Source organism: Dermacentor variabilis, chromosome 9 (assembly GCF_050947875.1).
Source record: "Dermacentor variabilis isolate Ectoservices chromosome 9, ASM5094787v1, whole genome shotgun sequence".
Taxonomy (NCBI): domain Eukaryota; kingdom Metazoa; phylum Arthropoda; class Arachnida; order Ixodida; family Ixodidae; genus Dermacentor; species Dermacentor variabilis.
Window position 1 is genome coordinate 20,066,070 of NC_134576.1, and position 218,385 is coordinate 20,284,454.

Sequence of the window (218,385 nt, forward strand, 5' to 3'; positions counted from 1 at the left end):
GATCTGGGAGGTATCAAAGATTTTTACTTGCCTTTAAATTGTTTCAACAGGTTTCTTCACTTCGCCTATTTCGTTATCCTAGCGACGCATGTGGATCAGAATTTCGTCATGCTGACTTGACATCAGCTGAACTGATTTCTCGATACTTGCAACAGTACCTTTAAGCGTTGCTAGTCCGTCCACCTTTTCATTCAGAGCAACCAGGAGTGTTGCTAATTCAGCTTCAATCCTGGGCTTGCTTTCCTGAACACCCCCGTCCGGCCCGTTCTACAAGTAGGGCACCGCCATGCCTTTCTCCATGACTATCCTTTTGACTTAAACGTGTTCTCAGACACTTTAGAACAATTTACAAAATGGTATCGGTAGCCACACTCCGCGCAAAGCAGTCCTTCACTATCCAAACACTCGTCGGTACAACACAAACAGATCTCATTTTCAGTGGAAGCCTTGGTAGAAAAAAAATATAGATTAATACCTTTACAGCATTTGCTATCACTACAGCAACGCTAAAAAGCCAAGGCAGCATTGGCAGCGGTTTTAGACGATTCGTAAAGTGAAAATGCACAAATCGATGACTAACCTGCAAAAGCGCAGAACGTGTGAATTACAGTGTGCTGACACGCTGCCACTGCTGCCAAATGGTGGTCCGATGTTCTTGCGTCCCTTCTCATACTGTGACGGTCCCAAGCGCGCTGATGTCGCTCTCCAGTCCGCATGCACCGGTGTACTTTCCACGAGATCGTCTCATCAGCATCATAACACACTTTGAGGTTCATTATTTGGAAAGAAACGGAAGGCGATATAAGCGTGTGTGGCCATGATACGCACACGACAAACTGCCTTAAAATATTTAGACATGAGGCAAAGCTTCATTAACAAACGATAGCACAGCAATCAGCACTCGAATATAACTATAACCCTAATAATAACTGTAAATATTCATCTCATCTATGGGAGCGCATGCGCGCGCTGTTGCTTTGTCTCTGCGTGTAGTAGTTAAGAGAGCCAGTTTAAAGGCGGTGAAGGAAGGAAAGGAAAGCAAAATTGCAGCTCTGTGGTTTTAAAGCGCACCCGTGGTAGAGAAACGGAAGGCGATATAAGCGTGCGTGGCCATGATACGCACACAACAAACTGCCTTAACATATTTAGACTTGAGGGAAAGCTTCGTTAACAACGATAGCAGAGCAATCAGTACTCGAATATAATTATAACCCTAATAATAAGTGTAAATATTCATCTCATCTATTGGATCTAATGCGCGCGCTGTTGCTTTGTTTCTGCGTGTAGTAGTTAAGAGGGCCAGTTTAAAGGCGGAGAAGAGGGAAGGAAAGGAAAGCAAGATTGCAGCGCCGTGGTTTTAAAGCGCACCCGTGGTAGAGAAACGAAAGGCGATATAAGCGTGCGTGGCCATGATACGCACATGACAAACTGCCTTAAAATATTTAGACTTGAGGAAAAGCTTCGTTAACAAACTATAACACGGCAATCAGCACTCGAATACGACGAGAGAAATTATTACGACGATAGAAAATTATCAGACATAGCCCTCGTAGTATAGCCCTCTGGGCCGTTTCCTTCTTTTTTTCGAAAATAGTCCTATTAGGGTTATTATAATTACACGAAGGTATTTCGCTCTCGTCAGCAGCAGTCCCTGAGATAGTTATTCTGACGGCTAGCTTCCCACGCTATGCGTGCCGCCCTCGCACCTTTTTAAGCTTTTCCTAGACGCTAGAGTTACACTATGTACGCGCAACCTTGAGCGATCGGAAAAACACGTTTTCTGCTCTTCGCCGACGGGAATGGGGGGCTGTGTTTCCGGCCGCAAAGCCCTCCACGTCTCAGTAAGGTGCATGGTGGTGGTCTCGTGCGGACGGTGACATCTCGGTGAGCGCATATTTCCCCTCATCTTTTAAGAGGTTCAATACTTACACGCATTTGTCTGACAAACCATATTTATTTCAAGAGAGTTTTCCACGTCTCAATAATTTCTCCCGTCGTATTCGAGTGCTGATTGCCGTGTTATAGTTTGTTAAAGAAGCTTTCCCTCAAGTCTAAATATTTTAAGGCAGTTTTCCTAATCTCTAAAGCCGCTCAAGTTCGCTCTTCTCCTCGGGCAGCTACTTCTCCAAGAAAGTATACCTTCCAACCACTTCCTTCCAATCCACCATCGCGGACAACATCAGTCCCTTTCCAAGTAAGTATGAGGCACGGAGCAGGAGTTATGGCGCTTGAAAATAACCTGGGGCCTGACGAACCAACCGACTGAGCTATCTTTCCGGGCAACATCCAAGGGTCACGAGTTCAAATCACCCCTTATGTTCCTTTTTTCCCCAAAATTTTTTCTTTTTAATGTCTTTTCCTTTGTTTTATCACTGCACAGGAACACTCCTTCAAAAAAAAGATATATATGGTCAATTATATATGGCCACACTTGTGCAGGTCTTAAATACCAGGTTCTCCAGCCGAGTGCCATCCGTGCGGTATAACCGAGCTCAGATTGGTCCACCTTGACTGATCAAATAGGGCACCACTGTAGGTGAAATGAGGCGCACAACTCCTGCGGGACCCGCCGTGGTTGCTCAGTGGTTATGGTGTTAGACTGCTGAGCACGAGGTCGCGGGATCGAATCCCGGCCACGGCGGCCGCATTCCGATGGGGGCGAAATGCGAAAACACCCGTGTACTTAGAATTAGGTGCACGTTAAAGAACCCCAGGTGGTCAAAATTGCCGGAGTCCTCCACTACGGCGTGCCTCATAATCAGAAAGTGGTTTTGTCACGTAAAACCCCATAATTTAATTTTAACTCCTGCGGGGGCGGTAGAGTATCCGCCTCCCGTGCAAGAGGACCGTGGATCCAATCCCGGTGCCGCGCAATTCTCCACCGGAAAATACAAAAAAAAACCGTGTGTTGAGAAAATTGCACAAACATGCCTGGAGTGCGGCCTGATCCAGGTGACCAGAACTGGTAACGCACTCTCTCACCAGAGCAGGATTGGCCACCCTGGTGCAGTACTTGGCCGCAACCTCCTTTATGAATACAACAATCAAACCTCGGCCCTTAGTCCCCAGCAGCCGCGAAGCAACTGACCACGGCGGCGGTCAGATCTGTGACGCTGCAGAGGGTGCTAAGAATACCTGGCTCCGGACAAGCCGCCATTGGAATCTGAACCTGGCAACGTTTAACGTTAGAACGTTATCTAGTGAGGCGAGTCTAGATGTGTTATTGGAGGAATTAGAGGGTAGTAAATGGGATATAATAGGGCTCAGTGAGGTTAGGAGGACAAAAGAAGCATATACAGTGCTAAAAAGCGGGCACGTACTGTGCTACCGGGGCTTAGCGGAGAGACGAGAGCTAGGAGTCGGATTCCTGATTAATAAGGAAATAGCTGGTAACATACAGGAATTCTATAGCATTAACGAGAGGGTGGCAGGTCTTGTTGTGAAACCTAATAAGAGGTACAAATTGAAGGTGGTACAAGTCTATGCCCCTACAAGCAGTCATGATGACCAGGAAGTCGAAAGCTTTTATGAAGACGTGGAATCGGCCATGGGTAAAGTCAAAACAAAATACACTATACTGATGGGCGACTTCAATGCCAGGGTAGGCAAGAAGCAGGCTGGAGACAAGTCAGTGGGGGAATATGGCACAGGCTCTAGGAATAGCAGAGGAGAGTTATTAGTAGAGTTTGCAGAACAGAACAATATGCGGTTAATGAATACCTTATTCCGCAAGCGGGTTAGCCGAAAGTGGACGTGGAGGAGCCCGAATGGTGAGACTAGAAATGAAATCGACTTCATACTCTGCGCGAACCCTGGCATCATACAAGATGTAGGCGTGCTCGGCAAGGTACGCTGCAGTGACCATAGGATGGTAAGAACTCGAATTAGCCTAGACTTGAGGAGGGAACGGAAGAAACTGGTACACAAGAAGCCAATCAATGAGTTAGCGGTAAGAGGAAAACTAGAGGAATTCCGGACCAAGCTACAGAACAGGTATTCGGTTTTAACTCAGGAAGAGGACCTTAGTATTGAAGCAATGAACGATAATCTCATGGGCATCATTAAGGAATGCGCAATAGAAGTCGGTGGTAACGCCATTAGACAGGAAACCAGTAAGCTATCGCAGGACACGAAAGATCTGATCAAGAAACGCCAATGTATGAAAGCCTCTAACCCTACAGCTAGAATAGAACTGGCAGAACTTTCTAAGTTAATCAACAAGCGTAAGACAGCGGACATCAGGAACTATAATATGGATAGAATTGAACAGGCTCTCGGGAACGGAGGAAGCCTAAAAACAGTGAAGAAGAAACTAGGAATAGGCAAGAATCAGATGTGTGCGTTAAGAGAGAAAGCCGGCAATATCGTTACTAATATGGATGAGATAGTTCAAGTGGCTGAGGAGTTCTATAGAGATTAATACAGTACCAGTGGCACCCACGACTATAGTGGAAGAGAGAATAGCCTAGAGGAATTCGAAATCCCACAGGTAACGCCAGAAGAAGTAAAGAAAGCCTTAGGAGCTATGCAAAGGGGGAAGGCAGCTGGGGAGGATCAGGTAACAGCAGATTTGTTGAAGGATGGTGGTCAGATTGTTCTAGAGAAACTGGCCACCCTGTATACGCAATGCCTCATAACCTCGAGCGTACCGGCATCTTGGAAGAACGCTAACATAATCCTCATCCTTAAGAAAGGGGACGCCAAAGACTTGAACAATTATAGACCGATCAGCTTACTGTCCGTTGCCTAGAAAGTATTTACTAAGGTAATCGCAAATAGAATCAGGAACACCTTAGACTTCTGTCAACCAAAGGACCAGGCAGGATTCCGTAAAGGCTACTCAACAATAGACCATATTCACACTATCAATCAAGTGATTGAGAAATGTGCAGAATATAACAAACCCTTATATATAGCTTTCATTGATTACGAGAAAGCGTTTGATTCAGTCGAAACCTCAGCAGTCATGGAGGCATTACGGAATCAGGGTGTAGATGAGCCATATGTAAAGATACTGGAAGCGGCTCCACAGCCACCGTAGTCCTCCATAAAGAAAGCAACAAAATCCCAATAAAGAAAGGCGTCAGACAGGGAGATACGATCTCTCCAATGCTATTCACAGCATGTTTACAGGAGGTATTCAGAGACCTGGAGTGGGAAGAATTGGGGATAAAAGTTGATGGAGAATACCTTAGCTACTTGCGATTCGCTGATGATATTGCCTTGCTTAGTAACTCAGGAGACCAATTGCAATGCACGCTCACTGACCTGGAGAGGCAAAGCAGAAGGGTGGGTCTGAAAATTAATCTGCAGAAAACTAAAGTAATGTTTAACAGTCTCGGAAGAGAACAGCAGTTTACGATAGGTAGCGAGGCACTGGAATTGGTAAGGGAATACGTCTACCTAGGGCAGGTAGTGACCACGGATCCGGATCATGAGAGTGAAATAACCAGAAGAATAAGAATGGGCTGGGGTGCGTTTGGCAGGCATTCTGAAATCATGAACAGCAGGTTGCCACTATCCCTCAAAAGGAAAGTGTATAACGGCTGTGTGTTACCAGTACTCACATATGGGGCAGAAACCTGGAGGCTTATGAAAATGGTTCTGCTGAAATTGAGGACGACGCAAAGAGCTATGGAAAGAAGAATGATGGGTGTAACGTTAAGGGACAAGAAAAGAGCACATTGGGTGAGACAACGAACGCGGTAAATGACATCTTAGTTGAAATCAAGAAAAAGAAATGGGCATGGGCCGGACATGTAATGAGGAGGGAAGATAACCGATGGTCATTAAGGGTTACGGACTGGATTCCAAGGGAAGGGAAGCGTAGCAGGGGGCGGCAGAAAGTTAGGTGGGCGGATGACATTAAGACGTTTGCAGGGACAACATGGCCACAATTAGTACATGACCGGGGTAGTTGGAGAAGTATGGGAGAGGCCTTTGCCCTGCAGTGGGCGTAACTTGGCTGATGATGATGATGATTTGGAAAGTGGTGTTATTTTTACGATTTTTGCTAAGCAAGCAAGACCTCACTGTTTATCGGCTTCAATTTCGCATTTGCAACATGTGCCCTAAGAAAATAGTCAAAATTTCTATTAAAGAATGTTATTATTGGTACTTACATGCAAGGCGGAGTGGCACTTACAAGTCCTAGCTACTAAAAAAATAGTGAGTACCGCCACTAATGCGTGGAATGTCGAAATAGCGCAAAATACACTCAGCACGCTTTGCTAACATGTCGCAGCATTTTTCTTGAGGATGCTCTGCTTGTATTTTAAACAACGTCTAGAGATTGCGCCAAATTGATGGAAGATTCCTCGTAGCTGGTTGATCCATGACCTGAGGCACGAAACCAAAGCAGCATAATGAATGGTGTCAAAGTCAGAAGTGTAGACTTGGGAATTATTCAGGCTGAGGCTACCTGACGTTGGTTGCTGACGTTAACGCAATTAACGTGCGAACAATGTAGCGACATAACTGCATTTCTAAAGTCACGCTTATCTAAAGTTTGTAGTGATCATTACAAAACTTCTGTTGCTTCGGCTATATAAGCGACCATACTCCGGTATCGTCATAGATCGCAATGACACTCGCTTGCCAAGTTCGCCAATGGGCATCACGGCATGGCGGCTGTATGGCGCTAAAGTACTTACAACAATGGAGTGACGTCCATAGAACGGCACAGGCGGTATGACGACGGCGGCATAATCACAATGAGATGACGACCATTGTACAACTAGGACAGCGTCACAACAAGAGCACGCCGGGACGGTGACGAGTGCGTGGTGACGGTGGCGTGGCTACGATGGCATGACAACGGCATGGCGAAGCTAGAATAACGATGATGGTACAACCGCGATGGCAAGACGACATTGGTAGCACAGCGAATTCACAATAATGACTGTCTGACAAACGCACCATGACTGCGATAGCATGACTGTGGTATAAAGAAAAACTTATGACGACGAGTGTATGATTACTATAGTGTGACAATTACTAAATTACTAATACGACGGTAGCAACAAAGTGGCGTGAAGAAACTACAAGGACAACGATCAAACGACAAATGCAGGAAGACTGTATGACGACGATGGACGGGATCACGACGGCATCAAGACGGCGATGTGACATGAAAGCCATGACATTATGATGATGACGGTGTGACCCCGACGGATCATCACAGAGGTATGACAACAAATGGGTGACGACTGAATGACTACGATGGACGCGATCACAATAGCATCGCGACGGTGGTGTGACAAGTGCATGACTGTATGATGAAGATGGTGTGTCCACGACGGCATCAACCTGCCGGTACGACAAAAAATGCATTACACATGTATGACGACGACGAACGTCATTACGTCGGCATCACGATGGCGGTGCAACAACAAATGCATGACGACTGCATAAAGACGATGGTGTGACAACCACGGCATCACGATGGTGGTGTAACACCAATTGAATGACGACGGTATGACTACGATGGTGTAACGACGATGGTATGACCACGTCGGCATCACGATGGAGGTGTGAAAACAAATGCATGACTGCATGATGACGATGGTGTGACCAAGACGGCATCATCCCAGCGGTGTGAGAGCAAATGCATGACGGTCTTATGATAACGATGGACGCTATCACGATGATATCACGACAGTGGTGTGGCAACAAATGCATGACGCCTGTATAAGGACGAAGTTGTGAACACGACGGCATCACAACGGTGGTTTACCAACAAATACATGCCGACGGTATGACTACGATGGTGCAACGACGACGAGGAGACCATGTTGGCAACACGATGCCGGTGTGACAACAAATGCATGAGTGTATCATGATGACGGTATGACCACGACGGCATCATCACGGCAGTATGACAACAAAGACACCACGACTGCATGACGATGATGGACGTGATCACGCTGGCATCACGATGGTGGTGTGGGAAAAAAATGCATGACAACTGTATAAAGATGATGGTGTGACAACGAAGGCATCACGATGGCGATGTAACAAGAAACGCATGACGACGGTATGAATACGATGGTGTAACGACCACGGTGTGATCACGACGGCATCACGACGGCGGTGTGAAAGCAAATGTGTGAGTGTAGGAAGAGGATGGTGGGAACAAGACGTCATCATCATGGCGGTATGACAACAAATGCATAACAATTGAATGACGACGATAAACGTGAGCATGACGGCATCACGACGGCGGTGTGACAACAAATGCATGACTGTATGATGATGACAGCGTGATCACGATGGCATCATCACGGCATTATGACAAAAATGCATAACGGCTGTATGACGAAGATGGACGTGATCACGCCGGTATCACGACAGCGGTGTGGCAAAAAATACATGACCACTGCATAAAGACAATGCTGTGACAACGACGGCACCATGATTGCGATCTAGAAACAGATGCATGACTACGGTATGACTACGGTATGACTACGATGGTGTAAAGACGATGATGTTACCCCGATGTCCTCACGACGGTGATGTGATAACAAATGCATGACTGTATGATGACGATGGTGTGACCACGGCCACTTCTTCTATTCGAAGGGAAGTAAAGCTGATTGATCATCACGGCCGTATGACAACAAATGCATGACGACTGTATGATGACGATGAACGCGATCACGATGGTATCGCGACGGCAGTGTGACAACAAGTGCATGAGTATATGATGACGATGGTGGGACCACGAGGGCGTCATCACGGCCATATGACAACAAATGCATGACGACTGTATGACGACGATGGACGTGATCACGCCGGCATCACGACGTCGGTGTGACAACAAGTGCATGACGACTACATAAAGAGGATGGTGTGACAACGACGGCATCAGGATGGCGATGTATTAACAATTGCATGACGACGGTATGACTACCATGGTGTAACGACGATGGTATGACCACGACGGCATCACGACGGCGGTGTGAAAACAAATGCATGACTGTGTAATGACGATGGTGTGACCACGACAGTATCATCACGGCGGTATGACAACAAATGCATGACGACTGTATGACGGCGATGGACATGATCACGACAGCATCACGACGGCGGTGTGACAACAAATGCATGACGACTGAATAAAGGCGATGGCGTGACTACGTTGCCATCGCGATGGCGGTGTGACAACAGATGCCTGACTGTATGATGGCGATGGTGCGACCACCACGGCATCATCACGGCGGCATGACAACCATTGCATGACGAATCTATGACGAGGATGGAAGTGATCACGACGGCATCACTACGGCGGTGTGGCTACATATGCATGACGACTGAATAAAGACGATGGCGTGACTACGACGGCATCACGATGTCGGTGTGACAAGAAATGCATGACTGTATGATGACGATAGTGTGACCACTACGGCATCTTCACGCAGTATGAGAACAAATGTATAACGACTGTATGACGACGATGGACGAAGGACTGACCTGACGAAAATTTTGTAAGCCAGAAGTTTTGTATCGGGTGGTGCTAGTCGGAGTTGTCTTCCAAGAAAGAAAAGGCGTTTCATTGCCGATGTAACGTTATTTATATCGGAGTTCCATCTGAAGTCATGTGTTAACGTTATTCCGAGGTACTCGTGTTCATGAACTCGCATTAGTGGCACGTCGTTAACGGTATACATAAAGCTCGAGTAACTTTTTTTCTGGTGATTGAAAGAATAGCAGACTTCTTAGTATTGATGGTCATCTGCCAGTGGGCACACCAGTTAGACACAGCATTCAAGTCGTTGTTTAATGTTATGTAGTCATCATATGAGTTAATATTTCGATAAAGAATGCAGTCGTCTGCAAATAGCCTAATGTTTCCTGTGATTTTTGTGGGTAGGTCACTAATGAAGATTAGAAATAAAAGGGGAGCCAGAACGCTTCCTTGGGGGACTCCCGATGTTACCCGGGCTGTCTGGCAAACCTGTCCGTTCACTTCCACAAACTGGGTACGGTTAGTAAGATAGTCGCAAATCCAGTCAATTATGGGGCTTGTACCTAATGTAATCTCAAGTTTCCTTATGAACTTTTTGTGCGATACCAGATCGAATGCCTTCGAGAAATCGAGTAGGAGGACGTCTGTTTGTTTTTGTTGCTCGATATTAAATGATATTTCGTGGGTTAGTTCCAGTAGTTGAGTGATTGTAGAAAGGTCTCTGCGAAAGCCATGTTGATATGGTGATATGATACTCTCCTTTTCTAAGAAAACGGTTATATGTTTTAGTATGATGTGTTCTAGAAGTTTGCACACGGTACTCGTAAGCGAAATCGGCCGAAAGTTGGACGCGTCGTCTTTGCAGCCTGACTTATGTATTGGGACAACTTTTGCAGATTTCCAATCCTGTGGAAGAACAGATGGTGATAATGGTTTGTAAAATAATATACAAAGGTACTTCGTCATCAATTCTGTTCATCGTTTCAAGAAAGCGTTGGGTATTTTATGCGAGCCTGGCCCATTTTTTGTGTCCAGGTTTAGGAGAAGGCTCAGTACTCCGGCCTCCATGAGGGTGAGGGGGCTTAGTGTGCTGTTAACGGTGATGTCAATTTGGGGCAGTTTCCCATCGTCAGATGTGAAGATAGAAGAAAAATAGTTATTTAGTTAATTAGCGCTTTGTTTGCTAGTTTCGGGCGACACTTGGGGATCACTTCATGCCTTAGGTTTAAGGTAGTTCCAGAATTTGCTCGGTGAATTTCTTAGGAATCCTTGACGTGTGTTTGAGTAAAAGTTTGACTTCGCTGTCTTTATTTCAGATTTCATGTCTTGGATAGCTAGAGTAAGATTACTTCGATATGAAGGTTTAGGTGCTATTTTCATTGATTTTTTTCAGACGCTTGACTTTACGTTTCGCATGAATGATGTCACATGAGATCCAGGGATTCTGCTTCCTCGTTTTTTTAACTTTAGAAGGTGCATACTTAGAAATACAATGAAACGTAATTTTTTTGAAATCATGCCCCAATGTTTCGGTGTTTGTAGTGGAACGTATTGAAAGTCCTTCAAAGGCGGTAAATTCGTTAGATAAGTAGTCAATAATACTCGTGTCGTCTGTTCTACTGAAGTCCGGGTAAGTGATGCGTGGTTGGGAAGAAAATGTATTCTGAGCAGGTACAAGACATAAAGTAATCTTAAGATCAGACATACCATCAATGAATTCAAGATGCGTTTGCTCTAACGGGAATCGATGGCTCAAAAAAACTAAATCAAGTGTGTTAGAAGTAGTTCCTTGAACACGTCTGGGCTCTGTTACGATTTGGCTGAGATTCAATGAAAGCACAAGTTCTAAAACCATATCATCACTTGGTGAGTGGTGTTCAAATGTTTGCCAGTTCACCTCAGGCAAGTTAAAATCCCCTAGAAGTATTAGTCTGGCCCGAAAACGTTATTTTGCGCATACAAACACAGTTTTTCCATCACTCCAACCTCACATGTGGGACTACGATAAATCAGAAGGGTTTGGGTGCGAGCTAGTTGGTACGGATCATTCATATTTAAAACAGCGCAAGAACACGGAAAAGGGAGGACACAGGACGAGCGCTGGCCAGCGCTCGTCCTGTGTCCTCCCTTGTCCGTGTTTTTTGCGCTGTTTTAAATATGAATGACTGCGATAAATACAGCTGACGACAATATTGCATGTAGAAAATATTAGTTTACAAAATATTCCTTCCACTCCTGTGACATCAGGTAATACGATATAAGGGATTTCCTTTTTATTCATAAGGCGACGCCACCACCACGTGTTAATCGGTCCTTTCGTACGATTACGTAGTTTGGTGGTGCGATTTCAGCATCCCTGAGATCGGTTGTTAGCCAAGTCTCAGTTAAAGCAACAAAATCTATTTTGATACCAAGAAATGCCTCAAGAAAATGAGTTTTCTTTAGCATAGTGCGCGCATTAATATTGCAGAAAGTTATTTCGGACGTAGCGCGTTGCGCCGAGTGCGTGTTGTTTGCCTTTCTGCTTCCTGTATTTTTTTTTTTTTTGCTCGAGGTAGCTGAATGAGGTTGCATTCGGGCCACATCATTTGTTTCGTCATCCCATCGGTAGAGGTCATCATTTATACACAGTTTGTCGTAGGACCGCGATACCTTGTCCCCAGATTCTTTTCTAGCTTTCGCGTAGGTCCAGAGTTCTTTCCTGGTGTTTCTTACACATGATGAAAAATCTTCGCCGACTGAAAAACTGCTCCCCTTCAGCTTATACCAGTTGCTTAGGATTTGTGCTTTGTCGCGGTAGTCCAGGAGCTTCAAAATAACCCGTCTGGCTTTTTTTAGCTGCTGGCCTGCCCAATCTGCGAGTCCTTTCCATCGTTACATCTTCGACTTTGACAACACTTTTAAGAATGTTTTCGTGCACTTTGTGTTCAAGTGAGTCTTCGTTTTCCTTAGCTTCCTCGGGAAGACCGTAAACAATTAGATTTGATCTTTTTGAGCGATTTTTAAGGTCGTCCACTTTTAGTTCAAGCGATATTAGTGCTTTCTGGAGGCTATTAATTTGTTCCACGCATGTAGAAATCTTGGTATCGAGATTGCTTAGGCTGTCAAGCTTTATGTCGATAGATGTTAGACGTTCTTACTTAATAACATGAAGGTAGTCTGCAATTTGTTTTACTGCTTGGAAAACTGATCATAATCAGGCCCAGGGTTACTTTCCACATCCCCTGCTGTAAGCAGCAATTTAGAAACATGCACGCAAAAGTCACAGAACAAATTTGAAAGTAGCCTTGGGCATGGCAGCACAATTAGGCACAATTCATTGGATTGTAGGCATTTCCCAAAACGTTCGCTCACCTGTATGGCAAAAACAAACGGCTTTGAGCTCATCGTGCCAGCAGATCTACCATGCCCAATGGTCAGTCGCAATCTGTCTCTTACTTTTATGGTCGGTGGTGCCCATAGCCTCGCTTTGATGGCGCTGAAGTCCGTGAAGTCATCCAGCGTTGTTGCACTCTAATGGTGCTGTAGATCATGCTTATCCAGATAGAATGGCGTGGTAGGCACTTGGGATCCAAAATACCTTGGAAGATAGGTCGAATTTGTTTTCACATCCTGGCCTCTTCCTTCGTACCCAGCTGGTGTGAGCAGTAGAGCGGCGACCTGTATGGCAAAAACAAACGGGTTTGAGCTCGTCCTGCCAGCAGAGCTACCATGCCCAGTGGTTCGTCGCAATCTGTCTCCTCCTTTTATGGTCTGTGGTGTCCATAGCCTCGCTGTGGTGGCGCTGAAGTCCGTGACGTCATCCAGCGTTGTTGTTGCATTGTAATAGTGCTTCAGCTCGTGCTTATCCAGATAGAATGGCGCGGTAGGCACTTGGTATCCAAGTTACCTTGGAAGTTAGGTCGAGTTTGTTTTCACATCCTGGCATTTTCCTTCGTACCCGGCGGGTGTGAGCAGTAGGGCGGCGATCTCTATGGCAAAAACAAACGGGTTTGAGCTCATTGTGCCAGCAGAGCTATCATGCCCAGTGGTGAGAATGAGAGTGCGGTGTGCCGGATCCCAAACTGCACACGCGTATTCGAGTTTCGGACAAACGAAAGTTTTATAAAGCATTAATTTTAGGCGCTGTGGAGGTTGGAAAAAATGCGTTGGAAATAACCGAGAGTGCGATTTGCATTACCTATGATGTAGTCAATGTGAGTGTGCCATGACAAGTCATCAGATATGTAGACACTGAGTACTTGTATGCAGACACGCGCTCCAGTCCGATACCATAAATTCTGTATTCTGAAGACATTGAGGCATTAGTGATTCGTGAAAATGTTATGTGCTCGCATTTAATGATGCTAAGGGTCATTAACCATTTATTGCACCATTCAGATACTTTATTTAGGTCAGTGAAGGACAAGTGTATCATTAGGGTTATTAATTCTAGTATAAAGCTATCTGCAGACGAGTGCGATATCTATCGCGAAATAGTGTTATCTGGAAGATCATTTATGTAGATCAGCAATAGTAGTAGGCCTAAAACGGAACCTTGAGGGACGCCAGATTCAACAGGACAAGGAGAAGAAGCGTGATCTTTAGCGATAAGATATTGGGTTCAGTGAGATAAAAAGCATTCGATCCATTGGAGGATGTTTCGGTCAATTTTCAAAGTGCTCATTTTTAGTAGAAGAAGTTGCTGATGTGCTCTGTCGAATGCCTTAGAAAAGTCAAGAAAAACTCTATGAAGAAAGTTGCCTCGGTTTAGAGCTGCTGCGATGTGATTAGTAATAACAGAAGCTGTGTTTCACAGGGATAGTTTTTCCGGAATCCATGCTGGAAGGAAGTAAAGAAGTCATTTGATTGAAAATATGAAATTAGATTAGAGTAAATTACATGTTCTAAAAGTTTGCACGGGATACTGGTTAAACAAATTGGTCGATAATCGAGAGGAGAATGAGTGTTCCCGGATTTAAAATGTGGCACCACTTTCCCGACCTTCCAATTTGATGACAGCGTGCTAGATTTAGTGGACTGTGTGAAGAGGTATGACAGGAAAACCGAACAGCAAACTTTCGTGTTCTTCAGAAACTTCGCTATAATTTCATCATCACCACATGAAGAAGAAAGCTTTAATTTCTCAATTGATTTAGCTATTCCCTCAAAATTGACTACAATCGCATCCATGGGAAAGAAATCGCGATTATGCAGCTGCGGCGTGACAAAAGCAGTTGTCTCTGTAAACATATCCGCGAAGATATCATTCAGGACAGTAAAACATTCCTCATTGCGCAGCACGTGCCCAGCAGAGTAAACAAGGGAAATGCCACGGCTTTGTGCAAGTTTAACAAAGTTCCAGAACATGGAAGGGTTGATGGACAGATATACGATATACACGCCAGCGAGCAAGACTAGACTTCGCTAAACGAAAAAGACGCTTTTTTGTGCAGTGGCCTCTTTAACATTGTGTTAAACCAAGGTGCCCGTTGTTTACCTGACATCTTTTGTAACAGTATGCGTTTGTTAATGAGACTTGTAATTTTATTTTTAAAGGAAATCCAGTTTTCTTCCACTGTGCGATCAAAAAATGATGGAATGCAGCCATCCAAGTATAGTTCAAGCTCCTTATGAATTCAGACATATTCTCCCTTTCTCTAATTTCTGAACATGTTTATTGTCGAAGGCTGACGCGTGTTGCAAGTTGTTATAACGAAATGAATAAGGCTGTGGTCGCTTATACCAGGCATGTATGAAATCGAGTGTACAAGTCCAGGTGCTGTTGTCAAGATAAGATCAAGAATGCTAGCCGTTGTAGGACCAATTCTAGTAGGCTCGGAAATAATCTGTGTGAAGTTAAAGTCTAAGCAAAAGGCAGCAAAAAATGAAACACCAAGTAATGCTTCAGATAAGACTGGAACAAGTCTAGACCAGTAAATTTTAGGCATATTGAAGTCACCCAAGAGAAATAATAAAGAACGCGGGAACTGTGGAACCAGGTACTTAGGCACATCAAGTAATTTTTCACAGAAATCTGAACTAGCATTTGGCGGGCGGTTGCATGCGCAAAAAAGAAATTTCTTGTGGTTTAAGGAAATGCAAACCCAGATAAACTCCACGTCTGCGTTAGTTAAAACCATATGCGATACAAGATTACCGGCCACAGCAATAAGCACGCCACCACCGTGTTTGTCAGAGCGATCACAGCGATAAATCGCGTACTTTTTTCACACTCAAAGAGCCCAGAACTGTCAATTTTTGAAGATAACCAGGTTTCAGTAAGTAGAAATACATCGGCAAAGCATGCATCCGCCGCAGCCGCTTCTGCTGCCGCCGCCGCCGCCACTGCCGCTGCTGCCGCTGCTGCTGCCGCTGCTCCCGCCGCTGTTGCCGCTGCTGCTGCTGCCGCCGCTGCCGCTGTTACTGCTGCTGCTGCCGCCGCTAGTGCCGCTGTTGCCGCTGCTGCTGCCGCTGCTGCCGGCACTGCTGCCACTGCTGCCGACACTGCTGCTGCTGCTGCCGCTGCTGCCGCCGCCACTGCTGGCGCTGCTCCTGCCGCTGTTGCCGCTGCTGCTGCTGCCGCCGCTACCGCTGCTACTGCGGCTGCTGCCGCCGCTGCTGCCGCCGTTAGTGCCGCTGTTGCCGCTGCTGCTGCCTCTGCTGCCGGCGCTGCTGCCGCTGCCGCTGCTGCCGCCACTGCCGCTGCTACTGCTGCCGCTACTGCCGCTGCTGCCGCCGCCGCCGCCGCTGCTGCTACTGCCGCTGCTCCAGCAGCTGTTGCCGCTGCTGCTGCTGCCGCCGCTGCTGCGTCTGCTGCCCCCGCTATTGCCGCTGCTGTCACTGCTGCTGCCGCTACTGTCACTGCTGCTGCCGCTGCTGCTGCCACTGCTGCCGCTGTTGCCGCTGCTGCTGCCACTGCTGCTTTCGCTGCTGCCGCCACTGCTGCGCTGCTGCCACTGCCGCTGCTGTCCCTGCTGGCGCTACCGCTGCTGCTTCTGCCGCTTCTGCTGCTGCTGCCGCCGCCGCCACTGCTTCTGCCTCTGCTGCCGGCGCTGTAGCCGCAATAAAAGCCGCTGCTGCCGCTGCCGCCACCTCTGCCGCTGCTGTTGCTGCTGCTGCCGCTACCACTGCTGCTTCTGCTGCGGCCGCCGCCGCTACTGCAGCTGCTGCTGCGTCTGCTGCCAGCGCTACAGCCGCAGAAACGGCCGCTGCCGCTGCTGCCACTGCCGCTGTTGCCGCCTCTGCCGCTGCTGCTGCCGCTGCTGCCACCGCTGCTGCTGCTGCCTCTGCTGCTGTTAGTCCTTCCGCTGCTGCTGCTGCTGCTGCCGCCGCCGCCGCCACTGCTTCTGCTGCTGCGTCTGTTGCCGGCGCTGTGACCGCAATAACGGCCGCTGCGGCTGCTGCCGCAGCCGCCGCCTCTGCCGCCTATGCCGCTGCTGTTGCTGCTGCTGCCGCTACCACTGATGCTTCTGCTGCTACCGCTGCCGCTCCTGCCACTGCTGCCGCTGCTATTGCAGCTGCTGCTGCCGCCGCTGCTGCCGTTGCCACCGCTGTTGCTATTGGTGCTGCCACTTCGTCTGATGCCGCTGCTACTGCTACCGCTGCTCCTGCTGCTTCGGCCGCTGCTGCTTAATGCTGCTGCTATTGCTGCTGCTGCCGCTGCCGTCACCACCGCCGCTGCTGCTACAACTGCTGCTGGTGGTGCTGCTGCTGACAGCGCCGCCACCGCTGCGAATGCTCCTGCCCCGGCTCCTGCCGCTGCTGCTGCCGTTTCTGCCGCTGCTGCTACCGCTGCCACCGTCGCTGCTGGTGCTGCTGCTTCTGCTGCTGCTGCTGCCGACGCCGCCGCCGCTGCTGGTGCTGCCGCTGCAGGTACTGCCGCTGCCGCTGCTGCTCCTGCTGCTGCTACTACCGCGGCCGCTGCTGCTGGTTTATGGTGCTTCCAACGCTGCCGCTGCTGCGGCTTTATGCTGCTGCTGCTTCTGCTGCTGCTGCCGCTGCTGCTGCTGCCGCCGCCGCCAATGCTGCTGCTGCCGACGCTACTGCTGCCGCTGCTGTTGGTGCTGCCGTTGCTGCTGCTGGTAGTGCTGCTGCTGACGCCGCCCCTGCCGCTGATGCCGTTGCGGCCGCGTCTGCTGCGGCTGCCGCTGCTGCTGCTGTAACCGCTGCGGCCGCCGCCGCTGCTGCTACCGCCGCTGCTGCCGCTGCTGTTGCTGCTGGTGCTGCCGCCGCTGCTACCACTGCCACCGCTGTTGCTGCTGGTGCTGATACTTCTGCTGATGCCGCGGCTGCTCCCGTTGCTGCTGCTGCTTCTGCCGCTGCTGCTGCTTAATGTTGCTGCTTCTGCTGCTGCGTCTGCTGCTCCTTCTGTTTCTGCTTTGGCTACCGCTGCCGCTGCGGCTGCCGCTTCTGCCGCCGCTCTTGCTGCTGGTGCGGCCACTGCTGCTGCCGCGGCTGCTGCTTTTACGGCGGCCGCTGCTGCCGCCGCTCGCGCTGCTCCTGCTGCCGCTGACGCCGCTGCGGCCGCCGCTCTGCCGCTGCTACTGCCGCTGCCGCCGCCGCCGCTGCTGCTGCTGCTGCCGCTGCCGCTGGTGCTGGCGACGCTGAAGCTGCTGCCGCTGATGCCGCCGCAGCCACCGCTGCCTCTTCTGATGCTGCTGCCGCCGCTGCTGCCGCCGCTGTTGCTGCTGCCGCTGCCGCTGCCGCCGCTGCTGCTGCTGGGGCTGCCACTGCCGCTGATGCCGCTGCTGCCGCGCCTACTTCTGCTGCCGCTTCCGCTGCTGCTGCTGCTGCCGCCGCTCCTGCCGCCGCTGCTGCCGCCGCTGCCGCTGCTATGCTGTTGCTGCTGGTGCAGCTGCTGCTTTTCCGCTGCCGCTGCTGCCGCCGCCGCCGCCGTCGCTGGTGCTGTTGCAGCTTGCTGCTGCTCCTGCTGCTGCTTGCTGCTGCTGCTAGTCCTTCCGCTGCTCCTGGTTCTGGGGCTCGCGCTGCTGCTGCCGCTGCAGCCGCTGTTGCTGCTGGTGCTGCCACTGCCGCTACTGCCGCCGCTCCGCTGCTGCTGCCGCCGCTGCTGCCGCTGTTGCTGCTGCTGCTGCTCGTGCCGCTACTACAGTTGCTGCTTCCGCTGCTGCCGCTGCCGCCGCTCTTGTCTGCTGGTGCTGCCACAGCTGCTGCTGCTGCCCCTGCTGCCGCTGCTGCTGCCGTCGCCGCCACTGCTGCCGCTGCTGCCACCGCTGTTGCTGCTGCCACTGCCGCTGCCGCCGCTGCTGCTGCTGGTGCTGCCACAGCCGCACATGCCGCTGCTTCCGCGGCTACTTCAGCTGCCGCTGCCGCCGCTGTTGCCGCTGCTGCCGCTGCTCTGCTGTTGCTGCTGGTGCTGCTGCTGCTGTTCCGCTGCCACTGCTGCCGCCGCCGCCGTCGCTGGTGCTGGTGCAGCTTGCTGCTGCTCCTTCTGCTGTAGGTTACTGCTGCTGCCGCCGCCACTGCTGCCGTCGCTGCTGCTGCTTCTGCTGCGGCCGTTCTTGCGCTGCTGCCGCTACTGCTGTTGCTGCTGGCGCCGCTGCCACTGCCGATGCTGCTGCCGCCGCCGCCGCCGCTGTTGCTGCCGCTGCTGTTGCTGCTGGTTCTACCGCCGCTGTTGCCACTGGCACCGCTGTTGCTGCTGGTGCCGCTGTAACCGCCGCCGCCGCTGCTGCTGCTGCTGCGGCTGCTGCCTCCGCTACCGCCGCAGCCGCCGCTGCTTCCGCCGCTAGCGCTGCTGCTGCTGCTGCCGATCCTGCTGCCGCTGCTGGCTCCGCTACCCCCGCTGATGCTGCCGCTGCCGCTGCTGTTCCTGCTGGAACTGCCGCTGCTGCTTCTGCCGCTGAGGCTGCTGCTGCGTCTGCTGCCGGCGCTGTAGCCGCAATAACGGCCGCAGCCGCTGCCGCCGCGTCTGCCACTGCTGTTGCTGCTGCTGCCGCTACCACTGCTGCTTCTGCTGCCACTGGCGCTGTTGCCGCCTCTGCCGCTGCCGCTGTCGCTGCTGCTGCCGTTGCTGCCACCGCTGCTGCCGCCGCTGCTGCTGCTAGTCCTTCCGCTGCTCCTGCTGCTGCTAGTCCTTCGGCTGCTGCTGCTGCTGCTGCTGCTGCTGCTGCTACTGCTGCCGCTGCGTCTACTGCTCGTTCTGCTGCTGCCGCTACTGCTGCTGCTGCGGCTGCCGCTGCTGCCGCCGCGGTTGCTGCTTGTGCGGCCACTGCTGCTGCTGCTGCTGCCACCACTTGCGCTGCTGCGGCCGCTGCCGCCGCCGCCACTGCTGCTGCTGCCGCTGCTGTTGCTGCTGCCACTGCCGCTGATGCCGCGGCTGCCACGTCTGCAGCTCCTGCCGCTGCTTCTGCCGCTGCTGCTCCTGCTGCTGCTGCTACCGCTGCCGCTGCTGCTGCTTTCTGGTGCTGCCAACGCTGCCGCTGCTGCGGCTTTATGCTGCTGCTGCTGCGGCTTTATGCTGCTGCTGCTGCTGCTGCTGCCGCCACCGCCGCCGCCACTGCTGCTGCTGCGGCTGCCGACGCTACTGCTGCCGCTGCTGTTGCTGCTGCCGTTGCTGCTGCTGGTTGTGCTGCTGCTGACGCCGCCCCTGCCGCTGATGCCACTGCTGCCGCGTCTGCTGCGGCTGCCGCTGCTGCTGCTGTAACCGCTGCCCCCGCCGCCGCTGCTGCTACCGCCGCTGCTACCGCCGCTGCTGCCGCCGCTGCTGCCGCTGGTGCTGCCGCCGCTGCTACCACTGCGACCGATCTTGCTGCTGGTGCTGATACTTCTGCTGATGCCGCGGCTGCTCCCGTTGCTGCTGCTGCTTCTGCCGCTGCTGCTGCTTAATGTTGCTGCTTCTGCTGCTGCGTCTGCTGCTCCTTCTGTTTCTGCTTTGGCTACCGCTGCCGCTGCGGCTGCCGCTTCTGCCGCCGCTCTTGCTGCTGGTGCGGCCGCTGCTGCTGCCGCAGCTGCTGCTTTTACGGCGGCCGCTGCCGCCGCCGCTTGCGCTGCGGCCGCCGCTCTGCCGCTGCTACTGCCGCTGCCGCCGCCGCTGCTGCTGCCGCTGCTGCCGCTGCCGCTGGTGCTGGCGACGCCGTCGCTGCTGCCGCTGATGCCGCCGCAGCCGCCGCTACCTCTTCTGATGCTGCTGCCGACGCTGCTGCCGCCGCTGTTGCTGCTGCCACTGCCGCCGCTGCTGCTGCTGGGGTTGCCGCTGCCGCTGATGCCGCTGCTGCCGCGCCTACTTCTGCTGCCGCTTCTGCTGCCGCTTCCGCTGCCGCTTCCGCTGCTGCTGCTGCTGCCGCCGCTCCTGCCGCCGCTGCTGCCGCCGCTGCCGCTGCTCTGCTGTTGCTGCTGGTGCAGCTGCTGCTTTTCCGCTGCCGCTGCTGCCGCCGCCGTCGCTGGTGCTGTTGCAGCTTGCTGCTGCTCCTGCTGCTGCTTGCTGCTGCTGCTAGTCCTTCCGCTGCTCCTGGTTCTGGGGCTCGCGCTGCTGCTGCTGCTGCCGCCGCCGCCGCCGCTGCCGCTGCCGCCGCTGTTCCTGCTGGTGCTGCCACTGCCGCTACTGCCGCCGCTCCGCTGCTGCTGCCGCCGCTGCTGCCACTGTTGCTGCTGCTGCTGCTCCTGCCGCTACTACAGTTGCTGCTTCCGCTGCTGCCGCTGCCACCGCTCTTGTCTGCTGGTGCTGCCACTGCTGCTGCTGCTGCCGCTGCTGCTGCCGAGGCCGCTGCTGCTGCCGAGGCCGCCGCTGCTGCCACCGCTGTTGCTGCTGCCACTGCCGTTGCCGCCACTGCTGCTGCCATTGCCGCACATGCCGCTGCTTCCGCGTCTACTTCAGCTGCCGCTGCCGCCGCTGTTGCCGCTGCTGCCGCTGCTCTGCTGTTGCAGCTGCTGCTGCTTTTCCGCTGCGACTGCTGCCGCCGCCGCAGTCGCTGGTGCTGCTGTAGCTTGCTGCTGCTCCTTCTGCTGTAGGTTACTGCTGCTGCCGCCGCCACCGCTGCCGCCGCTGCTGCTGCTTCTGCTGCTGCCGTTCTTGCGCTGCTGCCGCTGGTGCTGCCGCTACTGCTGTTGCTGCTGGCGCCGCTGCCATTGACGATGCTGCTGCCGCCGCCGCCGCCGCCACTGTTGCTGCCGCTGCTGTTGCTGCTGGTTCTACCGCCGCTGCTGCCACTGGCACCGCTGTTGCTGCTGGTGCCGCTGTAACCGCCGCCGCCGCTGCTGCTGCTGCTGCTGCGGCTGCTGCCTCCGCTACCGCCGCAGCCGCCGCTGCTGCCGCCGCTTGCGCTGCTGCTGCTGCTGCCGATCCTGCTCCCGCTGCTGGCTCCGCTACCCCTGCTGATGCTGTCGCTGCCACCACCGCTGCCGCTGCTGTTCCTGCTGGCACTGCCGCTGCTGCTTCTGCCGCTGAGGCTGCTGCTGCGGCCGCCGCCGCCACTGCTTCTGCTGCTGCGTCGGCTGCCGGCGCTGTAGCCGCAATAACGGCCGCAGCCGCTGCCGCCGCCTCTGCCACTGCTGTTGCTGCTGCTGCCGCTACCACTGCTGCTTCTGCTGCCACTGGCGCTGTTGCCGCCTCTGCCGCTGCCGCTGTCGCTGCTGCTGCCGTTGCTGCCACCGCTGCTGCCGCTGCTGCTGCTGCTAGTCCTTCCGCTGCTCCTGCTGCTGCTGCTGCCGCTGCTGCTGCGAGTCCTTCCGCTGCTGCTGCTGCTGCTGCTGCCGCTGCTACTGCTGCCGCTGCGTCTACTGCTCGTTCTGCTGCTGCCGCTACTGCTACTGCAGCGGCTACCGCTGCCCGCTGCGGCTGCCGCTGCGGCTGCCGCTGCTGCCGCCGCGGTTGCTGCTTGTGCGGCCACTGCTGCTGCCGCTGCTGCCACCACTTGCGCTGCTGCGGCCGCTGCCGCCGCCGCCACTGCTGCTGCTGCCGCTGCTCTTGCTGCTGCACCGCCGCTGCTGCCACTGCCGCCGCTGGTGCTGCCACTGCCGCTGATGCCGCGGCTGCCACGTCTGCAGCTCCTGCCGCTGCTTCCGCTGCTGCTGCTACCACTGCCGCTGCTGCCGCTCCTTCCACCGCTGCCGCTGCTGTTGCAGCGGGTGCTGCCGCCGCTGCTGCCGCTGCCACCGCCGTTGCTATTGGTGCTGCCACTTCGTCTCATGCCGCTGCTGCTGCTTCCGTTGCTCCTGCTGCTTCGGCCGCTGCTGCTTAATGCTGCTGCTATTGCTGCTGCGGCCGCTGCCGTCACCCCGCCGCTGCTACTGCGGCTGCTGGTGTTGCTGACACCGCCGCCACCGCTGCGAATGCTCCTGCCCCTGCTGCTGCCGCTGCTGCTTCCGTTTCTGCCGCTGCTACTTCTCCTTTTCCGCTGCCGCTGCTGCTGCTGCTGCTACCGCTGCCGCCGTCGCTGCTCCTGGTTCTGCTGCTGCTGCTGCAGACGCCGCCGCCGCTGCAGGTACTGCCGCTGCCGCTGCTGCTCCTGCTGCTGCTGCTACCGCTGCTGCTGCTTCATGCTGCTGCCACCGCTGCCGCTGCTTCTGCTGGTGCTGCTGCCGCCGCCGCCGCCGCCGCCGCCGCCACTGCTGCTGCTGCTGCCGACGCTGCCACCGCAGCTGCCGCCACTCCTGCAGCTGCTGCTGCTGTTTCCGCTTCTCCTGGCGCTGCTGCTGCCGCTGCAGCCGCCGCTGCTTTTGGTGCTGCCGTTGCTGCCACTGCTGCCGCGTCTGCTGCTGCTGCCGCTGCTGCTGGTGCTGCCACTGCTGCTGGTGCTGCCGCCGCTGCTACCAGTGCCACCGCTGTTGCTGCTGGTGCGGATACTTCTGCTGATGCCGCTGCTGCTCCCCTTGCTGCTGCTGCTACTGCCGCTGCTGCTGCTTAAAGGCCAGAATACATGGAGCGAATATGCGACGAATAGTCGGCGTTTGACGCCCGGCGGCGTACGCGCGACGCGCGGCGGCAGAGAAAACGTCGTTCGCCGCCGATCCAGCCGGCGCAGAAAAGTTCGTCGGGCGGCGACGATACCGGAAGCGGCAAACGAGCGGCGCCCCAAAGCGAGCCAATCAGGTCTCACTATCTGCCCCGACTTCCGGCTAGGCTTCCCCGCTTGTCCGTGTATCCCGATCCCGCTCTATTGTTCACGCCGGTCTCCCGCTTTTCGTATTCATGGCATCCAAAGTGGCGCGGCTGGAATTTAACAAGTTAATAACAGCCATGGTTAGACACGCTCACGTGCGCTACTTTCGGGTCTGCTTGCTTCGGCCGCGCGCGCGTTGAGTCACAGAACAGAGCCGCGGAGTTGGAGGAGCCGAAAGTTGTTTACCCACCCAGTGTTGCCACAACGCATAGCATCGCCGCTTTCTTTGAACTACATCGGCACATGAATGTCTCAAACACATAAAAAAGACTAGAAATCATTTCTAAACAAAATTTTACGCGTTTTTAGAGTGTTCCGTAATTCAAAAGCGATAATAATTGTCGTTAAAGTTTTTTTTTTGTCAAGTGTTTCACGACAGCGCACTTGCCTCGTCTAGCCACGCTGATAACAACGCAGCGACTCGCCGGCGGCGGCCGGCCTGTCTCGCTCCATGTAGCGCAGCCCGACGAACATACGGCGTCGCGCCGCGGCAGGGTTTCTGCCGCCCGAACTTGGTCGTGAAAGTTCGCTTCATGTATTCTGCCCTTAATGCTGCTGCTTCTGCTGCTGCGTCTGCTGCTCCTTCTGTTGCTGTTTTTGCTACCGCTGCCGCTGCGGCTACCGCTTCTGCCGCCGCTCTTGATGCTGGTGCGGCCACTGCTGCTTTTGCGGCGGCCGCTGCTGCCGCCACTGGCGCTGCTGCTGCCGCTGACGCCGCTGCGGCCGCCGCCGCCGCAGCCGCCGCTCTGCCGCTACTACTGCCGCTGCTGTCGCCGCTGCTGCTGCTGCTGCTGACCCTGCTGCCGCTGCCGCTGGTGCTGGCGATGCCGCCGCTGCTGCCGCTTATGCCGCCGCCGCAGCCGCCGCTCTGCCGCTACTACTGCCGCTGCCGCTGGTGCTGGCGATGCCGCCGCTGCTGCCGCTGCTGCTGCCGCTGATGGCGCCGCTGCCGCCGCTGCCTCTTCTGATGCTGTTGCCGCTGCTGCCGCCGCTGCTGCCGCCGCTGCTGCCGCCGCTGTTGCTGTTGCCACTGCCGCTGATGCCGCTGCTGCCGCGCCTACTTCTGCTGCCGCTTCCGCTGCTGCTGCTGCTGCCGCCGCTTCTGCCGCGCTGCTGCCGCCGCTGCCGCTGCTCTGCTGTTGCTGCTGGTGCAGCTGCTGCTTTTCGGCTGCCGCTGCTGCCGTCGCCACCTCCGCCGTCGCTGGTGCTGTTGCAGCTTGCTGCTGCTCCTGCTGCTGCTTACTGCTGCTGCCACCCTCACCGCTGCCGCCGCTGCTGCTGCTTCTGCTGCCGACGCCTCTGCCGCCGCTGCCGCTGCTGCCGTTCTTGCGCTGCTGCCGTTCTTCAGCTGCTGCCGCTGATGCTACCGCTACTGCTGTTGCTGCTGGCGCCGCTTCCGATGCTGCTGCTGCTGCCGCCGCTGCTGTTGCAGCCGCCGCTCCTGCCGCCGCTGCTGCCGCTGCTGTAGCTGCTGGTTCTACCGCCGCTGCTGCCGCTGGCACTGCTGTTGCTGCTGGTGCTGCCACTTCCGCAGATGCCGCTGCTGCTGTGGCCTTTGCTGCTGCTACCACTTTAACAGCCGCCGCCGCTGCTGCTGCTGATGCCGCTGCTGCCGCTGCGGCGGCCGCTGGTGCCGCCACTTGCGCTGCTGCTGCCGCACCTGCAGCCGCTGCTGCCGCCGCTGTTGCTGCTGCCACTGCCGCTGCCGCCGCTGCTGCTGCTGGTGCTGCCACTGCCGCTGCTGCCGCTTCTACTTCTGCTGCCGCGGCCGCTGCTGATGCCGCCGCTCCTGCCGCCGCTGCTGCCGCCGCTGCCGCCGTTGCCGTCGCTGCTGCTGCTAAAGCTTGCTGCTGCTGCTGCTGCTGCTGCTGCTGCTGCTGCTGCTGCTGCTGCTGCTGCTGCTGCTGCTGCTGCTGCTGCTGCTGCTGCTGCTGCTGCTGCTGCTGCTGCTGCTGCTTACTGCTGCTGCCGCCGCCACCGCTGCCGCCGCTGATGCTGCTTCTGCTACTGCTGCCGACGCCTCAGCCGCCGCTGCCGCTGCTGCCGTTCTTGGGCTGCTGCCGTTCTTCCGCTGCTGCCGCTGATGCTGCCGCTACTGCTGTTGCTGCTGGCACCGCTGACGCTGCCGATGCTGCTGCCGCTGCTGCCGCTGCCGCCGCCCCCGCTGTTGCTGCCGCCGCTCCTGCCGCCGCTGCTGCCGCTAGCACCGCTGTTGCTGCTCGTGCTGCCACTTCCGTTGATGCCGCTGCGGCGGCCGCTGGTGCCGCCACTTGCGCTGCTGCAACCGCTCCTGCTGCCGCTGCTGCCTCCGCTACCGCCGCTGCCGCCGCTGCTGCCGGTCCTGCTGCCGCCGCTTGCGCTGCTGCTCCTGCCGATGCTGCTGCCGCTGCTGGCTCCGCTACCGCCGCTGCTGCTTCTGCCGCTGCGGCTGCCGCCGCCGCCACTGCTTCTGCTGCTGCGTCTGCTGCCGGCGCTGTAGACGCAATAACGGCCGCTGCCGCCGCCTCTGCCGCTGCTGTTGCTGCTGCTGCCGCGACCACTGCTGCTTCTGCTGCTGCTGCCACCGCCACTGCAGCTGCTGCTGCGTCTGCTGCCAGCGCTGCAGCCGCAGCAACGGCCGCTGTCGCTGCTGCCACTACCGCTGTTTCCGCCTCTGCCGCTGCTGCTGCCGCTGCTGCTGCCGCTGCTGCTGCCGCTGCTGCTGCCGCTGCTGCCACCGGTGCTGCCGCTGCTGCTGCTAGTCCTTCCGCTGCTCCTGGTGCTGGGGCTGGCGCTGCTGCTGCTGCTGCTGCTGCTGCTGCCGCCGCCGCTGCCGCTGCCGCCGCTGCTTCCGTTGCTGCCGCCGCTGTTGCTGCTGGTGCTGCCACTGCCGCTACTGTCGCCGCTCCGCAGCTGCTGGCGCCGCCTCTGCCGCCGCTGTTGCTGCTGCTCCCCCTGCCGCTACTACCGTTGGTGCTTCCGCTGCCGCCGCTCTTATCTGCTGGTGCTGCCACTGCTGCTGCTGCTGCCGCTGCTGCTGCCGACGCCGCCGCTGCTGCCACTGCCGGTGATGCCGCTGCTGCCTCCGCTGGTGCCGCTACTGCCGCTGCTGCCACCGCTGTTGCCACTGCTGCTGCTGGTGCTGCCACTGCCGCTGATGCCGCTGCTTCCACGTCTACTTCAGCTGCCGCTGCCGCTGATGCTGCCGCCGCTCTTGCCGCCGCTGCTGCCGCTGCTGCCGCCGCTGCCGCTGCTCTGCTGTTGCTGCTGGTGCTGCTGCTGCTGCTTTTCCGCTGCCGCTGCTGCCGCCGCAGTCGCTGGTGCTGCTGCAGCGTGCTGCTGCTCCTTCTGCTGCTGCTTACTGCTGCTGCCGCCGCCACCGCTGCCGCCGCTACTGCTGCTTCTGCTGCTGCCGTTCTTGCGCTGCTGCCGTTCTTCCGCTGCCGCCGCTGGTGCTGCCGCTACTGCTGTTGCTGCTGGCGCCGCTGCCACTGCCGATGCTGCTGCTGGTGCTGCCGCTGCCGCTGCCACCGCCGCTGCCGCTGGTGCTGCCACTTCCGCTGATGCCGCTGCTGCTGCTGCCGTTGCTGCTGCTGCTTCTGCTCCTGCCGCTGTAACCGCCGCCGCCGCTGCTGCCTCCGCTACCGCCGCTGCCGCCGCTGCTGCCGGTGCTGCTGCCGCTGCTGTCGCCGCTTGAGCTGCTGCGGCTTCTGCCGGTCCTGCTGCCGCTGCTGGCTCCACTACCCCCGCTGCTGCTGCCGCCGCCGCCACCACTGCCGCTGCTGTTCCTGCTGGCGCTGCCGCTGCTGGTTCTGACGCTGCTGCTGCTACTGCTGCCGCCGCCGCCACTGCTTCTGCTGCTGCGTCTGCTGCCGGCGCTGTAGCCGCAATAACGGCCGCTGCCGCCGCCTCTGCCGCTGCTGTTGCTGCTGCTGCCGCTACCACTGCTGCTTCTACTGCTGCTGCCGCCGCCACTGCAGCTGCTGCTGCGTCTGCTGCCACCGCTGCGGCCGCTGCTGCTGCCGCCGCTGCTGCTAGTCCTTCCGATGCTCCTGCCGCCGCCGCCGCCGCCGCTGCCGCTGCTGCTGCTGCTCCTGCTGCTGCCGCTGCTGCCGCTGCCGCTGCCGCTGCTGCTGCTGCTGCTGCTGCTGCTGCCGCCGCCGCCGCCGCCGCCGCCGCTGCTGCTGCTGCTCGTATTGGTGAATGGCTCATACTCGTCTGCGGGTTACCGCATCCATATGGACCGTCACATCTGTGCATCTTAGGAGTAGTTGGCTACCCCAAGTAGTGCAGAAAGCCTGCTTGCCTCTTTAAATAGTGCAGACTGCCAGTCTCCTTTTTACTCTTTAAACCCCTATTAAGCTGGTTACATTCACAGGTGCATTGCATTCTTTGCCAGCATGCCACCTAATTTCACTTTGCACTAACATTGACTACTTAAAATGAAGATTGTACAGGTCTACGCCCCTACATCCAGATATGATGACCAGCAAGTAGAAAGCTTCTATGAAGGCGTGGAATCGGCGATGGGTAGAGTGAAAACTAAATACACTATACTAATGGGCGACTTTAATGCCAAGGTAGGCAAGAAGCAGGCGGGAGACAACACAGTGGGGGAATATGGCATAGGCACTAGGAACAGCAGGGGAGAGTTATTAGTAGAGTTTGCGGAACAGGATAATATGCGGATTATGAAAACCTTATTACGCAAGCGGGACAGCCAAAAGTGGACGTGGAGGAGCCCGAACCGCGAGACCAGAAATGAAATAGACTTCATACTCTGCACTAACCCTGGCAACATACAAGATGTCGACGTGCTCGGCAAGGTGCGCTGCAGTGACCACAGGATGGTAAGAACTCGAATTAGCCTAGACCTGAGGAGGGAACGGAAGAAACATGTACATAAGAAGCCGATCAATGAGTTAGCGGTAAGAGGGAAAATAGAGGGATTCCAGATCAAGCTAGAGAACAGGTATTCGGCTTTAACTCAGGAAGGGGACCTTAGTATTGAAGCAATGAACGACAATCTTGTGGGCATCATTAAGGAGCGTGCAATGGAAGTCGATGGTAACTCCGTTCGGCAGGATACCAGTAAACTTTCGCAGTAGACGAAAGATCTGATCAAGAAACGCTAATGTATGAAAGCCTCTAACCCTACAGCTAGAATAGAACTGGCAGAACTTGCAAAGTTAATCAACAAGCGTAAGACAGCTGACATAACGAAGTATAATATGGATAGAATCGAACATGCTCTCAGGAACGGAGGAAGCCTAAAAACAGTGAAGAAGAAACTAGGAATTGGCAAGAATCAGATGTATGCGTTAAGAGACAAAGCCGGCAATATCATTACTAATATGGATGAGATAGTTAAAATGGCTGAGGAGTTCTATAGAGATTTATACAGTACCAGTGGCACTGACGACGATAATGGAAGAGAAAATATTCTCGAGGAATTCGAAATCCCAAACGTAACGCCGGAAGAAGTACAGAAAGCCTTGGGAGATATGCAAAGGGGGAAGGCTGCTGGGGAGGATCAGGTAACAGCAGATTTGTTGAAGGATGGTGGGCAAAATGTTCTAGAGAAGCTGGCCACCCTGTATACGCAATGCCTCACGACCTCGAGCGTACCGGAATCTTGGAAGAACGCTAACATAATCCTAATCCATAAGAAAGGGGACGCCAAAGACTTGAAAAATTATAGACCGATCAGCTTACTGTCCGATGCCTACAAAGTATTTACTAAGGTAATTGCAAATGGAACCAGGAACACCTTAGACTTCCGTCAACCAAAGGACCAGGCAGGATTCCGTAAAAGCTACTGAACAATAGACCATATTCACACTATCAATCAGGTGATAGAGAAATGTGCGGAATATAACCAACCCTTATATATAGCTTTCATTGATTACGAGAAAGCGTTTGATTCAGTCGAAACCTCAGCAGTCATGGAGGCATTACGGAATCAGGGTGTAGACGAGCCGTATGTAAAAATACTGAAAGATATCTGTAGCGGCTCCACAGTCACCGTAGTCCTCCATAAAGCAAGCAACAAAATCCCAATAAAGAAAGGCGTCAGGCAGGGAGATACGATCTCTCCAATGCTATTCACAGCGTGTTTACAGGAGGTATTCAGAGACCTGGATTGGGAAGAATTGGGGATAAAAGTTAATGTAGAATACCTTAGTAACTTGTGATTCACTGATGATATTGCCTTTCTTAGTAACTCAGGGGACCAATTGCAATGCATGCTCACTGACCTGGAGAGGCAAAGCAGAAGAGTGGGTCTAAAAATTAATCTGCAGAAAACTAAAGTAATATTTAACAGTCTCGGAGGAGAACAGCAATTTACAATAGGCAGCGAAGCACTGGAAGTCGTAAGGGAATACATCTACTTAGGGCAGGTAGTGACGGCGGATCGGGATCATGTGACGGAAATAATCAGAAGAATAAGAATGGGCTGGGGTGCGTTTGGGAGGCATTCTGAGATCATGAACAGCAGGTTGCCATTATCGCTCAAGAGAAAAGTGTATAATTGCTGTGTCTTACCAGTACTCACCTACGGGGCAGAAACCTGGAGGATTACGAAAAGGGCTCCACTCAAATCGAGGAGGACGCAACGAGCTATGGAAAGAAGAATGATAGGTGCAACGTTAAGGGATAAGAAAAGAGCAGATTGGCTGAGGGAACAAACGCGAGGTAATGACATCTTAGTTGAAATCAAGAAAAATAAATGGGCATGGGCAGGACATGTAATGAGGGGGAAGATAACCCATGGGCATTAAGGGTTACGGACTGGATCCCAAGGGAAGGGAAGCGTAGCAGGGGGCGGCAGAAAGTTAGGTGGGCGGATGATATTAAGAAGTTTGCAGGGACGGCATGGCCACAATTAGTACATGACCGGGGTTGTTGGAGAAGCATGGGAGAGGCCTTTGCCCTGCAGTGGACGTAACCAGGCTGACGATGATGATGATGATGACTAAAATAGCACAAACACGTCAACACTTCATCCTTATGCATATTTACGGAACATTTCGCCGTATACATATATTTTCCAACTAGAGTGCGCTAGAATAGCGTGTAGTTCAACTGCATTCTAAACCGAAGCTTTCTTTGCCTCTTCCTTCGACTTTCGCACTGCTGCTGCTGCTGCTGCTCGTGAGCATCCATGAAAATGCACAATATAGCACAGGAAATGCAATATAGGTGGTAGCTATATTTTAGCATTTTATTTTCTAACACACAGTTACGGTATTTTTCTCATATTTCAATTACAGAATTCATTTATGTTTACCGAGACTAGGGAAACTATATCTACCCTTTCATAGCCAATCTTTATTTTTTTCTATAATGTATGTATTTCTTCTGTATTTGGCGCTACTAATATGTTTCCGTTTTTTTGAATGAAAGGTTTACCTCTGTACTGCACAAGTAACAAAGATTTGACATAATGTCACCAATGTATTTCATATTATGTACAACAGTGCTGAATGCCAATAGGAGCCGGAGCCATTTGCAGGCCTTTGTAGCCTTTCGTTTCTTTAATAGAAAGAAATAAACCTTCGCCTTCATTATATTTCGCTACTTTATGGGATACTTCTGAGGTACACGCCCCGCGTCTGGCGTTGTGCCTCAGTTACTGAAAAGTAACTCGGCTGTGTGACGCAGTTTCGTGTCTACTGGATCTTACTGGGACAAGTTCGTGACGCATTCTGTCACCCCCAAAATGATTGTGATCAATTTGGTAACTTTTTGGGATACTTTCCAGGCATGCTCGCTGCGCCTGGGGTTGTGAATCATTTAGCAAAAAAGAAAGCATGCCTGCCGTGGTGACAGTCAGTTTGGCGTGTGCTGAATTTTAGCGGGACAAGTTCGTGACGTTTTTATGGCCCTGCAACTTCATATACCTTATTTCGGTACTCACGCTTATCGAGAACGCGACAAGCGATTGCCAAAAGTGATAACATGGAAGTGTGTTGCTTGCGCCGGCAGGACGAGCAAAAGATAACGCCGAGGAGCTCAAAAACCAAGAACTGGAAAATTCTGTCTTCGGAGGGACTGAAAACAGGCTTTGCCCCGACGAATTTGTCTTGAGTGCGACTAGAAGGCATTCTGCGAGCGTGTAGGGTGGTCTGGCTGAGAACCTGTGTTGTGGCCACTTCTGTGTACCTGGCGTACTATCGCGTCGGCTGAGGCCAAGTGTTTTTGGAAACACACAGTCACCCGTGTATTCGTGCTCTTAAAGTTCAGGAAATAATGCCCAGGAAAGGAGGGATGCGTGAAAATCAGACGTTTTCTTCATATTTTATGGCATTATTTTGGGAGGAGTCTATTTGCTACCAAATGTGTGTAAAAGTGAATTTTTTCTAATGCCGCCTATTCACCACTTACGCACGTTTCTCCTCGACATGCAGTATTTGTTTTAGGTCTATATACTAAAATGATACATGCTCGCAATTTACTTTTTTTCAGTTGATGGAGTCCGGTGGAGCTTCGTACGGCAACTACTGCTGCTCACCTGATGCCAGAACTTTGAATGAATGCACAAAAACCCGGGAACGAGCATTATTATAGAACAAAATTAACATTTCATTATTTCACAAGAGGCCTTGCGTTTACCTTATGAAATTGCGCGTGGAACAGATTCGGTAGCGGCTGGTAAAAATCGTTAGAAATCATTTTTATTGAATAATAAAACAATTTGTAGAGCAGGTGTAAGGCGGGTGCCCAGCCCCCGGCCTTGTGCACAGCATTCCTTTATTCTCAATACGACACGCTAACACACTTTCCCTCGTTGCCGCACCCTCACACCCTATCTACTTTAGAAGAACCCCACCTATATATACTGTGGCGAGGAAAGCATATGGTCGCCTTGAAGAAGACAAGTCCACTTTTCGAAACGTTGGCTCCTGCTTTCACCTTGTTCTCGTTTTGCTCATCGTCTTGAATTTCTATCTCCCGCCTTCCCCGTGTTTTCCAGAAACACCGCTTGTTATACATCCTAAGCATATGCCCAGTGTGGCCCCCGCACCATCTCGGGTTGCGCCACTGCTCAACTCAGAATTTCAGGATCATATCTGCAAACGGTGATGCTTAGCATGGATGAACTTATGGCGCTCCAGTTGAATGGATATTACTGGATATGCGTATAATAATAGGCAACAAGGCTTGTTATTGCAAGTTTACCCATATTTCAAGACTAACAAGAAACAGTTCACTGCGGCCTGCATCTAAGCTTACTAAAAGGCATGAACTTATTTTCATTTATGAGGTACGCACTTTTGACAGACTTGACTATTGCTGCAGTTTGAAATCTAGCATTTTACATTCTTGAAGGCATGTAAAGGGTGCAGTTAGGCCGCAGTTTTTAGTTTATCAGACCAACTCCTTGTTTCGTGTATGACAGACGACTGGTAACACAGAATTAAGGTAAAGCTTTATCTGACACTTTATTTCTCCACTAAAAATATTAAAGCGATAAACATATATAAACATGCAGTAGCAAAATGCACAGATTACGAATGTAACGCCCAGATGAAGGGTGATTTAACTGTTCATATGACAACTCTGAAGCGCCGACTCATATTAGCAAATGCACAGGCATGTCCGAAACTGTAAGCTATGCAAAACGCCCCTGCAACTGTAATTCCACACAGTAGCAGTTATATTCGATTACGATGCATAACTCGCTGCTTGGCAATTAACCGAGTTCATGCGCATAAGCACGCTTTCACACTCGCACAGTGCTCAAAAACTGCAACACCAGACATAAAATCAGACATGTAATTACACCATTTTAATACTTGAGCAAAAACAGCTCAGTCTTATTCAGCCTAAAATATTAATTCCTCATGCATTTTAAGTAAGTTTAAGACAACGCGCCCATTGACCTCTTGCAGCATGCAGCTGAGTACCTGCGGCAAAGTCTCTAACTAGCACTGGCACTGCACGTAACTTATTTGGTCGGAGATTACCTATGGGCGAAAGACACCGTCAAGTGCGTTGCTTATTATAACGAAAGCATGCCGGCAGCAAAATGACGCCTTCTGTTATGTGGCTCCTTATTTCAACAGCGTTCCGTACACAGTAGACTGCGAAACTGAATACATTCAAACACACAAAACGCACGCTAAGCACGCTTCGCATAGGCTCGGAATAATGGACTGCTAAGCAAACAATTTCCTACATCCCCTCGCCTCAGGTCTTCTTGAACGTGGAATACGTCTGGCAGCGTTTGCTGTTTTCAAAGCTCTTACGCATAGCGGCAAGTGATGAAATCACATGCACTTATAGCGACTACTGCCTTTTTTTCTATTGACATCGCGAGACACGCCGCGCTTGCCTGACCCATTGTCAATTGCATTGGGTAACCGTCGCGACGACTTCCTGGCATGTCATATACGCAGAATATGCACGTAAGTTAGAATTTACTTACCGTGGAGGATTTTTGGTATATCTAATGAATGACGAACGACTGACTTTTTTTCGCGGCGACGCGAGATGGCTGACACATGGTCTCCCTTGGATGGCCTTCGCTCCTGCTCGCTGGGTGGATCACCTTTCTCTGGTGCTGTGCTGCACCGCGATGTTTTGCGCGCGCGCGTTGGGGCAACTCCGAGTGAAAAATTATGCAGATCCCACGCCCTGTGGGAATCTATGCAAGCGAAGCTTTCCGCGCTGGATGCTTTGATTGACGATAATTAGCGGTGATGCTGACGGCTAAAGCTTAATTTTTTTAACGTTTAGGCTAACGCGACAGTCGTGAGTTGATGTTAAACGATACCTTGCGTGCGCCCCTGCTTATTGTCTTTGTAGTATCCAGAAGACACAGGGAGATGTGCTTGCTTGAGGCGTTGCAGTGCGCCACATATTATAACCTCCGAGAGGGTTGAGCGTTGTCATTTCCTCACGTGGCACATCGCATTATGGCAGAAGTATTAAACTTGAATTGGATTATGAGGCTGTACGTGTCTAAACCACACTCGGATTATGAGGCAAGCCGTAGTGGCGGACTACGGGTTAATTTTGACACCGTGATGTTCTTTAACATGTCCCAAGATCAAAGTGCACGTGCCTTTTCTATTTCGCCCCCGTCGAAAGGCGGCTGCCGCGATTGGGATCAAATTCACGACCTCTAGCTATGCCACAACCGTAAAGCTAACGCCATGGGCACAGAAATGTTGATTTGGCGGTCGGTCGCTTCCGAAGTGCCTCCTGGACCTTGCGATTCGCTTTATCAAGTTATTTATTTCATTACATTCTATGGCCGAAGGCGTTATAGAACCTAGAGGGAAGAAATACATAATTGTTGTAATTGTTGGCGGCTAATATACACAATAATTATGGTCGACAGCGGATTTAAATGACGAAGCACTTGGAATGGCGACGACGGCGGTGCGCAGGTGATTCCATTCTCTCGATGTCTTTGGTAAGAATGAATCGGAAAATAAGATAGTATACCAAAAAAAGGATTTCAACTTTATGACGGTAATTAGTACGACAAGACAAATAAGATAGCTCATTAGGAAGTTCATTTTCAGTTGTAGATGATGAAGAATCTGATGAAATAAGGATAAACGCAATACTTTTCTGCGCATAAAAAGGTTAGGAAGCTTTAAATTGTGTTTTATAGACGATAAACGTCAAAAGCGGGAATAATTTAACTGAATAAAACGCGCACTATGGTTTCGTACTGGCTCTAATTGATTAGAAAGAAATTCTTTACTGAGATCCCACAAAGCGCATGCATATTCAAGCTTAGACCTTAGAAGTGTTTTGTATAATGTTAATTTATGAAAGGTGGTACCCTTGAAATGTTGCGGCGTAAGAACCCTAACAAACTATTAGCATTGTTAACGACGTAGTTAACATGGATTTGCCATGAAAGGTTAGCAGTTAGGTGAACACCAAAATACGTGGTGGCATCGTCTAGTACAGAGCTATCAATGTGATAAACAGGAGGGTTATGAGTAGAATCTTTCCGGGAGATTCTTATTACGTTACACTTTTTAACGTTCAAATGCATTTGCCATGCGTTGCACAAGTTATAGCGTCGAGGTCCGACTGAAGTGCTGCGAGATCAGTGTCAGATGATGTTATGCGATAAATTACGCAGCCATCAGCGTGTACCCTGATGCATATTTGTACTACATTAGCAAGGTCGTTAATGTAGATGTTAATGCGGCTCTGCTGCTGCACGCCTGCGTGAGTTGCCTCCTTGACATATTTGCATGGTTTTATTTGTCAGAAATAGCAGCAACGTAGTGTACCGTACCTTGAACTTAAAACTTATCCTGTTTCCCCGCAACCATTGTCGCATAGTAGTGGGGTTTCCTTGCCTTCTGACGTCGCCTCCCCCTCTCTCTAATACGGTAACTACCTCTTCTTCTCCCTCTCCTTCTCCTTTTCTTCTCTCCACAGGTCTATCTGCGTCCCTTCTGGTCTCACACATAAGTAGAAAGGGAAGCGCTGCAGTTTCTACAACGATTCTGACGGGAGACGCGGATAATTACAGTGTCAAGCGGCTAAAGTGGCGACGGCCAGGGAGCTCCAGTGGGCATTGTGTACATACGGCGCGGTGGGGTGAAAATGAGTTTCTCCTGTCACCTTGCCTCCCTTACTCGCGCCTATTATCTATATACACGCTCTGAACCAACCCCCGACCTGGTCCGCCCGACAGCAGCATCCACAGTAGCCCAGAGTAAAACCCCTCCAGCCACGCCTCAACGCCACTTTTGCTAAGTAGCGCCAACCTATGTTGTGCGCCGCTGTTCCCTGATTCGTCGCTCATACCAGTTCCGCTTCCACATTTTTGGCTTCCAGGGTTTCCGTTTCCTGTCTTTCCACTTCCGGAATTTCCGGTTCCTGAATTTTCGCTTGTTGTACGCTCGGATTTCTGTGTAAAGTAAAGTGTAAAGTATAATAATAATAATAGTAATAATATATTTCCGCCCTTGTGTAGCTTAAGACTTATGTCGATACCCTTTGGAAATTTCCAAGGACGAAACCTTACGTGGTACCATCTTCAAGAGCACGTCATGGACTTACAAACATGGCAAATCACTTGCCACGTGGCGTTCACGAAGCGTTTCCGTTTGTCATAAATTTATGTGCTCCAGCCTCTACGTTGACGCCGCGCTGCGTCTAGCAGCTCCCGAGGTCAGCGCCCGTGGGACGCAGAATGCGACCACATGCTCGCGGCTCGGTCTTTCGCATGGGTAAAAAAAGGCACTGTTTCTCCCGAAAGGCAAAGAATGGATTGCTATAGCAAATTAGAAAGCAGCCATACGAAGTAAGGGTATTACCTTAATCGGCCCTATCAACTTGTAAACACTCGCCTGCTCACTAACACGCATGCTGTCAGCGCGCGCAGCACACATGAAGACATCACACTCGATGACCGCCGACACTCGTTGTCAAAACTATGGCGTGAACAAGCGCGCCGGCAGCAGCGAGCGAAGTTACTTTCGTGCTATCTGTTGCTTCAGCGCAAACCGGGTGCCGAGAACATACAGCACGCGCAAAGCTACGAGCCGTCGAAGCACCTAGCCTCGAACACCAGAGCAGATCGCTCCTAAGATGCGGCCGCGCAACCGCTACGTACGCAGTAGCAGCCGGAATAGAAGCCGGCCCCGCTATCTCGCAATGTTGCATGCCTCGCGCGCGACAGAAGACGGTGCGCTTCCTTCTACCTTTTTTTTTTTTTCGCTTTCGCGTGGGCGAGAACGCTTTCACTTGTAGGGCACGCGGCGACGGGGTTGTCGCCATTGGATTATGTACAGAACGTCACCGCGATGACGACAGCATAAATGCGCCTGGAGTGTCCACATAATCGCAATAAAGAAAATCATTCGCGAAAAATTCTTGTCCTTCTGCCCGGATGCGAAAAAAAGCGTCTGCTTCTATCATGTACGGTTGCAGTAAGCCCCTTCATGCACGCGCATTATGAAATGCACTAACCTTATAGATATGCAGGTCCACTTCAAGGCAAGGGCACTGCGGCAGACAGTACAGGATGTTGTTGACTCGTGCAGCCCAACCAAATTCCATGTCCCCACTGAAAAAATCATGTGGCGAAAAACTGCAGCGCTACGCCCACTTGCAGGATCACAGGCACTGCTACACTACGTCGCGTACGGAGTTGACGCTCCTGTCGCAGAAGGTCGGCGATGAAAGTGGTGCCATTACGATTGAAGTGAAACGACCTTAGAAGTTCTTCCTTGTCGAACACGTTGACCGGATTCGTAGGGTTTCTAATGACGCGCTTACATTGCAGGCTCAATTAGAGCAGGCGAAACGAAGCGCTCGAGAAGAAGCGGGAGCCATTTTGACAGAATTCTAGTGGGCGCGCTCGCACAAAGGCTGAAGGGCGAAAATGCCTCGGGAATGGTTTCGTTTTTTTTTTTCTCATGCGAAAAGCAAGCCGCCAGCGCAGTGTCACTTTCTGCTGGCCTCGGGAGCGGCTTGACCGTCCATGGAGTCAATTTAAGGGGCTGTAACACATTTGGGGATTAGAATACAACTTAAAGGGAAGCTGAAGAGTCTGTCGAATTCAATAAGACGCTCATATACGGATGCGGGAACCTTATAAACCATGTAGGTAAAATTTGGGGTTTTTTTTTTTCAATTAGGAGCGACGTAATCGTCGGTTGAAATTGCGCTGTAGCTCCGCCCCCCTTTGAGTGAGCGAGCGGAGCGGAGACCGGAAACCGCGGTGTTGTGACGTCAACTCTGCTTCCTTCCTTCGCAGCGTCCGCGACCGTGCCTGACCGCGCTTGTTTCTGCGTGCGTGCCATCGTAATCTGCTTCGATCGACCCTGCATTCCTTTGTTGGTGCGTCTGCGTGTGTGTAGAGTGGTAGTCAACGTGCGTGGTAGTCAACGTGAGTGGTAGTCAACGTGAGTGGTAGTCAACAGATGAAGGTCACTACACGTACTGCATGAACCGGGAAGCTTTTCACGCGTTTAAACCGTCTTTGTAGATTGCCGACAGCTTTGGACAGCGCACAAATGCCGACGATCGCATCCCCGCTTACGTTCCACGAGGAGGCATGCAGGAACACAACACTACAGTTGTTTGACCGGAAACGAGCTCACTAGATCGGCGAAAGATCGGCGAGATCACTAGATCGCTTTGCAAAAAACATACTCACCAAAGAGCATTTCCAACACGAGGAGATCCCAAGACTTTGCTTTCGTTCGCGTCGAAAGCACTGCTCGCACCAGCATCGTTTGCTTCTTCGAGAGGCCGGCTCTTCGCAATCGGCTCGTACATGTAGGGAGTAACGGCGAACTCCTCAGAAAAACGCAGTCTCTCTAAATTTTCCATTACCGTCTCAGAAAAACAGCACAAAACTACCTGGCACCACGCTTCATGTGTAGCGGCAGCGGTCGGCAGCGGCAGAGTTGACGTCACGAGGCGCACCGACCAATCACAGGCGGAAACGAGACGCGCGAGCAGGGCGTGTCCGCTGCTGCACTTTTCGTCGAAATAAAATATATTTGCGCTTTCTTTCGCTCAATTTCGATACGATATTCGAATTCGGAAGGTTGAAAACCATTATGTGCAGATGTTCACTCATTTTTTCTGGAAAACCTTTCAGCTTCCCTTTAAGGACTAGACACTGGAGTACTGGGTCAGTTTATCACAAACTAAAATGCTACGTGTAAACCATCCCTGGACTCGAAAGTGAGTCGATGATGTAAACACTTTTAAAAGCGAATCTTTCGCCTCGCCACGTTTCGTGACCACTGGAGCTGTGGCCTGCCTGCTCCCTGGCCAAAAAGTTCAACCATCCACATTAAAGCACGCGCTTCGCGTGCGCCGCTGGATTGGTTTCCTCGCACTACCATCAGATGGCGCTCGCCTCTACGCATCGCCATGGTGGCGCGATTTGGTGGCGAATGGACATGCTTTTCGGGGATCTGTGGCGGCGACGAAATCATAAGTTTTTGTGCATGCTTCGAGCTTGCTTCTGTTTTTTATTTGCTGATTTTTTGCCTTTAAATAATAATTGGGTGGTTTTCTTTTCCTTTCACTTTTTTGTCTCTCCTCTTTCGGGTGCGCGGGTATGCTTCGTGTACATTTAGTTTTGCAGGATGGTTAGAGCGTCCTTTCGTGCCACGTGCTCCAACGCGTGCAGCCGGGTGGGACGATGAATGTTTGTAGTCTTTAAATGGTAGCTTGGAAGTGGCAAGACAAATAGCTATTAGTGGTTTTACTTTGCGTGTTTTGGTAGAAAAGTGAGAGCGTGGCCGCATGGCTGAGCGCGTACGAGAGCGTGTCGTACCTACGGTCTCCGCGGCATTGATTGCTTTTGAAACTGTGGTGAGAGTTTTTTGCGACATCTTGAGGATTTCGATCCTGTGCGTATCGGTTTTTACTCAAAGACCCGCGCTCTGCATTGATATAGTATCATGGTATTTGCATCAGTAGTAGCATTATTATAGTATCGTAGTATTTGCAAAACGTCGTGAAATACATGGCGAGAGAGATGGGAAAGCAAGCAATGCGCGGGGGGTCCCGCAATGCAGATGAAGAGACGGATGAGAGTGGACAGGGCATCGAATCAACCGGCACACAATGTGATGTCGATAAGAGGCTGCAGAAAATGGAGGCTTTCCAAGAGCTTCTCAAACAGGTGCAAGAGCTCAAAAATGAGCCAAAGAGGGAGCGTGATACACGGGAGGTAGGTGAAAAGAGACTTGAAGCAGCCGACGAAAAGCTGAACAGGGCTGCCATTGTGAACGAGAATGTGCGTGACAATAGAACGCAGACCCCCGACGTGACCGGCGAGGGAGTGTCAGCGAAGTACGTGGAATGCATGCAGCGTGATGAAGGGTTAGCTGGAAAGAGCGGCACCTACCTTGAGGCCACCACGCTGAAAAAGCAGGAGCCCTGGGGACGATGCCCCTTGTCGACTCGGAATCACGCGGAAAAGGACAAAGGGAACCAGGGCGAGGAAGGAGAGAGTGAAAAGTGATTATCGCCGGCAACTAAAACCTGGCTGGGTACTCAAAAGCAATTGTGGAGAGGATGAAAGGCGACAGAAGAGTGGCGGTAGGGAGATTTCGAGGGCGGACACTGATTTCTGTCATGGAGCGAGCGAAAGGAAAGCTCGCAGAAAATGCTCAACTGCGCAACCTTGTTTTAGTAGCAGGTGGGCTAAATGACGTCCTAAACAGGAAAGGCACTGGACTAGCCCAGCGCTTGGTGAAGGGGGTGGACGACTTGCGCGAGCTATCCCCTCAGGTGCAGATCGTGGTGTGCACGGTGCCGGAGGTGCCTGTACATGACAGTGACGTACAAAGAGCCTTAGTGGCTGCTAATGAGGCAATATGGAAAATGAGCCGAGAGAAAGGCTTCTAGGTTGTCGAAGTAAACAGGGAAGTGAGAAGTTGTGGTGGTTTTAAACAAGATGGAATCCACTTCAATTACAGGCTGGCACGAGAAGTGGGCTGGCGGCTTGTTGGTCGCGCTGTCGCTTATTTAGGGGGCCCGCGGGCGCTCAGGAGGTCAGAGTAGATAGTAATGAAGGACTCCTAGTGGAACCCCAGAAGAGCATCGCCGTCCGCCGTCGATAGCAGAAAAAGGAGGAAAGGAAGAAAATGAGCTCGCCATGAAATAGGCTACATAAACATGCAGGGCAGCAGAAGAAAGGAAAAGTGGGCAGAGATTGAAGAGCAGTTACGTAGAGAACACGTAGGGGTGTATGCAGTTACAGAAACGCACCTTAGATATTCAGAAGAGCCGCCAGTTATCAAGAATTATGTTTGGGAAGGGTGCAACAGAACTAAGTCGGAAAGAAAGGGAGGGGGAGTGGGAATGCTCATCCATCAGGGAGCGAAATGCAAAAGAGTAAACTCAAAATATCAAGAGCATCTTTCGTTATCTGTTACAATGAGTGAGAAAAAAACTTGGCTAGACGTTACGTATTTGTGGACCAGAAATAATTGCGCGGAGAATAAAAAAGAGTTAATGGAAAGCATAAGCGCTGTTATTAAAGGTTTCGGGAATGGTGCTGAAATTGTCCTATTAGGTGACATGAATGCACACATGTAGGATTTAGATGGCTATACCGACAACAACGAGAAGTCAATGCTAGACCTTTGTGAGCAACATAACCTCGTTATCGTGAACACAGGGCCTAATTGTGAAGGGAAGTTCATGTGGGAAGTGGGAAACCGGCAATCGACCACTGATTACTGTCTGATGACAGAAGAAATTCATGATAAGTTGAGAGAAATGGTCATTGATGAAGAAGGGCATAGCAACATGGGAAGTAACCATAAACGCATCATTTTGAAAATGGGATATGTAGTTGGGAAAGAGAGCAAGGAGCGCGAAATGGCCAGTCCACATTTGAACGCTGAACAAATAGCAAATATAGTCACTAGAGCCGCGGAAGAACTTGGCAAATGGCCAAGAGTGGGAATATGGTGAACTTCTCAGTGTAATAACGACAAAAATACGGAAAGAGAAACAACATGTTCGTTGGAAAGGAAGAAACCGAAAATCTGATGGAACAGGGAGATACGAGAAGCGATCGCCGAACGACAGAAAGCATCTCAAGAGCACAAGCAGGCAAAGAAGGCGCAGTTGCCGCAGGATGAAGTAACCAGTAAATGGGAAATATACCGGGAGAGAAAGTCTGTGGTACAAGTACTGTTGCATGCAAAATTACTAGGTGAAAGTGAACGTTCGTTGTCAGAAATACGTGAGAAAAAGAATGCCGCACGTAGAATATTTCGGAACCTCATAAAACTATTAGACAAAAAGTAAACAACAATTCAGCAACATAACCTAGAAGAAGATGAAAACAGACTGGAAGGAGAAGCGGCAATAAATTACATCCGAAAAATAACAGCCGAATTTTCCAAGCCAATGACGACCTTTTATTTGAAGAAAAAAAGAGCATCGAAGAGACCCAAGTGGAAAAGGAGCTGGTGCTGGCAAATGTTTACTGGAAGAAAGCGGAAGAAAAAATTCCTAAGCGCACCGCCAGCGGGCTAGACGAGGTTCCCGGTAGGCTGATTAATGAACTGGGACCAAAAAGTAAGGAAGCTCTGGTGAAAGCAGTGAAAACAACTTTAAAAGATAGACGAATACCAGACAGTTGGCGAAACAGTAGAATGAAGTTAATTTATAAAGGTAAGGGGGAGAAAGGTAGAATTCACTCGTATAGACCGTTGGCCAATAAATTGGTAATATACAGGGTAGCAATGCAGGCAATCAAATTAAAGCTTGAAGCATGGGAAGAGAATAATGGCATTTTGGGAGAACCTCAGAGTGGCTTCAGAATATGTAGGCGTTCAGATGATAACCTATTTCTTCTTATTCAGTGTATTGAAATATCAAAAGTAGAAAGCAGACGGTTATATGTGGCCTTTTTAGACCTTACAGGAGCCTATGACAACGTAGACCGCAACATTTTGTGGGATACTCTGGAAGGGGAAGGCTTAGGTGTCGATTGTCTACAGCTTTTGAGAGAGATTTACCTCGAAAACACCGTTTGCGTTGAATGAGAATGGATGAGGAGCGAGGAGAAAGTTCATATCAACAAGGCACTGAGGCAGGGGTGCCCTTTATACCCGCAGCTGTTTATGATGTACATGGTGAGAATGGAGAGGTCGCTAGAAGGAAGTAATGTCGGGTTCAATCTCTCATACAAACAGGCGAGTACAGTAATAGAGCAGCAGCAGCCAGATTTATTTTATGCGGACGACATTGTGTTGCTAGCTAAAAAACAAACTGATTTGCAACGTCTGGCTAATATCTGTGGGCAGGAAGGCAACAATTTAGGTTTGAAATTTAGTGTTAGAAAATCAGGTGTTATGGTATTCAATGAAAACAGTGAACAGACAGTGGAGATACAGGGCCAGGAAATACGCCGGGTAACAGAATATAAATATCTTGGTATATGGATAAACAAATGCAATAGATATATGAAAACACAGAAAAAAAAACAATAGCAGTGAAGGGGAAGAGAAATGCAGCCATAATGAAGCACACAGCGCTATGGGGATACAATAGGTACGAGATCCTCCGAGGTATGTGGAGAGGTGTAATGGTTCCAGGGCTTACTTTTCGAAATGCGGTTGTTTGCTTTAAATCAGGGGTACAATCAGGACTCGATGGGAACCAAAGGTAAGTGGGTCGCCTTGCATTGGGCGCTCACGGTTAGACTACAAATGAAGCTGTGCAGGGTGATATGGGCTGGACTAGTTTTAAGGTGAGAGAAGCTTGCAGTAAAATTGAGTATGAAGAACGGCTGAGGAATACGGAAGAAAGTAAATGGGCTGGGAGAGTGTTCAGGTATCTGTGAAGGAAAAACATTGATTCACAGTGGAGGAAAAGAACTAGGAAGCTTACCAGCAAGTATGGGGCCTGTACGGTGGGCAACACAGCAACAAAGAAGGTCAAGCGGAAAGTCAGAAATAAAGCCGAAATAATCTCATGGGTGGCGGCAGTGGAAAAGAAACCTGCCATGAGTAAGTGCTTAAGAGGACAAAACGAAATCAGGAAACAAACAATTTATGGTAACTCAAAGGGAAGCTTATTACTTTTCGAAGCGAGATCAGGATGCCTTAGAACACAAACCTATGAAGCGAGATATAAGATGAAGAAGCATGTGCTTGCTGCGGTAAAGCTAGGGAGACAATGGAGCATGTTTTATTAGAACGTGAAGACGTCTACCCAGCGGTTGATTTGGGCGCTAGTAGCCTTCTTGAAGCACTTGGGTTCAGTGAGAGCCGCGAAAAGAGTCAACATGTCCGTAATAGGCATTAGTAAGAGGCGATGAGAAGACTGGTGGAAGAAAAGTAGGGAAACGACAAAAATGAAGACGTACAAAAGCACAGTTCGAAATAGCGTATCATAAAATTTGGGTGGGGTAGTTCGTAGTGTTTTCTTTCTCTTTTTTATTGTTTAACCTAGGTAGGACATTAGCCACTATAATAGGAAGAGCTTGGTGGCGCAACCCACCGCACCGTTCCAAAGGGGACACTCATAACATCCATCCTTCCATCCATCCCCGAGGCATCTTCAAGCAGACGTCGGTGGGACGCCTCGCTATAAGCTCTCACAAGAGGACTACAAATGAAGCTGTGCAGGGTGGTATGGGCTGGACATGTTTGAAGTGAGGCAAGCTATGATTAACATTGTATATGAAGAACAACTGAGGAATATAGAGGGAAGTAAATTAGCTTGGAGAGTTTTCAGGTATTTCTACAGGAAAAACATTGAATCACAGTGGAGCAAAAGAAGCGGCAACGGAAAAGAAACCTCCAAGAGTAACTATTTAAGAGGAAAAACCGAAATCAGCTAAGAAAAAATTTATGATAACTGAAAGGGAAGCTCATTAGCTTTACAAGCGATGTCAGTATGCCTTAGAACACGCATTTATTAAGCGAGACATAAAATGAAGGAGAAGCATGTGTTTTCTGCGGGAAGAAGGCTAGGGAAATGATGGAGCATGTTTTATTGGAATGTGAACATATCTGCGCAGTGGTCGATTTAGTAATAACTGGCTTCTTTGAAGCCCTTGGGTTCAGCGAGAGAATGGGGAAAGTAAACATGTCCGCAATAAAGATTAGTAAGAGGCGATTAGAAGATTGGTGGAGTGGAAGAAAAGTTAACAAACAAAAAATAACGGAGGCGCACAAAAATGTTCACAATAGGGGTTCAGAAACTTTTGTTGTGGGAATTCAAAATAATGGAAAGTTAGGGGTGCTGGTACACTCACATGATCTTGAGTTCTAGCACCAAGGGACACAAACAGAGATTAGAAGCAGACAGAACGAGAGCTAACTCTCAGCTAACTTTTTAATGAAACTATTGACATATATATCATCATCATCATCATCAGCCTGGCTACGCCCACTGCAGGGCAAAGGCTTCTACGATACTTCTCAAACTACTACGGTCATGTGCTAATTAGGGCCATGTTGTCCGTGCACACTTTTCAATCTCATAAGCCCACCTAACTTTCTGCCGCCCCCTGCTACGCTTCCTTATGTTGGAATACAGTCCGTAACCCTTAATGACTATCGGTTATCTTCCCTTCTCATAACACGTCCGGATTATTCCCATTTCTTTTTCTTGATTTCAACTAAGATGTCAATAACTCGCGTTTGTTCCCTCACCCAGTGCGCTCTTCTCGGATCCCTTAACGTTACACCCATCATTCTTCTTTCCATAGCTCGTTGCGTCGTCCTCGATTTAAGCAGAACCCTTTCGTAAGCCTCCAGGTTTCTACCACCTAGGTGAGTACTGGTAAGACACAGCTGGTCGAACACTTTTCTTTCGAGGGATAATGGCGACCTACTATTCATGGTCTGATAACGCCTGTCAAACGCACCCCAGCCTATTCTTATTCATCTCATTAATTCAGTCTTATGATCCGGATCCGCGGTCACTACCTGCCCTAAGTAGATATATTACCTTACCAATTCCAGTGCCTCGCTACCTATCGTAAACTGCTGTTCTCTTCCGAGACTATTAAACATTACTTTAGTTTTCTGCAGTTTAATTTTTAGACCCACCCTTCTGCTTTGCCCCTCTTGGTCAGTGAGCATGCATTGCAATTCGTCCCCTGAGTTACTATGCAAGGAAACGTCATCAGTGAATCGCAAGTTACTAAGGTATTGTCCATTAACTGATATCCCCTATTCTTCCCAATCCAGGTCTCCGAATGCCTCCTGCAAACACGCCGTGAATAGCATCGGACAGATCGTATCTCCCTTGCCATGACACCCTCCTTGATTGGGATTTTGCTGGTTTCTTTATGGAGGACTACGGGGGCTGTGAAGCCGCTATAGATATCTTTCAGTATTTTTACGTACGGCTCGTCTACACCCTGATTCCGTAATGCGTAAATGACGGCTGAGGATTCCACTGAATCAAATGCTTTCTCGTAATCAATGAAAGCTACATGTAAGGGTTGGTTATATTCCGCACATTTCTGTATCACCTGATTGATAGTCTGAATATGGTCTTTTGTTTAGTAGCCTTTACGAAATACTGGCTGGTACATTGGTCTACAGAAGTCTAAGGTATTCCTGGTTCTATTTGCAATTATCTTAGTAAATACTTTGTAGGTAATGGACAGTAAGCTAAACGGTCTCTAATTTTCCAAGTCTTTCGCGTCCCCTTTCTTATGGATTAAGATTATGTTGGCGTTCTTCCAAGATTCCTGTACGCTCGAGGTCATGAGGCATTGCGTATACAGGGTGGTCAGTTTTTCTAGAACAATCTGCCCACCATCCTTCAACAAGTCTGCTGCTACCTGATCCTCCCCAGCTGCCTTCCCCATTGCAAATACCGCAGCATATGAGCATGACAATGTCTAAAGGCATCAGTTAAATATATCAAGAGGTGGAGAAGTCAAAAAGAAAACAACTAAAAGCGACTACTTGAGATTAACACACATGCTGTGAAATTATTAAAATTCGCATTCTAACAGAGATAATGATGCGTGGCTAACGCAACCCTCTCCTAATCCTTTAATGTGAAATGCCTCGATTATTTCCAGCGTGGTTTGGCATTTGTGTCTTGAAAGAATTTTTGTGTCTTCAAACAAAGGTTTACAGCTGCAATTGAAATAATGCGACGTCAGATGTGAAGCATTGGGGGTGTTAAATGATTGTTTGTGTTCTTTATTCTAATATTTATACACATGTGCCGCAAACGGAACTTATGTGCAGTGTTAAAGATGCCGTGATGCCCTACAATGATGAGTTCCGGTTTACTCAAGACTGTGGGATGCCTTTGGAATTTTTTTAGAGCTTTTGTTCTTTTACCTAGACAATAGCTTTGTAAAATGGGGTAGTTCGATGTATGTATAAAAATCAGGAGTTTTCATTGGTTCTAAAGTTGCGCCAGTTTTGAGTGATGTTTATCTGGTGTTTTGTTCTCTCGGTAACTGCACCAAGAAAGCTACGGATATTTTAAAAGTTTTTAGCGAATGTGGCGCGGGTCTTGGTTTCACGCTTGTGCTTATCCAGAACAACAAATTACAGTTTTTATATCTGTGCTTAACGTTTCAGGAGGAGCACGTCTATTGGCACCATTCGCCTAGGAGAAAGAAACCACTGCTTGAATTTTCTTCTTGTCATTCCAAACTTGTTAAATTGGGGTTAGCATACTCCGCTCTTATGTCTGCCATTGCTAAGTCATGTCCACACAGTGTACAACAAAGTTTTTCACAACAGATAGATATCGAGAAGGCTGGTTATCCTGTGCATTTGTTATCAATATATAACCTGCGAAAAGCTTTTTAAATGGGTAAAAAGGCCCGCTAAGAAACATGAAAAACAGAAAAAGGAAAGATGGTTTGCTGTGGTGCCCTATGTACATAGATTGTCCCATGGCTTACGGAAAGTAGGCATTAGATATGACGTCAATAATGTTTTCTCGGCCCCCCTCAAGTTGTCTATCATCTGCCCTATTATAAATAAGAAACTTGAACAAGGTTGCAAAAAAGAAAAAAAATTATTCCAGCGTTAGACTTGTGCCCGTTTCGTGCCTTTTAACACTGGTACGGTTTATCAGACTCCACTTAAGTGCGGGAAAACTTATATTGGACTGAGCGGCGAGTGTAATTATATTAGACTAAAAGAACACAAACAATCACTTAACAACCCTAATGCTTCACATTTAGCGCCGCATTGTTTCAATTGCAGTTGTAAAACTTTGTTTGAAGACAAAAATTCTTTCAAGACACAAGTGCTAAAGCGCACAGGAAATAATCGAGGCATTTCACATTAAAAGATTAGGAAAGATTTTCGTTAGCGCCACACATCATTATATCTGTTAGAATGTGAATTTAAATATCTTCACAGCACGTGTGTTAATCTCAAGCAGTGTCTGTTTGTTGTTTTCTTTTCTGGTTTTCCTACCTCTTGATATGTTTAACTGATGTCTTTAAACCTTCTGATGTTCAGATTCTGCGGTATTTTCAATCACACACACACACACACACACACACACACACACACACACACACACACATATATATATATATATATATATATATATATATATATATATATATATATATATATATATATATATATATATATATATATATATATATAGTTATGGTATGTGAATTCATCGCCCTTTTTTTTCTTTTTCTTTTTGAACGCAGGTACGACATTAGACAAAAAATAACAAGAGCTCGGTGGCGCAACCCACTGCCCCTTTCCAAAGGAAACGTTCATAACATCCGTCCATCCATCGATCCGCAGGCGGAAACAAATGATTTACTGGGAAAGTAAAGAATGGGCTCAGGCAAGGCAGACTCCTAGAAGACATTTTTGTTCTAACTCCGTGCATGTTAATTTCAGTGGCTCATAATGGCCGTGTATAGTTAACCTCTCTAGATATTGTCTCCGTACACAGGCCCATACCGAGGGCTGCGTGCCGTGATTCCAGTTACGTGTCAAACTGCCCCACTCAATGCCAGTGCTCCACTTACCACTGACGTGGTGCATGTCGCACGCCTGAAACCGTATTACTCTCCGAGGTACACCAATATTTGGACGCACCAGCATGGTGCTTCTGCCACTGGGGATAATGTTACATGCATATTGGGTGAACGAAAAGAAAGGCGGTTAACCGAGGGGCCCAATTTTTGGTAATCGTATGATAAGAAGCCAACAAAGGCATAAGGATAACACAGGCGAAATAATTTGTACTTACAATTGAAATAAGGAAATCACAAATTATTGGAATTGAAAGTGGATTAAAAACAACTTGCCGCGTGCAGGTCCTATACCATTAATTTATAATTTCTTTATTTCAATTAGTAAGTACAAGTAATTTCTCCTGTGCTGTACTTGGTGTAATTGTTTCTTGGCTTCGTATGATATGATTATTAAAAATCAGGCACCTCAGTTAACCCCCTTTCTTCTCGCCTTCAGGCAGCACGTACGGGTGTATTGACCATTTGCCTTAACCCAAAAAAGATCACGTACTCGTGACGCCTGCGGCAGAAAGAATGTTCCACATCCGCCACCAAGGTTTGTGAGTGGTGGCGCTGGCTAACACTCCCAGGGCTAGTTCTTGTAGCAACACATAAATACCCCCGAAAGTGGATGAGGAAACGGTGCCGCGGTAGCTCAATTGGTTAGAGCATCTCACGCATAATGCGAAGAAGCGGAATCGTTCCCCACCAGCGGCAAGTTGTTTTTTTGACTCACTTTCAATTCAATTGACTTGTAATTTCATTATTTCAATCAGTGATTACAAGTAATTTCTCCTGTGTTGTCCTTCGTGTCTATGTTTGCTGACTTCTTATTATATGACCCGCCGTGGTTACTCAGTGGCTATGGTGTTGGGCTGCTGAGCACGAGGTCGCGGGATCGAATCCCGGCCACGGCGGCCGCATTTCGATGGGAGCGAAAACACCCGTGTGCTCAGATTTAGGTGCATGTTAAAGAACCCCAGGTGGTCAAAATTTCCGGAGTCCTCCACTACGGCGTGCCTCATAAAAAAAAAGTGGTTTTGGCACGTAAAACCCCAAATATTATTCTTATTATTATTATTATATGCATATAGCGTGTTTCTTTTAGAGGATGCACTTGGCCGCCCCTCCCCGAAAAAGGCGAAATGCTCCTGGGTGTCGAGATGTCAGCTCAACTGGTCAGCGCTGCAGTTGTTTTTGTAAATATGGTTACGACACATCGTGTAAGAGCGTGCCGTTAAAATACCTCCTCGCTCCGCGAAGAAGACTGGACATGCCGCGTGATGTGCTGTCAGTCCTTTCTGGTAGCAGCAGTCGAGAAATATTGTCACTTACCGTTTCGTCTCTTTGCCGTGTACTAGTGAATCCCCATGACTAAATGTCTTTAGTATTCAACCTATCGTTTGCGTAGCATTATTAAGACAGCCTACAACAACGTATACAGGGAGTTGTATGTTGCTGCTTTCAAGACGTCCGTCGCACAAAATAGTATTAAGAAACTCCGCTCTACAAAAGGCTCGCTATAAATTGTGTGCGCCCGCGCTTGTGTTTGCGTGTGTGTATGCGTGCGTGCATTAGTGTAATCGCGTTTCGAATATTCATGGAGGTCACGGGATTGAATCCAGGCAATGACGGCCGCATTTCAATAGGGGCGAAATGCAAAAACACCCGTCTACATCGATTTAGGTGTACGTTAATGAAAGCAAGGTGGTCCAAATTTCCGGAGTTCCCCACTACGGTCTGGCCATAGATCGTGGTTTCGGCACCTAATTAAACCCCATAATGTTTTTTTCGGCTGTTCATGCACTCACACAAAGCTTCGCTGTGCATAGATTCCAACTCGTTAGATCTGCTCCATTTTTTCACAGTTTCAATTATGACAACGCTGGCGGCCCACTCACGCCGTCAGCGCCGTTGTGCACTTCCGATGATGGCTGATGCGCAGCTGGCGTGCCCACTGGTCATCATCATCATCATCAGCCTGGTTACGCCCACTGCAGGGCAAAGGCCTCTCCCATATTTCTCCAACGACCCCGCTTATGTACTAATTGTGGCCATGTCGTCCCTGCAAACTTCTTAATCTCATCCGCCCACCTAACTTTCTGCCGCCCTCAGCTACGCTTCCCTTCCCTTGGAATCCACTCCGTAACTCTTAATGACCATCGGTTATCTTCCCTCCTCATTACATGTCCTGCCCATGCCCCATTTCTTTTTCTTGATTTCAAATAAGATGCCATTAACCCGGGTTTGTTCCCTCACCCAATCTTCTCTTTTCGTATCACTTAACGTTACACCCATCATTCTTCTTTCCATAGCTCGTTGAGTCGTCCTCAATTTGAGTAGAACCCTTTTCGTAAGCATCCAGGTTTCTGCACCATAGGTGAGTACTGGTAATACAAAGCTATTATACACTTTTCTCTTGAGGGAAAATGGCAACCTGCTGTTCATAATCTGAGAATGCCTGCCAAACGCACCCCAGCCCATTCTTATTCTTCTGATTATTTCCGTCTCATGATCCGGATCCGCCGTCACTACCTGCCCTAAGTAGATGTGTTCCCTCACCACTTCCAGTTCCTCCCTACCTATTGTAAATTGCTGTTCTGTTCCGAGACTGTTAAACATTACTTTAGTTTTCTGCAGATTAATTTTAGACCCACTCTTCTGCTTTGCCTCTCCAGGTCAGTGAGCATGCATTGCAATTGGTCCCCTGAGTTACTAAGCAAGGCAATATCATCAGCGAATCGCAAGTTACTAAGGTATTCCCCGTTAACGTTTATCCCCAATTCTTCCCAATCCAGGTCTCTGAATACCTCCTGTAAACACGCTGTGAATAGAATTGGAGACATCGTATCTCCCTGCCTGACCTCTTTCTTTATTGGGATTTCGTTGCTTTGTTTATGGAGGACTATGGTGGCTGTGGAGCCGCTATAGATATCTTTCAGTATATTTCCATACGGCTCTTCTACACCCTGATTCCGTAATGCCTCCATGACTGCTGAGGGTTCGACAGAATCAAACGCTTTCTCGTAATCAATGAAAGATATATATATAAGGGTTGGTTATATTCCGCAGACTTCTCTACCACCTGATTACTAGTGTGAATATGATCTATTGTTGAGTAGCCTTCACGGAATCCTGCCTGGTCCTTTGCTTGACAGAAGTCTAAGGTATTCCTGATTCTATTTCCAATTACCTTAGTAAATACTTTGTAGGCAACGGACAGTTAGCTGATCGGTCTATAATTTTTCAAGTCTTTGGTGTCTCCTTTCTTATGGATTAGGATTATGTAAGCGTTCTTCCAAGATTCCGGAAGGCTCGAAGTCATGAGGCATTGCGTACACAGTGTGGCCAGTTTCTCTAGAACAATCTGCCCACCATTCTTCAACAATTCTGCTGTTACCTGATCCTCCCCAGCTGCCTTCCCCTTTGCATATCACCCAAGGCTTTCTTTACTTTTTCCGGCGTTGCCCGTGGGATTTCGAATTCCTCTAGACTATTTTCTCTTCCATTATCGGCGTGGGTACCACTGGTACTGTATAAATCTCTATAGAACTCCTCAGCCACTTGAACTATGTCATCCATAATAGTAATGGTATTGCCGGCTTTGTCTTTTAATGCCTACATCTGATTCTTGCCAATTCCTAGTTTCTTCTTCACTGCTTTTAGGCTTCCTCCGTTCCTGTGAGCATCTTAAGTTCTATCCATATTATACTTCCTTATGTCAGCTCTCTTACGCGTGTTGATTAACTTCGAAAGTTCTGCCAGTTCTATTCTAGCTGTAGGGTTAGAGGCTTTCATACATTGGCGTTTCTTGATCAGATCATTCGTCTCCTGCGATAATTTACTGGTATCCTGCCTAACGGAGTTACCACCGACTTCCATTGCACATTCCTTTATGATGCCCACAAGATTGTCGTTCACTGCTTCAACACTAAGGTCCCCTTCCTGAGCTAAAGCCGAATACCTGTTCTGTAGCTTGATCTACAACTCCTCTATTTTCCCTCTTACCGCTAATTATTGATCGGCTTCATATGCGCCATGTTCTTCCGTTCCCTCCTCAGGTCTAGGCTAATTCGAGTTCGTACCATCCTATGGCCGCTGCAGCGCACCTTGCTGAGCACGTCCACATATTGTATGATACCAGGGTTAGCGCAGAGTATGAAGTCTATTTCATTTCTAGTCTCGTCGTTCGGGCTCCTGCACATCCACTTTTGGCTATCCCGCTTGCGGAAGAAAGTATTCATTAGCCGCACATTATTCAGTTCCGCAAACACTACCAACAACTCTCCCCTGCTATTCCTAGTGCCTATGCCATATTCCCCCCCCCCCCTGTCTTGTCTCCAGCCTGCTTCTTGCCTGCCTTGGCATTAAAGTCACCCATTAGTATAGTGTATTTTGTTTTCACTCTACCCATCGCCGATTCCACGTCTTCATAGAAGCTTTCGACTTCCTGATCATCATGACTGGATGTAGGGGCGTAGACCTGTACAACCTTTATTTTTTACCTCTTATTAAGTTTCACAACAAGACCTGCCACCCTCTCGTTAATGCTATAGAATTTCTGTATGTTACCAGCTATATTCTTATTAATCAGGAATCCGACTCCTAGTTCTCGTCTCTCCGCTAAGCCCCGGTAGCATAGGACGTGCCCGCTTTTTTTAGCACTGTATATGCTTCTTTCGGCCTCCTAACTTCACTGAGCCCTATTATATCCCATGTACTGCACTCTAATTCCTCCAATAGCACTGCTAGACTCGCCTCACTAGATAACGTTCTAGCCTTAAACGTTGCCAGGTTCACATTCCAATGGCGGCCTGTTCGGAGCCAGGGATTCTTAGCACCCTCTGCTGCGTCGCAGGTCTGACCGCCGCCGTGGTCAGTTGCTTTGTAGCTGCTGGGGACTGAGGGGCCGGGGTTTGATTGTTGTGTTCATATAGGAGGTTGTGGCCAAGTACTGCACCAGGGTGGCCTATCCTGCTCTGGTGACGGAGTGCGTTACCGGTTCTGGTCACCGGGATCAGGCCAATCTCCGGGCCTGTTTATGCAATTTTAACAACACGCGGATTTTTTTTAATCCAGTGGAAAGTTGCCGGCACCGGGATTCGAACCATGGACCGCTTGCACGCGAGGCGGGTGTTCTACCTCTACGCCACCGCTGCACTCTCGCCACTGGTCCCACACAGTGCCCACTGGTCACTAGTCTCCAAACCACGTTAAGCCTTTGGGCAAGCTTTGGCTGCGGAAACGATGAAGAGGAGTGGATGCTACGTCAAAGCTACTACGCCTCTGTATTGCAGAACAGGCCTGCTTTCTGATGCGGACATGAGCGTTCTGCGTACGCGCACCATGTAGTGTTCCTGATGAGCGTCTGTGTGTACGCTCTGGCATGAGCAGTAAACGCCGGGCTATTTAAAAGTATACTACTGGCTGCTGACTAAAAGCTGATTCACAGCGGCAACTCGCAGAGGCAGCTCGACCAACTTGGTCCCAAATATCCTAGTATGCTCACGTCTAGAAGCGACCGGTAACAAAATATTCAAAAATAGCCGCTCTTGGTCAAAAAGCCACCGTTTCAGGTATGCGAGTCACTGCACCATTCTTGGTCGCGCTACGGCAGTCGTAGACCTACGAGAAACTCGGCGCAGAAGCAGGACGTGTGTGCACGAGAACGCTTGCTTTGCTCAGTTACGTGGGGCGAGCAGACGTGGCGACAGATTTAGGCTGAGCGACGAGCAAACATTGGTCGCCAGTCATCGGGATACTGCAGCGCCACTCGTGGCAATCATCACGCCGGCGTTGTGAGACACCTGGTAGCCCCCAGGTCACAAAGTAGATGTGCTGCTGCGTGCCAGCATATCGCACCCGCGTGTAGTTGGGACACCGTTCGAAAAGGTTGAGCGCCGAGCCAAACCTTGCAATCTGTGTCAGTGCTTCGCCCTTCAGGCAAAAATTACAATATTGTTCTTTTTTCACAGCGACATTTAGGAAATATTATAGAACTTGTTCTTCTGCATAGAGGTGGTGTTTGCTAAACATTTTGTTGTACATTTATCCTGGTTGAATAACGCGCTACTGCCACAAATTGTAAGCCTCGTGATGTTTCAGTCTTTCAATTACGGAGACACTCCAGGCTCATTTTTGTGATCACCGTCGCCGTCGTCATGATGCTCTGCATAAAGTCGAAGGGCTATAACACTGTCGCCGCGCGTCGCATGCTGTGTGTGCGAGTGAAAAATATCCGCTGAATCAGACGAACGCGGCTCAATCTGGCGCGCGTGAACTGGAAAGCGGATAGCAAACGCGCCGTCTTCGGCCGCGCGAAAAGCCATGGGGTCATAAGAGGGAGGGAGGGGGGCCCGGCTTAGTGCTCCGGCACCAACTGCGTATTTCGCGACCGGGCGCATGGGGAACCACCGATCGCGGCTCAGTTTCGCGCTCGATGGTGAGGATAGAGGGGATGTTACGAGAGAACACACTGGACACCGCCATCGAGTGCCTGCTTTTCACGGCCGCGCATGGTCGCTGCCGCCGTATCTTGAAAGGGATCTGCAGACGGCTCATACCTTTGTGCGCGCTGCGCTCTCGCCGCTCTTGCGTTGAAGCTACAGAGAACACGAAAATAACTTCGCTCCCCGCTGCTGCCGCGCTTGCTCACACCAGCGTTTTGAGAGGGCATGTCCGCGCTCATCGACTGTGACATGTGACATGAAACATGTGACATGAAACCTTGCATGGTAATTCAGTTAGTAAGCGAGCGTTTCCAAATTTACACGGCCGATAAAATATCGTTACTCGGTATAGGCGTATACTAACTGCATATCACAATATAAACTTTGCCTTCCGAACGAAATTGGGATTTGTTTTTAATACAATATTATTTTTTATGCGATTTGTATTTAATACTTTATTCTGCGATTTTGCCAATTCACTCATTGAAAGCATTGGTTGCTTTTATGCGTAGTTACGTGCGTTCTAGTATTAGGCAATTTTCCCTCTCTGCACTGGTGTTTATGCTTTTGTGCCTGTATTTTTTGTTGTGTTTTTATTTTAAATATTGGACCTTTGTGCTCGCACTTCCTTCATTCTTTAGTTCTTTTCTGTATGAAGCCACTTGTAGTACGCTATTTCACTTGAGCGTATGTTTTGTTTCGCTATTTTATTGTATTTCTTGTCATCCATGTCAATGGCTTCGGGCTTCAGACACAGTCATCTTTCCGACTGTAGGTTCCTGTCTGCGGTCACTGAGTTACTTATTGAAACTTATGAGGAACGATATTAAGTGTACGACAATGGTCTTATGTTTGTTCATCCGGTGCCAGATCTTAGGAATTCATGTTGCCGAAAGCACGCGTGTGAACGTCGCAGCTAGTACGCTGGAAAAGGCGTTTGCAATTTTTTTTTCTTTTCTGCCCTTGCTTACTTCTGCGTGCCTGCCTTCATGCCTTCAGTGCCGTGGGATTTAGGAGCGTAGGTAGGGCAACTTTACAACTGCATGGTTTCTGATTGGTCGAGAATGACTTGAAGTTTCCCGCAGACGCTGTTCGCTGTGAAGCCATTCTCCTTGTGGGCGTCACCAGCCTTCGAAAGGGCATCGCAGAAGCGGTCATGTGCCTCCGAACACAGCGCCGCGTCGATATCCGGCAGCGCCGTTCCTCGCAGCAGTGCCGCGAGCAGTTGCCGCAGGTGCTGAGGCAGCACGTATCGCTTGCCGGGCACCAGGTGCAGGCGATGAGGCAGTGTCGTGTAGGGCAGCCGGGCCACCGCAATGTGGCAGTAGTCACCCAGCGCTTGTGTACGGTTGGACAGTAGCGCCGCATACGTTGTATGGTACAGCTCGTCCATAGCGCTCTCGCTCACTTCACCCAAGTCCTAAACATGAAACAGAAACACAGTTTCTATCACAACTCTCACACAATTCCAGTTCTCATAAGATATATATTCATTAATACTTTTTGCTGAAACCATGAAATACTCACAGTTTATAAATACAAATCTGACAAGGTCAGAAGAACAAGCTAACCTTTTACTCACAAAAGATAAAACCTCCTTGGTTAAAATCAGAGCCCTATTTGTGAAATTATTTTGGAATCGATCGCTCCTCCATACGTATAGGTGTGCATTCCATTTCTGTGCTTTCGTCCTAACCTGAAGCAATCATTGTTCTCATGTGAAATCATACGACTGAGTTTTTATTACTAGTATTCGCTTGTAATAACAAATTTCTTTGTTTATAACCACTTCTACTTTGTCTATATACACTTCTATAACCACTTCTAGTACCCGTAAACTAATGTGTGTACCGCTATTCCGATGCACTTTGCAGCTTTATAACATGAATTCCGTTCTGCATGGCAGATTGCTCCCATTCAGTGTCATCCAAAATTAGTCGGTCTCGCGTTGGGGACGACCTGAGCAATGCTTCACTCTGTGCGGCAAGAAGCTCAAGTTGACGAGCTGCACGAAGACCGAAGAGACTTCTGTCTTCTGGACGTACACTAATGCAGTGTTTCTAGCGAAGCGTACTGAGCAGTGAAAGGAAAAACTGCTGCGAAACTGTAGTTTTGAATATTAAGACAGGTTCTTAAGCTAATTTGTTGACTAACTCTATCTATCGAAGATCTGAAGGAGACCAACTTTGAGCCAAGTAGCGCAGTTATTTGGTCGTATAGAAGCGGCACTATCAAACCCATTGACGTGGCAACTCTGCAAATTGCGATTGCGACGATGAGTAACCCGATAATGGATCATCGAATTAATTGCAAGCAAAGCCTTTAGCAGCATTGCCAGTTCAATATGTTGGTTGTTCGTCGTACAGGAGAGCGGCTCAGAAACCCCACAAGAACGATGTAATCGATACAGAAGGAAAACGCACACACATCGCTGTACATTCAACGCAACGAATATTTTCCCAGTGGAAACGATCCGTATAGAGGCTCTATTTTCGACACCAATGTTGGCTGAACGACCGCTGTTATCTGCCAAGTGAATGCTCTGATTTGCTCTCGAAAGGTGACGTCTTTTAACATACTTGTCGGGAAGCAGTTTGCGAAGCGTGCGTTTTCGTCAAGATTGCGAAGCGTGACATGGAGCTATAGACTTTTTCGAATATGACTTCATTCTGGTCCACGCAGGCTAGGTATATATGTTAGTGGTTAAAAAGTAGAATTAATGATTGCATGCAAACCCCGTGCACTGCATCTGCAATTTCGCGACTATGTCATAGCCTTCAAAGACAGGCCCATGTCTGCAATTGTTGATTGGCTAGAGGAATATGACAGGGGTATAGCACCACAGAAAGAGCAGTTTTTAAACAATAATTTGGCCCGTGCGTGACGTTGCGGTGGGCCACGAATGTAGAGATTTTCCGCCATAATTTGTCATGCAACTAGCCGCGCGAGATGTGGCAAAGAGCAAACATAACCAATGAGGGCCCAGAGACGTGTATATCGCCGCATTTTCCCCGTTGGCTGGGTCATGAAAATCTGTTATTGAAAGTTCGTGCTCATAACGTATGTGTCTCTCTCGAGTGGTGTTGGCATTTGTGCTTCGGAGCATCATTGTTTTTAAACGACACCTTTATTTGAAGTATTGTTGGTTTAACATCGCAAATTTTGTGGGACTTATTGCACTTTTCATTGCTGCATTTGTATTGCAGTCAAATTAAATAATCTTTAAAATAATGAGAGGTCGCTCAGGTACTCACGTACCCCAGTACTGATGTACGGGGCAGAAACCTGGATGCTTCGAGAAAAGGGTTCTACTTAAATTGAGGACGATGCAACGAGCTATGGAAAGAAGAATGATAGGTGTAACGTTAATGGATAAGAAAAGACCAGATTGGATGAGGGAACAAACGTGAGTTAGTGACATCTTAGTTTAAATCAAGAAAAACAAATGGGCATGGGCTGGACATGTAATGAGGACGGAAGATAACCTATGGTCATTAAGGGTTACGGACTGGATTCCAAGGGAAGGGAAACGCAGCAGGGGGCGGCCGAAAGTTAGGAGGGCGGATGAGATTAAGAAGTTTGCAGGGACGAATTGGCCACTATTAGTACATGACCGTGGTTGTTGGAGAAGTATGGGAGAGGCCTTTGCCCTGCAGTGGGCGTAACCAGGCTGATGATTAGGATGATAAGAGGTTATTACCTCAGTCGTTCTTTTATGTTTAATTAAATCTACGCAAGGAGGTACCATGAAGTTTCATTGAGCGGATCGAGTAAGCGGAGAAGTCAATGGAGAGATGGCAGCACCGGTTCTCGCGCAATGCAAGCGGATATCGGTGTTGCGACTATCACTGATATTCAACCGCTTCTGAGCCAGCCGGCTGAGAACAAATCACTTGCGTTTTACAATAGCGAATACGTTGCATACCGTGAGAGCTGATCACCGTAGCTTGGTCGCTTGTGCTGCGTTATGCTGTCTCAAGATAGAAAACAAATACGCTGGCGCCAATGCACGGTTACTCACTCCGTTTCTCGGAGACACGGATCCTGGCAAACAAAGCACACGATGTACGTAGTGGCCGATGTCAACGAGAGACGGAATAATTGTACGCTTTGAGACAGGTACTTTCTTTTTACTGAGAAGGAATACTGTTTTGACTTGTCAAGAGCGCTAGGTTTCTCGCCTCAATTTCAGCTTGCTAGGCAAATTGACAAGCTTGCGTCCCGTTACGAAATAAAATTAGCATTATCAGCACCATCTCATGCCGGTAGGACCTAAGTCATACCTTCTAGAAAATAGTGGAATCCCCAGAATAAAACCTGTGATCACCACAACAAAACAAAATAAATGTGATTGGTATCTTCCTATCGCGTAATGGCGGTTATTTCTAAGACCGCCAACACTTTTTTTGGACAAGCCTTCAACTACCATGTTCTATGTGCGCAAGTGAATGTTCTTTTTACCAATATCTACAAAACGCGGTATGTATCCAATTGTACACAAAATTTACAGCATTCCTCGAGAAAGATCAGTCGAAAAGTAAGCACAGATCGCGCTTGACTCAATGCAACAGAGTAAAGCTTTGCTTTGGACTAGTTCTTAACTCATACTACGTGCTATGTAAACGCAGAATTTAGAACAACCACAAAGGGATATGAACGGGACATACGCTAACTTCAATTAACGTCTAATGCAAGATGGCGTAAATATATTGACGCGTCTATTCTTCTATGCAGACGACAACGAGGATAGGGACATTAACGGATTTCGTCTAGTGGGTCAGTGGGATTCGGCGAGGACGAAGACGTGTCTCTGGCCTGTTTTGTATTTGAACAAGGTGTGCTGCGGCTCTTGAACGTCTCCCTGTCTACTGTCCGCGTTGTATTGCGACACTGGTGGAGGTGCGGGGTACTGACCGCGCCTGATGCTAGGGAGTCCTTCTGGGAGTCGTTCGTCTAGCCCGGACGCGTTATCACCAGTTTCAACACCCGTGTATCGCTTTAGTCGTCGACTGCTAGGCCTTGCACCGGAGTTCTCCCCTCTTCAACCACCTCTCTCTAGGAGCTCCACAGATCTCGCAATGGCCGAAACCAGCCCAACGCAAGCACCCCAAAGCAGCCGGTTTTGCGGTCTACAGCAAGTAACCGTTCTCCATCCTCTGGTTCCCGATCGCTATCGCGGAGCAGTCTTCGAAGACATTGAAGACTGGCTTGACAAATATGAACATGTCGCACAGATTAATCAATGGACTGAGCAGCAAAAGCTCTCCCACGTCTATTTCGCCCTTGACGACAGCGGCCGTACTTGGTACGAAAACCGTGAAGCTAGCATAACGACATGGAATGACTTTCGTCAGAAAATCACAGATACTTTTGCGAGTGCCGATCGACGCGACCATGCCCAGCAGATGATGGAGCTACGCGCACAACAACCTAATGATTCGGTAACAATGTTCGCCGAGGACATGGCCCGCCTCATTCGTAGAGCCGACCCGAAAATGACTGACGAAAGAAACTTGCGCTTTCCTCATGCGAGGTGTAAAAAAGCAGTTGTTCGCGGGACTTGTGCGGAATCTACAAGTCACCGTCACTGACTTTATCAAAGAGGCTACGGCTATTGAGCGGGCCCTTCATCAGAGATGGATGCAAACAGTACGATCGACTGTCCACCAGCACCACAATCAATGCCGCCGCACTGACTGGCGAGTATCAGCACCCCTTGCGAGAATTGATCAGAGAAGTCGTCAGAGAAGAAATTCAAAAGATTCTGACACCGACAGTGGATAGACCCGTAGCGTCAATCGCCGGAGTGGTGCGTGACTAAATCAGGCAGGTGTTACCGGCAGCCGATCTGCAAGATCACCAGCGTCCCATGACCTACGCAGCCGCTGTCCGATGTCCACCACTCGTTACAACCACACTGCCGTACCACCAGCCTCCGACAGTCGCTCCTTGGTCGCCGCCGCAAGAGGAGGCTTCGAGGCGCACACCCGTCACGCAGCTACAGTCATACCACCAGCCGCCGTTCACAGCGCCTTGTCCAACGCTGCAAAACGACGCTACGAGATGGCCGCAATTTCGGAGAACCGACGCATGGAGCACCGTCGATAGGCGCCCATTCTGTTTTCACTGCGGAGGCGTCGGCCACATTTCGCGTCATTGCTGGCATCGCGACACATCTTTTCGACCTTTTCGTCCGTGGTCCTATGGTCGACGTGCAACTGACGACTCCATGCTACGCCGCGACGAAACTGCTTTTCAGGGACCCCCAATAGCGCACCCGAATCACGAATCTGTGCCGCATGTTCAGTCCGATTTCGACCGTCGGTCGCGCTCTCCAACCCCTCCACGTCAGATGCCTTCCCCTACTGAACGTACTTTTGCTGACCTCCGAGGACGAAGGTCGCCCAGCCTACGCCGGGGAAACTGCAGCCGGCGACCTCTGGGGGTAAGGTTACAGGCCCACCGCAAGAAAATAAAAAAGCCCCCGACACTTTCGCCGCAGAACGACGTCAAGCCGATAAACCCCGACACCGAAGAAATTGTGAGCGCCGACATTGATATTTTGGTGGATGGAAAGCCGGTGATAGCGTTAGTCTACACTGGTGCCGACTTCTATATAATGAGTCAGGAACTCGTCCTCCGTCTGAAGAAAGTAAAGACGCCATGGACGGGACCCAACATAAGGACGGCAGGCGGGCAATTACTGATGCCTATTGGAAGATTTACTGCTAGAATTAGCATCCGGGATTCTTCTTTCGTGGCCACTTTCATTGTTCTTCCTGTGTGCTGTAAGGATTTGATTATTGGAATGGATTTCCTTCAAGAATACGGCGCTGTAATTAACATTCCGGATCGCATGGTGACGTTTTATAAGAGCCCTGGTTTAGTCCATTGCTTATCGCCACAACGCAACTCCTTTCGTCTAGCAGAAGACGACGTCGTCATCCCACCTCGATCATGCGCCCTTGTTACGGTAGGATGTGACACACCGCTTCATTTCGAGGGAGTTGCCGACCAAATAACCACGTTGTTGCTTACTCACGGTATCTCGGTCACGCGAGGAATCGTAATGTCACAGACGGGTGCACTAACTTGTTACTAAGTAATTTTAGCACAGAGCAACGGTACCTTCCAAAGGGCACGGCTGGGGCTTATTTTGATGGTGTTGCGGATGTTCGAGGCTGCTGTTCGCTACTCGAAGAAGCACCTACGCAAGGCCCAGCTTCTGCTCTCGACGTCAGCACTGCTTTGTCGCAGCACGAACGAGAGCGGCTTCTCACGCTATTGTCGGAGTTCAATGACTGCTTTGCGTCGACGTCCAGCGTCGGACGGACACCTCTAACGAAGCATCGGATAATTACAGAGGATACGGCAAGACCAATTCACCAAAATCCTTATCGTGTGGCTCCCAGAGAACGTGAAGCCATACAACAACAAGTGACAAAATGCTGGAAGACGACGTGATTCAACCATCAACGAGTCCCTGGGCATCTCTTGTAGTTCTAGTTAAGAAAAAAGACGGCAGCTTGCGTTTCTGCGTGGACTACCGGAAACTAAATCAAGTGACAAACAAAGACGTGTACCCGCTTCCCCGTATAGATGATTCACTCGACAGGCTTCGTCACGCGCGTTACTTCTCTTCAATGGACTTGAAAAGCGGATATTGGCAGATTGAGGTAGATCCGAGAGACCGTGAAAAAACTGCTTTTGTGACGCCAGACGGCCTATACGAATTTAAAGTCTTGCCTTTCGGCTTGTGCTCTGCCCCTGCTACATTCCAACGCCTCATGGATACTGGGCTTTCGGGTCTGAAGTGGAAAACCTGCTTAGTGTACCTGGACGACGTCATCGTGTTTTCCGCAACTTTTGAAGAACACCTCCAACGGCTTGAAGCGGTTCTGCAGTCCATCCGGTCCGCCGGCCTCACCTTGAAGCCGGAGAAGTGCCACTTTGGCTTCGGGGAACTACAGTTTCTCGGTCACGTCGTCAGTGACGCAGGTGTTCGCCCATATCCTGAGAAAATTGCGGCTGTACCACAGTTTCCAGTACCAACCGATGAAAAGGCTGTCAGGCGCTTTCTGGGCCTCTGTGCCTATTACTGCCGGTTTATTGCGGACTTTGCTCGCATTGTGTCTGACGAGAGACGACGTTGCTTTTGTATGGGGCTACGAAGAGCAAGGTGCATTCACTGACTTGCGGGAACGTCTCCAGGCACCTCCAGTGCTTGCTCACTTTGATGAGACCACTCCTACATTGCTCCACACTGATGCTAGCAATGTTGGCTTGGGAGCTGTTCTTGTGCAGTGGCAGGAGGGCACAGAAAGAGTACTTGCCTATGCAAGCAGAACACTCTCACGCACAGAGGCCAATTACTCCACAACTGTGGAGGAATGCCTCGCCGTAGTATGGGCTGTTATGAAATTTCGCCCATATTTGTATGGCCCCCACTTCACAGTTATCAGCGACCACCGTTCACTGTGTAGGTTGACAAATCTTAAAGATCCTTCAGGACGACTGGCGCGTTGGAGCCTACGGCTGCAAGAGTTTCACATGACTGTCAAATACAAGTCGGGGAAACGACACACGGATGCTGACTGCCTGTCTCGATCGCCGATAGAGTCGTCTGCTCCACCCGAAGAAGACTCGGCATTTCTTTATGTCCTGGACGCATCCACCGTCGCCCAACAACAACGGGACGACCCTGAGTTGCTTGAGCTCATCAATTACTTAGAGGGCAGATCTGCGAAACCGCCTAGAGTTTTCGCAAGAGGCCTGTTGTCGTTTTGTTTGCGGGCCAAAGTCCTCTACAAAAGAAACTTTTCTTCGACCGGGTCCCCCTATCTGCTCGTCATTCCTGCAGCTCTTTGTACGGAAGTACTTCAAGCCTGTCACAACGAGGTGACTTCTGGTCACTTAGGCTACACGAGAACGTTGGCCAGAGTGAAGCAGAGGTACTACTGGCCGAGACTTAACACCACCGTGAAACATCACGTCCGCACTTGCCTCGACTGCAAGAGGCGCAAGTCCCCTCCGTCGAAACCAGCTGGCCTCCTGCAACCCGTCCAAGTTCCTCGAAGACCATTTGACCAAATCAGAATGGATATATTGGGTCCACTTCCTACTTCTACTGCCGGGAATCGCTTTGTTATCGTAGAAACCGACTACCTCACACGTTACGCTGAAACAAAGGCAATCCAGAGAAGCACAGCGGAAGAGGTGGCGCGCTTTTTCATTGAGCACATTGTGTTGCGACACGGCGCACCAACCGTCGTAATAACAGACCGAGGAACCGCATTCACTGCTGCGCTCTTAGATCACGTCTTGCTGCTAAGTGAAACGGCGCATCGGAAATCAACCGCCTACCATCCACAGACCAACGGATTAACAGAACGCCTAAACAAAACAATTGAACACATGCTATCCATGTACGTAGATGTTGAACATAAAAATTGGGACGACATCCTACCGTATATCACCTTTGCATATAACACGGCGAAACAAGAAACCACGTGCATGACTCCGTTCACCCTTGTTCATGGGCGGGATGTACAAACGATGTTGGATGCTATGCTTCCACATGACTTTCACGACACTGATACGGACGCCGCTGTCTTTACGCAACGCGCAGAAGAGGCTCGGCAACTCACGCGCTTACGCATCGGCCAGCAGCAAGTCTACGACGCAGGGCGCTATGACCTTCACGGTGGAATAGTAATGTATGACGTTGGCGACAGAGTGTGGGTTTGGACACTCATACGGAAACTAGGCCTCTCCGAGAAGCTGTTAAGGCGATACTTCGGACCATATCGAGTATTGCGCCGACTCAGTGACGTCGCATACGAGGTCGCGTCCCCGATAGTCCCAATTGTACTCGGCGCCGCACGCACCGTTCTGAACTTGTGCACGTTGTCCGCATGAAGCCGTATGTGAGCGAATAACTATGCGAGAGACCCTTAATTCTGCAAGCGACGCTTCTGGTCTAGCATCGGGACGATGCCCTCTTAGGGAGGGACAAATGACGCGTCTATTCTTCTATGCAGACGACAACGAAGATAGGGACATTAACGGATTTCGTCTCGTGGGTCAGTGGGATTCGGCGAGGACGAAGACGTGTCTCTGGCCTGTTTTGTATTTGAACAAGTTGTGCTGCGGCTCTTGAACGTCTGCCTGTCTACTTTTCGCGTTGTGCTGCGACAATATACATAAAAACACACAAGAATGCCTAATGTATACAGAAAAATAAGAAACAGAAAAGACAAGAATAAACATAACTAATCATTTGATCATATCGTCGAACATGTCTGCGTTGCTAAGCAATTGTCGCCATCTTGCCTCAAGAAAACTTATTTAATTGCCAGATAACGAAAGAGAAGTTGAACTGACGCACTCATAATCATCACTACTCATTATTTCAGCATCCACGACCTCGCGCGCCCACCAATCTTTGTCTCTAAACCATACTTCATTGCTGTAAAAATATGGCTTGCACTTGCAGTCTCAGCAGTGTAACGCTAGGTATCCCTGTCGTCCCTTTTTCACGTTGCTGTAGAGCTGCCTTAGCCGGCCGTTTAGGCATCGTTGCGTTTGTCCTACGTATGTTTTGCGACACGATAGTGGTATCCTATTGACAACAGCTTCGACACATGTGACGAATTATTCCGTGTGCTTTACTTTGCACCTCTCTTTTGGCTTTTCACCTGCGTTTTCATGCTGCACAACTTGGTTAGTTTGTCCGGGGATGATATGACTTTCACATCTGCATTTCCCCCAATGTTCTTGAGACGATGTGACGCTGTGTGCAGACATGGAATGGCGGCCACCTTCTTTTGATCTGACTTTTCATTTCCGTGCACCTGATCAGTCATGCGTACTTGCTCCGTCTTGCGCGAAAGAGCCTCAGCCACCGCAAAAGTCGAGTGTTTAGGATAACCTGCTGAAGCTATGCGCCTGTATTTGCATTTCGAAGCTTTCATTTACACGATGCACACACGATTTCTAAAGTGCATTATGTAGACACATCTGAGCGATCCCCTTTCTATCAGCTTTGTTTGAGACGAGACACTCGGCTCGTATGTCCAGTAGACATGGATCCGGGAGAAAAACTAGCTTTAGGTCAACAAACCTCACGTTGTCGGTTCCAGGCACCTCGTGCGTGATATGCACAGGCGGGAGGTACCTTTAAAATGTGTGGACAACATTCACCATGTCATTTGTGAATTGCTCGCTGTCACTTCTAATCAACACAAGGAAAAAATCCATAATCCCGAAGTTTCTTACGATCTCGCAACAGGACAGCTCATCGTTTAATGTTCTGTCAAGAGAGGCCGAATAAGTGTCGCTGAGCACTGGCGCTATGCTTGAACCTATGCACACTCCTGTTTTCTGCAGGAACACCTGGCCATACCGTTGCGCATAGGTGGACGCCATGTGCAAGTACAGTATATCAAGAAACCGCTGTGGGGCCACCCTACATTTGTCTAGAAAAGCAGTTGGCCCGTGCTCAAACATTTTGTCGTCGATAAATTTCAAAAGCTGGTCTTGAGGCAGGTAGGAATAGAAATCCTTCACGTTCACCGAAGAGGCTTAAAAGCTTTCACTGGCATGGTCACTGATGAAGCCAATCACTTGCTCCGAGTATTTTGCGGCAAACGGGTCATCAGCCTCAAGCAGGTTAAGACCGTTCTCTAGGAATTGCGCTACACTTTTTTGTCAGGTGTGGCTTTCAGAAACGATTACTCGAAACGGTGTGTCGACCTTGTTGGTTTTTGCGCTTCAAACATTTCAAGACGAAGCTTTCTGTTACTCCCAATCTCCTTGACCAGATCAGAGATTCAGCTGCTCACACAGCACTTTTGCTCTAGCCTTGACATGATTCAGGTAAACTTTTGCACACTTGGAACACCGATCCAGTATCGTCTCACGCTTCCTTGCGGAAGAGTTCATGGGAAAAAACACCAAGTCCTTCTTCTTTATGACCAGGCACGTCGCATAGCTTCTTTTCCTTTAGGTAAGAGGCTAAGCGCTAGTTGCTTTATGCCCAAACAGAGCATCCACACCTTCTGAAGCACATCTAGCGCTGTACCTTCGGGTCCTTTTGTGGTTGCTATAAATTCTGCACTTAAACAGCACGTGATATGAGGCAATGTGTATGGTGCGCGTCTACGAGACATTGTCAACTCAAGTTCCTCGCAGCACAAAGCGCCCTCCGCCGACTACACCATCACGGAACGAAGACGGCAGCTGCCGAACCACCTTGGCAACGGTGCCATGCCACACGTTCGAGGCGTGAGCGAGACGTTAATCCCTGCAAGGGGATGCCATCGCCCAGAGGCCTGTCTCTATGGTCCCTCGTCCAAAACATCCCGTTCCCGTCAAAAAGGTGCCGGGCGTTGTGCGCAAGATTACCTGTACCGAAGGCCCCGTGTTGTATGTTCGAAACTTCTTGGAAAGAATTAGTCGACCTCCTTCCGGCCAAAAAAATGGACCTTCGCCACTTAAACAGAGAAGGCAGTGTAGTGGCAGAACACTGCGAGCTTTTTAATCACCAGATTAGCCCCGAAGGCACTGTCGTACTGGAAAGAGAAAGAAACCACCGACGGCGGCTCCTTTTCGAATCCTAGCTCATCCAGAAGACGCCGGCTAGCATCAATCGCCCTTCAGGAACAGCTTCCGCCGTTTACTCTCAACATCTACGAAAAGTATCTGCGCATCTGTCGAACAAGGAAAAACGCATACAAGCACTCCCACGCCTCGGGGCATCTCACTCCTGAAGAAGGAGCCCGTCGTGCTCCGAGACATCGGGTTTTTAAAAGAAATTTTGGTTGTAGTTTCCCTTGGCTTCAATTCACTTGTCGCCAACCAAGCAGATAGCTGCAGACTGCTTACGTTTACCTCTGATGTTGCAGCGCAGACAGCGGTGCCGTCTATGGCTAGGATCCAGGGATTTTTTCGCGTCCGTAGCATCGACAGAAATCCGAAGTGGGCCGATCCCGGCGGCAATGCAGGGCCAGGAGCTATGGCTAATAAGCCCGTAAAGCAGAGGCCTGAAGCGACTGTACAACACAGCTTTCGTTTCAATACGAAATCCACAAATAAAAAAGCCGTCGAACCACATGACTGATCAAGAGGCGCAGGCGCTCTTCCACATGCGCTGCCGCCAATACCCCGCCGGTGGTCGTTGTAGGAAAGTTTGACGTAGACATCTCGAAACCGGAAACGATGCACTGGTTCGCCCAGTTTGCGGAAGCATTTGGCCTCGGTTACTGCCACGATGTGAATCAACCAACTATTGTATGCGGCTTATGCATCGCTTTAGCTTTGGCCATAAACATTTCTCCAATAAGAACGGAAAACATGTGTTTGTATCATAGCAAGCACAAAGCAATTATAGCACTCAGTTCAAAGTAATAAATAAAATAAGGGTGTTAACTGCACTGAAACGTGTGTTTGTGTCGTACATCACTCTTAAAAGCAGTGTGTGCAATTGGCGCATATCATGCGATCGGTGTTTAACAAGTCGCTCTCCATTAGGCTCAACATATATTACGAACGAGAAAGACTTAGCCCCTATTTTTTGTAAGCTAAAGTAAGGTACATACATACATACCTTACACTATTTTCTACTTAGTCTACACACCGGTACAGACATTTGTCCCATTGCAGAACTAAATAATAGATGCCTCAGAGGTAGAATTCATCCGGCTCCATGTGGAAGCACCGTTGGAATGCTGTGATGTCTTCATCGTTGCACGTGAATCGCTGTACTACCAGCAGCTTATTCAGCGGACCGGACACGTGGAAATCACCGCGGGCGAGGTCCGCACTGCATGTGGAGGAAGCACGCAGATACACTTTCACCATTGTAAACAAGCCTGAAATGTCCGTCAGCGACGCACGCGCCCTCCCCGAACAATCATTGTCATGCAAGTCGTATTGGCCTTTTGCGAATTCGCACCGCCCCCTCACCCTTCTCAAAACGAGACACACTTCCCCATACGTGGGTTGCATTTCCCTGTGGATTTCGATGGGCGTTCGTCCTATAGAAAAGGAATCACACTTCGTTGATCGTAGGCCATCTGAAGCACATCCACTATCTTCAACAACTGACAGCAGCGCCGTGCCGTGGAGCTACCGGAAGATAAGGCCGGTCTGCTCCAAGAAAGGCCCACCACTGGGAATTGATATGTTGACTTCGCATTTAGAGCAGTAATTTGGCTAAAAAACAGGGGCAAGGACTTCCTGATTCGCCCTCGTATCTGTGGCTTCGTTGACCAACCGATTTCGTAGGAGTGGATTGGCGGTGTTTTTGCTTCTATTTCTTCATTTATTTTTGGTTACAGTAGATATACCCATCGCCCCTTGGCTGAGCCCCCTTTGTAGGTACCTGTCATAGTATGGAAAGCATAATCATGATCAACAGGTGGCGATGAACTCAATGATATAGCTGGATATAGGAAGATAATGTTACTGCGCAACCAAGAGTAGCGCCAGTCCGAAGACGACTTCACGTGTAGAGGTGGAATCAGTTTTGACAGCCATCTTGCTTTTGCATCATTGTGTTTCTTTTAAATATTGCAAATAGATCGTTATATATGACTTTTACAACATAACAAATTGGTGAGAGGTGCGGGATACTCACGAAAAACAACAGTGGAGCTCCGCAGTGCTCGTCACCTTGGATTGCACAATATGACGGACGAAATAGGACCCGACATGGCGCAGCCCACATCAAAGCCTACAATCCCGACGGTTGTGCTGGATCAGCCGCAGGATCTAGGAATGTTCTGCCGCAGCGACCACCTCGACGTGGAAGACTGGATCGCCGGTTATTTTGGAGCGTGTAGGTGCCCACAACATATGGTATTCGACGATAATGTTGGCCAACTTGGTCTTCTATTTACGCGGCACGGCGAAGGTGTGGAAACACAACCACGAGCAAGAGCTTAACGAATGGTACACGTGCAAATAGAAGCTGAGGGACTTATGCTGCCGCCCCATAGGGCTGAAGAGCACCTCTAAGAAAGAACTAGCGACGTGCGCCCAGACGTCCACAGAATCATACGTCTCTTACATCCAGGATGTACTGGCTATGTGCCGTAAGACTGAGAGCGATATAGCTGAGTGAGACAAGGTTGGACATGTACGGAAGCCGATCGTTGACGATACTTTCAACCTGCTCATGTGCTAAAATTGTGGAACAGTGCACATCATCGTCATCAGCAACCTATTTTATGCCTACTACAGAACGAAGGCCTCTCCCTGCGATCTCCAATTACCCCTCTCCTGCGCCAACCGATTCCAACTAACAACCTCAAATTTCCCAATTTCGTCGCACCACCTAGTCGTCGGCAGTCCTCTACTGCGTTTCCCTTCTTTTGGTACCCATTCTGTCACCCTAATGTTCCAACGATTATCTAATCTGCGCATAACATGACCTGCCCAGCACCATAATTTTCTCTTAATATCAATTAGAATATCGTCTATACCTGTTTCCCTCTGATACAAACCGCTCTCTCTTTGTGTCTCTTAAAGTTATGCCTAGCATTCTTCGTTCCATCACTCTTTGCACGGTGCTTAACTTGTTCTAAAGCTTCTTTGTCAGTCTCCAAGTCTCTGCCCCATATGTCAGCACCGGTAAAATGCACTGGTTGTATACCTTCCGTTTCAATGATAAAGGTAAGCTTCCAGTCAGGATCTCACGATGCCCGCCGTATGTGATCCAACCCATCTTTATTCTTCTGTTAATTTTCTTCTCATAGCCCGGGTTCGCCGTGATTAGTTGGCCTAGGTAAACCTACTCCTTCACAGACTCTACAGGCTCAGTTGCGATCCTGAACTCTTGTTCCTTTGCCGGGTTGTTCATCATTATCTTTGTCTTCTGCATATCAGTCTTCAAGCTCACTGTTACACTCTCTCTGTTAAGGTCCTCAATCATTTCTCGTAATTCGTCTGCGTTGTTGCTGAATAGAACAATGTCGTGGTCATACCGAAGTTTCCTGAGGTATTCGCCGTCAATCCTTACTCCTAAACCTTCCCAGATTAATAGCTTCAACACTTCTTCCAAGCACGCAGTGAATAGGATTAGAGAGATTGTGTCCGCTTGTCTGACTTCTTTCTTTATAGGTATCTTCCTACTTTTTGTGTAGAATTAAAGTGGCTGTGGAGTCTGTCTAAATATTTTCCAGGTTATTTACGTAAGCAGTCTGTACAGTTGATTATGCACTGCCTCTATTACTGATGGTATCTCTATTGAATCATTTGTTTTTTTCGTAATCTACGCAAGCCATATAGAGAGGCTTATTGTACTCTGCAGATTTCTCGATAACCTTATTAATGGGATGGATGTGATTAATTGAACAGTATCCCCTCCTGAAGCCAGCCTGTTGCCTTGGTTGACTGAGTTCGAGTGTTGCTCTTATTCTAATGAAGATTACTTTGGTAAATATTTTGTATAATACTGGGAGTAAGCTAATTGGCCTATAATTTTCTGTTCTTTAACGTCTCCTTTTTTGCGGATTAGTACAATGTTTGTAATCTTCCAGTTTTCTGGGACCTTGGTAGTCTATAGACACTTCGTGTAGACCGCCACCAGTTTTTCTAGCATTAGACCTCCTCCATCTTTCATTAAATCGACTGCTATTCTATGCTCACCTACCGCTTTTTCCTATTTCATGCCTTTGCAAGGCCCTTCTGACCTCATGTCTAGTTATAGAAGGCGTTTCTCTATACTGTTCCTTATTGTTTCAAATAGAGTACTCCTGAGTCCTCAGAGTACTGGTCAGTATAGAATTCTTTCGCTGCTTTTATTATTCCTTCGAGATTGCTGATGATATTGTGACAGTTGGTAATGTGTGTAGAAGAGGACTATGATGGTGGCCTGATAGACGACGAGGAAGAGGGTAGTTTTTTTATCGCTGCTCTACGCTTGTTGGCCCAGCCATTAAAAGCCATCTGTAAATAGAAGCACGCTCCTTCCTTTCCGTAACATCATTGGCAGACGTGCGGGGTAATCACTTGCGCAAGACGGAGCTCTTCAGCGGGCCTAACCTGGCCACCATGTCATCCGATGGAGAGAGTTCAACCACGGCGCCGTCGTCACCACCGACGGTCATCCTGGCCCAGCTTCGCGACCCTGGCATGTTTTCCGGGATCGCCAACGTTGACGTCGATGACTGGTTGCAGAATTACGCACGGGTAAGCGCACACAACAGGTAGGACAACACGCTTATGCTGGCCAATATAATATTCTACCTCAAGAAAACGACACGGGTCTCGTTCGCAACACACGAAGAATAGATTACGAGTTGGGACCAGTGCAAGCAGAAGCTTAGAGATTTGTTCGGCAAGCCCTTCGGCCGCCAACCTGCTGCGAAGGAGGACCTTGGGACCCGTGTACAGATGTCCACTGAGTCTTACGTGGCGCATATCCAGGACGTCCTCGCTCTTTGCCGCCAAGTAGATAACAATGTGGCAGAGGCAGACAAGGTCAGCCACATCTTAAAAGGCATCGCGGACGACGCGTTTAACCTGCTTGTTTATAAGAACGTAACAACGGTCAATGAGATCATTAACGAATGTCGCCGCTTTGAATACGCGAATAGTCGCCGCATAGTTCAACAGTTTACGCGGCTACCCAGTACAGCAGCTTCATCGACGTGCGAAGACATTTGTCCACCACGTGAGCCCACCTCCTCCGAGAACGTCGTACGTATCGTTCGGCGAGAAATCAAAGCAGCGTCTCCTGCCACGCCGGTGACGCAGTGCTTTGACGATTCCAGGCCGCTTGTGTCACTCATTCGGTCGGTCATTCGCCAAGAACTTGCCAATGTAGGTCTTCAGTCCATCGGCTCCGCCAGCCGTCCTGACTTTGCTTCGTCTGCTGCCTCTGCTCCTGTTCGCCAGAGCCAATACGGTCCATATCCGGGCTATCGCAACCCGTCCGAATCGCGCACCCATGATGATAGACCCATCTGCTTTTACGGTGGACGTGTGGGCCACATCTCTCGCCACTGTCGAAGCTCCTGGCCAGCTCACACTCGACCAAGCTTTCCCGCCTACTGCCGCTCCCCACTGAATCCCTGCCCGCCATCCCTCTCCACCGAGGTTGAAGACGCACCTGACAACGCTCGAGCCACCGCGACCAGCCGATCACCATCACCCGATAGCCGCCGCTCCCGTTCACCCCAGCTGCGTCGCTCTCCATCCCCATCTTACCGTCACTGCTCTCCGACGGGAAACTAACTGGGGCAGCTCCTGGAGGTGACGCTGCTCTAGAACACCGGCCTGAAACTCCTCTGCTGACCCTGCCTACTAATCGGAACCTTCTGGACGTGGACGTGGATGGTTTGCCCGTTACAGCACTCATCGACACTGGAGCCCAAATTTCCAATATGAGTGCGGAGCTTCGAACGCGCTTGAAGAAAGTACTTACTCCTGCTCCGACTCGACTGCTCCAGGTCGGTGACGGTGGAACTCCAGTTGTGCTTGGAATGTGTACTGCTCGTGTCAGCGTCGCCGGTCGCCACACGTCCGTTTTGTTTGGTGTGCTCGAACGTTGCCCTCACAATGTGATCCTCGGACTCGACTTTCTGGCCGCCCATTCTGCTCTGATTGACTGTTCCGCCAGCGTTGTACAACTTGACATACCCCTACCTATTCCCGTTGACGTTCCTGCTCAAGCTCCAACTCAGCTTTGTTCCGCGGATTTTATACGCCTGCCATCTCTTGCAGCAACCTACATACCAGTCTTAGCCTGCCTACCTGTACCTGATGGAGGCTACGTCCTTACTCCCGCGACTTCAGTCCTTCTTTCTCACAATGTCTGCTTCCCACACACCATCGTTCCTGTTGCGGACAATCAGACATGTCTTCCCATCTTAAATTTCGGACAGTGCCCACAAGCAGTTCCTCGAGGCATGTCTCTTGCCACGTTGTGACCGACGCACGAGTGCCACATTTACGCTCTATCTATTGCGCCATCTGCGACCAATGCTCATTCTCCGCCGTCTACATCAGCCCCTACCGACGACTTTACAAAGATCATTGCACCGGACCTCTCGATCCAACAAGTCGCAGAGCTCCGTTGCCTCCTCGAGTCCTACTCCGACATTTTCGATCTGAACGATCGCCCTTTGTGTCAAACTACGGTCGTGAAGCATCGTATAAATACTGGCGATGCAGCACCTGTTCGCCGACACCCATACCGGGTGTCGCCTTCTGAGCGACACGTTATCCAGAGCGAGGGTGACAAGATGCTTGCCAAAGGGATTATTGAACACTCTTCCAGCCCGTGGGCGTCCCCTGTTGCTCTCGTCAAAAAGAAGGATAACAGCTGGCGATTCTGCGTTGACTATCGTCATCTAAACAAGACCACCAAGAACGATGTATATCCACTTCCCCGCATTGACGATGCTCTGGATTGTCTCCACGGTGCCACTTAATTTTCATCTATAGACCTTCGCACTGGATATTGGCAAATTGCCGTGGATGAAATGGACTGTGAAAAGACCGCATTCGTCGCACCAGACGGCCTATATCAGTTCCGGGTAATGCCTTTTGGCTTGTGCAATGCCCCGGCGACCTTTGAACGGATGATGGACATGCTCTAGCGTGGTTTGAAATGGTCCGTCTGTTTGTGCTACTTGGATGACGCCATCGTATTCTCTTCAACTTTTCCGACTCATCTTGAACGATTTTCATCTGTTCTTTCAGTTTTTCGCGCCGCTGGCTTGCAGCTCAACTCGACCAAGTACCACTTCGGTCACCGCCAAATAACCATGCTCGGACACCTCGTCGATTCTTCAGGCATTCGCCCCGACCCCGCTAAAGTTCATGCTGTGCAGAATTTACCCGTACCAACTTGTTCCAAAGATGTTCGCAGCTTTATTGGCCTTTAATCGTACTTCCGCAGGTTTGTGGAAAATTTCGCCCATGTTGCCCGTCCCCTGACTGACCTCCTGAAGAAAGACGTTCCTTTCTGTTGGGGCTCTGAACAGGCGTCTGCTTTCTCGCAGCTCATCACGCTGCTCACCACACCTCCTGTTCTCACCCATTTTGACGCCCCCGCTCCGACAGAAATCCGCACTGACGCTAGTAGCTACGGCGTCGGCGCAGTTTTAGCTCAACGCCAATGTGGGCGCGACCGCGTCATCGCCTACGCCAGCCGCCTCCTCTCTCCCGCAGAGCGCAATTACTCGATTACTGAGCGCGAGTGTCTCGCCCTCATTTGGGCGGTGGGCAAGTTCAGACCCTATATATATGGTCGGCCATTTGCAGTTACAACGGACCACCATGCCCTTTGTTGGCTTTCCTCCCTTAAGGATCCCACCGGACGCCTCGGTCGCTGGGCCCTACGGTTGCAAGAATACACATACACTGTGGTCTACAAGTCGGGTCGTCTACATCAGGACGCCGACTGCCTGTCTCGTCATCCCGTCGATGTACCGGACGGCTTAGTGGATGTCGTACCGATCTGCGTTCTTTCGCTCTCTGCCTTGCAAGACATTGGCGCTGAACAACGACGCGATGAGTCGTTACCCCCCATTATCGAACGTCTCCTCTCTGATCCGTCTGACCCATCCCTTCACATGTTCGTACTACAAGATGGCATCCTGTATCGCCGCAACATGAACCCCGACGGGCCCGAGCTCCTAACCGTCATTCCGTCTTATCTGCGACAGACTGTACTGCAGCAACTGCACGACGTTCCCACCGCTTGACACCTTGGCGTTATGCGGACCTAAGGCCGAATTCGGCGACGGTTTTTCTGGCCCCGTCTCAACCCCTCCGTTCGGCGCTATTTTGCCGCGTGTGAGTCGTGTCAACGCCGGGAAAGACCAGCTGTGCCTCCTGCCGGACTGCTACAGCCTTTGGATATACCGGCCGACTCTTTTTTTCGCGTTGGCGTTGACCTTCTCGGACCATTCCCTATATCGAATGACGGAAATAGGTGTATTGCTGTCGCTACGGACTATACAACTCGCTATGCCATTACTAGAGCCCTACCGACCAGCTGCGCTGCAGACGTCGCTGATTTCTTGCTTCACGACGTTATCTTGCACTACGGTGCACCTCGTCAACCTCTCACCGATCGCGGCAGATACTTTCTTTCCAAAGTCATAGACGACCTACTTCGATCATGTGCTACTAAAGACAAACTTACTACGGCTTACCATCCTGAAGCTAACGGTCTTACCGAACGCCTGAACCGCACATTAACTGATATGCTAGCAATTTATGTTTCCTCCGATCATCGCGATTGGGACATTGCTCTACCATTTGTCACGTTCGCCTACAATTCCTCGCGCCACGACAGAGCAGGCTATTCCCCCTTCTATCTCCTCTTCGGCCGTGAGCCTACTTTGCCTTTCGAGACACTCCTCTCGACCACGCTCGACTCGCCGACAGAGTACAATCGGGATGTCATAACCACAGCGACCCAAGCACGCCAGATTGCCCGTATTCGCCTTTCTGCTTCACAGACACGCCAGAAGTGCCGTTACGACCAGCGCCATCACGACGTGCATCACCAGGTGCTCTTGTGCTAGTCTGGTATCCAACTCGGCGTGTTGGTCTTTCGGAGAAATTCCCCTCGCGATACTATGGCCCTTACCGCATCCTTCGCCAGATGACCCCTGTCACATATGAAGTGCCTCCGTTGGACGCCACGGTGCCTTCACCTCTCTCTGACATCATCCACGTCAGCCGTCTCAAACCTTACCTTTCTCGGACAGATGAACCGCACCAATAAGGTGCTTTTTCCGACGGGGGTGATGTCACAGTCGTCGGTAATGTGTGAAGAAGAGGACTATGATTGTGGCCTGAAAGACGACGAGGAAGTGGGTAGTTCTTTATCGCTGCTCTACACTTGTTGGCCCAGCCATTAAAAGCCATCTGTAAATAGACGCACGCTTCTTCCTTTCCGTAACAATATTACCCTGCTTATTCTTCAGTGCATACATCTTGGTTCGTCCTATGCCAAGTTTACTTCTCCCTGATTTCAGGCCGCATCCATTCTTTACGGTTTCTTCGGTCATTCTCACGTTATAATTTCGAATATCACTTATTTTCGCCTTGTTGATCAGTTCTCACAATTCCGCGAATTCTATCTTATATCTTGAGTCGGACACTCATTCTTTGTCGTATCTTTATTAGGTCCTTTGTTACTTGGGAGATCTTGCCTGCTGGTTGGCTTGGTACCTTGCCTCTCACTTCAATTGCTTTCTCCGAAGCCAGCCTCGTTACGGTTTCATTTAATACCTGTATGTCGTCATCATCACCTCTCTGTTCTAAGGCTGCATATTTGTTTGCAAGTACCAGCCTAAACTTCCTCTTTTACCCTTACTATCTATACGTTGACCTGTTTCTTTTAGACCAATTTTACTCTTCTTCTGTTCAAATTGAGGTGAATCCTAGCCCTCACTAACCTATGATCCTTGCACTTTACCCTATCTACCACTTCTGCCTCCTGCACTATGCTTGGATGGGCAGAAATTATGAAACCAATTTTAATTCTTGATTCCCTGTTAGGACTTACCCAGGCACATTTTCTGTTGCTGTTTCCTGAAAAAGGTGTTCATTATTCACAGCTTATTCCTTTCTCGGAATTCTACCAGCATCTCTCCTCTAGCGTTTCTAGAATCGACGCCGTAGCTGCCAATTGCCTGTTCACCCGCCTGCGTTCTCCCCTCTTTTGCATTGAAGTCACCCATTACTACCGTGTACCGAGTTTGCACTTTTCTCATTGCTAAGACAACATCTTCATAAAACTGATCTACTTCCTTATCGTCGTAGCTACACGTCTTAGGTCCTTAGCGCTAGCGTAGGTTTGTACTACCTTTAATATATACCACTTATTAAGTGTGAATACGACTACTGCTACCCTCTCATTAATGCTGAAGAATTCGTCAGTGTTGTCCGCTATACCGTTGCGGATTAGGAATCCTACCTCGCATTGCTTCTTATCAGGGAAATATCTGTAGCAGAGGACTTGGCCGGTATCTAGCAATGTATAAGCCGCACGAGTTCTAATCTCACTGAGGCCGATTAAATCCCAAGCAATATCTGATAATTCCTCAAAGAGTCCTGCGAAGCTATTCTCACTCGACAGAGTTCCGCTGTTAAAGGTTGACAGGGTCAGATTCCATTGGCGGCCTGTCCGGACCCAGACGTTCTAGCACCCTCTGCGGCGTTACAGGTTTGAGCGCCACCTTGGTCAGGTGCTCCGCAGCTGCTGGGGACTGACGGTCATGGGTTAATTGTAGATATCATCAGGAAACTTGCGGCTGAATACTGCACCAGGAAGACCAAATCCTGTTCTGGTGAGGGAGTGCCTTTCTTGAGACTAACATTTCTTTTTATAATGTGACAGAAACATTGCAACTGTTAATAGTTTGTGGCTGCACTTCGAATGTGCGGAGCGTCATTGTGTGAATAAATACATGCCGAAAAAACATAAGAGCAAACGTCGAAGCCACTGGATAACGCGCGAAATTATTTATCTAAAGCGGCGCGTAAAACGACTATCGTCTAAAAAGCAGAGAGATAGCGGCACCTTCGCTATTCTGCGATCGGATTTGCGTTCAGAAATGAAATCGTCCTGATTCACTTTTTTTGATGTCAAAATGCACAACATCCTTTCCAGCGACCCGAGAAAGTTTTGGCTTCACTTGACGCAAAAAAAGGAACCAGTTAATAAATTGAAAATACACGATAAGGGCGTCACTGACCCAACCTGTATAGCAACGGCATACAACAACTATTTTTCGTTCGTTTTTCTGCGCAGCGCCGATAACAATATAGATGTAAGCTACGCAACTATGTATGAACTTCCAGAACTACTAATCACAGAACAAGGTATTTTTTCAGCATTGCTTAGGTTAGACATTAGGAAATCTTCGGGACCCGACGAAATCCCAAATGCATTTTTGTTTAGATCTTTGGAGTGGTGTGCCAAGTATTTTTATAATTTTTTTAACAAAAAGTTTGCAGAAAGGCGAAGTTCCTTCTTATTGGAAAATAGGTAAAATTATACCGATGCAGAAGACTGGCGATAAGCTCACAGTAACTAATTATCGCCCGCTGTCGTTGTTGTGCACAGCTAGCAAGGTGTTACAACATTATATTTTCAAAGATTTAAGCAGCTTCCTAGAAGGCAACAATTTTTGCCTGAACAGTCAGCACGGACTCAGGCGTGGCCTTTCAACAGTGACACAGTTACTCCACATTACTAATGATTTGTTTGCAGTTCTTGATAATAGTGGCCAAGTGAACACAATCTTGCAAGACTTTGAAAAAGCCTTTGACCAAGTGTCACATTCCAAAAGGATATTAAAACCAAAGCATCTCTTTAGAAATGAGCGTACTTTGAGGTGGCTTGACTCTTACCTAACGCAACGCCAACAATATGTTCAAATAGGTGACTCTAAGTCATCAATGGTTCCAGTCCTTTCAGGCGTTCCTCAAGGGTCCGTCCTTGGACCCTTACTTTTCTTGTTTATCTGAATGATCTCTCGTTTGACACTGCTATACAGTGTCGATTTTTCGCGGATGACTGCATTGTTTATCATGGCATTCAAACTAAAGATGACCAATTACTCTTTAGCACTTTTCTAACATCAATTTCCAACTGGTTTCAGACCTAGAAAATGAGCCTAAATATCCCCAAGTGCTCCCAAACGACCGTAACAAAGAAGTAGAGTCCACTATCGAATGCATACAAAATTAACGACATTGGCATTACTCTTGTCGATACGTTTAAATATCTGGGGATTGAAATCTCCCGCGATTCAAGATGGCGCGCACATTAAAAACATAGTTTCGTCAGCCTCAAAAAGACTATGGTTACTTCGGCAATGTGTGACGCACTTTACGAGCAACACAAAACTAATTGGTTATATTTCACTGGTGCATCCTCCTCTTGAATATGGCGATGTCGTTTGGGACCCGCACACTAAGACTGATACAGATAAGCTGGAAAAAGTACAAAAAAAGCACACAGCTTAATTTTTAATGCCTACGGAAGACAAGTGTCGCTATCTGATCTCCGTTCAAGGTCTGGTCTTCCAACACTGGAGGAACGCCGTAAGCTACACTGTCTGAAGATATTTTACACGATAGTCAACGGCCAAACTAAAATGTATTTTGACAAATACTTAGGTTAACACGTGCAGAACTACCCGCGGGAGCACGAACTTACCCTTATTGTACTCCAGGCTAGAACTATCGCTTATCAATTTTAATTTTAATTTTTTTCCTAGAACGATAAGAGAATGGAACAGGCTTCCACAAGAGGTAACGAACAAGCGTACTGTCGACTCTTTTTTATCAACTGTTTCTAAGTTGTGAGCGAAACACGCAATTCCTTTCGTACCGAATTTTTGTTCAACTCGTGTCTTTAGTTTTAGAGATATTGTTCTGTGCTGTATCGTACAAGTATGATCTGCGTTGCACTGTGTGTGAGCTTGCTGTGTTCGAATTTTATTTCGACATTTTATTTGCTTGTACAGTATTCCTCTTTATTTTCTATGTACCACTCCTGCTTTGGCTGCCAAAAAGCAGCTGGCAGTATTGTCAAATAAATAAATAAATAAGTAAATAAATGAGAATGGGGTAACTGATCCCGCAGTTTTTCTGGGAACGCTGCGGGCCTAAACACTAAGGTGTTGGAATTGTATGCCTCGTTTAAACTACAGTGGTGCCTTCTTCGATCAGTCGGACATGGTTGGAAGATTTCGCGCTTGTAAGCAATTGATGCCTCGGCTACCGCCGCGGTCGCAGTACAATTCTCGAGAATACAAACGAAAATAAGTAAGAAAGGATAACTGCCCATGTAGACGAAAAGGGATGGACGCATATATGGTCCTTCAGACGTGCTGAAAATCTTTGTGTTAACTTTACCGCTATGGGTTGTTGCTACTTGCTTTTCCTTATTCTTTGCGTGACTACTGTAAAAAAAACCTTCCCGTCCTTTTTCTCTGTTCCTCTAGTGCGGAAGTTTCGCATCCTCAAAGAAAGCCCGTTATGGCATCGCGCCTCTTAAGTTCCTACAGATAAGTTCTTTAACATTTGTAGTGTTATGGAGTGTGATGTGCCAACGTCTATTCGCGTATTAGGTACCCCGAATACGTTTTCAAGATCTGTATAAGCAAGCTTCTATGCATTGTGCGCCTATAAAGGGCGAATCGCGGCAGGTGCAGATGTTCGGAATTTGTGTGCTTTATACTTCCTAACGTTATCACCAAAAGGTATGCGCAAGGTATGTCGGTAGTCAAGGACGTCATATGTCGGACACAGGACGTCATAAAAGAGTGCCAACACTTTGAGCAGGATAAGAGTCGCCGCATTGCAACGCTGTTCGCACGTCTGGCGAACACAGCTGCGACATCCATCCTCTTGAGACGACAGGCTAGGAGCGCAGCGACCATCACCATCAGATGATCTGACACGGATAGTCAGCGAGAACTTGAAGCCATGCCTCCTGCAGCCCTTTTTTCTCACCCAGTGAGCCGAACAACTTGCCCACAGCTACACTTATGCAGGCAATTGTCCGAAAAGAACTCGCTAATGTTGGAGTTCATTCTGTATATATCGTTGCTGCTTCACAGCTGTCTCATGCACCAGTTCCATCGATATCCCCTGCATGCTACCGCAATCCAGCCTAGTGGCAAACTGCAGACAATCGACCAATCTGTTTTGCTTGCCAACGTATTCGTCACGTTGCACGCCATTGTAACAACCGCTCTGCGACCGCCATTCACCAGTTTTGTCACCCCGAGCAGAGCAAGAGTCGTTATCAGCCTGCACTCGCACCGTAACAGCCGAACAATGACGCTCGTGCTCCTTAGAACAGTCGCTCGCCGTCATTGAGACTAAGGGGTGAATGTCCGCATGGCTGCCATTGGCTGTTTTGAAGGAGACGCTCTTTCGACGCTAGGTCCAAGGTCCCCCTCAGTTGCGGCCCTTACAGGAGGGCGATGCTTTAGCAAACTGAAGACGCACACGATCGTTTACGTTGTCATCGCAACAGGAACAGCAACAGCGCGGCGCCTACTCTCTCTAGTGTTTTTTTTTTTCTTTATTTTATTACGCCGACCCGCTCCGCTCCCTCTCTACCCTTCTCCATACCCCGCGCACCTTTGCTTTTGCTTCCTTTTAGCCTGTCCGCGGCGCGAATATTTTTTTTTATTGCGATTTAGCGCTACTCCAGGCATTGTTTGAGAACTGGCGAATGGTGCGCCGTGGGCCCTTTATGCGTTAGCACGCATGCAGTCCTGTCCATCCTTTGAGTGTGCCAGCATATGCCACAACGTATGTGAATTCCACTTTCGACACCACAGATCATTCGCCCCGCTTTATTGACTTCCACTTCAGAAAACAAATATTTTTGCATAGCTTGGTATGATACACGCGCAGAAAATAAACAAGAGTGTAAAAGGCTTGACATGTACGTGACCACTAAACAACACAAAAGTTCATAGACAGTGAAATAACAAAAGTAAATAAGTAAAACTCGAGAAAACGCGAAGGCCTTTTCATGTACATCCATATAAAAGTTTTATTTTTTTATAATGCCCTAAAGACCAAAGACCAGAGACCTGGATTGGGAAGAATTGGGGATAAAAGTTAATGGAGAATACCTTAGCAACTTGCGATTCGCTGATGATATTGCCTTGCTTAGTAACTCAGGGGACCAATTGCAATGCATGCTCACTGACTTGGAGAGGCAAAGCAGAAGAGTGGGTCTAAAAATTAATATGCAGAAAAGTAAAGTAATGCTTAACAGTCTCGGGAGAGAACAGCAATTTACAATAGGCAGCGAGACGCTGGAAGTTGTAAGGGAATACATCTACTTAGGGCAGGTAGTGACGGCGGATCCGGATCATGAGACGGAAATAATCAGAAGAATAAGAATGGGCTGGAGTGCGTTTGGCAGGCATTCCCAAATCATGAACAGCAGGTTGCCGTTATCCCTCAAGAGAAAAGTATATAATAGCTGTGTCTTACCAGTACTCACCTACGGGGCAGAAACCTGGAGGCTTACGAAAAGGGTTCTGCTCAAACTGAGGACGACACAACGAGCTATGGAAAGAAGAATGATAGGTGTAACGTTATGGCATAAGAAAAGAGCAGATTGGGTGAGGGAACAAACGCGAGTTAATGACATCTTAGTTGAAATCAAGAAAAAGAAATGGGCATGGGCAGGACATGTAATGAGGAGGGAAGATAACCGATGGTCATTAAGGGTTACGGACTGGATCCCAAGGGAAGGGAAGCGTAGCAGGGGGCGGCAGAAAGTTAGGTGGGCGGATGAGATTAAGAAGTTTGCAGGGACGGCATGGCCACAATTAGTACATGACCGGGGTTGTTGGAGAAGTATGGGAGAGGCCTTTGCCCTGCAGTGGGCGTAACCAGGCTGATGATGATGATGATGAAAGACCAAAGTGTAGAAGCGCTTCTTATATGCGCCCTGAGAGCTTTTGATATACTTACTGAGTTCTTGCACAAAATTGGACGACGTGTATGACATAGGTATGACAATTAAAGAAAGGGAAATTCACTGGTAATGGCAAAATAAGTAATCCGCAATATGCCTAAAAAATAGGACAAAATGCTAGGATCGTTTGATGGAAAGCCATACAAAAAAAAACAAGAGCTTACTGATAAACCTTAACAATAGTATATGAAATGCGTGTCATGTTAATTACTACTGAAATGAAAAGGACATGGCTGAACAAAAATAACATTGTACTAAAAACGGAAATACACATTATTACATTATTTTGCGCTTGGCCACAACTTGAGTAACAGTAACAAGGGGAAAAGAATGTAGTCAGCTTATGCAGCAGCACATAGAAAACATTCGCAGAAAGGCCTATTCCTCAATCAAAGAGGAACACGACTTTTCTTTCCCCCGAATGTAACGCCTAGCACGAAAATTACCTCACATAAGGCACTAAGTCCGACCTACCGGGCAGTCCTTTACGTAACAAACAAGAACTAAAAAAAACTTCATTTAGGACACTCGCAATGCTGATGCTTTCCAGAAGAAAAGCGTACTATTCCTACACATGAACATTCGCGCGGTTTGCCCATCGGCGATTACTGAGATCAGGAAAAGTGATTTTTGAGCCGTTAGTACGTTTGTAGAACATGACACACAGAAAGCACTCAGGGCGGCATGAAAAGCTGGGCAAGTTACTGAAGTTGCAAAATGAGACTTTGCACAGATAAACACAATCACAGACCAGGTGACTATGAGGAGGAAGATCTATTTGTCAGATTTGTGTACCGGTATGCGGGAAGTTTAGCACAACCAAGGCGCAACGACGTCCGGAGACTCATGGAGCACACACACGGACAGGGCCGGGTTCGTGTACATGCGCCTTCTGATGTCCTTGGCTCTGCGCTCTCACCTGTTGTCTTTAGGCGGCCTGAACAACCTTGCAGGGCTTGTATTTAAGGTATTCGTGCACCAGTGCAGGATGCACAAGCGGTGAGAGTCGTGAAATGGGTGAAACATCCCGGAGCACAAGCACACTGCCATCGGGGACCACGAAACTCACGAAACTGAACGCGCCCGTCAACGCACACCACCGCACGCTTCCCGATAACAGCAGATAACGAAACAGAAAAGGTCGTGTAGCGGGCTAAGCTAGCGCCGGGCCGGCGGGCACGCGCCGCGACAGTCGAAGGTCAGGAAGCTGCGACAGAGGGCAAGGGTGGAGGATTTCAGAAAAGGCGCGAGAGGGCATGTCCTCCTGGATCGACGCGAGCGTGCGCGCGCCGATCTAAGAGGCTCTGCAAGAAAAGCGGTGTTGCTTTCACGCCCTTCTGATGGATGGCGCCAATTGCCTCTACCACCAGAGCGGCCGAGTTGCCGAGGTCGGATTTCGAGGCCACCAGTCCAGTTCGCTACCAGCTAGGCGACAATCCTCCCTATCGCCGCACCGTCCCCGATGAAGCCCCTACGCCCGTCTCCGGGAAACTAAGCGATGCAGGTCCCGGAGGTGACGGTGCATTGACCGCAAAACCCTCTGATCACTTTGCTGACCAAACAGGACTTGCGAACTTTACACGATGGCGTCAGCATGCATTGACACTGGCGCGCACGTATCCGTAATGAGTGCCCAATTGCGCCGACGCCTGAAGAATGTTCTCACAACCACTGTATCACGCACACTCCGTGTCGCCGGTGGAGGAACGCCTAATGTGCTTGGTATTGTTAAGAACGGCCCAGCTGAGGTGCAAGTTTTGCCAGCCTGTTGCGACAGTGGCGTCAACTTTCTTGGAACGCCACCGTTACCCTCTAGCCTCGTCACCGCTGAGACTGAATGCGTTCGGCGAACCAACTATTGTTACTGGGCTCCACACCACTGCCCTGGTCTGCCGCGAGCGGGGGAGTGCTCGCGGGAACGTAGTTCGAGGCTCCTTCCCACGCGCCGTCCAAGACGCAAGACAATGGGCACCCGGCCACGCTGCGGGGGTTAGATCGGGGAATAAAAGGCACCTTTCCTGACACAAGCCCCGAGTTCTACGAAGTCCGTCTGACGTCAACTCCGGACCGTGAACCTGTGTGGAAGTGTTTGTGTGTAAGCCGTCCCGCAGACAGGCGGCTTGTTTACGATGCCGGCACGAACGTTTCCGTCACCTTGGGATCGAGGGGGGACCGAATGTTTATAAACCACTGTTGTGCGGCTGCTCCGCGTACTTTCTCAAGCAGTCATGTTAGACTGAGGTACTGTCTCAAGCAGTCATGTTAGACTGATGTAGATGCTGTAAATAAACACATATTCCTCGTTCTCGATGAGAAGCTGTCCTTCCCTTCATCAACGTCTTCAGCGTGAATAAGTTGGACGAGGGCATGGGCCAGCTACCTTCTAATTCATGCCGGACTCCAGTCTTGACAACGGGTTACGAGCGATGGGATTGAGCCCCCAATCCTAACAACTGGCTCACAGCGGTGAGATGGACTTTGCGACGTCGTGCTGTGTCTGCGGTGAGTGCTTGGTTCAGGCTTTGACTCTATAGGCTTCATTTTGTGGGTGTTCTGTTTAGAACAGTATGGAAGCTAGATTGTTGAGTGTTAGCTAGGTTGTGTTTTCCTCGGTACATGCAGCGAGCAGGACCGAGGCAGTAAAGCAGCATTCATGGAGTTAATGAAACTGCTGAGAGACGAATTGTTTATTCTTGGTGACGAGCTGGGCCTAGATGTACGCAAAGAAATGCTAAAAGCGGAATTATTGGAGATAATTTCCGAACAGGCCAGTGAGGAAGAAATTGAAATCGGGTTGGAACTTCTGAAAAAAGAGAGATACGGGAGAGAGAGAGAGAGAGAGAAGAATGGGACAGAAAAGAACGGGACAGAGAGAGAGAGGAACGCGATAAAGATCGTGAGTTAAGAAAAATGCAACTGGAATTCGAAAGCAAACGTTTCGAGTTGTCTCAAGGAAGTGAAGGGGCTCTGGGACAATCAAGTGAGGCAGAATCATACCGCATGGACAGGCTATTAAAGCCATTTGAGGTAGGGACCGACATAGGCTTTTTCCCAAGCAATTTTGAAAGGACTTGCGAGAAGATGAACTTCGGTCCGAGTACATGGCCACAGCGGTCGCTGTCTATGTTGCCGTGTGAGGCTGCAGCGGTAATCGCCAGACTCAGTGCGGAAGATGCATATGATTATGCGAAGGTCAAGGCCAGTCTTCTGAAGAAATACCGCCTTTCAGCCGAAGCTTTTCGGCAAAGGTTTAGAAGCACAGGCAAGAAAGATAGCGAAGGGTATCCGGAGTTTGCATACGCCTTAAAGGCCAACCTAGTCGAGTGGCTGAAAATCGCGGAAGCGTACGACAGCAGAGAGAGTATCATTGAATGCATTTGTCTAGAGCAGTTTTACAAAAGCATCCCACCATCTGTGAAGCTGTGGGTGAAAGACAGAACAAATGTAAACACTGTGGAAAGCGCAGCTGAATTAGCCGAAGAGTACGCAACGCGTAGAAAGTTGAACGCCGAGGATGGAAATTGGGATGGTCAAAATGGACCGCGGAAACCATTTCTGTTCAAAAAAGGTTCGCAGACTAGACAATCAGAGCCTGTAGACGTGGAGGAAAAGCCCGCAGAAAAGAGCGAGGAGAAACTTAACGGGGAAACCGCACAAAAAGAACAGAAAAGAAAATTCGTATCTTTTAGGGGGATCCGCTGTTATAAATGCCAAAAACTGGTACATATAGCTGTAAACTGCGGGAAGCCTAGCGTAGTTTTCTCCTACGTGGAGCAAAAAGACGAGAATATGGTACCTTTAGGCCCATATCTTCACGACCTGCAAGTTAATGGTAAACCATGCAGGGTGCTAAATGACAGTGCCGCCACGATGGACATTGTCCATCGGTCTTACGGGACGGTAGATGACTTCACTGGAGAAGTAGCGTGGATCAAACAGGTTGTAGAAGAACACATCATGTGTCTGCCCATGGCCAAAGTCAAAATCAGTGGACCATTCCGGGAGCTAGTGACCGAGCTGCAGTTTCTAAATTTTTGTCACTGCCGTGCCCTTACATCTTTTCGAATCGTTTGAATCAGTTACTGCGTGACAAAGGGCTTAAACTGGGAAAGGGCATAGTACAGGCATTGACCCGCGGCCAAACTCGTAAGATCGCGTCGCTTTCGGCTAAAAATGCACAAGCTGCTCCAGCGGAAGCAGAAAAGGGGACAACTTCAATACCCGCATCCGAGCTAGGCCCGAGGGACAAAGAAAAAACCGTTGAGGAGAGCCTGCCCGCTGACCAGCTGACTAGATTGTCACAGTTCAAGCCTGCAGGAAGAGCAGGCTGACGCAATCGCAAGCGAGACAGTGTCGTTATTATCACCGGCCTCAAAAACTTTGATAAGCTCTTACGTGTGGACAGAGAGTCAATGGCAGCCGAGCAAAAGAATGATGACAGCTTCGCTAAATTACACCACACAGCTAAAGAAGGCACTGCTAGGCGCAACGTAGCGATACATGCGAGAGGAGGATTGTGGTATCGGCACTACAGAGATCGAAAGGGTAGGATTTTAGACCAGTTAGCCCTACCTACTAAGTACAGGGAGGACCTTTTGCGTCTCTGTCATGGAAATGGGTGATCCGGCCTGCTAGGCATAAACAAATGAAAAGAAAGCTTACTTATGGAATACTACTGGCCTGGCTGCTTCAAAGACGTAGAAAACTTTGTAAGATCATGCGACGCCAGCCAGCGCTCGGGTAAACCAGGAGAGACATGGAAACCTCCACTAAAGGTACTGTCTTTCATAACAGAACCTCTCAGAGGACTTGCGATAGACACGGTAGGGCCTCTAGCAAAAACAAAATCGGGTTGCAGGTACTTGTTTACCAGGCTGTGTCCGACTACAAAGATTCCAGAAGCACTCCCTCTGAAACAGCTCAGCTCCACCGAAGTAGTAGACACGCTTTTGACAGTGTTTGCGCGAGTGGGGTTTCCAGCCAAAATTCAGGCGCATCAAAGTTCAGTATTCACCAGCGTACTGACTTCCACATTCTTGCAAAAGTGCGGGGTAAAGTTGATACATAGTTCCGTCTATCACCCTCAGTCAAACAGTCTAGAGAGCTGGCATTTAGTGCTTAAGCAAGTTTTGCGTGCGCTGAGTTACGGGCACAAGGAGGACTGGGAGAATCGTCTGCCGGCAACTTTATTTCCTTTGCGAACGGCTCCACATGAAGCGACAGGGTTCTCGCCAGAAGAACTGGTGTATGGGAGGGCAATCCGTTCTCCACTAAGAATGTTAAGAGAGATGTGGGAGGAAAGAGGAGAGAGTCCTACAGTGGTTGAAAACGTGCTAAATCTGCTGGAACGGCTAAGCGCAACCCAAGAAGCAGTCGGATAGAACATGGGAGTAGCTCAAAAGAACGCCAAATTCCATTACGACAAGAATGCGAGGCTTCGACCGTTTAACGCCGGAGACGAGGTAATGATCCTCAAAGCTTCAAGAATGAACAAGCTTGAAGTTCACTGGGACGGACCCGTTAAAGTGTTGCACAAACTTTCAGATACTAACTATGCTCTGAAAATGCCCGGTCGCAGGAAGGAGGTGAGAATCATCATCATCAGCCTGGTTACGCCCACTGCAGGGCAAAGGCCTCTCCCATACTTCTCCAACAACCCCGGTCATGTACTAATTGTGGCCATGCCATGCCCCCTGCTACGCTTCCCTTCCCTTGGGATCCAGTCCGTAACCCTTAATGACCATCGGTTATCTTCCCTCCTCATTACATGTCCTGCCCATGCCCATTTCTTTTTCTTGATTTCAACTAAGATGTCATTAACTCGCGTTTCTTCCCTCACCCAATCTGCTCTTATCAATTAACGTTACACCTATCATTCTTCTTTCCATGGCTGGTTCCGTCGTCCTCAATTTGAGTAGAACCCTTTTCGTAAGCCTCCAGGTTTGTGCCCCGTAGGTGAGTACTGGTAAGACACAGCTATTATATACTTTTCTCTTGAGGGATAATGGCAACCCGCTGTTCATGATCTGAGAATGCCTGCCAAACGCACCCCAGCCCATTCTTATTCTTCTGATTATTTCCGTCTCATGATCCGGATCCGCCGTCACTACCTGCCCTAAGTAGATGTATTCCCTTACGACTTCCAGTGCCTCGCTGCCTATTGTAAATTGCTGTTCTCTTCCGAGACTGATAAGCATTACTTTAGTTTTCTGCAGATTAATTTTTAGACCCACTCTTCTGCTTTGCCTCTCCAGGTCAGTGAGCATGCATTGCAATTGGTCCCCTGAGTTACTAAGCAAGGCAATATCATCAGCGAATCGCAAGTTACTAAGGTATTCTCCATTAACCTCTATCCCCAATTCTTCCCAATCCAGGTCTCTGAATACCTCCTGTAAACACGCTGTGAATAGCATTGGAGATATCGTATCTCCCTGCCTGACGCCTTTCTTTATTGCGATTTTTTTGCTTGCTTTATGGAGGAATACGGTGGCTGTGGAGCCGCTATAGATATCTTTCAGTATTTTTACATACGGCTCGTCTACACCCTGATTACGTAATGCCTCTATGACTGCTGAGGTTTCGACAGAATGAAACGCTTTCTCGTAATCAATGAAAGCTATATATAACGGTTGGTTACATTCCGCACATTTCTCTATCACCTGAGTGATAGTGTGAATATGATCTATTGTTGAGTAACCTTTACGGAATCCTGCCTGGTCCTTTGCTTGACAGAAGTCTAAGGTGTTCCAGATTCTATTTGCGATTACCTTAGTAAATAGTTTGTAGGCATCGGACAGTAAGCTGATCGGTCTATAATTTTTCAAGTCTTTGGCGTCCCCTTTCTAATGGATTAGGATTATGTTAGCGTTCTTCCAAGATTCCGGTACGCTCGAGGTCATGAGACATTGCGTATACCGGGTGGCCAGTTTCTCTAGAACAATCTGTCCACCATCATTCAACAAATCTGTTGTTACCTGATCCTCCCCAGCTGCCTTCCCCCTTTGCACATCTACCAAGGCTTTCTTTACTTCTTCCGGCGTTACCTTTGGGGTTTCGAATTCCTCTGGACTAATTTCTCTTCCATTATCGTCGAGGGTGCCACTGGTACTGTATAAATCTCTATAGAAATCCTCAGCCACTTGAACTATCTCATCCATATTAGTAATGATATTGCCGGCTTTGTCTCTTAACGCATACATCTGATTCTTGCCAATTCCTAGTTTCTTCTTCACTGTTTTTAGGCTTCCTCCGTTCCTGGGAGCATGTTCAATTCTATCCATATTAAACTTCCTTATGTCAGCTGTCTTACGCTTGTTGATTAACTTCGAAAGTTCTACCAGTTCTATTCTAGCTGTAGGGTTAGAGGCTTTCATACATTGGTGTTTCTTGATCAGATCTTTCGTCTCCTGCGATAGTTTACTGGTATCCTGCCAAACGGAGATACCGCCGACTTCCATTGCACATTCCTTTATGATGCCCACAATATTGTAGTTCATTGCTTCAACACTAAGGTCCTCTTCCTAAGTTAAAGCCGAATACCTGTTCTGTACCTTGATCTGGAATTCCTCTATTTTTCCTCTTACCGCTAACTCATTGATCGGCTTCTTATGCACCAGTTTCTTTCGTTCCCTCCTCAGGTCTAGGCTAATTCGAGTTCTTGCCACCCTGTGGTCACCGCAGCGCACCTTGCCGAGCACTTCCACATCTTGTATGATGCCAGGGTTAGCGCGGAGTATGAAGTCTATTTCATTTCTAGTCTCGCCGTTCGGGCTCCTCCATGTCCACTTTCGGCTAGCCCGCTTGCGGAAGAAGGTATTCATTATCCTCATATTATTCTATTCTGCAAACTCTACTAATACCTCTCCCCTGCTATTCCTAGTGCCTATGCCATATTCCCCCACTGCCTTGTCTCCAGCCTGCTTCTTGCCTACCTTGGCATTAAAGTCGCCCATTAGTATAGTTTATTTAGTTTTCACTCTACCCATCGCCGATTCCACGTCTTCATAGAAGCTTTCGACTTCATGGTCATGATGAGTGGATGTAGGGGCGTAGACCTGTACAATCTTCATTTTGTACCTCTTATTAAGTTTCACAACAAGACATGCCACCCTCTCGTTAATGCTATAGAATTCCTGTATGTTACCAGCTATATTCTTCTTAATCAGGAATCCGACTCCTAGTTCTCTTCTCTCCGCTAAGCCCCGGTAGCACAGGAAGTGCCCGCTTTTTAGCTCTGTATATGCTTCTTTTGGCCTCCTAACTTCACTGAGCCCTATTATAGCCCATTTACTGCCCTCTAATTCTTCCAATAGCACTGCTAGACTCGCCTCACTAGATAATGTTCTAGCGTTAAACGTTGCCAGGTTCATATTCCAATGGCGGCTTGTCCGAAGCCAGTGATTCTTAGCACCGCACAATGCGTTGGCGGGCTAGTTGGTGCGAATCCATGAATACTTTGTTTAGCGCAAAAAGACAGACACAAGAAAGATGACAGGACAAGGCGCTACTCTCAACTGACATCATTTTATTGCGTCACTCCTTTATAGACCGCTCAAACCAGATTAACCAGATGAGCTATCTAGGGACGGTAAACTCCAGTTTTTAGATTTGCAGCTATCCTTACAAACAGGCCACGCCTGTTGGATGTACTCGCCACGTGCATGTAAAGAACTTTTTCCTTACTCGTCTGCGCCCTCAAAGACTGTGAAACGCGCCATTGCTTTGATGTGTTTAGAATCTTCCTTAAAGAAGTCTTGTCATCACTCTGCGAACATGAGTTTCCTTGCACAGTTAAATAGGCTGCAGGCTGCTGGTTACCCAAGTGTGGTGGTGACGTCAGTCTCGGAGGTATTGCTTCAAAAACTGAAAGGCAAGCGGCATAAAAGTAACTGCAGCACACAAAAGAAAAGGCCTGAAGTTGTGCCGTATTGCCACAGAGAGGCTCACAATCTGAAGAATGTCGCCACCAGATCCAAATTCCGGTATTGTTTACCGCTCCTCAGAAACTGTCGATGTTGTGCAGCCGTATTTCTAAAACAAGTAAAAAAACCTGATTGTGAAAAGAACCACGTGAAGTTTGTAGATTGCAGCGTCGGTGTGGTTTATAAAATTCCCTTGTCATGTGGCAAAGTGTATGTAGGGCAGTCAGGCCGCTGTGTTAACGAGCGCCTTAGAGAACATGCGCGATCCATACCAACAGGCACAGGTTCGCATTTGGCTCAGCATTGTAAAACATGCAAGTGCAAACCCATGTTTCGTGATACCACAATTTTGAAGAAGAGTCGTGACACCACCGCCCGAGAGTTATCAGAAGCATTTTTCATTCAGTCATTGGGGTCACAGTGCATTAGTGTGCCTTCCTTAACCTTGTACAGCGCTGAATTTGGTTTTTTGGATTCTGTCGCATGAGTTCGCTCTTGGGATCGGATGTTGGTGGCTCCAACGCATGGTGCTCACTGCGCATGTTCCTCTGGTTTGAGCGGTCTATAAAGGAGTGACGCAATAAAATGATGTCAGTTGAGAGTAGCGCCTTGTCCTGTCGTCTTTCTTGTGTCTGTCTTTTTGCGCTAAACAAAGTATTCATGGATTCGCACCAACTAGCCCGCCAACGCATTGTGCTGAACTATCTTTCTTCTACTGTGGTCCCTGATATTTGGGTGTCTGTGTCATCTCCTGATCCTGCTGTTCTGGTCAGTCACATAGCTTTTACTATGTGCCGTGCAAGGATGCTTACGTTCTGCATGAAGAATGGACAGGTTCCTCAAGACGTGGCGAGTCTCTTCGGGAACGTCAAGCCTTCCGTCGGTCACGTGCGGCGAATGTGTCGGATTCTTCGTTCTGAAATTGGGCGGCAGATACGCCTTCTGTACGACTGGTTGAGAGCTGTCTGCTACTCGCGCGATGCGCCTTTTGTGGCCGAGAAGAAGTTTCGTTTCTACAGACGTCTATCAACTCAGACTACAGAATTCTGGTGGACACAGCTGCTGCTACTCCTCCGGTCCAGACTCCCGCGCAGAAAGGAAAAAACGCAACTTGTCACCGCTGGTTTCCAGGTACTCGGTGACGTCAGGCTTCCTGACGAAGTTGCTCCACTGTTAAAGAATGGGCCGAAGTATAGCACGGAACCAAGAATTCCTGCACATGAGCTACTGGCTTTGAACAGGCGCATTGCAAGGAAAGCAGAACCTGAGGACCAGGAGCGGTGCCTCCTCGATGGGGTGGACTGCCTTCGTAGGACCGTCACCCGGAGCGCGCCACCTTCGACAGCTGTGATCAAAAGGACAGTATCTTTCTTTAGTGACAATGAACTTCGGCTGTTACTGAGTGACAAAGATGGCGCTTTTGTAATAGCCCCGTCTGTGGTCTTCAACAGAAAAGCCATTGAGGCTGTCAACAAGAACTTCATTCTGGCAAATGAGAAAGCTCAAAAGGTAAAACGCAAAGCCATTTCTTTGTTGGAAAATATAGGCCTCACCCAGATTGTGAACAATGTAAAACAATGTAAGGTACTTGCTCTAGAGGTTTTTTTCACTGCAAAAACGCACAAACCGGATGTGCCTTTCCGTACAATAGTCAGTGAAAACAACTGTTGGCAGGTTTTGGTTAGCTGCTTTTTGCAAAAAGAGTTGAAGCATTTAACTATTGACGATCCTTATGGCATAAAGAATTCTTTCGATGTTTCTTTTCTGGAAGACAACCATTCAGTAGCCGACATTTTTTCTACTGACGTCGAAGATCTTTACTATTCGATACCGCATGATGAGCTATTTCGCAGTGTGATGACGTGCATCGAAGAAAGTGGCGAGGTAGATTTGCGCAATGCGACCGGGTTGTCTTCGGAAAGTTTCATGTCCCTTCTTGAATTTAAGTGCAACTTTTATCCAGTTCGAAAATAACCTTTTTATTAAGAAAAATGGTGTGTGTATTGGTTCATGTGTGGCGCCTGCTCTTTGTAATATTTTTTTATCGTTTGTCGATCGCGCCCTTAAGAGTGCTTTAAACAATGGCTCAGTTCAAATTTTTAGATATGTTGACCATTTTCTTGTTGTGATTAAACAGACTAACAACGAATGCTGCGTGACGTAAGCTGATATTTTAACTCTGTTCAATGACAATGGCAAAGGTCTAACTTTTACACATGAGCTATCTAGGGACGGTAAACTCCAGTTTTTAGATTTGCAGCTATCCTTACAAACAGGCCACGCCTGTTGTATGTACTCGCCACGTGCACGTAAAGACCTTTTACCTTACGCGTCTGCGCCCTCAAAGACTGTGAAACGCGCCATTGCTTTGATGTGTTTAGAATCTTCCTTAAAGAAGTCTTGTCATCACTCTGCGAACATGAGTTTCCTTGCACAGTTAAATAGGCTGCAGGCTGCTGGTTACCCAAGTGTGGTGGTGACGTCAGTCTCGGAGGTATTGCTTCAAAAACTGAAAGGCAAGCGGCATAAAAGTAACTGCAGCACACAAAAGAAAAGGCCTGAAGTTGTGCCGTATTGCCACAGAGAGGCTCCCAATCTGAAGAATGTCGCCACCAGATACAAAATTCCGGTAGTGTTTTCCACTCCTCAGAAACTGTCGATGTTGTGCAGCCGTATTTCTAAAACAAGTAAAAAAACCTGATTGTGAAAAGAACCACGTGAAGTTTGTAGATTGCAGCGTCGGTGTGGTTTATAAAATTCCCTTGTCATGTGGCAAAGTGTATGTAAAGCAGTCAGGCCGCTGTGTTAACGAGCGCCTTAGAGAACATGCGCGATCCATACCAACAGGCACAGGTTCGCATTTGGCTCAGCATTGTAAAACATGCAAGTTCAAACCCATGTTTCGTGATACCACAATTTTGAAGAAGAGTCGTGACACCACCGCCCGAGAGTTATCAGAAGCATTTTTCATTCGGTCATTGGGGTCACAGTGCATTAGTGTGCCTTCCTTAACCTTGTACAGCGCTGAATTTGGTTTTTTGGATTCTGTCGCATGAGTGCGCTCTTGGGATCGGATGTTGGTGGCTCCACCGCATGGTGCTCACTGCGCATGTTCCTCTGGTTTCAGCGGTCTATAAAGGAGTGACGCAACAAAATGATGTCAGTTGAGAGTAGCGCCTTGTCCTGTCGTCTTTCTGCGCTAAACAAAGTATTCATGAATTCTTAGCACCCTCTGCTGCGTCGCAGGTCTGACCGCCGCCGTGGTCAGTTGCTTCGCAGCTGCTGGGGACTGAGGGCCGGGGTTTGATTGTTGTGTTCATATAGGAGGTTGTGGCCAAGTACTGCGCCAGGGTGGCCAATCCTGCTCTGGGGAGGGAGTGCGTTACCGGTTCTGGTCATCGGGATCAGGCCACACTCCAGGCCTGTTTGTGCAATTTTATCAACACGCGGATTTTTTTTTAATCCGGTGGAAAATTGCCGGCACCGGGATTCGAACCACGGACCTCTTGCACGCGAGGCGGGTGTTCTACCTCTACGCCACCGCTATACCTGCTCACGAAAATAAGCCGAGACTAATTACCGGGTAGGTTAGACAAATACTTTCTCAGCACCTAGGTTCTTTCAGGTAAGCGAGCTGGTGCAATTCCAGCAGGCATGCACCGTATCTATTGATGCTTTCAGGTCTGCCACAAGCCCTACTGTGCAGCAGAGACGTTGATTTTTTTTCATCAGCTGGTCCTTCCAAGGCCCACATTCTGCAACAGAATGTCAAAAATGTTGTGTACACAAGGTGTTCGCGCGCTAAATAAATTCCGTGTACTTCAGCCACCAAAATGAAATGGCGTAGCACAACTAAAAAATGTTGCCGATACGTGAACTTCAAAGCAGTTTATGGAATGCGCATCAGATGGTACGACAAAGCACACTGAAAAAGGTAGGGCGAAAAAGTACTAATGCTCGTGATGAACTAATGATAAGTGAATTTTCGGAATATTAAAATTTTGCATACCGTATATGTGAAGTGAGGAAGCACTGGAAATGCAGGAACCTGCGCTAATTAATTGACCATATCTGATACAATTTGAACAGACTAAGCACAGCGGCTTCTAAAACAAAGTACATGACTTAAAAACGCTTGTTTTCTTCAACCTACCGCAGCTACTCACTGAACCCTGTGCATTCTGTCCCAGGTTCTCTCTCTCTCTCTCTTCATCGCCATACCCCTCTCCCCAAGTGCAGGGTAGCAAACCGGGCTTACGTCTGGTTAAACTCCCCGCCTTTCCTGTCTTCTCTTTCTATCTCTCTCTCTCTCTCTCTCTACTGAAAGATCTTACACGCGATAATGGAATAATTGGACACAGGCGCCGATTCGTACCTGGCTTCATTTTTGTTTAAAAAAGCGGAAACATAAATTATTGTCGAGCAGGATCTCCCACAAACTCTAAATAGTATATTTTTTCCGCAAGCTATATGTTTCAGGTGTTAATTCCAGCAGCATGAGCAACTGAACCGAGTCCCTCCCCCCCCCCCCCCCCATGCTTGGAACATCACAAACTTGTTATCGACAGCGCCGCGGCAACTTCGCAAAAACTGCATCAACATAATCTGCTTTCATGCAAAAATGACTCACTCACCCATATTATCTGTTCAGTTCTTGCCTTCAGCAGACTTTGACCAGAACTCGGTCTCGAAGGTAAACAAAGCTGTCAAATAGTCGTTCCATCTGTGGCTTTCGTCGAAGTCAATCCAGCTGAGTCACAACACGCCACATGGACCAAATTACCAATAATAACCACTATTAGGAACCGCAACGTGAACCCCCAATGGAAACAAAGAGGAGCAGGCAAACGCCAGCGAAAATTTTCTTGTTTCTCAGCCATGTGTCATGCTCTGAGTCGTTGAGCTGCGATTGTTGCTAGGCCTCAAGCACAGCTTCCGCTTGATCTAACAGTCGAACGCCCGCAGTGGCAGCTTTGCCAAGCTAAAGTTGTGAATTGTGCCATGTAGTCGTTTGATTAGGAATACGAACCAACGGAAGCACATATCTGTCCCAAATAATTGGGCTCTTGCTAAGCACATTTAAAATAGCCTCGATACCAGACGCTTTTCACGGTCGGCGCGCTCCCCTCGAGTCGAAGGCGCATTGAACCTTGAGGGAACAAAGGCCCGTCTCCATGACTCAGCCAAGTCGAGGAGACGGGCCTTACTTTATTCGCCATTATAAATAAAACCTTTCTGAGCTCATTGAGCTCTGTTGAGTGAAGGCGTATTTAGGAATACGGGGTTTAGATATTTTATGGTCCCATTCAGCCCTCTTTCATTGAGGCTCTAGTGTCATCCAGCTTGAACTGCCCAAGTCACACAACCAGGGTTATGCTCTCCTGAAGACATCGGCCTTTCGCCTCAAGCCACTATATACGACACTCGACTGTCCTTCCGATCTGTTCCTGACGGCGCCTATTTACTACGTCCCACCGTTGATATACTGCTTGAAATAAGCTTGGCCATACTGTGCTCACTGTTACAGGCAGTCAGACGTCGCTCTCTCTCTCTGTCTTTAATTTTAACTGCTCGAATCAAATTCTTCCCATAGGCATGTCTTAGGGCGACATCTCCCCTGAGTACGGTCGCGAGATATTGGCTATTGATGCCGAAATTCCGTCGCCCTCTACAGGAACCTCCGATTCAGCAACTCTCACAGATGAACTTAGCAAGATGATTGCCCCTGAGCTTCTTCCGGCACAAGCTGCTGGCGTTCGCCATCTCTAGGAAATTTACCGCGACGTCTTGACCTGCACTGCCACCCTTTAGCCCAGACATCGGTGGTCATCCACGTCATTTGTCCTGGAGACGCCAATCCGATACGCTGCCGGCCGTACCATGTATCACATGCTGAACGACAAATGAAACAACGAGAAGTCGATAAGATATTGACTAAAAGCGCTATCGAACCATCTTGCTCGAGTCCATGGACGTCCCCTGCTGTCTGTCAATAAGGACGCCAGTTGGCTCTTTTGTGTTTATTACAGACACCTCAACAAAGTCACACGCAAGTATGTCTACCGTTTGCCGCGTATTAATGACACCGTGCACTGCTTGCACGGCCCCAAGTATTTTATATCGATAGACATCCGATCAGGCGATTTGCAAATCTCGGTAGATTACATGTACCGTGAGAAAATTGCATTCGTAAGATTTGACGGCCTCTACCAATTCAAGGTTACGCCGTTCGGCCTTTGTAATGCCTCGGCAACTGAAAAAAAATGATGGACGGTTTACTTCGCGGCTATAGATAGTGCACATGCCTGTGTTATCTAGCCGATGTCATAGTGTTTTCGCCAACTTTCAAGAGTCATCTAACGCGTCTATCGGCTATTCTCGCTGCTTTTCAACGCGCCGCCCTGTAATTGAACTCATCCAAGTGTCACTTTAGACGTCGTCAAATTAGTGCTCTTGGTCATCTCCTCAGTGCTGCGGGCGTTCAACCTAACCCTAACAAGATTCGCGCCGTTCAGAAGTTTCCGGTTCCGTATTCCGCCTCAGACGTAAGCAGCTTTGCTGGGCTACGCTCGTATTTCCGCGTTTTCTCAAGAATTTCACCGAAATCTCTCGCCCACTCACCGACTTACTTTTTTTCAGTTTCAGTTTCAGCTTATTATTCGTTGATAAAAATTCGTTACAAAAAATGGTATACAGACAAGGGTCCCAAAGCCAGAGACTGCACCGGGGCCCTTGGATTAGAAATTATATAAAAAACTAAAGCGGAATACATAGCAGAGAAACAGATTATGAAAGAAGCAAAATATAACGAGGAAACTCAGTGACGACACACATAAAAGACAAAAGGAAGATGAAAGGTAAACAATCAATGGTAATTACACAGCTTCTAAATAGCAAAATAGCATTGTAGGAAGTTAATCAGACAGCAAATAATTCTTGAGTTCATATTCAAAGCGTACAAGGTACTTGACAACTTAATCGAATATGGAAGACTGTTCCAAAGTTTAGGCGCGCAAAAAGAGGAAGCCATCTTTCCGTAATTAGTATGACATAAAGGCAACAGGAAATTTCCTTGTGCTGATAACCTTGTGTTATTAGGATTAAAAAGGCGATGAGAACTAACGAAGTTGTAACAAACTTGTTGAGTTAATAATTTGAAAAATAATATCGCTAATTGACAGTTAAAGAAATCAGTTAACTTGAAGAATGCGGTTTGTACGTAGTTGTGAAGAGACGTTAGAGAAAAAAATGGCTTCGTATTATAATGCGGATAGCGTGATTTTTAATGTGCTAAATTGAGCAAGGATGACGATCATAAGTATTACCCCAAGAAGCGATACTATAAATGATATGACTATGAATGAAGGTGACGTATAACGATAATAATGCTTCCTTGGAAAAAAATGTGCGTTTAAGAAGTACGTTTCTTTCACATGGGGCCTTGCTCAAACGAAACCCTTCAATTATTATGATCCATCTGCCGCCACGGAACTTGATCCGGATGCCAGTGGCCACGGAATCGGGGCTGTACTTGTTCCATGGCATCGTATGGAAGAGCGCGTAATTGCATACGCCAGCCGCCGCCTGTCACCCGCCACGAGGAATTTTGCCATTACCCAACGGGAGTGCGTGGCATTACTTTGGGCAGTTGCCAAATTCCGCGCCTACTTGTACGGCTGCACATTTTTCGTGGTTACCGATCACTGCGCCTTGTTCTGGCTTTCCCCGCTTAATCACCCCACTGGACGACTGGGCAGATGGTGGCTACGGCTCCAAAAATATTCATTTGCTCTTTTATACAAGTCAGGCCCTTTGCAGAAGGACACAGACTGCCGCTCCCGTCGTCCTATCGACCACCCTGAATATGATGCGCATGACATTGACTCTTGCGTGCTGGCCATTTGTGACCTGCACGACATCCGCACTGAACAACGGTGTGATTACTGCTTACGTGTTCTCATCGACAGTTTCACTTCTTGACATTCGGAGCCCACGTTGCGCATGTTCGTGCTCAGCGACGACATTCTCTACCGCGGCAGCTTGCGCGCCGACGGACAATAATCTTTACTCCTTGTACCGCACCATCTCCAAACATCAATTCTTGAGCAGCTGCAGAATACTGCAGGCCACCACCACGTTTCACGTACTTACGACGGCGTACGGCACCGCTACTACTGACTACAGATGTACCGCTCGGTGCACTTTGACAAAGCTGTGCGCTTTGTCATCGCCGCGAAAACCTTGTTCTGCTGCCCGCTGGACGCCTTCGCAACATCGATGTGCCCTCAGGACCATCCTTTAGCGTCGGTATCGATCTTCTCGGCCCTTTTCCCTAGTTGAAATCTGGCAATAAGTGGGTTGTTGTCGCGACTGATTACGGAACACGGTATGCGATCGCACGAGCTTTGCGCAGAAGCTGTGCAACTGAGGTACCAGATTTCCTTTGACATGATGGCATCCGCCATCACGGCGCACCCTGAGAGCTCCTCACTGATTGCGGCCGCACCTCCGGAATAGTTGAAGACCTACTTCGCTTCTCTTATGTATTCCGTGCACAAGCTTTCCCCCGCCTACCACCCGCAGACAAACGGACTGGCGGAGGGGCTTAATCGCACGTTGACAGTAATGCTATGTACGTCTCTGACGACCACAGTGATCCGGACAGCATGTTGCCTTTCGTGACCTTCGCCTATAATTTGTCCCGTCACAAACTGCTGGTGTTTAGCCCTTTTACCTTCTGTTCGGCCGCCAACCTTCTTTCTCCTCTGACGCACTGCTTCCTTCCTCGAGGAACACTACCACTTAAGACGCTTAGGACGCCTTCGCCCAGGCTCGCACGGCACGCCAGAATGCCGGCTCCCGGCTCACTGAGTCTGCAGAATGCATATTCTACATGGCCAGACTGCAGTCTGCAGTCTGGCCATGCAGAATATCCGGTACGACAGCCGACATTGTGACATTCGATTTCCTCCTGGATCTGTTCTGATCTTATGGACATCATGTCGCCGCGTCCGGTTGTCTGAAAAACTGCTGTCGTGCTAGACAGGGCCCTACACAATATTCCGACAGCTTTCTACGAGACCGCTCCACTGGACTCGCGTGTCCCCACGGACGTTGTGCATGTGTCCTGGCTGAAGCCCGACTTTGCCGCGATTTCATCTCTTTTATAGTTAGCGCAGACAGGGCGCTTATACAGGCCTTTAACAGGCGGGGGTTATGTTACCGCGCAACCAAGATTGGCGCCAGTGAGAAGAACACGCTTTGTTGTGTAGAGGTAGAATGAGCCTCGGCCGCCATCTTGTTAAAGCATCGTTGTCTCCCCCGTAAATATTGTAAATGCATATTTATATGTGACTTGTGCAACATAACAATATAGGCAGTTGCATGCAATATGATCTGCAAAACCTAGTCTGTACTTAAAATGTCCCGAGAATTCATGGAGTCGATGCCGTACGAATATTTGGAGAACTAAAGAGCGTCACAATTGCTGGTGTTTATTCGCCATAGATTCTTATGTCTGTGGCGCCTTGCCGTCTTATGGACCTCTTTAAAGACGTGACTCATGTTTCAGCTTATATTGCATGCGACTGTATCACCCACCTATTTATTTCCTCGATGTGGGTATGCGCCACAATGAAGAGATCATTATCAACACGTGGCGATCATTTCAAAGGCCTAGTAGGCGTTGGCGCGATATGTACCGCCCGCTGCATGGCAATTTCGCGTTGTATGTGCCATATTATGGAAGTCACCATAATTAACTCTGAGCCACGCTTCTTGGCCGATTACAATTTTCTATGTGTGTGCAATGGCATGAAAAACATAATAATCATAAGCACGCGAAGATCATCTCAAAGAGTTAGCAGGCATTGGCACTATACGTGCCACCCATTTCTTGTATACTCAGCTGTTGTGCGTATGTGTTATAGTAACAAAACCAGCAATATAATCAACAAGCGGCGATATTGTGCAGGAGCCAACATCACGTGCGATAGTGGCCTAATGATTTCAGAATGGGGCTGCTATGCCAGGGTCCGAGGTTTAAATCCCGCTGGCCGAGCAGCATTTTTTTCTTTTTTTTTTGTTTTGGTAAGCTTTATGGTAAGCTTTCCTCTTACGACGCTGATAAAAGCGTTGGACATTGCTACTATTCCACTGTTGCAATTTCGCCCCGCTGATTAACTATAAATATCGCATCTTTATACATGGACACTGGTGCTAACACTGACCTTGTGCTGTTGGTAGGCCTGGTGCTTGAGCAGGGCGCCGTCTGATTCGAGCACCAGCATCTTCACAGGGGCAATAGCGGTCGTCATGGCAGCGGAATTGAAGTGAGGACACGGCAGCTGTGCCATGGCCATGGCCCAGTCATGCGTGACGTGCGCATCAGCCACGGCCGCCTCGTCCCACTCGACCCGCACGCCCAGCTCCCTCCGGAGCAGCTCACACAGCTGGGACACCGCCGTCACGTGGGGCTCGCTGTCGCGCGAGTACACCACCTTCACCACTGCGTGGTTGGCAGGGAAAGCACGGTCAAGTTTCACCCTTCACACAGTCCCTTCTACAAAATACAGGTTTTTGATTTCGAATCTATATGTCATCGAGTTGATATCACTTGAGACGCATAGCGTAGTGTTCTTTTGCATGTCAATGTGGGGCTCTAGTAAGCATTTTCGGATTTTCGAAAATTTACCGTGGAGGCCAACAGTGAACGAAAATAAAAGACATTAATTTAAGCATTACGGTGCTTGCGCTGCATTCGGTCTTCCGAATAAGGTCTTCCCGAACCACCCATCGAAATCATTGATTAGCTGCCCAATTCAGTAACAGATCTTTTCGTAACTCAACTTGAAGTTAAATGTGACAACACCAAGCGCTGCCGTAGACTTGGAGCACAAAAACCGCCCAAGAAAATCCGGTTATCTTTAGCTTGATAAGGACCGCGCTGGAAATCACAAAAAAGAAACCCCCATAAGCTAAATGGATCTAACATTTTCTTCAATAAACATGTCTCTGGACGATGGCAACAGACGCGCTAAGAACCGAGGTAGTACTGTGCTGAACTTAGGAAAACCCAGCAACAACGCCCGACTGCGCTGTCAGTCGCCTATCGGGGATAACGTTCGCATTTTTTGGGGTCACCCTAAATATTCTTTGCATACGCAAGTAGTAATAGCAGTCCCACAAGTACCAATTGAAGTCTTTTCAACCGCCAGTTTTAAGACTAAATGCACATGGCCTACTAGTGGACATATTTATTTGTCTCTAAATTCAAAATCAGTCAAAGTATTTTATTTGGCACCAGAAATGGTTGCATAGGAGGCAGACATAAAGGCAATTAATGCCTGCCAAAGTGTCAGCCCCCTTCCCCAAACAACTCATCCAACATCACTGTAATAGTGGCTACATTGCCTGTCGAAAAACTTTCAACATAACTCAGTGGAAAGCACTGGGAACAATGCATCAAAACGAAAACATTTGAACCAAGACTATTCAGTATCGCGAGAAACGCGCAACTATAAACGAATGATATTTGTGTCATGAAGTACATAAAAGCGACCAATACAATGAAACAGGAACAATAAAAACAAAACTCACAACTGAAACCAACATTTCGTGCTCAGTTATCACCCGAAAGACAAAACGAAAGACATTTCGAAATTGTGTGCCAAGAACGTATCTGCTTGTGCTCTTTTTAAATGCTTGCCCAGAGACACTGTCCTTTAAAGCGATTATAGCTGTTTTGGGTTTATTCAAGAAGGCAGGAATTTGGTATGATAATTTTTGTTAACCCTAGTTAGTGCGAATCTGTTGTTTGTTATAGAATGTATCACGGAGGTTGTACGGGTGTTTTTTATGGACGTATATTGCAAAGAGCAATGACGAATTCTCTTTCATTTGACTGCATATAAGGAACGCTAATTTTTTACATCGAATGTTTGTGATAGTCAAGATTTGATGCTCTTGAACTAATGGGGCATAACGTGCTGAGCGCAGAGCATTCTCTATATGACGCAACTCTTCTTTCTGTTGTACAAGTAGGCTTTCTAAATTTGTTTCCGTGGTCGTACCCTATACAAGAAGACAGTAATGCCGACGAGAGTGTACTATACTATAATACAATTGTTTCTTTTACCACTGTGGTAACAAATCCTTTAGTTTATAAGTGACTCCAATTGTTCGTGAGATATCTGCTTGCATGTTTGCGACATGTGCTGACCAGCTTAAGCGTTCCTGCATAACATCACCAAGAAATTTATGGGATATAACGCGCTCGATTTGCTGATCACCGAAGGGAAGAGCAATGTCCTTCACACATTTATTTTTTGGTCTAAAAACAAAACATTTTGTTTTGTTGGTGTTTAGAGCCAATCTATTAACGCCAAGCTACACTCATAAGTTTTCAAGCCAGGTATTTACTTGTGTCTCTATGTCCCCTATATTAGCCCCTGAAAAGAATTCGCTAGCGTCGTCAGCATAAAGGATAATTTTTGGGATTAGCGGAATATTTAAGACATCATGTATATAGAGAAGAAAAAAAATGGCCCATGTGTAGAGCCTTGTGGTTCCCCAAACGAGAAAACGCCAATATTAGACAGCTTGGTTCACTGCAGTATACTGGGTTCTGTTCGTCAAGTAACTGGTAACCAGATCTAGGGCGACCCCTCTAATTCCGTAATTGGTTAATTTTGGAAATTCATGTTTATGTATCAATATCATGTTTATATCACGTTTCAATATCATGTTTCTATCAATATCATGTTTAACGGAGTTAAATGGTTCTTTTAAAATCAAGAAACAATATGACGGTATATAATTTATGCTCAAAATTATCGATTATCTTATATTTAATATTTAACAGAGCTGTTTCTGCTGACTTATATATCTGAGACCCATAGTGCTGCTCTACTGTAACGTAATTTTGTTGAACGTAACTTAGAGAGCGCACATTGATAACTTGCTCTATTATTTTCGAGAACATTGTCAAGATCGTTATTATTAGATAGATAGAAATCCGTTCTTTGTGTTCGTAACCGAAACTGGCTAAGTGTTCTTTGTTGGGATTTGGGGAACTCGACGCGCCATTTGGCGTGCGCATTTCACCTGTTTCTGCAATCCTTAAGCCACACTGTCTCCTCGCTCCAAAGCAGTTGCCAGCGGTGGTGCTCCACTCGCGATGGTTCGTGGTAAGGGCGGAGCTATGACGTCACGAAGCGGCCCCTGGTGGCTACTGTCGTAATGGTAGCGTGTCTCTTTCTCCTTGGGACTGCGCCGCGTATGTACGTGCTTCCTCTCGTCTGCAATCCTTAAGCCACACTGTCTCCTCACTCCAAAGCAGTTGTCAGCGGTGGTGCTCCACTCGCGATGGTTTGTGGTAAGGGCGGAGCTATGACGTCACGAAGCGGCCCCTGGTGGCTACTGTCGTGATGGTAGCGTGTCTCTTTCTCCTTGGGACTGCGCCGCGTATGTACGTGCTTCCTCTCGTCTGCAATCCTTAAGCCACACTGTCTCCACACTCCAAAGCAGTTGTCAGCGGTGGCGCTCCACTCGCGATGGTTCGTGGTAAGGGCGGAGCTATGACGTCACGAAGCGGCCCCTGGTGGCTACTGTCGTGACGGTAGCGTGTCTCTTTCTCCTTGGGACTGCGCCACGTATGTACGTGCTTCCTCTCGTCGGTCGCCACCTTTGTGACTAGGACTGAGATCACGCACGGTGCCTTTGCCCGTACGGGGAGCGCGTACCTCGTGTTGATCCTGTCCCGACGCTAAGCCAAAGAACGAGTGCATAGTGCTCCCGCGAGGTTGTACCACGCCGAGCCGCCTTCATCGGGGGCCCAAGTCGAAGGAGGCTGCCCGAGCTCTCGCGAGTTGGCCCATTGGTTATGGCGAGGGAAACTAGCATAGCCGCCGGGACTTTTCCTAGCGGCATGTCCCAGTTTGAGCCTGTGCTCTCGCAGCGACGTGCTGCAGGCGCGCCTGACTATTTTTCCGCCCTTGGTGCGGCACCCCTTTGGTTCCCCGCAGCCCCAAGACCGGGCGTTTGTGCAGTGTCCGGTGCGTCGGATACAATAAACGGTTTCCGCTAACTCGGGGCAATACTGTGTTCTTGCGTGCGTCGCTCGGTAGCCGCTTGTGGTCTGAGCTCGCACGCACCGACGTTAGAGGCTGACGCCGCCCCCTGTGGCTCGCTAAGCTCGAACACGCGGTGGTCGGTACTCCTGTGAGATATGAAGACCTCACATCTTATGTGTTATGCTAAAGCTTCATCTGCTGCTTTCCCGGTACTACGGAGGATACACCATCTGGGCTTGGTGGTGGCGTCGCATTTCTTTTAAGAAATGCATACTTGAGCAAATAGTGCAAGAACAGGACCCAGAAAAGGAGCACACGATAGAGGTGCTGCGTCGGATGCCTCTTTTCTGTGTCCTGTTTTTGTCCTGTTTGCTGAAGTATGTGTTCGTACTAACAATCCCGGCTAGCCACTGCTTCACATACGGTTTTTAGTTTTTTCTACTAGCAGACATTTTTAATATGAAATCAGTCTGGGCAAAGGTTAAAATTAGCGACGTTGGCGTAATTTTGGGCGCCATATACTGTCCGCCCAGCACTGCTGATGCCTTACGAAGCGTTTGTGAATACGTACGTGAACGTGCACTCAATTCTTGTAAGATAGTAATCCATGGGGATTTCTAGTTTCCTTGTATAAAATGGAATTCTGTATCAACAAGCTGCGATAGACTAATGTACGCGTCGCTCATTACTATGACTACTTCATACAACTTCCCACAGGCTGTCACAAGTCGTTCACGTGCAAACTCAGTGTTAGATTTTGTCTTCATGAACGAACCACATCTGCTTATCAATTCTGAATGCAAGATTGTTGATTTGTCAGGTCACAAAGCAGTCTTTTTTTGTTCAGCTTGTCTCGTGACGTTGTAAGACCTGTGTTCAAAACTGTGTCGAAATTTAAATGTTCAGACGACAATGCTGTTCTCAATCTTATAGCATCGTCGTTTGATGGCTTCTTATTTTCTAATAACTATAGAAATGTCAAATGTTTTAGTTGAATACTTCTACAACATTGCCTAGGAGTGCATTTCCGGATTTCTTCAGAAAGTAGGTAAAAAACAATAAACCGAAGTATCCCTGGAACAATAGTCTATCATCCAACTCATGTGACGATTCAAGAGGTTTCGCAAGCGCCAAAGCTCCGCGCCAACCTGCCAGCGTTATCCTCCCTAAGTTAAATCAAATCAACGTTGCCAGGTATCAAGGGAAGATTATTTAAAAACTTCATACTATCTACTCTCATGAAACTTAACTCAGCAAATTTTTGGAAAACCATCGACACTGTATCTCCAGCTTCATCAACATTTCTTATTAATGACCAACCGTGTTCTGGTATATCTCCAGATCATAAGCCTTGCATAACAATATAATTTGCTTTTGGTACTGGCGACAGTAGCAGTCCAAGCATCAGTGCACCTCAAACGTTTCGACCCATTCCTGGTGTCAAAATAAACACTGCAGGCTTCTAAATATCGTACTGAGTATAGACACAACCAGGAGTAATGGACCAGACTGTGGACAGACGGAAAACAAATATTTGATGAGAAAAGGACCTGCAAGATTGCTAGCCCGATCTCACGCCATCCGGGCATTATGTGCGGTGATGCACAGCGTTTCCGCCGCTGCCCGGGCTCGCTGGATTGTCCGTAGTTGGGCGTGTAGTTCCGAGCTAGTGACAGCGCTTAGCCTTCGCTCGTCGAGAAGGTCCGGTTCTGTGTTAGCCTCTACATATATTGCTCTGATCTCTGCGCATTCCCATAAGATTTGTGCCATGTCTGCGTTTTCGTGCTTGCAGAGCTTGCAACTCGCGTCTGGGTATTGTCTGGCATTTACTCTGTTTAAGTGTGCTAGGTTTCGGAACGTTCTGGTTTGCAACCTCCTCCAGCCTGTTTCTTGAGATATGTCGAGTTAACTGTGGGTTTGTGTGTATGCTTCTTTTGTTTCGTATAGTGTGTCAGTATGTTGCGATAAGTGACCAGTCTGTCTCTGTTATCTTGTATCGCTACTTCGTCTTTGTCGCTTCCTCCGTGTTCCCCATCGCTTCCGCCGCAGTCCTCTCCCCTCTCCTGGATTTGCGGGGTGTTGGGCCGTCACTGTCCGAGCCGCGGTGGATTAGTTGTCGCGCCTCTCGGTGGGCTTTATCGTTGAGGTTGGGAGGGCCACTCGGGCATTCTGTGGTTACTTCTCCCATACGTGCCGGGATTCGTTTGATGTATTTGGGTGTGATTCTGCCACTCTTAAAGCCTTCTGCTCTGCGGTTAAAGATTTTGGCCGCTTCGGTGGAAAGTCATCTCGCTGTGAAGTTCTTAATGGCCGTCTTCGAGTCATTGATTATTTTCCTGTCTTGTTACCGAACGTTGATTACAGCCAATGCAACTGCCGTTTCTTCCGCTGCCTCCAACGATCTGGTCCTTACGGAGCCCGCAGTCACGGTCATTCCTTTCGTGTCTACGACTGCCATTGCGGAGAGGGAGGTACCGTCGTCACCGCCGAAACCAACGTTGTCGTCTCGCTTTCGGGGGTACCGGGCGGCGTCTCTGAAGAGCACTCCCTCTCGCACATACCACCACAAGGAATAACTCTTTCAAATTTTGGTAAAGACAAAATCTCGTTTTTGAAATCTTTGCTCAAAGATCATATTGTGTCCTAACCGAATTTTTAAAGAGTTAATCTGTATGGGCGGCTGGTCATCGGACTATTAAAGCGAAATTCTTCGATGGCTAATCGGTCGAAAAATCCGACATCCGGCGTTACGGCATAAAAATTCACGATGCCACCATACCACATGGCGCACAATGTGTTGGTGTTATCATGGTGCCACCAATGAAGGTCGTGGGTTCAAGTGCCTTCATTAACCCTATTTTAGTTAAGAAAGCGTTAATTAAGCTACTCGAATCCAATACCTTTGGTGTTAATTAAAACAGAGTTAAATAACAGAGTCCATTAAGATAGAGATAATTAAGGTATTCAAAGCCACGACCTTTGGTGGGAGTCGAACCCACGACCTTGGTGGGACTTAAGGCGAAGTTAATTAAGGCCCACTTAATGAGATATAGTTAAGGTACTCAAACCGACGACTAATGGTGCGAGTCGAACCATCGGGGTTTGGGGGGTCACACCAAGGACCTTTGTTGTTTTTTAGGGCGAAGTTAATAAGGTCACAGGTAATTAGGATCTAGTTAAGGCACTTGAAGCAACGACCTTTGCAGAGAGAAAACAAGTAATGTGAAATAATGCATTCGAATGAAAATGTCAAAGTAAATTAAGGAATGTCCCATGAGTGTGCAGGCTTTCGCCTTCATCCTCTTTAGCACATGCTAAAGTGACTGTCCACTTCTATATTTAAAAAGTCAATTCAATAATGCATTGTGCCTCACACCTGGAAAACTAGGAACGTTCTCCCGACATTTAGGCAAATCTCTTTAAAATATACACTAATTTCTTTAAGTAATACGTGTTTCATAAACATATCAGCAGATTTTTAGCTAACAATACCATGCTATTTCGTTGTCGACATTGGTTCCGTGCTGGCTTCTCAAAACTTTCACCGTTCATTGAATTCACCCACGGCGTCGCAACAGCACTTAACCTTCGTGCACAGATCGATGTGATATTTATAGATTATGAGAAAGCAGCCGACACCTTCTTCATAACCAGCTTCTCTTTAAACTGCGTCTGGGCTGATGGAACTTATCAGAAGAGAGCAAGGAGAGTCTAGAGGAGGTAAAGTTGACTCCCTCGGTGCAACAATCAGAGGAACAAATACAACGGGTCGAGCAGCAACACCGCATGTGATAATTATTTCACGAGGCAACAATTCGGGATCGGGAGTAGCATTCAATGCAGTACTCATAGCGCACCCATCAGTTAAACAAAGCCTGGAAGCGAATTCCTCTACGTGAAATACAGCCATAAGGGTGAATGAAAACGTCCCCGTGTACCATCTCGGCGGAACGAGCGGCGATGATTTGTTCTCCAGACGGCACATAATCTCGGCCTGTTAAGAAACGGCTATGCGCATCATGTGTAGAACGGCACTGCTGACTTATGTCGGTTAGGGAAAGGAGACGCTGGTGACAACTGATAGGCGCCGAGGCAGCCTACAAGAAATCCCAACTCGAATAAGTTTGTGAGTGCGCTCATGTAGCACCGCACCGCACCGCACCGCACCACATATCCATAGAGACACCCACTGTACATTGCGCGATCGGGCGAAATATGGGATTGTTTGCTGCACGCAATGGAGCGCCGCAATACGGCGTAGTCATTTTTCGTAGAAAAGATCATAAACCAGCACGTAATTATAGAAATGGCGGCACCAGTGTCAAGAGAGCTTCGACACGAGTAACTTCCACAAACACTTACAATAGATTTGATCGGTGCTCTGCAGCAATTATAGGCAGTCCGATCGATGCAGTTTCCCTTCCTAAAACTGCAGCGTGGAGTTTTACCGAGCGCCTGTGAGGCGGGCCGAAGTGGGGACACTGAGCGGCGAGTGGCGCCGAGATGAGGTGGGACGCACATCTGCTGTGTAGGGGGCGGAGGACGGGGAAGAAGGTAGGTATATCATCCGCTGGTAATTAGGCATAGCCGGGCAGCTATCGGAACGTTCTTCAGGAGCGAAACCGTGCTCCTCGTGCTGTTCGCGCCGTCGGCAGAAACGGGCAATTTGCTCTACCTGCAGGATCGGAAGGTTGAGCACAAACCTGCGTGACACTGAAGCCACGGGACGTTGCAGCCAATAGTTTTGATTTCCTTGATGATTTGACGGAGGATCTGGCAGGGTAGTAGGGTTCTGTGTAGCCAGGGCGTTGAAGCCAATAGTTTTGATTCCCTTGATGATGTGACGGAGGATCTGTAGGGTTGTGTGCAGCCAGGGTGTTGAAGCCAATGATTTTGATTGCATTGATGATGTGACGGAGGCGGTCGCTTTCGGACATAGTGGAGTTTACTCGCCTGTATAGGGCGATCGGACATCTTGAATGTAAATTTATACGATACTCCAGAAAATTGGACACGGTGGACAAGCTTCTTTTTCGCAATTTAATTGCGAATAGCAGGAACACCAAAATAGCACGAAACTTCTGCGCGAATGCGGTCTAGTCAGGTAAGAAGGCCCCCTGGTACAAGAACCAACTTTCAGCGACGCCAGAGCGGTAGAAAGGTACATTGCGACTTTTATTGGATTTGTTTCACCTATTTAGTCGCTGACTCCATCGTAGTTCACGAGCCAGTCTTGGACGTCTTCACCGCGTAAGCCCGAATACTTGGGGGTCACGCTGACGGCTGTTGATAGTCCAGATGGAAGAAGACTGGGCAGAGACGGCGGTGTCAGTTGTACAAGGTGGGTCTTGGCTGGACAGTGCAGCTGGGGTGATGCGACCACCCAGGGAGGTACCATGAGACGACTTCGGGAAGGAGCAGCAGTCTCCAACACTCCTGAGGAACTTCTTTAGTCTCGAGGATTCCGCACCACGACGAAAATGAAGTCGCGTCTCTGATGATGATATGTACAGATATGATGACAAGTCGATGACGATATATGTACAGGTGAGGAAGATGAGATGCGAATGTTATGCTCACAATAATAACAACTCGACAAAGCCTATCAGTAAACTAATGTCAAACTTCGCTTGCATTCTGACGACTATGTGTTTTAAGCCATCATTAATAAGGTTCAAGAGTAGATCGTGCTTAACAACGTTTTTGCTTGGTCTTCTCACTGGAGTCACGTCTGGCAAGCGTCATTTTATATAAAAAACAGTGCCGATAACTATCACTAACAAAAAATTGCCTTCTAACTTCTTTTTCACTAACGGAAATAATTACCATGACAGTTTCAACGAAGTCGACTTCCTTGCAGACACGTCTACGTGTATTCTAATAGAGTCGAAGGATGCCGCTCTTGTCTGTTAAAAAGCACTTCAAAAGGTCGGCTACCTACAATGCACGCTAGACAATTTCACTAAGAAGTGTAAACTCACGGCCTAAATAAAACTAGTTTGACCTATCTTTGAATATGGTTCTACAATTTGGTCTCCCAACCATTATTAGGATATATATAAGCTTCCACACGAATTTCTGCGCAAAAAAAATCACTGACGATTACAATGCTTCCTAATGCGAAATTTGAGCGCATCCCTGTACGTGTTTTCATTTCATGATCTATTGACTGGTGCGGAATATCAGTCTGCAGCGGCACGATCGTAATGGAGCAAAGTGTGGTGCAACTGCCTCGCAATATCGCGAGAGGCAGCGCATGGTTGAAGCGCAGGCGCGATTCGCGGCAGCCGCCGCATAGAGACCCCCGCTCATAGAGGGCTTTGTTTCCATACTGACGATGCGCGCTACTCTTGCGCCATCTTGTAATCACCATCACCGCACAGTCCGTGCTCGTGTGGCACTACGCTTGTCACACTTTCTCCATACCCTCCTCCTCCGCTTTTCGCCTCACGTTCTCTTCGCTATCACCGTCCTCACGCTGCGCTCCACGTACGCTTTAATCCTTCCCTGTGGTCGTTCGCTCGGTTACCAGGTACGACATCTACGCTGGCGCTGGTCGCAGGAAAGGGCACGCAAGAGCTGCGCTGTAAAATGCAATATGATCCATATATGGCAGGCATGATTGCCATTTCTAACCACCCTCGCAATCTCAGCTATTATCACTTCAGTCACTGGCTCAAAAACACACGTCTGAACGCCTTATCATGACTCATGCGAATGTTAATTCATCTGTTCACATCGACGTGCGTATATATTTTGCCACCAACTTTGAGCGTGGAACCAGGCGCCCAGAATGTTAAAATATTGTCACGTTGCGTTGATAGTGAAACACCACATTGGTCTAACGTAAGTCACGAACCTAACTGTCTGAACCTGTAGTCAGCAAAAGTAAAACCCGGCGCAATAGTAGCGGCGAGCCAGCTCGTTGAAGCCGAAAATCTTATCTGTGGGCCAAACGTCTCGGCTTTTATGTGGGACGATGCCCTCCGCGACGGACCTCCCGAGGTCCTCCGAGCTGTGATACAACGGGCTCGAAACATCGCCGGAATCATCTTAGGGACCCTGGACTGAGGGTTCCTCCCACACTGCTCTCGCCATTCAAATATTATTAATAAAGATGTTTTAATCTCTCTCTCGGCTTTTATACAGGACTCGTCCCAGGTTCGCGACTGATTGTTGATGCCAGAAAATAATACACAATTTGTGTCAAGGAGACAATATGACTTCGCAACCTTCGGTAACAAAGTACAACGAATGGAACGGGCGATAACAATTGAGAAACTTCAGTTACATAAAGGCTTGTTTTTTGGTGGGCCATAGCCTTGAACAATTGTTAGCCAATGAAAAAAATTCTACGACGCTCAAATTCGCCTTCAAAGGACCCCTCTGGCCATTTTGAGCTGGCTGGCACAGCGCATACAATACGCGATAGAATGACATTAGACGCATCAAGAGAGTCCCCAACCGACAGAGAGGCCTACGCTAAGACAACATCGTCCGGTTGGTGCACGCCTTCCTTCTCTGTCGCTTTGCCTACGTCCTTGCAAGGCACGAATGTCAGAAGGCGGAGAGCCTTCTCAATCAGATCCTGAGAAAGGGGATTAAGAGAGCCCAGGAGTTACCCATATATACGGACACCAAGAGGCTCATGCAGTTGGGCATGCGCAACACTCTAGAAGAGATTGTCGAGGCGCTGGAGAGAACTCAATACATAAGACTCTCCACCATGCAGCTCGGAAGACAAATTCTGAACAGGGCAAGCATCTCGCCCGCCACAGCTCAAGATAAGCACTGTGAGATGCAGAGGAAGTTGAGGGACTGCATCATGGTCATCGAAGTCCCGAGGAACGCATACCCAGTACACGCTGTGGGCACAAGGCGAGCTCCAGCCAAATCCCTGCTCGAGAAAGCCAGGGAACGAGTAGAAGAAAGCACTTTCGTCGACGCCGCGTTCGAACCCAGCAGGCGAGCGTTCCCCTGGGTCTTTCTGGATGGTAGAGGAAATGTCACGAATTCCGCGTATCTATATACAACAGACCCACAGACAGCCGAACAGGTAGCCATAGCCCTGGCAATCCTTGATGGCAAGAGAACCCGATTACACAGTGACTCGAGGGCCGCAGTGCGCACTGAGAGTCTTTGCCAAGGGCATCGTTTCCAGACAGGCCCTGGCGATCCTCTGTGGCAAGGAAGTTAACCCGCACGCGATCATATGGTTTCCCGCACACATGAGAGAATTTGACCGAGCCCAACTTAACGAGTAAGCTCATGACGCTGCGTGATAGCTTACAGACCGCGTGGCGCCAGGGCAGCCAAGCTTGGAGGTTACGCACTGCAGGAACCATCTTCTCTCATACAACGAGCTCCCGAAACACCTTTACTTGGCGTGCCGGTTATATCCCCCTCCGTAGATAAAGCTAAACAGACCCCAAGCTCTCACCCCGATGCTCTTGCAGACGGGAACCTATCCCAATCCCTTACTATTAAGCAAAATATTTCCCGGAGCCTTGGCTTCACACACTTGCCCGCGATGCGGTAACGTAGCCGACTTGTAACATGTGCTCTGGCGGTGCTCCGCGTTAAGGCGGAACCGCATGGCGCGATTTCAGGAGCGATTGTCGCGCGGATGGTGGAACGCGCGCGTCATTTTGACGCGTGCCCAGCATGATCCGTCACGAAATCGCGCCGCCGCGTGCTGCTGCTCGGTGTAGGAAAAAAAAAACGCGTCGCGCGGCGTGTCCGCCAGTCAGAGTTCAGGTAAGTCACGTGGCATTTGGCCACGTGGCATTTGGCTTTTTGGTTTTGCCACCAGATGGCCCTGCTCTCGGCGCATCGCAATGAAAACAGCGAACAGACAATCGAGATACATGGCCAGGAAATACCTCGGGTAACAGAACATCAATACCTTGGTATATGTATGAACGGGGGCAACAGACATATGAAAACACAGGAAAAAACGATAACAGTGAAGGGGAAGAGAAAGGCAGTCATAATGAAGCACACGGTGCTATGGGGATACAGTAGATACGAGGTCCTTCGAGGTATGTGGAAAGGTGTAATGATTCCAGGAGTGCTTTTGGAAATGCCGTTGTTTGCTTTAAATCAGGGGTATAATCAGGACTCGATGGGAACCAAAAGTCAGTGGGTAGCGTCGCATTGGGGGCTCGCGGGAAGACTACAAATGAAGCTGTGCAGGGTGATATGGGCTGGACTAGTTTTGAAGTGAGGGAAACTCGAAGTACAACTGAGTATGAGGAACGCCCGAGGAATATAGAAGAAAGTAAATGGGCTGGGAGAGTGCTCAGGTATCTGCACAGGAATAACATTGATTCAGATTGGAGGAAAAGAACTAGGAAGCTTACCAGTAAGTATGTGGCCTGTAGGGTGGGGTGGGCAAAACCGCAACAAAGACGGTCAAGCGGAAAGTCAGAGAGGCTGAAATAATCTCATGGGTGGCGGCAATGGAAAGGAAACCTGCCATGAGTAACTACTTAAGAAGAAAAAAAACGAAATCAGAAAAGAAACAACGTATGATAACTCAAAGAGAAGCTCATTACTTTTCGAAGAGAGATCGGGATGCCTTAGAACACGCACCTATAAAGCGAGATATAAGAAGGAACAAGAAGCATGTGCTTGCTGCGGTAAAGCTAGGGAAACTATGGAGCATGTTTTATTAGAATGTGAAGACGTCTACCCAGCGGTCAATTTAGGCACCACTGGCCTCCTTGAAACCCTTGGGTTCAGCGGGAGCAGTGGAAAACTAAACATGTCCGCAATAGGCATTAGTAAGAGGCGATTGGAGGATTGGTGGACGAAAAGTAGGGAAACGACAAAAAAAAAAAACAGAGACGCACAGTTAGCAATAGGAGATGAGAAAATTGGGGGGTGTGGTAGTTCATAGTGTTTATTTCTTTTTTTATTTTTTTATTGTTTAACTTAGGTAGGAAATTAGGTGGTATAATAGCAAGAGCTTCGTGGCGCAACCCACCGCCCCATTCCAAAGGGGCCGCTCATAACATCCATCTATCCATCTTCGACGGACCCTCTTTGCCGCAATTTCTTTTTCTCGGCAGAACTGGCGCGTGCGTCAAACAAAACACGTGCTACCGTGATTACGATCGCGCATCGTGTTTGTAATGAACAAGGCAACCTTAAACGAGGCCCTCATAACCAAAGTGGAGCAGCGACGCGTCCTGCGGGAAAAAAATGTCGCTGTCTAATTACACGAGGTCTGTTTTTATTGTAATGTTCTGTACGCTTAAGGGCACATAATATATGCAGTTAAAAAGACAATTCACGTTGCTGGGAGTTGTCTGGCAACCCGGAAAACGCGGCGCGATAGCGCCGCTCCTTCTTTTCGCACGGGTGCTCGCGCGCGTCGGCGGCAACGTGGGCGCTGGCCGGGCGTCGCGTTTTTCGCTCGCGAAAAATGCACCATGCGGTTTCAGCTTAAAGAGCAACAAGGAAAACACGAAAGAGCGTTGGGACGCGGCTCTCCGTAGCCCCGAACGAGAACTACGTACATGGGCAGTCCATCGGGCCCGCGATGTGGCCGAGAGGCTAGGCCTCTCGGTCCTGACGTGAGAGCGGCCCGCTTCGGGGTAGGAAACTAGCGTGCAGAAGAACGCACTCAGCAAATTTTATTCAGATCGGTTTATAAATCACTGCAGTTGTCCTTTAAAAAATTTTCTTGCGCGGGAATAGCGGTAAGAGCGGAATAAACTGCGCAATAGATTTCACTGCCGAGTGGCTGTAAGGACGCGTTGCTTCCAGTCATTTGTCATTTTCAGATCTAATTGGCGAAAGCGTTTTCGCCACATCAGAGATGCTGATGATCAAAGAAATAGAGATAGAAGAGCAACCAAAGAAAGAAGTACGTCGCGACGGAGTCTGCAGTGTGGCCTGCAGACACGTGACGTAATCGCCACTTCTTAAACTTGCCTAGTAAGCTTTCCAGTTGTCATATTAGCCAGGACATTAAAATTGCCTTGCCGCATTATTTTTGTTGATCTGAAAGTTTCGACGGCGTATTCGTGTGCGCTTTACACTCATTACACTTCACCCTATTATCCCACAACGTTGCTCGCATCCCCTTCGAAGCGCCACTTTTCATTGGAATAGTGAGCCCTATACTGCTTTAGCGCGAATTGCTGTCGAAATGCACTACGACTTGCTTCTCGTTTGTGCAAGTTCCAAGCGAGCACGTGTGAGGACAGGCCGTATATGAGAAAGAGCCCTGTACGCACCTTAACCACCGCGTTCTGAAGATGCATTGCGGAGAGCGGTTCCGGAAGAGCGTTCTCCTGACGGATCCGCTCCATCTCTATGGTCAGGAACTAGACTGCTCGCACGCGCGTCCAGCGTAGCTTTAGACAATTACTTAACAAAAAGGCCTAGGCGCACATAGATGTTTTTCCTCCCAAGAAGAGCGCTGTCAGTGTGAAGTACAAATTCATTTGTTAAATCGAATTTAGAAGTTCGGAATGAAATCCATAACGAAAACGAATGAAATCCGGAACACCCAAGAAAGCACTTTGATCGTCTTTACCGCTACAACTTATAAAACTCAGATTCTTTCTTGAATTATTCTGTAAGAGCGTGGGGTATGGCAGCACAATGTGAGCGGGTCCTTATTTATAGGTTAAAGAAGATTGATCGCGTCGGGCGTCAAGAATTTTTATGAGGATGCCTAATTTGTCAAGTGCAAACAGGAATAAATTATGGTTTCGCTGTTGACGTAGATCATTGTTAGTGAATAATTCAGTATCAATTTTTCGGTTCTGTAAGGGAGCGTATTGGAAGCATTAATGTCACTGACTTCGAGAATTCTGTAGGCCTGTCCATGGACAGTTCTTTACCTTTATGTCAATTGTATTTAGGCACCACTTTTATTCTTTCTAACAAGCAGCCTTTTCCGCAGCCTCAAGAGGCTTGCATTGTGTCATGTGCTGCTCCTTTTAGTGTGACTTCTTCTGTTGTCTTTATTGATAGATTTATGTAGCATGATTTTATTGCAGAAGAATGTTTAATAGCTTTAAGTATATTGATGATTTTTAGCATATTTAAATGAAAACAGGTGTGCTTACATCCCTTGCGTTGATTTTAGACGCTTTCAATAATCAAAGTGAAGGCATTCTTTTTACACGTTAGTTATCTGACACCAAAGGTCTGCACTTCTTGGATTTATATGTTTCTTTTCGTGAATGTTCTGTATGCTGACCGTGTTACCCATGCGAGTTAACACATGAATCCACATTTGCTATGGCGGTGAAAAGAACATTAGCTACGCTGTGCTTATAACTGACTCTCCGCAAATTGCGCAAGCAGTAAATGCCTCGTTTCAGTACCCAAGTGGGCTGCCTTTTCGCAGCTAGCTTCCCTTTGTCTGTCGTTTATGCTGTAGCCGATGCACAACTGGAAAATGCAAAGCATGGGACACAAAGGCAGAGACCCAACATGCTAAGTTCAGGTCAGAGATTATAGCATATATACACGAGGTGTCGCAAAACCTCAAAACGCTTGCTAAGCTTCATGGAGCTTGTGTTGTTCTTTTTTCATTCCCCATTAACCTTTATAAACAGCGTTCTCGAGTTTGTTGAGAAAGTGGACGACGCTGTCACACACGACATTGAGACGGCCTTCGCTAAGGGCCCCAAAGATGTGGTTTATGCCATCCCCGCTTCTTGCGGTACAATGTATGTCGGTCAGGCCGAATGTTGTGTGAATGACCACTTCACGTGACCAATGGTCACGTGCAGTTTCTGGTAAGTTCGTGCTCAATCCAGGGTGCTGAAGACCTTGCCGCCCTCAAGCGGTTCAAGACCACATCTATTGTGGGAAGTGAGTAATCTGCCATCTTCCATACCAGACTCACTCTACAACGGTACTCGCCGCATATTCGTAACGAACCGTTCTTGTTTCGAACGAGTACGAGACGCTTTTGCAAATCCGAATGCTACGAAGGCTGGGTTATGCCTTGATCTTGCAGTTGATCGAGTTCAGCTTCAACAGTCGACCCCAGCGTGAAGGCAACCGGACTTGCTTTCAGAAATTTTGGCGTTGATCCTTCTTCAAGTTCGATTTGTACCGCAGGACCGACGTGTCCTGAGTTATCATCATCGAACACAGTCTAGTACTTGTCCTGAAGCTTGGAAACAAGTTTGTCCTCTGATACGTCATTGATGCCTGTTATCTGTATACCCAAATGAGGAAACCAATTTCGTCCGAGGAGGTTACCCCTGCTTCCTTGATAACGACAGGCGCTAATGTAAGCGTTTTTTCCCTGTACGTTACTTCCACCGTTGAACAACCGAGAACTCGAAGGGGCTGATCTGACCACGTGAGTCGGAGAATCTTCGTCTGAAGCCGTGGTAAGTCATGTGCCCACGAGGCTTTGAACGTGGCCTCGCCGATGAAAGTGCAGGCTGCACCTAAGTCAACCTCATAATCCAGGGACTTGCCATGTATCCGTAGCTGAATCATGACGTTCTGTTTGTTGGCCGCGTCCCCTAAGGAATTCAGTTTGTTTAAGCACCACGTCTGGTGCTGAAGCTGTTGTCAAAATTCCATGTGGATTTTCGATATTTTTATTCCTCTTAGTTCTAGCCTCCTTTCGCTTCTTTATGCACGCTTTCTTCAATGTGTCTGCGTTTCTTGCAGTAGTTGCAAGAAGTTGGCTGAAACTTGCACTTGACCGGAATATGAAGCTTAAAAGAACATCTTGTTGGGCTAGTTGGTGAAAAAGTTTTATAACTGCGCAAACAAACGGCCAGGATTTCGCCTGTGATTGTGTGCTCTCTCTCTGTGGCCGTTTGCTTGTGCAGTTATAAAACTGTTTGCCAATATGCACCAACTCGTCCAACAAGGAGTTCTTCTAAGCTAAATATGCTCTACTGCGGGATATGGTTTCTGTGTTCCCCCGCCGGTAAGCCGTATGCCGGAGATCATCGCCGAAATCGTCACTGCGATGTGCCCGTACACCTGTATGCCTTCTACATAAGAGTGTGGTTCCTGAAGGAGTACTCCGGTTGTACGGGCACGCGAGACCTTCCTGGAAACATGGAAAATAAGTATGTAGGAATATACGCGACGAACTAAAGGAGCAGACGCAGAGGTTGGAGGACATGCTTGATTTTTACCTCAAGTCTACCATTTTCCAGTTTGAAGAAGTTTACGTTCGGAAACAGGGCATATGCACAGGTTCCTGTGTTGCTCCTACATTGCGCAATATTTTTATCGGGATTTGACAGAGCGGTGAACGAAGGGATCGACCGTGACCAGGTTGTTACTGTGATTCGTTATGTTGACGATAGTATCGTACTTTAAAAAACCGAGGCAGCTCCAGGTATGACGACGCCATCGCAGGTGTGATGCACATCTTTCGGCGCCTTGGTAAAGGGTTGACTTTTATCTTGAACCAAAAAAGGATCATAGTATCCAGTTTTTCAAGAACGCTATAACCTTCTGTGACACCCACATGTTCTAGGAATATAACCCAAGGTCCTGAAAGAAATTGTTGCCCCACAAATCTGCTCATTCGAAAACGGTGAAGCGGGCTATAGCCACCTCGTGCATCAAGTCAGCCTTAAAAAAGCGGTGCACACATAAAATTCAGGAAACCTTTACCAAACAGATTGTAACGTTTGAAGAAGCTGGTTTCCCGCAGTCAGTAAATTTAGCAGTAGCGGAACCAGTCCTTCAGAACATTAAAATGGAAAACAATATTAGTGAAGCTGCAAGAGAATGCAAAGATAAAAAACGTAAACTTGTGCCTTATGTTCACAAGACTTCCAACAATTCAAAAAATGTTGTTAAACGATATGGACTAGAGGTGGCGTTTTCGGCTCCTGGCAATGCTCGCGCATAGGAAGAAGCACGAATAGGTCCCAAGGTTGCGGAATAAAGCACAGCAATTCCTACGTAGATCGCAGTGTTGGGGTGGTCTATCAGACAAGGTAAACTAAATATACCTGGTAGCGAAGCTTTCAAAGAAGCCCATACGTTCAAAACATGGCGGTTCTTCAGCGATTCATGGGGCTTAGCGCCATTTGTATGTGGAGGGAACAGTTCCGTCGAAAAAAAACAACGTGACGCCATATTTGTTAAAAACAAAACTCAGGCAGGATTCCATAAAGGCTACTCAAAAATAGACCGTATTCTCACTATCAATCAGATGATAGAGAAATGTGCGGAATATAATGGTGGGGGTGGTGGTGGTGGTGGTGGTGGACTTAGTGCTTGCAAATATACGTCAAACCGGATAGCCGGTTTAACCGGAGGCAAGTGAATCCGGTCTCGAAAACCGGTTATCCGGTTATCCGGATTTTAAGAAACGGATATTGAAAATATCCGGTTTAAATAACCGGTTAGCCGGATATTCGGATATTCGAACGTACTAGATTTTCCCACTCAAATTAATCCAAGCGTCAGCTATTCTCGTCCAAGCGCCAGTGACTTTAATTCAGCTGCCATACATTTAATCTCGGAGCCAAATAATTTAATCCGGAGATGCATTTGCGGAGGTGTTCTAGGATGTTCAAAAGAATGACGAAATGTTATAATTTTGCGCTGACCAAACCTAACTGAAGAGCTTTCTTGCGGTGCATTTTCATGGGACAGCAGAAATGCCTTTCTCGAGTGAAATATCTAAATATTGCACTAATATGGACATTGCTGGTGTTAACAGGGTCATGCAGAACGCAGTTATTTGATGGATTTGCTGACATGCATTGAAACAAAGGGGCGTCACGCAACAAACTGGTGATTCGTAAGCTGATAAAAACAGGCTGAAAAGAGCGTCACGCGACCTCTCATCATTTTGTTTTGTTTTTTACAAGGCCCGTTGACATGAATATCAAATTGAACAAGCTTTGAACAAGTTCTGCGATTATAGCCACGTAACGCATTTGAGATTACGTGCAAGAGGGTGTTACGAGATCTCACGTAACGTTCGCCAGCATATTGCTGATTCTCAACTATATTGACACGGATATCAAACGATTGGGCTTCGAAGGATCTCTGTTATAGTACCCGCGCAGGGTACGCTACACCACGTGGCGAAGGATGTCACGTGGCCTTGTGTAACTTTCGCAAGCCCACATGTGAGTGTCAAACGAACGGGAGCCGCAATAGTTATGCGATAGTCGGCATGCACCCAACGTTAAATCAGGTGAGAGACGCTGTCCCGTGACCTCACGTGTATTCGCTGGCCCTAGCGTGATTCCCAATCAGACCGATATACATATAAAACGATCGAGCTTCGAAAAGGTCTGCGATGGCACGCACTTCCCGTACGCAATACCACGTGAAAAAAGAGCCACCTGGCATCACGTGACATTAGCCAGACCATGGGCAATAACCAACCACGCCGACATGGATATCAAATGAATGGGAATCGCGAAAGCTATGCAGTGACCTCCTATATGAACACAACAATCAAACCCCGGCCCTCAGTCCCCAGCAGCTGCGAAGCAACTGACCACGGCGGCGGTCAGACCTGCGACGCAGCAGAGGGTGCTAAGAATCACTGGCTCCGGACAGGCCGCCATTGGAAAAATGAACCTGGCAACGTTTAACGCTAGAACGTTATCTAGTGAGGCGAGTCTAGCAGTGCTATTGGAGGAATTAGAGGGCAGTAAATGGGATATAATAGGGCTCAGTGAAGTTAGGAGGCCGAAAGAAGCATATACAGTGCTAAATAGCGGGCACGTCTTGTGCTACCGGGGCTTAGCGGAGAGAAGAGAACTAGGAGTAGGATTCCTGATTAATAAGAATATAGCTGGTAACATACAGGAATTCTATAGCATTACCGAGAGGGTGGCAGGTCTTGTTGTGAAACTTAATAAGAGGTACAAAATGAAGATTGTACGGGTCTACGCCCCTACATCCAGTCATGATAACCAGGAAGTCGAAAGCTTCTATGAAGACGTGGAATCGGCGATGGGTAGAGTGAAAACTAAATACGCTATACTAATGGGCGACTTTAATGCCAAGGTAGGCAAGAAGCAGGCTGGAGACAAGGCAGTGGGGGAATATGGCATAGGCACTAGGAATAGCAGGGGAGAGTTTTATTTATTTATTTTTTTATTTATTTATCATACCTTCAAGGTACGGTTGTGCATTGCAGAGGGTAGGGGCAAAGTAAATGCAGACGCAAATCACAAAATATATAAGGAAGGCAAACAACATGGCAAAAAAACATCGTATACAAAATAATACGAATGGAAAATATAAACTTGTAAGCGTGGCAAAAATACTTGGCGTAACAAAAATAGAAAGGAAAGAACATAGCATATAATAATACAAGCCATAACTTAACATTATGGCATAAAAGCAGTTATTATACAGAACAAGCAAACGCAACCTTAATTTATAACATGAAACTTTGAAGTGTGCTTTTAAAGTTATTGGTGTCAGTTATGCTTGTAAGTAATGCGGGTAAGTTATTCCAATCTTTGCTCGTCTGGGGAAGAAATGAATATAAAAAGCCGACAGTGTTGCAGTGCGGAATGTTTACCGTTTAGCGGTGGTCAATGCGAGATGAAATATATGGTGGCGGTTGAACAAAGATAGAACGTAAATATGTGTTGTGGTAGTAGATTTTATGGAAAAGACATATGCGAGATAGTTTTCTACAGTTTGATAGCAGTGGGAGGTGTAGGAGAGCTTTCATGTTAGTGAAACTCGCAGTTCTTTGGTAGTTGGTGAGAATGAAACGGGCTGATCGATTCTGTATTGCTTCTAGAGACTGTATGAGAGTGTCATGACCAGGGTCCCATACTGATGATGCGTACTGTATTTGTGTACGAATGTAAGTTGCGTACAATAAGAGTTTTAGCGATGATGGTGCTTGAGAAAATTTCCGATGAAAGTATCCCAGTGTACGAGTGGCCTAAGATGTTATGTGATCAATATGAGTTTTCCAGGATAGATTGCTGGCAATGTGAACCCCCAAGTACCGATATGACGTTACACTTTCTAGTGGGATGTTATTTAGCGTATAGGTGGGGCAGATCAGGTTGGTACGAGAAATCCTCATAGTCTTACACTTTCTAATGTTTAATTCCATGCGCCACGTACGACACCACTCATTTATCTTATTGAGATCCTCCTGAATTAGTAGAATATCTGAAGAATTAGTTATCTTACGATACAAGACGCAGTCATCCGCAAATAGACAAATGTTCGAGGGAACGTGAGTGGGCAAGTCATTAATATAAATTAGGAATAATAAAGGACCGAGCCCAGGCCCTTGCGGGACGCCGGAGTCAACTGGAGCTAAAGGTGAGTTAGCGTCATTAGTGGTTACAAATTGAACACGTGATGTCAGAAACGCGCGAATCCAATCAATTCCGGAGGGGTCTATGTTTAGAACATTTAATTTATGAAGAAGCAATGCATGGTTCACTTTGTCAAACGCGTTGGAAAAGTAGAGAAATATACTGTCTGTTAAAAAACCAGAATCTAAATTGGCATGTAGGTCATTAGTGAAGAGGATGAGCTGAGTGTCACAGGAGAAGTTCTTACGGAAACCATGCTGCATAACTGTGAAGAAGTTGTTATTTTCAAGAAAATTAACTAGATGCGTGTATATTATATGCTCCATAACTTTGCATGGTACAAATGTAAGTGAAATAGGTCTATAGTTCTGTGGATCATGGGTTGGTCCAGTTTTGTGAATGGGGATTACTTTGCTAATTTTCCAATCATGCGGTAACGTGCCAGAGTTGTAAGATTGTGAGTAAATGCATTCTAGTAGGATTGAACAGTACTCCGCTGTGTTTCGTAAGAATATAGTATTAAGTTCATCTACCCCACATTATGCTTTAGGTTTTAATTTCTGTATTATGGCTTTGATACCGGTTGAGTCGAAAACGATGGCATCCATGAAGTGGTAGTTAGTTGACTTTATCTCAGGCATGGGATCAGGGATCTGAGGTGATGAGAATGACTGAGTGAAGGTATTGTTGAGCACAGTAGAACACAATAGGTCAGGTAATGGGTCCCCAGAAGTTGTCAGTAATGATATTCCAGTTTTATGGTTATTTCCTCGTATGGTTTCCCAGAAGCGCTTTGGATTAGTCTTCAATAATTTTGGAAGTGAACAATTATTGAATGAAAATTTGGCTGACCTTAGGGCTTTAATATATGAAATTGCTGCGTGTTTATATGCTAGCCAATGTGTCTGTTTTGAGGAATGTTTCGCTGTACGGAATAAACGTTTTTTCCTGTTGGATAACCGATTCAGATATGTGCTGTACAATTATGCTTTATTGTTAGTATAGATGGATCGAAGGGGCACGTGTTTGGTGATAACCTAACTTATTTTATTTTTGAAAATAGACCAGTTAGTTTCTACGAAGCGTTGCAGATGAAGTGGTAGGAAAGTGTCGAGAAATATACATAGTTCTCTGTTGATGGCTTGATAGTTAGCTTTTTTATAATCTCGGAACTTGTTCCGCTGTCGGTATGTTTTTCGTTATGTTGTTGTAAGTGTAAAATGCAAGATGTCATGATCGCTCAGTCCGGGCATGTGTGTCACCACAGAAAAGTTCTCGGGCGATGACGTTAGAATTAGGTCCAGGAGTGAAGATGTGTTTTGTGCTACACGTGTTGGAAGTCTGACGATCTGCGATAAGCCGAAGTCAGAACAAATGGAAATGAACCGATTGGCCTCGACCGACGAAGGATTAGAAAACGGATTCACATGTGACCAGACAATGTTAGGAAAATTAAAATCGCCTAATAGTATAATTTCAGTTCCGGGGAAACGCATGGTAATCTTATTTAAACAATCATATAAGTCATCGCAAAAGGATGAGTCGCTTGATGGGGATCGGCAGCACACACCTAGTATTATTTTCTTAAAACTAACAGTTACACAGCACCAAATTAGCTCTAAATTCGTATTAATGGTCACACAAAAACAATTAATACATTCTTTAACGGCGAGCAGAACGCCGCCACCAATTCTACCTGTTCGGTCACTTCGGTAAACAACGTATTGGTTGTCGCACTCAAACAGTTCGGGGTTTGTTATTTTGCTATTCAACCATGTCTGTGAGTACAATGATGTCAGCATTACAGTCGTTAATAACAGTAGATAATTCATCTTCCTTAGGAAAAAAACTACGAATGTTAGTAAAAAGAACTGAACTATTACTAGAGTTTGCGGAACAGAATAATATAAGGATAATAAATACCTTCTTCCGCAAGCGGGATAGCCGAAAGTGGACGTGGAGGAGCCCGAACGGCGAGAATAGAAATGAAGAAGACTTCATACTCTGCGCTAATCCTGGCACCTTACAAGATGTGGACGTGCTCGGCAAGGTGCGCTGCAGTGACCACAGGATAGTAAGAACTCGAATTAGCCTAGACCTGAGGAGGAAACGGAAGAAACTGGTACATAAGAAGCCGATTAATGAGTTAGCGGTAAGAGGGAAAATAGAGGAATTCCAGATGAAGCTAGAGAACAGGTATTCGAATTTAACTCAGGAAGAGGACCTTAGTGTTGAAACAATGAACGACAATCTTGTGGGCACCATTAAGGGGTATGCAATGGAAGTCGGTGGTAACTCCGTCAGGCAGGATACCAGCAAACTATCGTTGGAGACGAAAGATCTGATCAAGAAACGCCAATCTATGAAAGCCTCTAACCCTACAGCTGGAATAGAACTGGCAGAACTTTCGAAGTTAATCAACAAGCGTAAGACAGCTGACATAAGGAAGTATAATATGGATAGAATTGAACATGCTCTCAAGAACGGAGGAAGCATAAAAACAGTGAAGAAGAAACTAGGAATTGGCAAGAATCAGGTGTACGCGTTAAGAGACCATGCCGGCAATACGATTAGTAATATGGATGAGATAGTTCAAGTGGCTGAGGAGTTCTATAGAGATTTATACAGTACCAGTGGCACCCACGACGATAATGGAAGAGATAATAGTCTAGAGGAATTCAAAATCTCAAAGGTAACACCGGAAGAAATAAAGAAAGCCTTGGGAGATATGCAAAGGCGGAAGGCAGCTGGGGAGGATCAGGAAACAGCAGATTTGTTGAAGGATGGTGGACAGATTGTTCTAGAGAAAGTGGCCACCCTCTATACGCAATGCCTCATGACCTCGAGCGTACCGGAATCTTGGAAGAACGCTAACATAATCCTAATCCATAAGAAAGGGGACGCCAAAGACTTGAAAAATTATAGACCGATCAGCTTACTGTCCGTTGCCTACAAACTATTTACTAAGGCAACCACAAATAGAATCAGGAACACCTTAGACTTCTGTCAAGCAAAGGACCAGGCAGGATTCCGTAAAGGCTACTCAACAATATATCATATTCACACTATCAATCAGGTGATAGAGAAATGTGCGGAATATAACCAACCCTTACATATAGCTTTCATTGATTACGAGAAAGCGTTTGATACTGTTGAAACCTCAGCAGTCATGGAGGCATTACGGAATCAGGGTGTAGACGAGCCGTATGTAAAAATACTGAAAGATATCTATAGCGGCTCCACAGCCACCGTAGTCCTCCATAAAGCAAGCAACAAAATCCCAATAAAGAAAGGCGTCAGGCAGGGAGATACGATCTCTCCAATGGTATTCACAGCGTGTTTACAAGAGGTATTCAGAGAACTGCATTGGGAAGAATTGGGGATAAAAGTTAATGGAGAATACATTAGTAACTTGCGATTCGCTGATGATATTGCCTTGCTTAGTAACTCAGGGGATCAATTGCAATGCATGCTCACTGACCTGGAGAGGCAAAGCAGAAGAGTGGGTCTAAAAGTTAATCTGCAGAAAACTAAAGTAATGTCTAACAGTCTCGGAAGAGAACAGCAATTTACAATAGGCAGCGAGGCACTGGAAGTCGTAAGGGAATACATCTACTTAGGGCAGGTAGTGACGGCGGATCCGATCATGAGGCGGAAATATTCAGAAGAATAAGAATGGTCTGGGGTGCGTTTGGCAGGCATTCTCAGATAATGAACAGCAAGTTGCCATTATCCCCCAAGAGTAAAGTATATAATAGCTCTATTTTACCAGTACTCACCAACGGGGCAGTAACCTGGAGGCTTACGAAAAGGGTTCTACTCAAATTGACGACGACGCAACGAGCTATGGAAAGAAGAATGATAGGTGTAACATTAAGGGATAAGAAAAGAGCAGATTGGGTGAGGGAACAAACGCGAGTTAATGACATCTTAGTTGAAATCAAGAAACAGAAATGGGCATGGGCAGGACATGTAATGAGGAGGGAAGATAACCGATGGTCATTAAGCGTTACGGACTGGTTCCCAAAGGAAAGGAAGCGTAGCAGGGGGTGGCAGAAAGTTACGTGGGCGAATGAGATTAAGAAGTTTGCAGGGACGGCCTGGCCACAATTAGTACATGATCGGGGTAGTTGGAGAAGTATGGGAGAGGCCTTTGCCCTGCAGTGGACTAAACCAGGCTGATTATTATTATTATTATTATTATTATTATTATTATTATTATTATTATTATTATTATTATTATTATTATTATTATTATGAACAGGAACCACCCTCCGCATCTTCCAGTCAAAAGGAAGGATACCATGATCAAGCGACTGGTCGAAGAGTTTAGCCAAAAGGTGTGTAATGTTTAATCTGTTTTAGCTCTTTAGAGTTACTGTCAGTACCACAAGACGAAGAAAGGTTTAGCGAGTCGATTAAGTGTACTATTCTAGAGTGCTCAAACATGATTGGAGTCATGAAAGGATTATCATGATGTGACCTATATTTAACGCGATCGACACGTAGAAAGTGGGCGGCCGCGCGTCCGGGCTCTTCCCGCCCCCCTAAGGCTTAGCTGCTCGACGCGCGCCGTTCACTTGCGGGAGCCGCAGTGTTTTGTGAACGGGGAAATGTTTAAATTGGCACTGGATATAAATTGCCACCGGAATATAGCAACAAGTTCCTCATAAAAATATTGGAGTGCCTCAGTCGGGATGAGCTCACTTTTACGAGTACTCCGAATCGTTAAAAAATTATGGGGTTTAACGTACCGAAATAACTTTCTGATTATGAGGCAAGCCGTAGCGGTGGACTCCGAAAATTTCGGCCATTGGGGGTTCTTTAACGTGCACCTAAATCTAAGTACACCGGTGTTTTCGCATTTCGTCCCCATCGAAATGCGGCCGCGCGGCCGAGATTCGATCCCGCGATCTCATTCGCCGAATGGTTGATACGAGGCTCAGTCGGCATCTCTGCAATTGCCGTAACCGAACAGAGTGTACCATGTGTTCAGCGGAGTGCAAGCAATGTCGCACCGCAGCTACTCGACCTAGAGTACGGTTCTGGACATTGTCAAGTTCCACCATATTGTTAAATGTGCCATCTTCTCTGCTCTGATTGGCCCAGAGGGTTGCTTCAGCCTCTCTGATTGGCTAAATGTGTCGCCATTCTCTAATTTCAAAATACAGCGGAATCTACCGAATAGTGTAACTATTTAGGGATGATGAAGAACAGTGCAGCAAAATTGTGAATGACGAAACCAAAGAGTTATTGGGAAAGCTTGTGCCCATAAAAGCGAGTGACACTTGAAACACAACGATAGCGCTGAGCACACTTGGCAATCGCAGAAGTCTGATCTGCGGGTCCAGCACGTTGGTTTTGCGGATTAGCCATCGAAAGTACCAGCGTAATCGCTGGTACCCGGGTGCTTTACAGAGAGTACAATGCAATTCGTCTGGTGCATGCAATCAGAGGACACGAGGTCTGGTGACAACAAACGATGGACAAAACAGCGATAACATACGAGAAACTTCAGATAGAGGAAGGCGCGTCTTGTGCTGAGCGTTATTTCAATACTGATTGGTTCGTACATAACATTCACCAAATATATATATATATATATATATATATATATATATATATATATATATATATATATATATATATATATATATATATATATATATATATATATATATATATATATATATATGTATATATATATATATGTATATATATATATAATGCAAGGGGGTTTATTGCAGCTCGTACGAGGGATCGCAAGTCGCTCTTGATCGCGAGTCCTAGCCGTTCGTATCAGCAGCCCGAGCTCGGGTCTCGCGCCGCAGCGGTGGCCGGTCGCACAGCGCCACATGCATGTTCCCCACTACAATTGCCCCCACGGCGAAGAGGAGCCATCCTGGCGACCTAAGGTGATGACACGATAAGGGAGTCGTGGTACGGCTTCAGGCGACTGACGTGAACCGTCTCGCGGCCACGGCGGCGTTTGTCCGAAGATGGCGTCACCGGTTCGACCACATAATTCACCGGCGATGTACACGCGACGATCCGGTACGGACCCTGATATTTCGGAGCAAGCTTTGGGCTAAGGCCAGGGGATTGGAAGGGCAGCTGAAGCCAGACGTGAGAGTCCACGGCGAAGGACTGTGTGGGCTGCCCGTTGTCGCGTCGATCTTTGTGGATACCTTGGGTATCCGACGTAAACGAGCGAGCCAGTTGGCGGCACTCTTCAGCATGGCGAGCAACTTCGGAAAGAGGGGTGAATTCAGAGGCATCCGGATGATATGGTAGCACGGTGTCGAGGGTAGTGGATGGTTCACGTCCATAAAGAAGGAAAAATGGGGAGAAGCCTGTGGTAGCCTGAACGGCGGTGTTATACGCGTACGTCACAAAAGGGAGGGCATCGTCCCAATTGGAATGATCAGACGCAACATACATGGTGAGCATGTCACCCAGAGTGCGGTTGAACCGTTCCGTGAGACCGTTAGTCTGTGGGTGATACGCCGTAGAGGTGCGGTGAATAGTGCGGCAAGCGGCGAGTAGCTCATTAATAACTTCGGATAAGAAGACACGGCCTCGGTCGCTGAGCAGTTCTCGCGGTGCGCCATGCCGTAAGATGAAATGCCGTAACATGAATGCGGCGACGTCGCGAGCAGCAGCCGAGGCAAGTGCAGCAGTTTCGGCATATCTTGTGAGGTGGTCAACTGCAACAATTATCCAGCGATTTCCTTTAGCAGTGGATGGAAGAGGCCCATAGAGGTCAATGCCAATCCGATCAAAAGGACGTGCAGGACACGGCAAAGGTTGCAGAGGGCCAGTCGTATGAGGAGATGTCTTGCGTCGCTGACAGGCTACACAAGACCGAATGTATTTGCGTACATAAGAATACATGCCGCGCCAGTAGTAGCGCTGACGGAGCCGCTCGTAGGTTTTCAGGACGCCAGCATGAGCTTGTTGGGGGTCGGCGTGGAAATACGTGCATATGTCGGAGCGCAAATGGCGAGGGATGACTAGCAGCCATTTGCGACCATCCGGCTGATAGTTTCGGCGGTACAAGATGGCGTCCCGTAGCACGAAATGGGTGGCTTGGCGACGAAGGGCTCGAGGGCATGTAGCCGTCGAAGAACTGTGAAGAATGTCAATGAGAGACACAATCCACGGATCTTTCCTCTGTTCAGACGGCATGTCAGTAACAGCAAGTGTAGCAACCGGGCACTCTACGGGGGAGGGTGGCGTTCCGTCGGATCTCAAGGGCGATCGGGAGAGTGCATCGGCATCAGAATGTTGGCGCCCGGATCGATAGATGACGCGAATGTCAAATTCTTGGAGCCGAAGAGCCCAACGTCCAAGACGGCCTGACGGGTCCTTCAGTAACGCTAGCCAGCAGAGCGCGTGGTGGTCTGTCACAACATCGAACGGATGGCCATACAAGTAAGGGCGAAATTTGTGTAACGCCCAAACGATAGCCAAACATTCTTTTTCTCTGACAGAATAATTGGTTTCTGCCTTCGTGAGGGCCCGACTCGCATATGCAACCACATATTCCGGAAAGCCAGGCTTGCGTTGCGCAAGGACGGCTCCAAGACCAACGCCACTGCCGTCCGTATGAACTTCGGTCGGTGCAGTCGGGTCATAGTGGCGTAGAACAGGTGGTGAGGTAAGCAGACGACGCAAAGTGGTGAAGGCTTGGTCACATGCCGGAGTCCAATCGCGAAGGTCACCTGGGCCAGCCAGGAGCTTCGTCAGAGGAGCGATGATGCAGGCAAAATTGCGTACAAAGCGTCGAAAATACCAGCAAAGGCCGATAAAACTTCGGAGCTCTTTCAGTGTAGTCGGCCGCGGAAATTCTGCGACAGCACGAAGTTTGTCAGGGTCGGGAAGGACGCCGTCTTTGGAAACGACATGGCCAAGTATGGTCAGCTGGCGGGCGCCGAAGCGGCACTTTTTCAAATTAAGTTGAAGGCCGGCGGTGGCAAGACAAGTAAGGACGTCGCGTAGATGAGAGAGGTGAGAGGTGAAATCAGGGGAGAAAACTACCACGTCGTCTAAATAACACAGGCACGTCTTCCATTTGAGGCCTCGCAGAATATTGTCCATCATTCTTTCGAATGTCGCTGGCGCATTGCAGAGGCCGAATGGCATTACCGTAAACTCATACAGGCCATCAGGCGTAATGAAAGCTGTTTTCGAGCGGTCGGATTCATCCACTGGCACTTGCCAATAGCCCGATCGCAAGTCCAAAGAAGAAAAGAATGCAGCACCATGTAGACAATCCAGGGCGTCATCTATGCGCGGTAGAGGATATACATCCTTTCGTGTAATCTTGTTGAGGCGACGATAGTCCACATAGAAACGAATCGAGCCATCTTTTTTCTTAACGAGTACTACGGGCGATGACCAAGGGCTGCAGGATGGCTTGATAACACCACGGTCAAGCATGTCTTCAACTTGCTCGGTGATGACACGACGCTCGGTGGATTACACGCGGTGCGGACGCTGGCGTAATGGTGCGTGGTGTCCCGTGTCAATGTGGTGAGAGACGGTACTTGTGCGGCCTAACGATGCTTGGTTCCAGTCAAAAGACGCGTGAAACTCATTTAAAAGAGTAATTAGCCGCTCACGTTATGTCGGCTCGAGGTCATCGGCAATGGAGCGACAAAAAACATCCGGCGGGACTCGGTTAGACGGCACATGGGGCGTCAGTGCTGTTACGTTGGCAGTATCGACGTCGTCGGCCATGGGGAAGTGCACAATAGCATCAGCGTCCACAGACTCGATGTTGCCAATAGTCTCGCCACAGTGCAAAGCCAAAGTGCACGAATTTGGGTTAGAAATCAGTATTTCTGCAGCACCATGGTGAACCGTGAGGAGGGCGAAAGGCAACAACATAGGCTGGCAGCGAATGAAGACGGCAGCGGGTGTAAACATGACCGTCGCTTCGGCAAGCGATGCGCATGAAAGAGGGACAAATACAGCACTGTGAGGAGGAAGGTCAGTATCTGAAGCTACACAGATCCTGCTAAGATCGTGAACTTGAAAGTCGCGAGATGGCAAATCGCACAGAACGGAGAACTGAACCTCAGCACGTGCACAGTCGATGACGGCATGATGGCGCGACAGAAAATCCCAACCGAGAATGACATCGTGGGAGCAACAAGTTAACACAAAGAACACAATACAAAATGTCTCGAATCAGCACTCTGGCAGTGCACATAGCGACTGGCTGTACTTGTTGCGCACTGGCTGTTCTAAGCAATGGAACCGAAGGCTTCATGGTCACTTTCCGCAATGCACGACAAAGCTTCTCACTAATCACGGACACAGCAGCACCTGTATCGACGAGCGCAAGCGATTTGATGCCATCAACGCACACTTCAATGACGTTAGCGGGGGAAAAACGAGGACTTTGATGTTCCGACGATGACGCAGTTCGTGCCTCAGGAACTGCGGCAATCAGTTTTCCGCCTCAGTAGTACTGGCACTGGGTCTACAACGCATGGGTGAGAGTGAGCGCCGACGAGGGGAAGGCGAGCGACGAGTGCCGTAGAGCTGTGACTGCGGTGCCGGTATGTCATCAGCAGCGTAGACTTCCGGTGGTGGTCGTGAAGGCATACGGAAAGGTCGGAAGTCGGAGCTGGGTCGTCGCGGGGTGCCCACGAAGGCCGGCAAGCGCCGGCGGCAGAAGCGCACTACATGACCCGGGGTACCGCAGGCATAGCATATTGGGCGGTTGTCAGCAGTGCGCCAAGGATTTGGACCCTGCTGCTGTGCACTGAAAAAGGGATCCGCCGTCTGGCGAGGCGAAGGCGGAGGAGAGAACCTCTGTAGACGAGGCGCCCGTGCAACGGCTTCAGCATACGTCAGAGGCGCGGCCACGGGAGCCGGCTGACACGGAGGTGGAAGAGCTTCGGTCACTTGCTCTTGAATTATCTGTCGGAGCGCTGGAGCCAAACATTGAGAAGGCTTTCCGTGGTCGGCAAAATCGAGAGCTGTCGTGCGACCTCCTCGCGCACAAATTCTTTTATTTGCGTCAGCAAAGTTGTGTGGTTGTCGCCAATAATTAATGCTGCTAACGAATCTTCCGTAGGCGGTGGGCGCCGAGCTAAGATGCGTTGTTTCCGTAGCTCGTTAAAACTTTGGCACAAATTGATAACTTCGGCCACGGTACGCGGATCCTTCGCTAACAACATCTGAAAGGCGTCCTCATCAATGCCTTTCATAATGTGTTTGATCTTGTCCTGTTCTGACATTGACGGATTCACGCGCTTACACAGGTCAATGACATCTTCGATGTAACTTGTGAAAGTTTCACCGTGATGTTGCGCACGCCCCCGTAAGCGTTGCTCTGTGCGAAGCTTGCGCACAGCGGGGCGCCCGAACACTTCAGCGAAACTTGTTTTGAATCTGCTCCATGTGCCGAAATCGTGTTCGTGGTTTCGGAACCAGAGGTTCGCGACGCCAGTTAAGTAAAACAACACATTGTGCAACTTGGTGACGTCGTCCCACTTGTTATGCTGGCTCACCCGTTCGTAAGATGACAACCAATCCTCCACGCCATGATCATCGGTGCCGCTAAAGATGACAGGATCACGCTGGCGCAACACACCGGAAACGATGACCGCCGGAGGCTGTGGTGCATCTTCCTGGGTGGTTTCGTCAGGCATGGTCGTAGCAGTCGGTAGCGTCCGGCTTAGGAGTTCCAGTTTCCGAGGTCTACCCCGCACCTCCACCAAATGCAAGGGGGTTTATTGCAGCTCGTACGAGGGATCGCAAGTCGCTCTTGATCGCGAGTCCTAGCCGTTCGTATCAGCAGCCCGAGCTCGGGTCTCGCGCCGCAGCGGTGGCCGGTCGCACAGCGCCACATGCATGTTCCCCACTACAATATATATATATATAGTCCTCTTGGGCGTGTCACTAGTATGCTCGAGCATTCATCAGGCTCGAGCCTTGTTGGTCGGCAGCGTGCCGGTCTGTTGAGGTTCAATGTTAGTTAGCACCTTCCACAAACCGAAACGCAATCGGTCGATGCGTGCTTAGGCATGCGCTGAAGCAGGAATCCTTTAATTTTGTACGCTATTCTGGCACCCTTCTCCAGCTGTCAGCGTAGCACGCACTTGGAATCAGGCTGACAACAAAGCCACGGCACTCCAATACAGGCGGTAAGCGTGCACTCAAGACAAACTGTGTGCATTGCGGTCGTCGTCTGCTTCTTTGCATGAGTACCCGCAGCCCCCGACCACAAATGACTATAAATTGGGGTCTTCAATTTTCGGGGCTCGCTGGCGCGACTTGTTTTGGTTCGTCGGCCGTCGCTAGGCGCCTGTCTTTGAGGAGAAACCGGCGAGGAAGAACTAGCTCTTCTCATGTGTCTTGAATCGACGGGCTCTTGTATATATACATGGAAATGGAGAAACTTATTTTCTAGGCAACCACTGCTCTAACCTTGGTGGACTTTATTGTACTTAAACAATAAAGAAGGTAAAATTAAGTTATTACTTTAGCGGAATCATTAATTTAGATTGCTGATCTTGTTCAACAAGTGTTGGAAATAGCAACACTGAATAAACTCAAGTTTCGTGTTTACAACTCTGTAAATCAGCAATAGAATGGTATTTCACAACTTTGTAAACCTAAACCTTAGCCACTATAATATCGGACAAGAATAATGTGTTTAATCGTTCTCCTAGTACGTGAGTAAGGATACTGCAAATGTTATAACAACTTCACGTCAGCTGTGCATTTATATATCAAGTTTGTCGTATTTAGATTCTCTACCAGATGTAGCTTGCAGAACTCCGATGTCTGTTTTTGATGCAGAGTAAGCAACTTGTAAACCTCGTTCGTCAACACTTTCAGACGTCATTTTCGGTAAATTAAGTAAAGAAACTCAGAGTCCTAAATAAATATTGTTAAAGAGCAAGCTGAAATAATTTTTGTTCTGCAATGTAACAAATTTCACTGAAATCGGTCGAGCGATTGTCCAACAAAAGCATTCCCTAATTGTGCATGTATCAGAGAAGGGAAAGTGGATTTTCCGTGAGCTAAAGCATGATCTTTGAGGCTAATCCTCATTTCGTGGTCGAACTAGCGATTAACGCTTCTCCAAAGCATGCTTCAGCAGAGAACACCGTCGCCGATCCGGTTACGCAGTAGGCGTAACCAGGCTGATGATGATGATGATGATGATGATGATGATGCGGTGATACCCACGCAGCGAAATTGTAATCACGTGGTAATGGGTGTCACGTGACCTCACATACCTTTCGCAAGCCTGTGCGTGGTCCCCAACCATACTGACATGGATATTAAACGATCGGTCTTTGAACAAGTTCTGCGATGGTACGCATTTCGGGCACTTCAGACCACGTGGAAAAGAGTCACCTGACATCACGTAACTTTAGCCAGACCATGGGTAATTACCAACCACGCCGACATGGATATTGAACGAACGGAAAAATGAAAAGCTATGCGCTGATACCCGCGAAGCGAAATTCAAATCACGTGGTAAAGGTGTCACGTGACCTCACATACCTTTCGCAAGCCTGTGCATGGTCCCCAACCATACTGACATGGATATTAAACGATCGGTCTTTGAACAAGTTCTGCGATGGTACGCATTTCGGGCACTTCAGACCACGTGGAAAAGAGTCACCTGACATCACGTAACTTTAGCCAGACCATGGGTAATTACCAACCACGCCGACATGGATATTGAACGAACGGGGAAATGAAAAGCTATGCGCTGATACCCGCGAAGCGAAATTCAAATCACGTGGTAAAGGTGTCACGTGACCTCACATACCTTTCGCAAGCCCGTGCATGGTCCCCAACCATACTGACATGGATATCAAACGATCGGTCTTTGAACAAGTTCTGCGATGGTACGCATTTCGGGCACTTCAGACCACGTGGAAAAGAGTCACCTGACGTCACGTAACTTTAGCCAGACCATGGGTAATTACCAACCACGCCGACATGGATATTGAACGAACGGAAAAAAGAAAAGCTATGCGCTGATACCCGCGAAGCGAAATTCAAATCACGTGGTAAAGGTGTCACGTGACCTCACATACCTTTCGCAAGCCTGTGCATGGTCCCCAACCATACTGACATGGATATTAAACGATCGGTCTTTGAACAAGTTCTGCGATGGTACGCATTTCGGGCACTTCAGACCACGTGGGAAAGAGTCACCTGACATCACGTAACTTTAGCCAGACCATGGATAATTACCAACCACGCCGACATGGATATTGAACGAACGGGGAAATGAAAAGCTATGCGCTGATACCCGCGAAGCGAAATTCAAATCACGTGGTAAAGGTGTCACGTGACCTCACATACCTTTCGCAAGCCCGTGCATGGTCCCCAACCATACTGACATGGATATCAAACGATCCGTCTTTGAACAAGTTCTGCGGTGGTACGCATTTCGGGCACTTCAAACCACGTGGAAAAGAGTTATGTGACATCACGTAACTTTAACCAGACCATGGGCAATTACCAACCACGCCGACATGGATATCGAACGAACGGGGAAATCAAAAGCTATGCGATGGTGTACACGTAGCTAACGTCTAAGCAAGTGATAAAGGGTGTCACGTACCACGTATCTTTCGCTAGCCCATGCATGATTCCCAACCATACTGAGATGGATATCAAATGATCGGTCTTTGAACAAGGTCTGCGATGGTACGTATTTCGCGCACTTCAGACCACGTGGAGGAGAGTCACATGACGTCATGTAAGTTTACCCAGAACATGGGTAATAACCAACCACGCCGACATTGATATCAAACGAGCGGGATTCGCAAAAGCTATGCGACGGTACTCAAGAGCAGAATGTCAAATCACGTGGGAAAGGGCATCACATGACCTCACGTATCCTTCGCCAGCCCATAGACGCTTCCCAACGATACTGACATGGATATCAAACGATCGGGATTCGAACAAGGTCTGCGATGGTGCGCATTTCGCGCACTGCAAACCACATGGAGGAGAGTTACTGGACATCACGTAAATTGACCGAGACCATGAGTAATTGCCAACCATGCCGTCATGGATATCGAACGAACGGCAATCAGAAAAGCTATGCGCTGCTACGTAATTGCTTGCAAACATCCGTTAAAATGGCTATCCGGTTTGGCGGATATCGGGAAGTGAATCCGGTCTGGAAAACCGGTTATCCGGTTATCCAGATTTCAAGACACCGATAATCAGGACAACCGGTTTGAATAATTGGCTAGCCGGATATTATAATATTCGGACATGAATATTTGGAGTCGCTAATAGGTTTTCATTCAAATCCTCAGTTCTATTGCATGTATCCTCGTGCCACATGCACAGCTGATTCTTTCAGCTTCTATAAGATTGCGTTATTTATCAGACGGCTCAAAAATGTGCCCGTGGCTTTCCTTGCGCTTCCTTTTGTTCATTATGTTTCCCTTTTCGCTATTGAAAATGGACAACTGCATTATTTTTCTATAAATTTTGATTGCGCAAACTAACCTAAACACGAACCAAGGACACGGTACAGTGCATGTCTTGTTTTATTCGTTCGTGTTTTGTCAGAAGTAATGGATTATAAAGACAAACCCGATGGGAATGCTCGTCAGATTATTTTTTCAGAGAGGACTTCGTCGTGAGGCGGTCATTAGTTATATGAGCTAAATATCTCCGAACATTCGTGCCTGACAAGGTCGTAGGATATAAAAACACCATCTCCAAAATAAAAATTTCGAACCATATTTCCTACGTTTCTGTGTAAGCATTGAGCCTAAAAGCTTCCCTTCAATTCATCGTTGACCTGCTCTTGCGATGCCATGCAGATCTCTGACAATACTTGTGGCAGCAGTGACACGTTGTAATGGATCATTGTTAAGCAATGCACGTGAAAGTAATCACGTCAGTATGCTATAACTATACTCATGTAATATGACCATATATCTGATCAGGGATGTTAACACAATGCCAACGCGCTCAAAGGCTTACACACCACAATTTATATATTTATTATTTCGTAAGTATTCTTTGGCTAGTACCCCAGTCCCGTCACGCTAAAAGCCTAATGCCATGTATCTGCACAAAAATGAGTAATTTGCAACGACATTGAATCGTTACAATAGTGCAAATGTAGATTATTTGCAGATTTAAAAGCGCTAAGGAACAATTTTAGGTACATAGTGATCCTTAGAAAATGCATGGGGAAGCAGGGGTTGGCCAAATGGGATTCGTGGGTGGGCCAAAGAGAAATTTCGAGGTTGGACAAATTGAAATTTGAGGTGGGCCACCTTCAGGTTGAGGGCGCGGCAAAATGAAATTTGAACGCGAGCCAACTGATATTTGGGGCTAGGCCAAGTGATATTTTGGGAGGGCCACGTTAAAGTTAGGATTGGTCCAATTGAAATAAGGAGGTGGCCCAATTGAAGTTTGGAGGCGGGCCAACTTGTACTTGGCGATGCGAACAATTAGAAATATGGGGGTATGTTTGCGCATACTCATACAACTCCAGTGGAGTTCCTGCATTCTTTTAAACTTTGTAGTTCTGTCCGTCTGGTGGCATTGGTTTTATTTGAGAAATAATACAGTTACATATACAAACCAACCAATGCTAATTCCCAGTGAAAGGCTAACTACTAAGATTTGTCCGGCTGTTCAGGGGACGTATTCTCTAACGGTTCGCTCTGAAACCGGTTCGCTCGCACGAACGCCATTTGTCGGCACTTCTGTGTCGTCGTCCCTGGCGGGCGAGACTACAAATTTTTTTTTTTGTCACACTGGTTGTCAATCATTTCGAATGCGAACCTGTCGTCTGCTACGAGCGTAACCGAGCAGAAGTTGTTCGCTCGATCGTGGCGTGCGGTCACGATCATGATATCGAGAGTTGCTAAGGCAACTGTGGCCGTCTGCTAGTCTTGCGCTGGCCGGCGTGGCGAGAGAGACGCCGATGACAACTACCTTGGTTGTGTTGCTAGCGAACGTTGGCGAAAGAAAAGAGGTGACGGCAGGCAACGGCGTGATGCGTCTGTCATGAGCGAAGGAGAGTTCAGGAGGCATTTTAGGTTCTTCAAAAGCACGGTGCGATAGATTTGCGACGAGCCGCAATATCTCGGACCACAAAATGTAGTAGCGTTGACTCTGCGACGAAAATGCTGTGTGCGCGGCGTTTTTCTTCTTTTTTTTTAGTCACGGTATATTTCTGCAGTGTGCCATCGAATGTTGAAGCTATTGGGTTGTTGCAAGCGTCATCCTTTGGCAGGAAGGAAGGAAGGAAGGAAGGAAAAAGTGCAGAAGGAAAGGCCGGGAGGTTAACCAGTTTAGCTTAACCGGTTTGCTACCCTACACATGGGAGAGGGATGGGGGCGATGGAAGATGCGGAAGGGACGGAGAGAGAGAGCACATAGCACAGCACACACACAACCGGACAGGCCGCCACTGGAATATGAACCTGGCAACGTTTAACACTAGAACGTCATCTAGTGAGGCGAGTCTAGCAGTGCTATTGGAGGAATTAGAGGGCAGTAAATGGGATATAATAGGGCTCAGTGAAGTTAGGAGGCCGAAAGAAGCATATACAGTGCTAAAAAGCGGGCACGTCCTGTGCTACCGGGGCTTAGCCGAGAGAAGAGAACTAGGAGTCGGATTCCTGATTAATAAGAATATAGCTGGTAGCATACAGCAATTCTATAGCATTAACGAAAGGGTGGCAGGTCTTGTTGTGAAACTTAATAAGAGGTACAAAATGAAGATTGTACAGGTCTACGCCCCTACATCCAGTCATGATGACCGGGAAGTCGAAAGCTTCTATGAAGACGTGGAATCGGCGATGGGTAGAGTGAAAACTAAATACACCATACTAATGGGGGACTTTAATGCCAAAATAGGCAAGAAGCAGGCAGGAGACAAGGCAGTGGGGGAATATGGCATAGGCACTAGGAATAGCAGGGGAGAGTTATTAGTAGAGTTTGCGGAACAGAATAATATGAGGATAATGAATACCTTCTTCCGCAAGCGGGACAGCCGAAAGTGGACCTGGAGGAGCCCGAACGGCGAGACTAGAAATGAAATAGACTTCATACTCTGCGCTAACCCTGGCGTCATACAAGATGTGGACGTGCTCGGCAAGGTGCCTCTGCAGTGACCACAGGATGGTAAGAACTCGAATTAGCCTAGACCTGAGGAGGGAACGGAAGAAACTGGTTCATAAGAAGCCGATTAATGAGTTATCGGTAAGAGGGAAAATAGAGGAATTCCAGATCAAGCTACAGAACAGGTATTCGGCTTTAACTCCGGAAGAGGACCTTAGTGTTGAAGCAATGAACGACAATCTTGTGGGTATCGCTAAGGATTGTGCAATGGAAGTCGGTGGTAACTCCGTTAGGCAGGATACCAGCAAACTATCGCAGGAGACGAAAGATCTGATCAAGAAACGCCAATGTATGAAAGCATCTAACCCTACAGCTAGAATAGAACTGGCAGAACTTTCAAAGTTAATCAACAAGCGTAAGACAGCTGACATAAGGAAGTATAATATGGATAGAATTGAACATGCTCTCGGGAACAGAGGAAGCCTAAAAACAGTGAAGAAGAAACTAGGAATTGGCAAGAATTAGATGTATGCGTTAAGAGACAAAGCCGGCAATATCATTACTAATATGGATAAGATAGTTCAAGTGGCTGAGGATGTCTATAGAGATTTATACAGTACCAGTGGCACCCTCGACGATAATGGAAGAGAAATTAGTCCAGAGGAATTCGAAATCCCAAAGGTAACGCCGGAAGAAGTAAAGAAAGCCTTGGGAGATATGCAAAGGGGGAAGGCAGCTGGGGAGGATCAGGTAACAACAGATTCGTTGAAGGATGGTGGACAGATTGTTCTAGAGAAACTGGCCACCCTGTATACGCAATGCCTCATGACCTCGAGCGTACCGGAATCTTGGAAGAACGCTAACATAATCCTAATCCATAAGAAAGGGGACGCCAAAGACTTGAAAAATTATAGACCGATCAGCTTACTCTCCGTTGCTTACAAACTATTTACTAAGGTAATCACAAATACAATCAGGAACACCTTAGACTTCTGTCAAGCAAAGGACCAGGCAGGATCCCGTAAAGGCTACTCAACAATAGATCATGTTCACACTATCAATCAGGTGACAGAGAAATGTGCGGAATATAACCAACCCTTATATATAGCTTTCATTGATCACGAGAAAGCGTTTCATTCTGTCGAAACCTCAGCAGTCATAGAGGCATTACGGAATCAGGGTGTAGACGAGCCGTATGTAAAAATACTGAAAGATATCTATAGAGGCTCCACAGCCACCGTAGTTCTCCATAAAGCAAGCAACAAAATGCCAATAAAGAAAGGCGTCAGGCAGGGAGATACGATATCTCCTATGCTATTCACAGCGTGTTTACAGGAGGTATTCAGAAACCTGGATTGGGGAGAATTGGGGCTAAAAGTTAATGGAGAATACCTTAGTAACTTGCGATTCGCTGATGATATTGCCTTGCTTAGTAACTCAGGGGCCCAATTGCAATGCATGCTCACTCTCCTGGAGAGGCAAAGCAGAAGAGTGGGTCTAAAAATTAATCTGCAGAAAACTAAAGTAATGCTTAACAGTCTCGGAAGAGAACCGCAATTTACAATAGGCAGCGAGGCACTGGGAGTCGTAAGGGAATACATCTACTTAGGGCAGGCAGTGACGGCGGATCCGGATCATGAGGCGGAAATATTCAGAAGAATAAGAATGGTCTGGGGTGCGTTTGACAGGCATTCTCAGATCATGAACAGCAGGTTGCAATTATCCCTCAAGAGAAAAGTATATAATAGCTGTGTCATACCAGCACTCACCTACGGGGCAGAAACCTGGAGGCTTACGAAAAGGGTTCTACTCAAATTGAGGAAGATGCAACGAGCTATGGAAAGATGAATGATAGGTGTAACGTTAAGGGATAAGAAAAGAGCAGATTGGGTGAGGGAACAAATGCGAGAGAATGACATCTTATTTGAAATCAAGAAAAAGAAATGGGCATGGGCAGGACATTTAATGAGTAGGGAAGATAACCGATGGTCATTAAGGGTTACGGACTGGATCCCAAGGGAAGGGAAGCGTAGCAGGGGGCGGCAGAAAGTTAGGTGGGCGGATGAGATTAAGAAGTTTGCAGGCATGGCATGGCCACAATGAGTACATGAACGGGGTTGTTGGAGAAGTATGGGAGAGGCCTTTGCCCTGCAGTGGGCTTAACCAGGCTGATGATGATGATGATGACACTTCATTGTCCGTTAGAGTCCATCAATCTGGCATGGTACGTGATATCGCTGTCACAGCCGGTTGTCCAATCCCGTCTCTTTCAAAAACCGAAGTAGTCCCTTCATCGCCTTCACCTGCGCTGTCTTCTGTCGGCGGCATGTGCAAATCGTGTCGAGGGACAATGGTCTAGTGTCAAGGTGCGCTAGTACGGATGCCAGGGACTGTCGCTGAACATTATATTCAGGACAGTCGTGCAGAATGTGTTCCAGCGTCTCCTCGCAAAGACAAGCATTGCAGAGGGCATTGTCGATCATTCCAATGCAAAATGAGTAAGATTTCGTGAAAGCCGCCCCTAGTCATAAGCGATAAAGCAGAGTTGCCTCTCCTCGACGGAGTCCAGTTGGCATATAGAGATGCATCAGAGAGGGCAGGTGGTATTGACGGTTGCTCCGGTTGGTCTGGCTGTTTGGTGTGCGCCATAGAGAGAGCGTGATGTCCTCTGCAAGCACTCGAAGTCTGCTGGCTGCGTCGGATCGTGAAAGCGGTATGGCCTCTTCTTGTGCGTCTTCAAGAGCTGCCCGAGCGGCATTATCGGCATCTTCGTTTCCACTGACGCCGCAGTGACTTGGCAGCCACTGAAACGTCACGTGGTGTCAGTACCGTTGTTGCTAGGGCAATTACAGTTCAGTGCAAACAAAAAGGGGTGTGAAATTTCTCTGCACGGCTCAGGGGAAACCTGCAGTCAAGGACGCTTCCTTGACCGCGGCAAAAATCGTATTTGTGGGATGCGTGGACGGAGCTCTCTTCGCAATCGTCCGCCCTATGAAGTTCAGCTCTGGCGAAAGTAAATCCTATTACAGCCGCGGCCTACACTCAGATAAACGCTTTGATTGCTTAACGTATGGCGCACCACCTATTAATAAAAATAAAGTAACGCAGATAAAATTGAGCCACCGGCTGGCCGCATCGAAAGCTCACCGGCAACAACTGGGCAAATGTTGTGCAGAAACCAATATTCTTGTTATCGAACTAGCTACATGCTTCAATTGCTATATGTTCCCCAAAGTATAAACAATAATGATGACGCGACCTTGTGGCAGAAGGCCGCTCGTTCATTGGTCTCCCTCGCGCCACGACGTTCCACTCTTTCTACATGAGACGTAACCCACACGTAACAGCCACAGCGAAGCCGTTCCAAAGTGAACCGGTAAGGAATACGGTCTCGGAATGTCAAAATAAACAAAAAACGATATGTGTAAATTGAGGAAACGGACCCTCACACGCAAAATGACTTGGGAGTGCGCTTATTACGTAAAGACAATTTGCATTTAACTGTGCCTTCTTTCTGCAGGATATTCCGACTCAGTACGGTTTTTACCTTGCTGTATAAGTGGATATTTTGTTCCCGAAATTGACCCAACAAATTACAACGTCAGACAGCAGGAAGGAATGATGACTGCTTCTCTTTCTTCAGAAAAATTTGGTTGCGAACGAAATCGCTTAAGGTGTAGAAAATTCTCTTTAGAGCATCAAAGAAACATAAAATGTGCATTTGAATACCTCCTTCAAGAATAATGCGAAGCATGAATGTTATGTTCACTCGAAAAGATCCTGGAGTGCACAGAAAACTTAGCTAGAAGAAAGATGCAAGGCGCCTGGTTCTGTTATATGACTTCGTTCTTTCCGCAGAAAAATATTTAAAGGGTGAAATGTACTGGCAAACATAAGACATCGTGGGTAATACGGAAGATTTATTTGTTCGACTTCTGTCATTTTTAGATATCCATGTACGCCCTATTTTGGTTCAAGAAGACAAGGGAGCTCACATTTTCTGGTATAAGGCAGCTTCTTTTGGCAGTGGTTATATTTCCGGCAGTTGAAAATACACGCTCTGAACTTGCGGATGAGGCTGGGATGCACATGTATTTTTTTGGCAAGTTCCGCCACTAGGGGAAATTTGGGTTCATTGTCCTTCCACCATTTAAGTGCGTCCATGTTGTGCCCCAGCTGAGGCTCGGAGAGGTATGCGTCAAGTTGAGCGGACGAGTCACTCACGCACGGCTGTCCATTAAACAGTATGTCGAGTGTAATTGCTTCGGTCTGGGTAGTACCCATCCCGCTTTATCAGCCGAAGGCGAGAGGAGATTTAACATTTCTCTAACATTGCTACGGGTTGCCTCTCTGGCATCTGGCTCCTCATACTGGAGGCATTTGTACCTTGGATCGAGAAAAGAAGCTCTGGCGTGCAGACACCGACCTCTGCTGGGCGTCCCAGTCCAAGGAAAATCGCCGAGATATCTCCATCCGAACTACTTCTTTGAAATTCTCGACTTGCAAGTCACCCGTGCTCTGAAGCTCTAGTTTCTTCACTACTGCTTTCGCCACTGGCCGAACCATGGAGACAGAGGACACCGTGTCGCTGCAGAGAATGGTAGTTGCAAGATGAAGAGGCTCAAAGACCTCACAAAGTTCACTGATTGCATTCCATTCTTGCTGACTGATCTCTAGGTTCTGCGCTTTTTTTTTTTGCTGTGACAATTGTTCGGTCAGCAAGAACACTTTGTAGAGCAGACCGATGCTTGATAAGCTTTGCAAGCATCTAGTAAGTCGAGCTCCATCTTGTCGGACAGCTTTGCATGAGGTGCTCTGTGGGTAAGCCGAGTAGCTCCTGCCGCATACTCAACTCATCGCTGTCGACGGTCGAATGCCTAAAGTGAGCAACCAATTTTTCGCTCTTCTGGCAGAGGCCATCGATCTCCGTGTTAGACAGAGCTTTTTTGATGCTCAGGTGGAGACTGTGCGCTGAACAGGTAACATCATTTGGCTCTAATATACCTTGCAGCGCATCTACAGCATTAATGCCATTAGATGCGTTATCAGTGACAACAGCCGTTACCTTGCCGTCCAACTTCCATGCCGAAATTATTTCTTGCATTCGCTGCGTGATGTTTTCTCCTGTGTGGCATTCTTGCATCTCCTCCGTTGCTAAAGTGAATGCTTGCGACTTCCACTCGCTGTTCAGAGTGTGCGCAGTCACTGTAATATATGTATCCTGCACCCTCGACGTCCAACAGTCTGTGGTGAGGGCAACAGTTGTGGCTGCGTCGATTTCAGACACTATCTTGTCTCTCAACTGATTATGCAGAAGTTTTATTCGATTTTTCAGCTTCGCAACTGAAGGTGGCCTATAACTTCCTCCACTACTCCCATAAAGTACCTAAATCCGGCACTGGCTGGGAATGCCAAAGGCAACTGGTTAACGGCGACCATTTTTGCTAGCGCCTGGTCAATCTCCTCCTGCCTTTCAGTGCACCTCTTCCTTCGTTTTCGAGGCTTAGGCGCCGCAGACGGCCCAGGATCAGCAGCAGAACTGATGGTTTCATTACCATCAGCCGGATGATCACCAGAAACTTCATCAATATCGCTTACACCCGAAGTTGGTGGCAGCCTGAAAAAAGTAAATATAATATGGTGGAATCCTCCCACGCCACTGATTAGGACAGTAATATAATTAACAGAGCTCCAAAGAATTTTATTGAATAATTTTTCACTAAATAATAGGTCTACTAAGTCTAACTCAAATTAAAGTTTGGTAATCATGTGTAAGTATCATCAACAAACTCAGTTTCTAAGGCAACCATCAAAAGGAGACAATTTGGGGGAATACTTGAGGCGAAATTTACTTTTTATAGTTTAACTGTGTGTCCTGAGCTTATAGCAAGCGTGAAAAAATATGTTTCTCATGGAAGCTATAGAATCTATTTCGCCAACAAAGCTATCAGTTAGGGCAGGTATCTGAAGCATTCCTCATTCAGAAACAAATTCATGGCAAGAAAACTGCTCTGAAGTACGTCCTCCTAAAGATATATCATCCAGAGAACAACGTCGTTTCGAAATGTTTTCTTGCTATTAATTTGTTTGAGAGTGACGAATGCTTTAGATAAAAAAAGCAAAGAGATCACGTTTGCTACAAAAACTCGAGTACCTAAACTTCGCATTCTATGAAGGGGTAATGGTGACGCTCGTGTCGAGTAATGGCCATGATACGTTCAAGAGAGTCAGGCGCGCAAAACATGATTTCTGGTATATTTTATGAGCTGGGTATACTCATTCTTCACTAGTACGACAAACTTCTTTAATAATAATTTTGATGGCCATGGATTAAACTACGTGAATGCGTAAGGAAACATTTATATCTCTCGAAGGCTTGCTGCGAAAAGCAAGTAATCCCTCGAAAAGACCCATTTCAATAGGTATTCGAATAAAACATTCTACTTACGAGTTGCGGTTTGCTGGCTTCTTTAGAAGTCCATGTTCATTCCGAAGGTACACAGCGAGAGATGAGGTTGACATATTAACGCGAAACTGCTCATTACAAACGCCACACTTTGCCGTGGTGCCGTCCGAAGATCTTTCGTCATGTTGCCATACCCAACTCCGTAACCTGCCCATCACTAGTCATGAAGCGATCGAGCACACCACTATTGTGTCTACAAGAGTAGGTGTGGGTGTCCGGACCCTGTCCGTCTGGACCATAGTTCGCCACTTCTCCGCATCATGAAGCAAAAGTGGCGCTTCGCTCAGTACAACGGTTCTCAGCGGCGCATGTCGCGTGGTACTTCTGGCAGACGGCGCGCAATAAATGAAGCTCGCAGAGTGAAAAACTCATCTGTAGCCTTCAGTTTGTTCAATGAGGAGATACTGGTCTCTGTTATTGCGTGTTTGCAAGTTTCAAAAATATGTTGAAGCTTCTACGGCGAAAAGGCGAGCGGCATTGCTCGCGGAAGCTCATATCTGATGGCGAATAAGTGGAGCCCGCACCAAAGAGTGGCGGTATTTCTGCTTCAGAAAAGATCAACGTACAAATTTATTTCTTCGCTCTGAACTACAAATCATTGGGGCCTAACGCAGCAGCGGACACTGCTTGTGGGTGAAAGACACTTTTAGGAACAGTTCTTCAAGAGCTATTTTACCGACGTTGTCGACTACGATAAGTTTATCAAAGATGCAATAATATGATGCTTCCGCTACATATCTATAATATGATGCCCTAGTAATCAAGGGCGAACAGCATTTGGGACTGTGATTACATCACGTCATTATTGTCAAAAAATCGTTGGAGAGATCAGAGCACCAAGCTGCGAATGAACCCTTTGCAGATTGCGACGTCAATATTTCTGTGCCGGCGCTTGCGGGGCTACTCGTCGCGTACATATTGCATCATGCTCGGTTACTGTATGTGGAAGTGGAAGGTTCCATGGCTGCTGCATTTTCTACATTAACAAAATGGTGGTTTTACATCCCGCTCAATAATTATAGATCGATTGGAAGCGTGTGAATTTCTGTGCAAGGAACTGACGGCTGCACCCTATAACTCGGGAGGAAAGGTAAGTTCACTTGTTCCTGAACTATTGCGAGCTACGACGTAAACAAATATAAGGATATAATACTACGCTTAAAAAAAGGGGGGACGACAGCAAGGCTTAATAACAACGGGAGTTGTAAATTCAGCACCAAGTGGAATATCCTTGCTCCAACCGGAGTTCTTACCCGCCGTGATGGTTCAGTGGTTAGGGCTGTGTTGCTGGCGATGAGGTCGTGGGTTCATTTATCTGCCATAGCGGTCGCGTCTTGAACGGGCCGGAATACAGAACGCTCGTGTACTTAGGTTGACGCCGATGCTAACCACAATCAGGGTACTCCGCAATGCCCCGCTACGGTGTCTCTCATAGCTATCTCATGTGATTCTGGACGTTGAACCTTATTTATTTGATATACCGAAAGTTGGCTGCAGGAAATATACGAAAAATATCTCAGTAGTTCACAGTATAAAACTCAAAAATAACTCCGCACTCGTTCAAAGCCTCTAAAGCTGCAAGGTTTTTGCATAGAAGCTGAAAAAAATGTTTCAGCACGTCGTGTTTTCTGAAAACATCACAAGTACCTATAAAACTTTGCTTGCGCTTGACATAATCGTATTTTAGGCATATCAGCGATATCTTCAAACAGCCATTTGAATTTCCTGCGCACAGAGGCTCTTCTCTACGTACAGACGACGACGCGTGCAGGAGAGCCATTCCACTGACTGCAGCGCCATTTTTTCGTCATGAGGCGCAGAAGCTGTGCACTACGCTCGGTCGGCACATCTACTCTTTTGCCACCGTAAAAACACAGTGCTATTTCTCCAGCGTTCTTCCTCCTTTTCTCCAAGCTGTTATACATGGTTCAACCGTATTTAGTGCACCACTTGCTAAACAAATTCGTTAACAAGAAGCCAAATTGAGAAGCCTCTCTTTTGCGTCCGATGGGAGCAGACGACGGACAGACAAGATAATAAAGCAGCTTCGCGCCACTCTCCAGTTCCAAAAGCAATCTTTTTTGTTCTTTTGTTGTTTGAAAAGAGTTGCAACTTAAATTGATCGTTTCCATCTGAGACTGGTTGTCCTGATTATCGGTGTCTTTAAATCCGGATAAGCGGATAACCGGTTTTCGACACCGGATTCGCCTTCCGATATCCGTCAAACCAGATAGCTGGTTTCACGGATATTTGCAAGCAATTAGCTACCACCGCATAGCTTTTGTGATTCCCGTTCATTCTTTATCCATGTCGGCATGGTTGGCAATTACTCATGGTCTCGGTCAATTTACGTGATGTCCAGTAACTCTCCTCCATGTGGTTTGCACTGCGCGAAATGCGCACAATCGCAGACCTTGTTCGAAGGCCGATCGTTTGATATCCATGTCAGTATCGTTGGGAACCGCGCATGGGCTGGCGAAGGATACGTGAGGTCACGTGACGCCCTTTCCCACGTTAATTGGCGTTCGGCTCTTGAGTACCGTCGCATAGCTTTTGCGAATCCCGCTCGTTTGATATCCATGTCGGCGTGGTTGGTTATTACCCATGTTCTGGCTAAACTTACGTGATGTCACGTGACTCTCGTCCACGTGGTCTGAAGTGCGCGAAATACGTACCATCGCAGACCTTGTTCAAAGACCGATCGATTGCTATTCATCTCAGTATGGTTGGGAATCATGCATGGGCTAGCGAAAGGTAGGAGAGGTCACGTGACACCCTTTACCACGTGATTTGACGTTAGCTACGTGTACACCATCGCATAGCTTTACATTTCCCCGTTCGTTCGATATCCATGTCGGCATGGTTTGCAATTACCCATGGTCTGGCTAAAGTTACGTGATGTCACGTGACTTCCACGTGGTCTAAAGTACGCGAAGTGCGTACCATCGCAAACCTTTTTCGAAGCCCGATCGTTTGATATCTATGTCAGTGTGGTTAGCGATCATGCATTCGCTAGCGAAGGGTACGTGAGGTCACGTTACGCCCTTTCCGACGTGGTTTCACGTTAACTACGTGTACACCATCACATAGCTTTTGATTTTCCCGTTCGTTTGATATCCATGTCGGCACGGTTGATAATTACCCATGGTCTGGCTAAATTTACGTGATGTCACGTGACTATTTTTCACAAGGTATTACGTACGGGAAGAGCGTGCCATCGCAGACCTTGTTCGAAGCCCGATCGTTTTATATCCACATCAGTGTGATTCGGAATCACGCAAGGACCAGCGAATATACGTGAGGTCACAGGACAGCGTCTATCACGTGATTTGACTTTCGCTACGTGCGTGGCATCGCATAGCATTCGCGGTTGCCGTTCATTTGACACTCATCTCACTGTGTTTTTGAATCGCATGTGGGCTTCCGAAAGTTACGCGAGGTCACGTGACATCCTTCACCACGTGGTCTAGCGTACCCTTCGCGGGTACTATCACAGAGCTGCTTCGAAGCCCGATCGTTCGATATCCGTGTCAATATGGATGACAATCAGGAATATGCCGGCGAATATTACGTGAGATCCTGTAACACCCTCTTTCATGTCATCTCAGATGCGGTACTTGGTTATAATCGCAAAGTTTGTAGAAGCTCGTTCAATTTGATATCCATGTCAACGGGCCTTGTAAAAAACAAAACAAAATGATTAGAGGTCACGTGACGCTCTTTTCAGCTGTTTCTATCAGCTTAGGAATCACCAGTTTGTTGCTGGATGCCCTTTGTTTCAACGCATGCCAGCAAAGCCATCAAAGAGCTACGTTTTGCATGAGCCTGTTAACGGCACTAATATAATGTCCATATTACTGCGACATTTCGATGATATATCGCGCGGGAAAGGCATTTCATTAGTCCGACGAAAATGCCCTACAAGAAAGCCCTTCAGTTTTGCTTGGTCGGCGCAAAATTACAAGATTTCGCTATTACTTTGATCTGCTATAACACTTCCGCAAAAGCATCTTCGGATTAATTCACGGGCGTTAGGATTAAAATACATGGCGCGTAGACTATTTTATATGGCGCTGTGATTAAATTGACTTACGCTTAGAATAAAATAGCTGGCGCTTGGAATATGTTCAGGGGGACGACCTGTGGTACTATTTTAGAGAGCACAGCAATTAGGAAAGATAAATTTGAAGAACGAAAGGTAAGGAAGGAGACAGGAAATCTGGCTTGCGCGAGCGGCTGCAAAATAACCACAAAAGACTAACAGAAGAGAGAAAAAGGTAATTTGTGCAGACGTACAGATGCACAAATACCAGGGTATACTGGAATATCCGGCTATCCGAATATCCGGTTACTAATAACCGGATAACGAACCGAATAACCGGTCACTCCGGTTATCCGGTTTTCAAATTCGAATAGACGGCAAATCGAATGACCGGATAACCGGTTTTCCCGCAAAACCGGTTTGATGTTGCTGCACTAGTGGTGGTGGTGGTACTAGGTTCTCCAGGCGCCGGAGCTACCACTGAACTCGGGTAGCCGACGAAAGCGAGGCGTCACCATGTTCATCTTTCACGTCGGTGAAGTGCCGGTGAGTCCAGAGTTTTCCTCGTCGCCAATCGTTACGTCTCTATAACCGTGGTTGGCTGCCGACGATTTACTAACTCAAACAGGTACTCAGACGTAAGAGCCAGCACTGGCGAGGCGTTCGTTCCGTGAGGCGTGCTCGTGCCAAAACCACCAGTGCATTCACCCGCACACTTCGTCGTTGTCGTCGTCTGGCGACATATCACAGGCATAACTTGGTATCGCCTACCGTAGAACAGGGATCATTGGGGATCGCTGGGAGATGCCTCAGTCCAATTTTATGCATAAATATAGGCTGTTCTGGATAATCGTGCTGGAATCAAATGATGCTTTAATGTTCTCATTGCAACAAACGTGCGTCGTCAAGATCACACTTCCTTTCATAAAGCAAACGTTTTAACCTTTAAATGCCTACTTTCCTAACTTTCAAAACAGCAAAGTAGCGTCTTCTCCCGGATTTCCGTGATGATGATTGCCTGACGTATGCACACGGAACACATATTCAGAGGAGGCTGGCATGAAAACACGTTAGCGTTAAAATTCAAAATTCCAGCAAATACGCATATCACAAATACCAGCAGCTTCCTCATTGACTTACCGAGGGCTCCGGCGTCCTTTGAGAAGTTGTGCGCGAGTAGGGGCATCTCTAATTTACATGGCTTCCTTTGTTGAGCCTTGCACTGATGCTGAGCCCAGAAAGTGACCAACACAGCTGCTACGAGTGCACCTAGAACCAGAGGCGACAACAGCTGCAGCAGCCACAGCAGGTAGCGCACCCCATTTCTCTCTGCACTGTAGGATACCTTTCCTGCCAAACAAACAGAACAGAACTGTAAAGCACTTTTAGAAACAGCTCCTCGTTCATCAATCGCACCAAGCAACCACCACGCATTCAGGGTGCGGCTTTATGGGTGTCAGGTCTTGCGCGTTGCCTCATACTTGCAACCTAGTGCCGAAGACGATTTATCTGATTAGACGATAACACCTCACGAAGTATGTGGACACGCGAGAATCTGTTTCGTTCACAGTTTCAACAATGCCGTTGATCAAAGCGTCATTGATTAGCTTGAAGTCTTTTCAGATAATTTCTTCCCACTTACTTCCGTTAACATCAACAACCTATGCACCATACTCAACGCTGGGATTACGCACTGCAAGACAGCTTTCAATACAACAAAGCTCCATAGAGTAAAACGCAGGACTCCGCGAGTTACTCGAGAAATTATTGAGCTCAGCAGAGTGCGATGTTGGATACGTTCGCTTGTAGCTGGATCGGCGTACTGTGGCGCAAAGTAAAACCGAACATTAGAGCGAAAAACAGACAAAGCGCCAAAAAAAAGCACTCTTCCAGACTTTTTCGCGACTCCCTCATGTAAAAGCACTGCACGTAGGAATAAGACGGAAACACAAGTTGACAGGACAAAGCACGACTAACAACTGTCTTATCTTGTAGCTCAAGCTGAACATGGACAACAGAAAGGCACATCTGACACACACAGCGCTAACTATCAACAATAGATTTATTTCCATTTCTCGTCGCACATTGGGCAAACAGGTATACGCATAAATGATTCGCTAAGAGCACACAATATGAAAGTAAACAACGTGGCCGCCGACGGCTTTCTTAGCATCTATTGCCAGAGTGGCAAATGCAAACCTCGGTTGAAAGAAACAGTCATCATGAGTAGAAGCAGATGTGAGATGACGCGCTTTATAATACAAGCTAGACACATATGATCATTCGGCGACGCATGCGTCAGTAAACCTTATATTTCATTATCCTCGAAAGAGCTCGATTATCTTTGTTCGCGCTGAACATGTACATGTTGCCTCATGTACACGTTCCCAATATGTGAGTCAAAAAAGTGCTTACGTGTGGTTCCGTGTTTACATTGTTTTTGTTCATTTTTACCGAAATTTTGCATGTGCTGTATGAAGTTTCGAGGGTGTATATATAATGACGAGAACTGGAAATAAATCTATTATTTATCGAATCACCTGCTCTCTCTCCTAAGCCTCAACGATCTCTTCGAGCGTATTGTGCACCCCGAGCTCATGAAATCGATGCATAGGCGTGGTGATCGGGGGCCTGAAGGCGTTCTTCACTACCTTTCGGATGAGCATTGTTGCGACTAGGGGTTCGAAGACGTCGGATCCTCTTTCCTCATGGAGGGGTAAGTGAACGTGAGGCTGCGTCCTATATTCAGGACGTTAGACAAACACGTACATGTTTACAAATGTACAAGAAAATGCAAAGTAAAAGAGAAAAGTTGAAGATTAACTGGTAGTCGCCGATTACTGCCGCCGTGAGATGCTCCTTTTATGCCTAGCGTGATCATTGTTCAGTCACTTCCCCCAATCAGCCCCGTTAAACTTTTCCGCCGCACCCTTACTCGGAGAGACACGCTTTCTCCTGTCGTTATCAACCTTTCGCGACGCCTCCGTTTCCTGAATCGCCACAACAAACCGTTCTTCGGCTCTGCGCGACGGCCTCTCTCTGTCTCACGCGCGGCGTTGTGGCGTCTTTCGTCAGTTTTCGATGCGCCGAATACTTCGCTCTTTTGATCCTCCGCCGCTTGAACCAATTTTCTCTGCCAGGTGGTCACGGAATGTGTCACTAGAACCCTCGAGCATCGGATTCCTGTCCTGCCTGACCACCATGGCATTTTCTACATTAGTCGATTCCGGAACGTCGCTCAAGTGCGGTGTTACGAAGAAGGTTTTCAGCGCCTCCTTTGCACTGCTAGCGCTACTGAAACAAGCCTCGTACCCACAAGGAAAGCCTTTCCGGATCGCCACTGCATGTACTTCGCTCTCTATTTTCGGCAATGCCAGAGACTCCCTCAAGTGCTTAAGCACGAGGAAGGTATGCAGGCCTAAATTGACCCTCATGGGGTTGCTGGAACAAGTCTCGTCCCCGCAAGGAGGGCTCTCCGGGATAGCCGCTAACTCGGTTTCAGTGTACGACTGCATTGCGCAGTCACCGATGCTGGAGCCTTGAGCGATTTCCTCTCCACTCTGCCGCGTCGAGTCTTCTATTGGCTCGGCCGCCACCGCATCTGGGCTTATCCTAGACAATTCCGAAAAGTCGCCGAAGTGCTCGGATACGAGGAAGGTCTCCATCGCCTCCTTAACGTTCACATGGCTATCGGAACAAGCCTCGTCCTCGCAAGGGACTCCCTCCGCAATGACCCCTCTCTGTAGACTGGCAACGGCCTCGCTCGCAACGCGCTCTTTCTATGAGGATTTCGATACCTCGTATTTTTCGTGCTCTTCATTTACTGGCGCAACATTAGTGTCTTCGACAGGACAAATTTTGTACTGGTCACTTTGATTTTGTCTCTCGCTCTCCACATGAATGCTGAAATGGCGCAACAATGCCTGTTTAGACAGATCGTACTTGTTCGAGTCGGCATCAGAAAGGCAAGCTAAGCAGCAGGAAACGCCACAGGGAAGTACTCGCAACGACCCTACCAACCAACAGTCACGGTCCAGCTGCACCACTGCGCAAACATTCACGAAAAATTTCTGTATTCGCCATCCTCGAATCCATGCAGCCTAGACCGTGCCTGCAGTGCCCTGAAATACTGGATTTCCCTGTCCATTTCCTCCATCCGTATTCTGTACTGTCGCCTTCGCTAACCATCTTCCCTTTCGCATTCGCGCTCATCCTGCTCTCTTTTTGGTACTCTTTGCCCCGCCTTATTTTGGCTTCTTTCTCGCGATCGCCTTCATCCTGCTCTCGCTTTCTCTGGTATTCGCGTTCATACTGCTCTCGCCCTTTCTGATACTCGCGTTCATCCTGTTCTCATTTCCTCTGGTGCTCGCATTTATCCATCTCTCGCTTTCTCTTGTCCTGAATATCCTCCCAAGCCTCCACGATCTCCTCGTCATTTCTGCCGCTTGCCTCTATCGCATCGATGACCTCCGTTTTCTGTAGCTGCTTCCCACAATCAATCCCGCATTCTCCGCATATGGCGTTTAGATCTGTCCTGCGCAACTATTCCAATCCATGACTACCTCTCTTTTGCCCACAAATTTCTCAAGGAAATAAGTGTTGACTCAAGGTAACCTTCAACGACGCTTCTAACACCCTTCTACCAGGAAGAACCACGTTAAGCCTGGCAACTCTCAAGAAGAAAAGGTCGTGCATTCACCATGCCGAAGTCGAACTCTGCGCAGACTATCTTGCCGTTGCCATCCAATGTAGTGACTCGGGGTTCGAAGACATGGGATCCTCTTTCCTCGTGGCGAGGTAAATGAACGTGAGGCTAGGTCCGACATTCAGGACGTTAGACAAACACGTATATATTTACAAATGTATAAGAAAATGAAAAGTAAAACAAAAAGTTGATGAAGTGGTAGTCGCCGATCACTGCCGCCGCCAGATGTTCCTTTCATGCCTTGCGTTAACATTGCTCAGTCACTTCCCCCAATCCGGTGTCAGGAGGCCGATGGCATCAGGTTCCAGCCACCAGGAGGTAGGTTGCCCTTTCCCTGAAAGGGGAACTTGGTCGGAAACGCACGCACATCGTGGGCACAAACAGGGAAAGGAGGGGAACGTGCACTGACTCCGATCGTACTCTAACAAGTGATGGCCGTGTCATTACACTGATTGCGTCTCCGACTGCGACATGCCAATTTGTGCGGCTGACAAGTGATGGCCGTATCATTCTAATTGATCAAACCTCTCCTGAACGAGCTTCTCCCGAGCTCGTCATACACCATCCGTGTCGAGAACCATTTGGACGAGGCCGTCGGCCCGTTCACCATAATTGCGCGAGCCGTGGCCGAAGGGTGTCTCGGGGCGAACGGCCGATCACAACAGTATTGAGCTTGTCACGGTCCTATTGCTTCCACTTGTGCACTGCTGTGACGTAGGTAAAGAGACATAGGGCGAACACGTGAACGATACGTAGCAGATTGTCTTTTTGAGGCAGTGGTGGCGGTTGGCCACTCTGCGTACGAGTCGTGTCACGTTGCCCGTCCTTGTCGTCAGCTTGTGGACTGTTTGAATGTTTGATCCGCACGCCTCGATTATCATCCCAGAACTCGGATGCAGTCGACCCTGGGGATAGGGCGACCGTCTCTGGTGAGGACGGTGATGTTGCGCTCATTCGGGGGTTTCCTCCTCTAGGGCCTTTTTCCTTGTCGCTGTGCCAGCAGTAGCAGCTTCGATTTGGTGGAGGAGCACTTGGACCGATGTGGTTGAGGTAGCATTCGGTGGCTTCGACGGCCTTCTGCAGAGCGGATTTGATAAAGCTGGTCGACCCCGTGGTTACCGATACCGTATGGTTAAATTCTTCTATCTTCGAGTGTCTTTCGGAGACCCCGATCATCACTAGGTAGAACAGCGTCGGCGAGAAGACGAAGCCCTGGGGGTGCCATGCTGTCCGAGCTCGACTTCTTACATCGTGAGCTCTAGCTTCGGCATGGTGCATGGCTTTGCGACGAGTTAGGAAGGAGTGCACGATCTGGTAGAAGCGGCGCCCGAGCCCTAGGTCCGTGATCGCCTTAAGTATTGCCGAGTGCTCGACGTTATCGAACGACTTCTCCAGGTCGAGGCTGAGAATGGCGTGCGTGTCCCAAGTGGCCCCGGCATCTATGATCTGGTGTTTCAGGAGAAGCATTGTATCCTGCGTCGAGAGCCCGGGTCGGAAGCCGATTAAGCGGTTCGCCAAACATTATTGGTCTTCGAGATACCGGCAGACTCTTCTGAGTACAGCTTGCTCGGCCACATTTACTTGCCCATTATCTCGAACCATTGTGTATTACCATTCTACAGTGTAGAGATGTTCAGGGTACTAAAATATTTGGCAAAACTAAATATATTCGCTTACGCAGATGATCTTGCCTTAATCTTTCATCTGAAACCCACCATCCACGAAGTACTATCATTCTCTGAGAGAGAGAGAGATAAATCAAGTTTATTGTTAGACCGGGTTCTTGAGCCCAAAGGTGGATGGTTACCTCAGTCCAGGTAGCCATGGCTCGCTGCCGCCTCCCGTGCCCTGTTCACCAATGGTAGCTGGTTGTCAGGGTCTTGCGTCACCAGCAGAGCCTCCCACTGGTCTTCCGATTCTTCCTCTGAATCCACTTCTTCCTGCATGTTATCGCCTGGTGGTGGTGATGACGGCAGTACTTGTCGGTTATTCCTGCACTCGAGCACCATATGGCGCATGATGTTGGGTGTGTCCGGCGGACAGAAGTTGCAGTCTCGACCGTAGGTGCCCGGATACATGGCGTGCAGCAGTGTTCCATGCGGGTAGGTTCCATCCGCTAGTCTTTTCCAGGTTACCACTTGTTCCCTACTCATCATCTTATGCGCGGGCGGGTAGCGACGCCTCGGCTTCCTGTAATACGCGAAGATATCCGAGTACTTCTTGGATATCCATTTATCATCCTCGTCACAGTCGTCGGTCCGTGTTCTCTGCGTGTCGGTGATAGCTCGGCGTGCATGATCTCGAGCCGCGCCGTGCGCAACCTGCTTCCGACGCGGGAGACCCGGGTCCCGGCCTCCAGAGGATTTGTGCTGTTTCTGTGTCGCTGTTTTTGAAGACCTGAAGTGCTACCTTTCCGATCCTTCCGTTCACATACCTCCTGCATGCTTCTTGCGAGTCTGTCACCATGGTAACCAGGGTCTTGCAAGTTGCGATGGCCAGGCCTAAGCCTAGCTCTTCCGCTGTGCTCGCGTCCTTGGCACGTATGAATGTGGCTGTAAGTTGTTCGCCCTTCTCGTCGACCACGCTGACTGCAAATTGGCCGTTTGTTCTGTATAGAGCTGCGTCCGTGTATCTCACATTTTCTTTTTTGCTGTTGGTGCCTGAGAATACGTGCTTGGGCGCTTGTATTCTCGCCTTGCAGTTCTCGGGATGCACGTTTCTTGGAATTAGTACTTATGTGTAGCTTGTCTCTGACCTCGTGTGGAATGCACTGAGGCAGGTGCCTCGCATCCTCGACTTGGTAGTCCACATCTTGGAGCAGGGCTCTTCCCGTCTTTGTCAGCTTCAGTCTCGCCGCTTGGTTGATGTTGTGCGCTTCCACGAGCTCTTCCCACGTGTTATGGACTCCCTTTTTGAGTAGTTTTGCTGTTGATGTGGAGGAGGACAGGCACAAGGAAATTTTGTAGGATTTTCTGATGAGGGCGTTTACTTTGTCTCGTTGACTGTTCGTCATGTCAACGTATGGGCCCCGTACGTAAGGATGCTCGTCAGCAGCGCTTCTATCATTCTCACGGAGTCTTCGTCTTTGAGTCCATGACTTTTGCTCATCACTCTTTTGATAAGGTGGGTTATTTGTTACACTGTCCTTCAAATTTTTTTCCAACTCTGCTTCTGTGGTTCCCTCCTTTTGAATCAGCAGTCCGAGGATGCGGAGCGTCGTAACCTGCGGAATCATGATGCCTTCCACCTTTACTTCTGCGTCTGGTATCTGCTGCGGTTGTCGGCCTCTTGTGCGCTTTCTTAGCACCAAGAGCTCCGACTTTTCAGGTGCGCACGTCAGTCCACATGCTTCCAGCAACTCTTCCGTTCTGTCAACCGCTTCTTGCAGAGAGTCTTGCTGAAAGAGGGTAAAAAGGACACCAACCACTGAATGAATACAAGAAAAGACGTTTCGGCTCCCCTGACGGGAGCCTTGTTCACAATGAAATCAAGGACGTGCGATCCAATGTTTATATGGCTTTAAAATATGATGTAAGCAGCGCGTGTAAATGGGGGGGAGGGTTCCGTCATTCCGGTTGAGGGTGCTATCTGTCATTTGGATTAGGATGGATTCCAAGTGGTGTCTCGATGTCAAATTTCTCTCTTTTTCTGATATCTTGGCGTTATCTCAATCAATCCTGTGGCCCAAGTCATCTGCATGCTCTGCCAAGGCGTTTAGGTGACTTTTTTCTTTTTGACATCGTTGATATGCTGCTTCAACCGCTGTTCGAATTTTTTTTTTCCTGTCTCGCCGATATATACGCAGTCGCAGTCTTCACATGGAATCCCGTAGACGATGCCAGGAAACTTAGTCTTTGGAAGCTTGTCTTTCACGTTTACCAGCCGGTGGCGTAATTTTTGGGACGGTACGGGAGCTATTCGTCTAAACGTCTTTTCTGAACGTCATAGCCGCGTAGAACGCGGGCTAAGCCCTCGCTCACACCGGGCACATACGGTATGGGGGCGCGTTTTCTTGGGAGCACACAGTCAGGCCTTGGGGGCTGAGACAGATGGCGTTCCACCGAGTTCACAAACGACCTCGGGTAGCCACATGCCGAGAGATTACGGTGAACCTCTTGTAGGTCGGCAGCCCGGCTTTGTGGCGTTGTGCAGATACGCTTGGTTCTGCCGACAAGAGAGGCTACTACCGATCTCTTCTGGTTCATCGGGTGCACTGAATTAAAATGCAGATACACGCGCTGCTTACATCATATTTTAAAGCCATATAAACATTGTATCGCACGTCCTTGATTTCATTGTGAACATGGCTCCCGTCAGGGGAGCCGAAACATCTTTTCTTGTATTCATTCACTGGTCGGTGTCCTTCTTTTTACCCTTCTTCATGATGCCTCCCGACCAGACGGGCTCGACTTCAGAGAGTCTTCCTGTTTACTTATCGACCCTCCCGTAGTCCACACGGGGAGGTCGTCAGCATATATTGCGTGACGAATCTCTCCTATTTGCTTCAGTTCTTCGGGTAGCGAGCTCATCACCAGATTGAGTAGCATCGACGAAATGACGGAGCCTTGTGGCGTTCCCGTTCATGGTATGTCGAATTTCTCAGAGCGTAAGTTGCCTATCCCCATTGTGGCTGTCCGTTCTTTCAGAGAAGCTTTGATGTAATTATATATTTTTCCCGCCGTTATATACGTTGAGGTGTTGCAGTATGGTTTCGTGTGACACGTTCTCAAAAGCACCTTTCACGTCAAGTGCAAGGATTTCTCTTTTTCTGTGTGTGTCCAGCTTGTCGATGACTTTTACCTTCATCTGCAGTAACACGCCTTGCGTGAACAGGTGAGCTCTAAATCCGAACATGGTATTTGGGACGGGTCCGTTGTCTTCTAGATGTTCGATCATGCGGTTGTGCACCATGTGAAAGTAGATTTTTCCTGCACACGAGGTGAGAGATGTAGATCGAAGGTTCTGCACGCTGATGGGCTTGTTAGGCTTAGCTATCGTGGTTACCTCGGCATGTTTCCATTCTGGTGGTACTTTACCGCGTTCCCAGCACTCTTTGATGTAGTTTAAGATGGCGTCTACAGAGGGTCCGTCAAGATTCCGGAGTTTCGTGTTGTTTATTCTGTCGTACCCCGGCGCAGCGCTGCGGGTGAGCTTGCTCAAGGCCCTCTCGATTTCTGCTCCTGTGAAGGGCCGATCCAGTTATATATATGGGTTGCCTCGATACATGTCAAAGCGCGAATCTACAGGTATATTCCGCTCCCTACCGAGGAACTTCTCCTTCACTTCTTTGATAATGTCTTCCTCTTTCCCCGGTGGTTGTGCATGAATCTCTGCACTTTCTGTTTTGCGGCGTCCTCGTTCTCCTTCTTAGATTTTGAGTACCACCCAAGTGCGCTTGCTGCTTAAGGTCCCTTGAAACTTGTTACATGTTTCGCGCCAGTTTTTTTTTTTTCAAATTGTTCAGCGTACTCTTGCGTCTCCTCGATCAGCCTGAAGATTCGAATTTTCAGTTTCCGGTTGCACTTGTTACGCTGCCAGCGTTTCGCGAGTCCCCTCCGCGCCTCCCACAGGTGGAGTGTGTGTGGGACGACAACGGGGGTGTCTTGCGGGGGTGTCTCGCATTGTCCTCGTACGCTTCTCGGCTCTGTCCACGACTCCTCTGATCAGTTATTCTATGTCGTCTATCGTCGCATTATTCGCGCTGTCGTCTTTGCGAAATGCCTGCCAGTCCGTGATCCTGGCTTTCCCGTCTTGATGGTCGCTTTGTGGTGCGGGCTGATCGTTTGCACTGTATTGTCACGTGGTCGTGACGTCAAAGAACACAGTAGCAATACTGTGAAAGGCAAAACTAGCTTTTATTGGGCGAACCTGTGCCCACAAAACACGCTACACTTAAAGCACAACGAGAGCGGCGAACACAGTCGGCGATCGTCGAAAATCTGATCAGCGGGTCAAGCGCGTCTGCTTTTATACATCAGTCGTCGAATGTTCCAGAGCAATCGCTGGGATTCACGTGCCTTCTACAAAGTTCTACATTATTCGCGTCGCGCACACATGCAATCAGATCACGCAAGTTTCGGTCACAGACAGTGGATGGAACCAACGATAACATTCCGGAAACTTCCCACATATGCAAGCGCCTCCTACGATGTGCGATAACATTTGTTAGGCGGTGAAACATGTCGCCCGATAAAGACAAGTACATGTGTCAATACCCCCCTCTTAAAGAGCATCGACCCGATGCTGCAAACAAACGAAAGTGACAAATAACAGCACTCGTAGCAAAGAAAACAAAAATAAGGAAGTTCGTCAGCGTGCGTAAAAGGGCTTCAGACGCACTACGTGGACCTCTTCAGATCGTGCCCGGCGCCGCTGTGACTGCGAAATGCCGTCTGACACGACCTCATAGTCCAGTTCTCCAACACGTTGGATGATCTTGTAAGGTCCGAAATAACGTCGCAATAGTTTTTCACTGAGTCCTCGTCGACTAATTGGGGTCCAAACCCAAACACGGTTACCGGACTGGTACTCGACGAAGCGTCGTCGGAGGCTGTAGTGCAGACAGTCGGTACGCTGCTGGTTCTTGATCCGTAGGCGGGCGAGCTCTCGGGCTTCTTCAGCGCGCTGGAGATAGGTAGCGACGTTGAGATTCTCCTCCTCAGTGACAAACGAGAAGAAAGGGGGTTAACCGAGGGGCCCGATTTTTATTAGTCTTATCACGAGAAGCCAACAAACACTGACACCAAGGACAACATAGGGAAAATTACTTGTGCTGAATAAATGAAATAGAAAAACGATAAATTAGTGGAAATTAAAGTGGATGAAAAAACAACTTGCCGCAGGTGGGAGCCGAACCCACAACCTTCGCATTTCGCATCCTCCTCAGTCACGTGCGGCAGCATGGCGTCGAGCGTCGTCGTCGGGTTCCTGCCGTAAACCAGCATAAACGGTGTGATGTGTGTTGTTTCTTGCACCGCCGTGTTGTAAGCGAAGGTTACGTACGGCAGGATGTCATCCCAGGTCTTGTGTTCGACGTCGACGTACATTGCGAGCATGTCGGCGAGGGTTTTATTCAGGCGCTCCGTAAGGCCACTCGTCTGTGGGTGGTAGGCAGTTGTCGTCCGGTGCCTTGTCTGACTGTACTGAAGAATGGCTTGGGTGAGCTCCGCAGTAAAGGCCGTCTCTCTGTCGGTGATGAGGACTTCTGTGGCACCATGTCACAGCAGAATGCTTTCGACGAAAAATATTGCCACTTCGGCTGCGCTGCCTTTCGGCAGAGCTTTAGTTTCAGCGAAGCGGGTGAGGTAGTCCGTCGGCACGATGATCCACTTATTTCCGGACGTTGACGTCGAAAACGTTCCCAACAAGTCCATCCTGATCTGCTGAAAAGGGCGGCAAGGAGGCTTGATCGGCTGCAGTAATCAGGCTGGCCTTGTGGGTGGAGTCTTGCGTCGCTGACAGTCTCGGCATGTCTTGACGTAACGGGCGACGTCGGCGGTTAGGCGCAGCCAGTAATACCTTTCTTGTGTCCTGGATAGCGTCCGGGAGAAGCAGAGGTGGCCGGTGTCGGATAGTTATGTAGGGCGCGCAGTACTTCTGGACGCAGCGCCGACGGAACAACAAGAAGGTAGTTGGCGCGGACTGGTGAGAAGTTCTTCTTCACGAGTAGATTGTTTTGAAGCGTGAATGAAGATGATCCGCGCTTAAATGCCCTGGGGACAACGTTGGTGTGCCCTTCCAAATATTCGACGAGGCATTTTAGCTCCGAGTCTGCGCGTTGCTGTTCAGCGAAGTCTTCCGCGCTTATCATTCCAAGGAAGGCGTCGTCATTCTCGTAATCTTGCGGCGGCGGGTCAATGGGGGCGCGTGATAGGCAATCGGCATCGGAGTGTTTTCGTCCAGACTTGTAGGTTACAGTGATGTCGTATTCTTGCAGTCTTAGGCTCCACCACGCCAGTCGTCCTGAAGGATACTTTATATTCGCTGGCCAACACAACGCGTGATGCTCGCTGACGACTTTGAATGGCCTACCATAAAGAAAAGGGCGGAATTTTGCTGTAGCCCAAATGATGGCGAGGCATTCCTTTTCAGTCGTGGAATAATCGCCTTCCGCTTTTGACAGCGACCGGCTAGCGTAAGCTATCACCTGTTCGACTCCGTTTCTGCTCTGGACTAGAACGGCACCGAGGCCTAGGTTACTGGCGTCAGTATGGATTTTTGTATCGGCGTACTCGTCGAAGTGCGCAACTACCGGCGGTTACTACATGCGTCGTTTGAGTTCTTCAAATGCGTCGGCCTGCGGCATTTCCCACTTGAACTCAACATCACCTTTAGTTAGACGTGTCAACACCTCAGCGATGCGTGAAAAGCCCTTGACAAAGCGCCTGTAGTAGGTACACATGCCTAGGAATCTACGCACTGCCTTCTTGTCGATGGGTTGCAGGGACTGTGCGATGGCAGCTGTCTTTTGCGGGTATGGATGGACACCAGATGTGCGGATTACGTCGCCTAGGAACAGAAGGTCATCGTAAGTGAAGCGTCATTTTTCCGGCTTCGGAGTAAGCCCTGATGATTTGATGGACTCTAGTACTGTCGCACGCCGCCCGAGGTGATCGTCGAAATTTCCGGCGAGGACGACGACGTCATCCAAGTAAACGGGATAGGTCTGCCACTTCAATCCTGCTAAAGCCGTGTCCATCACGCGCTGGAACGTTGCAGGCGCCGAGCATAGTCCGAATGGCATAACCTTGAACTCGTAGAGGCGGTCTGGGGTGACGAAGGCGGTCTTTTCGCGATATTTTTCGTCGACTTCTATTTGCCAATAGCCAGGCTTGAGGTCCATCAACGAGAAGTATTTAGCGTTGCAGAACCGATCCAATGCGTAGTCTATTCGTGGCAGGGGGTGTACGACCTTCTTCGTGATCTTGTTCAGATGACGATAATCGGCGCAGAAACGTAGGGTTCCGTCGTTTTTCTTCACCAAGACTACAAGAGATGCCCACGAGCTTTTGGACGATTGGATGATGTCTTCGCGCAGCATTTTGTAGACTTGGTGCCTTATATCCTCACGTTCTCGTGTAGAAACACGAAAAGGGCTCAGGCGGAGTAGTCGAGCACACTCTTCAGTTATTATGCGATGCTTTGCTACTGGCGTTTGTCGAATCCTTGATGACGTCGAAAAGCACTCTTTGTACCGTCGAAGTAAACTTCTCAGCTGTTGTTGCTGAATCATGGGGAAACTTGGATTTATCTCGAAGTCTGGATCGGGAACTTCGGTCGTCGGGATACATGCGGCAGAATCCGAGAGGACAAACGCATTGCTTCTTTCCAGAATTTCCTCGATGAATGCGATCGTCGTGCCCTTGTTGATGTGTTTGAACTCCTGGCTGAAGTTTGTCAGAAACACTTTCGTGTTTCCTCCGTGCAGTCGAGCGATTCCTCTAGCGACGCAAATTTCACGAACAGTAGACGTTGGTCGCCTTCGATGACGCCTTCTACGTCAGCGGGTATTTCTGTGCCGACCGTAATAACAATGCTCGAGCAAGGCGAGATGCTCACTTGATCTTCGAGCACACTCAAGGCGTGGTGACTACGAGAGCTCTCCGGCGGTATCGCTTGATCTTCCGACAGCGTTATCGATTTTGACTTCAGGTGTATGATTGCGCCGTGTTGGTTCAGGAAGTCCATGCCGAGAATGACGTCTCGTGAACACTGTTGGAGGATAACGAATGTGGCAGTGTAAGTCCGGTCATGACCGGTAATTTTGACCGTGCAGATTCCAGTCGGCATAACGAGGTATCCTCCAGCGGTTCGAATCTGAGGGCCTTCCCATGCAGTTGTAACTTTCTTGCGGTGTTACGGGGCCCTGGTGTGGTGGGCGACCGGACCTTGACGGCGGGCGGGACCTTACGGGACCTTGACGGCGGGCGACGAGGGCGTAGGTCATCGCTTGCGGCTTAGGCTGCGGCGATTCAGGGGCTACCCCGAGTTGTTTTTGTAGCTGCTCACGTACGGCGTTGGCAATCGAAGCCACTTGAGGCTGTGATGATGGGAACAGCTTCTGTAGCTTCTCCCGCACGACGGCTCGGATAGTCTCGCGTAGGTCGTCGGTGGCCGGTGACTGAACTCTGGCGTAGTTTTTCGAGTTCGCGCGCCGGTCGAATTGCCGGTTTCGCATCTCGAGTATCTTCTCGATGCTGGTAGCTTCGCGAAGAAACTCGTCGACGGTCTTCGGTGGGTTTCGTACCATTCCGGCAAATATTCCTCCTTCACGTCACGCATGAGTAGGCCGACTTTCTTCTCCTCAGTTATTTCAGGGGCGGCGTGGCGGAATTCACGGCCCATTTCCTCCGCGAAGATGGCAGTTGTCTCATTAGGTAGCTGCACCCGGGTTTCTAATAGCACTTGGGCTCGTTCTCGGCGCACGAAGCTTGCGAATGTCTGCAAAAAGCCGCTTCGGAACAGTTACCAGGTCGTTAAGGTGGCTTCTCTGTTCTCGGACCACGTCCTGGCCGCGTCTTCCAATGTGAAGAAGACATATCGCAGTTTGTCTTCGCTGTTCCAGTAGTTAAATGTAGCGACTCTCTCACGCGTCTCGAGCCAGCTTTCCGGGTCCTCGAACGTTGTACCGCGGAACGTCGGCGGCTCCCTGGGCTGCTGAAGCACGACGGGGGACTCTGGGGCTGCCATTGGGGTGGGCTTGGTGGCGATCTTCCTGGTCGTCTCAGGCAAAAGTCGGTCCTCCGGGGTAGTCCTTGCAGCCTGCGGCTACCTCGCTGGTTCTTGGCGACGTTGGTGTTGTCTTCCGCGTGAGGGCTTAGGTCACGGCTTTGTGGGGGCGTCCGGTACATGAACGCAAAGCACCTCCACCAGATGTCACGTGGTCATGACGTCAAAGAACACAGTAGCAATACTGTGAAAGGCAAAACTAGCTTTTATTTGGCGAACCTGTGCCCACAAAACAGGCTACACTTAAAGCACAACGAGAGCGGCGAAAACAGTCGGCGATCGTCGAAAATCTGATCAGCGGGTCAAGCGCGTCCCCTTTTATACATCAGTCGTCGAATGTTCCAGAGCAATCGCTGGGACTCGCGTGCCTTCTACAACGTTCTACAATATTCGCGTCGCGCACACATGCGATGAGATTACACAAGTTTCGGTCACAGACAGTGGATGGAACCAACGATAACATTCCAGAAACTTCCCACACATTCAAATGCGTCCTGCGCTGTGCGATAACATTTGTTAGGCGGTGAAACGTGTCCCCCGATAAAGACAAGTACATGTGTCAATATAATGGTCGCTACCCAGATTATCGTCCATGCAGCTCCACTCATACTATTTGAGTCCACGTAGGAATGTGACGTCGGGGCTGGTGTTTCTAGATACACTGTTGCCGATGCGCGTGGGTGTCTGCGGGTCGATCAGTAGCGTGAGGAGGTGTTGTTGGGCTCCGTTGTGCACATCTCCTTTTTTCTTTGAGGACGCATACCCCCAGGCCACATGGGCAGCATTAAAATCTGCAACGACTATCAGCCCGTTAACCTTGCTCAACTTCTTCACTTCTCGCATTAGCTTGGCTATATCCTTTAGGGAGTCCTTTACACACGGTTACAACCGCTGTACACGGTTAACACAAAGAGGCTTTGCTACTGTTTTTTCTCGGGTACGATTCCTACAAAGGTGTGTTCGATGCGGTGTTGGAAGTCGTGTCGTTGAGTGTTTGTGACCTTCTTGGTCAGGATTGCTGTCCTCGTCTTACCGTCGGTGACGTGAGTGAGGTAACCACTGACCTTGAAGTCTTCAGCTTCGGTTTCGTGTAGGGCTATAATATTTGGTTCAAACTGCGTGCAGAATTGTGCAAGCTTTTTTCTCTTACTTTGAATAGAATGCCAGCTCTACTGCCAATTTCTGAGCTCTGGGTGTTGCTTGTAGTCATCTTTCTCTTTAGTTGGCCTCGTCTCCATGATCTTGGCTTCTCTTGCAGGGTACTTAGGTTTCTTGCGAGCATTATCTCTTTCCTCTAGCATGTGGATGCGTTCACTGAAACTTCCTCCCGATTGTGTCTTTTTGGTCTGTAGTGCCTGAATCTGGTTCTCGGTTTCGCTCTTGAGAGATTGGAACCCAGTCTGTATCATCTGTCTTACCGTGGTTCACATAACCTGCGTTACCGTGGACATTGTGGTTTCCATCATGACGGTTACGTTGGCGTTGATGCGCTCTTCAAGTGTCTTGAACGTGAGCAAATTCAACAAGGTACGGGTAAGCGACAGTAGTTATCGACAGGAGTTATAGTTCTGGGTTATCATCGCTTGCTGGTTCGACAGTGTTGCTGCCTCTGGTCGTGTTGGTGATGATGGTGGTGCTGGGGATGGAGGCCGCGGCCGTGGTGTTTGCGATTGCTCAGTCTGTTCTTTCCGTAATTGTTCTAATTCTCGCATGAGGTGTTCGAGCTGTTTTTCTGTGCTCGCTTCTTCTCTTGCGTCTTTTCCTTTCGCTGTTCTAGCTCTCGCTTCAATTCATCCTTCTGTCTTCGCAGAATCATTATCGCGTCTTCGTACCTCGAGTGTCTTGTGGTTTGAACGCCATTATTTTCCGTCGACGCATGATTGTGCCCTGTGATGACGTTGACCCAGCTTACCTTGCGCTGGGTGTTGCGTTCCCCACCCGTTGCCGTTATCCGTGGGCCGCTCTGTTCTCTTTCCCTTCATCGCGATACCGACTTGGATCTGGATCTTTTTGTTTGTTCGGTCTCATTCAGTGGCTGTGGAAATGGTGACAAGGTCATCATGTTCTCGTTGCGTTGGTAGTTACATCGCTGGCCTGGTACCAGAAGCTTCGCTGTCTCGATCTTGACCACTCCTGACTCTCAACGGTGGCGGCGCCAGTTACAGCTTCCTTCCACAGTCTCTACTTGCCGTTTCATGGGGCATTCCGCAGAGCTTACATTTCGGCTCGCATTGGTGCTTGACAGGCCGCATTGCAATGTGAACCTGTCAACGTTTAACGGTAGAACGTTATCTGATGAGGCGAGTCTAGCAGTGCTATTGGAGGAATTAGAGGGCAGTAAATGGGATATAATAGGGCTCAGTGAAGTTAGGAGGCCAAAAGAAGCATATACAGTGCTAAGAAGCGGGCACGTCCTGCGCTACCGAGGCTTAGCGGAGAGACGAGAACTAGGAGTCGGATTCCTGGTTAATAAGAATATAGCTGGTAACATACAGGAATTCTATAGCATTAACGAGAGGGTGGCAGGTCTTGTTGTGAAACTTAATAAGAGGTACAAAATCAAGATTGTACAGGTCTGCGCCCCTACATCCAGTCATGATGACCAGGAAATCGAAAGCTTCTATGAAGACGTGGAATCGGCGATGAGTACAGTGAAAACAAAATACACTATACTGATGGGCGTCTTCAATGCCAAGGCAGGCAAGAAGCAGGCTGGAGACAAGGCAGTGGGGGAATATGGCATAGGCACTAGGAATAACAAGGGAGAGTTATTAGTAGAGTTTGCGGAACAGAATAATATGCGGATAATGAATACCTTCTTCCACAAGCGGGATAGCCGGAAGTGGACGTGGAGGAGCCCGAACGGCGAGACTAGAAATGAAATAGACTTCATACTCTGCGCTAATCCGGGCATCATACAAGATGTGGACGTGCTCAGCAAGGTGCGCTGCAGTGACAATAGGATAGCAAGAACTCCAATTAGCCTAGACCTGAGGAGGGAACGGAAGAAACTGGTACATAAGAAGCCAATCAATGAGTTAGCGGTAAGGGGGAAAATATACAAAATTCCAGATCAAGCTATAGAACAGGTATTCGGCATTAACTCAGGAGGAGGACCTTAGTGTTGAAGCACTGATCGACAATCTTTGTGGGCGTCATTAAGGAGTGTGTAATAGAAGTCGGTGGTAACTCCGTTAGACAGGATACCAGTAAGCTATCGCAGGAGACGAAAGATCTGATCAAGAAACGTCAATGCGTGAAAGCCTCCAACCCTAAATCTAGAATAGAACTGGCAGAAATTTCAAAGTTAATCAACAAGCGTAAGACAGCTGACATAAGGAAGTATAATATGCATAGAAATGAACATGCTCTCAGAAACGGAGGAAGCCTAAAAGCAGTGAAGAAGAAACTAGGAATTGGCAAGAATCAGATGTATGCGTTAAGACACAAAGCCGGCAATATCATTACTAATATGGATGCCATAGTTCAAGTGGTTGAGGAGTTCTATAGAGATTTATACAGTATCAGTGGCACCCACGACAATAATGGAAGAGAGAATAGTCTAGAGGAATTCGAAATCCCACAGGTGACGCCGGAAGAAGTAAAGAAATCCTTGGGGACTATGCAAGGGGAAGGCAGCTGCGGAAGATCAGGTAACAGCAGATTTGTTTAAGGATGGTGGGCAGGTTGTTCTAGAGAAACTGGCCACCCTGTTTACGCAATGCCTCATGACCTCGAGCGTACCGGAATCTTGGACGAACGCTAACATAATCCTAATCCATAAGAAAGGGGACGCCAAAGACTTGAAAAATTATAGACCGATCAGCTTACTATCAGTTGCCTACAAACTATTTACTAAGGTGATCGCAAATAGAATTAGGAACACCTTAGACTTCTGTCAAGCAAAGGAGAAGGCAGGATTCCGTAAAGGCTACTCAACAATAGGCCATATTGTTCACACTATCAATCAGGTGATGGAGAAATGTGCGGAATATAACCAACCTTTACATATAGCTTTCATTGATTACGAGAAAGCGTTTGATTCTGCCGAAAGCTCAGCAGTCATGGAGGCATTACGGAATGAGGGTGTAGAAGAACCTATATAAAAATACTGAAAGATATCTATAGCGGCTCCACAGCCACCGCAGACCTCCACAAAGCAAGCAACGAAATTCCAATAAAGAAAGGTGTCAGGCAGGGAGATACGATCTCTCCAATGCTATTCACAGCGTGTTTACAGGCGGAATTCAGAGACCTGGATTGGGAAGAATTGACGATAAAAGTTAATGGAGAATACCTTAGTAACTTGCGATACGCTGGTGATATTGCCTTCCTTAGTAACTCACGGGACCAATTGCAATGCATGCTCACTGACCTGGAGAGGCAAAGCAGAAGAGTGGGTCTAAAAACTAATCTGCAGAAAACTAAAGTAATGTTGAACAATCTCGGAAGAGAACAGCAATTTACGATAGGTAGCGAGGCACTGGAAGTGGTAAGGGAACACACCTGCTAAGGGCAGTTAGTGACATCGGATCGGGATCACGAGACTGAAATAATCAGAAGAATAAGAATGGGCCGGGGTGCATTTGGCAGGTATTCTCAGATCATGAACAGCAGGTCGCCATTATCCCTCAAGGGAGAAGTTTATAACAGCTTTGTCTTACCAGTACTCACGTACGGGGCAGAAACCTGGAGGCTTACGAAAAGGGTTCTACTTAAATTGAGAACGACGCAACGACCTATGGAAAGAAGAGTGATGGGTGTAACGTTAAGGGATGAGAAAAGAGCAGTTTGGGTGAGGGAACAAACGCGAGTTTATGACATCTTAGTTGAAATCAAGAAAAAGAAATGGGGGATGGGCAGGGCATGTAATGAGGAGGGAAGATAACCGATGGTTAACCAGGCTGATGATGATGATGGTGGTGGTTGTTTCGATCAGCGTTGAGTTCTCCCCAGTTGTCACATAGTTCATCTTTTGGATTATGGCAGACGTCTTGTCTGTGTCCTTTCTGCCCGCAAAATCTGCAGTACTGGGCTGATTTTCTGTAGGGTCTGCAGCGGGTGAGCATACAGCCAACTTTAACGTAGAACGGTACGTGCGGGAACTCGAAGGTGACCACTGCCAACGTGGATATTCGCAGCATTCTAGCGTACAGGATTTTGCGCTTGTTGGTCCTTGCTAGTAGATCTACTAGCTGCTCGTCGGGGGTGCCTTCCTCTATTCCGTGAACAACATGACATAGAGTGCCCGGAATTGTCCTGACGTACTGTGTGACTTCGTATTTTGCGTGTCATATTTCGATGCTTGTTATTTCTACTAGTTTAAGTGAGCAGTCCTCTTCTTCGGTACTTGCCACAGTTAAGTTTTGTTGCCACTGTGTCTGTATGATCACATTGGAGTAGAGCTCCATGGCGTGACTGCGCATGCTTGAGCTAATCCTCTTGACTCCGTCTTTTCAGTTTGATACTTTCACACCCGCTTTAGGTCTGTAAACAATCTGGTAGTGGTGGGGTCGTTGGCCAGCGAGGACGTGACTTGCTTGCGTTGTTGCGGCCCCATGGCTTTTGAGGAGCTTGTTGCCGTTGTCCGTCTTTGGCGTTCTGCCCCTTGCTGTGTTCGTATGAAAACTCCTTCTGCGTCTTCGACGGCGGGATGGATTCTTCCTTCTTCTGATGTCGCGCTTGTAGCATGACCCATGGTCCGGTCTCGCAAAGTGCTTTTCCGCTGTTGCTGTCGAACGTCGGTCCCGTGTCGTTTCTCTCTGCTTCATTATTTGTTATTCCTGCTATGAAGTTCATTTGGTCAGCTTCCATAACGCTAGGTTGCGGCTACGTTTGAAGAAAAAAAACATAAAAACACCGTTGAGGGGCGGCGCGGTGTGCACGCGGATCTCGAGGCGCGAAGCGCTGAACTCGAGCAGCGGAGCTCGGCAATCGCGAGTAGGCTGAGCAGAGGACGGCCGTCGGCTTGCAAGTTTTAGGATTACTACTTGCGTGAAGAATAAACTCACGTCGGTGCGCGTGCATGGTCTGTCTGAATGGCGTTTCCTGAGATCAGTCGAATGCTGCGAACAGTCAGGCATTGCGAGGAGGCGACCCGCAGGAATTGCAAGCTGAATCGGGAGCACATATAGAGTAAGTCTGCTCGGTTGGCCCTCTTCTTATATTATTGACTGGGGTATAAATGTTATGAACAGGGATAAGGTGCCAACTGATGTCATTTGGGGTCTATTTTGTTACTCGCGCACTGACCGCCTGACCGGCTCTTAAAAAGCCACAAGAACATGCTGCCAACGACACCCCTGAATGCTCCATAACCTCTCGCTTCCCCATGCACTTCTCTTTCTTTTCTCGTTCTTTGTTTTCCCTCTTGGTTTCCTTTTCTTCTCCTTTTCTTTCTTCTCTTTTCACCGCGCCTTTCCATTCTCCCGCTCTTGTCGTCTCATCTTAGGAACCACACATACAGACGTCAGGCAATAGCGCTCATTCTTTTTGAAGTTTCTGCCTTTACAGCCAGCCGCCACCGACAACAACCGCAGGTGTCCTCACTCTACTCACCATTTAAAACTAACATGCCGAGGATGACGAGGTCCCCTTTGACGAAGATAGGTCCTCTAGTGAAACGTTGGCCAGCCTCTGTGAAGCCCCTTATCCCTGTTTATAACCTTTATACCAAAGCGTGCTATTCCACCTGTCAGTCCCTTTTTTTATTTTAGAACATTGACTGAAAAATTCAGTATGGCTTCTGGTGCTCACATTGCATGAACATGCATGCAACCGAAATATCTTGGTGTTTTGTTAGATTCATATAAGCTTAGCGCTCCAAACCGGTGAGAACGAGTACAGGCACTCCAGCGTTTTGATGATGCTTTTGATTTTGTTCCACGTCTCCTTTAGATATATGAAGGGGCAATTACATGTAATATTTCCCTGGCTAGAACGATACACAATGTACTGCAGACTCTTCAGTGCGCCAGGACTGATGCTCTATGTTCCCATTGGAACTTTTTTGGGGTCTTGTAAAATTTAACCCCGGAGGCGAGATAACCTTTTAAGCCTGTATGTGTAGGCGAGTTTGGTTTAGTGCCATATTTTTCTGGGGCGGGGGGAAGAGAGATAGTATGTCGTTTCTTTGTTTTCCGTGGCATTTCACACGGAATAATCCGATCAAACGTGCAAAAATACGTAGTTGATGCTCTACCCACCCTACTAGTGTCCTCTCGATGTTCTGAACGTCCTTGTTAATAGTATTTTATACAAGAAATTTAATTTGTGGTGCATTTTCTTTTGGTTTGTTTTCTAATGAGTCTCTTTACAAAGCATCGAAGAAACGCCTGTAGAGTGATTTATTATTTGTGTTGCTTCCACGCGCCGCTCGTCCTCGCCCCCACCAACCGCCCTGTATTCTGGGGTCTACCAGGCTATTTAGTTTTAATTAATCAATCAACCAAATCTTTATTTCCAACGACAGTTGCGGGTCCCTTAGGCGAAAAGCGGCAGTAACACCACTTGAACATACCTAAAGGCCCACGTACATGACAGCAGTGTTGCGATTCATACGTTCAAACACAAATTTACCGTAATCAAGTAAAAAATGCAGTTTTTAAGAATAAAAAGAAATTAATAAGAGGCTGTGCAAATACAAAAACGGAACAATAGAACAAATAAAGTCAATATATAAGTACACTCCAGAACAGTTGTACATTAAAGTTGAAATATTCAATGCTCACGTGAACACATATTGTAAAATGACGAAAATAAACGTGTTACAAAGAGCAAGGAAACATACTTGATTATGTTCGGCCAGTATAAAAGAAATTAGACAAGAGTTAGAAAAAATTCACGCATTCCTTTTTTTTTTGCAAACGTAGAAAAGTTGGCGTCTTTCTGTTCATATTTATTAAGTAGGGACGGCAGTGTGAATCTAACAGACTGCAAAACATAGGTCGTGCGGGAACGAGGAACAAGCAACTTGTCGGTGCTGCGGGTGCGTGAATCAGTGTAATGCATGCTTAGATTAGATAAATCTTCAATAAACACTTTGAATTGTTCGTTTGGGAAGAAATAAGCATACATTAAACGAAAAGCGAGCATGCGTTTCACAGTGAATATCTTATAGCGGGTAAACAATGTAACTGTAGAACTATTGCGCGGGACGTTTCCAATATACCGAAGTGCTCTTTTCTGCAATAGGTGAATTGTATTTATGTTATTAAGGGTTGTGGTGCCCCAGAGTAACAGGCAGTAATTTATTTGGGAAGAAAACAGAGCATGATAAATCTGAAGTTTAGTTTTTTCTGGAAGAAAGTGCCTACATCGTGACAGAACACCAGCAGCACACGATAACGATTTAGTCAGTGATTCAATATGACACGTCCATGTCATATGAGCAGAAAAAGTCACTCCCAGAAGTTTATGTTTTTCCGCTATTTCGACGGGTATTCCCTCAAGCGTTAATGATTGGTTCGCGTTGACTTCAGTGCCTCGGGATCTGAAAAAGACAGCTTTTTTTCGCATTTATTCGTAGGCCATTAGCAGTGGACCATAGCAGCACATCTGAAAGTACACTTTGAGTACTGACAACAATTTCAGTTGGATCTTGTGCAGAAACAAAAATACTAGTGTCATCCGCATAGGGCAGGAATGAGGCGTCCATTGTTTATCTTAACAATATCTTTTATGTCAATATTGAAGAGCATTCGTCCTAATGCTTCCTTGAGGCACGCCACAAGAAATGGTTTTAGAAGACGAAAAACAGTTAGCAATTGAGACGCATTGTTTTTTTCTCAGACAGATACGAACTAAACAATGAATTAGCTACACTACGTTGCCCATAAGCATTTAATTTCCCGAGTAAAATGTAATGGTTTAGGGTATCTAGGGATTTGCTATAGTCAATGAAAACGCCCAGCGTAAGCTTTGTTTTCTTCGATGTTATTAATTATCAGTTCTTTTTGAGCTAACAGCGCAGTCTGTGTAGATTTACCGCGTTGAAAATCATGCTGATACTCCGAAGGTAGATTCTGCTTGTTAAAGAAGCTATTTACGCGGCAGAATATTATCTTTTCTAATCCCTTGGAGACTACAGAAATTCTAGAAATTGGCCAGTAAATATTAGCATCAATAATATCTCTACTTTTAAATATAACAGAAACTTTTGAGATTTTCATGAGATTTGGGAAACAGCCAGGCCGAAAGACTAGATTAAGCACGTCAACAAGGAGGTCAATTACGTGCTTAATCGCCTCTACCTGAAATCCATCGGCATCGACAGCTTTACTGTTTTTTTTTTTAGCGAAAGACATGTGCATACTATTTCTGCTTCATCTGCAGGTGCGAAAAAAATTTTATCAGTATTATGCTAAGTAATGTGAGTATGAACAATGCTTCCCAGTGGTTGCACCACCTTAGCAAAGTGCTCACTCAAGTGCTCGGCTAAATGCAAACCGGAAAGTTTGTTCCCGCTAATGGTTATTTCCGTTAACGTATTCTGACCCGCATTGCGGTTCAGTGCCTGATTGATGGCTTTCCAAAGTTGGTTTGGGCGCCGTCGACAGATGTCAGAAAACATGTGGTTATAGTAGGAGGCCTTTGCCTTTTTCAGCGCGGCAGTTAGTTTGTTTCTGTAAGTATTAAAGGCCTCAAATTTCTTAACATCGCGTCTGCGCAAGAACTTCTTAAAAAGGCGACATTTTTCTTGATCGTATTGATACGCTCGTGCCCTACTCAAGGTTTTCTTCTTTTTCTGTTAGCTTTGGTGCTTTCGTAAGGAATAGAAGTGTTCTAATGATTAGTGAATATAGATAAAAATTCACGATAGCTCGCATTTGGGTCTAGCTTATCGTAAACAGAAGACCAATCTACCCTCAGCATACGCATGCGTAACGAGGTCATATTTTTGGTAGACATACATCTATGCTTAACAATATCCTTGCAAGTTATATTATTTAGGAAAATTTATATTTAGGAAAGTTATATTTATAGTTAGATTTAGGAAAAGCAATAAAGACAGGACAGTGGTCACTTACGCCAGCGCATACCATGCCAGCTGCGCCTACATCAGTGTCTCTGCCGACGATAAACAAATCTAGTATGGACTGGCAAGTTGTCGTTATGCGTGTTGACGTTGTAATGACGTTATTGTAGCCACAAGCGTAAAGTTTGCTAAGGAATTCCCGGGAGGTGAAATTATCCTTGAGAAGGTTTATGTTAAAGTCGCCACCTATTAGAGTGTTATACTGATGAAATGTTGAGTATTCTAACGTTTCTTCAATAAATTCCAGGAATACACTCATATCGCCAGACTGTGGGCGGTAAAACACCACGTACATCTTGATATTGCTCTTTATGCAACGCATTTCATAGTCAGCTGTAAGGCACGTAAATTCCGGGATTATGTCGCACAGCATGTGTTTTCTTGCGTGCATTCCCACTCCGCCACCACGGAGGCCACTTCGATTGATAAAATAGTGATTGTAGTCAATCATATTTAACATGTCGCTTCCTTCATAATACCACATTTCAGTCATGACATAGTTAAGCGATTGTACCAGATGTCTGCTTTCCCACGCACGAAGTTTTTTTTGGTAAATTACGCGCTGAAACATTACCTGTTAATACCTTTTTTTATTATTATTGCAATGAAGGCTTGCCCTTAAGGCATAATTCGTGGGGCGTATATCTGTATTATATGTGTGCTGTGAGGCCTGTGTTGTGTATGAATTAAAGCAGTGTTTTGTGGAATCTGTTGTCATGTATCCAGCGGTCATAGCTGGTTGTCACACTTTAGCGGAGGCCGGCTTGCAGTAGGAGACGCGAACGTTCCGATTGTAAACCCGTACATGTCCATATTAGGTGGTATGCATCTGATTCCACCACAGGAACGGAGCAATATGGACACGTAGCAGCCAGTGGTAAATGCGACCAGTTCAACCTTGAGACAACAGGCGGTGTAAGGGCCACCCCGGCCCGAAGCCTCCTAAGCACAACTTCCTCCGCCCTAGTAAGGTGAAGGGGGAGGGAGTCATCTGCATGCTCTGCCAAGGCGTTTGAGGCGACTTTTTTCTTTTTGACATCGTTGATATGCTGCTTCAACCGCTGTTCGAAATTTTCTTTCCTGTCTCGCCGATATATACGCAGTCACAGTCTTCACATGGAATCCCGTAGACGATGCCAGGAAACTTAGTCTTTGGAAGCTTGTCTCCCAGGTTTACCAGCCGGTGGCGTAACTTTTGGGACGGTACGTGAGCTATTCGTCTAAACGTCTTTTCTGAACGTCATAGCCGCGTAGAACGCGGGCTAAGCCCTCGCTCACACCGGGCACATACGGTATGGGGGCGCGTTTTCTTGGGAGCACACAGTCAGGCCTTGGGGGCTGAGACAGATGGCGTTCCACCGAGTTCACAAACGACCTCGGGTAGCCACATGTCGAGAGATTACGGTGAACCTCTTGTAGGTCGGCAGCCCGGCTTTGTGGCGTTGTGCAGATACGCTTGGTTCTGCCGACAAGAGAGGCTACTACCGATCTCTTCTGGTTGATCGGGTGCACTGAATTAAAATGCAGATACACGCGCTGCTTACATCATATTTTAAAGCCATATAAACATTGTATCGCACGTCCTTGATTTCATTGTGAACATGGCTCCCGTCAGGGGAGCCGAAACATCTTTTCTTGTATTCATTCACTGGTCGGTGTCCTTCTTTTTACCCTTCTTCATGATGCCTCCCGACCACACGGGCTTCGGTCAAAACCTCGACTTCAGAGAGTCTTGCTGTTTACTTATCGACCCTCCCGTAGTCCACACGGGGAGGTCGTCAGCATATATTGCGTGACGAATTTCTTCTATTTGCTTCAGTTCTTCGGGTAGCGAGCTCATCACCAGATTGAGTAGCATCGACGAAATGACGGAGCCTTGTGGCGTTCCCGTTCATGGTATGTCAAATTTCTCAGAGCGTAAGTTGCCTATCCCCATTGTGGCTGTCCGTTCTTTCAGAGAAGCTTTGGTGTAATTATATATTTTTCCCGCCGTTATATACGTTGAGGTGTTGCAGTATGGTTTCGTGTGACACGTTGTCAAGAGCACCTTTCATGTCAAGTGCAAGGATTTCTCTTTTTCTCTGTGTGTCCAGCTTGTCGTTGACTTTTTCCTTCATCTGCAGTAACACGCCTTGCGTGAACAGGTGAGCTCTAAATCCGAACATGGTATTTGGGACGTGTCCGCTGTCTTCTAGATGTTCGATCATGCGGTTGTGCACCATGTGAAAGTAGATTTTTCCTGCACACGAGGTGAGAGATGCAGATCGAAGGTTCTGCACGCTGATGGGCTTGTTAGGCTTAGCTATCCTGGTTACCTCGGCATGTTTCCATTCTGGTGGTACTTTACCGCGTTCCCAGCACTCTTTGATGTAGTTTAAGATGGCGTCTACAGAGGGTCCGTCAAGATTCCGGAGTTTCGTGTTGTTTATTCTGTCGTACCCCGGCGCAGCGCTGCGGGTGAGCTTGCTCAAGGCCCTCTCGATTTCTGCTTCTGTGAAGGGCCGATCCAGTTATATATATGAGTTGCCTCGATACTTGTCAAAGCGCGAATCTACAGGTATATTCCGCTCCCTACCGAGGAACTTCTCCTTCACTTCTTTGATAATGTCTTCCTCTTTCCCCGGTGCTTGTGCATGAATCTCTGCACTTTCTGTTTTGCGGCGTCCTCGTTCTCCTTCTTAGATTTTGAGTACCGCCCAAGTGCGCTTGCTGCTTAAAGTCCCTTGAAACTCGTTACATGTTTCGCGCCAGTTTTTTTTTTCAAATTGTTCAGCGTACTCTTGCGTCTCCTCGATCAGCCTGAAGATCCGAATTTTCAGTTTCCGGTTGCACTTGTTACGCTGCCAGCGTTTCGCGAGTCCCCTCCGCGCCTCCCACAGGTGGAGTGTGTGTGGGACGACAACGGGGGTGTCTTGCGGGGGTGTCTCGCATTGTCCTCGTACGCTTCTCGGCTCTGTCCACGACTCCTCTGATCAGTTATTCTATGTCGTCTATCGTCGCATTATTGGCGCTGTCGTCTTTGCGAAATGCCTGCCAGTCCGTGATCCTGGCTTTTCCGGTCTTGATCGTCGCTTTGTGGTGCGGGCTGATCGTTTGCACTATATTGTCATGTGGTCGTGACGTCAAAGAACACAGTAGCAATACTGTGAAAGGCAAAACTAGCTTTTATTGGGCGAACCTGTGCCCACTAAACACGCTACACTTAAAGCACAACGAGAGCGGCGAACACAGTCGGCGATCGTCGAAAATCTGATCAGCGGGTCAAGCGCGTCTGCTTTTATACATCAGTCGTCGAATGTTCCACAGCAATCGCTGGGATTCACGTGCCTTCTACAAAGTTCTACATTATTCGCGTCGCGCACACATGCAATCAGATCACGCAAGTTTCGCTCACAGACAGTGGATGGAACCAACGATAACATTCCGGAAACTTCCCACATACGCAAGCGCGACCTACGATGTGCGATAACATTTGTTAGGCGGTGAAACATGTCGCCCGATAAAGACAAGTACATGTGTCAATACCCCCCTCTTAAAGAGCATCGACCCGATGCTGCAAACAAACGAAAGTGACAAATAACAGCACTCGTAGCAAAGAAAACAAAAATAAGGAAGTTCGTCAGCGTGCGTAAAAGGGCTTCAGACGCACTACGTGGACCACTTCAGATCGTGCCCGGCGCCGCTGTGACTGCGAAATGCCGTCTGACACGACCTCATAGTCCAGTTCTCCAACACGTTGGATGATCTTGTAAGGTCCGAAATAACGTCGCAATAGTTTTTCACTGAGTCCTCGTCGACTAATTGGGGTCCAAACCCAAACACGGTCACCGGACTGGTACTCGACGAAGCGTCGTCGGAGGCTGTAGTGTAGACAGTCGGTACGCTGCTGGTTCTTGATCCGTAGGCGGGCGAGCTCTCGGGCTTCTTCAGCGCGCTGGAGATAGGTAGCGACGTTGAGATTCTCCTCCTCAGTGACAAACGAGAAGAAAGGGGGTTAACCGAGGGGCCCGATTTTTATTAGTCATATCACGAGAAGCCAACAAACACTGACACCAAGGACAACATAGGGAAAATTACTTGTGCTGAATAAATGAAATAGAGAAACGATAAATTAGTGGAAATTAAAGTGGATGAAAAAACAACTTGCCGCAGGTGGGAGCCGAACCCACAACCTTCGCATTTCGCATCCTCCTCAGCCACGTGCGGCAGCACGGCGTCGAGCGTCGTCGTCGGGTTCCTGCCGTAAACCAGCTTAAACGGTGTGATGTGTGTTGTTTCTTGCACCGCCGTGTTGTAAGCGAAGGTTACGTACGGCAGGATGTCGTCCCAGGTCTTGTGTTCGACGTCGACGTACATTGCGAGCATGTCGGCGAGGGTTTTATTCAGGCGCTCCGCAAGGCCACTCGTCTGTGGGTGGTAGGCAGTTGTCGTCCTGTGCCTTGTCTGACTGTACTGAAGAATGGCTTGGGTGAGCTCCGCAGTAAAGGCCGTCTCTCTGTCGGTGATGAGGACTTCTGTGGCACCATGTCACAGCAGAATGCTTTCGACGAAAAATATTGCCACTTCGGCTGCGCTGCCTTTCGGCAGAGCTTTAGTTTCAGCGAAGCGGGTGAGGTAGTCCGTCGGCACGATGATCCACTTATTTCCGGACGTTGACGTCGAAAACGTTCCCAACAAGTCCATCCTGATCTGCTGAAAAGGGCGGCAAGGAGGCTTGATCGGCTGCAGTAATCAGGCTGGCCTTGTGGGTGGAGTCTTGCGTCGCTGACAGTCTCGGCATGTCTTGACGTAACGGGCGACGTCGGCGGTTAGGCGCAGCCAGTAATACCTTTCTTGTGTCCTGGATAGCGTCCGGGAGAAGCAGAGGTGGCCGGTGTCGGATAGTTATGTAGGGCGCGCAGTACTTCTGGACGCAGCGCCGACGGAACAACAAGAAGGTAGTTGGCGCGGACTGGTGAGAAGTTCTTCTTCACGAGTAGATTGTTTTGAAGCGTGAATGAAGATGATCCGCGCTTAAATGCCCTGGGGACAACGTTGGTGTGCCCTTCCAAATATTCGACGAGGCATTTTAGCTCCGAGTCTGCGCGTTGCTGTTCAGTGAAGTCTTCCGCGCTTATCATTCCAAGGAAGGCGTCGTCATTCTCGTAATCTTGCGGCGGCGGGTCAATGGGGGCGCGTGATAGGCAATCGGCATCGGAGTGTTTTCGTCCGGACTTGTAGGTTACAGTGATGTCGTATTCTTGCAGTCTTAGGCTCCACCACGCCAGTCGTCCTGAAGGATACTTTATATTCGCTAGCCAACACAACGCGAGATGCTCGGTGACGACTTTGAATGGCCTACCATAAAGAAAAGGGCGGAATTTTGCTGTAGCCCAAATGATGGCGAGGCATTCCTTTTCAGTCGTGGAATAATTGCCTTCCGCTTTTGACAGCGACCGGCTAGCGTAAGCTATCACCTGTTCGACTCCGTTTCTGCTCTGGACTAGAACGGCACCGAGGCCTAGGTTACTGGCGTCAGTATGGATTTTTGTATCGGAGTACTCGTCGAAGTGCGCAAGTACCGGCGGTTACTACATGCGTCGTTTGAGTTCTTCAAATGCGTCGGCCTGCGGCATTTCCCACTTGAACTCAACATCACCTTTAGTTAGACGTGTCAACGGCTCAGCGATGCGTGAAAAGCCCTTGACAAAGCGCCTGTAGTAGGTACACATGCCTAGGAATCTACGCACTGCCTTCTTGACGATGGGTTGCAGGGACTGTGCGATGGCAGCTGTCTTTTGCGGGTATGGATGGACACCAGATGTGCGGATTACATCGCCTAGGAACAGAAGGTCATCGTAAGCGAAGCGTCATTTTTCCGGCTTCGGAGTAAGCCCTGATGACTTGATGGCCTCTAGTACTGTCGCACGCCGCCCGAGGTGATCGTCGAAATTTCCGGCGAGGACGACGACGTCATCCAAGTAAACGGGATAGGTCTGCCACTTCAATCCTGCTAAAGCCGTGCCCATCACGCGCTGGAACGTTGCAGGCGCCGAGCACAGTCCAAATGGCATAACCTTGAACTCGTAGAGGCGGTCTGGGGTGACGAAGGCGGTCTTTTCGCGATATTTTTCGTCGACTTCTATTCGCCAATAGCCAGACTTGAGGTCCATCAACGAGAAGTATTTAGCGTTGCAGAACCGATCCAATGCGTAGTCTATTCGTGGGAGGGGGTGTACGTCCTTCTTCATGATCTTGTTCAGACGACGATAATTGGCGCAGAAACGTAGGGTTCCGTAGTTTTTCTTCACCAAGACTACAAGAGATGCCCACGAGCTTTTGGACGATTGGATGATGTCTTCGCGCAGCATTTTGTCGACTTGGTACGTTATAGCCTCACGTTCTCGTGTAGAAACTCGAAAAGGGCTCAGGCGGAGTAGTCGAGCACACTCTTCAGTTATTATGCGATGCTTTGCTACTGGCGTTTGTCGAATCCTTGATGACGTCGAAACGCACTCTTTGTACCGTCGAAGTAAACTTCTCAGCTGTTGTTGCTGAATCATGGGGAAACTTGGATTTATCTCGAAGTCTGGATCGGGAACTACGGTCGTCGGGATACATGCGGCAGAATCCGAGAGGACAAACGCATTGCTTCTTTCCAGAATTTCCTCGATGAATGCGATCGTCGTGCCCTTGTTGATGTGTTTGAACTCCTGGCTGAAGTTTGTCAGAAACACTTTCGTGTTTCCTCCGTGCAGTCGAGCGATTCCTCTAGCGACGCAAATTTCACGAACAGTAGATGTTGGTCGCTTTCGATGACGCCTTCTACGTCAGCGGGTATTTCTGTGCCGACCGAAATAACAATGCTCGAGCGAGTCGAGATGCTCACTTGATCTTCGAGCACACTCAAGGCGTGGTGACTACGAGAGCTCTCCGGCGGTATCGCTTGATCTTCCGACAGCGTTATCCATTTTGACTTCAGGTGTATGATAGCGCCGTGTTGGTTCAGGAAGTCCATGCCGAGAATGACGTCTCGTGAACACTGTTGGAGGATAACGAATGTGGCAGTGTAAGTCCGGTCATGACCGGTAATTTTTGCCGTGCAGATTCCAGTCGGCGTAACGAGGTATCCTCCAGCGGTTCGAATCTGAGGGCCTTCCCATGCAGTTGTAACTTTCTTGCGGTGTTACGGGGCCCTGGTGCGGTCGTGGAGGGGGACCTTGACGGCGGGCGACGAGGGTGTAGGTCATCGCTTGCGGCTTAGGCTGCGGCGATTCAGGGGTTACCCCGAGTTGTTTTTGGAGCTGCTCACGTACGGCGTTGGCAATCGAAGCCACTTGAGGCTGTGATGATGGGAACAGCTTCTGTAGCTTCTCCCGCACGACGGCTCGGATAGTCTCGCGTAGGTCGTCGGTGGCCGGTGACTGAACTCTGGCGTAGTTTGTCGAGTTCGCGCGGCGGTCGAGTTGCCGGTTTCGCATCTCGAGTATCTTCTCGATGCTGGTAGCTTCGCGAAGAAACTCGTCGACGGTCTTCGGTGGGTTTCGCACCATTCCGGCAAATATTCCTACTTCACGTCACGCATGAGTAGGCCGACTTTCTTCTCCTCAGTTATTTCAGGGGCGGCGTGGCGGAATTCACGGCCCATTTCCTCCGCGAAGATCGCAGTTGTCTCATTAGGTAGCTGCACCCGGGTTTCTAATAGCACTTGGGCTCGTTCTCGGCGCACGAAGCTTGCGAATGTCTGCAGAAAGCCGCTTCGGAACAGTTACCAGGTCGTTAAGGTGGCTTCTCTGTTCTCGGACCACGTCCTGGCCGCGTCTTCCAATGTGAAGAAGACATATCGCAGTTTGTCTTCGCTGTTCCAGTTGTTAAATGTAGCGACTCTCTCATGCGTCTCAAGCCAGCTTTCCGGGTCCTCGAACGCTGTACCGCGGAACGTCGGCGGCTCCCTGGGCTGCTGAAGCACGACGGGGGACTCTGGGGCTGCCATTGGGGTGGGCTTGGTGGCGATCTGCCTGGTCGTCTCAGGCAAAAGTCGGTCCTCCGGGGTAGTCCTTGCAGCCTGCGGCTACCTCGCTGGTTCTTGGCGACGTTGGTGTTGTCTTCCGCGTGAGGGCTTAGTTCACGGCTTTGTGGGGGCGTCCGGTACATGAACGCAAAGCACCTCCACCAGATTTCACGTGGTCATGACGTCAAAGAACACAGTAGCAATACTGTGAAAGGCAAAACTAGCTTTTATTTGGCGAACCTGTGCCCACAAAACAGGCTACACTTAAAGCACAACGAGAGCGGCGAAAACAGTCGGCGAACGTCGAAAATCTGATCAGCGGGTCAAGCGCGTCCCCTTTTATACATCAGTCGTCGAATGTTCCAGAGCAATCGCTGGGACTCGCGTGCCTTCTACAACGTTCTACATTATTCGCGTCGCGCACACATGCGATGAGATTACACAAGTTTCGGTCACAGACGGTGGATGGAACCAACGATAACATTCCAGAAACTTCCCACACATTCAAATGCGTCCTGCGCTGTGCGATAACATTTGTTAGGCGGTGAAACGTGTCCCCCGATAAAGACAAGTACATGTGTCAATATAATGGTCGCTACCCAGATTATCGTCCATGCAGCTCCACTCATACTATTTGAGTCCACGTAGGAATGTGACGTCGGGGCTGGTGTTTCTAGATACACTGTTGCCGATGCGCGTGGGTGTCTGCGGGTCGATCAGTAGCGTGAGGAGGTGTTGTTGGGCTCCGTTGTGCACATCTTTTTTCTTTGAGGACGCATACCCCCAGGCCACATGGGCAGCATTAAAATCTGCAACGACTGTCAGCCCGTTACCCTTGCTCAACTTCTTCACTTCTCGCATTAGCTTGGCTATATCCTTTAGGGAGTCCTTTACACACAGTTACAACCGCTGTACACGGTTAAGACAAAGAGGCTTTGCTACTGTTTTTTCTCGGGTACGATTTCTACGAAGGTGTGTTCGATGCGGTGTTGGAAGTCGTGTCGTTGAGTGTTTATGACCTTCTTGGTCAGGATTGCTGTCCTCGTCTTACCGTCGGTGACGTGAGTGAGGTAACCACTGACCTTGAAGTCTTCAGCTTCGGTTTCGTGTAGGGCTATAATATTTGGTTCAAACTGCGTGCAGAATTGTGCAAGCTTTTTTCTCTTACTTTGAATAGAATGCCAGTTCTACTGCCAAATTCTGAGCTCTGGGTGTTGCTTGTAGTCATCTTTCTCTTTAGTTAGCCTCGTCTCCATGATCTTGGCTTCTCTTGCAGGGTACTTAGGTTTCTTGCGAGCATTATCTCTTTCCTCTAGCATGTGGATGCGTTCACTGAAACTTCCTCCCGATTGTGTCTTTTTGGTCTGTAGTGCCTGAATCTGGTTCTCGGTTTCGCTCTTGAGAGATTGGAACCCAGTCTGTATCATCTGTCTTACCGTGGTTCACATAACCTGCGTTACCGTGGACATTGTGGTTTCCATCATGACGGTTACGTTGGCGTTGATGCGCTCTTCAAGTGTCTTGAACGTGAGCAAATTCAACAAGGTACGGGTAAGCGACAGTAGTTATCGACAGGAGTTATAGTTCTGGGTTATCATCGCTTGCTGGTTCGACAGTGTTGCTGCCTCTGGTCGTGTTGGTGATGATGGTGGTGCTGGGGATGGAGGCCGCGGCCGTGGTGTTTGCGATTGCTCAGTCTGTTCTTTCCGTAATTGTTCTAATTCTCGCATGAGGTGTTCGAGCTGTTTTTCTGTGCTCGCTTCTTCTCTTGCGTCTTTTCCTTTCGCTGTTCTAGCTCTCGCTTCAATTCATCCTTCTGTCTTCGCAGAATCATTATCGCGTCTTCGTACCTCGAGTGTCTTGTGGTTTGAACGCCATTATTTTCCGTCGACGCATGATTGTGCCCTGTGATGACGTTGACCCAGCTTACCTTGCGCTGGGTGTTGCGTTCCCCACCCGTTGCCGTTATCCGTGGGCCGCTCTGTTCTCTTTCCCTTCATCGCGATACCGACTTGGATCTGGATCTTTTTGTTTGTTCGGTCTCATTCAGTGGCTGTGGAAATGGTGACAAGGTCATCATGTTCTCGTTGCGTTGGTAGTTACATCGCTGGCCTGGTACCAGAAGCTTCGCTGTCTCGATCTTGACCACTCCTGACTCTCAACGGTGGCGGCGCCAGTTACAGCTTCCTTCCACAGTCTCTACTTGCCGTTTCATGGGGCATTCCGCAGAGCTTACATTTCGGCTCGCATTGGTGCTTGACAGGCCGCATTGCAATGTGAACCTGTCAACGTTTAACGGTAGAACGTTATCTGATGAGGCGAGTCTAGCAGTGCTATTGGAGGAATTAGAGGGCAGTAAATGGGATATAATAGGGCTCAGTGAAGTTAGGAGGCCAAAAGAAGCATATACAGTGCTAAGAAGCGGGCACGTCCTGCGCTACCGAGGCTTAGCGGAGAGACGAGAACTAGGAGTCGGATTCCTGGTTAATAAGAATATAGCTGGTAACATACAGGAATTCTATAGCATTAACGAGAGGGTGGCAGGTCTTGTTGTGAAACTTAATAAGAGGTACAAAATCAAGATTGTACAGGTCTGCGCCCCTACATCCAGTCATGATGACCAGGAAATCGAAAGCTTCTATGAAGACGTGGAATCGGCGATGAGTACAGTGAAAACAAAATACACTATAATGATGGGCGTCTTCAATGCCAAGGCAGGCAAGAAGCAGGCTGGAGACAAGGCAGTGGGGGAATATGGCATAGGCACTAGGAATAACAAGGGAGAGTTATTAGTAGAGTTTGCGGAACAGAATAATATGCGGATAATGAATACCTTCTTCCACAAGCGGGATAGCCGGAAGTGGACGTGGAGGAGCCCGAACGGCGAGACTAGAAATGAAATAGACTTCATACTCTGCGCTAATCCGGGCATCATACAAGATGTGGACGTGCTCAGCAAGGTGCGCTGCAGTGACAATAGGATAGCAAGAACTCCAATTAGCCTAGACCTGAGGAGGGAACGGAAGAAACTGGTACATAAGAAGCCAATCAATGAGTTAGCGGTAAGGGGGAAAATATACAAAATTCCAGATCAAGCTATAGAACAGGTATTCGGCATTAACTCAGGAGGAGGACCTTAGTGTTGAAGCACTGATCGACAATCTTGTGGGCGTCATTAAGGAGTGTGTAATAGAAGTCGGTGGTAACTCCGTTAGACAGGATACCAGTAAGCTATCGCAGGAGACGAAAGATCTGATCAAGAAACGTCAATGCGTGAAAGCCTCCAACCCTAAATCTAGAATAGAACTGGCAGAAATTTCAAAGTTAATCAACAAGCGTAAGACAGCTGACCTAAGGAAGTATAATATGCATAGAAATGAACATGCTCTCAGAAACGGAGGAAGCCTAAAAGCAGTGAAGAAGAAACTAGGAATTGGCAAGAATCAGATGTATGCGTTAAGACACAAAGCCGGCAATAGCATTACTAATATGGATGCCATAGTTCAAGTGGTTGAGGAGTTCTATAGAGATTTATACAGTATCAGTGGCACCCACGACAATAATGGAAGAGAGAATAGTCTAGAGGAATTCGAAATCCCACAGGTGACGCCGGAAGAAGTAAAGAAATCCTTGGGGACTATGCAAGGGGAAGGCAGCTGCGGAAGATCAGGTAACAGCAGATTTGTTTAAGGATGGTGGGCAGGTTGTTCTAGAGAAACTGGCCACCCTGATTACGCAATGCCTCATGACCTCGAGCGTACCGGAATCTTGGACGAACGCTAACATAATCCTAATCCATAAGAAAGGGGACGCCAAAGACTTGAAAAATTATAGACCGATCAGCTTACTATCAGTTGCCTACAAACTATTTACTAAGGTGATCGCAAATAGAATTAGGAACACCTTAGACTTCTGTCAAGCAAAGGAGAAGGCAGGATTCCGTAAAGGCTACTCAACAATAGGCCATATTGTTCACACTATCAATCAGGTGATGGAGAAATGTGCGGAATATAACCAACCTTTACATATAGCTTTCATTGATTACGAGAAAGCGTTTGATTCTGCCGAAAGCTCAGCAATCATGGAGGCATTACGGAATGAGGGTGTAGAAGAACCTATATAAAAATACTGAAAGATATCTATAGCGGCTCCACAGCCACCGCAGACCTCCACAAAGCAAGCAACGAAATTCCAATAAAGAAAGGTGTCAGGCAGGGAGATACGATCTCTCCAATGCTATTCACAGCGTGTTTACAGGCGGAATTCAGAGACCTGGATTGGGAAGAATTGACGATAAAAGTTAATGGAGAATACCTTAGCAACTTGCGATACGCTGGTGATATTGCCTTCCTTAGTAACTCACGGGACCAATTGCAATGCATGCTCACTGACCTGGAGAGGCAAAGCAGAAGAGTGGGTCTAATAATTAATCTGCAGAAAACTAAAGTAATGTTGAACAATCTCGGAAGAGAACAGCAATTTACGATAGGTAGCGAGGCACTGGAAGTGGTAAGGGAACACACCTGCTTAGGGCAGGTAGTGACATCGGATCGGGATCACGAGACTGAAATAATCAGAAGAATAAGAATGGGCCGGGGTGCATTTGGCAGGTATTCTCAGATCATGAACAGCAGGTCGCCATTATCCCTCAAGGGAGAAGTTTATAACAGCTTTGTCTTACCAGTACTCACGTACGGGGCAGAAACCTGGAGGCTTACGAAAAGGGTTCTACTTAAATTGAGAACGACGCAACGAGCTATGGAAAGAAGAATGATGGGTGTAACGTTAAGGGATGAGAAAAGAGCAGTTCGGGTGAGGGAACAAACGCGAGTTTATGACATCTTAGTTGAAATCAAGAAAAAGAAATGGGGGATGGGCAGGGCATGTAATGAGGAGGGAAGATAACCGATGGTTAACCAGGCTGATGATGATGATGGTGGTGGTTGTTTCGATCAGCGTTGAGTTCTCCCCAGTTGTCACATAGTTCATCTTTTGGATTATGGCAGACGCCTTGTCTGTGTCCTTTCTGCCCGCAAAATCTGCAGTACTGGGCTGATTTTCTGTAGGGTCTGCAGCGGGTGAGCATACAGCCAACTTTAACGTAGAACGGTACGTGCGGGAACTCGAAGGTGACCACTGCCAACGTGGATATTCGCAGCATTCTAGCGTACAGGATTTTGCGCTTGTTGGTCGTTGCTAGTAGTTTTGTTGCCACTGTGTCTGTATGATCACATTGGAGTAGAGCTCCATGGCGTGACTGCGCATGCTTGAGCTAATCCTCTTGACTCCGTCTTTTCAGTTTGATACTTTCACACCCGCTTTAGGTCTGTAAACAATCTGGTAGTGGTGGGGTCGTTGGCCAGCGAGGACGTGACTTGCTTGCGTTGTTGCGGCCCCATGGCTTTTGAGGAGCTTGTTGCCGTTGTCCGTCTTTGGCGTTCTGCCCCTTGCTGTGTTCGTATGAAAACTCCTTCTGCGTCTTCGACGGCGGGATGGATTCTTCCTTCTTCTGATGTCGCGCTTGTAGCATGACCCATGGTCCGGTCTCGCAAAGTGCTTTTCCGCTGTTGCTGTCGAACGTCGGTCCCGTGTCGTTTCTCTCTGCTTCATTATTTGTTATTCCTGCTATGAAGTTCATTTGGTCAGCTTCCATAACGCTAGGTTGCGGCTACGTTTGAAGAAAAAAAACATAAAAACACCGTTGAGGGGCGGCGCGGTGTGCACGCGGATCTCGAGGCGCGAAGCGCTGAACTCGAGCAGCGGAGCTCGGCAATCGCGAGTAGGCTGAGCAGAGGACGGCCGTCGGCTTGCAAGTTTTAGGATTACTACTTGCGTGAAGAATAAACTCACGTCGGTGCGCGTGCATGGTCTGTCTGAATGGCGTTTCCTGAGATCAGTCGAATGCTGCGAACAGTCAGGCATTGCGAGGAGGCGACCCGCAGGAATTGCAAGCTGAATCGGGAGCACATATAGAGTAAGTCTGCTCGGTTGGCCCTCTTCTTATATTATTGACTGGGTATAAATGTTATGAACAGGGATAAGGTGCCAACTGATGTCATTTGGGGTCTATTTTGTTACTCGCGCACTGACCGCCTGACCGGCTCTTAAAAAGCCACAAGAACATGCTGCCAACGACACCCCTGAATGCTCCATAACCTCTCGCTTCCCCATGCACTTCTCTTTCTTTTCTCGTTCTTTGTTTTCCCTCTTGGTTTCCTTTTCTTCTCCTTTTCTTTCTTCTCTTTTCACCGCGCCTTTCCATTCTCCCGCTCTTGTCGTCTCATCTTAGGAACCACACATACAGACGTCAGGCAATAGCGCTCATTCTTTTTGAAGTTTCTGCCTTTACAGCCAGCCGCCACCGACAACAACCGCAGGTGTCCTCACTCTACTCACCATTTAAAACTAACATGCCGAGGATGACGAGGTCCCCTTTGACGAAGATAGGTCCTCTAGTGAAACGTTGGCCAGCCTCTGTGAAGCCCCTTATCCCTGTTTATAACCTTTATACCAAAGCGTGCTATTCCACCTGTCAGTCCCTTTTTTTATTTTAGAACATTGACTGAAAAATTCAGTATGGCTTCTGGTGCTCACATTGCATGAACATGCATGCAACCGAAATATCTTGGTGTTTTGTTAGATTCATATAAGCTTAGCGCTCCAAACCGGTGAGAACGAGTACAGGCACTCCAGCGTTTTGATGATGCTTTTGATTTTGTTCCACGTCTCCTTTAGATATATGAAGGGGCAATTACATGTAATATTTCCCTGGCTAGAACGATACACAATGTACTGCAGACTCTTCAGTGCGCCAGGACTGATGCTCTATGTTCCCATTGGAACTTTTTTGGGGTCTTGTAAAATTTAACCCCGGAGGCGAGATAACCTTTTAAGCCTGTATGTGTAGGCGAGTTTGGTTTAGTGCCATATTTTTCTGGGGCGGGGGGAAGAGAGATAGTATGTCGTTTCTTTGTTTTCCGTGGCATTTCACACGGAATAATCCGATCAAACGTGCAAAAATACGTAGTTGATGCTCTACCCACCCTACTAGTGTCCTCTCGATGTTCTGAACGTCCTTGTTAATAGTATTTTATACAAGAAATTTAATTTGTGGTGCATTTTCTTTTGGTTTGTTTTCTAATGAGTCTCTTTACAAAGCATCGAAGAAACGCCTGTAGAGTGATTTATTATTTGTGTTGCTTCCACGCGCCGCTCGTCCTCGCCCCCACCAACCGCCCTGTATTCTGGGGTCTACCAGGCTATTTAGTTTTAATTAATCAATCAACCAAATCTTTATTTCCAACGACAGTTGCGGGTCCCTTAGGCGAAAAGCGGCAGTAACACCACTTGAACATACCTAAAGGCCCACGTACATGACAGCAGTATTGCGATTCATACGTTCAAACACAAATTTACAGTAATCAAGTAAAAAATGCAGTTTTTAAGAATAAAAAGAAATTAATAAGAGGCTGTGCAAATACAAAAACGGAACAATAGAACAAATAAAGTCAATATATAAGTACACTCCAGAACAGTTGTACATTAAAGTTGAAATATTCAATGCTCACGTGAACACATATTGTAAAATGACGAAAATAAACGTGTTACAAAGAGCAAGGAAACATACTTGATTATGTTCGGCCAGTATAAAAGAAATTAGACAAGAGTTAGAAAAAATTCACGCATTTCTTTTTTTTTTTTGTAAACGTAGAAAAGTTGGCGTCTTTCTCTTCATATTTATTAAGTAGGGACGGCAGTGTGAATCTAACAGACTGCAAAACATAGGTCGTGCGGGAACGAGGAACAAGCCACTTGTCGGTGCTGCGGGTGCGTGAATCAGTGTAATGCATGCTTAGATTAGATAAATCTTCAATAAACACTTTGAATTGTTCGTTTGGGAAGAAATAAGCATACATTAAACGAAAAGCGAGCATGCGTTTCACAGTGAATATCTTATAGCGGGTAAACAATGTAACTGTAGAACTATTGCGAGGGACGTTTCCAATATACCGAAGTGCTCTTTTCTGCAATAGTTGAATTGTATTTATGTTATTAAGGGTTGTGGTGCCCCAGAGTAACAGGCAGTAATTTATTTGGGAAGAAAACAGAGCATGATAAATCTGAAGTTTAGTTTTTTCTGGAAGAAAGTGCCTACATCGTGACAGAACACCAGCAGCACACGATAACGATTTAGTCAGTGATTCAATATGACACGTCCATGTCATATGAGCAGAAAAAGTCACTCCCAGAAGTTTATGTTTTTCCGCTATTTCGACGGGTATTCCCTCAAGCGTTAATGATTGGTTCGCGTTGACTTCAGTGCCTCGGGATCTGAAAAAGACAGCTTTTTTTCGCATTTATTCGTAGGCCATTAGCAGTGGACCATAGCAGCACATCTGAAAGTACACTTTGAGTACTGACAACAATTTCAGTTGGATCTTGTGCAGAAACAAAAATACTAGTGTCATCCGCATAGGGCAGGAATGAGGCGTCCATTGTTTATCTTAACAATATCTTTTATGTCAATATTGAAGAGCATTCGTCCTAATGCTTCCTTGAGGCACGCCACAAGAAATGGTTTTAGAAGACGAAAAACAGTTAGCAATTGAGACGCATTGTTTTTTCTCAGACAGATACGAACTAAACAATGAATTAGCTACACTACGTTGCCCATAAGCATTTAATTTCCCGAGTAAAATGTAATGGTTTAGGGTATCTAGGGATTTGCTATAGTCAATGAAAACGCCCAGCGTAAGCTTTGTTTTCTTCGATGTTATTAATTATCAGTTCTTTTTGAGCTAACAGCGCAGTCTGTGTAGATTTACCGCGTTGAAAATCATGCTGATACTCCGAAGGTAGATTCTGCTTGTTAAAGAAGCTATTTACGCGGCAGAATATTATCTTTTCTAATCCCTTGGAGACTACAGAAATTCTAGAAATTGGCCAGTAAATATTAGCATCAATAATATCTCTACTTTTAAATATAACAGGAACTTTTGAGATTTTCATGAGATTTGGGAAACAGCCAGGCCGAAAGACTAGATTAAACACGTCAACAAGGAGGTCAATTACGTGCTTAATCGCCTCTACCTGAAATCCATCGGCATCGACAGCTTTACTGTTTTTTTTTTAGCGAAAGACATGTGCATACTATTTCTGCTTCATCTGCAGGTGCGAAAAAAATTTTATCAGTATTATGCTAAGTAATGTGAGTATGAACAATGCTTCCCAGTGGTTGCACCACATTAGCAAAGTGCTCACTCAAGTGCTCGGCTAAATGCAAACCGGAAAGTTTGTTCCCGCTAATGGTTATTTCCGTTAACGTATTCTGACCCGCATTGCGGTTCAGTGCCTGATTGATGGCTTTCCAAAGTTGGTTTGGGCGCCGTCGACAGATGTCAGAAAACATGTGGTTATAGTAGGAGGCCTTTGCCTTTTTCAGCGCGGCAGTTAGTTTGTTTCTGTAAGTATTAAAGGCCTCAAATTTCTTAACATCGCGTCTGCGCAAGAACTTCTTAAAAAGGCGACATTTTTCTTGATCATATTGATATTCTCGTGCCCTACTCAAGGTTTTCTTCTTTTTCTGTTAGCTTTGGTGCTTTCGTAAGGAATAGAAGTGTTGTAATGATTAGTGAATATAGATAAAAATTCACGATAGCTCGCATTTGGGTCTAGCTTATCGTAAACAGAAGACCAATCTACCCTCAGCATACGCATGCGTAATGAGGTCATATTTTTGGTAGACATACATCTATGCTTAGCAATATCTTTGCAAGTTATATTATTTAGGAAAATTTATATTTAGGAAAGTTATATTTATAGTTAGATTTAGGAAAAGCAATAAAGACAGGACAGTGGTCACTTACGCCAGCGCATACCATGCCAGCTGCGCCTACATCAGTGTCTCTGCCGACGATAAACAAATCTAGTATGGACTGGCAAGTTGTCGTTATGCGTGTTGACGTTGTAATGACGTTATTGTAGCCACAAGCGTAAAGTTTGCTAAGGAATTCCCGGGAGGTGAAATTATCCTTGAGAAGGTTTATGTTAAAGTCGCCACCTATTAGAGTGTTATACTGATGAAATGTTGAGTATTCTAACGTTTCTTCAATAAATTCCAGGAATACACTCATATCGCCAGACTGTGGGCGGTAAAACACCACGTACATGTTGATATTTCTCTTTATGCAACGCATTTCATAGTCAGCTGTAAGGCACGTAAATTCCGGGATTATGTCGCACAGCATGTGTTTTCTTGCGTGCATTCCCACTCCGCCACCACGGAGGCCACTTCGATTGATAAAATAGTGATTGTAGTCAATCATATTTAACATGTCGCTTCCTTCATAATACCACATTTCAGTCATGACATAGTTAAGCGATTGTACCAGATGTCTGCTTTCCCACGCACGAAGTTTTTTTTGGTAAATTACGCGCTGAAACATTACCTGTTAATACCTTTTTTTTATTATTATTGCAATGAAGGCTTGCCCTTAAGGCATAATTCGTGGGGCGTATATCTGTATTATATGTGTGCGGTGAGGCCTGTGTTGTGTATGAATTAAAGCAGTGTTTTGTGGAATCTGTTGTCATGTATCCAGCGGTCATAGCTGGTTGTCACACTTTAGCGGAGGCCGGCTTGCAGTAGGAGACGCGAGCGTTCCGATTGTAAACCCGTACATGTCCATATTAGGTGGTATGCATCTGATTCCACCACAGGAACGGAGCAGTATGGACACGTAGCACCCAGTGGTAAATGCGACCAGTTCAACCTTGAGACAACAGCCGGTGTAAGGGCCACCCCTGCCCGAAGCCTCCTAAGCACAACTTCCTCCGCCCTAGTAAGGTGAAGGGGGAGGGAGCAGACACACGGTGGGATAAGAGCGTGTGTGTCCTGCCGGAGAACATTTTTACGGGCTCGCAGCGAGTTACGGGGTTGCGGTGGGAGGGGAATAGGTGGAGGATCAGGATTAGGAGGGCAGTGTGCCTGCTGGTCAGCAGCAATGTTGTGAGGGTTCGCTGAATGGCCTTGAATCCAGTGTACCTTGACGAAGTAGCTGTCTTACTATTCATAGTGTGTATTCTCTCGCAGATTTCCATCGCCTTATCAACCTTCTTGAGTTCCTGAATAGCCGCTAAAGAATCAGTGAAGATATCTAGTTGCTTGATGGTAGGCAGCTTAGATGTCGCATCTTGCACAGCGTAAGGATGGCTTGAAGTTCCATTACTAGAGCGCTGGCTTCCGTAGATAAATAGCGCTGGTGGCCGCTGATGAAATTATGCGTAGTACTCAGGAATGATGTCCTTCCACCGTCTGGGAGAATGGCAGCATCCGTATAGACTTTGCAGGTGTTAACGCATGATGCATCGACGATGTTGTGTTCGTCAACAGTACCTGTTGTATCACTGCGTCGTAACTTCGTTGGCTTATTAGTTGTGATGCTGGTGAATTCCCAGGGAGGCATTGGATAGGGCTGATCGTCAATCCGAGAGCCGCGGTGAAAATGAGCATGCAACGCAGCGACAGCCGGAATAAGTTGCTTTTTTATTTCACGTGGTTTTTCACGTTGCAAAATTAGCTCTGCAATTGTGTTGAGCTGGGCATGTTCCTGTATGGTTGGTATCGGAGTGATGCGGGGCAGTGCTGTGATTGTGCGCATAGCATCACGACTAATCGTCTCCAACTGTGCCAGCTGTGCCAAAGTCAGCCGTTAAAATTGTGCTTGATATAAAATTCGTGGCTGCAAGACTGCACGCACCAACCGTCGAGCTACGTCAGTACGAGCTCCAGCTGCTTTTGCTGCAATGCGACGAATAAGGTGAAGTGTTTTTGTCGAACTCTGTCTGGTTTTACGGAGCCAGTGTGCACCACTGCCGCATTGGTGAATATCGAGTCCCAGTATGCGTACCTCAGAAGCCTCAGGGATTGTCACTGCGCCGAGTCTAAATGTAAAGGGGTGCTGCGTGATTCTTGTGCGTCCTTTCTTGTTGGCCACCACAACATAGCTTGATTTTTGGGCGGAAATGTCCAATCCTGCTTTCCGAGCGTAGTTGTTCAGCACATCAAGGGCATCTTGAAGCTGTTGAGTTTGTCTAGATAGATCTTTATGCACGGACCACAAAGTGACGTCATCCGCATAGATTAAGAACCTCACATCTGGAATCCGATGTAGTTGCCAGGCTAGAGGTATTAGAGCAACGTTGAATAGAAGAGGAGCCAGAACCGAACCTTGTGGGACTCCTCTGTTCGGTGTGAAGTATCCTTATTGACTTCCATCTACTCTAATCGCAAATGTGCGATTCTGAAGGAAAGAGTAGATGAATCTTATCCCCCGCGGTGGAAGTCCCAGGTCGATGAGGTTGGCTATAATGATTGCATGGTCTATATTGTCATAAGCTTTCGTTATGTCTGTTGCTACTACCGTACGCACAGCGTGACTGTGTGGAGAAACCTGTAAAACATCGTCTGATAACATAGAAAGTCCGTCTTCAGTTCCCAAGTAAGAGCGGAAACCAATTTGAGCAGGATGATATTTATTGTGGCGTTCTAGCCACCAGGAAACTCGTGTGGCCAGCATCTTTTTAGTGAGCTTGCAGACAGTTGAGGTTAGTGAAATTGGGCGTAAAGACTGCAGGCTATTTGGAGACTTTCCTGGTTTCGGAATCGCGACAACAATTGAATGCTTCCAATCAGGTGGAACGTTTCCAGTCTCCCATACTTTATTAATAGCCTGAAGAAGTGCGTCGAGAGCAGCTCCTTCCATGTTCTTGAAAACCTCATAAGGAATACCATCGGGACCAGGTGTTGTTCGTTGCTTCGAAGTTTCAATCGCCGCTATTAGTTCGGCCATGCTGAAAGGGCTGGATATATCGGGTTTGGAGGTCGTGACAGACTCATCAATTTCGGGGCAGTTTATAGGTGACGCTTGATCGTATTTCGGGAAAAACGCTCTAGCAGCGTGTTCTGCAAATTGATGCGGCGAACTCTGCATCGCTAACCTAACGCTCGCTGCAGGGTCAGGTCGCGTATGACCGCGTTCCATAGTCCGGAACGTACGCCAAAGTGCTCTGTTTCCAATGCCCGACCCAAGATTCTCGCACCACTCATACCATCGTCGTCGAGAAAGTTGCTTTTCGTGCTGACGCGCCTTCGCCGCTATATGGTTACCACGTGCACGGCTACCTGGTGCATCGGGATTCCGCGACGCATACAATTCTGCCTGACGTCGCTTTGCCCAAAGTTGCAAAAGGGTGAGGTCCGGTTGAGGTTGTTCCTCGTCAACTGTGGTTACAGTGGTGTTCCTCCATAGCAGTTCTTGCAAAGCGGGAAGAATTTCTGAGGGCTCTGAGGGTACTTTATCAATCGATGATTCCCGTAACTTATCCCAATGCGTGACTGTGACTCGTCGTCGAATTTTCTTTATGCACGTTCTGTGCAAACCAATCATTATTGGCATATGATCACTGCCCCATGTATCTGGTTCCACCTGCCACTGCGGCATTCCAGGACCCAACCACCACGTGAGGTCTGGAGCGTTTGTTCTAGATACTGCGGGTACAGCACAGGTAGCCACAGCATGATGGTTCAGCAGTGTAAAAGTGGCATCACTCATGATGTTTTTAATTTGGTATCCTCTTCGGGAGTTGTACTTGTACCCCCATTCTGTATGTGGGGCATTGAAGTCTCCACCCACGAGAATAGGAATTCCCGGGTACGTAGACCGGAGATGGGCTATCCACCCCAAGTTCAAACGTGTGCGCTGCGGTCTGGCGTAGAATGACACTAGAATGACAGGAGTCTACCTACCTACGTCAAAAAGATACTTTCGCGTGTTCTGTATATTGCCGTCTTTGCGATGTACCGGCAACAATAGAGAACTGTTTCATCAGCTGTAAAGATGCAATATTGCTTCGGGACGTGCGGCGAAGGACTTTGAAGGAAAACATCTATTTGGATCGCCCTACCATTCAATGTTTGTTATGCCATATTAAATAGGGGCGTGCGTTGATTTGCTCTTACTAATTGGACTACTAATTGATTGGATTATGGAAGACGAGAATAATGGACCGCAATGCTGAACTAGTTGTTTCTTTATCAGTGTGATTTATCAGAATTATCGTTCAGCTGACGGAAATCTACGAAGAAAGGGAACTTCAAAGGGTCTGGTACCCTTTATTGAAGGGATGTGTGTCTTTGGCTGAGTTTTATGAGCAACTATGGTGATTTTATTATCGGCTAGTATCCTCACACGAATGAGGTTCTTACTTTTTTCTAATGTGGCATCTTGTACCACTTCCACAGAATGTCAACTCGCTGCGCTAAATACAATGTATAAAAAAAAATGAAACTAGCCATTCCACGGCATCGGATCTCCCGGATCAGGACCCTACGACAGAAACACTGCAGCAGCAAGAATCCCCCAATTCTACAGATTAGAAAGACGCAAATTCCCACCACCACACAATAAATTAAATAGGAATGAGGCCGTAAGCTTGCGCTTACTGCAAACGCCCATTTACACTAGCACGGCCGTCTTGCCCCACTATTACCCAGGCATTTGTCCCATTGATGCGTGTAATGCGTGCGGACACAGAGCAATGCTGGAACATATCCTCTGCGAATGTGCCGGCAACAGCGGTACCGGAACCGCGGCCGTTCTCGGCACGTTCATTATGGCAGGCGTTAGCAGAATACAGACAGCCTCGAGCTCGCTCCTTTTCGACGCCGCCACCCCGGCTGCGGGGGCGGCCGTGGACCTTTTCCGTCAGCGTCAGCGCCGCTAATAGGCGGCCCTCAAAAGTTCAGAGCTAGAAGACCAGCTCTGGGACGTCCGGCAAGCCGGAGGTGCCGCCCGAGTTCAAGGACTTCGAGGCCTCACCTGAGAGTAAAAGAACCAAAACTGCCGGACCATTCTTATTAATAAAGTTTATTTTCTTACGAGCAGTAAACAGCACTAAACAACAGGACAAGGAGAGCGACACAGACAACAGCGCTGACTAATAACCAAGTGTCTTTATTCTTTCAGTCAACACATATATGAGCAGCTGCAACAGCCGGGATACGCCCACTGCAGGGCAAATGCCTTTCCCATACTTCTCCAACTACCCCGGTCATGTGCTAATTGTGGCCATCACATCCGTCCACCTTACTTCCTGTCACCCCCTGCTACGTTTCCCTTCTCTTGGAATCCAGTCCGTAACTCTTAATGACCATAGCTCATCTTCCCTCCTCGTTACATGCGCTGCCCATGCCAATTTCTTTTTCTTTATTTCAACTAAAATGTCACTAACTCGCGTTTGTTCCCTCACCAAATCTGCTCTTTTCTTATCCCTTAACGTTACAGCCATCATTCTTCTTTCCATAGCTCGTTGCGTCATCCTCAATTTAAGTGGAACCCTTTTCGTAAGCCTCTAGGTTTCTGGCCCGTAGGTGAGTACTGGTAAGACACAGCTGTTACGCACTTTTCTTTTGAGGGATAAGGGCAACCTGGGGGGCGGGGGGGCTCCTCATGATCTGGGGATGCCTGCCAAACGCACCCCAGCCCATTCTTCTGATTATTTCAATCTCATGATTCGGATCCACGGTCACTTCCTGTCCTAAGTAGCTGTATTCCCTTACCACTTCCAGTGCCTCGCTGTTTATCGTAAACTACTGTTCTCTTCCGAGAGTGTTAAACATTACTTTTGTTTTCTGCAGATAAATTTTTAGACACAGCCTTCTGCTTCGCCTGTCCAGGTCAGTGAGCATGCATTGCAATTGGTCCCCTGAGGTACTAAGCAAGGCAATATGATCAGCGAATCGAATGTTGCTAAGATATTATCCCTTAACAGTTATCCCCAATTCTTCACAATCCAGGTCTCCCAATACCTCCTGTAAACACGCTGACAATAGCACTGGAGAGATCGTATCTCCCTGCTTGACGCCCTTCTTTACTGGGATTATGTTGCTTCCATTATGGAGGACTACGCTGGTTGCGGAGCCGCTCTGGACATCTTTCAGTATTTTTACATACGTCTCGTCTACATCCTGATTCCGTAATGCCTGCATGACTGCTGAGGTGTCGACTGAATCAAACGCTGTCTCGTAATTAATGCAAGCTATATATAAGGGCTGGTTACATTCCGCACATTTTTCTATCACCTGAGTGATAGTGTGAATATGGTCTATTGTTCAGTAGCCTTTATGAAATCCTGCCTGGTCCTTTGGTTGACAGAAGTCTAAGGTATTCCTTATTCTATATGCGATTACCTTAGTAAATACTATGTAGGCAACGGACTGCAAGCTGATCGGTCTATAATTTTTCCAGTCTTTGGGGTCTGTTTCTTATAAAATAAGATTATGTTGGCGTTCTTCCAAGATTGCGGTACGACATATATATACTCCACCGCTACCTCAAAGCGCAGAATCAACAGAATTCAGCATGCGCAGGGGCAAAAATTGCAATTATTACGTTAGGAAGGCAATCTCCTTCCTATCGCAAAAGGCTGTCATCAGGGCAGATGTTAGGCTGTTCTTCGCTGCCGGAAATAAGTCAGGTAGCCTGTGCCATCAAGTCAATCGGGTGACTGAGAACAACAAAAAAGTTGTAAAAAGCAACACAGACAAAGGTTTGTTGTTGCCTCTTGTGACTGTGTGGTTTATAATATTCCTCTTTCATGCAAGCGTTTTTATATCGGTCAAACGGGGTGGTGCATCGAAGACCGCATGGGCGTACACTCAACAAAGGTAAAAAACAAGCCAGTAAATTATCAGTCATTTTTTCCTGCATTGCAATTACTGCGGCTGGAAGCCGTGTTTTAAAGATGTGACCTGTCTGTCAAAAGACTGTGATGATCGCGCACGTCTTATTTCCGGAACTTTCCACATTCATAATAAAGGCTAAGCGTGTGCAAGCCTTCCCTCTATTTCCCTCTTTCCGAACGACATTTCTTTCGTATCACAATAATTGCAATTTTCGCCCCTGCGCATGCTGAATTCTGTTGATTCTGTGCTTTGATATATCGGCGGAGTATATATATGCTGACTGAAAGAGTACAGACACTTGGTTGTTATTCAGCGCTGTTTGTGTCTCTCGATCTGCTGTGTAGCGCTGCTTTACTGCTCGCAATCATTAACTAACCTAGCCCAAATGCGCACTCCTCTGCAGTTTATTTTCTTCTTCGCCATTCCGGCCGCGAAGCTGCTAGCGAAGTTGCTGAAAACCACCACTTCAAGTGCTGACGGAGGTATGCAATGCTTTATGGCCTAATAGTAATGGTAGGATTGAGAGTAATTGAGAGATTGAGACCACCCCCCAAAGCAGTGCTGCAATAGCATTATAATCAGGCGCTAGGCTCGTAATTTCATATAAGAAAGGCTAGAGACGTCACACCCACTTCACAAGCTGGCGTCACTGCGGCAGGTGGCCCAACAGTAATGTTCTCCGGGACGCGTATGCGGACAGCGCTACGTGTTTCGCACGGCTATCACGAGTGCCTTATTATCAATTATGTAATTCAGATGCTTGTTTTCAGCTTCTTTTTTTATTGAAACATATTGTCACGCAGTAGTGAAGGTGAAAAAGAAAGCAAAACTGTGATTGACGAAACTAAAGTTTTCTTGGGCGAAGTTGTGCTCTCAAAAGCAGGCTACACACAAAGAACAACGACAGCGGCGAACACAGTCGGCGACCATCAAAAATCATATCAGCGGGTCAAGCGCGTCGGCATTTATGCATCAGTCGTGGAAGGTTCTAGAGTAATCGCTGGGACCCGTGCGTCTTCCATAAAGTCCTACGCCACTCGCGTCACGCGATGAAATCAGATTACGCAAGGTTCAGTGACAACAGACACAAATAGAAACATCAATAATGTTGGAGAAACTTCTGATACATGCAAGCGCGTCCTCCACTATGCGAAAAAATTTGTTAGGCGGTGATATGCGGTCACCCAATGAAGATAAATAAGTACACGTGTCAATACGATGTTCTGTTTGTTGCATGTGTGATCCCAAAGAACACTGCCAGCAGTATCAGTCAATTAAGGAATAAATCACTCAGCTTCCCCAGGATGTGAAGGCGCACGCCAAGATGCTCCAAACATCCACCACCTATCCGCGCATTGACGCTCACTTGCTGCTTATGTCGGAAACCCGGCGTAGCCTGATGAAGCGTCGAGAAAGGCAGATTAAATCGCAAGCTGAAGAGTCGAATCGCACTATTCACACAAGAGGCTGCGGAATGCGCCACCACGCTTTGCCGAGCAAAATTTACTATCCCTCTGCGACCAAACGAGCTTCTAGATGGTAGCATTCATCTACATAAAGTAACAGCGGCAATAATGGACTTGAGACGCAACACAGCCCAGGATATGGACCAGATCACCAATAAGGCGCTTGTCTAGCAACCCCTCACTACTAGAGCTTATCGCTATGCTGAACAAAGTATGGAGGGACGGAAGCCTTTCTGAGGCCTGGAACATGGCGGAGGTTCGTCTGACACCGAAGCCAGGCAAACCGCCAGCCAATAAGAACCTACGTCCGGTCTCCCTCACTTCGTGCATAGGAAAGCTCCTTAAGCACATTGTTCTCAACCGTCTACCACCGTTCCTGCAGGACTCGCGGAAACTTCCAGGAACGATGACAGCATTCCGTCCACACCTCTCAACACCAGACATCATATTTTAACTGAAAGAAGATGTGATTGTACCAGCGACCCGCAACTCCGCCACCGCTATCCTCGCGTTAGATCGTAAAGGGGCCCTCAATAACGTCAACCATACAGCAATCTTAGAAAGGCTAAACATGCTCGCCTGTGGGGCCCGGATGTATTACTACATCACAGATTTCCTGACAGATAGAGAACCTATCCTGAAGCTCGGGAACGAAGCGACAAACCCCTTCCTACTTGGTGGGTGCGGCACACCACGGGGCGCAGTGTTATCTCCGGTCCTCCTCAATATCGCCCTGATACGCCTTCCACCGCTCCTCGACAGCATCGCGAGGACCCGACATGGCCTATACGCGGACGACGTTACAATCTGGTCATCCACAGGGTCAGTCGAGGCAATGGAGAGCCGTTTGCAAGAACTGGCAGACGTGTTGAGAGACCCTGCTAAGTCATTCGGCTTCTACTTCGCTCTCCAAACGTAGGAGCTACTCCTGGTCTCACCTCAAAAGAAGGACGAATCCTACCCGTCCACTATCAACGTCCAACTGGAGGGATACACCATCGTTCCATCGCACAGTGTAAAGATACTGGGAATGCTTTTCCAGTCGGATCGCACCAAAATGAATATTATTCAACAACCTTAAGAGTTCAACAGTCAAAGTTACAGACATGATCCGGCGAATAACAACCAAGACAAGAGGCACGGAGGAAGCGGACATGCTTCGGCTTGCCGAAGCCTTTGTCGTACCTCAAATAACTTACGCCATTTCATACGCACTACTCAACGTGACGGAATTGAAGAAAATCATCACAATGATCAGAAAGGCACATAAGCAGGCAATGGGCCTGCCGATCACTACGTCTACAGAACGGCTACTACGACTAGGAATGCCGAGCTGACCAAGGTTACGGAAGCGGGAAGGTCCATCCTATTACGCCAGGGGCTCCCTGCTCCGCGCAGCCATCCGCCGCCTCAAACTGTGAGCTTACCACATGCCATCCAGAGCAACATAACCGTGCGTCCCCCACCTCGCAACATGCACCCAGTGCACCACACACAGCAAAGAGAGGCCCGCGCCCGGGCCATACACAAGCAATATGGCAGTCAGCCCCCTACAGCTTACACAGAGGTGGAGTCTAACCCCAGACGTGCAACCACAACAGCCAGCGTAATTTTAAACAAGGAACATGAGAGAAACATTTCACTCTCCCGAAACAAACCCGCCAAGTCGAGGAAGCGGCAATAGCTCTCGCGCTCTCCCAAGCAGAAGCTGAAGTCATAGTGACCGACTCTCAACGGCCGTGTCGCTGCTTCGCTAGCGGCAGAATTCATGCCAGCTCACTCGAACTTACCAATCAAAAGCCGCCAATGAGGTAGGTCATGATCATCTGGGCGCCAGCTCATCACGGCATTCCTGGCAGAGGTCGCTAACCACGTGGCCCGAGATTTCACCGCCCAAGCGGACGCCGAGGAATTCGAACCCGAGCGCATGCACCCTTTAGTTTCGTACCAAGACACCACACAAAATTACAAGCTAACCCGCAGAACATACTCACCACCACATGTCACTACCTAAAGAACAGGAGCGATTCCTCCAAGCTGTACAAGTTAATACATGTCCCCGCCTAACGAGAAATCATCTCATAGCTACTGCAATGGCGCTTCTATGCAGAACTCTGGTCCCTCAGCCACATAGTAAGAGTCGACAGACAGGCACCATTGCATTTTCCGAACCTTTATTAAACCAAGGATAAGCAACCGCTGATTGCGAGAGCCCGGGACGCGGCCCGAGCTCAAGGCATTCTCGAATAAGGACGCCTCTCCAAAGCTTCATTTATGTAATAAACATGCTTATTCTCTCTAACTCTCTCTCTCTCGCCAAAGAATGCTTCACTTTCCTGAGTGCGTGTAGTGGCTGCCTTACGGGGCTATGAGCCATTGCATTTTTTGCTTGCTTACGGTGGTACGAGTGCTTATCGCTTATAGGGGTGCGAGTCATTAATTATGATAGCATTCATTGCACGGACGTAAAGGAATGCCGGCACCCTAGCCATATGAGGCTTCCTTGTAATAACAATGCGGACACTTAAGCAATTCTTATGATGTGTAAAGGCGAGAGCATTACTTGCCGCTAAGTTTGCCGCTGAGTTGTGTTGCTGAGTTTAGTGTTGAGGCAAAATGTTACTGTGTTTATTACTGCCACTTAATTATTTCGTTGCAGCCGCCGCAGCTTGCCGTGCTCGCTCTGCCTTTCGCGTTGTCGTGGGCTCCAGAACGCTGCTTCACTACAGCAGCTCGCTTCGCACGTTTCCCTGCATTGCGATGGCCTCGTACTTCCTAGGCAGTAAACTGGCGCTTCAAGCCACGCTTTGCTATCTCGCCTGATCATGTAGACGCACTGAGATTCAACATCGGACAATGAAGACTACATAGCGCCGACAATGGCGCCCCTCCTATCGTGCACCATCTAGCGAACTGCCGCTAGGCAGAGCCCGACCACGTGCACAACCTCAAACATATTCACCACTGTGGCATGTTGCAGCGGTGGCGCAACGCGCCGATGGGGCAGTGGTTAGCGCACTTGGCTTCGGAGCGGCAGTAGTGGCGGTGGGGCACAGGATCGAACCTCACCCAGGCAGCGTTCTTTTATTTAATGATGACGCAAACTGGTGCGCCGTTTTTCTACCACGGCTTTCTCATGAAGGCGGGGTCGCACAGTGAGTCAAGTAATGCTTCCGAATTAAGAATTGTGGCCATCCGCTGTGTTGTATGGGGAGTCAAGGTTCAAATGTTGGCGCACTTCACGTTTGATGCGAAAGCCTGGGTCTGTACTAACTGAACGGCACCTGAATTCCATTTGGCTGCGATGCCACTACCGTGCGCGCCTCCACGGAGCAGAGCGGGCGAAAGGAAACACCTCGCTGGCGCGCCAGGTGTTGCGTGAGTGAGGAGAACATCTCCGCAACGCCATGTCGCCTTCGCTATCGGAAACCTGTGTTATCTGCGTGTTCCTTGTCCGCGCAAGCTCTCGCCAGCATCCTTCGCCTCAGTAATCGCTACAAAGAAATTAATTAATAGAAAACACAATAGTTTCGAAAGCAAAAGCGTTGGCAGTAGTCATTTTTGAACCTGCAACCTTATGCTAAGAGATTGAGTTACTTACCCACTGGGTTAACCCAGCGGCTCCTAAATAGCAGGACTGTGCACTCTGCTTTATGACATCATGCTACTTGGACCAAACTTTCCCTTGCCAAGCCCAACGTGACGAAGGCGGTCACCAAAATCACCGCCACTTATTTCAGAGCGTTCTTATTAGATTTATGTGAGCTCGGCAAGGTAGCACAACGCCAGGGATCAAAGTGCACAGGCCTAGGGATATCCAGGAAGCGTTGGTCAACCCTCTCAACGCACTCGCTTGCCCGCTAGGAGGGACAGCTCAACGGCGCTCAACTAGGCATTAACGTCTTCGCATTCACAACATAAAAGTGGAACCTACGGACCAGCCCGACCCAACCCGACCAACCAAACGACCGATTAGCACAAGCTATACGAAGCATGGTAAATCTTCAGCTGTATGAAGTTGTAAACGTTCGCATACTAACTAAATTAACAAGCACGGTGACAAACGCGCACAAGCAAACATGAACACATCTCACTCGATGAGCGCGGAAACTCGCTGTCAAAACGATCGAGTAATAAAGCGCGGAAGCAGCAGCGAGCGAATTTAGCTTCGTACTGCGTCTCGCTTCAACGCCAACTAAACGTCGAAAGCACAGCGCGTACGAAACTATAACCACTCGACACACTTTGCGCACATAGCAGATCGCTTTGAAAATGAGACCTGCGCGTCCGCGCACTTTGTCCACATCATGGACCGCCCTCAAAATATGGATGCCTGCGCGCGGCACCGTAAGCAGCAGCAGCAGTGTAGGACGCCACCCCCCCCCCCCGTCCCTGATTTTCCCCCAGTGCCTCGCGCGTGACGCAAGACGGTGCGCTTCCTCACGGCTTTATTCTTCAGCGCGAGCGAGATTGAGCCGCAAACGTCGGCTGACCCTCGCAAGCTTTCATTCACGCAACATATGGCGCGCGGCGACGGTGTTACCGCCCTTGAACTGTATAGGGAACATCATGGCGACACCGACGGCGACGATAAAATGCGACTTGAGTGTCCGTATAATTGCTAGCGCAATAAAAGCGTCGCTTTAAATGCATGCGGATGCAACGAACACATTTGTATATATGTGAAGCAGAGCTTTAGTTAAGCGGCTAATCGAATGCAATTCCTTGCAAATTTTATTGCTGCGCCTTCGGCATAAAGGAAAGTGGCTCGCGCATGTGCTCCCGGATACCTGTGGTATGCGAGGGGACGAATGCGGCCATCATTCCAAAAGCAAGTGGGAATTGGCCTGATATAACTCTACATGCGACTGTGGCCTAAAGTTTACAATATCGTGTTGCTGTGCTTGGGGACCGAGGCTGGTTCCCACCACTCAGCATGCAATTCGTATTTCCTGCAAGTGACATAGCAGGAGCTTCGAGCATGTCATGATACTCCGGACGGGTTCCGATATAGAGCTTCGCACTTCAATAAACGATGTCGAAACAAAAAAAACTCATTCAGTTCTGGTTCAGAGCGCTCCGATTTCATTCCTATTCCGGTCCGGAGAAATAAAAATTTCTAACGGTTCGCGAAACGGTTCAGCACAGTAAACTTTATCTGGTCCCACGGTGAAATTTTCCACATTGCTGTTCGCTTACTTGTTCCCATGACGAATGCGCAGAAGTTATCAGGAGGTAAAAGAAATAGGCTTTCTGGCACATGGCAGACCAAAATCAATCTATTTAGAACAATATGGGTGATATTACTGTGATGTCGGTGAACAGTTACGGTGATTCGATGTCATCGGCGACGCTAGAACGACATCTAGCCTTTTGAATATAAGTGAAAGACTGTAAACTCGACCGATCCTTAAAGCAGGCTGGCAAAATCAACGTGTGAACGGATTCATGGCGCCCGGATCCCTTTCCAGCAGAGGACTGCTGCCCAGAGCACCTCTGGCCAGGTCTCCTGGTAGTTCGATTACCGGTGCGCCCTTTGCTTGATAGCAGCATTCATGCCAGGCCACCGTACATCGCTGCGAGTGAATGTTTTCATCCAGACGATGTCGGGATGTTCATGATGCAAGGTATGATGAACATCGACGCGTACATTTTCCGGAATTACCATCCTCTTACCCCAAAACAAAATACTCTTGTGGGTAGACAGTTCATGTTGCATGGGCCTGTGTACCAACACAGGAGCTTTTCTGACAAGACAACGTGACGAGTCGGCGACCACAGGAGTACCAGACACCCAGGCGAAAAGTGTATGTCTCTGTGTTGGCGATCGTACAAACGCCGGTGCTTCTCTTGGGAGGTGAGGCGGAGAGCGCGGGCAATTTCGCGTGCTTGGGCTGCCCTGGTGATGGCGTCAAGGGCATACTCACCGGTCTCTGCTGCGGCGGATGGAAGGGATGCACGCAGTGCCAATTTGGGTACTCGAACGAACAAGTGAAAGAACGGGGAATAACCGGCAAGGTCGTGACGCGAAGAATTATAAGCAAAAGCGACATAGGGTAGGGCTAGGTCCCAATCAGTATGATCCGACGAGACATACTTTGCAAGCATGTCTGTTAGGCTGCGGTTCAGACGTTCCGTGAGGCCATTAGTCTGTGGACGGTACGACGTAGTTAGCTTGTGCTTGGTTGAGCAGGACGGCAGGATGTCGGCGATGGCTTTAGAATGAAATGCCCGACCACGGTCAGTGAGCAGTTTATGTGGAGCACCATGCAGCAGAATCACGTCTCGTAAAATAAAATCGGCGACATCTGCGGCACAGTTTGTTGGAAGCGCTCCGGTGATGGCATAGCGCGTGGCTTAATCTGTTACCAGACGCGGATAGAGGAAAAGGGCCAAGTAAGTCCAAGCCAACGCGAAAGAACGGCTCTGAAGGCATGTAGAGCGGTTAAAAGCACCCGGTAGGGAGCTTCGATGGTATTTTTTGACGCTGGCACTTCTCACACACCGCCACGTATTTCAGGACGGAACGGGCAAGGCCTGGCCAATAGAAGTGACGGCAAATCCGGTCGTAGGTGTGGGAGACGCCAAGGTGACCTGCTATCGGCAAATTGTGAAGTTCTTGGAGAACAGCTGACCGGAGGCGCTTAGGAATGACGAGGAGTAGGGCAAGACCATCGGAGCGTACATTGTGGCGGTATAATATACCATCCGGAAGAACAAACAGGTGAAGGGACAGATCAGAAGACGAAGATTCCAAGCCTTCAATGATGGCACCCAAGGTGGCATCATGGCGTTGCTCGCCAGCAACGTGTAGTAGCTGAGAAACGGAGAAAACGCAAGCGTCGGTATTGGAGTCGGGTTCGGCGGGTGGATCGTCCGCTGGATAGCGTGATAAACAATCTGCGTCTTGATGTAATCGGCCCGACTTGTACACTACAACATAGGAATGTTCTTGCAGCCGCGGAGCCCAACAACCAAGCCGGCCGGAAGGATCCTTGAGTGAGGAAAGCCAGCGGAGCGCGTGGTGGTCCATGATCATATACAGAGAAGTGCGTGCCATACAAGTACGGGCGGAATTTGGGAACCGCCCAGACAAGAGCCACGCATTCACGATCTGTAATCCAATAGTTGCGCTCCGATGCTGTGAGGAGGCGCGTAGCGTAGGCGATAACACGATCTTGACCCTGTTGGCGCTGAGTTAAGACGGCGTCAACCGTGACCACGCACCTCTGTAGGTGAAGACGGGTCAAAGTGGGCCAGTATAGCAGGCTTGCTGAGAATATTCGTGAGGTGGGCAAACGCGGCAGTTTGAGCGGGCCCCACATAAACAGCACGTCCTGCAGAAGATCAGTAAGTAGTCGCGCAATCGCTGCGAAGTCTTTAGGGAAGCATGGAATGTAGGAGCAGAGTCCTACAAAACTTCGGACGTCTTCGACAGACGGAGGTAAAGGAAAAGACGTGACAGCGGGCAGTTTCTCCCGGTCTGGTTGAATACCGGAAGTGACGACGAGGTGGCCCAGCACTGTTCTCTGCCGACGACCGAAGTGCCACTTCGATTACTTTAGTTGGAGCCCAGCCTCGCGGAAGACATGAAGAACAGCTGATAAGCACTCAAGATGCGTCTCAAATGTAAGCGAAAATACGAGACCGTTGTCTAGGTATCAAAGTTATGTTAACCATTCATTTGGACCCTTAAAGCAAACAGTCCATTATACGTTTGAACTTTGATGGAGCGTTGCATAGACCGAATGGCATAACTTTTAATTGATATAGACCATCAGGGGTGGTGAACGCGGTCTTCTCTTGGTCCTTTTTATCCACAGAAATTTGCCAATAACCAGATGAAAGGTCCATTGATGAAAAGTATTTGGCGCCATGCAGATAATCGAGGGTGTCGTCAGCGCGAGGCAAGGGGTAGACGTCTTTCTTGGTAATGCAGTTTAGATTATGATTACCTACGTAGAAATGCCATGGACCGTCTTTCTTTTTAACAAGTACCACGGGCGACGCCCAAATGCCCAACGAAGGTTCAACAATGCCCTTGGCAAGCATCTTTTTCACTTCATCTTGAATAACCTTGCGCTCTGAAGTTAAACTCGACATGGCCGACGATGAATAGGACTGGCATCACCGCTATTTATGTGATGCTTAACAATTGAAGTGTGGCCCAGTTGACGATTGTTGAGGTCGAAGATGTCGTGGTAGGAAACAGAAAAGTGACAGAGAGCGGCTGCTTGTTCAGGCAATAGGTCCGCAGCAATCATGGGCCGAAATGTTGTGTCAGGGCTAATAGCATCCTGTGGACATGGTGAAGATTCTGAGCAGATGTCTACTGAAAACGTTGTGACGTGGTCATCTCCGATAGCACGCAGCGTTCAGGCGATATGCCTTGGGGCAGAACTTCCTTTGTGAGGCCACAATTGACGACGGGGAGGCATGTCCGGTTATCGGCGATGGTGACGACGAAGGGGGCACAGTAATATTGTGCATGAAAAGGACACCAGGAACAGGTGTGGCGAGGTAATTACTATGGGGCCGAAGAAAAGATGATAGCAAATCGACTAAAATCAAGGCTTTAGGAGGTAGGCACACGAAGGCGGTCGTACTAAAGCTTTTCGGCAGTTCGGCACGAATATGCGAGGGTAGAGGAAGTTCGAGGCAAAGGGTAGCGGCAGAACAGTCGATCGAAGCTGAATGCGCCGTAAGAATGTCGAGTCCGAGGATTAGGTCATGGGGACAATTGGTCAGCACTGCGGAAAGAACAAGAACGTGGCGGTCGGCGATACTTATACGGGAAGTACTCATTCCAGTGAAATCAACAGTGGTGCCATTGGCTACACGTATGGCTTGTGTAGTAACAGGCTGAGAACCTTCCTCAGTCGACGACGCATCTTACAACTCATTATGGGTAGCTGGGCTCCAGTATCTATTAACGCCGTCAAAGGGACGCCGTCGACGTGAACATCAAGTAAATTCTGGTTTGTTGGGAGCGTTAATGAAGGATTTCTACACGACGAAGATAATCCAGCACCACCCCAGGATCTGCATGGTCTATCTTTCCGTCTGGGAGGGTCCATATGTGGTCGGTGATGAATATCGGCGTGGCTGGAGGGACGGGGGCCGACGACACTAAGGTGACGGCGAGCGAGCAGGATGACTGTCATCGACGGGTTCGTAATGGGTAGGAGGCATACGGCGAGGCGAGCAACGGCGCAGGTTGGAATATGGGCGAGCAGACGGGGAAAAGGAACTCGAATACGGCGACGTCCAGGAGGTGCGGCAGGGCGAGCGGCGTGGCCAATGCTGAGGCAACGGAAGCAAATGGGCTTGTCCTGAATTCTCCACTCGGCAGGGCTGCGGTATCTGGGCGGGGAATACAGATCGCTGTAAGGCGTAGCTGTCGGCACCGGCCGAGCGTTAGATCGGGAGACGGAGCAGGCAGCAGGAAAACTTAGGTTCGCAAATTCTTGCCGCACAACTGCCTGAATGAGAGATGGCTGGGGCGGGTTGGCCAACGGCGGGGTCAAGTGGGCGTGGATGCAACAGCGCAGTGCTTGTAGCCTCGGCCTTGCCGCGAACAGTACCATTGACAGGGCCATTTAAGGGTGGTGAAGCGGTAAGGTCGACGGGACACGACGTCGCAGCCGTGTTAGGGAGCTGGGAGAACTGTGGAATGACGCGGCGGCTTTCCTTGACAATGACGTCGATGGTGGACACATTGTTGAAGACCAACAAGTTGAACGCGTCACCCGTGATCCCCTTGAGTACGTGGCTGACTTTTTCAACCTCGGTCATTTTCTCGTCAACTTTCCGGCAAAGACGAGCACGTCTTGTATGTACGAGACATACGATTCAGTAGAAGACTGAACTCGGGTAGCAAGCTCTTTTCCAGCAGCCAGCTGCCGACCGGTAGTAGTTCCAAAAAGGTCGCTGAGCCTCTCCTTGAAAGCATCCCAGCTAGAGATCTCGTCCTTGTGTTTTCGGAGCCACACACGAGGAGTTCCGCCCAAGTAGAATGGGACATTCGCTAGCATAATGGTAAGGTCCCAGTGGTTGTTTCGGCTGACACACTGATACAGGATGAGCCAGTCCTCAACGTCGACATTATCTTGGCCGAAGAACATGCCAGGATCGCGGGGATTGGTAACTGTAGCTTCCCTTTTTATCGAGATTACAGGAGTAGAAGCAGACGAGGTGTCGTCATCGGCAACTATGGCGGAAAAGAGGACTGTGCGGCCGCTGCGGAGCTCCGTGGCGAGGACGGGGAACGACCACCAAAACTATCCACCACGTGAACGAAGCATTAGGAGCTGGAGATTTTTACAAAGTATATTTACAAATGATCACTGCAGCCCTGGCCAGTTCAGCTGACAGCTCGTGAGCCAGGGACCGTTTGTCGTCTTCGTCGGGGTGCCCGCGTGCATTGCCCACAAGAAACACGCAATATGCATGTATCAATATGAATATTTCAAATTCAGAACTCACATCGTCCCTTGGCCAGCCCATCCACAGTGCGTTCAGTATAGGGGAAAGGGTGCGATATCTTGTGAACCAGGGGCCTATGTGCGCAGCATGGAGCGAAAGCTCTGGAATCACACACAAAAGCACAATGATTTCTGCCGGTTCCGGCTCATCGTGGTCATCCATCTCTGTGGCCGAGCTGCTAGAGCACATGATGAAAGCATCTCTGGTGTCCGGTGGTCTGAGACGAACAACCAGAGCAGCGGCTTGTGATCCGTGTGAAACTGAAAATGCTGGCCAAACCCGTAGTCATGGAACTTCCTAAGTCCACCACAACAACGAGCACCTCTATTTCGATCTGTGCGCAGTTGCAGATGCAGATGCATTGGACGAGCTTCAGCGCACTGCAGTTCACTTTTCTTTTCAAGTTCTAACTTCAGAGTATAGCTGCCAAATGGCAGATAAATGTATTAGACATGAAAATTTGCATCTCTACATCATGTGCCATCACCTTAATGACAACGCAAAAACGAAACTTCAGTTTTCTAGCACAAATTTTATAACAGGAGAGCTTTGGATAGTCAAGCAGTCAACATGACGGATCACGGCAGCCGTGCAGCCGCCATGCGTGTCGCGAATGAAGCCCAAGCTTATCGATCTCTTCATCTTTGACAACCGCTCTTGTACGCTGATTCTTTCTTCGGCCAACAATTTTGTAGGTACCAAACAACGAATGACAGCCTCATGTCTTAAAATGAACCATAAGAAAACCACCATCCAAGCTTTTTGGCAGCTCGGTTTAACGCGAGCAAGGAATACACTTTGTGACAGCTTGAGAATGGATACTCAACTGGCTTTATTCAAAAATAAATGCAGGTTTGCCGAGTGGCTGTGGTGGTGCCTCAGTCGGGCAGGCGCGTTCGTTCCAAGAAAGAGCAGGAAGCAATGATCCCCACGGCGGTGACAACGGACCAACGGATGGCTGCTACACATTCTAAGAGCTTTCGCGCAACCGATTGTTCAGGCGACGGCCGGTTTGTCCTATCTAGTTAAGTAGTTGACTTTTGAAGCTGGGAGATCTTCGCACCATCACTGCAAAATTATGTTTCTGCAATATCTCCAAGGGTTATGGCATTTAGATGGTTCTTGGCGTTTAGGACATGCATTTAATTTTCAATATTACCATGATAGCGCTGTAGCTGTGCAGAGGTAGCGATCGATGACACTAGAACTGTACTGTTACACCTAATTCGATGCTACCCTATTAAGTTGACACCGCCAATTCTCAGTGCTAAATATAGTGCTAACAAACGTTAAGCTTGACCTACTTGTAGGTTGATCCTCCAAAAAGCAGCCTGAATTGGGACATGGAAAATCAGCCGTGACGTGTTAGTCGCGGTAGCTTTCTCCTATTGAAAAAGAAAGGTCACCCGTTCAAACCCTCTCTGCAGTGGCCGTGTTCCGATACAGGCTCTCCAGTACTTTGCGTTATGGTACTTCTAAAGAGCTCCCAGTTGCGAAAATTACTAAAAAGCCTTCCCCTCATTTCTCTTATCCTGTAGCGTTCTTTGGGAAAGTTAAAGCGCCTCACCTAATTTTTGGAAACAAAGACAAGCACAGTTCAGTGTGAGTCCAGTAAATATTACAATTCCTGCCGCCTCTCGCCAAGATAGAAAATTGTTTTGTCCGTTTAAGTAAAAAGGCTGGAAGAAAATGCGAACGCGGCTCCTGCTACAGTTCTGTCAAATACTTTCAGTTTTTCGCAGAACTTCCACTACAGACGTTTGCAACAGGCCTGCATGTTTGCATTTAATTTCATTCTGATGTTATGAGGCGGAGCAACCCAAGTGAAAAAAGTAAACATTAGCGAGAACTAAAGAAGCACAAGAACTAGCGACAGTAGGCAACTTACCTGAAGGCATCTCGACAATCTTCGAAGTTAGGGTGAGGCAGTCCTCGGATGGACTGCAGACAGGAGTCACCTAAATAAGGCAACAAAAGCCAGTTACTCAAAACAAGCGACACAAACAGCCGGCGTGCATATGTTCCTCGCTTTTGAACGTTCCGCAATAACTATATTAGGAACATTAAATGTTCGAGAAGACAACTAGAGAGAGAAATAGAAGGCAGGAAAGGTAGGCAGGTTAACAAGACGCGCGTCCTGTTTCCTACCCTGCACTGGGGAAAAGGGGTACGGCGATGACGAGAGAGAGCACAGTTCCGCGCACAGTGGAAGGTTCGCACCGAGTCTACACATGGTTCCCGAGACCTGTCGACTCGGGGTATTTCAAGAGTACTTTCGTGGCTTTCTGTGCCATCGAAGCGTACGGTCACGGTTCAAGGATCTTCATTACGGAAAATGGTATAGCGTTCAGCTGATTTAGAGTAAAAGGCATGCGCTGTCAGTGGTTTGTTTCTTGACATTTGTTTGTGGGCTGTAATTCGCAAAACTCCGAGGAATAACTTTTTCAAGAATGTAAGACAAGGTTTGAAGAACTTTAGTGACAGAATGGTGCGGCAATATAGCCCGCATATACCGCATGTCATATGCCCCACGGCGTTACGTATACATATACCTAAATAAATACAGGGAAATTTTCACTTACGGACAACTCCGCCGACTCCGACACCGGTTTTTCTGTGACATGGGGCCCTTAACGCTGTTGCATTAATACACTTGCCGCAGTTGATTGCTTGCTACATGACGTGATGTGATGGGCAACTGTCAGCCGAGCCGAGCCGTGGAACACGAAATGGACCAGTAAGGCGAGACTTGATCGCGTTGGTTGTTGCCTTAACAGCAACTTTCCCACAAGACATCACGAAGCATGGCACTGGTTGGCAAGTAGTGGCTGTGCCCTACATGTACAGCAACAGCCAAGACCGTCAAGCGGATTGCGGGAAACGGAGGCCGAGAAAGTACACCATGTGCCGATTTCGGAGCCCAATGTCTTTTCTAAGGATTATGAAGCCGATTAGCATTCTTTCACTATTTTCCCTTATTTGAGCTTTGTACCATGCTTAAACTTCTTTACTCGGCCCTCTTGCAAAAAAAACAAAGAGGAAGACTTGAAATACTTCGGTACTTGTCGATATCGAACCTGGGATTCGACCACAGCAGCACGATGCTGTATCTGGTCGCTCGCGGGCTTGGCAATGAGGAAGTAACTTTCAGCGTTAGCAGACGCCGACACGTCAACACTGCGATTTCGATGGCCACACAAAAGCAGGGAGGGTTTGCGCAAGCCACGAGATCGCTCAGCGGGTCCAGAGGGAATCGAGAGAGAGTATGTACATAGCTCATATTTCACGCCTTTTGGTGCTGGCTCTTTTAGACCTCTCTATTGACCATAAAGTATTATTTCTGAACAGGAGCCTGCACGTTCTTTCATCAATTCATTATTTGCCACCGGAAAGTAGCCGGTCTTTCGGTATTTCA

The 218,385-nt window shown here is 48.2% G+C and overlaps 1 protein-coding gene across 2 annotated transcripts; it reads right to left on the minus strand.

Annotated features, from left to right (window-relative positions):
* Nucleotides 1-55,901: 55,901 nt before the first annotated feature.
* Nucleotides 55,902-216,923, minus strand: LOC142592533 (uncharacterized). 2 transcript variants are annotated; one of them, XM_075704013.1, is made up of 4 exons: nucleotides 216,859-216,923; nucleotides 153,957-154,166; nucleotides 103,098-103,375; nucleotides 55,902-56,875 (listed from the first exon to the last, which is right to left on the minus strand). In XM_075704013.1, the coding sequence occupies exons 1-4, from the start codon at nucleotides 216,866-216,868 to the stop codon at nucleotides 56,489-56,491; spliced, it is 885 nt and encodes a 294-aa protein (XP_075560128.1). In that variant the 5' UTR covers nucleotides 216,869-216,923; the 3' UTR covers nucleotides 55,902-56,488. The 2 variants fall into 2 exon arrangements, with proteins under 2 accessions (XP_075560128.1, XP_075560130.1); XM_075704015.1 differs by lacking the exon at nucleotides 153,957-154,166.
* Between the last annotated feature and the right edge of the window lie 1,462 nt (nucleotides 216,924-218,385).

Bases quoted from the DNA above. Each gene is read 5' to 3' on its own strand.
- LOC142592533 (XM_075704013.1), bottom strand. The intron at 103,376-153,956 runs GTAAGTCAATGA...CCAACCACGCAG, and splicing joins AAAGGACGCCGGAGCCCTCG to TGGTGAAGGTGGTGTACTCG. The intron at 56,876-103,097 runs GTCAGTGTTAGC...TTTCATGTTTAG, and splicing joins AGGCCTACCAACAGCACAAG to GACTTGGGTGAAGTGAGCGA.